The 288,358-nt window shown below is 38.1% G+C and overlaps 1 protein-coding gene, 1 long non-coding RNA gene and 1 pseudogene across 2 annotated transcripts; all 3 read left to right on the forward strand.

The window, feature by feature from the left end:
• The first annotated feature begins 68,854 nt into the window (after nucleotides 1–68,854).
• On the forward strand, nucleotides 68,855–225,603 carry LOC128648583 (pyrethroid hydrolase Ces2e). The gene is made up of 13 exons (XM_053701345.1): nucleotides 68,855–69,019; nucleotides 141,611–141,815; nucleotides 141,991–142,129; nucleotides 142,386–142,519; nucleotides 153,729–153,882; nucleotides 157,198–157,311; nucleotides 178,757–178,852; nucleotides 208,921–209,061; nucleotides 211,405–211,482; nucleotides 213,401–213,548; nucleotides 217,561–217,710; nucleotides 217,800–217,872; nucleotides 225,265–225,603. Exons 1-13 carry the CDS (start codon nucleotides 68,959–68,961, stop codon nucleotides 225,449–225,451), a joined length of 1,680 nt encoding a protein of 559 aa, XP_053557320.1. The 5' UTR covers nucleotides 68,855–68,958; the 3' UTR covers nucleotides 225,452–225,603.
• Nucleotides 225,604–279,668: 54,065 nt separating this feature from the next.
• The window catches only part of LOC128642311 (fatty acyl-CoA hydrolase precursor, medium chain-like), a 141,073-nt pseudogene continuing 132,383 nt past the window's right edge, over nucleotides 279,669–288,358 (forward strand).
• On the forward strand, nucleotides 287,414–287,689 carry LOC128642318 (uncharacterized). The gene is made up of 2 exons (XR_008399643.1): nucleotides 287,414–287,487; nucleotides 287,568–287,689. It is a non-coding gene; the product is annotated as an uncharacterized LOC128642318 (long non-coding RNA).

Here is a 288,358-nt window from a genome sequence, read left to right on the forward strand (position 1 = left end):
GGCCCTTTTAAGGGCTATTCGTAATTTAGTATAGGGTAAGGCTTTTTATTATTTTGGGGGGCTTTTTTATTTTATTAGGGGGATTAGATTAGGTGTAATTAGTTTAAAAAATTGTAATTATTTTATTATTTTCTGTAATTTAGTGGGGTTTTTTGTATTTTAGATAACTTTATTTAATTTTATTTAATTGTAGTTAATTGTAGTTAATGTAGGTAATTAATTTAATGATAGTGTAGTGTTAGGTGTAATTGTAACTTAGGTTAGGTTTTATTTTACAGGTACTTTTGTATTTATTTTAGCTAGGTAGTTATTGAATAGTTAATAACTATTTAATAACTATTCTACCTAGTTAAAATAAATACAAACTTGCCTGTAAGTAATATAAAAATAAATCCTAAGATAGCTACAATGTAACTATTAGTTATATTGTAGCTATCTTAGGGTTTATTTTATAGGTATTTAGTTTTAAATAGGAATAATTTATTTAGATTTATTTAAATTATATTTAAGTTAGGGGGTGTTAGGGTTAGTGTTAGACTTAGGTTTAGGGGTTAATACATTTAATATAGTGGCAGCGGTGTAGGGGGGGCAGATTAGGGGTTAATAAATATAATGTAGGTGGCCGCGGTGTAGGGGGGGCAGATTAGGGTTTAATAAATATAATGTAGTTGGCGGTGGGCTCCGGGAGCGCCGGTTTAGGGTTAAACACTTTATTTATTTGCGGCGGGGTCCGGGAGCAGCAGGATAGGGGTTAATAACTTTATTTAGGTGTCGGCGGTATAGGGGTGGAAAATTAGGGGTTAATATGTATAATGTAGGTGGCGGTGGGCTCCGGGAGTGGCGGTTTAGGGGTTAATATATTTATTAGAGTTGCGGTGGGCTCCGGGAGCGGCGGTTTAGGGGTTAATACATTTATTAGAGTTGCGGTGGGTTCCAGGAGTGGCGGTTTAGGGGTTAATACATTTATTAGAGTTGCAGTGGGCTCCGGGAGTGGCGGTATAGGGGGTAAAACAGTATAGTATAGTGTGGGTGTTTAGTGACAAGGTACCAAGAAAGCTGTAAAAAAGCTGAAGAGCAGCGAGATCGATGAATGTTAGTTAACAACAGTCCGCTGCTCTTCACACCGTACTTGGTGAGCTGCTTTTTGACAGCTTATTTGGTAATTTTGGAGAACGTATTCAGATCTGCGGCAGCGATGTTAGGCGAACTTAGGTGAGCGTATTGGTGCCGTCGAATGCAAAAAAGTCGACAGCTTGATAAATAGAGGCCTATACCTGAAATCACTATCCTACAAATAGATGATCAGACTCCTTTAAGTGACTCTGATGGTAATATTTTTAAAATTTCACCTGCAAAGATAGCAAATATTTCCTTAGACGGCGATGTATTAACCATATCTCTCCACAAGGGGATCATAAAATCCCTAAAGGGGGAGGCCACACTTAATACCTCACAGGAATTGAAAGAGTTAAGGATGATCTATTTATCTCTATGCAAGTGCATGACCTTGGTAAAACCAAATATGCTAAATTGAACTTAAAACAGGAAAGTGAAAGCTTATTAGCGCAGATCGCTGAACCTAAAGTGATTAAATATCTTTCTCCCCAAGACCACTGTGTCCATGGCTTGGATGACAGTTCTGAAAGATATAACGTCACAGCTAAATGTTTATTATCTATCTCTATAAGTAATAAATCAGCAAAGCACCTGTTTTTAGTTTTAAATACCCCCATAATCAAATATACATTGGCAATGATCTCTTACATAGATATGCCATACAAATAGATTTGATTAACTCTTGCCTCTGGAGCAGGTTAAAAGGGGACCCTGAAGTATTTCAGGATGAAAATGCTGCCCTAAAATCAAACCAGCAATTGCCATATGCTGTAAATATGCAGGTGTCTAGCAATGTTGTAATCCCTGATGGGGCTGATAAATTCCTCTTATCCTTACAGGTAAAGAGAGGTCAGAAATTAAAAACTTCTGAAACACTAATTTGCCTCTTCCATAGAATGCAAAATCTGGGTATAACAATGACCCATACTCCTATGGTAAATATTGGAACTATTCCAATACATGTTATTGTGCATAACATGACCCCATAGTATATAACCTTATCCAAGGGAACTACCATAGGATATGTGCTGGAATCAAGTTATTACACTTTTGGATTCCAGAATAATGTAATTGGGCTAATACCTGAAGGATACTTAACTGAAGAACAATTAATACAACAATCCTTTGCATCTATGCCAGAGGGACTATTTATAATTCAGTCTATTTATCACTTCAGCTCAGAGGATGCAGGGATCCAAAATATTCACTGCCATTGATTGTGCACAGGGATATTGGACCATAAAGGTACATGAGGAGGACCAGTATAAGCTTGCGTTCTCATTCCAAAATGTCTAGTATGCATTGCAGAGACTCCCATTTGGATACATAAATTCAGGACATGAATTTGCTGTATTCATGCATAAGGCTATGCCTGATGCACTGGAAAGAGGGACCTTATCTTATGTTGATGCTGTTCAAATCAAAAGCACAGACATTGAAAAACACATCACAGAACTTAAACATGTCCTCAGCCAACTTAAAAGGGCAGGTGTCAAATTATCCCTACAAAAAGCTCAATGGTACCGCACTCATGTAAACTTCTTGGGACATGAAGTTACTTCTGGAGGGTTAAATCCTCAGAAGAAGAAAGGGGCGGAGCTTGACAGTGCAGGGAAATTGTCGCATGTTAACCTGGCTCCGTTGCTAGAAAACCTGCAGGTTTATAAAATGAGCACTCATTCTATTATTTACACGGTATAAACTTGTGTGTTTACTCATGAAAGTGTAAGGAACAAGTTTGGATATACTACAGCCTAACGTTAGAAGGTATCAACTGAGGAACATGGTCTTTTTACTGCCTGAGGCCCTCCACTGCGCGCAGCACTTACACAGGTCCCGATCAGCAGCCGCATCAACCTGTCATCTTGGTGAATTCCGCATGGCATCACAAAGTCTCCAGAAAGAGAATACTACCTACCTCCGGTCAGCTAACATACTTTACCTGAGTGTTTGCTGGTGAATGCGAGGACCTCAGTAGACACCGGGAGGGGTAAGACCACGTGGTGGTTTAATACAGAGCACTTACGCCATTTTACTACGCCATGCGGTAGTGAGACCACCGCTTCTGAAGCACTCTCCGGCACTTTGAATGCGACTTGCTACGGGGTGAGTTACTTTTCAGGGCATTGTCGACTGGCCTGCTTTGACACCCTTTCCTTAACCAGTACAGTGTACTATCACAGGAACAGCCCCAAGTCACATATCGCATATCAGTTACATAACAAGGGGAATCAGGTGTTATACACTTGCCGGCTGTATTATAATTTATTAGTGCTTAACCAAAGTGTAATTGAACCTCATCTATCAACCAGCACATGCAGATATTGAGACCATAAGACCTGGTTTGTTTGGCAGGTTTTTACACTGGGCCACATAACAGGCCCGTGCCTGGGAGGTATCTCTACAGAGCAAACACAGTAATGCCTTGGAAACATAACTCCCCTATCCTTATCTGGGTGCAGCCATGCCCCTAAAAAAGACTACTAAATCAGATAAAATAAACAGATCCGCTACTATGACACATTATCTCAAGGTGCAGGACGCCGTCCTGGAGGACCAAACAGATAATATTGATAAGGCTACTTCTGTGCATTCCTGACACCCAAGTCACTCAGGACACTAATATTACTAGAGAAGATCTGCGTGCATTTTTCTCTAAAGAGGACATTAAAGAAGTGATAAAAGAGGTGAAAAATCTTTTTGGGGAGCTGCGTAAGGACATTAATAAAGTTACCAAGCGTGTGACCTCTCTGGAAGAGGCTCACAGCACTTTATATAATGATGTTCAGGACATTAACAAACAGGTCAACTAGCAGGATGATTTGATATATCACTTGTCTGATTTGATATATCACTTTTCTCATCGGGACCCCATAAGAAGTGCGGATTAGGAATTCTTATACACAAGAATATCCCGTTTCAGTTGTTACAAATTGAGAAAGATCAGGAAGGAAGGCAGCTGATAGTCATTGGCCTGCTGTTTGGCAGACCTATTACCATAGTTAATTTATACGTACCTAATCAGATGCAACACACGTTTATTAGGGGCATAGCAAACACTATACTAGACTGTAGAAAAGGCTCTCTCATCATGGGGGGTGACCTTAATATACCCTTAGACCCCTCCATGGACACATCGGGAGGCTCCTCCTCTCTATCTGGGAAGCACATCAAAATCATAAGTAATAGTCTTAGGAGCATAGGTGTCCATGATGTATGGTGTACTTTCCACCCCGGGACTAGGGATTTTACATTTTTTTCATACCCTCATCAAACCTACTCCCGCCTGGATTATTTTCTGTCTGATCCCCTTAGCCTCTCATTTGTACGATCAATAGATATTTTACCTATCACTTGGTCGGACCATTCCCCTGTGCTTTGTACACTGGATTGGCCTGAAACACCAATGGCCCCATTTCAATGGAGGCTAGACGACTCTCTTCTAAACGACCCATTAATTAGAATTGAGATCGATAAATCTCTGACTGAATATTTTCAGTTACATAATGACGAAAATTTACTACATACAACATTCTGGGAAGCACATAAGTGTGTACTGAGGGGTGACTTCATTAAACACAAGGCAGGCATTCAGAAGTCACGTAGGATTAAATACCAGCAGTTACTAGAGGAGGTCAGTTTGGCAGAACACTCACATAAACAGGACCCAACTAACACCCTTCTTACGGAACATTTCCTACAAAAGAGGTCGGCTTTAATGCTTTACCTACAACAAGAACAGCAGCACAATGCTTTCTCCTTAAAACAACATTATCACAAGCATGGTAACAAAGCAGGGCGCTTGCTGGCGAGAGCACTCCGCCGCAAGCAATTTAAGACCTTCGTACACTCGGTACAGGACAATTTAGGCCACACAAGCGAGGATAGTCTACAAATAGCGGACACATTTAAAGAATATTATTCCACATTTTATAATCTGCAGACAAATCAGAGTTTTATGTCTCAAGTGGAAGCTATCAAGCATGATACAGCTATGGAGGATTACCTCTCCATACCTGAGCTCCCCAGACTTGATGACAACAACTCCACTGCTCTAGATAACCCTTTTACGGTGGAAGAGATAGTGACCGCCATTAAAGACCTACCTATAGGTAAAAGTCCAGGACCCGATGGGTTTGGCAATAAATATTATAAGACATATATTCACATTCTAGCTCCTCAACTCACTACTTTATTTAACTCAGTACAAGATGATGTCGGCTTTGTTCAGAATATGCTGGAAGCCCATATTGCAGTACTTCCCAAACCAGGGAAACCACCCACCAGACCAGAAAATTACCGGCCCATTTCACTTCTGAACTCTGATGTGAAAATATACGCTAAGGTCTTGGCCAATAGGCTAAACCCTTTACTAAAACAATTGGTCCACACAGATCAAGTCAGTTTCATCCCAGGGAGGGAGGCTAGGGATAATACCCTTAAAGTCACTCAACTAATCTCATATTCTCGAAAACAACCAAATACCATTAGGTATAATATCCACTGATGCCGAAAAGGCTTTTGATAGGGTGGATTGGAGATTTCTCAGAGCCACCCTATCCTCCATGAATTTTGGAGATATATTTATTGAAAGAGTCTTTGCCCTATATTCATGTCCAATAGCCAGAGTTAAGGTTAATGGTTACCTTTCTGAACCATTTAAGATATGCAACGGAACACGTCAGGGTTGTCCCTTATCCCCACTACTATATGCCCTCTCTATCGAAATATTGGGGCATAAAATTAGACACAACCAACAGATCCAGGGAATTACTGTAAACAATACGGAATATAAAGCGGCCCTCTATGCCGATGATGTCCTGTTGACCTTGACCGATGTCGGCACATCGGTTCCAACATTACTTAAAGAGTTTCAGACATATGGCAGATTCTCAAACTTTCACCTCAACCTTGCGATGTCTGAGATGCTCAATGTAAATATACCCCGCAGTGATATGAAAAAGATTGCCTCGTATTGTCCTCTTAAAATCCAGCCACAAAAATTAAAGTACTTAGGTATTTACCTTACTGCCGACCCTGTAGACATGATAGAGCCTAACTATATCCTTATTCAAAATGAAATCGTAAATGATCTTTCTAGATGGGGTGGTAAACCTTTTTCCTGGTTCGGCAGGATACAAATACTAAAAATGAACGTCTTACCCCGTATACTTTACCTCCTCCAGACGGTGCCCTTACCGTTGCCAAACCATTTTCTTGTCAAACTTCAAACAAAGCTGGAGAGCTTTATATGGAATAAAATAAACCTAGAGTACAGAAAAAGACCCTTTATCTGGCCAGGGACAGAGGAGGCCTGAGCGTACCGGACCTAGTGAATTACAGAACAGCTACTTTACTACAGACAATACCGGAATGGTGCTCTCTGTCGGGCCAAAAACAATGGATCTGTCTGGACTCCGATATCCTGAATGTGGGCAACGTGGGTGCCTTGGCGTGGCTCACCCCACAAAATATACCACCATTGATCAGACAATACCCTCTCTTAGCCGAACTGTTTGCTCAATGGGATAGACTAATGAATACTTCATCACATATCTCTTCTAATCCTTCTCCTTTAACACCTTTTCAGGGGAACCCAGAAATTCCTTTGTCCCACGCCCTTAACTCAGATGAGGCGGCACCGCATATTCGAGTTAGAGCTATCGGATCTCTGATCCGAGATGGCACTCTGATACCGCAGAATGAGCTGGTGGGAATGGAGGATTCCGTTTTCTCTTCCTGGTTCTCATACGCCCAGGTTGCCTAAGAAATCTTTATTAATCAGAGGAATCACTCATTTTGAGAGCCTCTGTATGTTAGAGTGCCCAGCGCGGCACATGCTTTCCAAAATATATAAATTGCTGACGCAACCTGATCTATTACCTGCTTATGTTCATAGATGGCATTCAGACCTAAATACAAATATAGCTCCGAAGGATTGGGAACAAATCTTCCTCATGCATAAAAAATACTCAATCTCCGCCAACACACAAGATATGAATTTTAAATTTATCTCATGTTGGTATCTGACCCATGCCAGGCTAAAACAAATCTATAAAAACGTTGATAATAAATGCTGGAGGGGGTGCGGTGAGGAAGCTGACCTTCTACACATTTGGTGGAGATGTGACAGAGTCGCATTTTTTTGGAATGAGGTTGTTACATACATTAGGGATACATTTTCAGTGAAGTTACCCCTCAAACCAGACATATTGTTGTTCAATTCTCTGCCTAGGGTGGAGGATACTGCCACACAATTGCTCCTAATGACATTCTTGAATAGTGCTAAGACCCTTATCCCCCAGAGGTGGAAGTCGACTTTAATACCCACACTAGACCATTGGAAGTCCAAGGTGACACTTTCTCTAAACTTAGATAGAAGACATTATTGGGAATCGGGCAGAGCAGTGACACATGAGCTAATGATGATTAGATGTAAGGAGGCCATGGGGGGAGACAATGATTAGGACATGTAGCTATAAATTACCGCATGTTGCAGGCTGCGGACCAGTATTAGTTTGCACCAAGATGTTTTTCTGCTTTCCACTTCCTTTGCTCTTCCTCTCATACTGCTTATATGTTTAAACTTACCCACTACTATTCTTTCTTTTCTTCTTTCCCACTCATACCTTTTCCCCCTTCCCCCCTGTTTTTTTTCCCCTCTCTTCCCCCCCTTCCCTTCTTTCCCTCCCGTCTACCCATTTGACACTTATTTGACTATTAAACTATTATAGATGACCCCAGGGAATATTACATGTCAATATTTTGAATTCTGAGCTACGGGTTTCTCTTCTGCTTTTAACTTTCATTATTATACAACATTATTTTATGTGGTTTGGTTTATTTTCTGTTCTGGACAATATTGTTAACAAAAAAAAAAAAAAAAAAAAGAGAAATCAAGAGAAAATGGAAAAAAAAGGAGAGGACATTCAGCAGAGTGTACTGATGGACTTACGGTGCAAATAATACATATATGTTTTGTGCACTGCGAACTAGTCAAGATTTGACTTTGTAACATTTATATGTTTTTGCTCTGTTGTACCTTTCTTTTTTCAGTTATATGTCAATAAAGCTCTTTTGAAAAAAAAAAAAAATCCTCAGAAGAAAAAGGTGGAAGCTATAATAAATTCTAAAAACCCAAGTAACTTAAAGGAATTGAGATCATTCCTGGGTATGACGAATTATCCCGTCAAATTTATTGATAATTATGCAGAATTAGCTAAACCACTGCTACTTCTTCTAAAGAAGGATGTGAAATGGCACTGGAGTGAGACTCAAGAATCAGCCATCAGAGAGCTGAAGAGAAACTCACTCAAGCACCTTGCTTAGCGTACCCTGAAGGGGGTAAACCTTTTTACTTACAGACAGGTTACACAGAAACAAGCATGAGTGCTGTTTTATACCAAAAGCATGATAATTTAAGCAAAGTCATTGCTTATGCGAGCAAAACTTTATCCCCAGTAGAAATAAAATTTAACGATTGCGAAAAAGCCCTCTTATCTACTGTATGGGCTCTACAAAATTTCCACAGCTATATACAGGGCGAAAAAATTATTGTAGAAACGGCCCATCAGCCTTTGCTATATCTTCAAAGTGAGAGAATAAGAGGTGGGAATTTGTCTAATAGCCACATAACAGCTTGGACATTTTCCTTACAAGGCTGGCCTTTAGAAATTCGCAATAAGCAAAACAAAAAGAATCCAGTCACACAGGGGCTTGCTGAGCTCCATGACTGTACTGCTAAGGATCATGGGGAAGAGTTATTAGAAGATGATTTTCTGGAGGAACAATTGCTTTCACATATAAAATATATAATGACTCATGAGGACCATTGTCAAACATTACCTTGGGTATATGTTGATGGTTGTTTTTACCATGCCACTATTGATAATGAGCGCAGACTAGTCACTGGCATTGGTTTAACTTGGGCAAATGGATTCCCAAATATTTCTGTAGGTTTCAACATTAGACCAAGATTCAGTCAAGTTACAGAACTCACTGCTGTTCTAAAAACCATTGAAATGGCTATTGAACATGGTATTCATGAATTTGTGATCATTACTGACTCAAATTATGTGCGTGACAGTTTTGTTGAATACCTGCCAACTTGGAAAAGAAATGGCATGCAGAAAGCAAACCAGTCAAACATGGCAAGTTGTTCTGCGAGATTGATAATTTAGTGGTGTCCAATGGGTTAACCATACACTGGTCCTGATAACGAAGGCAATGATCTTGCGGATTCATTAGCTAAACAAGGAGCCATAACTGGAGAACTCCTTAATATCGACCACTTAATGGGTGCAATTCAGGTAGAAGCTATTACCAAAAACCAGGCTAAACAACAGAGTGAACCTAATCTAGTACAGTGGAGTCAGGATTCTCCTAGTAAATACCTGATCACTAGTCAAAAAGAAGACCCAATTGTAGGCATCTTTTATAAACACATAGAAGATCCTGAAAGCAACCCCATCTCAAAAGAGGACGGTATTGGCAAGGAAGATCTTAGAATCTTAATGAAGTCCAGATCACAATTCAAGTTACAGGATAGTTTGTTAATTAGAACCTCCAAAACTGGCATCCAGCAATGGGTGGTACCCACCAAGTTCAGAGGTCTCATGCTTCAACATGCTCATGTTGCCCCCACATCTGGTCATCGTGGTGCCAAATTATCATATGAAATATTGTGTGATTAAGCATTTGGGCCGTACATGTTAAAAGATGTTCAAACTTATTGTCAAGGTTGTTTAATCTGTCCACAGTTCCAACCCACTGCACCAACGCATAGAGCGCCATTGCAGAAAAGGGGGATGGTAATGCCATGGTCAAATATACATATTGATTTTATTGGTCCAGTAACTAGGTCATCAAGAGGTAACAAATACATGTTAACAGTGACATGCCTGTTCACTAAATGGGTAGAGTGCATCAGTGCACCTAACAATAGTGCTGAAACATGCGCAGCATTGCTCATCAACCACGTGTTTTCCAGATTTGGTTTACTCCAGAGAATCAAATCCGATCGGGGTACCCACTTCACTAGCGAAATGATGACCAAAATGTGGAAAATACTAGGAGTCAAAAGAAAGCTCCATATTGCATATAGAGCTGCCTCAAGTGGTGGTGTAGAGCGTTACAACCAGTCCATTGTGAAAATCCTCAAAAATTTTGTGAATGAAACAGGTAAAGACTGGGATATAAAATTACCTCTAGTCCTAATGGCATTAAGAGCAACTCCAAGTAGTGCTACCAAGATGCCACCTTTTGAATTGATGACTGGTAGAAGAATGATTCTACCTCAGCATCTACTGTACCATACATCAGATCAGAACTTGATAAATGCTGCCAATATGCATCAATATGTGGAGAACCTAAGAAAGCACCTGCAATATGCCTTTGCATTTGCTCAAAGGTACTTAGAGAAAGCTGCAACTGCCACTAAAACCTATTATGATCTCAAAACGTCCAAAAAGGAATATAAAATAAATGATAAAGTTTATCTTTATAACTTTGGAAGAGATCAGGTTAAGGAGAAGAAATGTCTTCCCTCATGGAAGGGTCCTTTTGTTGTTACTGACAAAATATCTCCAGTCACCTATAAAATTAGGATCCCTAAATACAATACTTTTACGGAAAAATGGGTCCATATTAATCAGTTGCGAGTGTGCCATCCTAGATCCCAACTACAAGTCATAGAGGGAGAATGAAGTGTCATATCCCTAAATGCACTAAATAAATATTGTAGTTTAAAGATGCCTGTCTAATGAGCATAAGGGCTCAAAAAAAATAATGCATTCTCTTCATAGAAGGCTGTCTATAATGCATACTGTCAACAAACTCACCAAGTACCACTGACTTTAAGCTAATTCAAATACGTGTCCTTCATCTATTTAAAATTGGAAGGGGGAATTATATCAGGGTATCTGTGAGTAACATTAAATAAACTACATATGTATTATAGAATCTAATATTTCATTTTGAAGTGAATTGGTCTCATAACAGACCAGCCCCAACCCCCATTTTACCTGATTACAATACATCCAAATGTGAACAAAGGGAAAACATTTGGTCTCATAAGTTCAAGCCGTTATTTCAAAGAGATGTTCAAAATATAGCTGCTCTGTTTAAAGTTGATTTCCTGGCCAAAATAAATAATAGATTTACAGACATTTGGTTCAGTAAGTAAAGGCAATTTTTTTCAAAGGGATGTTCACTATATGACTTTGTTTGAAGTTTGATTTCCTGATCTGTCCTCTATGTAATAAAAGCTTATCAGGTAATGAACTAATGTGGAGATATGCAGACGTAACGTCTGGGAATTAACTATTTGAAGCTTAAGTATATGCAAGAATTGATTATCGCCTGCTAATTATATATATATATATATATATATATATATATATATATATATAGAAACTGAAAAATAAAAAATATATATATATAAGTAGAAAGTGGATATCAAAACAAAATAAAAGGGCGCACTGCCGTACTGAAAAGATGCACTTACGGTAGTTTTGTCAGTTCTTTTTTGTATGAAAAAATTGGTCTATACGAAATGTTCAATAAATTTCTATAGGCAAATAGTTGTTTTCTTTAATTTTCAACAAGTCTTTGTCTAAGGTAAGTGTATTGTGCTTACCAAGAAGTACCTCAATCATATGAGGTAAGTTGTCAGCTCTTCAATGATAAAGATGGTCCCTTGGCTCTTGGTGGAGGGGTATCCTGGGGTATCCTTGGAGGATTTCTTTATACCAATGGAAATCCTGGACTCTATTTCTTTCTTTTCTTTCTCCTGGTGGTGTTGTCTTTATACCAATGGAAATCCTGGACTCTCTTTCTTTCTTTGCTTTCTACTGGTGGTGTTGTCTTTATGCCAATGGAAATCCTGGACTCTCTTTCTTTCTTTTCTTTCTCCTTTTTACCACTTTTTGCCTCTGACGAAGAAGTGACTATTCACTTCGAAACGCGTAAGGACTATTTGTAAGTGGGCGGACAGGCCCTGTTTCAATACGGCATCTCTCCATTGTAGAAATACTATTTATAGACTAAATTGAAGGGTGGTGTAGTACTTTATATATCTGTTTTAAAATGCAGCCGCTTTTTCTCCTCTACAGCTATTGGGTTTATGAAATATAGTAAACTGTATTCAGGTACCCCGGCAGGGAGAACTAAGCTAAATTAACTGCAGACTATACACGGGATATTTATATAGAATTCCCAAATCGTACCGCCTTGTTCACACTTTTTACAACAATCTGTCTCCAGCTATATATATTTTTAACACATAAAGGAGACACAGCACCAATACTATTATTTGGATCCTAATTGTTGCAACGTTTTGCTGATACTTTACATGCGGTCCACTTACCTCATAATTTGATTGAGGTTGTAAAATGTAAGCATATTTTATATGTACATAATAAATTCTCGTTTTACATAAACAGTATCACGCTATGTGCATGTTTTTTTCTTTCCCTACTACGACCTCTGTGATTGCCTGAGGATACTGGAGTTCTCACCACCAGGAGAAAGCAAAGAAAGAAAGAGAATCCAAGATTTCGATTGGCATAAAGACAACACCACCAGTAGAAAGCAAAGAAAGAAAGAGAGTCCAGGATTTCCATTGGTATAAAGAAATCCTCCAAGGATACCCCAGGATACCACTCCACCAAGAGCCAAGGGACCATCTTTATTGTTGAAGAGCTGACAACTTACCTCATATGATTGAGGTACTTCTTGGTAAGCACAATACACTTACCTTAGACAAAGACTTGTTGAAAACTAAAGAAAACAACTATTTGCCTATAGAAATTTATTGAACATTTCGTATAGACCAATTTTTTCATACAAAAAAGAACTGACAAAACTACCATAAGTGCATCTTTTCAGTACGGCAGTGCGCCCTTTTATTTTGTTTTGTTATCCACTTTCTGCTTCTATTTACAACAGTGACAAGGGTACACTGTATCAACACACAGGCAGCACGCATACACATTATTGAGAGAGTCATTGATTAGACTATACTATCTTAGACTAATATAACCTAGTGTTATACTTTTTAGTGCTGGTGCCCCACCTTTACTTTATATATATATATATATATATATATATATATACACATATATGTATGTATATATGTATGTATGTATATATGTATATATATATATACATATGTTTATATATATATATATATATATGTGTGTGTGTGTTCTAAATTGTAGATTCTAGATTGTAAGCTCCCACGGGAATAGGGCCCTCAATCCCTCCTGTAAGTGTTTGTAAATTACAAGTCTTGTACTGTTTTATTTATATGAATTGTATCCATGGACAGCACTGCGGAATATGTTGGCGCTAAAAATAAATAAAGTATAATAATAATAATTATATATATATATATATATATATATATATACTTATGTATGTATATGTGTATATAAAGGTATATATATGTATGTATATGTGTGTGTATATATATATACAGTGAGGCCCCGGTTTACGCACGACTCGGTATACGAAATTTCGGTTTACGAAATCGAAATTTGAAGAAAAATTGACTCGGTTTACGAATTTTTTTCGCAATACGAAACAAAATGCCGGTTTGCCCCCCTCGGTTTACGAATATTTTTCGCAATACGAAACCAGTGGCCCCTGTGCCCCCTGCATACTCAAGTATGATTGAATTAATGAAGTTTGGGTACCAGTGTGGAGGTGTTGGAGAGGTTTTGGAGCCATTTTGCAGCAAGTTGTTGAGCCTTTTGGAGTCATTTGCAGCAAGTTGTTAAGCCTTTTGGAGCCATTTGCAGCAAGTTGTGGAGCCTTTTGGAGACATTGGAGCCATTTGCAGCAAGTTGTTAAGCCTTTTGGAGCCTTTTGGAGCATTTTTTGGACACTTTATTTGAATTTTTTCGGACCTCCGGAACGCATTAATTGATTTTCAATGCATTCCTATGGGAAAACGTGTTTTGGTTTACGAATTTTTTGCAATACGAAACGACCCGGAGAACGAATTAAATTCGTAAACCGAGGACTCACTGTATATATATATATATATATATGTATATATATATATATGTATATATAGTGTGTATGTGTGTATATATATATATATATATAATGTATATATATATATATATATATATATATATTTATGTATGTATGTATGTGTGTGTATGTGTGTGTGTGTGTGTGTGTGTGTGTGTGTATGTGTGTGTGTATGTATGTATATGTTTATGTATATGTATGTGTATATATATATATATATATATATATATATATATAATGTAAAAGAATATACACTGCAAATGGACAAGACCTGGTGGAGATCCGTGGAGTCCAACAGCAAAGAAAGCCAGCACACGAGATTTGAAAAATCACCCTCTTTAATGCGAAAGTAGCATAACGTTTCAGGTCCCACTGGAGCCTTGGTCACATGCAGCAATTCACAAAGGAAATTCAGGCATAGAATAACACTCCCAAACAATCCCTTAAATACCCCCACCCACCAATCAGATTCACATACAAAAACCGCCAAACACATAAGCAATTTAACACAGCTGTATGCCATAATATTCAGCATGTCCCGCAAGCGTGTATGTGTAACCATGGAGATCCAATCTAGACCAACGGCTTGAGGCAACATATCGCAAATACGCATGCGTGCACGATGACGTCATCGCATCTACACAGGTTGTCCCGGTAACCATAAACAACGGCTACGATCTGCGGAAATGCACCGCAGCTACTCAAAAGTGTCAAGCAGTATACAATAACGACTACGTTTGTAAATGATCACCAAGACAATCTTGCGCACTTTATGCATTATTTCCTAGATATAATATACATAGTGTTAAGAGTCAATAAGCTAATTAACCAACCCATATAATGTGAATGGTGAACTTTCAAAAGCGCAATACATATACAAGTTGCACAAAAGATACAATGTTATGAATCTGAGTACCAAGTGACAATAAGTATCTATACATTAAAAACACAAATAATTATAATTGGCAGGTTACTATGACACACAGAAGCAAACACATATTGCTTAAAGGGCCACATCAGGCACATTATACGATCCAACAGGATCAGAAAAAAATGTGTAATACTCTGTTAGTGTCAAAAGGAACCAGCCAAACCAGCTAGGCTGTATAAAAAATTTTGCAACGTGCATCAAGGACATGGTAGAAATTGATAGCAAGATGAAAGGAAACCCACAGTCATTTATAGAAGCAGCTATAATCAATAGACATATTCAAGCCTTTTGGTGTTATAGTATCAAGACGGTAGATCCAGTGAGATTCCATTTTCAACAGAGCCTTGTCTCGGTCACCCCCACATCTAGACTTTGGTACGTGGTCAATTAGAATTGTCCTCAGAGAAGAAATGGGATGCCCAGCCTGTGCAAAGTGGCGTGCCACCGGCTGATCTGAGGCTCCCTTATCCAAAGCCAATCGAATGGCTGTCTTGTAGTTGGCTAACCTCTCTCTGAAGGAAGTAATGGTTTTATCCACATAGTATAGCGAACAGGGGCAAATGATCACGTAAATCACATGGTCTGAAGTGCACGTTAGCCAATGTCGTATGTTGAAGGTCTTATTCATATGCAGGTGATGGAACCTGTTGCCCACGATTATACCATTGCATGTGATGCAATTGCCAGATCTATAGCACCCCTTCTTCCCAGGGGGTAACCAAGTTTGGTTTTGGTAGCTTGCAATGGGATCTGTCTTCACCAGAAGATCACGCAGGTTCTGTGCCCTCTTGTAAACCAATCTCGGAGGTGGTATATATATATATATATATATATATATATATATATATATATATATAAATAAAATGTATGTATATATATATATATATATATATATATATATATATATATGTATATATTTATGTATGTATATATATATATATATATATATATATGTATGTATGTATGTGTGTGTGTGTATGTATATGTTTATGTATATGTGTATGTATATGTGTATGTATATGTGCATGTGTATGTATTTTGTATGTATGTATGTATATGTGTATGTATTTATGTATGTATGTATGTATGTATGTATATGTGTATGTATGTATATATGTATTGATCTGAAACTGATACTATATTGGATAAATTTCTGCTTTATTGAACAAGTAGCTATACAATCAATTTCAAATGTCCAATTTTATTTTTCAGGCATCTGACAAATACACGTGTGGTTGTCCCATAAATTGTGTCATATGTTTTATGCACTCAGAAAGAGGTGTACTGAATGTGAAAGATGCTGTGTTTTTATATGACTATAAGAAAATAATCAAATGCAACTTTAAATGCATTTTAAGATAATACTAGTATGATGTTAGACATAATACTGATGTTTCATATTAAAATAATCAGGAAAAATGGCACAATATGATCCATGTATATTAAACATATGACTTATTAATACAAGAAGTGGTGAGCATATTAAATATAAAAAATGAATGATATAGTTTACTGTAGTAGTGTTAAAAAAAACTGTTTATCTTTACTGCCCCCGATGGCCTAAATTTAATATTACAGCCAAAAGGCATTTGGCTGTTGAAAATTAAATTTCCCAGTAGCCAATTAGGGAGACGTCTCCCAAATAACCAATCAGGGACAAGTTCTGAAGGGCCTAGCATCCTAATTTCACAGATGATTAGAATACAAAGGGGTGGGGTTATATCACAGACAAGAAAAAAAAAAGGACTCTGTGCTGAATTTTGACTGACAAACTGTTGCCTTGGGATCCAGTCTATATAAAGCAATCTGTGCCTAATTTTTATCCATCTTGCAAAAATTACCTCTTTTAATTTATGAGGTGAAATCAGATTTATCAGAGAAACTCTAGAAGCTGAAATATTGATTTATTTGGGTAAAGTATAAGAAACTGTTAAATATATTAAATATTTTAAATCAAAGGCTATAGTTAGATTACAGCTGTTAAATTTAAAAGGGCACCATTAGTATTTTAAGCTTGTGTTTCATAGTCCTGTGTAGTTAAAAACTAGCCTTTTGTTTGCCAAGTAATTTATCTTTGCAACTTTATAAATATATTTTAGAATTTGCATAAATAAAAAGAGAGAAGCGCTCAACCTGGAAACGAACAATAGCATAATAGCTTGTTCTATGGCTAGTTACCACCCAAGAAGCAGCCTCTTTTTGCTCAACATGTGCCTTTCACAGAGAAGAACTTTCCTGAAGCATATCAGTCTGATCCTCACTTCACAGTACAGTCCAGCCCCGAAATACCAGGCAATTCCTCTCTGAAAGAGAGAAACAGCAGAACCCCAGACGTACGTTTCGGCCTATTGTGGGCTTCGTCAGTGAGGTGCAGCTATATCCCTCTAGGCACACTGAGCAACGGGTCCATGTCTGGATTCCCGCATCACACTTAGGGAGACTTCCCAAAATGTCATAATTTGCATAAATAAAAAGAGAGAAGCGCTCAACCTGGAAACGAACAATAGCATAATAGCTTGTTCTATGGCTAGTTACCACCCAAGAAGCAGCCTCTTTTTGTTCAACATGTGCCTTTCACAGAGAAGAACTTTCCTGAAGCATATCAGTCTGATCCTGACTTCATAGTACAGTCCAGCCCCGAAATACCAGGCAATTCCTCTCTGAACGAGAGAAACAGCAGAACCCCAGATGTACGTTTCGGCCTATTGGATTTATTTGGGTAAAGTATAAGAAACTGTTAAGTATATTTAATATTTTAAATCAAAGGCTATAGTTAGATTACAGCTGTTAAATTTAAAAGGGCACCATTAGTATTTTAAGCTTGTGTTTCATAGTCCTGTGTAGTTTAAAACTAGTCTTTTGTTTGCCAAGTAATTTATCTTTGCAACTTTATAAATATATTTTAGAATTTGCCTTATTGTAGATAAATAAGAATTTATTTCATCTCAGATAACTTGGCATAGAAATTGGCTGTTAAAGTATATTGTTATATTGTTTAACTAGGCACTGTGAAAGTTAGCGGTCCATATTGTGGTATTTTAATGCAATTGATTGTGGATAAGGTAAATTGTAAAGGTATATTTTTATGATCTTTGTATAGAATATTGTAACAGCATAAGTGTATATCATCTGATTCATAATCTGGTTTTCTATAAATATAATTCAATGTGTTTATAACTTTAACTAATATAAAGAATTTAGGAATAAAATATTGATTTTAATTGTTTCATAAACAAAGAATTATAGTGTTCTGCGCCTCGTGACAAGACCGCACAGGCTCACTGGAGGTGAACGATAGCCCAACACAATCGTTCCTAATATAAATATACAAAGTGCAAAGTAGGAGCGCTGTCTTCATAAGAAGAGTGGCTAAAGTGCGGCGTAGAAATGTATTATATATGCAAGTGTAACTTTATATAGAACATGCATACAGTACCTGGCAATATGTCTGACCATGTGCAGTTACAGGATGCACAAATTATATCAGTTATATTTAATTATAACTGTTATATTCAATTATAAGCAACAGCACATGCTTGAGAAACTTATTAAACAAAAAGTTATACACAAATCAACAGAAGGTGCAAAATCAAAAAATGAAAACAATTAAACATGAGAGAAATCTGTGCCGAGACATCTGCGGTGATAAAGGTTCAGTTAGTGTATTCTAGGGTCCTGAGTTTAGAGTGCACCTGCCCCAGTGTGAGGCCAGCTAATTTTCTCAAATGGATCCTTAAATGCTTGTATCTGTTCATAAGCAACTCTGTTATGTAATAGTATGGCCGTGCCCCTGGCCTTCTTTGTGAAAGGGGAGTGTTCTAGAACCTTGTATGAATGGGAGTGGAAGTACTGGGGGGCGCCCATCTGTCTCCTGTAGGAAGATTACGTCTGGGTTGTGGAATTTAAGTTCACGGGTCAGGAGGCTCCTCTTGCACATTCTTTGGAAACTGATATCCTAAAGTCCATAAAAGACTTATCAAGGCTAACACACATCTATATCGTTTTGTCTCTTTTGAATTTAAGGTGGTAAAACCCTTTTTATTAAGGTGGTATATATTTTTTATTAAGGTGGTATATTTTTTAACGCTAGCAAATTTAACCCTTTGAGTGCTAAGCACTTTCCCACCTGGGTGCTAAGCTGATTTAATTTATTTTTTTATTTTGTGAAAAAAAATGTTTTAACTTTTTTTAATTTTTTCCAGATCCCCAAGACTTACACCACTGGAAATGTTAGGCGATTACATTTCCAGTGGTGGGTCTTGGGTGTCTGTAGCTGCTTAGATGCCTGATATACAGGCTTCAAAGCAGCATGCCCCATTTCCCTATACTTTGTATTGAAAAATTGTTAATAAAGTTGCGCGGTGACGTCATCACATCATTGCGCGTGACATCACCATGCAAAACGTGATGCCCCGGCGATGCCTGTCACGCTACAGACACGATAGCCAGGGTAGGATCTGGTGGGAGCCCCCAGATCTCCCTCAAAGTGGGAGAGTGCTAGTGACGGCACTGAGCCATCATTAGCACCAGTGTGGGAAACTCTGTGATGGCTCAGAGCCGTCATTAGCACTTAAAGGGTTAAAGGGAGATGTCCCTGTTTTTAAAAAATACTGTTTCTTTATGCTTAAATACGTTTTGAAATATATGTATGCTTTAGTGAACATAAAAGGTTTATTTTTTGCTGCACAATGAGTGCTGCATAAACTGACACAGAGCTCGCTTCCATTGAGTCGTTAAAATGGAGCCGTAAGCTACCGAAGCGGACGACAGCTAAAAGTAATTTACGGCTCTATTTTAGTACCAGGTTTCCATTGAAAAGATTAGCCTGTTGTGCACAGTCGCTCTTTTCGGCCGTACGTAAGTTTACGTTGCCAACCGATGTCGGATTTGTCAAAAAGCGCGCCATAACAAGTGCATTGCCATGGTAACCCGACCTCTGTCTATAAGAATAACGGTTTGCGCCTGCGCTCTTTACCTGTGATCGCCTCTAGAGAGAAAGACATGGGAGCTAGTTGCGTTGGTAGGAGTTTGGTGGTTTTGAGAGTTGTTTAAGAGTTAGTGGAGAGTTTGATATTTTATTTATTTATAAAATATTTTACCAGGAAAGATACATTGAGATTTCTCTCGTTTTCAAGTATGTCCTGGGTACACAAAACATTGCATTGATACAATGGGTACAATAAAATAAAAACAATAATAATACATGATATATGCACAAAAATTTAACATAGAACAGGTAGGAAATATATAATCAACAATGACAGGTGCATTCTGTTTTGAGATATGTAGAGAGGGATCTCTTAAAGGAAGGTTTGAAAGTGTGCGGGAGGTCGTTCCATAATTGTGGTGCTTGCATATATTTTTATATGTACATACATATTGATATTTCTATGACAACATGGGTGCAAATATTCCTATACATAGGACCAATAAATGTAGCATATATAATGTTATTTGTACATTGAAACACTCATAATTTCTTTTGGATTTGCAATTTCAATGAGAAACAGGCCTCAAAAAAGCTCTTTTTCCTCCTTTACACCTAGTTGAGCTGGGGGTAATATTTCTCAATGTATCGACAGCCTCCGACAGTGTATTAACGGTTAGCGCTTTCATTGGAAACCTGGTATAATTTATCGATTAACGGCTTCTATTACTTTCTATGGGACGCGAAGATCTTTTCGGCAGCCGGAGTCCAGCTGCCGATATTGAGGTATAACGCGCCATTGGAAACAGTCGAAAAACGATATTGCTTTCGACAGCATATTTAACGGTTTGCGAGTGCACGCAAACTGAATAACGACTCAATGGAAGCGAGGCCACAGTTGTGCTGTTTAGACTAACACAGATACTTTATTGCTATAAATGCTGCTATTACATTGTTGTTGATATATTGCTACGGTTTGTCAAAACTGTTGCTACAAACACTGCTATTACATTGTTGTTGATTATACTGCATCTGTTTTCTAAATTTGAATATATATATTTTTTTCTATATATGTTTTTTTATGCTTAATATCTTTTGAAATATATGAATGTTTTAGGGAACATAAAAAGTTTATTTTTTGCTGCATAATTAGTGCTGTTTAAACTGACACAGTTGTGCTGTTTAACTAACACAGATACATTATTGCTATAAATGCTGCTATTACATTGTTGTTGATATATTGCTACGGTTTGTTAAAACTGTTGCTACAAACGCTGCTATTACATTGTTGTTGGTATACTGCAACTGTTTTTTAAATTTGAATATATTTTTTTCTATACATAAAATATGAAATTATCTTTATAGTCAGAAGTGTTTTTGGATTTATTTAAAATTTGTTTAGAAAAACATTGATATTTACTCCTTGTCAGCTGTGGAAGCGTCCTTTTTCAAAAACTTGTGTGAAATTTGTATGTCAAGTTTGTGGGGAGCTTATTGGAAAAGTGGCTAGGACACCTTCTGCTCCTTCTTTAATTTCTTAATTGATTTTGTGATAAGATGAGTCAAGCTTAAAGGGACACTGAAACCAAATGTTTTCTTTTGTGATTTAGATAGAGCATGCAATTTTAAGCAACTTTCTAATTTACTCCTATTATCAATTTTTCATCGTTCTCTTGCTATCTTTATTTGTAAAAGAAGGCATCTAAGCTTTTTTCTTGGTTCAGAACTCTGGACAGCACTTTTTGATTGGTGGATGAAATTATCCACCAATCAGCAAGGACAACCCAGGTTGTTCACCAAAAATGGGCCGGGATCTAAATTTACATTCTTGCGTTTCAAATAAAGATACCAAGAGAATAAAAAAAAATTGATAATAGGAGTAAATTAGAAAGTTGCTTAAAATTTCATGCTCTATATGAATCACGAAAGAAAAAATTTGATGTCGCGAATAGTTCGCCGGCGAATAGTTCCCGGCGAACATAGCTTGTTCGCGTTCGCCGCGGCGGGCAAACATATGCGATGTTCGGTCCGCCCCCTATTAGTCATCATTGAGTAAACTTTGACCCTGTACCTCACAGTCAGCAGACACATTCCAGCCAATCAGCAGCAGACCCTCCCTCCCAGACCCTCCCACCTCCTGGACAGCATCCATTTTAGATTCATTCGGAAGCTGCATTTTTAGTGAGAGGAGGGACAGTGTAGCTGCTGCTGATTTAATAGGGAAATCGATAGCTAGGCTAGTGTATTCAGTGTCCACTACAGTCCTGAAGGACTCATCTGATCTCTGCTGTAAGGACAGCACCCCAAAGAGCCCTTTTTAGGGCTAGAACATCAGTTTGCTTTTTGTTTTTTTTCCTGTGTAATCTAATTGCAGTTGCCTGCCTGCCAGCATGTGTGTCAGGCTCACAGCGTATACTGTGCCCACTTGCCCAGTGCCACCACTCATATCTGTTGTAACAGTAGTGTACATTTAAAAAAAACAACTTTTTTGACTGTGAAATAATAGCAGTCAGTTTCCTTCACACGTGTGCTTTCAGTGCCTGCCAGGGCACAGTGTCACACCAGTGCAACTCATATCTGATGTAACAGTAGTGTAAAATAACCCCTTAATGACCACAGCACTTTTCCATTTTCTGTCCGTTTGGGACCAGGGCTATTTTTACATTTCTGTGGTGTTTGTGTTTAGCTGTAATTTTCCTCTTACTCGTTTACTGTACCCACACATATTATATACCGTTTTTCTCGCCATTAAATGGACTTTCTAAAGATACCATTATTTTCATCATATCCTATAATTTACTATAAAAAAATTACAAAATATGAGTAAAAAATGGGAAAAAACACACTTTTTCTAACTTTGACCCCCAAAATCTGTTACTCATCTACAACCACCAAAAAACACCCATGCTAAATAGTTTATAAATTTTGTCCTGAGTTTAGAAATACCCAATGTTTACATGTTCTTTGCTTTTTTTGCAAGTTATAGTGCCATAAATACAAGTAGCACTTTGCTATTTCCAAACCATTTTTTTTCAAAATTAGCGCTACTCACATTGGAACACTGATATCTGTCAGGAATCCCTGAATAGCCATTGACATGTATAATTTTTTTTTTTAGAAGACATCCCAAAGTATTGATCTAGGCCCATTTTGGTATATTTCATGCCACCATTTCACCACTAAATGCGATCAAATAAAAAAAAATTGTTCACTTTTTCGCAAATGTTTTCACAAACTTTAGGTTTCTCACTGAAATTATTTACAAATAGCTTGTGCAATTATGGCACAAATGGTTGTACATTTTTCTCTGGGATCCCCTTTGTTCAGAAATAGCAGACATATATGGCTTTGACGTTGCTTTTTGATAATTAGAAGGCCGCTAAATGCCACTGCGCACCACACGTGTATTATGTCCAGCAGTGAAGGGGTTAATTAGGGAGCATGTAGGGAGCTTTTTGGGGTAATTTTAGCTTTAGTGTAGTTTAGTAGACAACCTAAAGTATTGATCTAGGCCCATCTTGGTATATTTCATGCCACCATTTCACCGCCAAATGCGATCAAATAAAAAGAAACATTGCATTTTTCCAAATTTTAGGTTTCTCACTGAAATCATTTACAAACATTTTGTGCAATTATGGCACAAATGGTTGTAAATGCTTCTCTGGGATCCCCTTTTTTCAGAAATAGCAGACATATATGGCTTTGGCATTGCTTTTTGGTAATTAGAAGGCCGCTAAATGCCGCTGCGCACCACACTTGTATTATGCTCAGCAGTGCAGGGGTTAATTAGGGAGCTTGTAGGGAGCTTTTAGGGTTAAATTTAGCTTTAGTGTAGTGTAGTAGACAACCCCAAGTATTGATCTAGGCCCATTTGATATATTTCATGACACCATTTCACCGCCAAATGCGATCAAATTAAAAAAATTAGTCAACTTTTTCACAAACTTTAGGTTTCTCACTGAAATTATTTACAAACAGCTTGTGCAATTATGGCACAAATGGTTGTAAATGCTTCTCTACGATCCCCTTTGTTCAGAAATAGCAGACATATATGGCTTTGGCGTTGCTTTTTGGTAGTTAGAAGGCCACTAAATGCAACTGCGCACAACACATGAATTATGCCCAGCAGTGAAGGGGTTAATTAGGTAGCTTGTAGGGAGCTTGCAGGGTTAATTTTAGCTTTAGTGTAGAGATCAGCCTCCCACCTGACACATCAGACCCCCTGATCTTTCCCAAAGAGCTCTCTTCCCTCCCCCACCCCACAATTGTCCCCGCCATCTTAAGTACTTGCAGAAAGTCTGCCAGTACTAAAATAAAATATATCTTATATATATATATATATATATATATATATATATATATTTTAGCATATTTACATATGCTGTTGTGTAGGATCCCCCCTTAGCCCCCCAACCTCCCTGACCCCCCCCCCCCCCCAAATTAGCTTCCTAACCCTCCCCCTCTGCCTTATTGGGGGCCATATTGGGTACTGGCAGCTGTCTGCCAGTACCCAGTTTGCAAATAAAATGTTTTTTTTTTTATTTTTATTTCCATTTTTCTGTAGTGTAGCTTCCCCCCCCCCAAGACCAATCCCCCACCCGCTCCCAGATCACTTATATTTCCAAGTACTAAATATTTTGCACCCCTTTCTCCCACTTATAAAAACATTTTTTTCTGTAGTGTAGCGGTTCCCACCCGCTCCCTCCCCAAGCACGTGCCCGCCCGCCTCCTCCCGTGCACGTGCGTGCAACCCCGGCGATCCCACCCCCGATCCCGCCCCCCTCTCTGACAAGGACCGCATCAATGGCCGCCCACCCGCCTCCCACTTCAGCTCCCACCCACCAACGAATGCGGCCATCGATGCCCGGTGCAGAGAGGGCCACAGAGTGGCTCTCTCTGCACCGGAGGGGTAAAATTTGTTATTGCAGGATGCCTCGATATCGAGGCATCCTGCAATAACCAGAAAGCAACTGGAAGCGATCAGGATCGCTTCCAGCTGCTTTCCAAAACGAGGACGTACGCCATACGTCCTCAGGCGTTAACTGTATTTTTTCTGAGGACGTATGGCGTACGTCCTCGGTCATTAAGGGGTTAAAAAAAAAACTACAATTTTGACTGTAATAGATTGAATAGCAGTTAGTTGTCTGCAAGCGTGTGTGTCAGGCCTACAGCGACTACTCTGCCAACTTCTGCCAGTGCACAGTGCCACTCATATCTGTTGTCACAGTAGCTTGCATGCATAGTACCACTAATCGAAAAAAACATGAAAGGCAGAGGCAGGCCACCCCGCAGGGGCCGTCGTGGTCATGGTGCTGTGATTCCCTTTGGCCCTAGAATAATGCCCAGTGTTCAGAGGCCACGTACCCTGAACTCAAAAAGTTCTGAGGACATAGTTGACTGGCTAACACAGGACACCCAATCTTCTACAGCTTCCGCTCGGAACCTTGACGCACCATCCTCCTCCAGCTTAGCTTCGGGCACCTCTCAAGTTACCACTCGCCCGCCTGCCGCCACCACCAACACTAGCAGCACAGCCACTTCACTTGATCTGTCAGAGGAGTTATTTACACATCAGTTGGAAGAAATGAGTGATGCGCAACCATTATTGCTAGAGGATGTAGATAACAGGGATATGTCTCAGTCAGGCAGCATTACACACATGGACGTACGGTGTGATGATGATGATGTTGTATCCGCTGCTGCTTCCTTTGCTGAGTTGTCAGATACAAGTGAAGCGGTTGATGATGATGATGCGTCCGTGGATATCACGTGGGTGCCCGCTAGAAGAGAAGAAGAACAGGGGGAAAGTTCAGATGGGGAGACAGAGAGGAGGAGGAGACGAGTTGGAAGCAGGGGGAGGTCATCGCAAGGAGCTAGTGGCACAGTCAGACAGCATGCATCGGCACCCGGGGTCAGCCAGACAGCACGCCAATCAATGCATGCTGTTGCCACCACCAGAATGCCGTCATCGCAGAGCTCAGCAGTGTGGCATTTTTTTGTGTGTCTGCCTCATTTGCAACATGTGCCAAAAGAAACTGAGTCGTAGGAAGTCCAACATCCACCTAGGTACAACTGCTTTGCGAAGGCACATGATCTCACATCACAAATGCCTATGGGATCTACACATGAGTACAAGCAGCACACAAACTCAAAGCCGCCATCCTCCTCCTGGTCCAGCAACTTCAGCCACGTCAACGACTGCTGTCCTCCTTGCCCCCTCTCAACCATCCGCCACTCTGTCTCTCGCCTTGAGCAGTTCCTGCTCATCTGCCCACAGTCAGGTGTCTGTCAAGGACATGTTTGAGCGTAAGAAGCCAATGTCACAAAGTCACCCCCTTGCCCGGCATCTGACAGCTGGCTTGTCTGAACTCTTAGCCTGCCAGCTTTTACCATACAAGCTGGTGGAGTCTGAGGCGTTCCAAAAATTTGTAGCTATTGGGACACCGCAGTGGAAGGTAGCTGGCCGAAATTTCTTTGCACAAAAGGCAATCCACAACCTGTACTCGATAGTGCAAAAGTAAGTAATGGCATGTCTGGCACACAGTGTTGGGGCAAGGGTCCATCTGACCACTGATACCTGGTCTGCAAAGCATGGTCAGGGCAGGTATATCACCTACACTGCGCATTGGGTAAACCTGCTGATGGCTTCCAAGCATGGAATGCGTGGCTCTGCAGAGGAGTTGGAAGACCGAGTCAGAGGAGGAAGAGGAGGAAGGTGGCTTTGAGGAGGTGGAAGACCAAACACAGAAGGCGTCCCAGGGGGCTTGTTGTCACCTTTCGGGGACCCTTGGTGTTGTACGTGGCTGGGTGGAGGAAGAGACCTTCACTGACATAAGTTAGCACAAGGAACGGGACATGGCTAGCTTGGTATCCAACCTTGTGCAAATGGGGAGTTTGTGGTTGTGCAAATGGACTGTTTGCGGTTGTTTGCGGTGCGTTAAACGGGGAGCTTGGTCTGTCACTGTGAAGCGGGCGTAACCCTTACACTACCTGATCGATACAACATCATACCTGATGTTTTAAAGCACGTTATTCCAAACAATTTAGGAATGTTAGGTAATGTATACCCTTTATGTTTTAAAACCAGACTCTGCATCAACTATGTAATTTTCCATGGGAGTTTTGCCATGGATCCCCCTCCGGCATGCCACAGTCCAGGTGTTAGTCCCCTTGAAACAACGTTTCCATCACTATTGTGGCCAGAAAGAGTCCCTGTGGGTTTTAAAATTCGCCTGCCTATTGAAGTCTATGGCGGTTCACCCAGTTCGCCCGTTCGCGAACATTTGTGGAAGTTCGTGTTCACCGTTCGTGAACCCAAATTTTTATGTTCGCGACATCACTAATGTCAGCTTTTAAAAAATGTATATACATTGACACAATTATACCATTGTCATATGTGATAAGTTAAGATTACCTAAATTAAGATGTGAGTTCTAGTTTGTTACATAATTCACATTAATCGTAACACATATGGTCATTAAATATTAAGCGATATTTGTATCAACAATTTTGTCTACTCTTATAAGTAGGGTGACCATATTGCCAATTTAAAAAGGGACACATATGAAAAATACATATGTCAGGGTTCTTATACAAAACATTTCTTTAAACAGCCCTAAAAACAGCCCTGACATATGTATTTTTCATATGTGTCCCTTAAGCGGCAATATGGTCAGCCTACTTATAAGTCATAAATGAGTGTATATAATACATTGAGAAATGTGAATAATAGCCATTTAAAATTTAGTATTGAAAAGTTATATATGTTTGATCAGAGATACATAATAATATAGATATCATGAACTGAATATAATATATAGTGTGATATATACACTACAAAGACACTTTAAAACTTTAATATAAAGATACATTTGTAACATTTTTTTCAGTATCTCTGAAATGATACACAGCAAAATAAGATACTACTTATTTATATCCTTAATATCTCGAAGTCTGTTCTCCAATCATAATGCTAAAATAATATGAAAACTGTGTATGCATTAATTAAACACGTTTTGAAACGATGCAATATAAAATGAATTGAATATAGAGTTAAAAAGTTAATTATGTTCATCTGCTGGCACCTTATTATAAAGGGAGTTAAGAAAAAGATACCGCAAATACCCTGTGTGTAGCCTTTTAGATTAACAACTCTGCCCGTTACACAGAGACTTGATAGACCCTGACACTTCATAAAACAGAGACATATATCCTTATACAGAGGGGCATCGACTTTGCTGGGCCTGGGCCCAATTGAGACCAAAATTTAATCTCTCTCCCCTTTTTTTACGTGGTCTGTTCCTGTTGGGCTGCACACAGGGGGCAATTCTATAACAGCCTGATGCTCCATACACAGCATTCTAAACTAACTATTAACCTCTACAACTATAACCAACAAAGCCACAATCTGTCATTATAACTGCAGTGGTCATCACACCTTATACTTATAACAAGCTGCTGTATTTCCCAGCAGCAGCCATTCAACTTGCTACATGACAGAGGCCTGGTGAACTCAGACGACTTATGAACAGAGAAACCACGTTTTTCCACATAGAGATAATTCAGACCTACATGGTTCAGGCCCATTACTGACCTAAATAGAACTTTCTTAAATAATTTCTTTTTGGGGTGTGCTGAACTTTTAAAGCCCTGTTTGGAATATTTCAAGAGGGAAAGAATGTCACAGCGCAAAGGACCTAAAACAGATAAAGGCAGCAAAATGGCAGCAACCACGCCTTCAGTGTCTACATTTTTTCAACCATCAGATCCCAGTCCAGCAGAACTCTCTAATTCACAGGAACAACCTTCTACAGAGATGCAGACAGAATATACCCCTACGCAATATAAATCACTATTGTCTTTACCATCACAAATTGCGGGCCTTCCCTCCAAATCAGATTTCGAGTCATTGAAAACCTTTATTAAAGGCGAAATGAGAGACCTGAAAAAGGACTTGAACGACATGAGCTCCAGACTTGATTATATGGAGGAAGGTCAGGAGGCCCTCAACTCCATGGTCAGTACCAACTCCCAACAACTCTCCATTCAGGACTCAATGATCCATACCTTACAGGAAAAACTTGAAGACCTTGATAATCGTGGGAGGAGGAATAATCTCAGGATCAGAGGAATTCCTGAGGAGGTCTCCTCAGAACAATTGAAATCTTATGTTACAGATCTGTTCCACTTTCTAAACCCCAGATCACCCCCACTACTCAATGACGAAATTGAACGAATTCATAGAGCGCTGAGACCTCCATCTAAACCCCCTGCTCCACCAAGAGATGTGATTCTCAGGTTCTTGAGATATGCTACCAAAGAGGATGTATGGCAGGCGGCAAGATCCAGGAGAACAATAAATTTCAAAGATCACACTTTACAAATCTTTCAGGACCTTTGCCCTCAAACCATACAGAGGAGAAGAGAGGTCAGGTTTCTCACTAAAGCCCTGCAAGACCCATTCAGTTTGATTATTAATCATAATGGTTCACAAATCATCTATAGAACTTTCCAAGACCTAGACGACGTGTCCAAGAAACTGAACATTAACATTGAACCTCCAGACGAAGACGTCCTTGAGACTTCCACAAGATCCATGGATAAAACTAAGGACCCACCCAAAGAGCAGCGCTCCCAATGGAACAAAGTCCAATCCAAGAGAAGGAAGATGGACAATGTCTCCCCAAACTCGACAAGTTCTCAGGACACTTAATGACTTTGCTAACTGGTAATAATTATCTAACCACATATCCCCTACTACTAGTGATAATTGAATGTGTCCGGGAATCTTCCCTGACATACATCCACCTGGACTGTTCCTGGTCGTTGGTAGTGGGGTAAGGCCTTAAATGTAACCAAAATAATTTTGAATCTGTCTCTGAGTTTTTCACTGTAATGACCCTGTTGTATGCTGTTACCTGCTTTTTATCCTCTTACCTACAGCCTCCTCTCATGGATAATTGGCCCATTATCAGGAACATTGGATAACTTAAAGATTATTATGTGTAATGTTCTCTGTGCTAAATCTGGATACTGATATTATTAGACATTAATGAGGTTGTGATATTGCATCTCACAGTCTTCACCTTTCCTTTCCTCCCCTTTCTATTTCTTCCCTTCCATCCCTCACTATATCCTCCCCCTCTCTATCCTCGTCCCATTCCATTCCCCTCCCTACAGGTCCCCATTTGACAATCCTACATGCTATAAAGTAATTGTCTCAGAGCAAAAAGCAACACCAGTTATTCCCCAACCAAGGTGTATAGTTTTAAAAATACACTTTATTTTGGATTAGTTTATTGTTTATGTGTACTTTACTTTCAATTGTCTACATATATTGTTTATGCGATGTCTCCTGCTCCATGTTGGTTGAAATCCAATTCTACCCTGAGGTACAAAACTGAACTACGCTTACTCTTTGTATTGTTATATATGCAGAAATTTTTCAATGTTGATGGATGTCTCACTTTAAAATACTTTCCCATAATGTGAAAGGGCTCAATATCCCACAAAAGAGAACAATAGCTTTTAAAGATTACAAGAGACTTAAATGTGATATTGTTATGCTACAGGAGACCCACTTTAAAAAGGGCCGGGAGCCCCGAGCTTCCTTTAAGAAATTTGGGACAGCCTACTTCTCTTCCAATAACTCAAAACACAACGGGGTATGTACAATGATTAATAAAAAATTTCCCTTCCAGGTAACCTCTATAGATAAGGACAAACAGGGAAGATATTTGATTATTTCTGGGTTGCTGAACAGTAAGCCTCTAACTTTAGCCAACATATATGCACCCAATCTAGAAGCCACTAAATTCTATCACCAGCTCTGTAATAAACTTTTAGAATCCTCAAGAGGAAACTTGATAGTCGGAGGGGACCTCAATATTGCCCTAGATCCAATATTAGATTGTTCAGCAGGCAAATCAGCCATCCCCGCTAAGACCCTGAAACTAAATTAACCACATTGGCTATACACGATGTCTGGAGAATCCATCACCCACATGAAAGGGATTTCACCTTTTACTCACACCCACACCAAAACTATTCCAGAATAGACTACATATTAACAGATGTGAATAATTTAGCGCATGCGAGCCATTCAGAGATACACCCCATAACATGGTCTGACCATGCCATGGTCAGCTGCATGTTTAGCCTCCCTATAGACGTCAGACAATCACGATCTTGGAGACTAGATAAATCCCTTTTAAAGGACCCATTGATACGGATTCACCTAACCAAGGCCATCAAAGACTACTTCGAGATAAATAATACCCCAGATGTGTGCCAGCATCACATCTGGAACGCCCACAAGTGCGTTCTTAGGGGCGAAATCATTGCCCTTAAAGCAGCCAAATCTAAACAACAGCAACACTACTTGACATCACTACTTACTGACTTAAACAAACTCCTAGAAATACACAAATCATTTCCAAAAGACCGTTCACTCTTAGATAGTCTAGAGCATAAACGTCTACAGCTTAACTGTTACTTAGGGAAAGAGGCTAAGCGCAACGCTCTATTTCTCAAAAAAACTTATTTTGAAGGGGCTTATAAACAAGGCAGGCTCCTGGCCAGGCAACTCAGAAAGAAAACCCTTAGCAGATATATCTTACACATCAAAGACGAGAAAGGGAATGACCGGCACTCCTCAAAAGACATAGCAGACTGCTTTAGGCATTACTATCAATCATTGTATAACCTGTCCGCGAACACCCAACCTCCGACACAGACTGCCATCCAGGGTTACTTATTTCAACTTCACCTACCCCAACTTAACGACGAACAGAGGACTAATTTAGATGCCCCAATATCGATTGAAGAGATTAAACTAGCCATAAAATCCTTAAAAACAGGTAAATCCCCAGGCCCGGACGGATTTTGTAACACTTACTATACAACCTTTAGAGATATTCTGATCCCACATCTCCTGTCATACTTCCAAAGTATAGAACAAGACAAGGCCTTTCCCCCTATGGCTTTACAAGCCAACGTTACACTAATTCCAAAGCCAAATAAATCCCCTTTATCTATCTCTAATTACAGACCGATTTCCCTTCTGAACTCAGACACAAAGATTTTTGCTAAAATTATCGCCAATAGACTCAACTTAATATTACCCACCATTATAAACCGCGATCAGGTTGGCTTTGTACCATACCGAGAAGCTAGAGATAACACAGTGCGTAATCTACACTTGCTATGGTATGCCAAGACAAATCGTATTCCCTCAATTTGGATCTCTACTGACGCTGAAAAGGCCTTCGACAGAGTCGGATGGCCTTTTCTAGAAGCTACTCTACGGGCCTTTGGATTTGGTGAGGAAATATTAAATAAGATCTTTGCGTTATATAACAACCCCAGTGCCAGGATTGCCCACAATGGAGTCCTATCACCCCCCTTTCAGATTACAAATGGTACCAGGCAAGGTTGTCCCTTGTCTCCCTTGCTTTTCACTTGTCTCATTGAAACTTTAGCTACCAAAATTCGATCCAATACCAATATCCAGGATTTGAGGGTGGGGGGTGAAGATTACAAATTGTCACTTTTCGCAGTCGATATTTTATTTACTTTGTCGTCCCCAGTAGAATCAATCCCTCATCTTCTTGAGGAATTGGAGACATTTCATAACCTCTCTAATTATAAAATTAATCAAAATAAGTCTGAGATGCTAGGGGTGGCCATTGACTCCCATACTGAAGACCTGATTACTAAAATTTGTCCATTTAAATGGAACAAGGATTCATTAAAATACCTAGGGATTCACCTAACAGACAACCCTGATCTACTACATAAGCTGAATTATCTAAACATTAAAACTGACCTAATACGAGACCTTTCATCCTGGACTAGGAAACGCCTGTCCTGGTTAGGGAGAATAAACACAATTAAAATGAATATCTTTCCCAGACTGCTCTACATCATGCAGACCCTCCCTATACAACTCCCTAGCACATACATACCACCAGATGCAGCAGCTGTTTAGCTCGTTCATTTGGAATAGGCGCCCCCCTAGGATAAATAAACCCACAATGTTTCGCCCCACATGCCAAGGGGGCATGGGAGTTCCGGACATTGATTCGTATCGTAGGTCCATATTTCTTCAAAGAATCCTTGATTGGAGGATCCATAGAGACCACAAACGATGGGTCTCTCTGGAAGAGGCACTTAGTCCCAGTATTAATCTTCCTTCTGTGTGTTGGAACCCGGGTTTTTGGGTACTCTTTAATCAAATTAATAACCCAATTACCCAAGAAACACTGAGAACCTGGGAATCGACCAATAGGACGAACCCATATGTCTCCTCCTGCCCAGGCCCCTTGACATCACTTGTCCACAATTCTGAGTTTTCCCTGCTCACTCTGACTGGGGGTTTAGAGATACAATATCATGACTCTGACGTTCAACTTCTGACTCTAACTGCTAACGACCAGTTGCTATCCCCAAGGCAACTAACTGAAGCAGGCCATAAATGGGCCAATAATTGGTTCACGTATAGGAGGGTACACCACTATATTACAACACATCAACAACACCTAAACATGCTCCGACCACTGTCCAACATTGAGAAATTATTCACTTCAACACTGCCAGTTAAGCATAGTCTTACGTATATCAATAGCATTATTACCCAGCTACCACCAGGCAATCTGCCACGCTCTATAGAGATGTGGGAGAGGGAACTCAGAGTCATCATCACACCTCAGACAGCGACAAATATCTTTCATAACACCAAGTCAGTTTCAATGTCTGCAGCCATTAAAGAGCTTAATTACAAAATATTACACGGTTGGTATCTGACACCTAAGAGACTCCATAGGCTCTTCTCACAGACCAGTAATCGTTGTTGGAGGTGTGAACATGTTGGTAGTGGCATGAGTCATATGTGGTGGTGGTGCTCCCAGATAAATTCATTATGGCGAACAATAATAATAGAAATAGAACATATTTTTCAAGTCAGCATCCCATTAGATCCCCTCGTATGGTTATTAAATAAATCATTTAAGTTACCCCGGCCACACTTCAAACCTCTGTTAAAAATAATGACAAATAGCTTGAAAGTCCTGATAGCACAAAACTGGAGATCATCAGAGATTCCTTCGCTGGCCATGTGGCGCAATAAAGTCTCAGATTTGATAGATTTAGAAGAGTATGGCTCCTTCTTACTTGATAAAAGAGAACAATTTATAGAATTACAATTAACATGGGAAAATAACATTAAATCCATTGAGCCCCAACCTAACCTGCTCGACATTGTATAGAGGCCTTCTGGCCGGTTAAAGAGTAGACCATGTCCAGACATAAGCGCAGCCTATGAGTAAGATTTTTGGGTAGATATTCATACAAGAAAGAGATAAGCATTGTGACATCCTTATTTTGTTATTGTCGTTTTTGTATTATTTTATGAAAAAAGTTAAAACAAGGGTCTATGACGCATGGTAATTAATATGTATTTCTTTATGCAAGATTCACTTTGCAACTGTTATTATTGCATTATCTTATGTTGATTTCATTGTACAGGTATACCTCACTTTACAGCGCTTCACTTTACAGCGCTTCGCTAATACAGCGCTTTGTCGAGCTGAAGTTCAACCTCCAAAGATTTTTAAACAGTGCTGTAATCATTGTGAGATTGCGAGAAAAGGGACTGTCACCATTTTGTTATGCACAGTTCACTCTGTTTACAGCATTATAGTGCAATCTGTGTCTCAGTGGTATAGTCTGACAAATTTTACTACAGTCATTGTCACTATTTTACAGGTACAGTATTTATTAAATACTTTGCTGTGCTAGTTTAAACTAAATGCAGCACTATTGCACTCCTAATATTTCTTAGTTCAAACATGTTTTCAAGTTTTTAAACACACTGGCAAGTGAAAAGAAAGCTAAAACTGCCTTGTTTCACTTTAAGGCGGTTTTCACTTTACAGCGGGGCTCCGGTCCCTAACCCGCTGTATGAGCGGGGTATACCTGTATCATGGATTCTTAATAAAAAAGTCTTTGAAAAAAAAAAAAAGTTAATTATGTTCAGATGAGTGTGTTTTTAATTAACATGTGTATAAAAGACCATCAAGTCAGACACTTAGATAGGTCTATGAGTATGGCTGTGAAAGCTGAAACGTGTCAGACTATGTGATCTGAACATATCACTTGTTTTTAAACAGTTTGCTGAAATTGCTCTTTTTAAAGTGGAAATAAAGAATTGAAAGATTTTTAAGCTACTTCGTTTGGATCCTCCTTCTATTGACTTACTTTGCCGATGCACCAGCATTTACATTTAGAAGAAGCTTATCTAATTCCAGGAAGCCGCTTTGAGAATCAGATGGTAAGCGGCATCATCCGGATGACGTCCCAATAACGGGCCGAAGACTGGAAGCGGAGCTGGTGAATGAGACACATGTGAGTAATGGAGTCAAGAGTGTAGCGTGACATGTAAGCCTTATTCCTCTACGGACACCTCAGAAAATCATAGCGGAGAGGGTCGAACTGCAGGGTGAGTAAAACTGTAGTCTGAAAGCCACAGAACATTGCTGAATTAACCCACCAGCTTGGATCTGGAGTCAGTATAATGAGGTAAGCTGTCAAGTCCCTATTTTGACGGCCTTGTGTTTATTCAATGTCACTGGCATACACCGCTTTTCCACATTGTGCCTCATCCTACATTGGATATAACTGTGACAGTTTGATTGTTTTTCTGGATGATACTCACAGTTATTTAAGGACATTGGAACTTTCTTTTGGTATCTCTAGAGATTGTCAGCTTAGCCAGGTAACCCATCTATATTTAATGTCTGCCCGTCTGAGCACCGTTGTAACTGGCTGGTATTGTCTTCTATACTGTAATGTGTGTGCCGGCAAGTCCGGCAACAGCTGGATCTCCTGGAATTTTCCCTCCAATTGTGGTTTGCGAAAGGCAGCTTGCATAAGCCTGTCTTTAAAGAGAAAGCTGTGAAAGCAGTCTATGATGTCTCATGGCTTCTCCTGTGAGATGGTTCTTGGGCGCAGGGCTCTGTGAGCTCTCTCCATAGTGGTGGTCATGCCCTCGGTGGAGCCCAACAGACATCGAAAGAATTCTGTCAGATAGTTCTGCAGTTCTGCTGGTGCAATGTCTTCTGATATCCCTTGGAATCTGATGTTGTTCCTTCAGGTGCGATCTTCCACGTCGACAAGTTTAAATTCAAGTTGGCTTAGTTGATCTGATAGTGCTTCAGAGTAAGCCAAGATTTTTGATTAGTCTGTAGTGATGTCATCATGCTTTCTCTCAAGGGAATCTACCCTGTCTCCTATTTCTGAAATATCTTTTTTGAGTTCTGCATTGCTCCTTTGTATTTCTTTTGTGATAGAACGTGTTTGTTGTGCAAACATTTTCTTGAGAGTGTCCTCTGTAATAAAGTGTTCAGATCTAGAAGATGGGGTGGCATCATGTTGGGATCCCTCTCCCAAGGACTCAGACTCACTTAGACCATCACCTGAATCTTCCTCAGGCTCTTTGAGCGGCTGAGCAAAATGGTCTAAGACCTTTTTTTTTTAACTGGCCCTGGGGTTTTGGAGTGTCGTCTGGAAGTATGAGGCATTTTCGGATACAGTAGAAAAATAAGTGGAAAGTTAACTGGAAGTGCAGGATAAGTAAAGTTGAGAAGGAAGCCAATGATTATCTTACATGAGGATACATTAAATACACCAGAAGAAACTAATGGATATTTGTCTATGGAGTAGGGCCGAGAGGTCTTCCCCGGCCCCTACCCCTCCATGACAGCGGTCTAATTAAAGACCAAAGTTTCTCCTGCTTAAAATATGTCAGAGGAGACCGCTACAGGGGGGCAAAGGCCAGCAGGAATAGCCCCGAGCACAGGTTAATAAAAAAAAACCTTACACTTCCTATCAGGGCAGGGCCCACCACCCAAGAGATTCCCTGCAGACCCCAACCTGGCTTGGGAACAGAGGATACGACCCAGAGGAAGGGAAAGGGAGAGGGAAGTGACCAACAAGGACGAGCAGACTCAGAAAGGTAGAGCCGGTTAGGGGTTCCCGGGCAACAGACCCAGAGAAGGAATGAGACTATGCAGTGTAATCAATACATATAATAACACTATGTCTGTTGGCAATGGATAGGGTACATAGACCAGGGCAACTTAGTGAGTGAGCTGATATGGTTCTGATCAAACTATATAACCAATAATTCGGCGCACCAGCCACTTATCAGCGGGCATCACTCAGGAAGGGCATGAAGGCCCCCTCTTAACTCGGGGAATAGGGGGTATGACCAGAAGGAAGGGGAAAAAGTAGGGGGAAGTGACCAGTCCAGACTATCTGGGCTGGAAAGGAAGAGTTTTGAGGGGGTCTCACAAGTTACACTGTGCAAATCTTGTAAGACCAGTACAATTATGCAGAATATAAAACTGGAGTCCTGTGGAAATAAAGTGAAAGGATGAAAACAAAAAGACACTACACCTTGGGGTAATGAACCAAAGACATTTAAGCTGACGCAACAGCTATTATAATATGAGAATAGTGTGAGGAACTATACTAAGTCCAGAGCCACCTATACGGGAGTTACTGCTGAAGGCTCCTTGAGAAGAAATTGCAGTCCCCCCACAAACTGTGGGTGATCTCCTCACTAGTCTCCTCTAAAAGTTCCAGGGAAAGGAGTACCTTATGTGAGGGTCTTGACAGTGAAATGTACTCCAGCAGCTGTGTAATCTGGTATGTGACTTGTAAAGCCCAGTTCCTTGCAGTGCAGAATTTCAGAAACAAAACTCACCAGCTTGTTTGCTTTATGTAGCTAAGTGAGATAGGTTAGGTAGAGGCAAAGTCTCTAACAGAAGGTAGAGTTGAGGTGGGTGAGGTGTGTCACTTTACCAGATCTGATTCTGTTTTTTTGTCCCCTTATACACTGAATTGCAAATATAGTGCCTTTGTGGGCCCTCAATACAAGACGCTAAGTTGTGGGCCTCAGTATCTTGCCTCCTGTGTGTTCTGATCTATACACAATGGTCTTTATCTGAGTACCCCACCAGATGTAATGGCGGCCGCAATCCTCTGCTCTCAATCTTGATGGCAATCTGGCCTCCCGCGGTCCGCTGATACTTTCTCTAGGTGATCCTTGACGTACTGGGGTAAAGAGGATCGGTTCATTTTAACCACTATGCTATAGATGTAGGGATCAGCCAGCAGTTATACTCCGTCTAAGCTAAAGGTCAGTAGGGACCTTGATGATAATCAATGCTGCGTGATTGTGCTGCGTTGCTTGAGGCTCTCTTACTCACAGTGTCTGTACTGGAGCCTAATGGCAGATGGTTGCGCCTCTGTCCGTAACAGTAGCCTGCCCACACAGTATCGTTATGCTCCTATCTAGCAAACGGTTTTAATACCACACCAGAGCAGGTCCCCGACCATCCGGAACAATGAGCCCTGGTGCTGTTAACGGTGTAGGTGGCAAGGCCTTCCCCCTTCAGTCCACCACACTCCCAGCCAGGCCACTTCAAGTCTTCGGTATAAAAGGGTCCATCTCACCTTATCTATTACTTTCTTAGGTGATGCTTGCAACCAGGTGGCTGTACCCAGAGTTTTAAGGCACTTTTAGGCAAGAATAAACGATAAAGCTCTAATTATAAAACTTTTTAGCATAGAGCTCTTAGTGTGTGCATCTGCACAGACCGGCTGTTGGCTCCGCCCTGCGACATTACACTCTTTCAGACATCACACAATTTTTGACTTTCTATTCTCATCTCAGCTCTTATTAGCCACTATTTCCTATAACATTATATTTCTTATAACATTATCGGCTAGATTACGAGTTTTGCGTTACGAGGGGTAAGGTACTAACTTGCAAGTTATTGACACCGCTCACTTCCCTACAGCACTGGTATTACAGTTTTTTTTTTTTTTAAATGTTGTTATCAGGCAAAAAGTGAGCGTAAAGCAAAATTGTGCTCCATACCGCACTCCAATACCAGTGCTGCTGAAAGCTGCGGTGAGCTGGTTTTACGTGCACGTGCATGATTTCCCCATAGACATCAATGGGGAGAGCTGGCTGAAAAAAAGCCTAACAACTACAATAAAGCAGCGTAAAGCTCCGTAACGTAGCCCCATTGATTCCTATGGGGAAACAAAATGTATGTTTACACCTAAACCCCTAACATGAACCCAGAGTCTAAACACCCCTAATCTTACACTTATTCACTTATTAACACCTAATCTGCTGCCCCCAACATCGCCGACACCTACATTATTTTTATTAACCCCTAATCTGCCGCCCCGACATCGCCGACACCTACATTATACTTATTAACCCCTAATCTGCTGACCCAACATTGCTGACACCTACATTATATTTATTAACCCATAATCTCCCACCCTCAATGTCGCCACAACCTACCTACACTTATTAACCCCTAATCTGCCGCCCCAATGTCGCCACCACTATAATAAACATATTAACCCCTAAACCGCCATACTTCCGCATTGCAAACACTAGTTAAATATTATTAACCCCTAATCTGCCGCCCATAACATCGCCGCCACCTATCTACATTTATTAACCCCTAATCTGTCGCCCCCAACGTTGCCGCCACTATACTAAATTTATTAACCCCTAAACATAAGTCTAACCCTAAGCCTAACACCCCCTAACTTAAATATATTTAAAATAAATGTAAATAAAACCTACTATCATTACCTAAATAATTCCTATTTAAAACTAAATAATTGCCTGTAAAATAAACCCTAAGATAGCTACAATATAACTAATAGGTACATTGTAGCTAGCTTAGGGTTTATTTTTATTTCACAGGCAAGTTTGTATTTATTTTAACTAGGTAGAATAGTTACTAAATAGTTATTAACTATTTTCTAACTACCTAGATAAAATAAATACAAATTTTCCTGTAAAATAAAACCTAACCTTACACTACAATTAAATCAATTACATAAATTAAATACAATTACCTAAATTACAAAAAAAACCCCACTAAATTACACAAAATAAAAAAGTAATTATCAGATATTTAAACTAATTACACCTAATCTAATAGCCCTATCCAAATAACCCCCCCCCCAAAAAAATAAAAAAAAACCCTAGCCTAAACTAAACTACCAATAGCCCTTCAAAGGGCCTTTTGCGGGGCATTGCCCCAAAGAAATCAGCTCTTTTACCTGTAAAAAAAAATATAAACAACCCCCAACAGTAAAACCCACCACCCACACAACCAACCCCCCAAATAAAATCCTAACTAAAAAAACCTAAGCTCCCCATTGCCCTGAAAAGGGCATTTGTATGGGCATTACCCTTAAAAGGACATTTAGTTCTTTTTCAAGTGCCCAAACCCCTAATCTAAAAATAAAACCCACCCAATAAACCCTTAAAAAAACCTAACACTAACCCCCAAAGATCCACTTACAGTTTTTGAAGACCCGACATCCATCCTCAACAAAGCGGCAGAAGTCTTCATCGAAGCCGGCAGAAGTCTTCATCCAAGCGGCCGAAGTCTTCATCCAAGCCTGCAGAAGTCTTCACTCAGACAGCATCTTCTATCTTTATCCATCCGGCACGGAGCAGCTCCATCTTCAAGACATCCGGCGCGGAGCATCCTCTTCAATCGAAGTCTTCTTGCAGAATGAATTTTCCTTTAAATGACGTAATCCAAGATGGCGTCCCTTGAATTCCGATTGGCTGATAGAATTCTATCAGCCAATCAGAATTAAAGGTATAAAGGTGAAAAAATCCTATTGGCTGATGCAATCTATTGGCTGATCCAATCAGCCAATAGGATTGAGCTTGCATTCTATTGGCTGTTCCAATCAGCCAATATAATGCAAGCTCAATCCTATTGGTAGAATATAACTGATTTAATTGTTTTGTATATGCATTTCATTGGGGGTTTGTTTTAAAGAATAATTATTAAATATATTGTATTATAACCAGGCCATATACTGACAATGAATTAAAAATACATGTGCTCTAACACGACAACATAAATTAAGTTAAGCTACAAAGTGGTATTGTTTAAAGAAACAGACAAAACAATATGATAACTAACAAGTAATTGTAAATAGACTTACAAATGTGGATAGATAACTCAAATCTGTGATAGAGAAAATTGGCCAACTAAGCCCATTCGTAATCAGACAAATATATATATTTTTTAAAAAATAATTTTCTTATATAGCAAGACATTCATACACTAAAGTTTATTAAGTAAATAATATATTAACCACATATACATGAGCAAAAGGCTGAGAATTAAAAACACTGCACCCAGGTTAAACTGAGATTCAAAATTAATCTAGATTCAAATGTTTAAGATATCAGGCAGCATGAGTATAAGTATAGACTAAGCCCTTACAATCCGAGGGCTAAATTACAATTATTTTTAACAAGTATAATAATATGCTGCTGCAAGTGTCAGAACAACGAGGGTGAGCATATTAAAAAAGGGAAAGACAAAGCTTATCCCAGAGGACCCCTGACGTACGTTTCACAAAAAACGCTTCCTCAGAGGGGTGGCGAGCCGCTGCTGAAATGTAATATTTATGAGTCTATAAGAACCTCCTCAAACAATGATTGGATATGCCTGTGTGACATTTATGATATTGTGATTGGCTGAAAAGTATGTCAATCAAAAGGGTAGGAAACGATAGGTTAAGGTAGAGGGAGGTGGTTCCTGACATAAGCATCATTGTCTTGCAGGGGCGTGTTTGTATACAGTTACGTCACTTGTTTAACCCTCATTGGATGATCATGTTAAAGATATGTTGCAATATGATACTGTGGCCCAGTATCGGATATATTGTGAAAAAATAGTTACTACAGTTGTAACTTGTGTCAGTAAACAGATTAGCTGCTTGGTGAGACTCTACTTCCTATAATAAATAGAATGTAAGATCAAGTAGGTAACGTTAGGAGATAGACAAAATCACTCTCTGATCGTCAGTACTTATTGGTTGATATCAAGAAGTGAATATAAATTAGACTATGCTGCAATATTCCTCTATGTAAACGAGTGGTGTCTATGATATATATAAACAAAGTGTATTTATCATTGTCATTCAAGGGTGTGTCGTAATATGTCATAACGTACTGATCCATTTAATTGGATGATCGTCCTCCCATATGTTGCTGTTAGTCATTCTGGGCGTGCCAGAACGTTATGTGTTAAGCCCTCATTGGATGATCATATCTAACATATGTTGCGCGCCGCTCAAAGAGTGTTAATAAAAGTGCCCAGTATATGACCGATCAAAGTAATATAATTAATCATGACACAAATCCACATATGAATCAACTTGTACAAGGAAAAAGACACCTCTCTATTGCTCCGATATCAAGTAGGACATGAAAAAGCAAATAAAGTTTGTCTCTTATATTCTAATACTCATAAATGTTATTAGGATGCAGTACACATAATGCTACAACAATTATTGGGGTGCAGTACATGTAATGCTACATTAATTCTTATGCATAGGCAAGAGATGACTGTGATAGATCACTATGTATAAGCAGAATGTTCAAATGCTGTGTTTGCCTTTGAGGTTTAAGGGGTGTATCACTTGGTAGTACATCACATTGATCGCATTTCATTGGATGATCATACTCAACATATGGTGCTCCTGTTTACCTTTGAGGTTAAGGGGCGTATCACTTGACAGTACGTCACATTGATCGCATTTCATTGGATGATCGTACTGAACATATGGTGCTCTTGTTTACCATTAGAGTTAGGGAGCGTATCTCTTAGCCATCATATCAGTCACATTTCATGAAATGATCGTACTCATATAAGGTGCTCCCGTCATAATCAAAACAAGAGCATAGGAATTAGTATGATGTTGATAAAATGGCATAAATTGCATATTGTACATAAGTGATATGTTTGTTATAGGAACAATGACATGTTATCTAGATACCAGAAGCCATTTTATCTATGTGATCTATTACTCTCTATTGATCAAATATAAATCACAAAAGTATAGTGAGGTATATGTGTTCGAAATATATATAAAAAAAGAGGGTAACCTTATTTGCTCACTACAGGGCAATTTGAAACACACTTCCATAAGTACAATGTTAGTGTACTTGCTAATATTATATTCGAATATGTAATAGGCAGTATGGGTGCTATTTGAGGTGAATAGTCATCATGTTATATTGTGATCCTAATGGGTACCTGATATGTATAGTTAGTAAATGAGTACATCACAACTCAAGTGTATATCTTGTTTGTCGCTACTATAATCTACTGTACCGGGAGGAGATAATTCCTAAATGAATATATTAGTGAGCACCTAATTAGTGATTTACCTATGGATTTACAACAACCATGACATGATGGATTAAGAAGATTAGAATATGTATCAATATATTAATATAATGCATATACTTGTCAGTCCGTTAACGTAATGGAAGAAAACTTTTCAGGAGAATTAATTGTAAAACCATATGTGATAAGGATTAAGTGTTTGTAGAGAAAATATTATCTCTAACGTGATAAAGATGCCATAGTATTATAGGGGAATAAATGTTGTGGAAAAATCTGCCATCAATGATGGAATTGAAAATTAAGTGAAATATGTGAGAGAGAATAAGTGAAGGGTCTAAATAATTGACTGGAATATGCTGTTAAAGCTGAGAGTGAAGAGTATGAATAATGTGTGCTAAATAAAAGGACCAATGAGGAATATAAGTGAATATTATGTTGTTATAATAGTGAGCCGTGGATGAGTGAGAAGTGAAATAAGTGAAGGAGAAATACAATAATCAACTAAAAAAGAAAAAGGGAAAAATTATAAATAAAAAAGTGCCAATGTTATAAGTATACAAAATAATTGTTGAAGTCATTCATGCCATTAGGTTTTACTGAGTTTAAACAGTAAATCCATTTAAATTCAAGTTTAAGTAGTGTTTTCTCAAGATTGCCTCCTCGTATACCAAGGGAGGCTTTCTGAACAACCATATACCTTAGATTTGTGGTAGAACACGTGATGTAATTGAAAATGTTTCACAACAGATCTTACTTTTTTGCCACGTGCTTCGTCCTTATTGGCATTTTTTATATTGTTGGCATGTTCGAGAATACGGACCCTGATTTCTCGGGTCGTCATGCCAACATAAATCATTTTGCACGGACAAAAAAGAGCATATACAACCGCAGTAGTTCTGCAAGAAAAATGAGAGGCTAATGTGTATAAATGGCCAGCTCTGTCTTCAATGGTTTTAGACTTCATTACATATTGACAAGCAGAGCATGTACCACAGGGGTGCATCCCTGGGTTAGAGTCCTTTTTCTTAGTTGATCTCACAAAATGGCTAGATACAAGTCTATCCCTTAAGTCTGTGGGTCTTTTATACCCAATAGAAATCCTATCACCTATAGTTTCTTTTATGGAAGGGTCATTTTGTAATATCTTCCAATGTTGATTGATTAATTCTGACATTTGTGGGTTATATGTAGTAATCAATCTTGGATTTGATTCATCCATGTTTTTGAAGTTTGGGACAAGTAAGTTGTCTCTATTAATATTCAAAGCCTTATATTTGGCTCGCTTGACTGCTTTCCTGCTATAGCCTTGTGCCATTAGTCTGTCCATTAAGGCTTTGCTTTCTGTAAGGTATATTTCAGCACTTGAACAGTTACGTCTGAGGCGCAAAAATTCCCCAAAGGGAAATGCCTTAAGGGTGCAGGGTGGGTGGGCACTAGATCTATGTAACAAAGTATTAGTCGCTGTATCTTTTCGGTAAATGGTGGTGTTAATAAATCCGTCATCTTTCTTAAATATGCTTAGGTCTAAGAAGGAGATTTTGTGCTGATCAGCTGAATAAGTTAGTTTGATGTTTTTGTTGTTCACATTAACTTTCATCATAAAATGATCGAATTCCTTAGATGTCCCTTCCCATATAAATAAGACATCGTCAATATATCTTAACCACAATGGAATGTGGTCTGTATATTGTTTTAATTCAGTTGAAAAAACATCAAAAAGCTCCCAATGCCCTAAAAACAAGTTGGCATATGTAGGTGCGTTTGTAAAAATTCTATCTATCATTGAAGGTAAAAAAATTGTGTGTTAGAACAAAATGCTATAGTTGAACCACAAATTTATTATGATCTTCATTAACATTGGTATTAGATGATAGAAAATACTTGATGGCTGCGATCCCATCCACGTGTCTTATATTTGTGCAAAGTGACTCAACGTCTGCAGTGACGAGCCACATATAGTCAGTTAGCTGTATATTTTGTAATATTTGTAATACCTCCATAGTATCACGAACGTAGGAAGGCTATATGGTTAGATATTCTCTTAACCTTAGGTCAACATATCTGCTTGCGTTTTCAGTTAGATTCTCGTTCCCGGATACGATGGGTCTGCCGGGGGGTATTTGGGAGTTTTTGTGCACCTTTGGCAAGAAATATAGTGTAGCGACTTTGGGATACTCTGTAAGCAAATACTTTTTCTCAGTATTTGTAATAATGTTATTTGCCCAAGCATGTTTAACTAGATTATTGTATTGTATCAAGTAAGAGCTTTGAGGATTGAAAATTAATTGTTTATAGCATGTGGAATTAGACAACTGTCTAGAAGCCTCGTCAGTGTACATTTTCGATGGCCATAATACCACGTTTCCGCCCTTGTCAGACGGTTTTATAATCACGTCATTCCAGGGTTCAATCTCTTTCAGAGCTTTGGATTCTGGTGATGTTAAATTGTGACTCTTTTGAATAACAGGCAATTGTTCAATTTGATGGCAGAACATTTTGCAAAATACCTGAATTTCAAGTGATGTAGACATAGAGGGAACATAAGTAGATTTAGGTCTAAGTGCAGTTTGCCACGTATTTGGATTAGAAGGGGTTACATCATTTGGGTTAATAATGTCATCATTACTTAGTTGTTCTAATAATTCAACTGTACTTAGATCTGCTGTATCTAAAACATTAGGATTATAGGCATATATCTTTTCCAACTTTTGCGAAAAGAGGTGTATATCTTTTATCAACTCAAACTTATTTAGAGAGTTAATAGGACAAAAAGATAATCCCTTGGATAGGACAGCTATATGATCAGGATTAAGTACATGATCAGATAAATTAATAACCCTTAATTTGTCATCCTTATTTTGGAGAAGGGACTCAATTCCCTCCTCCTCGTGGATTGTCATGTTGGACCTGTGAATTTGCGTTTGTTCCCCTGTGAGTTGGATGTTGCGGGGGAACAAACGCAAATTCACAGGTCCAACACGACAATCCACGAGGAGGAGGGAATTGAGTCCTTTCTCCAAAATAAGGATGACAAATTAAGGGTTATTAATTTATCTGATCATGTACTTAATCCTGATCATATAGCTGTAGCTGTCCTATCCAAGGGATTATCTTTTTGTCCTATTAACTCTCTAAATAAGTTTAAGTTGATAAAAGATATACACCTCTTTTCACGAAAGCTGATGTTGCAAAAGATATATGCCTATAATCCTAATGTTTTAGATACAGCAGATCTAAGTACAGTTGAATTATTAGAACAACTAATTAGGACATTATTAACCAAAATGATGTAACCCCTTCTAATCCAAATACGTGGCAAACTGCACTTAGACCTAAATCTACTTATGTTACCTCTATGTCTACATCACCTGAAATTCAGGTATTTTGCAAAATGGTCTGCCATCAAATTGAACAATTGCCTGACGTTATTATAAAACCGTCTGACAAGGGCGGAAACGTGGTATTATGGCCATCGAAAATGTACACTGACAAGGCTTCTAGACAGTTGTCTAATTCCACATGCTATAAACAATTAATTTTCAATCCTCAAAGCTCTTACTTGATACAATACAATAATCTAGTTAAACATGCTTGTGCAAATAACATTATTACAAATACTGAGAAAAAGTATTTGCTTACAGAGTATCCCAAAGTCGCTACACTATATTTCTTGCCAAAGGTGCACAAAAACTCCCAAATACCCCCCGGCGGACCCATCGTCTCTGGGAACGAGAATCTAACTGAAAATGCAAGCAGATATGTTGACCTAAGGTTAAGAGAATATATAACCATATTGCCTTCCTACGTTTGTAATACTATGGAGGTATTACAAATATTACAAAATATACAGCTAACTGACGATATGTGGCTCGTCACTGCAGATGTTGAGTCACTTTACACAAATATAAGACACGTGGATGGGATCGCAGCCATCAAGTATTTTCTATCATCTAATACCAATGATAATGAAGATCATCTATCATCAATGATAGATACTATTTACAAACGCAAGGAACCACAATGGGTACAGCTTGCGCACCTACGTATGCCAACTTATTTTTAGGGCATTGAGAGCTTTTTGATGTTTTTTCAACTGAATTAAAACAATATACTGACCACATTCCATTGTGGTTAAGATATATTGACAATGTCTTATTTATATGGGAGGGACATCTAAGGAATTGGATCAGTTTATGATGAAAGTTAATGTGAACAACAAAAACATCAAACTAACTTATGCAGCTGATCAGCACAAAATCTCCTTCTTAGACCTAACCATATTTAAGAAAGATGATAGATTTATTAACACCACCATTTACCGAAAAGATACAGCGACTAATACTCTGTTACATAGATCTAGTGCCCACCCACAATGCACCCTTAAGGCAATTCCCTTTGGGGAATTTTTGCACCTCAGACGTAACTGTTCCAGTGCTGAAATATACCATACAGAAAGCAAAGCCTTAATGACAGACTAATGGCACGATTCTATAGCAGGAAAGCAGTCAAGCAAGCCAAATATAAGGCTTTGAATATTAATAGAGACAACTTACTTGTCCCAAACTTCAAAAACATGGATGAATCAAATCCAAGATTGATTACTACATATAACCCACAAATGTCAGAATTAATCAATCAACATTGGAAGATATTACAAAATGACCCTTCCTTAAAAGCAACTATAGGTGATAGGATTTCTATTGGGTATAAAAGACCCACAGACTTAAGGGATAGACTTGTATCTAGCCATTTTGTGAGATCAAATAAGAAAAAGGACTCTAATCCAGGGATGCACCCCTGTGGTACATGCTCTGCTTGTCAATATGTATTGAAGTCTAAAACCATTGAAGACAGAGCTGGCCATTTATACACATTAGCCTCTCATTTTTCTTGCAGAACTACTGCGGTTGTATATGCTCTTTTTTGTCCGTGCAAAATGATTTATGTTGGCATGATGACCCGAGAAATCAGGGTCCGTATTCTCGAGCATGCCAACAATATAAAAAAATGCCAATAAGGACGAAGCACGTGGCAAAAAAGTAACATCTGTTGTGAAACATTTTCAATTACATTACAAGTGTTCTACCACAAATCTAAAGTATATGGTTGTTCAGAAAGCCTCCCTTGGTATACGAGGAGGCAATCTTGAGAAAACACTACTTAAACTTGAATGTAAATGGATTTACCGTTTAAACTCAGTAAAACCTAATGGCATGAATGACTTCAACAATTATTTTGTATACTTATAACATTGGCACTTTTTTATTTATGATTTTTCCCTTTTTCTTTTTTAGTTGATTATTGTAATTCTTCCTTCACTTATTTCCCTTCTCACTCATCCACGGCTCACTATTATAACAACATAATATTCACTTATATTCCTCATTGGTCCTTTTATTTAGCACACATTATTCATACTCTTCACTCTCAGCTTTAACAGCATATTCCAGTCAATTATTTAGACCCTTCACTTATTCTCTCTCACATATTTCACTTAATTTTCAATTCCATCATTGATGGCAGATTTTTGCACAACATTTATTCCCCTATAATACTATGGCATCTTTATCACGTTAGAGATAATATTTTCTCTACAAACACTTAATCCTTATCACATATGGTTTTACGATTAATTCTCCTGAAAAGTTTTCTTCCATTACGTTAACGGACTGACAAGTATATGCATTATATTAATATATTGATGCATATTCTAAACTTCTTAATCCATCATGTCATGGTTGTTGTAAATCCATAGGTAAATCACTAATTAGGTGCTCACTAATATATTCATATAGGAATTATCTCCTCCCGGTACAGTAGATCATAGTACCGACATACAAGATATACACTTGAGTTGTGATGTACTCATTTACTAACTATACATATCAGGTACCCATTAGGATCACAATATAACATGATGACTATTCACCTCAAATATCACCCATACTGCCTATTACATATTCGAATATAATATTAGCAAGTACACTAACATTGTACTTATGGAAGTGTGTTTCAAATTGCCCTGTAGTGAGCAAATAAGGTTACCCTCTTTTTTTATATATATTTCGAACACATATACCTCACTATACTTTTGTAATTTATATTTGATAATAGAGAGTAATAGATCACGTAAATAAAATGGCTTCTGGTGTCTAGATAACATGTCATTGTTCCTATAACAAACATATCACTTATGTACAATATACAATATGCAATTCACGCCATTTTATCAACATCATACTAATTCCTATGCTCTTGTTTTGATTCTGACGGGAGCACCTTATATGAGTACGATCATTTCATGAAATTTGACTGATATGATGGCTAAGAGATACGCTCCTTAACTCTAATGGTAAACAAGAGCACCATATGTTCAGTACGATCATCCAATGAAATGAGATCAATGTGACGTACTGTCAAGTGATACTCCCCTTAACCTCAAAGATAAAAAGGAGCACCATATGTTCAGTACGATCATCCAATGAAATGCGATCAATGTGACGTAATACCAAGTGATACGCCCCTTAAACCTCAAAGACAAACACGGCTTTTGAACATTCTGCTTATACATAGTGATCTATCACAGTCATCTCTTGCCTATGCATAGGAATTAATGTAGCATTACATGTACTGCACCCCAATAATTGTTGTAGCATTATGTGTACTGCATCCTAATAACATTTATGAGTATTAGAATATAAGAGACAAACTTTATTTGCTTTTTCATGTCCAACTTGATATCAGAGCAATAGAGAGGTGTATTTTTCCTTGTACAAGTTGATTCATATGTGGATTTGTGTCATGATGATTATATTACTTTGATCGGTCATATACTGGGCACTTTTATTAACACTCTTTGAGCGGCGCGCAACATATGTTAGATATGATCATCCAATGAGGGCTTAACACATAACGTTCTGGCACGCCCAGCATGACTAACAGCAACATATGGGAGGACGATCATCCAATTAAATGGATCAGTACTTTACAACATATTACGACACGCCCTTGAATGACAATGATAAATACACTTTGTGCATATATATCATAGACACCACTCGTTTACATAGAGGAATATTGCAGCATAGTCTCATTTATATTCACTTCTCTATATCAATCAATAAGTACTACCGATCAGAGAGTGATTTTGTCTATCTCCTAACGTTACCTACTTGATCTTACATTCTATTTATTATAGGAAGTAGAGTCTCATCAAGCAGCTAATCTGTTTACTGACACAAGTTACAACTGTAGTAACTATTTTTTCACAATATATCCGATACTGGGCCACAGTATCATATTGCAACATATCTTTAACATGATCATCCAATGAGGGTTAAACAAGTGACGTAACTGTATACAAACACGCCCCTGCAAGACAATGATGCTTATGTCAGGAACCACCTCCCTCTACCTTAACCTATCGTTTCCTACCCTTTTGATTGACATACTTTTCAGCCAATCACAATATCACAAATGTCACACAGGCATATCCAATCATTGTTTGAGGAGGGTCTTATCGACTCATAAATATTACATTCCAGCAGCGGCTCGCCACCCCTCTGAGGAAGCATTTTTTGTGAAACGTACGTCAGGGGTCCTCTGGGATAAGCTTTGTCTTTCCCTTTTTTAATTTGCTCAACCTCATTGTTCTGACACTTGCAGCAGCATATTATTATACTTGTTAAAAATAATTGTAATTTAGCCCTCGGATTGTAAGGGCTTAGTCTATACTTATACTCATGCTGCCTGATATCTTAAACATTTGAATCTAGATTAATTTTGAATCTCAGTTCAACCTGGGTGCAGTGTTTTTAATTCTCAGCCTTTTGCTCATGTATGTGTGGTTAATATATTATTTACTTAATAAACTTTAGTGTATGAATGTCTTGCTATATAAGAAAATTCTTTTTTAAAAAATAAATATATTTGTCTGATTACGAATGGGCTTAGTTGGCCCATTTTCTCTATAACAGATTTGAGTTATCTATCCACATTTGTAAGTCTATTTACAATTACTTGTTAGTTGTACTTTGTTCTTTAACTCCAAATCTGTGGCAGGAAGTTCTAGCAGTTAGGAGATTATAATACTCAAATTTGGCTATCTGCAAATAGCAATAGAACCATTTATTGTAAAGTGAGTAGTGTAAAGAACAAACTCAGATGTTTACATTACCCTATTTAACATATAAGGAGAATAAATTCACATCACCTCTTTATCATGATGCAAGGTGAAGAGAGGAAAAGAAGAAAAATAAAAACTCCTTAGGTCTCCATGTACTAAGCAGCCAGCGAGCTACCCGCAAAAAATCTTGCGTCAAAACTCGCAAACTGATATGTACAAAGTCGTCAACTATGTTCAAACTCGCATCTTTCAAATTGCGAGCGTACTTTTCCGCCAAACCTCACTACCTCTCCATTTTTCACTGTAATTAGACACATTTGACCAACAACTCGCCAAAAACAAATGTACTAAAAAATCTATTTGTCCGCTCGCGACAATTTCCACTCCCACCTAGTTATTTTTGCCTCGCCACCTTTTAGGTGGCGGGCAAGGTACAAAACAATAGGAAAGTCAATGTAGACGCCAGTCTAGACATATATAGAAGGCAATAATATCAGCATTGTACTTACATTGCTCATTTCGACAGCTATGGAGACACTTCTGTATTTGTCTAGAAGACAGAATACTGGAAATGTCGCTAATCGATTGGTTCAAAGAAGGAGAGTTTGTGTCCCCTGTGTATTCCTTCCACGGGTTGGTTTGCACGGCCTTTCTGACTGAGAGATCATACAAAGATTCTGGCTTGATCGTGAATCCATATTACACCTGTATCGAGAAATTGAAGATTATTTGGAGCCGATGACGGCTCGTTCACAAGCTATTCCGGGACTTTTGAAACTATTAGCTGCATTGCATTTTATGGCAACAGGCTCCTTTCAGGCAGTTTCTAGCGTCATTATTGGAATGAGTCAATCTGCTTTTTCACGCCACTTATCAAAAGTCATAGGGGCTATGATGGTTATTTTTCCTCGATATGTTTGTTTGCCATCTACCCCTGAAGAATGGCAAACTATAAAGTCAAATTCCTATAGGATGGCTGGAATGCCCAATGTCCTAGGGGCCATAGACTGTACCCATGTTGCTGTAAGACCACTTCAAGCTCGTGAGGAGATCTATAGGAATAGAAAGCATTTCCATTCCTTGAATGTTCAGATGGTCTGTGACCCCAACATGAGGATAATCAGTGTCTGTTCAAACTTCCCAGGCTCATGTCATAATTCTTACATCTTAAGGCAGACTGGCTTATACCGGAAGTTCGAGGACGGAGATATGCCTGAAGGATGGCTTCTAGGTAAGCATAACTGGCGTCTAATTTGTCTCTCATTTCCATGTACATAAATTGCGCCCAATTTGTCGACTGTAATTAAAGACTAATATGTATATTTTATATTTGTATCGTATATTTGTCAATCATTATAATTATTTTTATATTAATATTTATATTTATTTTATGTCCTCTTAGGAGATGGAGGCTACTCATGTACAGAATGGCTGTTGACTCCCTATAACAACCCACAGACCAGAAATCAAGTACGTTTCAATGAAGCACATCGATCTACCAGGGGTATAATTGAGAGGACTTTCGGTCTTTTGAAAATGCGGTTTTGATGTCTTGATTGTTCTGGTGGCGCTATGCAGTATGCACCTGAGAAAGTCGCAAAAATGATATTGGTTTGCTGCATACTGCACAATATAGCAATTAAAAGAGGCTGCCCATTAGAAGAAGAAAATGCCATAGATGTTGATGATTTAACAGAAGAAATATGTGTAGAACAAGCTAATAGGCGTGGTATGGCAACAAGGGACATGGTTTCCGAACAATATTTTGATGATTAAAATTCCTGTTTTAAGTTGATCAATAAAAGAAAATTGCTTTATTAAATTGTCTTCTACTATTTATTTTTTTAATAATTAAGGTTATTAAAAATCACTGTTGATAAACAGATAAATACATTACAGTTGTTGCTCTTCAATTATCAAAGGTTTCCAATAAAAAAAGTTTATGATCAAAGTAATTACAGACAATATATTTTAGGTAATACGTTGTCTTTGTGACATCACACTACTGTCTATAGCTTCTAAAACTCTTTTACATAATGTGATTTGTGTAATGTAATCCCTCCATAGCTGATGGTAATTCATTGTATTGTCTCAATGAATTGTAGATTTACCAAACGACAGGCTATTCCAAAGTAAGATTTTATGTTTTCAGATAGGAGTTGTTATTTTAAAGACTTGCCAATTTGCTTTGTTTTATTTTAATCACAATTTTTAACAGCTCCTAGGTTGGCCCATATTCAAATGAAAAAACCTTCAGGGCTTACTCTTATCACTTATTTTCTTATCTTTAACAATATCTATTTCCATTCAAGATTTTTTCAAGTTATAATGGCTCCTATAGATTATAAATTGTCATTGTACATATAGATATATGTAACATTAATACAATGTTACATTTGTATGAATAAAATATTGACAATATATTTTTAATAAAAATTGAAAATAAATAAATCCCCACAAAATTATCAACAAATAATGGAAACTAATTTTTTTTATTACAAACTGACAATCAATATTGAAACATTATATATTATCTATTTTTAATAAATACTGTAAACCAAACTAAATTCAAATATATATCTACACATTTGTAACACTGAAATTGTTTATAAACAAAATATAATTTTTAATAACTATAAATATTCACTAAATACATTAATCTACATATACATTATATTGTTTTAATTTTGTTTGGATACATATCTAGATCAATGCGCTAATGATTGACATACTGAATAATGACGTCATCGACAAACATGTCGCGTCCTGAACCTTTTGGTATATTCTAAAATACATATTTTTATTTTTAGTGCGCCATAAATGATAAGACTATTTGGGGCCTATTGTGCGGATTCACATACGGAAGCATAAGAAGTCAGATCATGTTATTTATCATAAATAATTATTGGAGACACTGAGCTATCATTATTTAACAAACATTTTGGCGTCAATTATGTTGTACATTTACATCTTAAATCACTGTCACAATCATCCGTTATGCCAGTGATGATCAAGCTTCTGCTCATAGTCATTGAGGTCGGCCACATATGCTGGTCCACCTCCGGTAGCACATGCCGAATTTTTTTCTCTGGCCAATTTAGCTTTGGCGAAACATTTAATGTCGTTGTAACACTTCTTCAGTTGATCGACATCCTTTTTTCCAGGACCCTGGGCATTAACGGCATCGCTTATCCTTTGCCAGATCTGCTTCCTCCTCAAAAAATTTGTCTGTTCGACACGACATCCAAACAAATAATCATAAGAGTCAATAATCATGTCAATCAAAACGACGTTTTGCTGATGTGAAAAGTGAGGATTCTTGGATTTTGAAGTGGTATCAGATCCAGATGAAGCTATATCCAATTTGTAAATAAATATTATAAAAATAACGCTCTGTAATCACTCTTCAAAAATTTTTGAACAATAATAAAATTGTTTAGAAAAGTTGAACTTTTATAGGAGCAAAATTCTGTTCCCGCGACTACTATGACGTTGCTGACACCTTGCATGTCACGTGTTAATAATTGGCCAGAGAATTTGACTGACAGTTAAGTACATTAGCTTAGTCGCGGCGAGCGAGGCGTCAAATTTATCAATAATCCGCCACTGCTCGTGGCGGGCTAGACGTGTCTATTTGTTGTGGGATTATTAGTACATAGTGACAGCGGACACCATTTCGCCTGCAGCGAGAAACGACGAGTTTATCCACGTCTACAATGTCGGATTAATTGACGGCTTAGTACATGGAGCCCTTAGTTTGAACATCCAGCAGAAGACAATGACTGACAAGGGTCTTATCATCAAAAAATACAAAACAAAATTGGAAAACTAGAGCATGTTAAATGTTATAAAGTCTAGTATTTTCACCAGGGAGTTGGGAAAACTGCACACCTTTGTTTTTCTTTTTCTTCTTTGATGGGGCACGGAATAAAGGACTTGCCAGGTCCCAAACAATCCAAGAAACAAAGTATTTTCCAGCCACCAAATTTCTTTAAAAGAACCTTTATTTCCGCATAGGGTCCTCAGCAAACATACAACGTTTCAAGCCTGAACAGGCTCTTAATCATGTATAATTGGACATACACAGGTAAATGCCTTTATATACCCTCACCTGTTACTCATCATCCTGTGATAAATTATACAACAGTGCCATCTTATGGATACAAAAATTCAATGCATCACAAAATTATCACAGGAAGTGAATAAATATGTATACAGAATATTTTTTTTTTTAAAAACACATATAAAACCCATGTACATATATATTAAAAAGCGGTATTGTGCACAACTCTTACACAAAATATTATGATCAACTCTATATTATGTTGCATGTGATTTTAGAAATATGAAAGAATTCCCTTTATATGAAAAAAATTCCTTTCTAGAAAAAAAGACTCCAATCAAAATCCTTATTCATCCCTTTTGGCCTCATTGATTCCAATTTATATATCCAAAACATTTCCCTGGTTTTTAATAATCGCTCCCTATCTCCACCTCTTCTGGGCCTACCTATCTGTTTTAAGATTTGAAACCTAAGTTGGCTGATGTTATGACCCATAGAGAGGAAGTGAGAGGAAACTGGAGCTTCTTTATTCTTGCATCTTATGTTAGACTTGTGTTCAGTTATTCTCTCCCTTACCTCTCTACAGGTCTCACCAATATAAATTTGGCCACATGGGCATTTGATAAGATAAACACAATGTGTTGCCCTGTAGGTTAAGTATTTATTAATATTACATTTTTTCCCACTGATGGGATGATAGAAATTCTCTCCTTTTATCATGGAACTACAATTGTTGCAATTCAGACATGAGTAGCAACCACATCTCTTAGGGCCAATAGTCCTTTGGCTCTCTTGTTTGTTGCTGCCAATGTCTGAATGCACCAACATATCCCTGATACTTCTATTTTTATTGTAAGCTACCATTGGATTCTCTTTAAATTCAATAACTTCTGGATTAAAGTCTCTCAAAATATGCCAGTGTTTCTTTAAGATACCAGTGATTTTATTACTTAACCTATTAAATTGGGTAACAAAGATAATACGATTTAATTCATGTTTTTTATTTTTATTTTCCACATCAATACCCTTAGTGATTGCATCTAATTGTTTTGCAATTAATGTGGGTGGATAATTTCTATTTATGAATTTATTCGGTCATAACATCAGCCAAATGTGTATATGGAGCATTACTTTTTGGGTGTGACAGATCTTTGTCAGTTTGTGCTATTCAAACACTTGTCTCAGCTGCAAATCTATTTTATCTGTCTCTCCTCAATCCCTAGTTCTAGACGTATTACTTGTTGCCACAGCGTGATTATTTAACATATTTATTCAGTGGAGTCTATTTTAGAAAAGCACAATAAACTGACAAATGTTCCTCTGCCACATACCTATTTCTTTGTACTCTGAGATTACCCAGAGTGTAATTCACCTTTAAGTAAAGCCAAGCAATATTATGTTTCTGGCAAAGGGTTCTCTGGAACCACACTCTGCTTGACTAGAGCAACCCTGGTTAGCCTCTACACTAGCAAAATTCCACCTCATTCCACCTCATTGATATGCTGATATTGTATCTCAGTCTAGATGTACTGATGTAAAACCCCTTCTCTACTGCATGTTATGTTCCCCTATTTCATCTTTCCAATAACTATTTTATCCTTTATCACATTATTCAGCTCAGGTAATGTTCCCATATATGTTTAATACTACTCCAGCTATATAGCCAGTGATAGATGTTTTCATTTCAATTATAGTCACTATACTTTTAAAAGTAACTCCAGTCCTAAAACTATTCATCTAACATGCCCAGTATTTCATCTATACAAATTTTCTTATCCTTAAATTACTTTTTAAGGGAACAGCATTAGTGTGGAAAACCACTTGTTAAGCCAAGAGTATTATTTATATTTTCAAGACAAACAAAATTTGCATATGGCATATATGTTCTTGGAACCTTTGCTGGAAACTAGTGCTGCTTTGCAGTTTAACAAAATTATTGCTATGGTAAATTGTGGGAATAAGCTTAGGACTACATTCCTATGTTGTTAAAGGGACATTCCAGACATAGATGAATTACATCTTTAAATAGAAACATATTTGCAATGTACATCTATTGGCTAAAATGCTTTTAGTAAAAGTTATCACTTTTTTAGTGTTAACATTTTTCTCTGCACGTGCATGTGAAGCAAAGCTAGATCGTGTCACTACACCCACATTTTCCATACTGCAGCTGCTCAGAGCATCAGTAGGGCTTGTATGATGTCAGCAATTAACAAACAGAGTCCTTCTCAGATGGTAAAAGCTCCTTAGGCTCTCTGAGCAAGGGCTTTTTTAAAAGGACACACAGGACCCAAAAGGTACAAATGCAGATACTAATTATAATTCTCTACTTGCTTTTTATCATTTATATAAAAGCATAAGAAAAACAAACACTTACAAGGGGAAGGGGAAAAAAAACCCCAGGAGACACACATCACATCAGCCTCCCCCACTCTCACCCCCTGACATCCGTCCATACTCCAAAAGCCGACGTTCAGACGTTACCAAGCCATGCAGGGAAATGGCCTGCGTATATCTGTAATTGGACATAGGTGGTATTCACTAGAGGTTTGACTAGTGTCAATTGAGCAGAAATTGGCAATGAAAAAATATATACTTTCCAGCATTTAAAGAATGAGATTAATTGGGCATCATTAGGGTTCTGTAAATTACATTGTTCTGCCAAACAATGGACCGTCAGAGCATTTTTCAATTCTGTCAGATTGGGTGCTACTTGTGCCTTCCACAACTTCAAAATGAGATCCCAAGCCAGAAAAATGATAATATTAATTAGCTTAATATTTTGGGTGGTGCCTTGGAATTTAGCTAGAAAAAATATTTCCATCGGTTGAATACAGAAATCTAGCTGTAAAATAGAGTTCATCCACTACAGTACTTTTGCCCAAAACTGCTTAATTTTTGGGCAGGCCCAGAAGCAATGAAAAAATCTGCAGCAGGGGCACTACATCTGGAGCACAACATACGTGACTTGTACCACTTAGATAGCCTCTCTGGGGTCAAATATTCCATTAAACTAATTTTAATCCGAGACTCTCTGTAAGCCGTCAGAACCCAGGCTTTCTCTAATAGTTTGAAAGTGTCCATTATTAGCGGAGTATCTATATTAGCGAAAATTTTACTCCATTTAGAAACTATATATTCTAATTGCTCAGCCGAAGGACGTTGATTGAGAAGAGAATAAAAAGAAGAGATGGAGTATACGCCCATTTGATATGCATTAATCCTAGTCTGTAGAACTCGAAGTGACCAGTCAATACCATATCTTTGTTTTAATTCAGAGCCATAATGTCTGATCTGCAAATAAGCATAAAAATCTCTTTTAGATAAAACAAACTGTATAAATAACTTGGCAAAGGAAAAAGAGGCTAAACCTGGATCTAGGGTTTGTGTAACATATTTCAGGCCTTTATATGACCATTGTCTAAAGATACTATCTATAAGACCAGGTGCAAAATCCGGATTATCTGACATAGGTAGAAATTTTGAGACACATGAGGAGCATTCAACTTCAACATAGAGCTTTTGCCAAGCTATAGTAATATTCTTGAAGGTTAATAGAGAGAAAACCAGCGAGGGAAGCAAGGTTATTGGGAAATGCAGAATAGCATTTAATTTAAAGGGCGCAACTAGGGAGGATTCCCAAACAACTGAGGTGACTTATTCTTGCTTCGTCAACCAATCAACTGCAATCTTAGCCCTTGTGGCTAAGCTATAAAATTGTATATTGAGTAAGGCTAATCAAGCCGCAACTTTATCATTCATGAAACGCTGTATCGCAATACGTGCCTTTGTAACTTTCCAAAGGAATTTGGAACAGGAATTATTATATTTGATTATGTCGGCTTTATGAATGGGAATCAGGATATTCTGTATCAAATACAGCAATTTCGGAAACAATATCATTTTAATTAACATAATACGGGCTGATAGGGAGATGGGTAAATTTAACCATTACTCCATTTTTTTTTACAGTCAGCAAAACATCTAGGGAAATTTAGATTATACCATTCCTCTGGATTATGACTTAATTTAATACCAAGATAGGCAATCTGCGAGGTTTCAATGAATGGCAGTTTAATGTTATGCTCCTTTTTATCAAGCCATAGAAGTTCGGATTTGGTTAGATTAATTTTGTATCCAGAAATTTGTCCAAAAAGTAAAAAAATATCCATAAGGGGAGGGAGATTTCTCTTGATATTATTTAGGAATAGGATTAAATCATCTGCGTACATTAGTAACACCAATTTATATCCCCCTACCTGGATACCTTCTAGCTGATGGTGGAGCAATATTGCCAGAGGTTCCAACGATACATTAAATAACAAAGGCAACAAAGGACAACCTTGTCTAGTGCCCCTTTGTAAAACTAGCCGTTGTGAGATTTCACCATTAATAATTAAAGCAGAAGTTGGAGCGCAATATATTAAACAAAAATTTTTTTTCAGATACCCAGTCAAGCCAAAATGCTCCAGAGAAAAAAAAGAGATGTTTCCATGAAATGCGATCAAACGCCTTTTCTGCGTCAACTGTCAATAACACTAAATCTGTGTCTGCCACTTTTAAATTTATTCCAAAAAAAGTCTAATAGCGTCATTACCTTTCGCATATTTTTGGCTGGATTTCTACCTGACATAAAACCTGATTGGTTTTCATGAATAATCAGGCCTAAATAAGGTTTTAATCTGTTGGCGATAATAGATGTTAGTAATTTATAGTCAGTATTTAATACTGAAATGGGCCTGTATGAGGAATGGAGTTCAGGATCTTTGCTTTTTTTTAAGAATTAAAGATATATTGGCAGCCGCAAAATATGGGGAACATTTATTATTATCAATGAAATAAGAATTAAACAGCTTCTCAAGTAATTTTTTTTTTCTTTTCTCTCTCTCGTTGTTTGATTTGTTCTCCCCATGCTCTCTCCCGTCGGGCCCGTTTTTCTTCCCATCGGTGCCCACTCTCCCTCCTTTTCATCTTAATTTAATCGCGGAACCCATGCTAGATAGAGTAAATAAAAATCCACTGATTATAAGGGAAAGGAAAGTTTGTATCTTGCAGAAATTTTGTTCCCAGTTCGGCTTAATAGATATTTGGCGCTCTCAGACCCAGACATAAGATCTTATACATGTATGTCTAAAGGTCATCAATCATTATCTAGGATTAATCTATTCTTGATTGCAGAGCCTTTGATTTGTTTGGAATGAAGAGCAGATGTAGGGGACATAATAATTTCAGATCACGCTATTATTTTGTTAACGCCTAGCGCATCTTTTATGCATTCTCCCAGTAATCAGATCATTTTTTTCCCAAATACCTGGCGAATAATATTAACTTTCAAAATTGGTTGTATGGGCAATGGAGAGAATTTGTTAAGGATAATTTTTCATATAAAGATAAATCAGAAGTGTTCTGGAAAGCTGCCAAAGCAGTATTTAGAGGTAAAATAAAACTATTTATGTCATCAAAAAAACAGATTTAAACAACAAGAGATTCAGATATCCAGTCAAGTTAAAAATGCGTATAGAGCATATTTGGGGGATCTCTCTAACTCTAGATGGCTTAAGTATATAAATGCCAAGACGGCATCTTTATTAAACAGCAAACTACACTAGAGGTTTGCAGGCAAAAGGCTCTCTATGTGTGCTTTGTGGGAAGATCCGCTAAATTTTTGGCTAGGATCAAAAAATCAACCCACAGGAATAGTATACCGGCCATTAGGTCTTGTTCTGATAGTTTCAACAACAATGGGGACATTAGTAGAGTTTTCTTTAATTATTTCAGTGAGTTATATAAATATGAGGAATATGAAGTAGATAAGGAAAAGGCTTTCTGGGAAAAAATGAATGTCCCTAAAATTCCTATAGAAATTTTAGCAGAGATCAATAGCCCCATTTTAGAGGCTGAAATTGCAGTTGCAATTAAGGCATCTAAGACGAATAAAGTAGCTGGCCCAGATTGCCTTCCTATTGCATTCTGTGCTCAAGACCCTCATCTGCATTCTGTGCTTAAGACCGACTATTTTTTCAATAAAACACTTGCCATCCGAAGAAGCATCCCAACACAAACCTGCAATCTCCCAACTTCACTCCCAGTCACCCCCTCTGCCACTTTCTGCACCCTACTCCCAACCACTGAGAGCGAAGTGGCTTCCCTTTTGTCTTCCTCTCACCTCACTACCTGCCCACTTGACCCTATTCCTTCACATCTAATTCCTCCTCTGTCTCGCACCCTCACTCCGGCTCTTACTCACATATTCAACCTATCCCTGTCTACCGGCTCATTTCCTGCCTCCTTCAAACATGCAAAGGTCACTCCCATCCTCAAAAAACCCTCCCTTGACCCTAACTCCCCTGCAAACTACCGCCACATATCACTGCTCCCACTAGCTTCAAAATTACTTGAAAAACTAGTTTTCAATCGCCTAACCCAATTCCTGTCCTCCAACTCATTGCTCGACCCCCTGCAATCTGGCCTCCGTCCCCAACACTCAACTGAGACTGCCCTTACCAAGGTTACTAATGATCTCCTTTCTGCTAAAAACAAAGGCTACTACTCTGTACTCATCTTACTGGACCTCTCTGCTGCCTTCGACACTGTTGACCATCCCCTTCTCCTACAGACTCTCAGCTCTCTTGGGGTCTGTGACACTGCCCTCTCCTGGATTCACTCATCTCTCTAACAGATCATTCTCCATCTCTTCTGCTGGTGACTCCTCCTCTCTTTTGCCTCTGTCTGTTGGAGTACCTCAAGGCTCTGTCCTGGGTCCTCTACTCTTCTCTATTTACACTTCTTCACTGGGTAAACTTATCAACAGCTATGACTTCAGCTATCATCTCTATGCTGATGATACCCAGATCTACCTTTCCACCCCTGCACTCTCTCCTTCTGTCAATTCTCACATCAGCGACTACTTATCTGGCATTTCCTACTGCATGGCCTCTCACCACCTAAGTATAAACATGTCCAAGAGTGAACTACTTCTAATTCCCCCCTCTAACTCTACTCCAGTTTCTAATTTTTCCATCACTGTTGGCGGCACCACCATCTCCCCATCACCCCAAGTCCGCTGCCTTGGAGTCACGCTTGACTCAAATCTGTGCTTCATTTCCCACAGCCAATTGCTCTCTTCATCCTGCCGCAACCACCTACGCAATATCTCCAAAATTCATCCGTTTCTAAGTGCTGAAACCACTAAACAGCTAATCCACTCCCTGGTAATTTCCTGACTTGACTACTGTAACAACTTACTAACTGGCCTCCCCCTCTCCCGGCTCTCTCACCTCCAATCCATCCTTAATGCATCTGCCAGACTAATCGACCTCTCTCGACCTGCTCTGTTTCTGCTGCACCTCTCTGTGAGTCCCTTCACTGGTTCCCCATTCACAATAGAGTTAAATTCAAATTTCTCACCCTGACCTACAAAGCCCTCACGAATGCTGCCCCACCCTACCTGTCCTCACTTATCAACAAATACACTCCTGCCCGCCCCCTAAGATCCAATAATGACCTGTTTCTTGCGTCCTCTACCATTGCCTCCTCTCATGCTAGACTACAGGACTTCTCTCATGCAGCACCAACCCTCTGGAATGCACTTTCTAGTGCTGTCAGACTTGCCTCTAACCTCTCCTCCTTTAAACGTTCCCTAAAGACCTTTCTGTTCAGGGAAGCTTATCACCCGACTTATTAACATACTAACTTCACTTAACTAACAGCTGCCCTCTATCTCCTCACTAATATCATTCTCACCTTTGCAGTCCCCACCTCCTGTTTCCTATCCTACTCATCTAGACTGTAAGTTCCCAAATAGGGCCCTCAATTCCACCTGTTTTTGTCTGTAAAATTTTGTCTTATCGTATTGTTTCTCCATTGTACTGTTATCCTTGTACCCATGGGCAGCGCTGCGGAATCTGTTGGCGCTTTATAAATAAAGAATAATAATAATAATATTGAATTTTACAGGATCCTTCAGGTTCAAATTTCAGCACAGTGCATATTTAAATACACTTTTGAAACATCTATAGCTTTTATTAGAAGCATTTTTGCTAATACATGTATATTACAAAAATACTTATATTCAAAACTTAAAAGCTTCAATGTGGATTTCAATTTTGGCTGGAATGTCCCTTTCAGTAAGTGTATAATACAAATTATAGAAAGGATTATGTTTATATAGTGTTATATAAACACATCTATAATTCTGATGATCATATGTTACTTTTGTGCACAATGCATACATAGCTGAAAACTTTTATTTGAACAATATTTTTACATTTTTATTGGAGTCTCTAACAAACAAACCCTTCTGCATTGTGGTGTACTATCTATTCCTCCCTCTACCCTATTGATGTATAATTAGTTTAAATAGTAAACTACAGCAGAAACTCCCTTTATGTGAAGAGTAGGTGTGGCAGGTGAAATTCTCAATCTTTGTCACTGGACACTATAAAAGGGCATAGCATCACTTTCACAAACCCTATGATCTACTTACAAATTCTATAGAGCTGATAGCTGTCATTTTAAGAAGAATCAATAGAGGGTGGGTTAGTGGTAGAAATATTTTGGGCTAGATTACAAGTGGAGCACTTACTTATTGCGCGCCCGCAAACGGGCAAATATGATAAATAACCAGCTATTAGAAGTGGCTGGTTATTGCTACCGCAAGATCAGATCTCTGGTTATTTTTCTAAAAGTGCCTCAAATGCCCCAGAATAGAGGGTATTTTAGTTTTTTTGTGGGAAAAAATGTAGCTTTTTTAACATAAAAAACAACTGCACTAGGCAGTTTTTAGGGGTTAAAAGTGGAGTGGTAGGAAAACAACTGACACTTAAAAGTGCCTTTACATTGCGGTCTATGGGAACTGTGTGTTGCCAGTAAATATATATGTATATACACTCATTAACACAAAAATATATATGTATATAGTCATATAAATTTATATTTAAAATTGCTGCGCGATTTACCCCGATTCTTTTTAGATGTGTAATAATACTTATTTTCCCCAAAAGTTTAACATGGTGCAAACTGACAAAAAAAAATTACATTTTAAAGTGAATGTAAATTTTGATACTAAAGTGCCCGGTTTTTAAAATTTCGATTAAAAAAAGGGGCACTTTAATTCATCAAAATTTACATTTCACTCCTGTTGTGAAAAAAACTTACCTTTAAACTTGACAGCAGCTTCCTCCACCCATTGCAAAGCCTCTTCCTGGATCTAAAATGAGGAATCTGGCTTCCTCCAATCACAGCGTTGAATCAAACACTGATTCCCCCGTGGGGGAAGTTGTGATTGGAGGATGACCTATCCATCATTTCTGACATCAGAAATGGCTTGCAACGACCGGAGGAAGCTGGAGCTGCTGTCAAGTTTAAAAGGTAAGTTTTTTTTTCACAACAGGAGTGAAATGTAAATTTTGATGATTTAAAGTGCCCCTGTTTTTAATCCAACTTTTAAAAACCGGGCACATTAGCATCAAAATTTACATTCACTTTAAATTCATTTTTTTTTTATGTTTCTTTTTTTGGAAAACATAGATTGACCTATTATTTATACATCTCTGGGATTGTGAATTCTGTATAAAAAGGCAGTGTTTACCTAGAAAACAGTCGGCTAGATTTAGAGTTCTGCGGCCAAAGGGGTGTGTTAGCTACGCATGCTTTTTTTCCCCCGCACCTTTTAAATACCGCTGGTATTTAGAGTTCACAGAATGGCTGCGTTAGGCTCCAAAAAAGGGAGCGTAGAGCATATTTACCGCCACTGCAACTCTAAATACCAGCGTTGCTTACGGATGCAGCCAGCTTCAAAAACGTGCTCGTGCACGATTCCCCCATAGGAAACAATGGAGCTGTTTGAGCTGAAAAAAAACCTAACACCTGCAAAAAAGCAGCGTTCAGCTCCTATCGCAGCCCCATTGTTTCTTATGGGGAAACACTTCCTAAGTCTGCACCTAACACCTTAACATGTACCCCGAGTCTAAACACCCCTAACCTTACGCTTATTAACCCCTAATCTGCCGCCCCCGCTATCGCTGACCCCTGCATATTATTATTAACCCCTAATCTGCCGCTCCGTACACCGCCGCAACCTACGTTATCCCTATGTACCCCTAATCTGCTGCCCCTAACACCGCCGACCCCTATGTTATATTTATTAACCCCTAATATGCCGCCCCCGCTATCGCTGACCCCTGCATATTATTATTAACCCCTAATCTGCCGCTCCGTACACCGCAGCAACCTACGTTATCCCTATGTACCCCTAATCTGCTGCCCATAACACCGCCGACCCCTATATTATATTTATTAACCCCTAATCTGCCGCCCCCAACGTCGCCTCCACCTACCTACAATAATTAACCCCTAATCTGCCGACCGGATCTCACCGCTACTCTAATAAATGTATTAACCCCTAAAGCTAATTCTAACCCTAACCCTAACACCCCGCTAAGTTAAATATAATTTAAATCTAACGAAATAAATTAACTCTTATTAAATAAATTATTCCTATTTAAAGCTAAATACTTACCTGTAAAATAAACCCTAATATAGCTAAAATATATATTATAATTATATTGTAGCTATTTTAGAATTAATATTTATTTTACAGGCAACTTTGTAATTATTTTAACCAGGTACAATAGCTATTAAATAGTTAATAACTATTTAATAGTTACCTAGTTAAAATAATTACAAAATTACCTGTAAAATAAATCCTAACCTAAGTTACAATTAAACCTAACACTACACTATCAATAAATAAATTAAATAAAATACCTACAATTATCTACAATTAAACTTAACACTACACTATCAATAAATTAATTAAATACAATACCTACAAATAAATACAATGAAATAAACTAACTAAAGTACAAAAAATAAAAAAGAACTAAGTTACAAAAAATAAAAAATATTTACAAACATTAGAAAAATATTACAACAATGTTAAACTAATTACACCTACTCTAAGCCCCCTAATAAAATAAGAAAGACCCCCAAAATAAAAAAATGCCCTACCCTATTCTAAAATTAAAATAGAAAAGCTCTTTTACCTTACCAGCCCTGAAAAGGGCCCTTTGCGGGGCATGCCCCAAAGAATTCAGCTCTTTTGCCTGTAAAAAAAAAACATACAATACCCCCCCAACATTACAACCCACCACCCACATACCCCTAATCTAACCCAAACCCCCCTTAAATAAACCTAACACTAAGCCCCTGAAGATCTTCCTACCTTATCTTCACCACGCCGGGTTCACCGATCGATCCAGAAGAGCCTCCGATGTCTTGATCCAAGCCCAAGCGGGGGCTGAAGAGGTCCATGATCGGGCTGAAGTCTTCATCCAAGCGGGAGCTGCAGAGGTCCATGATCCGGCTGAAGTCTTCTATCAAGCGGCATCTTCAATCTTCTTTCTTCCGGATCCATGTTCATCCCGCCGACGCGGAACATCCATCTTCACCGACGACTTCCCGACGAATGACGGTTCCTTTAAGGGACATCATCCAAGATGGCGTCCCTCGAATTCCGATTGGCTGATAGGATTCTATCAGCCAATCGGAATTAAGGTAGGAAAATTCTGATTGGCTGATGGAATCAGCCAATCAGAATCAAGTTCAATCCGATTGGCTGATCCGATCAGCCAATCAGATTGAGCTCGCATTCTATTGGCTGTTCCGATCAGCCAATAGAATGCGAGCTCAATCTGATTGGCTGATTTGGGGTTAATACTATTTATTATAGGGTTATTGAGGCGGGAGTGAGGCGGATTAGGGGTTAATACATTTATTATAGTAGCGGTGCGGTCCCGTCAGCAGCTTAGGGGTTAATAAGTGTAGGTAGGTAGCGGCGACATTGGGGGCGGCAGATTAGGGGTTAATAAATATTATTTAGGTGTCGGCGATGTTAGGGGCAGCAGATTAGGGGTACATAGGGATAACGTAGGTGGCGGCGGTGTACGGAGCGGAAGATTAGGGGTTAAAAAATATAAAAAATATATATAAAAATAGAGTGGCGGCGATGTGGTGGGGCCTCGGTTTAGGGGTACATAGGTAGTTTATGGGTGTTAGTGTACTTTAGAGCACAGTAGTTAAGAGCTTTATAAACCGGTGTTAGCCCAGAAAGCTCTTAACTACTGACTTTTTTCTGCGGCTGAAGTTTTGTCGTTAGATTTATAACGCTCACTTCAGCCAAGACTCTAAATACCGGTGTTAGAAAGATCCCATTGAAAAGATAGGATACGCAAATGGCGTAGGGGGATCTGCGGTATGGAAAAGTCGCGGCTGGAAAGTGAGCGTTAGACCCTTTCCTGACTGACTCCAAATACCAGCGGGCGGTAAAAACCAGCGTTAGGAGCCTCTAACGCTGGTTTTGACGGCTACCGCCAAACTCTAAATCTAGGCCAGTGTGTCTGGCAAAGGTGTTTCCCTGCATTACAATAGGTTCACAAAAAAATGTAATCTAAAAATTACATAAAATTAATAAATAACATATTGCTAAATGTATTTAAATTTGTAATTAATTATTTTTGCAAAAATTGCATTCTATGGAAAAATTTACTTTGTATTAAAATTACATACAAAAAAAACAACTTTAATACACACAGTAAAAGTCAATCATAATAAAACTACGTTACACATGCAAAAAACACAGTGACATTTGTACTTATTATTGTAAAATAAGTTGCCCGTCTCTGCTAGTGTCAGAACATTAACCCACTATGTAACTGAAAGTTCTCTTTGAGGTCTGGAGTGTTCTCTAAACATGTTTGCTCATGCAGATCTAATGGTTTTACCTCACAAGTGAAAGGTGGCAAGATTGTGTCAAAATATGCAAAACCCTTATTAGATAAAAACACATGAAAACAGAGGCATTTGCAAGATGCAATAAAAGCAGAATAATCTGATTTGTATTGGCTGCTTTATTTCATTTTAAAATGTGCCCCCAGTTCCCTTATAAACTCCCCTGTCCCTAGTTAAGTATTCCATGGCAGTTTTATATCTCATCCAGCAAATGTTAGTGAATCTGGCCCTGAAAGAGGTATACTACATTTTGTAACAGATCAGATTCAATTCCAATTCTTGTTTTTAAAAAAACAAACAAAAAAAAAACAACAACTCATAATAGCACCTGTTTAACTGCATTAGTAACATTTGGGTGTTTTTTTTTGTTATTTCCAAAGTTCCAGAAAGTGCAATATACTGAAACAAATAATATGTAATTTGTGTGTATAAAATGTAAACATGCTCAGTACAGGAATGCAAAATGGCTCAGCACAGAAATAGTTAAAGTTCAATAGCTACTTCCTTATAAGTCAAATGAATGTAACCATCTAACAGCCAATGAAAAGCATCATTACGAACCTCCCAGAGATAACAGGGTTATGAGTAGGGATTGCGTTTTTTTTCCTTTCAATTTCACAAGATTCTGAATCTGCTGTTTGACTGCCTATATCCTAGCAGCAGTTAGAAAAACAGATTTTGTTCTGTTGGTAAAAGATTGTGTTACACATGAGATCCCTGGTCCAACTCATTCTCTTCTTGTGCCTGACAGGGCAGCTGCAAGTCACAGGTGAGTACATTATAGCAAGCTATCAAAGAAGAATAGTAACTGCCATACTAGCAGAAAAGATTTAAAGAAATTCCAATGCAAAAAATAAATGTATTTACTTAAAGGGACAGTCTACACCAGAATTTTGTATTGTTTAAAAAGATAGATAATCCCTTTATTACCCATTCCCCAGTTTTGCATAACTAACACTGTTATATTAATATACTTTTTACCCTTGTGATTACCTTGTATCTAAGCCTCTGCAGACTCCCCCCCTTATCTCAGTGCTTTTGACAGACATGCAGTTTAGCCAATCTGTGCAGACTCCTAAATAACTCCACAGGAGTGAGCACAATGTTATCTATATGACACACATGAACTAGTACTTTCTAACTGTGAAAAACTTTCAAATGCTCTGAGCTAAAATGCAGTTTTCAATGGTTTAGAAATCAGTTTAAGCCTAGCTAGGATTAGCTTTTCAAAAATACCACTCAGGGAAGAAAAGCAAATTTGATGATAAAAGTAAATGGGAAAGTTGTTTAAAATGACATGCTATATCTGAATCATAAAGGTTTAATTTTGACTAGACTGTCCCTTTAAGTCAAGCATTTTATTTTTAAACAGATTCTACGTTTTTATTATATTTTATCCCCAAGGAGGTTTAATGCCTATTCAGATTTGCACTCCCAGTTTGATTTAGATTTATATGTTATTTTTTATTGAGTCATATGTACATATAAAGAAAAAAAGATGCAGCCGCACTACAAAAGGCACCAGATAGAAGGCTGAAAAATGTAGAAACTTTATTGACTTTTAAAATACAGATACATATCAGAAAAACTCCTGACTAGTTTTGTGCCACACCAGGCACTTAATCATAGGATATGTGATACTGCTCAGGCTCCAAGGGACCTGATTAGCCTGTAATCAAAACTTATTACCGAGAATGGGATATGAGCTATTTTATAGATTAGCTCCAGTATTGTGAGATCACTTGTGAGATACTAAAAAAGCAGATTTTGACGCACTTCTCCAAGGGACATTCCCTACATTTTTGCATGTGAAGGAGAGACAGATTCGGTGCAATATAGCACTGCATGACATGAGAGAACACTTTCGCTTAGATTTAGTGTTCTGCGTTAGCCGTCAAAACCAGTGTTAGGGGGTCCTAACGCTGTTTTTTACCGCCCGCTGGTATTTAGAGTCAGTCAGGAAAGGGTCTAACGCTCACTTTAAAGCTGCGACTTTTACATACCGCAGATCCCCCTACGCCAATTGCGTATCCTATCTTTTCAATGGGCTCTTTCTAACGCCAGTATTTAGAGTCTTGGCTGAAGTGAGCGTTAGAAATCTAACGACAAGACTCCAACCGCAGAGAAAAGCCAGGAGTTAAGAGCTTTCTGGGCTAACGCCGGTTCATAAAGCTCTTAACTACTGTGCTCTAAAGTACATTAACACCCATAAACTACCTATGTACGCCTAAACCAAGGCCCCCCCCACATCGCCGCCACTCTATTAAATTTTTTTAACCCCTAATCTGCCGACCGCACACCGCCGCCACCTACATTATCCCGATGTACCCCTAATCTGCTGCCCCTAACATCGCCGACCCCTACATAATATTTATTAACCCCTAATCTCCCCCCCCCAACGTCGCCGCTACCTACCTACAATTATTAACCCCTAATCTGCCAACAGGACCTCACCGCTACTATAATAAATGTATTAACCCCTAAAGCTAAGTCTAAACCTAACCTTAACACCCCCCTAAATTAAATATAATTTTAATCTAACAAAATAAATTAAATCTTATTAAGTAAATTATTCCTATTTAAAGCTAAATACTTACCTGTAAAATAAACCCTAATATAGCTACAATATAAATAATAATTATATTGTAGCTATTTTAGGATTAACATTTATTTTACAGGCAACTTTGTATTTATTTTAACCAGGTACAATAGCTATTAAATAGTTAAGAACTATTTAATAGCTACCTAGTTAAAATAATTACAAAATTACCTGTAAAATAAATCCTAACCTAAGTTACAATTAAACCTAACACTACACTAGCAATAAATAAATTAACTAAACTATCTACAATTATCTACAATTTAATCAACTGAACTAAATTAGAAAAACAAACAAACACTAAATTAAAAAAAAACAAAACACTAAATTACAAAAAATAAAAAAGATTACAAGAATTTTAAACTAATTACACCTACTCTAAGCCCCCTAAAAAAATAACAAAGCCCCCCAAAATAAAAAAAATGCCCTACCCTATTCTAAAATAAAAATTGTAAAGCTCTTTTACCTTACCAGCCCTTAAAAGGGCCCTTTGCGGGGCATGCCCCAAAGAATACTGCTCTTTTGCCTGTAAAAAAAAACATACAATACCCCCCCCAACATTACAACCCACCATGCACATACCCCTAATCTAACCCAAACCCCCCTTAAATAAACCTAACACTAAGCCCCTGAAGATCTCCCTACCTTGTCTTCACCACGCCGGGTATCACCGATCCGTCCAGAAGAGGGTCCGAAGTCTTCATTGTATCCGGCAAGAAGAGCTCCTCCAGAGGGTCCAAAGTCTTCCTCCTATCTGGGCAGAAGAGGACATCCGGACCGGCAGACATCTTCATCCAAGAGGCATCTTCTATCTTCTTCCATCCGGCACGGAGCGGGTCCATCTTCAAGCAGCCGGAGCCATCCTTCTTCACCGACAGACTAACGACAAATGAAGGTTCTTTCAAGGGACGTCATCCAAGATGGCATCCCTCGCATTCCGATTGGCTGATTGGATGACGTCCCTTAAAGGAATCTTCATTCGTCGTTAGTCCGTCGGTAAAGAAGGATGGCTCCGCGTCGGCTGTTTGAAGATGGACCCGCTCCACGCCGGATGGAAGAAGATAGATGATGCCGCTTGGATGAAGATGTCTGCCGGTCCGGATGTCCTCTTCTGCCCGGATAGGAGGAAGACTTTGGACCCTCTGGAGGAGCTCTTCTTGACGGATACGATGAAGACTTCGGACCCTCTTCTGGACGGATCGGTGATACCCGGCGTGGTGAAGACAAGGTAGGGAGATCTTCAGGGGCTTAGTGTTAGGTTTATTTAAGGGAGGTTTGGGTTAGATTAGGGGTATGTTGGTGGTGGGTTGTAATGTTCGGGGGGGGTATTGTATGGTTTTTTTTACAGGCAAAAGAGCAGAATTCTTTCGGGCATGCCTCGCAAAAGGCCCTTTTAAGGGCTGGTAAGGTAAAAGAGCTTTACAATTTTTATTTTAGAATAGGGTAGGGCATTTTTTTATTTTGGGGGGCTTTGTTATTTTTTTAGGGGGCTTAGAGTAGGTGTAATTAGTTTAAAATTCTTGTAATCTTTTTTTATTTTTTGTAATTTAGTGTTTGTTTGTTTTTTGTAATTTAGTGTTTGTTTGTTTTTTTTAATTTAGTTTAGTTGATTTAATTGTAGATAATTGTAGATAGTTTATTTAATTAATTTATTGATAGTGTAGTGTTAGGTTTAATTGTAACTTAGGTTAGGATTTATTTTACAGGTAATTTTGTATTTATTTTAACTAGGTAGCTATTAAATAGTTCTTAACTATTTAATAGCTATTGTACCTGGTTAAAATAAATACAAAGTTGCCTGTAAAATAAATATTAATCCTAAAATAGCTACAATATAATTATTATTTATATTGTAGCTATATTACGGTTTATTTTACAGATATTTAGCTTAAATAGGAATAATTTATTTAATAAGATTTAATTTATTTAGTTAGAATAAAATTAAATTTAACTTAGGGGGGTGTTAGGGTTAGGTTTAGACTTAGCTTTAGGGGTTAATACATTTATTAGAGTAGCGGCAATGTCCGGTCAGCAGATTAGGGGTTAATAATTGTAGGTAGGTGGCGGCGACGTTGGGGGCGGCAGATTAGGGGTTAATAAATATAATATAGGGGTCGGCGGTGTTAGGTGCAGCAGATTAGGGGTACATAGGGATAACGTAGGTTCCGTGGTGTACGGAGCGGCAGATTAGGTGTTAAAAAAATATGCAGGGGTCAGCGATAGCGGGGGCGGCAGATTAGGGGTTAATAAGTTTAAGGTTAGGGGTGTTTAGACTCGGAGTTCATGTTAGGGTGTTAGATGCAGACTTAGGAAGTGTTTCCCCATAGGAAATAATGGGGCTGCGTTAGGAGCTGAACGCTGCTTTTTTGCAGGTGTTAGGTTTTTTTTCATCTCAATCTGCCCCATTGTTTCCTGAGGGGGAATCGTGCACGAGCACGTTTTTGAAGCTGGCCGCGTCCGTAAGCACTGCTGGTATTTAGAGTTGCAGTGGAGGTAAATATACCTGTACGCTCCCTTTTTGGAGCCTAACGCAGCCCTTCTGTGAACTCTAAATACCAGTGGTATTTAAAAGGTGCAGGGGAAAAAATACACGCGTAGCTAACGCACCCCTTTGGCCGCAGAACTCTAAATCTAGCCGTTTGTGCTTTGTATTTTATATTACTTTAGACTTCAGATTAAGCTTTACTGCATTTAAGATTTGTACTTTCTATTTTGTTTTTTATTTTGTACAAATCAGTGTATTTAAGATTGTGATTTTGCAAATTCTGATTATACTTTCACAGTTTCTGAGTAACTTTATTAAAATAGGATCATACTTTTTATATTTATGTTTACCTTTTGCAAATGGCATTGCACTTTGTATTTCTTCTATTTAAAGGGACACTGAACCCAAATTTTTTCTTTCGTATTTCAGATAGAGCATGACATTTTAAGCAACTTTCTAATTTACTCCTTTTATCAAATTTTCTTCATTCTCTTGGTATCTTTATTTGAAATGCAAGAATGTAAGTTTAGTTGCCGGCCCATTTATGGTGAATAACCAGGGTTGTTCTCGCTGATTGGTGGATAAATTCATCCACCAATAATAAAGTGCTGTCCAGAGGTCTAAACCAAAAAAAGCTTAGATGCCTTCTTTTTTAAATAAAGATAGCAAGAGAATGAAGAAAAATTGGTCATAGGAGTAAATTAGAAAGTTACTTAAAATTGCATGCTCTTATCTAAATTATCTATTCCTAGAAAATATGCGGGGTTAGCCCAGCCTGATATTAAGATATACAATTATGCATAAGGTTCGTCTGATTATGGAAATGGATTGCCTAGAGAAACTATGTGACTGACAATGAACTTGAGAAAAATGCACTGTCTCCATATGCACCCTCAGCAATTATTCATTGTACTCCCAGCTCTCTACCTAGAGAGGTGAAAAAAATGAGGACTATGTTTAATCCACTCCAGGCCTGGTGGAAAGTTTGTAAACTCCTTAATGTAGAACATTGTGTGTCCAATTTCATGCCATTAACAGGTAATCCGCAATTCCAAGCCGGACTCCAATCACTTCCTTTTCAAAGATGGGAGGCTCTGGGTCTTGATAAAAGCTCCCAGTTATTGGATTTTGATAGGAAATGTATAAAAACTTTTGGTTCTTTAAGAGAGGAGTTCAACCTTTCACACAAGGAGTTTTTCGCCTACCTGCAAGCAAAGCACTTTGCCTTGAGCTTAGTAAATAATTTTGGATGGAACTGGACACTTGGGGCTATAGAAAAATGGTTAGTTCTAACTAAAAATGGTATCACGTCAATCTCTTCTAGTTATTTAGACCTAAGTTCTTTAAAAGGAGATTTGAACTTGGAAAAAATATCTATCAAATGGGCAGCGGTATTGCCGCAGAATTGCGGGGACCCTGGTTTAATTCAATCTTCAATATCTGAGGTCTCAAGAATTACCCTCTCATCTACATGGAGAGAATCTAATATAAAATTGTTGCTTATGACTTTTTTTACTCCTGAGAAGGGCTTCAGATGTGGGAATTCTGACTTTAACTGTTGTCCTAGATGTTCTTTACCTTCGGCCAATCTCATACACATGTTATGGGATTGCCCAATTATCCAACAATTTTGGTTAAAAATACAATACTGGCTTGGGGCAATGGGAACCTCCCCTCCGATTCTATCACCGCTACACATAGTATATCTCTGGAAGGATTCACAGGACTGGCTCATAAATACCAAAATGATAAATTTAGTTATTTTAGCAGTAAGATATGTAATCCTAAAAAAATGGAAAAAATAGGGCACCCCCCAGTATTCAAGAGGTTAAAAACTGCCTTAAAAAACAGTGTATTCTCGAACAGATAGATACTGACCTAAATGAGGAAAACGACGTTATTCGATTTTTTAGAAAGTGGTCAGTCTTTATCAAATCTCTTCCCCCAAGTGAAATTGAATATTTAATTTACCTATTTAGAAATACAGAATTAGTATTGTTAGGTGTATGGTAATATTTTATTTCAGGCTTTGTTTTGTATTTTTTTTTTATTATTATTATTTTGGGTTGGAAAAAAACACAGAAAAAAAAAAATTTCCAACAGAAAATTTCAAAGAATATGAAATATTAGCTGAAGTTAGAGAGTGAGACTTTTATGGTTTACATATACTAGAAAGGTTTCATTTCTCCTTTGCCTTTATTTATTTTCTTTATTTTTTTTTGTCTAGTAGTAAACCAGGTATAATAACTTGATTATGTATTGATTTTTTGGTTTGTAATTGTTCACTCCTGTTTTTCTTTTAAAATGTACAAATCTGTTGGAAGTCAATAAAAATGTATATAAAAAAATTGCATGAGCTATCTGATTAACGAAAGAAAAAATGTGGGTACAGTGTCCCTTTAAAATAAAACTGAAAAACTGACAGCTTCAATTTTCCCAGAGAGCTTTATTATTATCTATCGGCCTGATAAGTAAAGATTCTCTAGTTTAGAGAGAAATAACAGTGCAGACTTCACAGCTGTTGAACTCACTGAATTCTATAAGAAAAAGGGTGGAAACTGGAAGTCCCAGAGAGATGAGAGATGCCTTACATAAGGATACAGATTTTAACAGGGGAGTGAGAAGTTAACATGAGAACACCAGGGGCTGAAATAAAGTTTCGGTTTGCAGCAAATACAAATTAAACTGAAATGTTTACACTACAATTTAACATATTTTTGCTACTAGTTTAGTATATATTACTTTCATGTCAGTTAAATGCATACAGCTGGCAAGATAATTCAGTAAGACCAGCTTGTTTAAAATGTTTACAGCATTTCACAGGAATTGGGAGAGAGCTTCAGATATATCCTGGGAACTCCCCTACTCAGTCAAGAGAACTCCCCTCTCCCTTGAAGGTGTGCTTTTTATTTTACAATAGAGAAAATACAAAGCACAATTTATTTTGTAAAAGATACACAGAAATATAAAAAGTATGATCCTAATTTGTTAAAGTAACACAACAACTTGCAAAACATCTGAATTTGTAAAATCACCTTTGGATTTAAATCTAAATTTATTAAAATAGAAATTACAAAGCTTAAATGTAATACTACTGAAAGGACGCAATCTGAAGTGTAAAGTAATATAAAATAAAAATCACAAAGTGTAAGTGCTATATTGCACTGGGCTTGTCTCTCCTTCACATACAGAAATCCAGAGAACACTCTTAGACAACTAAAGCACAATTTGCATTCTGGAATCTTGTGAGAGATCTAACAGTGCTGGAGGGTTCCACACTTTTGCTTTTAGCATTCAGTGAGTTCAGCAAATGTGAAGTCTGCTCTAGAATTTCTCTTTAAGCAGGATAATCTTTTATCATCAGGCTCTTTGTCAGCTGTATAGAATTACATAGTAACTGGTGATATTAAAGAAACGTAATAGACATCTTAGTAAATCATTCCCACATAATGTATAGGTTGCGCTATTTGCAACAAGGTCTCACAAAGAATTTTAATTAGTGATTTACTTACTTTAAAAAAACTATATGGAGGATATCTATCAAGCCGTCAACTTTGTTGAATTTAATGGCACCAATATGCTTGCCTAACATAGTGGCCGCAGGCCTGAATATGATCTCCATATTTATAAAAAAAAAGTCTGCAAAAAGACACGCACCAAGTACAGAGCGATGAGCATCGGACTGTTGTTAACTAACAGTTATCAATCTCGCTTCTATTATGCTTTTATCTTCAAATAAATTTAAACTTAGCTGTAGAATTAAAATAAACTATTTTTAAACTATTAATTAACCTACCCTAACTATTATCCTACACTTAAATTAAACTACCAATTAAATTAACTAAATTACATATTAAAAAACCTAACACTACTCAAATTATTTAAATATACTATTAAACATTATTAAAAATTACTAAATTACAAAAAAAAATAAACGCCAAGTTACAAAAAATAAAAACCACTAAATTATGATAAAAAACAAACCACATTATCACATAATCACCACCGACCCAGCACCATTACACTGTCACACCGCTTACCACTAACAAACCTACCGCTACCTGCACCAGACATTCTTCCTCATCTGCAGAATGTATTGCCTTGCCTGCTTAGATAAAAGGTATTAAATGAACCTCCCCATGTAAAATGCTGAACGTTTTGTGTGACAATCATTTTGCATGATGGTATGTCGACTGCATGCATTATTATTATTTTTTAACTTCAGTGTATTTTTGCATTATGAAAACGAATCGGTGTTGGTGTCACTTGAGGATAAATGTATTATATTTGCTAGGGGACTAGGATAATCCTATCAGATTTGACTGAGGGTCTTTGAGAAACTGTCACTAAATTAGGATGTAGATATAGATATAGAGGGTTAATGAGCAAAGCTGGAGGCTTATATTTGTCTATGGTAGCTGTATTTATATCAAATACACAATAAGAGAGTTGAGCATGTCCATGATTGTTTTATGATAAAGTGCAGTTCTGTGCTTGTATTAGCCTTGGGGGGACAGGGGTTTTCAGTAATTGCAGCTTTTAATTTGTTGGTAGTAGGTACAAATTACAATGCTGGCTATTTTAAACCACCCTTTAGAGAAATGTGCTTGTTACATTTCAGCAACTTGTTCTGAGCTCTGCTGGTGAGATTGCAGATCTTTAGCGTGGGAGTCTTATGTGATTCACCTCAAATGTCCTCACTGAGAAATCAGGAATTAGGAGATTGCAGAGTCTGTGACTAATATAGGAAATTGATGTTCATTTTTTTGTAGCTACAATTCCTCCACTGTCTAAAGTGCACCCCCAAAATGTATTCATAGGATCTATCCTACAAGATTTCTGTGCATATAAAATTTAATTATATCCCAAGAAAACAATAAATTCAGCCTAAATCAAGACTTTCTCTTGTTCCTTTAAATTAACCCTCACTGCATTATCCTAAGGTTAACAGCTGACACGTAAATAAGTAAATGGTCATACATTTTTGGGATGTGACACTATTTTGCTTCCTTTTAACAATTTATTATTTAGAGGCTATTCCACCCACAACGTACTCATTCACTGCAAAAGAACTGGCTTGATGCACTGTTTTTCGTGTCTGTGTGGTTGGGGTAATTTAGGGGTTTTCTTGAAATATATTTGCAGCAAACCTTAGAAATCTAAATTCTCATTATATACACACTGACCCCTGAAGATGTGGGCTAATTTATCAATACTTTAGACTTTTATTTCAAATCCACTCAACTGAGAAATATATAAATAACACTGAGGATTGGAAAACATGTTGTATAAACCAATGATGCTTAATTTGTCCTATAAACATTTTGGAAGTATCATATTGTGTTTTTTTATTTGGTTTTGCACATCATTAGTAAACTAAAAGAAATAAGTTGCGCTATGTCTTGACAAATAAATTCTTTATACAGTACTGGTTTTCTATAAACCTTGTCTAGATCTCTTTCGCAATATATATTATATGTTGCAATAATTCCCTCCACTAGCACACTTGTGGTTTCTACACTTACATATAAATAAAAAAACATTCAAATTTAAAAGCAATTAAAATGCAATGCATCTGATACGTTTGCCAGATTTGAAAATGAAACGATCGTCTGTTAGGAAAGTTCTCAGTACAAAAGCCACAGTACCTTTTTATAGTGTTCCAGGAAAAAATATATTCAATGTTTATAACCAGAATATGAAACTTGGTACAATTTCCAATTCCAACGGGTATATTGAAGGTGTGGTCCTGTAGTTGCAAATCGAGTCGAACTGCCCCAGAAGTGCTGCCTTGTTTCAGCCAGGTTTTCCTCAGACCTTAGCTCCAGGTATGTAACATATAGAAAAAGAAAAAAAGAAGGCGCACAAGGCACAACTCAAGTAATAGGTTTATTAACACAAATTTCTCACGCAAGTAAAATTGTACTTACTAGAACATTAAAATATAAAAGCATTCAAGTGAAGCAATCAGTGTTCACAGCCCCTTAGTTCACACCGGCATAGTTGGACTGCCTTCTTGAGCTCAAACGAACTGCTGCAGGTACGGTTTTCCGGATCCTATACCCGGTTGTTGGTTAGCTTGTGTGAGTAAGGTTTATTTGTGGTACATCCAGGGCTTCAGATGATATGTGTATCAGCCTTATGCGTTTCTCCCGATCTACGGTCGGGCTTCCTCAAGAGGCACTTTGCAAATACAGATACACATCATTAGTAATCTGAATATGCTACACGTGTGTGTGGGCTCTGTGTGTGTGGGCTCTGTGTGTGTGTGGGCTCTGTGTGTGGGGAGGCTCTGTGTGTGGGGGCTCTGTGTGTGTGTTCTGTGTGCGTGGGGGCTCTATGTGTGTGTGTGTGGGGGGCTCTGTGTGTGTGTGGGGGGCTCTGTGTGTGTGGGCTCTGTGTGTGTGGGCTCTGTGTGTGTGGGCTCTGTGTGTGTGTGGGCTCTGTGTGTGTGTGGGCTCTGTGTGTGTGTGGGCTCTGTGTGTGGGGGGGCTCTGTGTGTGGGGGGGCTCTGTGTGTGGGGGCTCTGTGTGTGTGTGTGTGTTCTGTGTGCGTGGGGGCTCTATGTGTGTGTGGGGGGGCTCTGTGTGTGTGTGGGGGGCTCTGTGTGTGTGGGCTCTGTGTGTGTGGGCTCTGTGTGTGTGGGCTCTGTGTGTGTGTGGGCTCTGTGTGTGTGTGGGCTCTGTGTGTGTGGGCTCTGTGTGTGTGTGTGTGTGTGGGCTCTGTGTGTGTGTGGGCTCTGTATGTGTGTGGGCTCTGTGTGTGTGTGTGGGGGCTCTGTGTGTGTGTGTGTGCTCTGTGTGTGTGTGTGGGCTCTGTGTGTGTGTGGTCTCTGTGTGTATGTGTGTTTGGGCTCTGTGTGGCTCTGTGTGTGTGTGTGTGCTCTGTGTGTGGTGTGTGTGTGTGGGCTCTGTGTGTGTGTGTGTGTGTAGGCTGTGTGTGGGGTGTGTGTGTGTGTGTGTGGGCTCTGTGTGTGTGTGTGGGCTATGTGTGTTGGGTCTGTGTGTGTGTGTGTGGGGGCTCTGTGTGTGGGGGGGCTGTGTGTTTACACCTGTGTATGTATATCTGTGTACCTGTGTATAGAAGTATCTCTATGTATGGCATCTCTGTAATGTTCTTGTTATCATAAGAAAACACATAAAATAAGGTGGGGCCGGGGTTAGGGGTGGAGATTGGCCGGGGTTAGGGGTGAAGATTGGGTTGGGTTAGGGGCGGAGATTGGGCGGGGTTGGAGGCGGGGATAAAGGGGGACCCATTTTTCAATCCTGCCTTGGGCCCCGCAATGGCTAGGGCCGGCCCTGCACGTGTTTACAGACTATTGCTGGCTCCTGTTTATGTTATCTGTCTTTTCATATGCAGGGAAGGGGGGGGGGGGCAGTGGCTGCTCTTCTTTTTTTCCCAGTCCCTTTCAGTGGGTTTCCCAGCCTAACCTCATCAACAGTGCTAAACTGGGAGATTCTAAGTAAGTTTTTAAAAGGTTAATACTGGATTTTTAAATCAGTATCTGTGCATATTTTCCTTTATAGTAGTGTCTATTATATGCACATTACATTACATTATCAAATGTAATTCTTTATATCCTTTGCTGAAGAAGAAGCAAGGCACTACTGGGAGCTAGCTGAACACACATAGCAAGCCAAAAACAACAGACACATTTCTGCAGCCACCAATTACCAGCTAGCACCCACTAGTGTAGGATATGTACATATTCTTTATCAACTAAGGATATCAAGAGAACCAAGTCAATTTTAAAATAGAAGTGAATTTAAAAGTGATCATCTATCTTTTTTTAAACAATAACATTTCTGGAGTAGACTGTCTCTTTAAAATAATCACAATATTGGTTAATATAAAGTGTATACAGGGAGTGCAGAATTATTAGGCAAATGAGTATTTTGACCACATCATCCTCTTTATGCATGTTATCTTACTCCAAGCTGTATAGGCTCGAAACCCTACTACCAATTAAGCATATTAGGTGATGTGCATCTCTGTAATGAGAAGGGGTGTGGTCTAATGACATCAACACCCTATATCAGGTGTGCATAATTATTAGGCAACTTCCTTTCCTTTGGCAAAATGGGTCAAAAGAAGGACTTGACAGGCTCAGAAAAGTAAAAAATAGTGAGATATCTTGCAGAGGGATGCAGCACTCTTAAAATTGCAAAGCTTCTGAAGCGTGATCATCGAACAATCAAGCGTTTCATTCAAATAGTCAACAGGGTCGCAAGAAGCGTGTGGAAAAACCAAGACGCAAAATAACTGCCCATGAACTGAGAAAAGTCAAGCGTGCAGCTGCCAAGATGCCACTTGCCACCAGTTTGGCCATATTTCAGAGCTGCAACATCACTGGAGTGCCCAAAAGCACAAGGTGTGCAATACTCAGAGACATGGCCAAGGTAAGAAAGGCTGAAAGACGACCACCACTGAACAAGGCACACAAGCTGAAACGTCAAGACTGGGCCAAGAAATATCTCAAGACTGATTTTTCTAAGGTTTTATGGACTGATGAAATGAGAGTGAGTCTTGATGGGCCAGATGGATGGGCCCGTGGCTGGATTGGTAAAGGGCAGAGAGCTCCAGTCCGACTCAGACGCCAGCAAGGTGGAGGTGGAGTACTGGTTTGGGCTGGTATCATCAAAGATGAGCTTGTGGGGCCTTTTCGGGTTGAGGATGGAGTCAAGCTCAACTCCCAGTCCTACTGCCAGTTTCTGGAAGACACCTTCTTCAAGCAGTGGTACAGGAAGAAGTCTGCATCCTTCAAGAAAAACATGATTTTCATACAGGACAATGCTCCATCACACGCCTCCAAGTACTCCACCGCGTGGCTGGCAAGAAAGGGTATAAAAGAAGAAAATCTAATGACATGGCCTCCTTGTTCACCTGATCTGAACCCCAATGAGAACCTGTGGTCCATCATCAAATGTGAGATTTACAAGGAGGGAAAACAGTACACCTCTCTGAACAGTGTCTGGGAGGCTGTGGTTGCTGCTGCACGCAATGTTGATGGTGAACAGATCAAAACACTGACAGAATCCATGGATGGCAGGCTTTTGAGTGTCCTTGCAAAGAAAGGTGGCTATATTGGTCACTGATTTGTTTTTGTTTTGTTTTTGAATGTCAGAAATGTATATTTGTGAATGTTGAGATGTTATATTGGTTTTACTGGTAAAAATAAATAATTGAAATGGGTATATATTTGTTTTTTGTTAAGTTGCCTAATAATTATGCACAGTAATAGTCACCTGCACACACAGATATCCCCCTAAAATAGCTATAACTAAAAACAAACTAAAAACTACTTCCAAAACTATTCAGCTTTGATATTAATGAGTTTTTTGGGTTCATTGAGAACATGGTTGTTGTTCAATAATAAAATTAATCCTCAAAAATACAACTTGCCTAATAATTCTGCACTCCCTGTAATATTAGCATGTCTGTTTTGATATACAAAAGTAGTCTCACTGAATAGAACGAGAGACATCTCAGACAGAACAAGGAGCTGACCATGAATGTTTCAGGGAGTTTTGGGGCACTCAGTGAGTGACATTGTAATTTTTTTCACCAAAGCCTCAGTCAAGCAGAATTCATAAAGAACATGTCTTGCTGCTTTAAAGCTGACAACGTTGTCTCATTTTTACTTTTATATCATTATTAGAGTGGACTGTTTCCTATATGGTATATTCTTTTTTGTCGTTTGATTTAATTTGTTTTTTATGGTGTTTTTGAGATGCCTCTTTCCAGTGAGTGTATTTTGCACTTGGTTATCTATCTTATCCTGAATGAAGGTTAATGTCCATATTTCCTTTGAAAAATGCTCCTATTAATTGTAACAAGTTCCTTATTCTCAGATTTTGTTATCAACAATCCAGTAGATTAACAGTACTCTTATTAAAGAAAGACCATATATGTGTCATTGTACTAATTTAAAGAATGAATACAATGTTTTTGTAGAATCAAAAGCTTTGGTTCAAGATGCTATGATAAGTATTTAGATTTTTGTTTTCTTTGTTAAACAGAGAGATATATATCTTTGCACTTTGTATTAAGAGATTTAAAACGTGTGATTATGCAGAAAAATTATCTGTGGAGGAAAGATAAGACAGAAACCAGATAATCACGTGAAAATGGTGAAAGACCATAGTCCAGTCAACCATTCAAAACAGTTTTTAGATTAAAAGTACATTTATATATTTATACATGTAAAGGAATTTAGTTAAAGGAACACTAAAGTCAAAATAAACTTTCATGATCCAGGTAGATTTACTTCTATTATCAAATTTTGATAAGCACACTTTCTGAGGCCCTAGCTCCTACTGAGCATGTGCACAAGCTCGCAAGGTATACTTATACTAGTCTGTGATTGGCTGATGTTTGTCACATGATACAGGGGTCCGGAAAATGGAAGAAAAAATGAATTTGCCAGAAACAAAATCTACAGCTTATTTTATATTCAGTGTGTTATTGTATTGTCTTTTTATTATGCACTTTTTATTTATCCTATTCTACTGTATTTAGTGGTCCGTTAAGCACTGCATTGCAAAATATCTGCATAGATTTTCAGTTAAATTAGTTAAATTACCAAAAAAGTAATCAATAAGAAAGTTAATTACATTAAATATGTTGTGGGGAAATATGCTATTCAAAATTAAGCATATTGTCAAATCCACTAGAAAAAAAATGTACAGCCATCAGGCAGGTATATTGTGTCAGGAAACAATAGATACTTGCATTTTTCAACACTCCGCTAGACACACTGGGCTCTATTTATCAAACAGTGGAGCCCTTGCAAGCCTGCTTACTGCAAGTTAAGAAGCAATGGTCATCCTACCATCACTTTTTTACCTCTCTGCATCACGAGGGGTGGTGGAGACCAAGCACCCAGAACTCTTTTGTTCGTATTGATTGACAGGTCTTGGTCAAGAGCAGAGGGTTGTGCTGCACAAGGATTATCTTGTGCACTGTTATATGCAGGCAGGACAGGTTCCGAAGTAAGAAACCTTGTCCATAAGTGAATTGCTGAAAATAAAATATAAATATCCTGTATAACTGTAAAAATATCTGTTTTTTATACTCTATAGATCTAGTATTATATAAAATTGTGGAACTCATTACCAAAGGAGGTAGTGAAAGCCAATACCCTAGATACATTTAAAAATTGTTTGGAAACATTTCTGGCTAGAAATAAAATTTATGGATATGATTGCTTGTCATGGGTCAACTTTTAGTGGGATTAATTTAAGCTTAACTGGAGCTTTTTTTTGTTAGTATATTGGATTTGTATAGGTTAAACGCGATGGGATTTTTTCAACCTCATCTACAATGTGACTATTATAAAGGCATGAATATATAAGTACAGTGGGGCAAAAAAGTATTTAGTCAGCCACCAATTGTGCAAGTTCTCCCACTTAAGAAGATGAGAGAGGCCTGTAATTTTCATCATAGGTATACCTCAACTATGAGAGACAAAATGTGGAAACAAATCCAGACAATCACATTGTCTGATTTGGAAAGAATTTATTTGCAAATTATGGTGGAAAATAAGTATTTGGTCACCTACAAACAAGCAAGATTTCTCCTCTCACAAACCTGTATCTTCTTCTTTAAGAGGCTCCTCTGTCCTCCACTCATTACCTGTATTAATGGCATCTGTTTGAACTTGTTATCAGTATAAAACACACCTGTCCACAACTTCAAACAGTCACACTCCAAACTCCACTATGGTGAAGACCAAAGAGCTGTCGAAGGACACCAGAAACAAAATTGTAGACCTGCACCAGGCTGGGAAGACTGAATTTGCAATAGGCAAGCAGCTTGGTGTAAAGAAATCAACTGTGGAAGCAATAATTAGAAAATGGAAGACATACAAGACCACTGAAAATCTCCCTCGATCTGGGGCTCCACGTAAGATATCACCCAGTGGGGTCAAAATGATCACAAGAATGATCCCAGAACCACATGGGGGGACCTAGTCAATGACTTGCAGAGAGCTGGGACCAACGTAACAAAGGCTACCATCAGTAACACACTACGCCGCCAGGGACTCCGACACTGCAGCGCCAGACGTGTTCCCCTGCTTAAGCCAGTACATGTCCGGCCAATCTGAAGTATGCTAGAGAGCATTTGGATGGTCCAGAAGTGGATTGGGAGAATGTCATATTGTCAGATGAAACCAAAGTAGAACTGTTTGGTAGAAACACAACTTGTCGTGTTTGGAGGAGAGAGAATGCTGAGTTGCAACCAAAGAACACCACACCTACTATGAAGCATGGGGGTGGTGACATCATGCTTTGGGGCTGTTTCTCTGCAAAGGGAACAGGTCAACTGATTAGTGTACATGAAAGTATGAATGGGGCCATGTATCGTGAGATTTTGAGTGCAAACCTCCTTCCATCAGCAAGGACATTGAAGATGAAATGTGACTGGGTCTTTCAGCATGACAATAATCCCAAACACACCGCCCGGGCAATGAAGGAGTGGCTCCGTAAGAAGCATTTAAAGGTCTCCAGATCTCAACCCCATAGAAAACCTTTGGAGGGAGTTGAAAGTCTGTGCTGCCCAGCGACAGCCCCAAAACATCACTGCTCTAGAGGAGATCTGCATGCAGGAATGGTCCAACATACCAGCAACAGTGTGTGACAACCTTGTGAAGACTTACAGAAAACGTTTGACCTCTGTCATTGCCAACAAAGGATATATAACTAAGTATAGAGATGGACTTTTGATATTGACCAAATACTTATTTTCCACCATAATTTGCAAATAAATTCTTTCCAAATCAGACAAAGTGATTGTCTGGATTTGTTTCCACATTTTGTCTCTCATAGTTGAGGTATACCTATGATGAAAATTACAGGCCTCTCTCATCTTCTTAAGTGGGAGAACTTGCACAATTGGTGGCTGACTAAATACTTTTTTGCCCCACTGTATGAGTACTTTTCTTATGCTTTTATTTGCTGTTACAACCTTAATAATAATAATAATAATAATAAAAATAATAATAATACATTTAAGAAAAAACAGGCAAATTTGCATCAAAACAATACCAAAGTTCCCTAGTTGCAGCCACAGAAAAAGTATCTACGTGTTTTATAGCATTGATACAGAAAACTGAGCCCAAGACAACAAAAATTACATAAACCGAAGCATAAAAAAGATTATTTTCATATATTCATATTTTTATAACAAATCTGATTAAATGATAAAATACAAACTTCCATGTGATTTTCAAGTACATATACTAGTCTTTACAGATATTGTATAGTAAGAATCAAGCAATGCTCATCTATCGGCTTGAATTAAAGGATGCCTATTATTTTACATTTCTTGAATAACCATGAAAATATGTAGATCGCTTTCAGCATATTGGGCATCACTGCCAACTTTGCTCGAGCACAACTTATACTTTTAATGGATATCACAACCACCTTCATTTGCGCTGGTATTACAAGTTGAAAGTTATAGTTTGCTCTCAAGCACAAATCAAAACTGTGCTATAATATTTAGAGTGAGCTCAGACTTCTGTAAGGGAAAAAATAAAGTATTAGACTTATATATAAACTTTTTATATAAAAATAAGTCATATTAATATTAAAGGGACAGTCTGGACCAATTACTTATTCTTTATTACTTATTGTAACACACCAGACAAGCATCGTGTAACAGGTTCCAAATCTATAAACTTGTAAGAAGTATATAAAACTGATATGAAACTTTATATATATATATATATATATATATATATATATATATATATATATAACAATTCCAAAAAAGCAAGCACTCACTGGCGTTTTAAATAAAGCAGAGTTTTACTGTGCAAACAGCATATAATGTTTGCACAGTAAAACTCTGCTTTATTTAAAATGCCAGTGAGTGCTTGCTTTTTTGGAATTGTTTGTATTATCGTTTGGCAGGCACCCTGGGAGCTGGTGTAATGAGTGTGTGCTGGGTTTCTGGACTTTTATATATATATATATATATATATATATATATATATATATATATATATTATAACATAACCTTTTCTTCTATGTGAAGAACATTGTAATGTAAAGTATTCCTAACTTTAGGTTTAGTGCAGTTGGTCTAATGCGGTGTTGGCTTAGCACGCGAGGGATAACTCTTAGTTTTTTTTGTTTCTTAACAGCACGCTTTGTAGCAGTTGATAGGGAGAAGAAGTTAGCACGGTCACAGTATCTGAAGTCCTGAAGTAAGCGCACATCAATCTTTCGCTTGCCTGCTTACTTTTTACTTTATATTTGTATTACGTGCGCTAACCTGGCCACGATAAATGTTTACTTTGAGCGTAGTTAGTGTGAGAGGGAAAAAGTTATTTAGCGTACCACTTGTAATCTGGCCCATTGTGGGAATTGTAAGAATATACAGTTTAAATTTTGTGGTGTTTATTTTTAATTCTACATGTTTGAGTTTATAATCCCTTTTAAATGGGGTATTTATTTACACCTAGATTTAGAGTTTTGCATTAGAAGGGGTGTGTTAGCTACGCATGTTTTTTTTCCCCCCACACCTTTTAAATAACGCTGGTATTGAGAGTTCTCTGAAGGGCTGCGTTAGGCTCCAAAAAGGGAGCGTACAGCATAATTTACCGCCACTTCAACTCTCAATACCAGCGTTGCTTACGGACGCGGCCAGCTTAAAAAACGTGCTTGTGCATGATTCCCCCATAAGAAACAATGGGGCAGTTTGAGCTGAAAAAAACCTAACACCTGCAAAAAAGCAGCGTTCAGCTCCTAACGCAGCCCCATTGTTTCCTATGGGGAAACACTTCCTAAGTCTGCACCTAACACCCTAACATGAACCCTGAGTCTAAACACCCCTAACCTTACACTTATTAACCCCTAATCTGCCACCCCTGCTATCGCTGACCCCTGCATTACACTTTTAACCCCTAATCTGCCGCTCCAGACACCGCCGCAACCTACATTATCCCTATGTAACCCTAATCTGCTGCCCCTAACATCGCCGACCCCTATATTATATTTATTAACCCCTAATCTGCCCTCCCAACGTCACCGCTACCTACCTACACTTATTAACCCCTAATCTGCCGACTGGACCTCGCTGCCACTATAATAAATGTAGTAACCCCTAAACTGCCTCACTCCCACCTCAAAACCCTATAATAAATAGTATCAACCCCTAAACTGCCCTCCCTAACATCGCTGACACTTAACTTCAAGTATTAACCCCTAATCTGCCGCCCGGACCTCACTGCTACTCTAATAAATGTATTAACCCCTAAAGCTAAACCTAACCCTAACACCCCCCTAAATTAAATATAATTTTAATCTAACCAAATAAAATAAATCTTATTAAATAAATTATTCCTATTTAAAGCTAAATACTTACCTTTAAAATAAACCCTAATATAGCTACAATATAAATAATAATTACATTGTAGCTATTTTAGGATTTATATTTATTTTACAGGCAACTTTGAATTTATTTTAACCAGGTACAATAGCTATTAAATAGTTAATAACTATTTAATAGCTGAAAGAAAGGGGAGGTCTTGTAAGGGCGCTAATAGCTGAAGATACTTATGTGAAATTATTAATATTATCTGTGATAAATATTTGTAAAAAAATGAAATCAAAATAGGAACAGTATCTAAAAAAACAAGTGATTTATTTGGTTACAATATGATTTGAAAAAATATAGAGACGTCTCTAGTACAATTCAATTAAAAACAATAATGAAATATAGCATAAAAAATGATAAAAAGTGGTACTGATTAGTACTTCATGAGAAATTTAGATTACTGTTTAATAGTGTAGTCACAAAGAAAATTCTGTTGGGGTGTGACTAAACAGTTAGCCAAGATTTCTCGTGAGTTATTAAGTTTGTATACAGTTATACATAAAAATATATTTAAAATACCAATATCGGCTTGATAAAACTTCTGCAAAGGCTATATATTGCACAAAAAATTATAATGGAGCTTAAAGAGGAGCTGTGCATAGGAGAAAAATTATATAGGGTTATGCTCTAGCTCGGATTAGGTCAATCCTTATATCTGTATTCTCAGCGAACTAATTGACATGTCCATACGTATGAACCAAGAGAAATGTCCAGTAAAATTATACTGCTAGTAGTTTAGGATTACAGTTCGCAATCTTTAATGCAGATGGTACCTTATAGTAAGCTTGAATAGCAGCAGGGAATCCTGTGCGTCCTGCGGCTCAGTTCTTCTGACAGTGTCCTCGTGTTGTTGGCGTCTGACGTCACACCCGATGTGCGGGGGCTTGTCTTGCGTCTGCCAATCACTGCTTAGACAGTTGTGAGTATCCGAAATGCCTTTTTACGTCCGATATTGTGTATTCACAATTCTTCTTGTATCTGATACCTGTACTTATTTAGGCACCGATCAGCAAAAAAGTATCCGTTGTGAGTAAGTTCACCTGCACTTAGTGCTGTTAGCACACAGGTTCCAATGAAATTTCTCCTTAGTGTCCTTTGTTGACAGTCAACCCGGGTTGGTTCAAACAGCTGATAGGATAGTGGAGTCAAGAAAACAGTCTTTAGCTTCTACGCGTTTCACTCCCTCCAGGAGCTTTATCAAGAATGATTTGGACTGTTAGACTCCTCTCTTTAATAGGTGTATCCTGAATCCCATTGGTTCATGGTAATCCCATAGTTAAGGTGGTATAATTTCTTTGCACTTGCTCCTAATACATTGCTCCATTCTATTGTTGATCATGGATCAGCTAATCATATATACCAAACATATTTAAGATCCTGAAAGAGCCATAAACCATTTTTCTATAAGACCGATAAAAGAAATATAGTTAAAATAGACCAAATGTCTTTAAATTGAATCTGAATGCCTAAAGGGTACAGGTTATGGGGAAATTAGATTAATTATGTTTGTCATGCATAAAAATATATATATATATTCCCTAATCGAGAAGAAATGGTGAGATGTCCAGTTCTGAATTTAGACCTTTGGGGAATAGCGTGTCAAATTTAAAGATATACTCTGCCTCTTTTAGAAGCAGTTTTTTCTGTATGTCCCCACCTCTCCAGTGTTTTTCTACTTTGTATATACCCCAATAAGATAGATCTTTTGTATTGCCCTTATGCATGGTTTTGAAATGTTTATACAGATGTGTGTCGCTGTACCAGCGTTAGAAAGATCCCATTGAAAAGAAAGGATACGCAATTGACGTAAGGGGATCTGCGGTATCGAAAAGTCGCGGCTGGAAAGTGAGCGTTAGACCCTTTCCTGACTGACTCTAAATACCAGCGGGCTGTAAAAACCAGCGTTAGGATGCCCTAACGCTGGTTTGGACGGCTAATGCAGAACTCTAAATCTAGGCGTTATTTTTTTACATGAAAATAAAACACTGGAGTCTGTATATTTACCTTTTTAATTTCCATTATTCAGCCATGTAAACTCATTCAGTAGACCACTCAATTGAAATTAATAAATACATATATAATTATTAAATAATTAAAATAGTCAATTATTTAGGCCTAGTTTTCATTGAGGTGGTAAACTAAGCCTAAATCTGTGGCCAAAATGTCAGTTTTCTGAGACTATTCAACATTCAATAATCAAGATATTATTAAAAAGATGATAGTAGTGACTAAATTAGGATGTAAAGTCATTCCCCTAGATTTAGAGTTTGGCTTTAGCCGTCAAAAGCAGCGTTAAGGGGTCCTAACGCTGCTTTTTACCGCCCACTGGTATTTAGAGTCAGCCAGGAAAGGGTCTAACGCTCACTTCCCTACCGCGACTCCACCGCAGATCCCCATACGCCAATTGCGTATCCTATCTTTTCAATGGGATCTGCCTAACGCCGGTATTTGGAGTCTTGGGAGAAGTGAGCGGTAGAGCCTCTACCGACAAGACTCCTACCACCAAAAAAAAGTCAGTAGTTAAGAGCTTTATGGGCTAACGCCGGTATATAAAGCTCTTAACTACTGTGCTCTAAAGTACACTAACACCCATAAACTACCTATGTACCCCTAAACCAAGGCCCCCCACATCGCCGCCACTATAATAAAAAATTTTAACCTCTAATCTGCCGACCGGACACCGCCGCCACCTACATTATACCTTTAAATCCCTAATCTGCTGCCCCTAACATCGCCGACCCCTATATTATATTTATTAACCCCTAATCTGCCCCCCCCAACGTCGCCGCTACCTTACCTACACTTATTAACCCCTAATCTGCCGACCGGACCTCGCTACCACTATAATAAATGTATTAACCCCTAAACCGCCGCACTCCCGCCTTGCAAACACTATAATAAATAGTATGACCCCTAATCTGCCCTGCCTAACATCGCTGCCACCTACCTATTATTAACCTCTAATCTCCCGTCCGCAGCGTCGCCGCTACTATAATAAAGTTATTAACCCCTAACCTAACTCTAACCCTATCCCTAACAACCCCCTAACATAAATATAATTTAAATTAAATGAAATAATATTCCTAAAATTAACTATATTAATCCTATTTAAAACTAAATACTTACCTATAAAATTAACCCTAATATAGCTACAATATAAATAATAATTACATTGCAGCTATTTTAGGATTTATATTTATTTTATAGGCAACTTTGTATTTATTTTAACTAGGTACAATAGCTATTAAATAGTTAATAACTATTTAATAGCTACCTAGTTAAAATAATTACAAAATTACCTGTAAAATAAATCCTAACCTAAGTTACAATTAAACCTAACACTACACTATCATTAAATTAATTAAATAAATTACCTAAATAAAATACAATAAAATAAACTATTCTATAATACAAAAACAACAAACACTAAATTACAAAAAATAAAAAAGAATTACAAGAAGTGTAAACGAATTACACTTAATCTAAGCCCCCTAATAAAATAAAAAAGCCCCTCAAAATAAAAAAATGCCCTACCCTATTCTAAACTACCAAGTAACCAGCTCTTTTACCAGCCCTTAAAAGGGCTTTTTGCGGGGCATTGCCCCAAAGTAATCAGCTCTTTTACCTGTAAAAAAAATACAAACCCCCAACATTAAAACCCACCACCCACATACCCCTACTCTAACCCACCCAAACCCCCCTTAAATAAACCTAACACTACCCCCCTGAAGATCTCCCTACCTTGAGTCGTCTTCACCCAGTCAGGCCAAAGTCTTCAGCCGATGGGGCAGAAGAGGACATCCAGACCGGCAGAAGTCTTCATCCTATCTGGGCAGAAGGCGACATCCGGACCGGCAGACATCTTCATCCAAGCGGCATCTTCTATCTTCATCCATCCGACGAGGAGCGGCTCCATCTTCAAGACCTCTGGCGCGGAGCATCCTTCCTGGCCGACGGACTAACAATGAATGTCTGGTCCTTTAAATGACGTCATCCAAGATGGCGTCCCTCAAATTCCGATTGACTGATAAGATTCTATCAGCCAATCAGAATTAAGGTAGGAAAAATCCGATCAGCCAATAGAATGCGAGTTCAATACGATTGGCTGATTGGATCAGCCAATCGGATTGAACTTCAATCTGATTGGCTGATTAAATCAGCCAATCAGATTTTTTCAACCTTAATTCCAATTGGCTGATAGAATCCTATCAGCCAATCGGAATGCGAGAGATGCCATCTTGGATGACGTCATTTAAAGGACCAGGCATTCGTCTTTAGTCCGTCGGCCAGGAAGGATGCTCCGCGCCGGAGGTCTTGAAGATGGAGCCGCTCCTCGTCGGATGGATGAAGATAGAAGATGCCGCTTGGATGAAGATGTCTGCCGGTCTGGATGTCCTCTTCTGCCCGGATAGGATGAAGACTTCTGCTGGTCTGGATGTCCTCTTCTGCCCCATCGGATGAAGACTTCGGCCCGGCTGGGTGAAGATGACTCAAGGTAGGGAGATCTTCAGGGGGGTAGTGTTAGGTTTATTTAAGGGGGGTTTGGGTGGGTTAGAGTAGGGGTATGTGGGTGGTAGGTTTTAATGTTGGGGGGGTTGTATTTTTTTTTTACAGGTAAAAGAGCTGATTACTTTGGGGCAATGCCCCGCAAAAAGCCCTTTTAAGGGCTGGTAAAAGAGCTGGTTACTTGGTAGTTTAGAATAGGGTAGGGCATTTTTTATTTTGGGAGGGCTTTTTTATTTTGGGAGGGCTTTTTTATTTTATTAGGAGGCTTAGATTAGGTGAAATTAGTTTAAACTTCCTGTAATTCTTTTTTATTTTTTGTAATTTAGTGTTTGTTTGTATTATAGAATAGTTTATTTTATTGTATTTTATTTTAGGTAATTATAGGTAATTTATTTAATTAATTATGATACTGTAGTGTTAGGTTTATTTGTAACTTAGGTTAGGATTTATTTTACAGGTAATTTTGTAATTATTTTAACTAGGTAGCTATTAAATAGTTATTAACTATTTAATAGCTATTGTACCTAGTAAAAATAAATACAAAGTTGCCTGTAAAATAAATATAAATCCTAAAATAGCTACAATGTAATTATTATTTATATTGTAGCTATATTAGGGTTTATTTTATAGGTAAGTATTTAGTTTTAAATAGGATTAATTTAGTTAATTTTAGGAAAATTATTTCGTTTAATTTAAATTATATTTATGTTAGGGGTGTTAGGGTTAGGGTTAGAGTTAGGTTTAGGGGTTAATAACTTTATTATAGTAGCGGCGACGGTGCGGACGGGAGATTAGGGGTTAATAATTGTAGGTAGGTGGCGGCGATGTTAGGGAGGGCAGATTAGGGGTTAATACTATTTATTATAATGTTTGCGAGGTGGGGGTGCAGAGGTTTAAGGGTTAATACATTTATTATAGTGGCGGCGAGGTCCGGTCGGCAGATTAGGGGTTAATAAGTGTAGGTAAGGTAGCGGTGACGTTGGGGGGCAGATTAGGGGTTAATATATATAATATAGTGGTCGGCGGTGTTATGGGCAGCAGATTAGGGGTTCATAGGGATAATGTAGGTTGCAGCGGTTTCTGGATCGGCAGATTAGGGGTTAATAATATACAGCAGGTGTCAGCCATAGCGGGGGCGGCAGATTAGGGGTTAATAAGTGTAAGGTTAGGGGTGTTTAGACTTAGAGAGTGTTTCCCCATAGGAAACAATGGGGCTGCGTTAGGAGCTGAACGCTGCTTTTTTGCAGGTGTTAGGTTTTTTTTCAGCCCAAACTGCCCCATTGTTTCCTATGGGGATATCGTGCACAAGCACATTTTAGCTGCTTACCGCTACCGTAAGCAACGCTGGTATTGAGGGTTGAAGTGGAGCTAAGTCAGGCTCAATGCACCCTTTTTTGAGCCTAACGCAGCCCCTCAGACAACTCTAAATACCAGCGTTGTTTGAACGGTGCGTTGGGAAAAAAAACAGTGTTATCTACGCGGGTTTTTACCGACAAAACTCTAAATCTAGGCCATAGTGTTTCACAGCCCACCAAGAAATAGTAGGCATAAGACATGATGCACTGCACACAAGTTTGAACAGCATGTGTATAATTTGTAGGCATATTAAACATGTTGTGCCGCGCCCACAGCTTAGAGTGGAATTCATGAGTTTAACAGTCAAACACTAAATAATGCACTTTGTCCTTATTTGAACTAAACTGATTGTATCAGTCCAGCCATGAATTTGTGTTTCCCCTGAGTAGTTCATACATAGGGCTCCATTTATCAAGCTGTAGACACTGCATGTAACAGTGATGTGAAAAGGACAGTCTAGGCCAAAATAAACTTTCATGATTCAGATAGAGCATGTAATTTTAAAATAATTTCCAATTTACTTTTGGCACCAATTTTGCTTGGTTCTCTTGGTATTCTTAGTTGAAAGCTTAACCTAGGAGGTTCATATGCTAATTTCTTAGACCTTGAAGCCCACCTCTTTTCAGATTGCATTTTAACAGTTTTTCACCACTAGAGGGTGTTAGTTCATGTGTTTCATATAGATAACACTGTGCTTGTGCACGTGAAGTTATCTGGGAGCAGGCACTGATTGGCTAGACTGCAAGTCTGTCAAAAGAACTGAAAAAAGGGGCAGTTTGCAGAGGCTTAGATACAAGATAATCACAGAGGTTAAAAGTATATTATTGTAACTGTGTTGGTTATGCAAAACTGGGGAATGGGTAGTAAAGGGATTATCTATCTTTTAATACAATAAAAATTCTGGTGTAGACTGTCCCTTTAAGGTGCAGAGAGAGGCATTTTAAATAATTGACTTAATTTACTTACCCTCCATCAATTATTGAGCTAGATACGAGTGAAGCGCTATTTAGCACTTCCACTCATATGTAAACTGCGCTAGATGGAGGCTTTTTGCGCTTGCATTGCAATTTGAAAGTAAAAAAAAATTTGCACGAGTGAAACCCGATGCATGCTAACAAATTTTCGCAACCATGTTAACTTCTCTTCATAGAAGTCAATGAAGAGTGCAAATTAAAAAAAAACTAACACCTATATTCACGCACTTACCTGACAGGAGTTATTAATACTTCACATTCCAATTCATCACTTACGCCTAGATTTAGAGTTCTGCGTTAGCCGTCAAAACCAGCGTTAAGGGCTCCTAACCCTGCGTTTTACCGCCCGCTGGTATTTAGAGTAAGGCAGGAAAGGGTCTAACGCTCACTTTCCAGCCGTGAATTTTCCATACCGCAGATCCCCTTACGCCAATTGCGTATCCTATCTTTTCAATGGGATCTTCCTAATGCCGGTATTTAGAGTCTTGGCTGAAGTGAGCGGTAGACCCTCTAACGACAAGACACCAGCCGCAGAAAAGAGTCAGGAGTTAAGAGCTTTATGGGCTGACGCCGGTTTTTAAAGCTCTTAACTACTATGCTCTAAAGTACACTAACACCCATAAACTACCTATGTACCCCTAAACCGAGGTCCCCCCACATCGCCACCACTCTAATAAATATTTTTATCCCCTAATCTGCCGACCAGACACCGCCTCCACCTACATTATCCCTATGAACCCCTAACCTGCTGCCCCTAACATCGCCGACACCTACATTATATTTAATTAACCCCTAATCTGCCCCCCCAACGTCGCCACTACCTTACCTACACTTATTAACCCCTAATCTGCCGACTGGACCTCGCCGCCACTATAATAAATGTATGAACCCCTAAACCGCCTCACTCCCGCCTCGCAAACCCTATAATAAATAGTATTAACCCCTAATCTTCCCTCCCTAACATCGCCGCCACCTAACTTCAAGTATTAACCCCTAATCTGCCGACTGGACCTCGCCGCTACTATAATAAATGTATTAACCCCTAAAGCTAAGTCTAACCCTAACCCTAACACCCCCCTAAATTAAATATAATTTAAATCTAACGAAATAAAAGCAGCGTTCAGCTCCTAACCCAGCCCCATTGTTTCCTATGGGGAAAAACATCCTAAGTCTGCACCTAACACCCTAACATGTACCCCAAGTCTAAACACCTCTAACCTTACACTTATTAACCCCTAATCTGCCGCCCCCGCTATCGCTGACACCTGCATTACATAATTAACCCCTAGTCTGCCGCTCCGGACACCGCCGCAACCTACGTTATCCCTATGAACCCCTAATCTGCTGCCCCTAACCCCCGCCGACCCCTATATTATATTTATTACCCCCTAATCTGCCCCCCCCAACGTCACCGCTACCTACCTACAATTATTAACCCCTAATCTGCCGACTGGACCTCGCCGCCACTATAATAAATGTATGAACCCCTAAACCACCTCACTCCCGCCTCGCAAACACTATAATAAATAGTATTAACCCCTAATCTTCCCTCCCTAACATCGCCGCCACCTAACTTCAAGCATTAACCCCTAATCTGCCGACTGGACCTCGCTGCTACTATAATAAATGTATTAACCTCTAAAGCTAAGTCTAACCCTAACCCTAACAGCCCCCTAAGTTAAATATAATTTAAATCTAACGAAATAAATTATTTCTTATTAAATAAATTAATCCTATTTAAAGCTAAATACTTACCTGTAAAATAAACCCTAATATAACTACAATATAACTAATAATTATATTGTAGCTATTTTAGCATTTATATTTATTTTACAGGCAACTTTGTATTTATTTTAACTAGGTACAATAGCTATTAAATAGTTAATAACTATTTAATAGCTACCTAGTTAAAATAATTACAAAATTACCTGTAAAATAAATCCTAACCTAAGTTACAATTAAACCTAACACTACACTATCAATAAATTAATTAAATAAACTACCTACAATTACCTACAATTAAATCAACTGAATTACAAAAAAAACAAACACTTAATTACAAAAAATAAAAAAAGATTACAAGAATTTTAAACTAATTACACCTAAGCCCCCTAAAAAAATAACAAAGCCCCCCAAAATAAAAAAATGCCCTACCCTATTCTAAAATAAAAAGTTAACAGCTGTATTACCTTACCAGCCCTTATAAGGGCTTTTGCGGGACATGCCCCAAAGAAATCAGCTCTTTTGCCTGTAAAAAAAACCCATACAATACCCACCAACATTACAACCCACCACCCACATACCCCTAATCTAACCCACCCAAACCCCCCTTAAAAATCTAACACTAAGCCCCTGAAGATCTCCCTACCTTGTATTCACCCAGCCAGGTATCACCGATCCGTCCAGAAGAGGGTCCGAAGTCTTCATCCTATCCGGCAAGAAGAGGTCCTCCAGAGGGTCCAAAGTCTTCATCCAGGCGGCATCTTCTATCTTCTTCCATCCAGAGCAGGTCCATCTTGAAGCAGCCGATGCGGAGCCATCCTTCCTCACCGACGGACTAACGACGAATGAAGGTTCCTTTAAATGACGTCATCCAAAATGGCGTCCCTCGAATTCCGATTGGCTAATAGGATTCTATGATTGGCTGATTGAATCAGTCGGGAGTTCGTCGGCCAGGGTGGATGTTCCGTGTCGGCGGGATGAAGATGGAGCTGGAAAAAAGAAGATTGAAGATGCCGCTTGATAGAAGACTTCAGCCGGATGATGGACCTCTTCAGCCCCCGCTTGGATGAAGACTTCAGACGATGATGGACCTCTTCAGCCCCCGCTTGGATGAAGACTTCAGCCCGATGATGGACCTCTTCAGCCCCCGCTTGGATGAAGACTTCAGCCGATGATGGACCTCTTCAGACCCCGCTTGGATGAAGACATCGCCCGGGTAGGATGAAGACTTCAGAGCCTCTTCTGGACGGATCGGTGATACCCGGCGTGGTGAAGACAAGGTAGGGAGATCTTCAGGGGCTTAGTGTTAGGTTTATTTATGGGGGGTTTGGGTTAGATTAGGGGTATGTGGGTGGTGGGTTGTAATGTTGGGGGGGGTATTGTATGCTTTTTTTTTACAGGCAAAAGAGCAGAATTCTTTGTGGCATGCCCTGCAAAAGGCCCTTTTCAGGGCGGTAAGGTAAAAGAGCTTTTCAATTTTTAATTTAGAATAGGGTAGGGCATGTTTTTATTTTGGAGGGCTTTGTTATTTTATTAGGAGGCTTAGAGTAGGTGTAATTAGCTTAAAATTGTTGTAATATTTTTATAATGTTTGTAAATTATTTTTTTATTCTTTGGAACAGTTCTTTTTTTATTTTTTGTACTTTAGTTAGTTTATTTATTTGTATTTATTTGTAGGTATTTGTTTTTAATTTATTTAATGATAGTGTAGTGTTAGGTTTAATTGTAACTTAGGTTATTATTTATTTTATAGGTAATTTTGTAATTATTTTAACTAGGTAGCTATTAAATAGTTATTAACTATTTAATAGCTATTGTACCTGGTTAAAAAAAAATACAAAGTTGCCTGTAAAATAAATATTAATCCTAAAATAGCTACAATATAATTATTATTTATATTGTAGCTATATTAGGGTTTATTTTACAGGTAAGTATTTAGCTTTAAATAGGAATAATTTATTTAATAAGATTTATTTTATTTCGTTAGATAAAAATTATATTTAACTTAGGGGGGTGTTAGGGTTAGGGTTAGACTTAGCTTTAGGGGTTAATACATTTATTAGAGTAGCGGTGAGGTCCGGTCGGCAGATTAGGGGTTAATAATTGTAGGTAAGGTATCGGCGACGTTGGGGGGTGCAGATTAGGGGTTAATAAATATTATGTAGGTGTCGGCGGTGTTAGGGGCTACAGATTAGGGGTTCATAACTTTATTATAGTAGCGGTGAGGTCCGGTCGGCAGATTAGGGGTTAATAATTGTAGGTAGGTAGCGGTGACGTTGGGGGGGGGGCAGATTAGGGGGTAATAAATATAATATAGGGGTCGGCGGGGGTTAGGGGCAGCAGATTAGGGGTTCATAGGGATAACGAAGGTTGCGGCGGTGTCAAGAGCGGCAGACTAGGGGTTAATTGTGTAATGCAGGTGTCAGCGATAGCGGGGGCGGCAGATTAGGGGTTAATAAGTGTAAGGTTAGGGGTGTTTAGACTCGGGGTACATGTTAGGGTGTTAGGTGCAGACTTAGGATGTTTTTCCCCATAGGAAACAATGGGGCTGCGTTAGGAGCTGAACGCTGCCTTTTTGCAGGTGTTAGGTTTTTTTCAGCTCAAACTGCCCCATTGTTTAATATGGGGGAACCGTGCACGAGCACGTTTTTGAAGCTGGCCGCGTCCGTAAGCACCGCTGGTATTGAGAGTTGCAGTAGCGGTAAATATGCCTGTACGCTCCCTTTTTGGAGCCTAACGCAGCCCTTCTGAGAACTCTAAATACCAGCGGTATTTAAAATTTGCGGGGGGGAAAAAAGCACGCGTAGCTAACGCACCCCTTTGGCCGCAGAACTCTAAATCTAGCCGTTTGTTTTTTATTCACATTTAAAATGACCAATATTGCTATTGCTGGTTTGTTTATCATGGCTGACCTCCAGGAAAGTACATGTTCTATGTGTTTAGATGCCAATGTGGAACCCCCTATCACTTTTTGTCCCTCATGTACTGAGAGGGCTTTACAGTTTAAAGAACAAATTTTCTTTAATAAAAGTAATAAAAGTGTATCTAAGGATGTTTCTCAGCCTGATGAGACTCAGGGTATGCCGCAATTTTCTCCTCAAGCATCACAACCTTTAACACCTGCTCAGGCGACGCCGTGTTCTTCAACTGCATCCAATTCATTCACTCTGCAGGATATGGCTGCAGTTATGTCATCCACTCTTACAGAAGTTCTATCTAAGTTGCCAGTTTTACAGGGCAAACGCAGTAGGACAGAGACCCATGTGGTTCTTGCGACTTCTGATGCCTTGATGGCTATCTCCGATGTACCCTCCCAGGGCTCTGGTGTGTTAGGGAGGCCCTGTCTGAGGGGGAACTGTATGATTCAGGAAGTGCATTGCCCGCGACAGATTCAGACGTCATGTCCTTCAGATTTAAGCTTGAACACCTCCGTCTTTGGCTGCGAGAGGTTTTGGTGACTCTGGACAACTGTGACTCTATTGTGGTCCCACCAGAGAAATTGAGTAAGATGGACAAATACTTAGAGGTCCCTTCTTATTACGATGTCTTTCCGGTTACTAAGAGAATTTCGGAAATTATTGCAAGGGAATGGGAAAACCGGGTATCCCGTTCTCCCCTTCCCCTAATTTTTAAGAAATATACCCTATAGCTGACACCGTTCAGGACTCTTGGCAGACAGTGCCTAAGGTGGAGGGGGCTATCTCTACCCTGCCGAAGCGTACAACTATCCCTATCGAGGACAGTTGTTCTTTCAAAGACCCCATGGATAAGAAGTTGGAGGGTCTTCTCAAGAAACTCTATGTTTATCAAGGGTTTTTATTGCAACCGGCGGCCTGCATTGTAACAGTCACAACTGCGGCTGCTTTTTGGTTTGACTCTCTAGAAGAGTCTCTTAGAGCTGAGACCTCTTTAGAGGAAATACAGGACAGAATTAAGGCTCTTAAGCTAGCTAATTCTTTTATTACGGATGCTTCCTTTCAGATCACCAAATTAGCGGCTAAGAGTTCGGGATTCTCCATCTTAGCATGAAGAGCTTTATGGTTAAAATCTTGGTCTGCGGATGTATCCTCTAAATCCAAACTTTTAGTTATTCCTTTCAAGGGAAAGACTCTATTCGGGCCTGACTTGAAAGAAATCATTTCTGATATTATGGGAGGTAAGGGTCATCCCCTCCCTCAAGACAAGACATCTAAGCAAAGGGGATGACAGAATAATTTTCGTTCCTTTCATAATTTCAAAGGAGCCCCCCTTCCCCTTCCGCTAAACAGGAAGGGAATTATACACAAGCCAAGCCCACCTGGAAACCCAACCAGGCTTGGAACAAGGATAAACAACCCAAGAAGCCCGCTGCTGCCCCCAAGCCAAGGATCGTATCTGGTAGGGGGCAGACTTTCTCTCTTTGTCCAGGCATGGATAAGACACGTTCAGGATCCCTGAACACTAGAAATCGTGTCTCAAGGGTATCAGTTGGAGTTCAAAAATTCCTTCCCAAGGGGAAGGTTTCTTCTTTCACGATTGTCTGTAGACCAGATAAAAAGAGAGGCGTTCTTACGTTGTGTAAAAGACCTCTCCACTATGGGAGTAATTTGTCCCATTCCAATACAGGAACAGGGATGGGGATTTTACTCAAATCTTTTTGTGGTTCCCAAAAAAGAGGGAACGTTCCGACCCATTTTAGATCTCAAGAGTCTAAACAAGTTTCTTAGAGTTCCATCCTTCAAGATGGAGACTATTCGGACAATTCTTCCATTGATCCAGGAGGGTCAATATATGACTACCGTGGACTTAAAGGATGCATATCTTCATATTCCTATCCACAAAGATCATCACAAGTTCCTGAGGTTTGCCTTTCTGAACAAACATTTTCAGTTTGTGGCTCTTCCTTTCGGGCTGGCCACGGCACCCAGAATCTTCACAAAGGTTTTAGGATCTCTGCTGGCGGTTCTCAGGCCGTGGGGCATTTCAGTGGCGCCTTATCTGGATGATATTCTGATCCAGGCATCGTTTTATCAGCTAACAAAGTCTCATACCGACATTGTCCTATCCTTTCTAAGGACTCACGGGTGGAAGGTGAATCTAGAAAAGAGTTCACTAATTCCACAGACAAGGGTTCCTTTCCTGGGAACTATAATAGACTGTCTATCTATGAAAATCTTTTTTACGGAAGTCAGAAAGTTAAAGATTCTGAATACATGCCGATCCTTTCAGTCCAATCCTCGGCCATCAGTGGCTCAGTGCATGGAGGCAATTGGATTGATGGTGGCTGCAATGGACATCATTCCGTTTGCTTGTTTTCATCTCAGACCTCTACAACTGAGCATGCTCAGACAATGGAATGGTGATTATGCAAATTTGTCTCCTCAGATAGATCTGGATCAGGAGATGAGGGTCTCTCTTCTTTGGTGGTTGTCGCCGGATCATCTGTCCCAAGGGACGTGCTTCCGCAGACCCTCATGGGTGATAGTGACAACGGACGCCAGTCTACTAGGATGGGGTGCAGTCTGGAATTCCCTGAAGGTTCAGGGTGTTTGGACTCCATCGGAGTCTCTACTTCCCATCGCTATTTTGGAGTTGAAAGCAATATTCAATGCGCTTCAGGCTTGGCCCCAGTTGGCTTCTGCCAAATTCATCTGATTTCAGTCGGACAACATCACGACTGTGGCTTACATCAATCATCCGGGAAGAACAAGGAGTTCCTTAGCGATGACAGAAGTATCCTAGATAATTAGGTGTGCGGAGGCTCACTCTTGTTATCTGTCAGCAATCTTCATCCTAGGAGTTGACAACTGGGAAGCGGATTTTTTGAGCAGACAGACTTTTCATCCGGGGGAATGGGAACTCAATCCGGAGGTCTTTGCCACCCTGATTTTAGATGGGGCAGACCAGAGCTGGATCTTATGGCATCTTGTCAGAATGCCAAGCTCCCGAGATACAGATCCTGGTCCAGGGATCCTCAGGCGGAACTGATACATGCGTTGGCAGTGCCTTGGTCGTTCAACCTAGCTTATGTGTTTCCACCGTTTGCTCTCCTTCCCCGGGTGATTGCTCGAGTCAAACAGGAGAGGGCTTCAGTGATTCTCATTGCTCCTGCGTGGCTTCGCAGGACTTGGTATGCCGACCTGGTGGACATGTCCTCTCTGCCACCGTGGAACTTTCTATTGAGGCAGGACCTTCTCATTCAGGACCCTTCCATCATCCAAATCTAATTTCTCTGCAGCTGACTGCTTGGAGATTGAACGCTTGATTTTATCTAAGCGAGGGTTCTCTGATTCGGTCATTGATACCTTGATCCAGGCACGTAAGCCTGTTACTAGAAAGATTTACCATAAGTTATGGCATAAATATATTTATTGGTGCAAATCCAAGGGCTACTAATGGAGTAAGTTTAGGATTCCTAGGATTTTGTCCTTTCTCCAAGAAGGATTAGAGAAAGGGTTATCAGCAAGTTCCTTAAAGGGACAGATTTCTGCTTTATCTATTTTGTTACACAAACGTCTGGCAGATATTCCGGATGTTCAATCATTTTGTCAGGCTCTGACTAGGATCAGGCCTGTGTTTAGACCTATCGCTCCTCCTTGGAGTTTGAATCTAGTGCTTAAGGTTCCGTTTGAACATATGCATTCCATAGATATTAAGTTGTTATCTTGGAAAGTTTTATTTTTGGTTGCTATTTCTTCTGCTCGCAGAGTTTCCGAGCTTTCGGCATTACAATGTGATTCTCCTTACCTTATTTTTCTTTCCGATAAGGTAGTGTTACGTACTAAACCTGTTTTTTTTCCTAAGGTTGTTTGCAACAAAATTATTAATCAGGAAATTATTGTTCCTTCATTGTGTCCTAATCCTTCCTCTAAGACGGAGTGTCTGTTACATAACTTGGAAGTGGTCCGTGAAGTTTTACTTGCAGGCGACTAAAGAATTTCATCAATCATCTTCATTATTTGTTGTTTTTTCTGGAAAACGTAGGGGTCAGAAAGCTACGGCTACCTCTCTTTGTTTTTGGCTGAAGAGTATCATCTGTTTTGCATATGAGACTGCTGGACAGCAGCCTCCTGAACGAATTACGGCTCATTCCACTAGGGCTGTGTCTTCCTCATGGGCATTTAAAAATGATGCTTCTGTTGAACAGATTTGCAAGGCTACAACTTGGTCGTCTCTTCACACTTTTTCCAAATTTTCCAAATTTGATACTTTTGCCTCGTCCGAGGCCGTTTTTGGGAGAAAGGTTCTTCAAGCAGTGGTGCCTTCCATTTAGGTTCCTGTCTTGTCCCTCCCTTTCATCCGTGTCCTATTGCTTTGGTATTGTATCCCATAAGTAAGGATGAAATCCGTGGACTTGTCATATCTTGTAAAAGAAAAGGAAATTTATGCTTACCTGATAAATTTGTTTCTTTTACAATATGACGAGTCCACGGCCCCCCTGTCATTTTCTAAGACAGGTCTTTATTTTTTGTTAAACTTTAGTCACCTCTGCACCTTGGCTTTTCTTTTCTCTTCCTAACTTCAGTCGAATGACTGGAGTGGGAGGGAAGGGAGGAGCTATATATACAGCTCTGCTGTGGTTCTCTTCGCCTCCTCCTGCTGACCAGGAGGCGATATCCCATAAGTAAGGATGAAATCCGTGGACTCGTCATATCGTAAAAGAAACAAATTTATCAGTTAAGCATAAATTTCCTTTTTCTGGTATGTATAATAAAACATTAGGTCCTATTAGAGCGAGAACAGTTCTTGGATGGTTACTGGACACAGTCTGTACTGGTTTCTTGTGTGGATTGCGTATTAAATAAAGATGTGAAAGTAAGACTTCCTGCTTACCAGATACGACCTCAATCCTTATGAGGTAAGCTGTTCGCTTTGTGTGGGTAAAGGTGGTTTTATCTTTGTCCTCCAGGGTAATATTTTCGGAGTACTTTGTCCACGTCTTGTTCAGGTGTGGGGAAAAGATCTTTATAATCAATGGTATCCCTGGACTCTCTGTTGATCTTTCATGAAATGGTGAAAATCTTAACCGCCTCAGGAGTATAGAGAGTTGGCAATGTTCCCCAGATTCATGCAAGAAAGAAAGATACACACATAGCGTAACACTGTATAGAAAAGTAAATTAATTTTATTATATACAAGAGGTATTATGCTTACATCAAATGACCTCAATCCATAATGAGGTAAAATTAAAAGCTTAGGCACAATGGTGTTGTACTCCAACCTGGTACCCTTAGGATAAACTGTTGTAGTGCAAAAAAAGTGTCTATGGTTTAAAACTCACATAACCCTATATGGGGCTTGGAGCTTGCTTTTTGTGGAATAAGAAGTTTGCAAAAATTACAGTAATAATTCCTGCTGCCCCTTATAGATTGATTTAGTGGGATCTGGTGTTAGTCTAACACTGTAGTTGTGCTTCTGGTGTCTGGCTGCAGAGTGTTTTTTAAGTAAAATTGAGTACTATATTATCAAATGACAAGTTTAAAAACAAACAGTTTGTGGCTTCCGGTAAGAAAGGAACCTGTCCGCCCACTGTAAAGATCCTTACGCGTTTCAAAGTTACCACGAACTTCTTCGTCAGAGGAGTGTGGAATGACAGGGTTTCCGGCTGAGCTAATTTTAAAGGCAGTTAAGTGGGCATGGTTTTCCTTTGTTTCCTACATAGTGTGACATTCTACGTCATGTGTGCTACAGCAGCCATGAAAGAACAATTTGTTTCCTGTTGTTATGGAAACCTCCCGGTGTAAACTGTTAAGGTGCAGTGTGTGTTGTATTTCTCTTGCGGGGTACACTGGGTCCTAGTGCCCCCCGGCTGTATTATGTCAGTGTATATTCTATTCTAAAAAATAGATTTTATTTTACTTTCTATACTTATACTTCTGCTTTGTTTGTGCAATTAATTCTATATTAGTGTATTTTATTGCATGATCTCCTATTTTGTCTCTTTTTTTTTATTATTTTTTTTTTATTGATTTTATAGAATATAACAGAGAACATTCCATCTATAAAGACATGAACATATTTGGTCTTCACAACAAAATAAATACTAATCCATCTTCATAATGTCAATAAAGGAGACATCAATTACATACATTCTGTATTTGCTGATCCACATCTAGATCCAAGCCTAATACATTTTTTTTTTTATATATAAAGTTTTTTATTGAGGTATCAATGTTAAACATACAATCATCGAGAAAATACATTCGTCCCATTTGGTTACAGGGGGAGAACGGAAGACATCTTAATGACATGCGCATAATATGAATAAAAAAAGTCTAAATGAACAGTGACCATACAATAATTCCTGGGAAACGTAAACAGTAAAACATTAACAGATGGCGTAGGCCTTAGTTACTTCATTTTACATCTGAGTTGTATCAAAATTGGTTTAGTATAATTAAAATGATTCCGTGCTGTGCGTCCTGATCTGGAAGGTTCAATTATAGTCTTTGCAAAAATTACTTTAACCTGATATGTACCCCTAAGAGAATAGGGAGCTTATAACAAGTTAGGGTCAAAAAAGAGACTGGGAGGAACCTAATTGGGACAAACTGTGTCCAACTGCAGGAGCTTCAGTTACCTAGATGCGGTCAGGCAGGTGGAGAGGGAAATAGAAGAGGAAAGGAGAAGAAGAAAAGGTTGGTGGAGAATGATTGATGAGGGAGAGGGAATGAGGCAGAGAGTACTTCTGTCAGTCAATTCGGTTGAGTAAGTGGGGGGCATGTGATTACCCAGAGTTAGATCTATGGGGAGCGGCATTATCTGTCTGCAGGCTTAATCTGTGGAGCCAAGTGTCCCATATCTTCCAGTAGGAGTCTAGTTTGTTCAGGTGTTTGGAAGAATCCCCGTTCCATGGAGGCAAATGTCTCCAAGGTTTTCTTAACAGTTGATAAGAGGGGAGGTTCTTGTTGTCTCCAGCATCTAGCAATCAAGATCTTGGTTGCTGCAAATATGGAAGTAGCTAGTTGTTTCAAAGGCCTAGGCATCTTCGAAGGGAAGATGTGAAGAAGAGCAACTTTAGGGTAGAATACCAACAGAACCACATAGCTGGAACACCTCCTTCCACAGCGGGGAATGGGTCGAAGACATCTGTGCTAGCCTAAACCTAATACATTTTGCATAGCTAACTTAACAAGAAATAATTGAATACATTTTCTCTTCCTCTTTTATCCGTTCATTGACCAATAATATAAGAGTTTAACTGAAAAAAATCCTTGTTACACTGTTATATTTTCCCTGTTTATTTTGTTTAGATGAGCGGAGGGATCGGGGGTAGAGAGAGAGAAGAAAAGAAAAGAAAAAAAAAAGTGGGGGGAACCCTTACCAAAGGCCTAGTAGAACCTGTTCAGAGTGCCTAAATGGCTATATTAAATGATCAATCTCGTTATATGATAAATAAATTTTGCAAAAACGTTACATCTCTATCGTCATGTATATCTGCGTCTTGTTTTTCCAATAAACATTCGCCTAGATTTAGAGTCCTGCGGCCAAAGGGGTGCGTTAGCTACGCATGCTTTTTTCCCCTGCACCTTTTAAACAACGCTGGTATTGAGAGTTCTCAGTAGGGCTGCGTTAGGCTCCAAAAAAGGGAGCGTACAGGCATATTTACCGCCACTGCAACTCTCAATACCAACGGTGCTTACGGACGCGGCCAGCTTCAAAAACGTGCTCGTGCATGATTCCCCTATAGGAAACAATGGGGCAGTTTGAGCTGAAAAAATCCTAACACCTGCAAAAAAGCAGCGTTCAGCTCCTAACGCAGCCCCATTGTTTCCTTTGGGGAAACACTTGCTAAGTCTGCACCTAACACCCTAGCATGTACCTCGAGTCTAAACAACCCTAACCTTACACTTATTAACCCCTAATCTGCCGCCCCCACTATCGCTGACCCCTGCATATTATTTTTAACCCCTAATCTGCCGCTCCGTACATCGCCACAACCTACGTTATCCCTATGTACCCCTAATCTGCTGCCCCTAACACCGCTGACCCCTATATTATATTTATTAACCCCTAATCTGCCGCCCCCAACGTCTACCCAACCTACCTACAATTATTAACCCCTAATCTGCCAACCGGACCTCACCGCTACTCTAATAAATGTATTAACCCCTAATCCACCTCACTCCCGCCTCAAAAACCCTATAATAAATAGTATTAACCCCTAATCTTCCCTCCCTAACATTGCCGACACCTAACTTCAAGTATTAACCCCTAATCTGCCGACCGGACCTCACCGCTACTCTAATAAATGTATTACCCCTAAAGCTAAGTCTAACCCTAACCCTAACACCCCCCTAAGTTAAATATAATTTAAATCTAATGAAATAAAATAAATCTTATTAAATAAATTATTCCTATTTAAATCTAAATACTTACCTGTAAAATAAACCCTAATATAGCTACAATATAAATAATAATTATATTGTAGCTATTTAAGGATTAATATTTATTTTACAGGCAACTTTGTATTTATTTTAACCAGGTACAAAAGCTATTAAATAGTTAATAACTATTTAATAGTTACCTAGTTAAAATAATTACAAAGTTACCTGTAAAATAAATCCTAACCTAAGTTACAATTAAACCTAACACTACACTATCAATAAATTAATTAAATAAACTATCTACAATTATCTACAATTAAATCAACTAAACTAAATTACAAAAAAAACCCACTAAATTACAAAAGAAAAACCCCACTAAATTACAAAAAATAAAAAAAGATAACAAGAATTTTAAACTAATTACACCTACTCTAAGCCCCCTAAAAAAGGGCCTTTTACGGGGGCATGCCCCAAAGAAAACAGCTCTTTTGCATTTAAATAAACATACAATACCCCCCCCAACATTACAACCCACCACCCACATACCCCTAATCTAACCCAAACCCCCCTTAAAAAACCTAACACTAAGCCCCTGAAGATCTTCCTACCTTGTCTTCACCACGCCGGGAATCACCAATCCGTTCAGAAGAGGGTCCGAAGTCTTCCTCCTATCAGGCAAGAAGAGGTCCAGAAGAGGGTCTGAAGTCTTCATCCTATCCGGCAAGAAGAGGAGATCCGGACCGGCAAACATCTTCATACAAGTGGTATCTTCTATCTTCTTCCATCCGGCGCGGAGCAGGACCATCTTGAAGCAGCTGACGCGGATCCATCCTCTTCTTCCGACGTCCTAAGTTCGAATGAAGGTTCCTTTAAATGACGTCATCCAAGATGGCATCCCTCGAATTTTGATTGGCTGATAGGATTCTATCAGCCAATCGGAATTAAGGTAGGAAAAATCTGATTGGCTGATTGAATCAGCCAATCAGATTCAAGTTCAATCGGATTGGCTGATCCAATCAGCCAATCAGATTGAGCTCGCATTCTATTGGCTGATCGGAACAGCCAATAGAATGCGAGCTCAATCTGGGGCTTAGTGTTAGGTTTTTTTAAGGGGGGTTTGGGTTAGATTAGGGGTATGTGGGTGGTGGGTTGTAATGTTGGGGGGGGTATTGTATGTTTTTTTTTACAGGCAAAAGAGCAGAATTCTTTGGGGCATGCCCCGCAAAAGGCCCTTTTAAGGGCTGGTAAGGTAAAAGAGCTTTTCAATTTTTAATTTAGAATAAGGTAGGGCATTTTTTTATTTTGGGGGGCTTTGTTATTTTATTAGGGGGCTTAGAGTAGGTGTAATTAGCTTAAAATTGTTGTAATATTTTTATAATGTTTGTAAATTATTTTTTTATTTTTTGTAACTTAGTTCTTTTTTTATTTTTTGTACTTTAGTTAGTGTATTTGTTTGTATTTATTTGTAGGTATTTGTATTTAATTTATTTATTGATAGTGTAGTGTTAGGTTTAATTGTAACTTAGGTTAGGATTTATTTTACAGGTGATTTTGTAATTATTTTAACTAGGTAACTATAAAATAGTTAATAACTATTTAATAGCTATTGTACCTGGCTAAAATAAATACAAAGTTGCCTGTAAAATAAATATTAATCTTAAAATAGCTACAATATAATTATTATTTATATTGTAGCTATATTAGGGTTTATTTTACAGGTAAGTATTAAGATTTTTTTTATTACATTAGATTTAAATTATATTTAACTTAGGGGGGTGTTAGGGTTAGGGTTAGACTTAGCTTTAGGGGTTACTACATTTATTAGAATAGCGGCGAGGTCCGGTCGGCAGATTAGGGGTTAATACTTGAAGTTAAGTGTCGGCGATGTTAGGGAGGGCAGATTAGGGGTTAATACTATTTATTATAGGGTTTTTGAGGCGGGAGTGAGGCGGTTTAGGGGTTAATACATTTATTATAGTAGCGGTGAGGTCCGGTCGGTAGATTAGGGGTTAATAATTGTAGGTAGGTAGCGGCAACGTTGGGGGTGGCAGATTAGGGGTTAATAAATATAATATAGGGGTTGGCGATGTTAGGGGCAGCAGATTAGGGGTACATAGGGATAATGTAGGTTGCGGTGGTGTGCGGTCGGCAGATTAGGGGTTAACATTTTTTTATAGAGTGGCGGCAATGTGGGGGGCCTCGGTTTAGGGGTGCATAGGTAGTTTATGGGTGTTAATGTAATTTAGAGCACAGTAGTTAAGAGCTTTATGAACCGGCGTTAGCCCAGAAAGCTCTTAACTCCTGGCTTTTTTCTGCGGCTGGAGTCTTGTCATTAGATTTGTAACGCTCACTTTAGCCAAGACTCTAAATACCAGCGTTAGAAAGATCCCATTGAAAAGATAGGATACGCAATTGACGTAAGGGGATCTGCGGTATGGAAAAGTTGCGGCTGGAAAGTGAGCGTTAGACCCTTTCCTGACTGACTCTAAATACCAGCGGGCGGCCAAAACCAGCGTTAGGACCTCCTAACACTGGTTTTGACGCCTAACGCAGAACTCTAAATCTAGGCGATTGTTTTTAATACAATTTATGATCTCTGGTATGTTGGGAACTGCAGCTTCTTTCCATTTTTTGAAGATTAAGTATCTAGTAGCTAAAATAGTCATAAGAATATATTTTGTTTCCTTGGTAGGTAATTTTTCTCCTCCAATCTCAAAGAATACTATCTTCGCACAAGAGAGCCCCCTAGACTTTGTCTTCAACCTTTTATTCAACCAGTATTGTAGTTTATACCAGAGATGTCTAATCTTTGGACAATCCCATAGCATATGTTTGAGGTTGGCCGATATAAGTGAACATTTTGGACATTTGTAGAAATCAGAGTTTCCACATTTAAACCCCTTTTCCGGTGTGAAGTATGTCATGTGTAATAATTTAATGTGAGACTCCCTCCATGTGGAAGAGAGAGTGGTTTGCATGACTTCCATAATAGATTTTTGTATATTAGGAGTTTCTAATGGTTCTGGTATTAGTATTGCTGCCCATTTTGAAAATATTTTTGTTAAATTGCTGGGGCCTTTATAAGAAGTAAGACTTTGATAACATGTGTAAATGGATATATGTCCATTTTTAACTGATACCAACCAATTTTCAAATGCCCCCCAGGACCAATTCCACCCAGATTCATTTATTAACTGTCCGGCATAGTGCCTGACTTGCAAGTAGGTGAAGAAGTCTTTCTGTGGGAGCTCATATTCCCTTCTAAGGAAATCAAAAGATTAATACATCGTGTCCCTTCATCTAGTAGTTGAACTATCCTATTTAAGCCTACATTATGCCATCTTTGAAATAGCGTTGATTACACGCCTGCGGGAAACTGAGGGTTCCCCTTCAGCGGTAAATATCTAGAGTTCCTCGCCTCCAGTTTTAAGAGATTGCAGATTTTAGACCAGGCTTTAATGGGATTAATTAAGGACCTGAATTTTTTTATTTTGTGATGAATTCTCACTATTTTGATGTGAATTAGTGCTGTAATCGAAAATGGAAATATTATATTAACTTCTAGCTCATTATCTGTTATCGTGTCCCTACATCTAGTAGTTGAACTATCCTATTCAAGCCTACATTATGCCATCTTTGAAATAGCGTTGATTGCACTCCTGCGGGAAACTGAGGGTTCCCCTTCAGCTGTAAATATCTAGAGGTCCTTTCCTCCAGTTTTAAGAGATTGCAGATTTTAGACCAGGCTTTAATGGGATTAATTAAGAACCTGAATTTTTTTATTTTGTGATGAATTCTCACTATTTTGATGTGAATTAGTGCTGTAAGCGAAACTGGAAATATTATATTAACTTCTAGCTCATTATCTGTTACATAGTCCTTGGAAAAAATCCAATCAGTTACTATCCGTGCCAGAAAGGCATAGATATATAATTGGAGATCCGGCAGAGCACATCCCCCAAATTTTTAAGGTAACAATAATTTTATCAATGAAATTCTAGATTATTTTACCTTGCCATATAAATTTCCTTAAGACCGTATTAAATATCCTAATATCTTTCTCTTTCAACATTACTGGAATATTTTGGCATATGTATAATATTTTGGGAAGCAAGATCATTTTATATAATGCTAAACGACCTGATATTGACAAAGGGAGATTTTGACAGCTTTTCATTGTTTCCATTACTTTGTTAAGTACTGGGATTATATTAAGATCATACCAGTCATCTGGATTGGAGGAGATTACCATGCCCAGGTATTTGAATGAATCAGTTACGGTAGTAAAAGGTATATTTTGCAATGAGTGTTTAGTCTGTTTTATCCATAATAATTCGGATTTGGTGGTATTTATCTTATATTTCGAGAACGAGGCAAATTGCCTAATAATAGAGAGGAGCTTTGGAAGATTAAATTGAGTTGCTGAATCAAAGTAGCCAATGGTTTGATCGCGATGTCAAAAAGGAGGGGAGAAAGAGGACATCCCTGCCTGGTTCCTCTACCCAAAGTTATGCCTATAGAAGTTCTCCCATTAAGTATCAGTCTTGTATGGGCTTTATTATATAAATTTTCAATAAATTTGGGGAACTTGCCTTCAAAGCAAAATTGAGCAAGAGTGTAAAAAAGATGATCGAAGTGAACTGAATCGAAGGCTTTTTCTGCATCAATTTAGGTATCCTCTCCCCCCTCCTGCGTATGCCTCTTAAGTGTTGAAAAATAATCAATAACTAGGAATAGTTCTCTTATTTTGGCCATGGAATTTCTTTTTGTCAAGAAACCTGCTTGTCTTTTATGAATGATATTAGGAAGAAAATGTTGTAGTCTATGAGCCAAAATAGAAGTCATTTGTAATCTGTATTTAGCAGAGCTATTGGTCTGTAAGATTCTTTCTGGGCTGGATCTTTCCCTGCCTTTAAGATAAGGGTAGTAAAGGATGCTGCAAAATTGTGAGAGACTGGGTTTGCCTCGATATACATACTGTTAAAAAGTGTAACTAAGTATGGGGAAATGGATGAAGATAGGATTTTATAAAATGTATTAGGTAAGGCATCTGGGCCTGCTGCTTTATTAAGAGAAAGATCCTAAATAGCTTTATTAACTTCTGCTTCAGTAAAGGGGGTATTGAGAGATGCCCTTAGTTCAGATGATATTTTTGGACATATGATCTTACGCCAGAAGTTCTCTCGTTCTAAGGTATTTGATGGTTTTACAGAATAAAGGGTTGGATAATACTCTGAAAAAATATTCATAATGTTTTCTGGTTTTGAATAGGTCTTACAATCCTTTTTAAGAGCATCTATCAATGGTGCGCCTTTATCTCGCTTGACTAAATTAGCCAAGAGTTTGCCTGCTTTACTACCATATCTAAGTAGTTTAACTTGACATTTTAATTCTTAATGGGTAGTCCTATGAATAAGAAAGGTGTCTCTTTCCTTTTTGGCGCATGTATATTTAGTCCATGCTTCTGGTGTATTATTGAACAGATAGCTATTGTATGCATTTGATAATGCTTTTAAAATGTCTTGCTCCTGTAACTTATTCTTTCTGGTTCTATTTATATTATATGCCAAAATTTCCCCCCCTTAACACTGCCTTCGCAGCTTCAAAAAAAAAAAACGCAGGACAATTTATATACAGATAATTAAATTTAACATATTTCGCAAATTTAAGTCAAAATCTGAAGCTAAATATTTCGAAAAATGAAACTGAGAACTAGAACTAGGCTATTTTGTAGCATGATCTGAAATTGTGATTGGAAGAATATTCGACTCAATTTTTAATTTATACAATTTTTCATTAACAAGAAAAAGGTCTATTCTAGAAAGGGTCTTATGAGCCTTAGAAAGGCAGGTATATTCTCTGAGATCTGGGTTCTGGGATCTCCAAATATCTTTTACCTTTACATTTCAGAATATTTTAATACAAATTTTAGATTCTTGATTATCCCTTTTAGTTTTTATGGGAGAGGAATTTTGCCTTAGTCTATCTAAGAGATATTGCGGTGCCATATTAAAATCTCCTCCGATAATCAAAAATCCTTCCGAGATAGAAAGTATCTTTGCCTGCAGCAGTTCCCAGAATACTGGATCGAAAACATTTGGCGCATAAATATTGAAGAGTGTATATAATGTTTTGGTAATTATAATTTGAACTATCAAGAATATTCCCGCTGGATCTGTTTCTAAATGTAAAATATCATGTCTTATATTTTTCCCAACGAGTATTGCCACCCCTCCCCTTCGCAAAACCTAAGGAGAAGCTATAACTTCTTTGACCCAGGAATTCTTAAGTTTAGCAACTTCCTCCAGTTTCAGATGTGTTTCCTGGAGAAATGCGATGTATGTGTTTTATTTTTTTATAAAAGATAGTATTGTGTTTCTTTTGATCGGAGATGTTAAGCCGCCTATATTCCAGGATACCATCTTACAGTTTTTAGACATTTTCAAGGTTTAAAAAAAAAAAAAACAACAAAAAAACCCCAGAAACAAAACAAAAACAAAAGGATATGGACCCCCCCAACCCCTCGTGCCCCTCCATTTGTCCCCCATCCCAAACCCTGCTCCTTCTGGCCATATTGCTTCCATGACCATAGGAGACATCCTATTAGGAAAAAATAATTATTTACTCAGAACATTTATTATCCTAATAATGACTTCTCTGTGATAAAATTTGTCCGTATCTATGGCTGACTCAAAGAGATATGATTGGTTATCAATTGTTATTTTCAATTTAGCTGGATATATTAAAGTAGCTTGGTGACCTTGATTAATCAGTGTAGTGCATATTGTAGCCAGCTCTTAGCTGAGGTCTCTGCCGAGAAGTCTTGAAATAACATGATTTTAGCATTGCCTAAGAATATAGGTTGATATTTCCTGAAATATTGAAGATAATTATTACTGATAATTTTTTAAAATCAGCAAATCCTTTTTACATTGGATTGAGAATCTTATTTCCACTTGTCTATTGCATTTTAATACACAGAACAGTGCATGTAAGAATACAAGGATTTTACCGACGTGGATCCAAAGAGACTTGCTGACATTTTGAGATATCAATATTTCTTTGAAACTGAACTCATAGTATTACAAAAAAGCTTTTCTTATATGATCTCCTGTGTCATCCCTTTGCATTATTTTTTGACGCAGTAGTTTGAATTTTTAATTTTTAACGTGTTATTTTTCTTTTTTGATTTTTTTTTTTTCCATATATTTTTCTTTTTTTCTATGAGCCACAGTGTGTCCAATGATATTTTTCTAATTTGGGTTTTTGTTTTTACCAGTCTATGATATTTGTATTTTGATTACAATTGCCACTTGATAACATCAAAACTGATATTATTAACTAATCTGGTAGTATACCGTAATACCTTCATGAGAAGGTTTTCAGACATGTATTAACCAGGAACTATATATATATTGTCTATTAAATGCAATATTCTAATTAGTTATTTGTCCAGTGATCTAACATCTATTGTTGTATATTTATTTATGTAGGAAGCCACGATTCCGACCTTTTATAGGGACTTTTTAACTGATGCAGTTTAATATTTTTAACATTTTCAATATTTATTAAATATCCAACTTGTTTTACTTGTTTATTGGTGTTTTTTATTTGACACACTATTTGTATGACATTCACAGTATAACAGATAGCCGTAGGCGCCACCTCTTAAATCTACACTATGATTACTTTAATAACTTTGTTTATTTATTCACACAAATTCATTAGTTTTAAGATTTAAATATGAAAGCCTTAATAAACAGTAAGGAAAGGCCCAATAGGGAAAGAAGGCTTTTAAAATTGACACAATTTAACAAAAAGCAGAATAAGTTACAATATTGCAAGAAAGTAGCAAAGCTAAGTATCAAATAAGGGAAAAGCTCTTAACGTGTCCAGTAGATAACAAGTTATAGACTAATTTCTAGTCGTATAGACAAAGAAAAGAGGCCGAGGGGGGCTATAACAGTACCTTGAATTATCCGCAAAAGTAAGTTGGTCCACCCTTTAGGTCAGGCCTGTAGATTTCTTTGGCCCCTATGTTAAATTACTAAAACCTCCTGTGGTTGTATAGGGAAAAGCAATTCAGCCAGCTATGAAGGAGTGTATGAGCCAAATAAAGGATAGACTCCTCTATGCAGGCAAAGCAACCCGCTAAGGACAAGGCAATTTTAGCAAAGCACTCCCTCATGCAGCATCCGTGGGAGGGAGGCAAACAAACGGATAGAAATCAGGTACCTGGGATAATGTTCCTGTGGGAGGAAACTTCTACGTTCCAGCAGGCCTAACACAATGACAGATAATAACTTGGCTGAATCTCGCTTCTTGGAACTCCGCTGTGTGGCCGAGAATAGCCAGACCCTCAGGAAACACAACCCGGACAGGAGAGACCTCTGTGGGCATGCAGGCCCCGCTCCTCGATGAGACTCGGTCAGATGAACCCCGCCTCTCGCAGCAACGGTGGGAGGGGGGGAGTCGAGAGCAAGGAACCGGGTATCTGATGCAATATGATCAGGGAAGAAAGCCTCTGTGCCCCAGTAAGTCTGAAGGGACGTTATATGCCAGTCTGGGTATGTCCCTCTTATCACAGACTCCGCTGAGCGTCAAATAGTGACCGACCCCGCAGAGGATGCAGCCGGAGCAAGGAACCTCTAAGGACGTAGTTGCCCAGTGCTCTGCTGGAATCCAAAGCAGTTGGTCCCCTCCTCATGCAGCATCCGTGGGAGAAGGGCCAATCAAGGGAAAGCAGACGGGTCCTCAGGTGAACAGCACCGGTGACATAAGGAGTCTGTGTCGAGGTAAGCCCAATGCCGTTTTGGGTTTTTTGTCGAGTAGACCCCTCTTCTCAGTGCATTAAAGTTAGAATAAGGAGAACCGGACCATGGGCTATTAGTACTCTAAATCACCAATCAAATACTACCCACAACAGTCAGCTCACAGAAGTGGTCCTTAGTGCTCGGTGTGCAGCTGATGTTCCCCCAACCTTTGTAGTGGAGGGAGAATAAAATTAAATTGTCAGCTAACTTTTTGGTTTTCCCGGGCAGATAGGAAAGGCAAGGGACATGCAATCCTTTAATCCTTTTGAAAATGTTATTCAGTGCGGTGGTATAACACTGTGAGGACTCCGGTAGCAAAAGATAGTATTTTTTTTTTTGTTTGCCGAGTAAGCTGCCCAAGGTCCAGGGTGTTGGGCAGAAGTTTCTACTGCCAATAGATCAAACTGGGAAACATGGAGCAAGCTTTTTTGCCTGACCTTGCGCTAGAGCTCCTCCCCCGGAAGTCCCCTATTTTCGCCTAGATTTAGAGTTTTGTCGGTAACGACCCGCGTAGCTAACGCATGCTTTTTTTTCCCCGCACCTTTTAAATACTGCTGGTATTTAGAGTTCACAGAATGGCTGCGTTAGGCTCCAAAAAGGGAGCGCAGAGCATAATTTACTGCCACTGCAACTCTCAATACCAGCGGTGCTTACGGACGCCGCCAGCTTCAAAAACGTGCTTGTGCACGATTCCCCCATAGAAAACAATGGGGCAGTTTGAGCTGAAAAAAAACCTAACACCTGCAAAAAAGCAGTGTTAAGCTCCTAACGCAGCCCCATTGTTTCCTATGGGGAAACACTTCCTATGTCTGCACCTAACACTCTAACATGTACCCCGAGTCTAAACACCCCTAGCATTACACTTATTAACCCCTAATCTGCCGCCCCCGCTATCGCTGACTCCTGCATATTTTTTTTAACCCCTAATCTGCCACTCCGTACACCACCGCAACCTACATTATACCTATGTACCCCTAATCTGCTGCCCCTAACACCGCTGACCCCTATATTATATTTATTAACCCCTAATCTGCCGCCCCCAACGTTGCCTCCACCTACCTACAATAATTAACTCCTAATCTGCCGACCGGACCTCGCCGCTACTCTAATAAATTTATTAACCCCTAAAGCTAAGTCTAACCCTAACACTAACACCCCCCTAACTTAAATATAATTTAAATCTAACGAAATAAATTAACTCTTATTAAATAAATTATTCCTATTTAAAGCTAAATACTTACCTGTAAAATAAACCATAATATAGCTACAATATAAATTATAATTATATTGTAGCTATTTTAGGATTAATATTTATTTTACAGGCAACTTTGTAATTATTTTAACCAGGTACAATAGCTATTAAATAGTTAATAACTATTTAATACTTACCTAGTTACAATAATTACAAAATTACCTGTAAAATAAATCCTAACCTAAGTTACAATTAAACCTAACACTACACTATCAATAAATAAATTAAATAAAATACCTACAATTACCTACAATTAAACCTAACACTACACTATCAATAAATTAATTAAATACAATACCTACAAATAAATACAATGAAATAAACTAACTAAAGTACAAAAAATAAAAAAATATTTACAAACATTAGAAAAATATTACAACAATTTTAAACTAATTACACCTACTCTAAGCCCCCTAATAAAATAACAAAGACCCCCAAAATAAAAAAATGCCCTACCCTATTTTAAAATTAAAATAGAAAAGCTCTTTTACCTTACCAGCCCTGAAAAGGGCCCTTTGCGGGGCATGCCCCAAAGAATTCAGCTCTTTTGCCTGTAAAAAAAAAACATACAATACCCCCCCCCCAACATTACAACCCACCACCCACATACCCCTAATCTAACCCAAACCCACCTTAAATAAACCTAACACTAAGCCCCTGAAGATCTTCCTACCTTGTCTTCACCACACCGGGTTCACCGATCGGTCCAGAAGAGCCTCCGATGTCTTGATCCAAGCCCAAGCGGGGGGCTGAAGATGTCCATGATCCGGCTGAAGTCTTCATCCAAGCGGGAGCTGAAGAGGTCCATGATCCGACTGAAGTCTTCATCCAAGCGGGAGCTGAAGAGGTCCATGATCTGGCTGAAGTCTTCTATCAAGCGGCATCTTCAATCTTCTTTCTTCCGGATCCATGTTCATCCCGCCGACGCGGAACATCCATCTTCACCGCCGACTTCCCGACGAATGACGGTTCCTTTAAGGGACGTCATCCAAGATGGCGTCCCTCGAATGCCGATTGGCTGATAGGATTCTATCAGCCAATCGGAATTAAGGTAGGAAAATTCTGATTGGCTGATGGAATCAGCCAATCAGATTCAAGTTCAATCCGATTGGCTGATCCAATCAGCCAATCAGATTGAGCTTGCATTCTATTGGCTGTTCCGATCAGCCAATAGAATGCAAGCTCAATCTGATTGGCTGATTGGATCAGCCAATTGGATTGAACTTGAATCTGATTGGCTGATTCCATCAGCCAATCAGAATTTTCCTACCTTAATTCCGATTGGCTGATAGAATCCTATCAGCCAATCGGAATTCGAGGGACGCCATCTTGGATGACGTCCCTTAAAGGAACCTTCATTCGTCGTCTAGTAGTCGGAAGAAGAGGATGGATCCGCGCTGGAGGTCTTCAAGATGGAGCCGCTCGTCATCGGATGGAAGAACATAGAAGATGCGGCTTGGATGAAGATGTTTTCCGGTCCGGATCTACTCTTCTGCCCGAAGATGGAATTTTTCAGCCGCCGCTTGGATCAAGACTTCAGCCGGAGGATGGACGTCACTCTTCAGCCCCGCTTGGGCTTGGATCAAGACTTCGGAGGCTCTTCTGGACCGATCGGGACCCGGTGTGGTGAAGACAAGGTAGGGAGATCTTCAGGGGCTTAGTGTTAGGTTTATTTAAGGGGGGTTTGGGTTAGATTATTAGGTATGTGGGTGGTGGGTTGTAATGTTGGGGGGGGGTATTGTATGTTTTTTTTTTCCAGGCAAAAGAGCTGAATTCTTTGGGGCATGCCCCGCAAAGGGCCCTTTTAAGGGCTGGTAAGGTAAAAGAGCTTTTCTATTTTAATTTTAGAATAGGGTAGGGCATTTTTTTTATTTTGGGGGGCTTTGTTATTTTATTAGGGGGCTTAGAGTAGGTGTAATTAGTTTAAAATTGTTGTAATATTTTTCTAATGTTTGTAAATATTTTTTTATTTTTTGTAACTTAGTTCTTTTTTATTTTTTGTACTTTAGTTAGTTTATTTAATTGTATTTATTTGTAGGTATTGTATTTAATTAATTTATTGATAGTGTAGTGTTAGGTTTAATTGAAGGTAATTGTAGGTTTTTTATTTAATTAATGTAATGATAGTGTAGTGCTTGGTTTAATTGTAACTTAGGTTAGGATTTATTTTACAGGTAATTTTGTAATTATTTTGACTAGGTAGCTATTAAATAGTTCTTAACTATTTAATAGCTATTGTACCTGGTTAAAATAATTACAAAGTTGCCTGTAAAATAAATATTAATCCTAAAATAGCTACAATATAATTATAATTTATATTGTAGCTATATTATGGTTTATTTTATAGGTAAGTATTTAGCTTTAAATAGGAATAATTTATTTAATAAGAGTTAATTTATTTCGTTAGATTTAAATTATATTTAACTTAGGGGGGTGTTAGGGTTAGGGTTAGAATTAGCTTTAGGGGTTAAAAAATTTATTAGAGTAGCGGTGAGGTCCGGTCGGCAGATTAGGGGTTAATACTTGAAGTTAGGTGTCGGCGATGTTAGGGAGAGCAGATTAGGGGTTAATACTATTTATTATAGGGTTATTGAGGCGGGAGTGAGGCAGATTAGGGGTTAATACATTTATTATAGTAGCGGTCCGGTCGTCAGATTAGGGGTTAATAAGTGTAGGTAGGTGGAGGCAACGTTGGGGGCAGCAGATTAGGGGTTAATAAATATAATATAGGGGTCAGTGGTGTTAGGGGCAGAAGATTAGGGGTACATAGGGATAACGTAGGTGGCGGCGGTGTGCGGTCGGCAGATTAGGGGTTAAACATTTTTATTAGAGTGGCGGTGATGTGGGGGGACCTCGGTTTAGGGGTGCATAGGTAGTTTATGGGTGTAAGTGTACTTTAGAGCACAGTAGCTAAGAGCTTTATGAACCGGCATTAGCCCAGAAAGCTCTTAACTCCTGACTTTTTGCTGCGGCTGGAGTTTTGTCGTTAGATTTCTAACGCTCACTTCAGCCACGACTCTAAATACCGGCGTTAGAAAGATCCCATTGAAAAGACAGGATATGCAAATGGCGTAGGGGGATCAGCGGTATGGAAAAGTTGCGGCTGGAAAGTGAGCGTTAGACCCTTACCTACACAACTCTAAATACCAGCGGTAGCCCAAAACCAGCATTAGGAGCCTCTAACGCTGGCTTTGACGGCTAACGCCAAACTCTAAATCTAGGCCTAAGTCTCTTTATATGATCTCAAAAGATCTTGTCTTTCATTATTCTAAGATTAAATATTTGTGTATTCACAATATAAGAGACCTTTTTATTAAAAATATTTTCATTAAGCTGTACTTTGTATCATGTATTGTCTGGGGTTCTCCCTACTCTCTTTAGTCAGTTTAAGACCAGATAAAAGGCAGGGAATGGAAAGCAGTTATTTTTGCTATTCTAAAAGATACATATAGTTTTCATTACTTAAATGATTTATCTTTCTATAATGACTAATACTGTAATTTTAGATCAATGTTGTTGTTATTAGTTCCTTCTTAAAGATATATCTAAACTAAAAAATGTGTTGCTTCGTACAGAGTTTTATTGTATACAGTGTATTTCTATCCATCTAAAACACGTATTTTTGATGTGTTTAAAGAATTTTTACAAAGATGGAATGATTACAGGAATGTTGCTAGATCAATGTCCTCATTTAACCCAGTTGGATTCATGGTTCCCATATAGTGTATTCAGTAGTTTTCACGTTGTTTTAACTTTTGAAATCTATCTCCCGCTCTATTGGGTACTTGGACTTGTTCTAGAATAGTTCCTTTTCTAAATTTTGGATAATTTTTTTTAAATGTCTGGATACACTATTTCCTTTGAACCCGGCTTCTATGTTATTTAGGTGTTCCAACAGTCTCGTTTTATATGGACGTTTCGTACGTCCGATATGGTTTACTCGAACATTCGAGTAACTATACTACGAACGTACTTTTGCAGTTTGTTAGACTAGAAATTGTGCAATTTTTATGGGGAAAAGTATTTGAATTGATTATTTTAGTGGGGTTTTTTTGCATCGTATGCGTGCTTGCATCCTTTAGAATTTGCCCTGTTGCATTTAAAGAAGCGTTTGGTTTTAGATGTAAGCCAATTAGTCTTAGATTTAGGTTGTTTTAATTTTCTAGGTGCTAACATTTGTTTTAGACGTCTATTTTTCCGGAAAGTGATTTTAGGGGCAGGTCCTATACTATTTTTTAGGAACTTATCTTGTTGTAAGATGGGCCAGTATTTTTTCAAAATTTTCTTTATTTCTGGTGCTGCCTCATTGTAAGTTGTTTTCATTCCTATAGTATTTTTATTAATATTTTATCTTTTTTTCTTTGTTTGATATTAATAATTGATTTCTGTCCATATTTTTAACTTTGTGCAATGAATTATCTATTAATTTTTGGGATACTTTTTTTGTAACAGTTTGTTTTTTAGGATTTTAGCTTCCATATTGTAATCACTTTCTTATGTGCAATTGCGTTTTAACCATTGGAATTGTCCATACAGTATGTTGTGTATCCAAGGTTTGTAATGGCCACTGTCTGCTCTCAGGTAGCCATTGCAATCTGTTTTCTTACGATACAATTTTGTATAAAGTTGATTATTTTCAATTTATATTCTATATATATGTTTTTTGCCTGAACAGTATCATATATATATATATATATATATATATATATGTGTATACAAGAATAGATACAGTGCCTATATATCCATTTAAAATATGGGTGGTGTATGGGAATATGAGTGAGAACTAGAGCTGATTATTAGAAAAATAATAGCAATTAAAAGAATATTTAAAAAATATAAATTATTAGAATCAATTATGCTTGAAGAATGATGAATAGATTATGAAACAGTGTTCATATGAGTCTTTAGACAATATATAGTCCGTAGTAAATCTTCATAAGCAGTTGGTATCAGTAAATAGATGGTATGTAATACCCTTACCAGATATTACCTCAATCTGATGAGGTAAGTATGCCGCACTGGGGGTATATACAGATGGTAGAATCTTCTCCTTGTATTCAGATGTGGTGCCTCTTGGGTTTTCGTGAGCCTCCTGGAGTATGCAGGGATATGTTTCTTGTTGTAGATAAATCCCTTGTACTTCCTTTATGTTGGTAGTTAGCCTCTTGGAGTACCTTTTCTGTCTTGGTATACACTTTCTCCAGCGTAAAGATACCCAGGGAGACAAGAAAGGATATATAGTGTAATACAGTTTATTTACAATTTAGGCATAAAATATAATTCACATAGCACTCACATTTGGCATCCTCAGATTATATGAGGTATGTATAAGGCATATAGGACTCTAGTGGGTCCTTCCACATACAGGTATGAGATACAAGTGCCCCAATCTTGGTATAAGACTTCGTAGTGAAGTATTATATAGCTATTGCTATTTCCCAAATGAGGTAATATGGTATAGTACACTTATCTCAAAAAGTATATGCCAGCAAACTGGCTACAAGGAGTGACACTGGTATAAAAAACGATTTAAATAAAACACATTTAAAATTAAGAGCATAAGAAATAAATAGTTGGTGTCCCTGACGCGTTTCAAAGGTTTGTGTGGGTAAATCCTTCTTCTTCAGAGGGTTGAGTGAGGAGCTGGGCCGTTATCGCTATTTGTACGCTTCGGGCGGCGGCACGCCCTCTGCGTACGTGACGTCATGCGTGCCAGCGTTACGGAACGTGAATATCACGTTTGTTTTAGGCATAGTGTCTCTGCTCTAAAGCTTATTCATTGGTTACCTGTAGCTGCATGGTTGATTGGATCGGTGCAGCCTAGGCTCATGGGATATGTAGTTCTATAGTTGCTGCCCATAGTTAGCTACGATCTCTGGAGGTATAGACAAAATGTAGCACTCGCAACAGTATAGTGTGTACATATTGTAAAGTGTGACCTTGAAATAATGCTTACATACACTTATACTTATAATACCTCACCTATAGAGATGTAAGTTGGTTAGACTTAGTAGAGGCCTCTGGGATATGTAGTTTACTAGGGAATATCCCTCTATAAATATATCTCCACTCTAAAGTGCAGTCTAACAGAGTTAGTGGCTAGATGTAATAAAAGTATTGATGGGGCATGGACATGTCATAATGTATACTCTAAAATAGATATTCACACTGTGCAATCCCATGAAGTATTTTTGTATTTTACAATTCCTGGATATACAGTGATTAATACATCCTTTGTATATTTTCTTAGTAAGATTAGTATGCATAGATGACATTGCATATTGGTTTCTTACTAATAATTCTTTTTGTGAAAAAGTTTTTCTATATATTCAAAGCTCTCTTAAGTTGTTAAGTTAAGCTTGAGCTTTATTATGGAACATGAGTTGTATACTATATATCTTAGTTAGGATGTAGAGCTCTATATAGTTTTCTGTATTTTTAGAATGTGAGACCTCTTTTATGTAATTTGTAGTTGAGGTTCAGTTAGTTGTTGGGCCTATATTGGAAGGCCAGATAATGTTTTATTTTAAAGGTATATATTCTCTATATTGATATATGGTACACAAGTGTTCCTTAGTATTGGGTGTATATTATATATTATGCAGGAAGGTATTGTACCTGGTAGATAGATATATATATATATGATCAGAGTGAAACTAATCTTTATTATTCAGCTAGATATATGTGTATTCCTTATACTGTATTTTTTACCTATTATTAGGTCTCAAGAATATTAGTCTTTGTTTTTCTGCAGTTATATATTTGTAATATCTTATATAAAGAATATAGTACTATTCTGTAGTAAGCTTAGTGGGGTCTGGTTGGATATAGAGTAGTATAGATACAATTTATAGGTTAATCAAAGGTTTTAATATATTTGAGAGGCTTGGATTCATGTAGCCTACTGAATTAAGAAAGCTGCAATATCTATATCCTTATTTAGACCTTTGGGAGTCATAGAGTCTAGTTTATGTATCCATTCTGTTTCCTTCCTTCTCAGATGGAGTTCTCTACTTACTCCCTCAGGTGGATCTCTTATATGTTCAAGTATAGTGCCTCTTAAACATGACGGATTGGAGTTATGTATTAAGCGAAAATGATTTGAGACACTATGTTTTTTGAAACTACTTTCTATATTTCTAATATGTTCCAAAAGTCTGGTTTTGTAGGGTCTAGTGGTACGTCCTACATACTGGAGCTTACAGTCACATTCAATAAGGTATACTACATATTCTGTTTTACAGTTTGTAATGGAGTCAAATTCCCAGCTTTTTTTGTTTGTGGATGAAGTGATTTTTTTAGTTGGTTTATTAATACTATAGTGATGTTTGCAAGCCTCGCAGTGTAACCGGTTGCATTTAAAGAAGCCTTTTGTTTTATTTTGCAGCCAATTGGTGGTTTTTTTGGTTTCAGATATAGATTTCAGTTTACTTGGAGCTATTATTGCTCTAATGTTTCTACCTTTTCTAAAAACCAATTTTGGGTTGTTTTTAGTTATTCCGTTTAATAGGTTATCTTTTTTTAATATGTGCCAGTGTTTGTTTAAGATAGTTCTGATAGCATTGGCACCTTCATTATATGTTGTGATCATAAGTGGCACATCTTTTTGTTCTTTGCTATTTTTCTTCGAATTTTTTATTATTAATGTGTCTCTATTCATTCTATTGACCTTATTAAATGCCTTTTGTACATTATCAGCTTTGTAACCTTTATTTAATAATTTATTGGTCAAAATTTTTGATTCGTGTAGGAAGTCTTTCTGTCTGGAACAATTCCTTTTTATGCGTAGGAATTGTCCATAAGGTATACTTTGTATCCATGCTGGATGATGGCTACTCGTTGCTGTTAGATAACTGTTGCTGTCTGTAGCTTTACTATATACTTTAGTTTGAATGGAGTTTTCCTCCTGATAGAGTATGAGGTCTAGGAATTCAATTTCTTTAGGATTAGTTTTATCTGTAAATGTTAGGTTGAAATCATTAGTATTAATATAGTTGACGAAATCTTGGACTGCATTCTTATTGTCCTTGTGTTCCCATATTATTATGATGTCATCGATAAAGCGGTAATATGATTTGATGTTGTCTATGAAGGGGTTATTTTCCCAGATGTATTTGTCTTCCCACATGCCCATATATAGGTTGGCATAGCTGGGGGCGAATTTCGTCCCCATAGCTGTGCCACCTATTTGAAGAAAATATTCATTATTAAAGGTAAAGTAATTTTTTTGTAAGATGAACTTAGCAGAATCCTTTATGAATTCGATTTTATTTGTTTCTAGATTTGATAGTTTATTTAACCAGTAGTCTAGTGCTTCTATACCTTTATTGTGGGGGATATTGGTATATAGAGAGCTGACGTCCAGTGTAAGCCAGCAATAATTTTCTTTCCATTTGATGTTAGATAATTTACTAATAGTGTCTGGTGTGTCTCTGATGTGTGATTTAAGGTTGGGCACCAGAGGTTGGAGGAATGAGTCTATATATTCTGATAGTTTTGTAGTGAGGGACCCTATTCCTGAAATAATTGGTCTACCAGGAGGATTAATATTGCTTTTATGAATTTTAGGTGTGTGGTAGAAGGTGGCTACTTTTGGGTTGGTGATAGATAAGAATAGGAATTCGTGATTATTAATTATATTTTCATGTTTTGCAGTGTCTAAAAGATTTATGTATTCTTTTAAATAGCATTCAGTAGGATTGTTTTTGAGGGGTCTATATGTCTCATTGTCACCAAGTAGTCTCATGGCTTCCTGGATGTATTCTGCTCTATCCTGTATGATGATCCCTCCTCCCTTGTCGGCTTCCCTTATTACTATTTCATGATCATCTTTTAGCTGTTTCAATGTAATTTTCTCTTTCTTGGTAAGATTATCTTTTTTTATTTTATATGTTTCGCACATTTGTAATAAGTCTTCTTGGACTAGCTTTTCAAATACAGGGATATAGTTTCCTTTAGATTGTGTGGGAAAGAAAGTTGATGTAGGTTTGAAACTAGAATGTGTAGAAAAATTTACAGTTGCTGTATTGGAGCTAGGTACATGGTCATTAGCGGTTGGGTTGTCATTATCATTTAGCAATGATTCAAGGTCTATTAGAGCGTTTAGATCATTATCATTTAATTGGGAGGGAGTTATATTGTTCAGGTTTGTAGATTTATCTTTTTGTATTTTTTGGAAGTGCCTATTTAGGGTTAACTTCCTAATATATTTATGTAGGTCTATGAAGAGGTTAAAGGGATTAGGTCCCTTGGTAGGGGCGAATGCTAGGCCTTTTTTTAGAAGGTTTAGTTCCTGTAATGAGAAGGTTTTATGTGATGATAAATTAAATATTTTTACTTCTGAATGTAAGTCTTTAGGATTAGATTTTACATTTTGGTTGATCTTATTCTTTTTTGATTGCATTCGTTTTCCTGCTCTGCACCCTCTTCTTCTGACTCGTTTCTTCTTCTTTTCTGGTGGTGTTGTTTTATTCTCCAGTGTGGGACGTTGGTGTTCTGCTCTGGTAGGAGAGGTGTGTGTGGATCTCTGGGTAATGTGTTCTGGTTGCTCTGTTTGTACTGCCGGTGGTATGTATGATGTGGTAGTTGATACGGGGAGGGAGGGTATGATTGGTGCTGTGAGTGTGTGTTGTAGTCTGGTCTCTTGTGATTGGGTGAGTGTTTGTAAGGGTGTCTGAATTGAGGGTGGGGAGGAGGGTTGTGTGGTGGTGGGTGTTGTCCTAAAAAACGAGAATTGTAGTGATTGTTGTTATTGCGTATATTGTGATGATAGGTATTTCTACGATTGCTATTGCGTGCTTTGTATGGTATATGATTATGGAACGTAGTGTTATGTATACTCTTATTACCTGTATTATGTTGCTCTTTTGGGCCTGGATAATGTAATGAGAAGCCTGGTGAATATATTTCCTCATAGTTATCCTCATTTGTTTTGTCCTTAGGTTCAGATGCTGTTGCCATATTATAATTTTCGCAGTTAAAACCTAGGTTATGGGAAATGTTATTATCTTCTCGTATTCTTTCTTTGTGTAAGTTTAAATCCTTCATGAATTTTTCTCTTTTACGGTTTTCCACTATTTTTTCATATCTTAGAATTTTGTTTTTATTCTCCTTATCAAGTTCATTGTAGTATACATCTCCTTTAAAATTGTTTAGTCTTTGTCTTATATCAGTGATCTGCTCTGTTAGTGTGTCTACCTTTCTGTCCCTGTATTTGATTAGGATTTTCATGAATGTAATAGAGCATTGGTGTAGGGCAGAGTCCCATTCAGATAGTAGCTCAATTTCTGTATCTTCAAATATAGGTGTTTTAGTGAGTTGCAGACCCTGTGGTACGATATTGTATTTGATATATCTTTCAAGTGTTAGGCTGTCATACCAGTTTTGCAATTGTTTTTTACTGAGTTTCTCTAATTTTTCAAATAATTTTTTTGGATTTGTAATTTCCAAGTTGGTTTCTAGAGTAGATTGTTCCTCATTTATTGATAAATTTCTACTTCTATTTTTTGGATCAAAGTATGCCCCATATTCTAGGTCCATGATCTATATATTAGTATAGATTGTGTATATATATATATATCTATTTAGATGCAAATGACTTAGTCTGTTAGAATGATTTGTATACTAATGGACGTGACAGATTGAGGTGTGAAATGGTAATGTCTAAGACTTGCAGCCTAGAGTAACAGCTGAACCTATAGTAGGAACTAGAAATAGAGAAGAAAGTAAAATGTGTTCACTCAGTATACTGGGTAGACACAAGTGATACTCTATAGTTGGCGCTAGTCAGTATTGTGTATGGTATAGTGGCAGCTATATAAGACAAATACTGGTTGAGATGTGAGGTCCCAGTCAGTAAGTGAAAAATGTGTATACAAGAATAGATACAGCGCCTATATATCCATTTAAAATATGGGTGGTGTATGGGAATATGAGTGAGAACTAGAGCTGATTATTAGAAAAATAATAGCAATTAAAAGAATATTTAAAAAATATAAATTATTAGAATCAATTATGCTTGAAGAATGATGAATAGATTATGAAACAGTGTTCATATGAGTCTTTAGACAATATATAGTCCGTAGTAAATCTTCATAAGCAGTTGGTATCAGTAAATAGATGGTATGTAATACCCTTACCAGATATTACCTCAATCTGATGAGGTAAGTATGCCGCACTGGGGGTATATACAGATGGTAGAATCTTCTCCTTGTATTCAGATGTGGTGCCTCTTGGGTTTTCGTGAGCCTCCTGGAGTATGCAGGGATATGTTTCTTGTTGTAGATAAATCCCTTGTACTTCCTTTATGTTGGTAGTTAGCCTCTTGGAGTACCTTTTCTGTCTTGGTATACACTTTCTCCAGCGTAAAGATACCCAGGGAGACAAGAAAGGATATATAGTGTAATACAGTTTATTTACAATTTAGGCATAAAATATAATTCACATAGCACTCACATTTGGCATCCTCAGATTATATGAGGTATGTATAAGGCATATAGGACTCTAGTGGGTCCTTCCACATACAGGTATGAGATACAAGTGCCCCAATCTTGGTATAAGACTTCGTAGTGAAGTATTATATAGCTATTGCTATTTCCCAAATGAGGTAATATGGTATAGTACACTTATCTCAAAAAGTATATGCCAGCAAACTGGCTACAAGGAGTGACACTGGTATAAAAAACGATTTAAATAAAACACATTTAAAATTAAGAGCATAAGAAATAAATAGTTGGTGTCCCTGACGCGTTTCAAAGGTTTGTGTGGGTAAATCCTTCTTCTTCAGAGGGTTGAGTGAGGAGCTGGGCCGTTATCGCTATTTGTACGCTTCAGGCGGCGGCACGCCCTCTGCGTACGTGACGTCATGCGTGCCAGCGTTACGGAACGTGAATATCACGTTTGTTTTAGGCATAGTGTCTCTGCTCTAAAGCTTATTCATTGGTTACCTGTAGCTGCATGGTTGATTGGATCGGTGCAGCCTAGGCTCATGGGATATGTAGTTCTATAGTTGCTGCCCATAGTTAGCTACGATCTCTGGAGGTATAGACAAAATGTAGCACTCGCAACAGTATAGTGTGTACATATTGTAAAGTGTGACCTTGAAATAATGCTTACATACACTTATACTTATAATACCTCACCTATAGAGATGTAAGTTGGTTAGACTTAGTAGAGGCCTCTGGGATATGTAGTTTACTAGGGAATATCCCTCTATAAATATATCTCCACTCTAACTTAACAACTTAAGAGAGCTTTGAATATATAGAAAAACTTTTTCACAAAAAGAATTATTAGTAAGAAACCAATATGCAATGTCATCTATGCATACTAATCTTACTAAGAAAATATACAAAGGATGTATTAATCACTGTATATCCAGGAATTGTAAAATACAAAAATACTTCATGGGATTGCACAGTGTGAATATCTATTTTAGAGTATACATTATGACATGTCCATGCCCCATCAATACTTTTATTACATCTAGCCACTAACTCTGTTAGACTGCACTTTAGAGTGGAGATATATTTATAGAGGGATATTCCCTAGTAAACTACATATCCCAGAGGCCTCTACTAAGTCTAACCAACTTACATCTCTATAGGTGAGGTATTATAAGTATAAGTGTATGTAAGCATTATTTCAAGGTCACACTTTACAATATGTACACACTATACTGTTGCGAGTGCTACATTTTGTCTATACCTCCAGAGATCGTAGCTAACTATGGGCAGCAACTATAGAACTACATATCCCATGAGCCTAGGCTGCACCGATCCAATCAACCATGCAGCTACAGGTAACCAATGAATAAGCTTTAGAGCAGAGACACTATGCCTAAAACAAACGTGATATTCACGTTCCGTAACGCTGGCACGCATGACGTCACGTACGCAGAGGGCGTGCCGCCGCCCGAAGCGTACAAATAGCGATAACGGCCCAGCTCCTCACTCAACCCTCTGAAGAAGAAGGATTTACCCACACAAACCTTTGAAACGCGTCAGGGACACCAACTATTTATTTCTTATGCTCTTAATTTTAAATGTGTTTTATTTAAATCGTTTTTTATACCAGTGTCACTCCTTGTAGCCAGTTTGCTGGCATATACTTTTTGAGATAAGTGTACTATACCATATTACCTCATTTGGGAAATAGCAATAGCTATATAATACTTCACTACGAAGTCTTATACCAAGATTGGGGCACTTGTATCTCATACCTGTATGTGGAAGGACCCACTAGAGTCCTATATGCCTTATACATACCTCATATAATCTGAGGATGCCAAATGTGAGTGCTATGTGAATTATATTTTATGCCTAAATTGTAAATAAACTGTATTACACTATATATCCTTTCTTGTCTCCCTGGGTATCTTTACGCTGGAGAAAGTGTATACCAAGACAGAAAAGGTACTCCAAGAGGCTAACTACCAACATAAAGGAAGTACAAGGGATTTATCTACAACAAGAAACATATCCCTGCATACTCCAGGAGGCTCACGAAAACCCAAGAGGCACCACATCTGAATACAAGGAGAAGATTCTATCATCTGTATATACCCCCAGTGCGGCATACTTACCTCATCAGATTGAGGTAATATCTGGTAAGGGTATTACATACCATCTATTTACTGATACCAACTGCTTATGAAGATTTACTACGGACTATATATTGTCTAAAGACTCATATGAACACTGTTTCATAATCTATTCATCATTCTTCAAGCATAATTGATTCTAATAATTTATATTTTTTAAATATTCTTTTAATTGCTATTATTTTTCTAATAATCAGCTCTAGTTCTCACTCATATTCCCATACACCACCCATATTTTAAATGGATATATAGGCGCTGTATCTATTCTTGTATACACATTTTTCACTTACTGACTGGGACCTCACATCTCAACCAGTATTTGTCTTATATAGCTGCCACTATACCATACACAATACTGACTAGCGCCAACTATAGAGTATCACTTGTGTCTACCCAGTATACTGAGTGAACACATTTTACTTTCTTCTCTATTTCTAGTTCCTACTATAGGTTCAGCTGTTACTCTAGGCTGCAAGTCTTAGACATTACCATTTCACACCTCAATCTGTCACGTCCATTAGTATACAAATCATTCTAACAGACTAAGTCATTCGCATCTAAATAGATATATATATATATATATACACAATCTATACTAATATATAGATCATGGACCTAGAATATGGGGCATACTTTGATCCAAAAAATAGAAGTAGAAATTTATCAATAAATGAGGAACAATCTACTCTAGAAACCAACTTGGAAATTACAAATCCAAAAAAATTATTTGAAAAATTAGAGAAACTCAGTAAAAAACAATTGCAAAACTGGTATGACAGCCTAACACTTGAAAGATATATCAAATACAATATCGTACCACAGGGTCTGCAACTCACTAAAACACCTATATTTGAAGATACAGAAATTGAGCTACTATCTGAATGGGACTCTGCCCTACACCAATGCTCTATTACATTCATGAAAATCCTAATCAAATACAGGGACAGAAAGGTAGACACACTAACAGAGCAGATCACTGATATAAGACAAAGACTAAACAATTTTAAAGGAGATGTATACTACAATGAACTTGATAAGGAGAATAAAAACAAAATTCTAAGATATGAAAAAATAGTGGAAAACCGTAAAAGAGAAAAATTCATGAAGGATTTAAACTTACACAAAGAAAGAATACGAGAAGATAATAACATTTCCCATAACCTAGGTTTTAACTGCGAAAATTATAATATGGCAACAGCATCTGAACCTAATGACAAAACAAATGAGGATAACTATGAGGAAATATATTCACCAGGCTTCTCATTACATTATCCAGGCCCAAAAGAGCAACATAATACAGGTAATAAGAGTATACATAACACTACGTTCCATAATCATATACCATACAAAGCACGCAATAGCAATCGTAGAAATACCTATCATCACAATATACGCAATAACAACAATCACTACAATTCTCGTTTTTTAGGACAACACCCACCACCACACAACCCTCCTCCCCACCCTCAATTCAGACACCCTTACAAACACTCACCCAATCACAAGAGACCAGACTACAACACACACTCACAGCACCAATCATACCCTCCCTCCCCGTATCAACTACCACATCATACATACCACCGGCAGTACAAACAGAGCAACCAGAACACATTACCCAGAGATCCACACACACCTCTCCTACCAGAGCAGAACACCAACGTCCCACACTGGAGAATAAAACAACACCACCAGAAAAGAAGAAGAAACGAGTCAGAAGAAGAGGGTGCAGAGCAGGAAAACGAATGCAATCAAAAAAGAATAAGATCAACCAAAATGTAAAATCTAATCCTAAAGACTTACATTCAGAAGTAAAAATATTTAATTTATCATCACATAAAACCTTCTCATTACAGGAACTAAACCTTCTAAAAAAAGGCCTAGCATTCGCCCCTACCAAGGGACCTAATCCCTTTAACCTCTTCATAGACCTACATAAATATATTAGGAAGTTAACCCTAAATAGGCACTTCCAAAAAATACAAAAAGATAAATCTACAAACCTGAACAATATAACTCCCTCCCAATTAAATGATAATGATCTAAACGCTCTAATAGACCTTGAATCATTGCTAAATGATAATGACAACCCAACCGCTAATGACCATGTACCTAGCTCCAATACAGCAACTGTAAATTTTTCTACACATTCTAGTTTCAAACCTACATCAACTTTCTTTCCCACACAATCTAAAGGAAACTATATCCCTGTATTTGAAAAGCTAGTCCAAGAAGACTTATTACAAATGTGCGAAACATATAAAATAAAAAAAGATAATCTTACCAAGAAAGAGAAAATTACATTGAAACAGCTAAAAGATGATCATGAAATAGTAATAAGGGAAGCCGACAAGGGAGGAGGGATCATCATACAGGATAGAGCAGAATACATCCAGGAAGCCATGAGACTACTTGGTCACAATGAGACATATAGACCCCTCAAAAACAATCCTACTGAATGCTATTTAAAAGAATACATAAATCTTTTAGACACTGCAAAACATGAAAATATAATTAATAATCACGAATTCCTATTCTTATCTATCACCAACCCAAAAGTAGCCACCTTCTACCACACACCTAAAATTCATAAAAGCAATATTAATCCTCCTGGTAGACCAATTATTTCAGGAATAGGGTCCCTCACTACAAAACTATCAGAATATATAGACTCATTCCTCCAACCTCTGGTGCCCAACCTTAAATCACACATCAGAGACACACCAGACACTATTAGTAAATTATCTAACATCAAATGGAAAGAAAATTATTGCTGGCTTACACTGGACGTCAGCTCTCTATATACCAATATCCCCCACAATAAAGGTATAGAAGCACTAGACTACTGGTTAAATAAACTATCAAATCTAGAAACAAATAAAATCGAATTCATAAAGGATTCTGCTAAGTTCATCTTACAAAAAAATTACTTTACCTTTAATAATGAATATTTTCTTCAAATAGGTGGCACAGCTATGGGGACGAAATTCGCCCCCAGCTATGCCAACCTATATATGGGCATGTGGGAAGACAAATACATCTGGGAAAATAACCCCTTCATAGACAACATCAAATCATATTACCGCTTTATCGATGACATCATAATAATATGGGAACACAAGGACAATAAGAATGCAGTCCAAGATTTCGTCAACTATATTAATACTAATGATTTCAACCTAACATTTACAGATAAAACTAATCCTAAAGAAATTGAATTCCTAGACCTCATACTCTATCAGGAGGAAAACTCCATTCAAACTAAAGTATATAGTAAAGCTACAGACAGCAACAGTTATCTAACAGCAACGAGTAGCCATCATCCAGCATGGATACAAAGTATACCTTATGGACAATTCCTACGCATAAAAAGGAATTGTTCCAGACAGAAAGACTTCCTACACGAATCAAAAATTTTGACCAATAAATTATTAAATAAAGGTTACAAAGCTGATAATGTACAAAAGGCATTTAATAAGGTCAATAGAATGAATAGAGACACATTAATAATAAAAAATTTGAAGAAAAATAGCAAAGAACAAAAAGATGTGCCACTTATGATCACAACATATAATGAAGGTGCCAATGCTATCAGAACTATCTTAAACAAACACTGGCACATATTAAAAAAAGATAACCTATTAAACGGAATAACTAAAAACAACCCAAAATTGGTTTTTAGAAAAGGTAGAAACATTAGAGCAATAATAGCTCCAAGTAAACTGAAATCTATATCTGAAACCAAAAAAACCACCAATTGGCTGCAAAATAAAACAAAAGGCTTCTTTAAATGCAACCGGTTACACTGCGAGGCTTGCAAACATCACTATAGTATTAATAAACCAACTAAAAAAATCACTTCATCCACAAACAAAAAAAGCTGGAAATTTGACTCCATTACAAACTGTAAAACAGAATATGTAGTATACCTTATTGAATGTGACTGTAAGCTCCAGTATGTAGGACGTACCACTAGACCCTACAAAACCAGACTTTTGGAACATATTAGAAATATAGAAAGTAGTTTCAAAAAACATAGTGTCTCAAATCATTTTCGCTTAATACATAACTCCAATCCGTCATGTTTAAGAGGCACTATACTTGAACATATAAGAGATCCACCTGAGGGAGTAAGTAGAGAACTCCATCTGAGAAGGAAGGAAACAGAATGGATACATAAACTAGACTCTATGACTCCCAAAGGTCTAAATAAGGATATAGATATTGCAGCTTTCTTAATTCAGTAGGCTACATGAATCCAAGCCTCTCAAATATATTAAAACCTTTGATTAACCTATAAATTGTATCTATACTACTCTATATCCAACCAGACCCCACTAAGCTTACTACAGAATAGTACTATATTCTTTATATAAGATATTACAAATATATAACTGCAGAAAAACAAAGACTAATATTCTTGAGACCTAATAATAGGTAAAAAATACAGTATAAGGAATACACATATATCTAGCTGAATAATAAAGATTAGTTTCACTCTGATCATATATATATATATCTATCTACCAGGTACAATACCTTCCTGCATAATATATAATATACACCCAATACTAAGGAACACTTGTGTACCATATATCAATATAGAGAATATATACCTTTAAAATAAAACATTATCTGGCCTTCCAATATAGGCCCAACAACTAACTGAACCTCAACTACAAATTACATAAAAGAGGTCTCACATTCTAAAAATACAGAAAACTATATAGAGCTCTACATCCTAACTAAGATATATAGTATACAACTCATGTTCCATAATAAAGCTCAAGCTTAACTTAACAACTTAAGAGAGCTTTGAATATATAGAAAAACTTTTTCACAAAAAGAATTATTAGTAAGAAACCAATATGCAATGTCATCTATGCATACTAATCTTACTAAGAAAATATACAAAGGATGTATTAATCACTGTATATCCAGGAATTGTAAAATACAAAAATACTTCATGGGATTGCACAGTGTGAATATCTATTTTAGAGTATACATTATGACATGTCCATGCCCCATCAATACTTTTATTACATCTAGCCACTAACTCTGTTAGACTGCACTTTAGAGTGGAGATATATTTATAGAGGGATATTCCCTAGTAAACTACATATCCCAGAGGCCTCTACTAAGTCTAACCAACTTACATCTCTATAGGTGAGGTATTATAAGTATAAGTGTATGTAAGCATTATTTCAAGGTCACACTTTACAATATGTACACACTATACTGTTGCGAGTGCTACATTTTGTCTATACCTCCAGAGATCGTAGCTAACTATGGGCAGCAACTATAGAACTACATATCCCATGAGCCTAGGCTGCACCGATCCAATCAACCATGCAGCTACAGGTAACCAATGAATAAGCTTTAGAGCAGAGACACTATGCCTAAAACAAACGTGATATTCACGTTCCGTAACGCTGGCACGCATGACGTCACGTACGCAGAGGGCGTGCCGCCGCCCGAAGCGTACAAATAGCGATAACGGCCCAGCTCCTCACTCAACCCTCTGAAGAAGAAGGATTTACCCACACAAACCTTTGAAACGCGTCAGGGACACCAACTATTTATTTCTTATGCTCTTAATTTTAAATGTGTTTTATTTAAATCGTTTTTTATACCAGTGTCACTCCTTGTAGCCAGTTTGCTGGCATATACTTTTTGAGATAAGTGTACTATACCATATTACCTCATTTGGGAAATAGCAATAGCTATATAATACTTCACTACGAAGTCTTATACCAAGATTGGGGCACTTGTATCTCATACCTGTATGTGGAAGGACCCACTAGAGTCCTATATGCCTTATACATACCTCATATAATCTGAGGATGCCAAATGTGAGTGCTATGTGAATTATATTTTATGCCTAAATTGTAAATAAACTGTATTACACTATATATCCTTTCTTGTCTCCCTGGGTATCTTTACGCTGGAGAAAGTGTATACCAAGACAGAAAAGGTACTCCAAGAGGCTAACTACCAACATAAAGGAAGTACAAGGGATTTATCTACAACAAGAAACATATCCCTGCATACTCCAGGAGGCTCACGAAAACCCAAGAGGCACCACATCTGAATACAAGGAGAAGATTCTACCATCTGTATATACCCCCAGTGCGGCATACTTACCTCATCAGATTGAGGTAATATCTGGTAAGGGTATTACATACCATCTATTTACTGATACCAACTGCTTATGAAGATTTACTACGGACTATATATTGTCTAAAGACTCATATGAACACTGTTTCATAATCTATTCATCATTCTTCAAGCATAATTGATTCTAATAATTTATATTTTTTAAATATTCTTTTAATTGCTATTATTTTTCTAATAATCAGCTCTAGTTCTCACTCATATTCCCATACACCACCCATATTTTAAATGGATATATAGGCGCTGTATCTATTCTTGTATACACATTTTTCACTTACTGACTGGGACCTCACATCTCAACCAGTATTTGTCTTATATAGCTGCCACTATACCATACACAATACTGACTAGCGCCAACTATAGAGTATCACTTGTGTCTACCCAGTATACTGAGTGAACACATTTTACTTTCTTCTATATATATATATATATATATATATATATATATATATATATATATATATATACAGGGAGTGCAGAATTATTGTGCAAATGAGTATTTCGACCACATCATCCTCATTATGCATGTTGTCTTACTCCAAGCTGTATAGGCTCGAAAGCCTACTATCAATTAAGCATATTAGGTGATGTGCATCTCTGTAATGAGAAGGGGTGTGGTCTAATGACATCAACACCCTATATCAGGTGTGCATAATTATTAGGCAACTTCCTTTCCTTTGGCAAAATGGGTCAAAAGAAGGACTTGACAGGCTCAGAAAAGTAAAAAATAGTGAGATATCTTGCAGAGGGATGCAGCACTCTTAAAATTGCAAAGCTTCTGAAGCGTGATCATCGAACAATCAAGCGTTTCATTCAAAATAGTCAACAGGGTCGCAAGAAGTGTGTGGAAAAACCAAGGCGCAAAATAACTGCCCATGAACTGAGAAAAGTCAAGCGTGCAGCTGCCAAGATGCCACTTGCCACCAGTTTGGCCATATTTCAGAGCTGCAACATCACTGGAGTGCCCAAAAGCACAAGGTGTGCAATACTCAGAGACATGGCCAAGGTTAGAAAGGCTGAAAGACGACCACCACTGAACAAGACAAACAAGCTGAAACGTCAAGACTTGGCCAAGAAATATCTCAAGACTGATTTTTCTAAGGTTTTATGGACTAATGAAATGAGAGTGAGTCTTGATGGGCCAGATGGATGGGCCCGTGGCTGGATTGGTAAAGGGCAGAGAGCTCCAGTCCGACTCAGACGCCAGCAAGGTGGAGGTGGAGTACTGGTTTGGGCTGGTATCATCAAAGATGAGCTTGTGGGGCCTTTTCGGGTTGAGGATGGAGTCAAGCTCAACTCCCAGTCCTACTGCCAGTTTCTGGAAGACACCTTCTTCAAGCAGTGGTACAGGAAGAAGTCTGCATCCTTCAAGAAAAACATGATTTTCATGCAGGACAATGCTCCATCACACGCGTCCAAGTACTCCACAGCGTGGCTGGCAAGAAACGGTATAAAAGAAGAAAATCTAATGACATGGCCTCCTTGTTCACCTGATCTGAACCCCATTGAGAACCTGTGGTCCATCATCAAATGTGAGATTTACAAGGAGGGAAAACAGTACACCTCTCTGAACAGTGTCTGGGAGGCTGTGGTTGCTGCTGCACGCAATGTTGATGGTGAACAGATCAAAACACTGACAGAATCCATGGATGGCAGGCTTTTGAGTGTCCTTGCAAAGAAAGGTGGCTATATTGGTCACTGATTTGTTTTTTGTTTTTTTTGAATGTCAGAAATGTATATTTGTGAATGTTGAGATGTTATATTGGTTTCACTGGTAAAAATAAATAATTGAAATGGGTATATATTTGTTTTTTGTTAAGTTGCCTAATAATTATGCACAGTAATAGTCACCTGCACACACAGATATCCCCCTAAAATAGCAAAAACAAACTAAAAACTACTTACAAAAATATTCAGCTTTGATATTAATGAGTTTTTTGGGTTCATTGAGAACATGGTTGTTGTTCAATAATAAAAATAATCCTCAAAAATACAACTTGCCTAATAATTCTGCACTCCCTGTATATATATATATATATATATATATATATATATATATATATATATATACAGGGAGTGCAGAATTATTAGGCAAGTTGTATTTTTGCCTAATAACTTTTTATTATTAAATATATATTTCTATATATATATATATCTTATACTGTTCATGCACAATACATATCTATACCTATACATCTATAGGAATAGATATATAAGTATAGGTATATATAGATATATATAGAAATATGTATTTACAATTAAAAGTACATTATCCTTTAAGTGAATATTGAAATGTGAAATAAGTACAGTACATATACAGTTAAACAAATAAATACTTAAATATATATGTTCACACATATATACATTTATACATACATATACATATTTGGACATGTATATGTATGTACTGTATCTCTATGTTAAAGACCATTACATGATTCTTTTTTATTCTACCACTTGAGACCTCATATCTTTGAGCCCTTATGACTTTTAATGTAATTTATTAAAATAATTTTAATCAGATAGTGTTATTACGAGTGTAACTTTAATTTTCAATGTATTTTTGATGTGTTTTGTGAAACGTTTTTGTCTCATGTAACAGCTAACTAGAGCTCTGAAGTTGCACTAACCCGACACGCGTTAGATTTAATGGCACTATATTAGTCTTGCGCAAAAAGCTGCAAAATACCCCATATCTCTTGCTCGCATTTAGCGCACCAGTCGTATTCTAGCCCATTATATGTTATTGACAGTAGATGTTTTAGGTTGAGTAAATCATTTATGCAAGTCTATTGTTTTGTTAAACATATCATTATGATTTATAGTGCATAGCGTGCACTACCAGTAGACCATGATTTTTGGTGATTTTGTGTATTAATATGCTGGAGGGATTACTTTAAGGGGACAAACACAAATCACACTAAAGAAAGTAAACATTGGAAATAGAAAGGTTATGTAAAACTTTGTATTAGTTTATCTTAAAACTAGAAGGAAAAGTACATACATTTAGGCAGGGTTGACAATAGCAAACAAATGCTCCTTGGCTAGATTATACAGTTGCTTATTGTGTAGCAACTAAAATATTGTTCCATGTGCAGCCATGATATCTGTGAATACTCTGAATATATTTACATTTATTGATAACATAACATTTTTAACAGTTGTTTATTGTTATATTATACTTATCAGGGGAAGAGAATGACTCTCCAAATTTGTCAACCAAATATGGACAACTTCACGGTAGAAAAATAAAGGTAAAAGAAACCGATCAAGCAGTACATGCTTTTTTTGGGATCCCGTTTGCGAAGCCGCCGGTTGGGCCATTAAGATTTGCACCCCCACAACCACCTGAACCATGGGACTCCATCAGAGACGCAACACAATATCCAGCAATGTAAGCTCCAAATTAAAATTGTTAATACCTGTTTTCACTGTATTTTTTAGACTTATGGTCACTTTCTTCTCACAAATACTACCATGAAACACATTCATAACTCTGTAAGAAGGATGCATGAAGATCGGTTGTCATCATATTTTGATAACATTGTAGATATTTTTGCATTTTCCAGATGTCTGCAAATGTCTGAACAATCAGAAAAACTCAATGAATACTTCCAATCAAATTTTGAGATACCACCGGTTTCAGAAGACTGCCTGTTTCTAAATATCTTTACTCCAGCAAACCAGGAAAATGATCTCAAGTTGCCAGTAAGTACTAATACATTATGAATTAAGAATAATGAACACATGTTCTTAAAACTAATTAAATTATTTTTCCTTTATCAATACATTTAGCTTTTTTGTGTATTATAATCATTTTTTTTATTTGTGACTAGTACAAAATGTAATTTACAATAAATTCTATAATGGTTTTACAGGGTAAAATAATAAGAAAATACTGACATTTAAACATCTTTAATTTGAATTATTGTGAAGATATTTATGATTTACTAATTCTGTACAGGTCATGGTGTTCATACATGGAGGAGGACTGTCCATGGGAGCCGCATCTTTTTATGATGGATCAGCCCTATCTGCATATGAAAATGTGGTGGTGGTTGCAATACAGTACAGGCTGGGCTTATTGGGGTTCTTTAGGTAAATACCTATTTTATTTCCATGAAAGATGTGTAGAGCAACTGGCTAATATTCACCTACCAATGTTTTGCTTTTGGTCATCTTTTCTCCTTAGGGATTTTTTTACCATATAACCAAATCCAGTGATTCTTTAGTAACTTTTTAAGGCATGAAATAAAGCAAAGGATGAAAGTATTTTTAACAACAGAAGCAACACCATAGAGGTGATAGATTTGGCAATAATCTTTGACAGAGCGTCCTCCAACACCACCGGTACAAATACCTGTGTCCCTTACATAACTGCTCCTCCTAAGATCACAACCAGCTGTGTCTGAGTGTGGTACCACAGGGGGTCAGAAGTTCTAGGGAAGCTCTGTTGGTGTTGGAGGACGCTCTGATGCCTGTTGATACGTATCTCTATGCTCCTCCTTTACCGTGAGTTTGTTCTCCTTTGCCTTTAGTGAGGGGTAGAAGTCCTTTACCTATCTGGACATTTCTGGAAAACCTGTGGACAGTGCCTTATCTGACTGAACTTTTGTGCAATAACGCTTTATTTTGCTCACAGCTCTTCAGAACTTTATTATTGTAATTACGCTAATACTTGCTTTCTACTCTGCTATTCTGAGCGACTACTTGTTAACAAACTTTTCATAGACTAAGCTCAGTGGTGCACCACAGTCATATTTTACATAACCAGTTCTTTGTTCCAGGTTTTTACATACAGGGGTAACCTGAATGTCCTGTCTTTATTGTTGATTAAATGTGTGATTTTGCAGTATAATGTCCCCTTGTATCACCATTTATTTCTTTATTATCAGTATGTGTGCTTTATCCTAGACTTTTAAGTATTCCTTATTTGGAATGTCTACTTCTTTTGTTCACTTTTTTATATTACATTTTTTCTAGGCTGCATCTACAGTATACAATTTCTTAATAGAAGTGAGCAAACTGCCCTTTGTCTTACCCTGATTAATTTATAGAACAGACTTCAAAAAAGAGGTGGTAAAGATAATTACTCTAAGATAATCCAGGTTGTAATTCAGAAGGAAATATGAGCAAACTTTATGGGTCTCTGTTTCTTATATGCCATCAAATATGTTTTTCTGTTAAGAAGTCTCTACTCCTTTATTCATTAAACCTATTATTCATTAAACCTCTATCACCAAAGTATCTGTTAATCCAACTGAAGTTTCATTTAATTTTAGTTAGGGGGTGTTAGGGTTAGGGTTAGACTTAGGTTTAGGGGTTTATACATTTAGTATAGTGGCGGCGATGTTGGGGGCGGCAGATTAGGGGTTAATAAATGTAGGTAGGTGGCGGCAATGTTAGGGACGGCAGATTAGGGGTTAATAATATTTAATAATGTTTGCGAGGCAGGAGTGTGGCGGTTTAGGGGTTAATATGTTTATTATAGTGGTGGCGACATTGGGGGCTGCAGATTAGGAGTTAATAAGTGTAGGTAGGTTGCGGCGACATTGAGGGCTGTAGATTAGGGGTTAATAAATATAATGTAGGTATCGGCGATGTTGGGGGCAGCAGATTATGGGTTAATAAATATAATGTATGTGTCGGCGATGTTGGGGGCAGCAGATTAGGGGTTCATAAATATAATGTAGGTGGCGGCGGTGTCCGGAGCGGCAGATTAGGGGTTAAAAATTTTATTTTAGTGTTTGCGATGCGGGAGGGCCTCGGTTTAGGGTTAATAGTTAGTTTATGGGTGTTAGTGTACTTTTTAGCACTTTAGTTATGAGTTTTATGTTACGGCGTTGTACCATAATACTCTTAACTACTGACTTTTAAATGCATTAGGACTCTTGACGGGGTAGGGTGTACCGCTCACTTTTTGGCCTCCCAGGACAAACTCGTAATACCGGCGCTATGAAAGTCCCATAGAAAAAAGACTTTACAAAGTTTACGTAAGTCGTTTTGCGGTAAGGCCAAAGAAGTGTGTGGTGACCCTAAACCTAGACTCATAATACCAACAGGCGTAAAAAAGCAGCATTAGGACCTGTTAACGCTGCTTTTTTACCCAAACACACAACTCGTAATCTAGCCAAAAAGAAATACATGCAGTAAAGAATGACATTTAAATACCTGTATACTTAGAAATCATGTATAAAAATGTTCTCTAAAAGTTCTAAAAGTAAGCTGTGAGGAACATAGCAAAAGTATCAGCTTGCAGCTCTTTCCAGAATTATAAGTTCGCTTTAAGACAGAACTGAGACTGTGGAAACAAAAATTGGAGAAAACGAAAACATACCATAGTAAAAAAAAAATGGTACATAGCCTCTGTAATGCCAATTTCATTCACTAGATGTAAAAAGCAAGCAGACAAATGTGACTCCTCACTTAAAGGGACAGTCAAGTCCAAAAAAACCTTTCATAATTTAGATAGGGCATGTCATTTTAAACAACTTTCCAATTTACTTTTATCACAAATGTTGCTTTGTTCTCTTGGTATTCTTAGCTGAAAGCTAAACCTAGGAGGTTCAAATGCTAATTTCTTAGACCTTGAAGACTGCCTCTTATCTGAATGCATTTTGATTACTAGAGGGCATTAGTTCATGTGTTTCATATAGATAACATTAAGCTCATGCACGTGAAGTTACCCTGGATTGAGCACTGATTGGCTAAAATGCAAGTCTGATAAAAAAAAAAAGGGGGGGGCAGTTTGCAGAGGCGTAGATACAAGGTAATTACAGAGGTAAAAAGTGTATTTCTATAACTGTGTTGGTTATGCAAAACTGGGGAATGGGTAATAAAGGGATTATCTATCTTTTTAAACAACAATAATTCTGGTGTTGACTGTCCCTTTAAATAAAATAACATTTGGGATTTTTTTCTAAATGTAATTTTATGAAGTCTCCCCAGTCACGCAGTCACAACCTTAATAAAACCAAATAACATCAGTCCCCATACCCCAATCACATGTCCCAAGCAGTCAACACTTAAAGGGACATAAAACAGAATTTGTTTCTTTCATGAATAAGATAGATCATGCAATTTTAAATAATTTTGCAGTTTATTTATATTACCTAATTTGTTTTGTTATTTTTCTATCCTTTGTTAAAAAGCATACCTAGGTTGGCTTAGAAGCTGCTCTTTTGTGACTGCACATATTTGCCTCTTCTCATTGGCTTTCAGCTAGCTCCCAGTAGTGCATTTCTGCTCTGTCAACAAGTGATACCAACAGATTGAAGAAAATTAGATAATTAAATTAAATTGGAAAGTTGTTTAAAATTGAATGATCTTTCTGAATCGTGAAATAATATTTTTGAGTTTCATGTCCCTTTAAGTTGATGATGACAATGAACTGAACATGCTGGTGTCTAAGGGTCCCAGGAAGATTTGCAGGTCACCAAAATAAAAAATAAAAGGTTAATTGGGAGATTTCTACCTTGATGACAACCTTATCTCACCCCAAGAAATGGTGTTGAGGTTTGATCTCCCTCGCCACCTGGAATTTGAATTTAAGAGATTGCTATCACTCATTAAAGCATGGGGATTCCTGACCGACAAGATCAGAAGTCCCACCATTTGGGAGATTAAATGGAGAACGTGCCTCCAACTATTTAAACCCCTCACCACTCACTATAGATGCCTACTGGGAGCCCCTACTCTTATAAAGACGAGACATATGACTTCTTGGGAGACTGAGCTACGACAGACCCACACAACATTAGAATGGACTAAAGCCATCACAATGACTAAGTCTGCACTGCACTGTGTGAAAATGTATGAACTCTACTTCCAAATCATCACTAGGTGGTATCTTACCCCGACTAAACTATAGACCTTATACCCTGACCACTCGTCAGTTTGCTGGAGGGGCTGTGGGGAGGTGGGCACCCCGCTCCACATATGGTGGTCGTGCACCAGACTTAAACCGCTTTGGTCTAAACTGAGTACTGTATGTGTCGCACTGGGCTTACCGGTAGTCACCGACACAAGCTTGGCCCTGCTCCACATAGGGATCAAAAAATTGCCCACCCCTCAAAGATACCTCTTTATTTACTTGCTGACTACAGTTAAAATGCTGATAGCCAGGAATTGGAAGAAGGTACATTCTCTGAGATGGCAGGGAGTGGTAGACTATGTGAACTATGTTAAGTCCATGGAAGACTATGTCTTTAGAAATGAGAAAACAGTCAGCTGAATTCAGCCTTATCTGGGAACCCTGGGAGACCTATCTGTAACAGAGCAAACAGTAGAGACTGCTCCCCCCTCGAGCGACTAACTATAATGACCCCTACGATGGCTCCTAGAGGGAGCATCTCACTATGAGTGATTTGAGGTGCCCTAACTTGAGATGAGTGACCCCTGCCCTTACAAATGTCCCCTTCCTCCCAAATTTCCCCATAGTCATCAATGGGGAGAGCCATCTGAAAAAAAGCCTAACACCTGCAAAAAAGCAGCGTAAAGCTCTGTAACGCAGCCCCATTGATTCTATGGGGAAACAAAATTTATGTTTACACCTAACACCCTAACATGAACCCCGAATCTAAACACCCCTAATCCTACGCTTATTAACCCCTAATCTGCTGCCCCCGACATCGCCGACACCTACATTATATTTATTAACCCCTAATCTCCCGCCCCCAATGTCACCGCAACCTACCTACCTTTATTAACCGCCCCCAACGTCGCCGCCACTAAGGGCGCTTCCCGCATCGCAAACACTAGTTAAATATTATTAACCCCTAATCTGGCACCTTTAACATCGCCGCCACCTACCTACATTTATTAACCTCTAATCTGTCACCCCCAACGTCGCCGCCACTATACTAAATTTATTAACCCCTAAACCTAAGACTAACCCTAACACCCCCTAACTTAAATATAATTTAAAGAAATCTAAATAAAAATTACTATCATTACCTAAATAATTCCTATTTAAAACTAAATACTTACCTGTAAAATAAACCCTAAGATAGCTTAGGCAAGTTTGTATTTATTTTAACTAGGTAGAATAGTTACTAAATAGTTATTAACTATTTGCTAGCTACCTAGTCAAAATAAATACAAATTTACCTGTCTGGAGGACCACTTCTGCCGGCTTGGATGAAGACTTCTCCCGGCTTCGTTGAGGACTTCTTGCCGCTTTGCTGAGGACTTCTCCCGGCTTTGTTGAGGATGGATGTCGGCTCTTCAAAACTGTAAGTGGATCTTCAGGGGTTAGTGTTAGGTTTTTTTTAAAGGTTTATTCGGTGGGTTTTAGCTTTAGATTAGGGTTTGGGCAACTGAAAAAGAGCTAAATGCCCTTTTAAGGGCAATACCCATCCAAATGCCCTTTTCAGGGCAATGGGGAGCTTAGGTTTTTTTAGTTAGGTTTTTATTTGGGGAGGTTGGTTGGGTGGGTGGTAAGTTTTACTGTTGGGGGGTTATTTGTATTCGTTTTTACAGGTAAAAGAGCTGATTTCTTTGTGGCAATGCCCCGCAAAAGGCCCTTTTAAGGGCTATTGGTAGTTTATTGTAGGCTAGGGTTTCTTTTATTTTGGGGGGGCTTTTTTATTTTGATAGGGCTATTAGATTAGGTGTAATTAGTTTAAATATCTGATAATTTCTTTTTTTATTTTGTGTAATTTAGTGGGGTTTTTTGTAATTTAGGTAATTGTATTTAATTTAGGTAATTTATTTAATTGTAGTGTAAGGTTAGGTGTTAGTGTAAGACAGGTTATGTTTTATTTTAGAGGTAAATTTGTATTTATTTTTGCTAGGTAGTTAGTAAATAGTTAATAACTATTTAGTAACTATTCTACCTAGTTAAAATAAATACAAACTTAGCTGTAAAATAAAAATAAACCCTAAGCTAGCTACAATGTAACTATTAGTTATATTGTAGCAAGCTTAGTGTTTATTTTATATGTAAGTATTTAGTTTTAAATAGGAATTATTTAGTTATTAATAGTAGGCTTTATTTAGATTTATTTAAATTTTATTTAAGTTAGGGGGTGTTAGGGTTAGACTTAGGTTTAGGGGTTAATAACTTTAGTATAGTGGCTGCGACTTTGGGTGCGGCAGATTAGGGGTTAATAACTATAATGAAGTTTGCGGCGATGTTAGGGACAGCAGATTAGGGGTTAATAATATTTAACTAGTGTTTGCGATGCAGGAATGCAGTGGTTTGGGGGTTAATATGTTTGTTCTAGTGGCGGCAATATCGGGAGCGGCAGATTAGGGGTTAATAATTTTATATTAGTGTTTGCGATGTGGGAGGGCCTCGGTTTAGGGGTTAATATGTAGTTTATGGGTGTTAGTGTACTTTTTAGCACTTTAGTTATGAGTTGTATGCTACGGCTTTGTAGCGTAAAACTCATAACTACTGACTTTAGATTGCGTTCCGAATCTTGCGGGACCTGTACCGCTCATTTCTTGGCCTCACAGAAACAGGTTGTAATATCGGCGCTATAGAAGTCCAATTGAAAAAAGACTATACGCAAATTGCGTATGTTAATTTGCACTAAGGCCAAAAAAGTGTGCGGTACAGCCGTACCGACAAGACTCGTAATAGCAGCGGTAGTGAAAAGCAGGGTTATAACCCATAATGCTGCTTTTTTACTCATAACGCAAAACTCGTAATCTAGCCAAAAGTTTCCTAGCTTGCTTAACATTTTCTAGGTCTCTTATTTGTATCTCATTTTCAACCTCTGTAACTCCTTCAATAAACATCTAAATCCTCAAAGAGATTAAAATAATTTTGAGTAATAAATTACTAGTGTAGACTCAGGCTCCCCTTTCCAGCATTCAATCTATGTTATATGAAAAATTCTTTAGCTACGGAGAGTGCCCCTTTATTGAAAGAAAAATAATGACTGAGAGCACTTCCTAGTAGGCATGTGCACAGAAAAACACTTAACTAGAGAAAAACCCTTATAATTAGCTCTGCTGTCCTGTAGGAGAGATCTTATCCCAAAAATCTCTCAAGGTATACACAAATAACAGAAATATAGACAGTCCCCTATTCAGTCAGGCTAATATACTAAGAACAAAGATACTAAAAAGTAACATCTAATTAAATTACAATTTAATATTCACATATATTATAGACAGAGATTATTAAAAATATGTGGTGAACATGAATAATGCCAAGAAATCAGCTAGTTATAGATATCTTGCAAAAGAACAATTGTATTCTTATGTATCAGAAATACAAAATAATTGCTAGAATGGTGATATACAATACTAGACAATAGGGAAGTCAATTATGTGGCCAAGTGTAATCCAACAATTTGGCTGTGAGTTTGTAGAAAACAGACAGTCCTGATGCTTGTATTTTGGATTTCACTGTAAAACCACCCAGTTAGATGATGTTGCAGCAATTGCAAGTATTTTACCCCCAAGGTTGTGATGTATGACAGATGCACCCTTCGTAGGAGTCGCATTTATAGATGGTATATTTTCAATGTAGAATGAAAAGAACACTTCAATATTCTTTCCTTTCTCATTCACTGTGAAGAAATTTGATTTTGGTTTTAGATTAGTTTGGATAAATCCATTTTATTTCCATTTACTTCTGTTTCCATTTTTCTCTCTAGTGGATTTGCAAAAAATACCTCTTAAGGTTTAGGTTTCGTAAGAACCTGTTAACATTGATCAATGTATTAAACTTATTTCATTTTACATTGGGGGCAAAAGATAGTCCCTTTTTAAGGAAATTAGTTTCCTCTATGTTCAATGTTTTATCCCTTAGATTAAAGATACCACTGGAATCTACCCCATTATTTTTTTATTTGTTATAATTCCCTCATCCACTAGATCCTCTCTTCCTCTTTTTGTTTTCAGTCTTTCCCTTCTTCCCCAATCCTCCTCTAAAAAAGAATCTGAGGTGCCCTGCTCTGAATTGAATTTTGATGTTCTCCATGAATCATTATCATGTTTTTCTTTCTGTAAGGGTCTATATCTGTTATAAGTTGGTATTCTCCAATCTTCTCTTTACAGGGAGTGCAGAATTATTAGGCAAGTTGTATTTTTAAGGATTAATTTTATTATTGAACAACAACCATGTTCTCAATGAACCCAAAAAACTCATTAATATCAAAGCTGAATAGTTTTGGAAGTAGTTTTTAGTTTGTTTTTAGTTATAGCTATTTTAGGGGGATATCTGTGTGTGCAGGTGACTATTGCTGTGCATAATTATTAGGCAACTTAACAAAAAACAAATATATACCCATTTCAATTATTTATTTTTACCAGTGAAACCAATATAACATCTCAACATTCACAAATATACATTTCTGACATTCAAAAACAAAACAAAAACAAATCAGTGACCAATATAGCCACCTTTCTTTGCAAGGACACTCAAAAGCCTGCCATCCATGGATTCTGTCAGTGTTTTGATCTGTTCACCATCAACATTGCGTGGAGCAGCAACCACAGCCTCCCAGACACTGTTCAGAGAGGTGTACTGTTTTCCCTCCTTGTAAATCTCACATTTGATGATGGACCACAGGTTCTCAATGGGGTTCAGATCAGGTGAACAAGGAGGCATGTCATTAGATTTTCTTCTTTTATACCCTTTCTTGCCAGCCACGCTGTGGAGTACTTGGACGCGTGTGATGGAGCATTGTCCTGCATGAAAATCATGTTTTTCTTGAAGGATGCAGACTTCTTCCTGTACCACTGCTTGAAGAAGGTGTCTTCCAGAAACTGGCAGTAGGACTGGGAGTTGAGCTTGACTCCATCCTCAACCCGAAAAGGCCCCAGAAGCTCATCTTTGATGATACCAGCCCAAACCAGTACTCCACCTCCACCTTCCTGGCGTCTGAGTCGGACTGGAGCTCTCTGCCCTTTACCAATCCAGCCACGGGCCCATCCATCTGGCCCATCAAGACTCACTCTCATTTCATCAGTCCATAAAACCTTAGAAAAATCAGTCTTGAGATATTTCTTGGCCCAGTCTTGACGTTTCAGCTTGTGTGTCTTGTTCAGTGGTGGTCGTCTTTCAGCCTTTCTTACCTTGGCCATGTCTCTGAGTATTGCACACCTTGTGCTTTTGGGCACTCCAGTGATGTTGCAGCTCTGAAATATGGCCAAACTGGTGGCAAGTGGCATCTTGGCAGCTGCACGCTTGACTTTTCTCAGTTCATGGGCAGTTATTTTGCGCCTTGGTTTTTCCACACGCTTCTTGCGACCCTGTTGACTATTTTGAATGAAACGCTTGATTGTTCGATGATCACGCTTCAGAAGCTTTGCAATTTTAAGAGTGCTGCATCCCTCTGCAAGATATCTCACTATTTTTGACTTTTCTGAGCCTGTCAAGTCCTTCTTGTGACCCATTTTGCCAAAGGAAAGGAAGTTGCCTAATAATTATGCACACCTGATATAGGGTGTTGATGTCATTAGAAACACCCCTTCTCATTACAGAGATGCACATCACCTAATATTCTTAATTGGTAGTAGGCTTTCGAGCCTATACAGCTTGGAGTAAGACAACATGCATAAAGAGGAAGATGTGGTCACAATACTCATTTGCCTAATAATTCTGCACAACCTGTATGAGTGTGAAAATATCCTATTGGATCCTTTATTAGGGTTTCCATTATCCTCAAACCTTTTCCAATTACTATTTTGGAAGGGTTGCTTTGTATAGTATGATCCAGACTTGTCATAATTTGTTTTCTCCCATTTCTTTAAATTTTTTGATGATGTTCTGGGTAGCTGTGTATTATGATTATCATTATAGTCATGTGTGTGTATCTTATTATTATATAGATTGTCATTCTGAAACCTATTCTCATTTTTATTTTGTTTCGAGTTAAAACTAGATTGACCCCTATATTGCATTGACCTATTATTATAGGTAGCTGCATATTTTTTATCTTGGCTTTTCTTAATTTTTTGTTTTGAGAATATTTGCCAATTTTGATTCTTTCTTTGGGATTGGGGAATATCATTCAAACTATCAATTATTTTTTGAAAAAAAAAACAATGGAGTAACACTTGGTATAAAAGGAAGAGACAACCAGACTACACCCATCTTGAAAAAGGGTTTGTAAAGCTGAAACGCGTTGATGAGGGAGTACAAATACGATGTCTGCGTGAGAATATCAGAGCGCTCTGAGTAAAATTCATCTTTTGGATTCATGCGAAGCACACAGACAGCAGCCGGTAATCCGCATATCTGATTGGTCCATCAGAGACCATGTGACCAAGCTACACATAGACTTCAAAACAGGTATCGTCAGACCATACAAAAGCTGTGAATCATTGATTCTTATTCCGGTGATTGTGTTTATTTCTTCTGAAAAGTCTTTCCATTCTACATTACAAATATACCATCTATAAATGCGACTCTTACGAAGGGTGCATCTGTCATACATCACAACATTGGAGGTAAAATACTTACAATTGCAGCAACATCATCTAACTGGGTAGTTTTACAGAGCAATCCAAAATACAAGCATCAGGACTGTTTGTTTTCTACTAACTCACTGCCTAATTGTTGGATTACACTTGCATTTAAACTTATATTTGGCCATATAATTGACTTCCCTATTGCCTAGTATTGCATATCACCTTTCTAGCAATTATATTTATTTTTATTTCGGATACATAACAATACAATTGTTCTTTTGCAAGATATCTATAACTAGCTGATTTCTTGGTATTATTACACACTACACTTAGCCACTAATGAGCAAGCATAACCCAGGTTCTGAACCAAAAATAGGCCAGCTCCTAAGCTTTACATTCCTGCATTTTGAATGAAGATAACAAGAGAATGAAGAAAAATTGATAATAGGAGTAAATTAGAAAGTTTCTTAAAATGGCATGCTCTATTGAATCATTAAAGGAAATTTGGGCTTAGTATCCCTTTAAGGTTTACTTAAAAGAAAACTAAAGTCAAAATTACATTTTCATAATTCAGAGGTTTTAAGAAACTTTCCAACTTCCATTATGAAACTGAGCGTGTGCAAGTGCTTATAGTGCATATTTATATGAGTTTGTGATTGGTACATGGCTTTCACATGATATAGGGCACCAGCAAATTGAAGTACATTTAGAAATTTGTCAGAAAAAAAATCTACTGCTCAATTTAAATAGTTCTATTGCATTGTCTTTTTATTATGCACTTGCTGATAATGTAATTCTGCTGTACTTGTTGGCCCTTTAATATTTCTTATAGCTCACTATTTTAGGGCCTATTTTAACTCAGTAGATCACAGCAATAACAAAAAATCAATTCATCATGAACTTTCTATAATCATTATTCCCCTTTTTCTTTTAGTTCTGGTGATGAGCAAGCACGAGGAAACTATGGATTCTTAGATCAAGTTGCTGCTTTACAGTGGATACAAGAAAATATTCAGGATTTTGGAGGTGACCCACAGTCTGTTACCATATTTGGTGAATCTGCTGGTGGAGTGAGTGTAGCTGCACATGTGAGTATTAGCTTCTTCTTTACTTATAAATAGTTTATAGCTAGAAAATGTGAGCCTATAAGGGAGTCCATAATTTCTACAGATTGGCCATTTGGACTTTCTTGCCCACCTACTATTTACTTGTCTGCTCGATGACTATAGCCATTGGACACTCAAGTTATATGATGATTTATAATACAGTTTAGTACATTGTGTACACTTTATTATCTGTACAAACAGTTATCACCTATATAGAAATAATTGTAGTCGCATGCCATTATTGACAAACAAACATTTCTCAATCATATTTAGTCACATGTGGAAATTAAGAATTTAAAGGGACATGGAAATCAAAATTAAACTTTCATGATTCAGATATTTCATATTCAGATTATATACTATATATATATATATATATATATAAAAACAATATATTTGTATTAATATCAAATTTACCTCTTTCTCTTAATATATTTTGTTAAAATGTAACTCCTTTCCATGGAAATATGGGGTTGATCAAAATCTATCACACTTTGCTCCCCAAATGTTGTTTTGATTTCCGGCTGAATTGGTATGTGATCACAATGAAAAATGAATCAGTGCATTAAAAGCTTGCAGTCACAAACACCTTTTCAACAGAAAATGGCCTTAAGATTAATGTTACATTCAAGTACCTGTTATCAAAAAACTCAACCGAAACTGACAAATGTAATAGCCCTTTCACACCTTTGTACAATAAAGTGCTTATAAATTAACCGCTTTGTTGACTGTGGAAAGGAAATACTCATTAAGCTATTGTGATCCAATTCCATCCTCACCACTGCTAAACAATCTGAATGCCAAAAATGCGTCAGCCCATTGTGATCAAGCTCACAAGTCCATAATGTGGTAGATTCAAGAATATGCACGTTCAGCATATTACAACAGAGTCTACAACAATGATTGTTGTGATGCAAATAGTGTTCAAAGTATATTGGAAGTTTTTTCCTTTTAATTGTACCCTCAATATGAATCATGCAAGCTTAATTTTAACGTCTATCACTTTAAGTAGATAACTACTCTCAGCTATTTATCAGAATTATTTATTTTTTGTATAAAAGTATGACATTTAGAAATATAACAGCTAATACATGTTTATTGTGGAAATTATATTAACCATTGACTTGATACATGATTAAAGAGAAAAAGTACAGTAGAAGCATTTTTGCCACAATTGCCACCAGAACGCAGAGCATGCACAAGAAAACTTGTGAAAACATTTTTTCAGATGCATTTTTTTCTTCAAATACATAAATAATGCAAAATTCTTTCAAGTGAACTTGAAAGACAATGTTTTATGTCTTCTTAAAGGGACATTGAACTCAAAAATTTTCTGTCGTGATTCAGATAGAGCATACAATTTTAAGCAACTTTCTAATTTACTCCTATTATAATTTTCTTCATTCTCTTGGTATCTTTATTTTAAATGCAAACATGTAAGTTTAGATGCCGGCCCATTTTTGGTGAACAACCTGGGTTGTCCTTGCTAATTAGTGGATAAATTCATCCACCAATAAAAAAAGTGCTGTCCCGACACTGAACAAAAACCCCCAGCTTAGGTACCTTCTTTTTCAAATAAAGGAGTAAATTAGAAAGTTGCTTAAAATTGCATGCTCTATTTGAATCACAAAAGAAACAATTTGGGTTGAGTGTCCCTTTAAATCATTTGATTATATTATTATTATTATTATTATTATTATTATTATTATTATTATTAATAATTAGTAATAAGCCTTCATTCCAATCTGAGCATTAACTTTATAGTCCACTGTTAATGTTGTTTGAGAGTTGCTATTCCAATCTATGATGGAAAAGTGTCAGGATGAAGAGGGTAAGATAGGTAGTTTGTGTATTCAGTGTATCTTACGTTTCTTTAGAGCTTCTATATAGCAAATACTTTAGATGGGTGGTTGCCATTTTATACTTTCATTGGAAATAATGTGCTTCTTTACAAAATTCTTTACATAATTGTGTCTTATGACTCTGTGGGTTTTTTTGGAATTGAGATAGGGCCTTTAAAAATGTTCTCTCCTCCTTAGAAAAAACAATACAAAAAAAAAAATACAAAAAAAATTTGTGTTTATTTTGGTTCATTACAACGACCTGCACATTAGGGAGGAATGTAGTATCCTTTTGTTTAAGAGGAGTCTCATTACCTTCCAAGTAAATAAGAAAGGTATATAGAGACTTTTATACTGTAGCTCCCTCCATATAAACTATCAATGGTGTGCAGTGAGGAAGTTGATCATGGGCATCCTAGGGAGACAAGTGTCAAATGTCCCCTATGTTATACAAAGGGTGTGTTAAGGAATCCTTTATAGCTCTATCACCTCAATCAAAACTCCCTAGTGGCTAGAATTAAAGGTGATCAACATTTTTACAGAGATCAACTGCATCTTGCAGGTCCTATTTAAAAATGGGAGAATGAAATGAAAAGGCACATTTTCTATGTATTGCCTGACAAGTTTTTTACAAGCTAGTAAAAGCAGTGTAAACATGTGTAATCTGTGTGATAAATGAAAGCTGATGGGGTATTTTGTGAAGTAATAGTTTTACTGTTTTACACCTGTTGATTATCAGCAAATATGCAAAACCTATGAATAAATATGTAAAACTGCAAACAAGAATATAGTACTAATAAGTACTTCTAGCAAATTCTGCATATACTTTCTGCCTTCACATGGAATAGGTGCAAACTATTAGCACACTGTAAAACCATATTGGTTCATTATGTGGCACCTAGGACACTGGGAATATTTCCTGTGCATACAAGCCCAAAGACAATTTTTACATTTTAAGCAGATCACATAACGTGGTGGTTACATTGAAAATACATTTAAGCAGAAAGAAGTTAAATGATTAAATCACAAATAAGAGCCATGAAAACATAGGTTTGTCAGTTTGCAAAAGAAAAAAAAAACTTAAATGTGCATTAAGGTAATTTTTATATAAGGTAGTGTGAAGAAGAAAATAAATGGTGTAAAAACATTTAAAACTGTAATTTCAGTTGAGGGATATTTACATTGGATACTCTCTTAAGTATTATTTAATGCTGTGGGTAGTTAGGGACAAGCAATCATGATGTAGAATGTTGCAGGGTCATGGCATTAGGTTCCAAAATCCTGCAGTATCCACTCCTGTCTCTGAGTGGAAAACACTATGATCACAGTTAAATTACAGGACATAGAAGCAAAAATGACAGCTCATTGTAATTTTTTAACCTACAAAATTAAATTTTGAACTTATGGTGTTTCCTGTGGTAGATCAATCTTTTATTTATTTTTATTCTGATTTTAGGTATTATCGCCTTTATCCAAAGGTTTGTTCCACAGGGCAATAGCTGAGAGTGGTGTTGCAATAATCCCTAGTCTTATTCTCACTAAAGCAGAAGACATTCTTTATTTAAAGAAGGTAAGCTTTGCTCATGGATTATTTCTCTAAAATTTTGTTTAACAGAATGGCATTCCCTATTAAAGTGTTTCCCCTGCTTGTAATAACACAACAGAATAAGCATTTACATTGTGATAAGTGTGTTAGCACATATTGTGGTTATACGTATATGCTAAACCAGATGCTAAACAAATTATTATTAATATAATATCCAGCCCTCCGTCCTTAATCAGCAATGGATAAAGCTATAAAAGTTTGTCAGCTACAGTTAAATATTTATATTTTTACATATTGAATAAGATATATTATCTGCTCAAGAAGTGAAATAGTTGTAATGCTAGGATTACCCAAGCAGCTGTGGGTAAAGCCTGATCCCCCTCAGACTGGTCGAGTCACCACATCAAACATATATAGCATGCACTGTAATTCACACATCTTCACTATATTATTTGCCTCCGCCTGGGGGGTTCAAGGGAGGGTGAAAGCTTTTAAACCTCATTCCCCAAGGTTCACTTGGGGTGGATGCCAGAGGATCGGTAGGGCAAAAATAAATAGTATAGATGGTGGAATTACAGTACATCAGGCTTTACACACAGCTGAACTACAGTACACCGGGCTTGATCCACAGCCGCTTGGGTAAACATAGCATTACCCACGTAATCCTAGGATTACCCGGATTTCTGACTTTACCCGTAACATATATATATATATGATTACAAGTTTATCTGCACCACCTTATATATAAATTAACCAACATATGTATGTGTCCTGTTTAAACCAGTTGACATCAGGGCAAGGAGGGAGTATAATTATTTAATTATACCTAAAAAAAGGGAAGTCTCCCTTATCCAGGACCAAAGTATATTGGCTAAATAATTATACTATTTATTTCTATAGCAGGAAAAGATAAGTTAAGATATAAAGATAATCAAAACATGATATCAGCACACAATCATAAGGACAATCATAAGGACACAGGAAATAAAATAATACTATTAATACTATTATTATTTAATAACCACCATATATACATGAACAAAAGTTGGCCCACTTATAGCAATAAATAAGTAAAGATTTATATCTCTCACATAATAGAAAATACATAGAGAACGTATATATACGAGTACTCAAAGTCCCAAATGATGGTAACTAGTGCCAAGAGTGTAGCTAACAATCAGAACGAAAATGCCCAATCGATCATAGCAGCCAGTGGGAGATAGTGTAACCAGGGCTACTCTCTAAATCACACATGTTGCTAACGTAAGAAGTAGGCTGGGAGGTTTCGTCGGCGGTCGAGACATTTAATAAGTAGACATTAAGGGGCCTATTTATCAAAGTTTCAACTGATAATGCGCTGGAAGTCTGTGTCAAATTTAAAGCAAATTTGATCCGCCGTAGTTGACAAAGCATCAAGATCGTAAAATGTTGAAATGTGTGACGTAATATACGCTCACATTCAACTCCATTTGACCCTCTTGCCAATTTATCAAACATTCAACAGGTACACTTGCGTCAATTCCGACACAGCATACCTATCGTTCAAACCGCAACGCTGGAGGCCGCAAATGCCATAGAAATCAATGGGAGTCTGAAAACACAGAAAGGTTATGTTCGATGCTGCAAGATAATGAAGCATATTAGATAATAAAAGAAAATTAGAAACTTTATTAAAATTGTATACTCTTTCTAAATCAAACAATATTATTGCTCCAAATTTGGTGCAAAGTATTGCTCCAAATTTGGTGCGAAGTATTGCTCCAAATTTGGTGCACTAGTAGATACAAATAAATAAGTAGATAAAAATGAAATAAATACATAACATAATATAGCTAACTTCCTTTTTTTGGGGGGATAAATCTATTTGTACCATGTTTAAGGCATGTAATACAAGTCCCACTCTCCACTTCGCACCAAATTTGATGCAACACTTTTCGCACCAAATTTGACGCAATACTCAAAAACAACCCACAAACTAGTTACATTTTATACCACTTTTGATTGGGAAATGCATAATCACATGATTTATGACATCAGCCAATCTGATTGAAATATACATTTTCTACTATCACTAACGAATCAAATTGCTCGATACTTGTGTCATTGATCACTCGTCAGAACTTGTAAGTGCCATTTGTTACATTGTGTATTATACTTTAAAAGTAAGTATAATGTGAAATTAGTATTAAAGTTAAACATTGATGATGACATTAGGACACACAGTGTAATATTTTAGACAATGATTTTAAAATTTGAATTACTCAATATAATCTTAAAATTATAGGTTAAAGGGATAGTCTAATTAACATTAAACTGTCATGAATCAGATACAGAAGAAATCAAAATCACCTCTTTACTGCCATGCTATTTTCAGTGTTTTTCTTCCGTTTCTTGAAATTAATTTTCATTAAGAAATGTCATCTTATATGCCAGCCCATTTGTTTACACCTGTGTAAGGGTGCTGTTTAAAACTAGACTGCAATCAGGAAGGGTTACACAGGTGCAGAGAGCTTTTAAAATATCCATTGATTGCAAATAAATACATATGATACCATGATTACATGTTATATTCACAATTATTCCTGCTCAGAATAATAATACATTTACACTATATACATATAGTGGTATAAATAAACACAAATGGCTAGATTACGAGTTTTGTGTTAAGAGCTGCTCGGTGCTAACTTGCAAGATATTTCCACCGCTCATATCCCTACAGCGCTGCTATTACAGGTTTTCATAAACCCGGCGTTAGCAGGCAATAAGTGAGCGTAGAGCAAAATTGAGCTCCATACCAGCGCTGCTTTGAGCTGGTTTTACGTGCTCGTGCACGATTTCCCCATAGACATCAATGGGGAGAGCCGGCTAAAAAAAAGACTAACATCTGCAATAAAGGAGCATAAAGCTCCCTAACACAGCCCCATTGATTCCTATGGGGAAACAAAATTTATGTTTACACCTAACACCCTAACATAAACCCAGAGTCTAAATACCCCTAATCTGCTGCCCCCAACATCGTTAACACCTACATTATAGTTATTAACCCCTAATCTGCCACCCCCGACACCGCCGCCGCCTACATTACACTTATTAACCCCTAATCTGCCGCCGCCACCTACTTTATACTTATTAACCCCTAATCTGCCGCCCCCGACATCGCCGCCACCTACATACAATTATTAACCCCTAATCTGCCGCCCCTAACATCACCGCCACCTACCTACATTTATTAACCCCTAACCCTAAGTCTAACCCTAACCCTAACGTAACCCTAAGACCCACTGACTTTAATGTAATTAAAATAAATCACTAACTTTAATGTAATTAAAAAAAAAAAATTAATTAATATTAATAACTAAATCATTCCTATTTAAAACTAAATACTTACCTATAAAATAAACCCTAAGCTAGCTACAATATAACTAATAGTTATTAACTATTTACTAACTACCTAGCTAAAATAAATACAAATTTCCCTGTAAAATAAAGCCTAACCTAAGTTACACTAGCTAAATGTTCCTCAATAAATAGTTATATTTTTATCAACAAGGATTGTTGGAGTGCTGCCTTTCCAATCTTTTTCTTACATTTTGGGGCTTGCTCGGCCCGTCTCTCTCTCTTGGCTGGCACCCCCGCCAACAGTGCATGCTTTGGCTTGTCACATACCTAAAGCTTGGATTGGACCACAGCATACATACCTCCCTGACTGTAGCAACATCATCACCTACACACTACCTAAGTTACACTAACACCTAACCTTACACTACAATTAAATACATTACATTTATTAAATACAATTAACACTTAATTACACAAAATAAAAAATAAATGATCAAATATTTAAGCTAATTACACCTAATCTAATAGCCATATCAAAATAAAAAAGCCCCCCCCCCCCCAAAATAAAAAACCCCTAGCCTAAACTAAACTGCCAATAGCCCTTAAAAGGGCCTTTTGCGGGGCATTGCCCCAAAGAAATCAGCTCTTTTACCTGTAAAAAAAAATACAAACACCCCCAAAAGTAAAACCCACCACCCACACAACCAACCCCCCCAAATAAAAATCTAAAAAACCTAAGCTCCCCATTGCCCTGAAAAGTGCATTTGTATGGGCATTGCCCTTAAAAGGGCATTTAGCTCTTTTTCTGTGCCCAAACCCTAATCTAAAAATAAAACCCACCCAATAAACCCTTAAAAATGCCTAGCATTAACCCCCGAAGATCCACTTACAGTTTTTGAAGACTCGACATCCATCCTCAATGAAGCGGCAGAAGTCCTCAGCGAAGCCGGTAGAAGTCTTCATCCAAGTGGTCCGAAGTCTTCATCCAAGCCGGCATAAGTCTTCATCCAGACGGCATTTTCTATCTTCATCCATCCAGCGCGGAGCGGCTCCATCTTCAAGACATCTGACGTGGAGCATCCTCTTCTTCCGACGGCTCTTATCGAATGAAGGTTCCTTTAATGGATATCATCCAAGATGGCGTCCCTTGAATTCCGATTGGCTGATAGAATTCTATCAGCCAATCAGAATTAAAGGGGAAAAAATCCTATTGGCTGATGCAATCAGCCAATAGGATTGAGCTTGCATTCTATTGGCTGATTGGAACAGCCAATAGGATTGAAGCTCAATCCTATTGGTTGATTGCATCAGCCAATAGGATTTTTTCACCTTTAATTCCGATTGGCTGATAGAATTCTATCAGCCAATCGGAATTCAAGGGACGCCATCTTGGATGACGTCACTTAAAGGAACCTTCATTCGAGAAGAGTCGTCGGAAGAAGAGGATGCTCCGCACCGGATGGATGAAGATAGAAGATGCTGTCTGTATGAAGACTTCTGCCGGCTTGGATGAAGACTTCGGACCGCTCGGATGAAGACTTCAGACCGCTCGGATGAAGACTTCAAACCGCTTGGATGAAGACTTCGGACTGCTTGGATAAAGACTTCAGACCGCTTGGATGAAGACTTCGGACCGCTTGGATGAAGACTTCAGAACGCTTGGATGAAGACTTCGGACCGCTTGGAAGAAGACTTCTGCCGGCTTCGCTGAAGACTTCTGCCGCATTGTTGAGGATGGATGTCGGGTCTTCAAAAACTGTAAGTGGATCTTCAGGGGTTAGTGTTAGGTTTTTTTAAGGGTTTATTGGGTGGGTTTTATTTTTAGATTAGGGTTTGGGCACAGAAAAAGAGCTAAATGCCCTTTTAAGGGCAATGCCCATACAAATGCCCTTTTCAGGGCAATGGGGAGCTTAGGTTTTTTGGATAGGTTTTTATTTGGGGGGTTTGGTTGTGTGGGCGGTGGGTTTTACTGTTGGGGGGGTTGTTTGTATTTTTCTTACAAGTAAAAGAGCCCTTTTAAGGGCTATTGGCAGTTTAGTTTAGGCTATGTTTTTTTTTATTTTGAGGGGGCTTTTTTATTTTGATAGGGCTATTAGATTAGGTGTAATTAGTTTAAATATTTGATAATTTAATTTTTATTTTGTGTAATTTAGTGGGGTTTTTTTGTAATCTAGTTAATTGTATTTAATAAATGTAATTTATTGAATTGTAGTGTAAGGTTAGGTTTTAGTGTAACTCAGGTTAGGTTTTATTTTACAGGTAAATTTGTAGTTATTTTAACTAGGTAGTTAGTAAAAAAATAAATAGTTAATAACTATTTATTAACTAGTCTATCTAGTTAAAATAAATACAACCTAAACTAACTACAATTACTATTAGTTATATTGTAGCTAGCATAGGGTTTATTTTACAGGAAAGTATTTAGTTTTAAATAGGAATTATTTAGTTAATGATAGTAATTTTTATTTCAATTTATTTTAATTATATTAAAGTTAGTGGGTGTTAGGGTTAGGTTTAGGGGTTAATAACTTTAGTATAGTGGCGGAGATTTTGGGGGCTGCAGATTAGGGGTTAATAACAGTAATGTAGGTTGCAGCGATGTTAGGGACAGCAGAATAGGGGTAAATATTTAACTAGTGTTTACGATGCGGGAGTGTCGCGCGGTTTAGGGGTTAATATGTTATAGTGGCGACGATGTCCGGAGTGGCAGATTAGGTGTTAATAATTTTATTTTAGTGTTTGCAATGCGGGAGGGCCTCGGTTTAGGGGTTAATCGGTAGTTTTTGGTTGTTAGTGTACTTTTTAGCACTTTAGTTATGAGTTTTATGTTACAGCGTTGTAACATAAAACCAATAACTACTGACTTTCAGGTGGCGGTATGAATCTTGACGGTATAGGGTGTACCGCTGACTTTTTGGCCTCCCAGGCAAACTCGTAATACAAGCGCAAAGGAAGTCCTATTGAAAAAGGACTTTTTGAAAGCTGCGGTAGTTACGTTGCGTTAGGGCCAAAAAAGTGTGCAGTACAGATATACCTGCAAGACTCGTAATACCAGTGGTGGTGAAAAAAAGCCTTAATGCTGCTTTTTCACTCATACCGCAAAACTCGTAAACATACAAGTATATGCAAGGATATATGTACAAATTCTAGCATTAATAATCATTTAAATAAACAAAACATGAGATAGGCATATCATGATTTCTAGAAATACAAATACACATTAATTTATGTCAAAATATATCAGTTTTTTGTGTAACAAATACATAGAAAATAACTTTCTATGAGATATTATTGTTTGTTCAAGAATAAATCTAGCTATTTCTTGGACATTGGACAGTAATGAAATGGTATAAATAAAGTTGGAAAAAACAGAATATCTGCGACATCGATGACTCTTATTTATCAACAGAACAATGATCATCGCTCCGTACTTGACTCACATGTTTTTGACAGACTTTTTAATAAATAAGGCCGTCGCATGTAGATTCGTATTGACTCCAGCGAATGCGTCGAGATTGACGCAATGATAAATAGGCCCCTACGTCTCAGCAGTTATAATTCCAACACCTCCAAGAATTTAAGGCTACAAGATGAACACCTACCTTGCAGGTGCATAATGCCATAAACTGTTCATAAGTCAATATTTACACAGTCAATTACTGCTCCTAACTTGATTGTAGTGTTTCTCGTCACCTTTGCAGTATAATGAACGTAAGATTGTTGAGAGAGTGCCCTTATCTCAACCACTGTTGTTGTGGTATCTGGTGGTTCTTACGAAGGGGTTCAGCTGTAAACCCCTATCAAGTGAATGCGATGCGCATTTCACCCTCATTGGTGTTTGTTCTTATGGCTTCATATATACTGTGTATGTGTATATATATATATATATATATATATATATATATATATATATATATATATATAATAAAGTTAAATTAATTTAAAATGCTTTTATGTGCTAGAAAATATTATTGCACTTTTGCTTGAACAAAACTCTGCAATGTGATTGAACACATTTAACCCTTTAACTGCTGAGTCATTTTAGCCCCTGTTGTTTTGCAGAGTTTTTAGATGCTACTCACATTTAAACACTACTGTAGGCCATTTTTCTGTGAGAACCCCTCAATTGTCTTTTTTTTTTTAAGCAGACCCAGCAGATTCAAGCTATGCCATTACTTTATGTATATATCATGAGGTTTAAGATACCTGCAAGAAAAAGTGTGAAGCAAGGTTATAAACACTAGTGTGTGTGTGTGGTTAATCTGCACATAGGGACTCCGAGGAGACTCTATGCAAATGAATGGATATTTATTCAGGCCAGGTGATCTCTATTACCAAAGTGATCACCTGGCTATTAAAACTTATATAGGGGCTTTATTTTATAGAGAGGCTTAAGGACTTTAAAACAAGGGGTCTTTCGAGTTTTTAGGCCTTTTTGGTGGTCTGTAATAAGGGTATACAATGTAAATGCATTCAAATTGATGATTTTTTGGGGGGTTTTTTAAGCATAATTTATACTAACCTGATAAATTATTTTCTTTCTTGGCAGTAAGAGTCCACAAATCCATTAATAACCTATGGGACATACTTCACCTGACCACCAGGAGGCGGCAAAGACACTCCAAGCTAAGCATTAAATAGCCCTCCCACTTCCCCTACCCTCTCAGTAGTTCATGCCAAGGATAAGGAAAAGTAGAGAGATAAAAAAGGGGTACAGAGGTGCCATAAGACTTCTGCATTACATTATTTCAGGGTGGATTCATGGACTCTCACTGCCAAGAAAGAAAAATGTTTTATTTCTAATGGCAGTGAGAGTCCACAAAATCCCTTCATAACCTATGGAAAACTAATTCCCAAGCTGTGAAGTCAACTAAAATTTAGGGAGGGAAAGGTAGGGAAGGCAGTCCTAAGTATTAGACACCACCGATTGAAGAACTTTTCTCCCAAAAGACGCTTCTGCTGAGGGAAAAACATAAAATCTGTAAAAATGTCATGAAAGTATGCAATGAGGACCAAGTAGTAGCCCTACCTATCTTTTCAACTGAAGCCTCGATCTTGAAGACCCAGGAAGAAGACACTGTACAAGTAGAATGGGCTGTAATCTGTGATGGAGGCTCCTGGCCTGCTTCTATATACACTATGCGAATCAAACTTCTGAGCCAGAAGGATAGGGTTACAGCTGTGGCATTCTGACCCTTAAGCTTACCAGAATACAGGATAAACAAGGAAGATGATTGAAGAAAATCCTTGGTAGCAAAGAACTTTAATGCTCTAACTAAATCCAGATTAGAGGAAGAAGGATTGGGACAAAGAGACCAAACAACAATTTCTTGATTAATATTGAGAGTTGAGACAAACTTAGGTAAAAACCCCATCTTTGTCCAAAGTACCGCATTATTCAAATTAAACACTAGATAAGGCAGGTCACATTGGAGGGCAGACAATTCAGATACTCTAGGAGCAGAGGAAATAACTTTCCAATTAAGTAACTTAATATCACTAGAATGCATAGCCTCAAATGGAGCCTGTTGAAGAACTCTAAGAACAAGATTAAGGCTCCATGGAGGAGCAATAGATTTGAAAACAGGTATTATTCTAACAATAGCTTGAATACATGACTGAACATCTGGCAAATGAGCCAACTTCTTATGCAACAAAACAGAGCAGAAATGTGACCTTTAAGAGAACTGGCCGACAGGTCCTTCTCTAAAGTATCCTGTAGAAACTGAAGGATACACAATCTTCCTTTTGTGCCAAGGAAACCCACGTTCTGCACGCCAAGACAGAGAAGCCCTTCACACCATATGGTAAATTCATCTGGTAATGTGTTTTCTTGCCTGAACCAGAGTATCAACAACCGCTCATAGAATCCTCTCTGGGACAAAACTATGCATTCAATCTCCATGCAGTCAGCCTCAGAAAATCTTGATTTTGAACGGACCCTGAGCCAGAAGGTCTGTCCTTTTGAGGTAGCCACCATGGGGGAGCTGACAGCATTCTCACGAGGTCTGCATACCAAGTCCTGCATGACCACACAGGTACTAACAGGATTGCTGAAATTCTCTCCTGTTTGATTCAAGCTATTACTTGAGGAAGCAGAACAATTGGAGGAATAAGATACACTAGACTTAAGTGCCAAGGAACTGCTAAAGCGTTCACTAGCTCAGCCAGATGATTTCTCTATCTCAGTAGTTTTTGCATTGAGATGGGAAGCCATCAGATCTATCCCTGGACACCCCAACCTGTGGGTGATTTCACAAAACACCTTCTGGCTTAGCAACCAGTCTACAGAGTGCAGAGCCTGTCTGCTCAGAAAATCAGCTTCCCAATTGTCCACACCTGGAATGTGGATGGCTGAGACTTGGCATTGGTATATCTCTGCCCATTGAAGGATATGAGACACTTCTTGCATCGCCAGGCAACTGCGAGTTCCGCCCTGGTGATTGACATAGGCAAAAGTAGTGATGTTGTCTGATTGTAATCAGGGAAAAAAGGGACAGAATGAAAATGGGGCCACAACTGAAGGGCGTTGAAGATGGCTCTCAGTTCCAGAACATTGATTGGAAGGATTGCTTCCTCTGCTCGCCAGGTTACCTTAGCTCTCAGAGAACCCCACACAGCACTCCAGCCTGTCAAACTTGCATCTGTTGTTAAGATCTCCCAGGATGGGTGCAGAAAGCTTATGCCCTGTAGAACGGGTTCCTGAGACAGTCACCAGACTGGATCCAGAGATATTAGCTGAGACAGATCTAAATGATTCCCGTTCCACTGCTTGAGTATACATAACTGTAGAGGTCTCAAATGAAAATGAGCAAAAGCAATAGCATCCAAAGCCACCAGCATAAGACCTACCACCTCCATGCATTGAGCCACTGAAGGCCGAGGAGTGGATTGAAGAAGACAGCAGGCTTGAATGCTGCCCTGGATATCCTCCAAAGGGGATTCTACCAAAATTAGTTCAGGTAAGGTGTTACAACAGAAGGTGTCAGTCCAGCCACTGCAGCAATACCTACGGCTTGTTGGAAAAGCAAGCCTCCTTGAAGAAAGACCTCAGATATCCCTCTAACTTTCTATCCATAGGGCTCTTAGACTTAGGTATGCCTAGAGTGGTTAACACCTCTTTTAGTAAATATCTTAGGTGTTCAATTTAAATCTAAAATTAATGTCCTCAGAGTCCCTTTCTGACTCTCCAGAGGAGTTAGAGGATGAAAGTTCTCCTTCAGAACTAGCTGAGAAATCATCAACTTCAAAAAGCTGCATATGACTGACCGCTGCAGTTCCCATAGAACTGCTGGTCCTAGACTCAGAGGAACCATGCTTAATCTTCCTCTTTATTTTCCCATAAACAGGCATAGCAATCAAGGCAGCAGAAACTGTAATTGGACTGCAAAGTCATGTGGGAAATCACCAACCCCTGAATGAGCTTGAGGGACGGAGTTACAGGGAACAGCATGTGTTGGACAGGGGCCACCATCTGTGGCAAATCAGGGAAAAGTGAGATCTGCGAGTCCACAGAAAATCCAGGATTAGACTGAGCTGGTGGTGACACTGCTGGTGCCTGGATACCAGGACCCCCTGAATGAGACTGTAGAACAGAAGTAAGGCATACGCTACACAATTGAGCAGGAGGACAAACTGTGTTTAACCTGCAAAGCATACATATATTAGACTTAAATAAAAGGGCAAATACCCTCTTGGCTGAGTTCAATAATAGAGTAATTCATGATAACAACAGTGAAGAAAAAAACAGCTGCCACCAATTTTATAAAAGGCAATAAATTGAGTACTGTGTACAGTGTTTAAAAACACAATAAGTCCTCGGTGTAACCCTCAAAGTAGGTAAATGCTTCATTTGAGACGTCTCACCACCTCCGTGATAGGCACTGATCTCCCATGCTGCCGCTCCAGCAGAAGGCTGGAGCGTTGCACAGGATGTGCTGTGAGTAAGAGGAAGGGAGTGGGTATGGTGCAAGAAACAAAATCCTGCGGTGTGAGCAAGGCTTCTCAACCATTCGGCATGCCCCCCTACCGCTGGAGTTATGTCTCCTAATGGTGTTGATGTCCTCCAGCCTGAGAGAATGTAAAACACCACCACTGCAGATTACCCCTCCAGGAGACTGTATACAGCTGTAGTAGCGGTCAACGGGTCTGAATGGCAAGTCTATTCAGAGTACCTGGTGCCGCTTCTATGGTGTCACATACACACTAATCATTCAAGCGTGCTGCCGATGACCTCCACCTGAGGTCTCATAATCAGCCATATGTCCCAAATAAATTTTGAATAAACTTTACCACCCTTTTCATGAATATAAGGACATGAGTTTCTAAACTGTCCACTGCCCTAGGCACCTAGGCAACAAGCCATTAGAGGGGAAGGAAGGGAGACATAGGACTTACCCAGTCGCTAGCAGAGTAATTCTTCATCCAGACTGGGTCCTGTAATACAAAGGAAAATTAGTCTAACTAGCTCATTCCAGCTATTCCCCTCTATCATAACCAGCAGTTGGAGGAGGATTTGGTGGACACACACAACAGATTTACTTCAGGTGCAGTGTTGGCTTGTGTGTTACCCGCCCCGACTGTTACCGCATTTGCTGAATGAGGCCCGGAACACTTACATGCTAGATCATTTTGAAAGTACTCCAGCTTCTCAGCTGTTACGATTGGCGGGTCATCCTGCTATACCGACAGAAATATGAGAAGAGCTCTTCATGCATAGTAGATTCCGGAGCTAGAGGTGGTCTGGTGAGGTAATGAGGATTATGTTAGCCTTGGTGACACAATTGTCACAATTTTATTATAGACATGAGGCGAGTACTTTGCTTTACTTCCTTTACTTTAAAATCTCCAGCAGTAAAGACATAAAAACATTGAAACAAAGTAAAAGCCCCTCAACCAATGGGGGCACATCAACCATAGTATATATAAATCAGCCAGTACCCTTTCACTTCCTCTTTCTTTACTGGATCCAAACGACATCCAGAACTGATGATGATCCAAACAGAACACTTAATGGCATAACTGAGCGGGACCAGTGCTGACGATAGGATTTAGAAATACAATAAGAATTCGCAATATACAAACTGCATGAAGAGACACCGAAAATGAAATGAGAAAAACACTGCATAATATTCTGGTCATAATGAATGAATAAATCAAACAAGACAATAAGTTAAAGTCAAAGACATATATATACAGTATATATATATATATATATATATATATATATTTTTTTTTTATTTTTTTTATTTTTTACTATACATAAACGGGATGGGAGCCAAAAAGGGGTGGGCAAAATACTCGCCTCTTGTCTTTAATAAAATTGTGACTATTGTGTCACCAAGGCTAACATAATGCTCATTTTATTGCAAGACAGGAGGCTCCTATTTTGCTTTTTTAAAGCTACACGTCTAATAGAGTCAGAGCTACATGAGAGAGAGGTTTCAAAATAAAATTTTAGAAATGTAGAGTCTGATGACCAATCGACGGCTGTCAGAAGGTCCTGGAGAGAGCAGCCCAAAAGGAAAGCTCTAGAAGCTGATTCTCCCCTTAGTGAGTGAGCACCGAAAGACGACAGAACCAGAACCAAAGACATGATCCATTTGACCCATCTTGCTATGGTAGGAGCTGAGACTGGTTTGAAAGGATGAACATAAGAGATCAAGAGAGGACCATTGCCAGAAGTCGCCATAGAAGCCGTCCGAGATATATATTCTTTGAGACATGCTGCTATGCACAATTGAGGCTCCTCCTCCAAATATGGATAGGAGATTTCAGAGGAAAAGGTTTTGGTACGTCTATGAATGGAGAAAATAACCCCTTCAGGGGAAAAAAGAAATCCATCTCTGTCCAGAGCCTGTACATTTGATACTCTGCGAAAAGAAAGGAGACAGAGGAGAACAGCCAATTTGGCTGATAACTGTTTAAGAGAAAGTTGAGGATTCTGAGGCCAGAACCTAAAGAAGGAAAAAAGAAGGAAAAAATCCTAGAGATATTTGTACCTGTTTTTTGGCGGAATCTTTCATCTGATTCCCCTCATAATGCGGCAAATGAGGTGGTGCTTACCCACCAGAAAACCTTCTACCAGATAGTGAGCAGCCAGAATAGCTGATCTATAGACATTAATAGAGCGAAATGCTTTCCCTTGTTCAAAAAGATGAGCAAGAAAATTTGCTATCAGGGTAACAGGGGCAGAATAGGGATCGGAACGTTCTGCCATACATTAGTGTAGCCATACTGACCAGGCTGCCAGGTATGATCTTCTAGTTCCCGGAGCCCAAGAGTCCCTAGAGCTCTCGAGCTGGGACCGAAAGACCTGAGGAGTCCCAGGAACACTGGAAATCATCCAGGCCAGGAATTGAAGGCTGTTGCTGAGAATTAGGGGGTGAAGAGATCCCTGTTAGTCTGTGAGAAGGTCCTGCCGGTGAGGGAGGGCTGGGGGGGGGAAGAACTGAGAGTTCTAGAAGGTCTGGGAACCAAGCTTGGGACGGCCAATGAGGAGTGATCAGGATCAATTGAATCTGTAATCTCCGCATGTGGAGAAACACCCTGGGAATCATGGAAAAGGGGGAAAAGCATAGCTCCCCCTGGGAGGCCAGGTTTGGAGGAAAGCGTCAAAAGCTATTGCCCCTGGATCTGGGAGCCAACTGGAATAGGCTGGGAGTTGAGTGTTGGTCCTGGAGGCGAAAAGGTCCAGAGATAAAGGGCCTCTGAGGGATTGGATGTGGAGGAATGAGCAGGTGTCAATCGCTCACATCTCTCCAATGGCAAGAAAACCAATCCGCTACGACGTTGGACTGGTCCGGAAAGTATTCCGCTATCACTGATATTCTGTGATCGAAGCAGAATTGGTAAAATTGTTTTGCCAGGGAGGACAGGGTCTGTGATCTGGTGCCACCTAGGCTGTTGATGTATTGAACTGCTGATATGTTGTCCATGCAGAGAAGGACACAGCAATTTGTCAAAGAAGGAACGTATTGCAATTTGCAAAAAACCTGCAATGAGCTCCAAACAATTGATATGTAGGGAAGATTCTTCCAGGGTCCATTTCCGTCCTGTGGACTGGAAATTGCAGGTTGCTCCCCAGCCTAGAAGGCTGGCATCAGATTCTATTATAAAGTCTGGAAGGGAATCCAAAAATAGCCCTGCCATTCCATGCTTCCATGTTGTGAAGCCACCATGACATTTACTGTTTGACCTCTTGGGTCAGGGCAATGGATTGTGAATAAGAGGTATTGAGAATGAGATGAGAGTGTTTGAGTCTCTGCATGACTCTGTAATAAAGCGGGTCGGGAAAAATTGCCTGGATCGAGGCTGAAAGTAGACCTATGATTCTGGCCAGAAGATGAAGAGAAATGTGTGACTTCTTTGCGAATGATTTGTAACTTGGTTTATGGAAGAGCCAGGGAAGCCAGTAGAGAGTCCTCTGAAAACCCCAGAAATTCCATGGACTGGGAAGGAGAGGTATAAGATTTTTCTAAGTTTATTGCGTAACCTAGATTTTGTAGAGAGAGGCTGTGGTTGATAGGTGTTGCAATAGGATGGATTTGTTCTGGGCTAAAATGAGAATATCATCTAGATATATGATCAGGCGGACCATCCAATCGTTCAATTGGAGAATGTCTCTGAGGAGATGGATGCCTTCCATCTTGAAATGTCTGTATATTAGAAATCGATTGAGTTCTTTTAAATTTATGACTGGATGGGCGCCCCCATCTTGTTTTTGACTATGAACATATTGCTGAGGAAACCCTGGGACTGGGATTCCTCTATAGCACCTTTTTTGCCATAACTGGTTTAGTTCTAAATCTATCAGACGCTGCATTTGTGGTGGAAATGGCATAGGGTTCGGTGGATAGGGTTGGGAATTGGACAAGTTCCTGTTAGAAACCCTGTACCGTCTGAAGTACCCATGGGTCTGATGAAACTGCTGACCATGTTGAAATATAATGGGCAAATCTGCCCCCTAACTTTTTGTTGAAAACAATAAAGGGTATCTCAGGGTGCTCACCTGGTTCAGGTCCTGCTGGGGGCATTTGCTGCTGTCAAGGGGCACCTCTATTTCTGAAGTTTCTACCTCTGGTGGGGAAGAGGGGTCTAATCTGAGGCGCTGTGTAGGTTTGCCTGAAGGAACCTCTGAAGTTAGCACGACTGGACATGTGTTTCCTGAACCTGCCAGCCCTGGCAAAAACACCTTGTTGGGCGTATAGGACCAGTCTGACATTGGATTGGGCCCTATCAAGAGTCGTGAAAGCCGAAACATAACGGCCAAGCTCTCTAATAAAGGATTCGCCAAATAACAACCAATTTGCTGCAGAGCCTCCTTCTGAACGGGCCATTTCTGCCAATTTAGGGTTGAGGCGAGATAGAGCCACTCTGCAGTGTTCTATGGATAAAGACACATTTGTATTTCCCAGAAGACATATTTTCCTTTGCGCCCACTCTCTTATTTGTATGGGATCTAATAACTGAGAGGATAGTATAGTGTTATCCGCTAACTGAAGTATCTGTGTCAGTGGTCAGGAGTTTATCCTTGGTGGACTTTAGTGACTTGTTAATGCCCCTTCTAGGGTCTCTACCACTTCGGGTCAAGAAAGTGACTATATTAGGGTCAAACTCTGGGGTTTATCTTGGGTGGACTTTAGTGACTTGTCAATGCCCCTTCTAGGGTCTCTACCACTTCGGGTCAAGAAAGTGACTATATTAGGGTCAAACTCTGGGGTATGGGCTTCTTTGTCTGGGAGGATAGGACGGGGGCATTCCGGCCGTAATTTGTTCCTGGACGAATTAGACAGGGGTTTACGTAACCAGTATTGTAGAAATTTCATAATATGTTGGGCAGGGGACCATTCAGAGGACCTAGGGTGCCTCAAATTATCCAGATCAGACATGGGTTGTCCCAGGGGGGTCTAAAATAGCATTTTCTGTAACCTCTGGGTTCGCTGGTATAGGTATAACGTCATTAGAAGAATTGTGGTCTGACTCATCGGACAAATAGTCCTCTGGGTAATACTCTTTATCCATAGATGGATTTTTGGACATTTCCTCTGTAGAGGTTTCATTCTCCCTTATTATTACCCCGGGGGTGGGGTTCAAGGCAGGCAAATTATCACTGAAAGAGGGGTTGCTCTCCAGATCGTGTGTCTTTTTAGTTTTCTTTTTAGGTTGATCAGTATCTAATTTATCTTGAAAAGACTCTTGTATTATATTTTTTACCAGGACTGGCATGTCTCCCAATGCAGATGATATGGATTTAGCAACTGAATCCGAAATCATGGACTGTATGTCCTGAGATTGTTCTGAATCAGACATGATGAATCTGAATAAGTGCTAAGGATTATCAAGTGTATTTGTATTAGCCTGCAGCGGAGCTCGTTTGAGTACCGCAATGTAAACAACACTATTTAAATAATGTTATAATAATAATATAGTAACATAAATAATATAAGGTATAAAACGTGTTATTTTAACAAAGGATACGTTTCAGATTGGTAATGATACTTGTAATAAAGGCTCCGTATGTGGGCAAAAGCGCAGGGATTTTGGTACCTGCAATAAAACACAATGCAAAAAATACTCACAAATAGCGTAACAATAAATTTATCTAGTAGATTTTTCAAGAAAAATAGTAAAATGAATGCGGATTACACCAGATTGCAAAGGATGCAAAACGGGTGTAATCGCAGGGAAAATGCAAAAACAAAATGGCCGCGGTCACGTGACGTTGTGCAAAAATGTTGCGCTGCATCACGTGATCCAAGATGGCGGCCGTATAAATTATAGAAGAAGAAGGCTACATTAATACATTATAAGAAATTACAATACAAATGTAAAATTTGATAGATTACCTAAACGGGTTGGCAAAGAAAAGATAAAGTGGTAGAAAAAAACGGAGTTTGTTAGAAACCATTAAACATACTAAAGGTTATCAGAAATTAGCTGAAAAGTAGAAAGAAAAGATAGATTGATAGAAAAATAGTAAAATGAATGCGGATTACACCAGATTGCAACGGATGCAAAACGGGTGTAATCGTAGGGAAAATGCAAAAACAAAATGGCTGCGGTCACGTGACGTTGCGCAAAAACGTTGCGCTGCATCACGTGATCCAAGATAGCGGCCATATAGATTATAGAAGAAGAAGGCTACATTAATTCATTATAAGAAATTACAATACAAATGTAAAATTTTATAGATTACCTAAACGGGTTGGCAAAGAAAAGAAAAAGCGGTAGAAAAAACGGAGTTTGTTAGAAACCATTAAACATACTAAAGGTTATCAGAAATTAGCTGAAAAGTAGAAAGAAAAGATAGATTGATAGAAAAGTAAGTCCACTTTCATTGAATGAGTGGATGGGAAAAAAACAAAAAACACAGAATAAAAAGATAAACTGCAATCATATAAATTGAGCAAATAAATCACATCACCTTTCTGCTGGAGCAGTAAAGAAAGAGGAAGTGAAAGGGGACTGGCTGATTATATATATATATATATATATATGTATATATATATATATATATATATATATATACTATGGTTGCTGTGCCCCCATTGGTTGAGGGGCTTTTACTTTGTTTCAATGTTTTTATGTCTTTATGTCTTTACTGCTGGAGATTTTCAAGTAAAGGATGTAAAGCAAAATAGGAGCCTCCTGTCTTGCAATAAAATTTGATAGCCACTAGGTGTTGGTCAGCATATCAACACTTTCTGCACATTTACATTTAGTGCACACAGTTACAGATTGCTCATTGTGGTGGATACAGCAAATGAGCTTACAGTCACACTTGGAACATACAGTGAATAGTCATTAGATAAGTTTTAGCACAATATACGACTTCACAAAGCAAGATCGAAAGTGCTACAGAAAAAGACACTTGTCCACTGCAGTACTGTGGTAACCTCCTAATTATCCTCTTTATTGGACTTGGTTATGTTTGTCAGTATGGGGCATATGCTGATTGTATTATGGTTTAATACTATATATTAAAATCGCACTTATATATACTTTATCCTTATTTTGTTGTGTCTTAATCAGTGTAGATGGTTTTATTTATTTATAGCTACCATACCTTCATTCTTTTTGTGGCAAGGAGTGCTAATTATAAGTACCTTTTTTTATTTTAATTTAATTGTTTATTCATATTTTACTTAAGCACCGGTCATTACTAGACTTTTTGGCCATATTAAATACCAGTGGCCTGAGTAGTATTGCTTTATGTACAATAACTAACACTCAGCTAGATTACGAGTTGTAAGTGAAAAAGCAGCGTTATGGCTCTTTTTCACTACCGCTGTTATTACAAGTGTTGTAGGTACAGCTGTACCGCACACTTTTTTGGCCGTCACGCAACCTAACTACCGCAACTTTCAAAAAGTCCTTTTTCAATGGGACTCACATAGCGCCGGTATTACGAGTTTGCCTATCCGGCCAAAAAGTGAGCGGTACAGCCTATACCGCCAAGATCCATAACGTAAACTGAAAGTCAGTAGTTATGGCTTTTATGTTACAAAGCTGCAACATAAAACTCATAACTAAAGTGCTAAAAAGTACACTAACACCCATAAACTACCTATTAACCCCTAAACCAAGGCCCTCCCGCATCGCAAACACTATAATAAAAATATTAACCCCTAATCTGACGCTCCGGGCATCGCTGCCACTATAATAAACATATTAACCCCTAAACTGATGTATTCCCGCATCGCAAACACTAGTTAAATATTATTAACCCCTAATCTTCTGTCCCTAACATCGCTGCAACCTACATTACTGTTATTAACCCCTAAATCTGCCGCCCCCAACGTCGTTGCCACTATACTACAGTTATTAGTCCCTAAACCTAAGTCTAACCCTAACCCTAACACCCACTAACTTTAATATAATTAAAATAAATATAAATAAAAATTACAATTAATACTTAATTAAAACCTATTTAAAACTACTTACCTGTAAAATAAACCTAAGCTAGCTACAATATAACTATTAGTTACATTGTATCTATTTAAGGTGTTATTTTTATTTTACAGGTAAGTTTGTATTTAACTAGTAGACTATTAACTATTTACTAGCTACCTAGCTAAAATAAATACAAATTTACCTGTAAAATAAAACCTAACCTGAGTTACACTAACACCTAACATTACACTACAATTAAATAAATTACATTAATTAAATACAATTAACTAAATTACAAAAAATAATAAATTCTAAATTACAAAAAAAATTAAAAAAGAAATTATCAAATATTTAAACTAATTACACCTAATCTAATAGCCCTATCAAAATAAAAAAGCCCCCCCCCCGAAAATAAAAAAAACTCTAGCATAAACTAAACTGCCAATAGCCCTTAAAATGGCCTTTTGTGGGGCATTGCCTCAAAGAAATCAGCTCTTTTACCTGTAAAAGAAAATACAAACAGCCCCCCCAACAGTAAAACCCACCACTCACACAACCAAATCCCCAAATAAAATCATATCTAAAAAACCTAAGCTCCCCATTGCCCTGAAAAAGGCATTTGGATGGGCATTGCCCTTAAAAGGACATTTAGCTATTTTACTGCCCAAAGATCATCCTCAACGAAGCCGGGAGAAGTCTTCATCCAAGCAGGCAAAAGTCCTCAATGAAGCTGGCAGAAGTCTTCATCCAAGCGGGCCGAAGTCGTCCTCCAGGCGGGCAGAAGTCTTCATCCAGACGGCATCTTCTATTTTCGTCCTTCCGTCGCGTAGCGGCCCCATCTTCAAGACATCCGGCGCGGAGCATCCTCTTCTTTTGACGGCGACTACAAAATGAAGGTTCCTTTTAAGGGACGTCATCCAAGAAATCTATCAGCCAATAGGATTGAAGCTCAGATTAGGGGTTAATAACTCTAATGTAGGTGGTGGGGATGTCAGGGACAGCAGACTATGGGTTAATAAGTGTAATGTAGGTGGCGGCGATGTTGGGGAGGCAGATTAGGGGTGTTTAGACTCGGGGTTTATGTTAGGGTGTTAGGTTTAAACTTAACATTTTCTTTCCCCATAGGAATCAATGGGGCTGCGTTACAGAGCTTTACGCTTCATTATTGCAGGTGTTAGGCTTTTTTTTAGCCAGCTCTCCCCATTGATTTGTATGGGGAAATTGTGCACGAGCACGTAAAAGCAGCTCACCGCAGCACTGGTATTTGGGTGCGGTATGGAGATCCAAGGAGCTCAACGCTGCAATATGGCCTGCTAACGCTTTTTTTTTGCAAACCTGTAATACGAGTGCTGCTAAAGGTGAGCCGTGGAAATAACTTGCAAGTTAGCAGCGAGCCAGCCATAACGCAAAACTCTTAATCACACACTGGAAGGAGGAATGGGAACTTCCCTGTGACATCAAGAAGCTAGTACACACCAAAACTCCACCAAGAGGATTACATGGATTTTAACAACTCCCCTTCCCTCTCTTCCAGGGAACAATCCATTGAAGGTAATAAAATCAGAATCTTGAGCAGAGCAGCTCTCTCTGTCTACCTCCATGAAACAAGGCAAAGAAATACTGAGAGGGTAGGGGAAGTGGGAGGGATATTTAATGCTTTGTTTTGGTGTCTATGCCTCCTCCTGGTGGACAGTTGAAGTATTTCCCAAAGGTTATGAATGGATTTCATGGACTCTCACTGCCATTAGAAAGAAATGTGTTTTAACTTTAACCCCCAAGACATACACCATTTGAAAGCTAATCACTTGGTCTTTCTAGATCCTGGGGGTTTCTAGGGCTTAAGCGCTGTAATCCTTATGTGTGGTGATGTCATCAGTGTCCCTGAAATCCTGGATAATGCCAGAGTCCTAGACAACCAGAGATGCAGGAGGGCCCGAGATTACATTGTGTGCATGATAACCAGGTGGGGTTGTTCAGATCTAGAAAGGTAATGCACTACTGATCCACAGCTGAACACAAAGATTGAGCCAATCATTGATTATTTTCAGCTCAAGATTACCAATTTAAAGCTTAACTTAGCTATGCAGGGGTTAAGCACAAAGGTTTGTGCCAGCAATATTTCAATAATAAAATAATCTAGCACATTACAGCATTATATTATTGCTTCTTTATGTCCCTTTAAGTTTTTTTGTTAATAATTTTGGAATTGACACTCTATATATCTCTTATTTTGCAGTTTATTGCTAATGTTTCTGGCTGTGATATAGCTGAAGTAGTGGACTGCTTGAAGAGGAAAACAGAAGATGAGATTCTTACAATTACTAGGACAATGGTACTGTACATAATCATTGGTTGCAAGCATAAATCATTAATTCATTATACTTTTCTCACTCAATATTATTAAACAAAGGTGTGACAGGCACCTTTTACCTGAATAACTTGCTGCCAATAAAACCCTTTCAGAACTGGCAGGGACATACGTTCAAAGATGAAAAACCGTTTGTGACACTTTTGCATTTAGAATTTATAACACAAAGATTGCATTCTCATGCTTGGCATGAAACAAGAGCTTCAATAACAGGTGTTTAACTGTACTTGAGCGTTTGAATAGCTTGCATAACACTAAATTAACACATTGAAGTATGGGCAGAACATAGATGTGATGTTAAATAAATTATTTTGATCATTAAATACAGAAAGAGTACTGACATATAAACTTACAGATGTTACTGTTCTGTGATGATTTAGCGTTCTACTCTCTGTTCTGTCTCAGACTAACAGTCCCATGGTGCACTGGGTGAAAACTGGAACCAGACTTTGGTTAGTCACTAAGGCCTAGATTTGGAGTTCGGCGGTAGCCGTCAAAACCAGCGTTAGAGGCTCCTAACGCTGGTTTTGGCCGCCCGCTGGTATTTGGAGTCAGTGATTAAAGGGTCTAACGCTCACTTTTCAGCCGCGACTTTTCCATACCGCAGATCCCCCTACGCCATTTGCGTATCCTATCTTTTCAATGGGATCTTCCTAACGCCGGTATTTAGAGTCGTTTCTGAAGTGAGCGTTAGAGCTCTAACGACAAAACTCCAGCCGCCTGAAAATAGCAGGAGTTAAGAGCTTTCTGGCTAACGCCGGTTTATAAAGCTCTTAACTACTGTACCCTAAAGTACACTAACACCCATAAACTACCTATGTACCCCTAAACCGAGCTCCCCCCACATCGCCGACACTCGATTAAAATATTTTAACCCCTAATCTGCCGACCGCCACCTACATTATACTTATGTACCCCTAATCTGCTGCCCCTAACCCCGCCGACCCCTGTATTACATTTATTAACCCCTAACCTGCCCCCCACAACGTCGTCGCCAGCTACTTAAAATAATTAACCCCTAATCTGCCGACCGCAAAGCGCCGCCACCTACGTTATCCCTATGTACCCCTAATCTGCTGCCCCTAACACCGCCGACCCCTATATTATATTTATTAACCCCTAATCTGCCCCCCTCAACGTCGCCTCCACCTGCCTACACTTATTAACCCCTAATCTGCCGAGCGGACCGCACCGCTACTATAATAAAGTTATTAACCCCTAACCCGCCTCACTAACCCTATCATAAATAGTATTAACTCCTAATCTGCCCTCCCTAACATCGCCGACACCTACCTTCAATTATTAACCCCTAATCTGACGACCGGAGCTCATCACTACTATAATAAATGGATTAACCCCTAAAGCTAAGTCTAACCCTAACACTAACACCCCCCTAACTTAAATATAATTTACATCTAACGAAATTGATTAACTCTTATTAAATAAATGATTCCTATTTAAAGCTAAATACTTACCTGTAAAATAAATCCTAATATAGCTACAATATAAATTATAATTATATTATAGCTATTTTAGGATTAATATTTATTTTACAGGCAACTTTGTAATTATTTTAACCAGGTACAATAGCTATTAAATAGTTAAGAACTATTTAATAGTTACCTAGTTAAAATAATAACAAATTTACCTGTAAAATAAATCCTAACCTAAGATATAATTAAACCTAACACTACCCTATCAATAAATTAATTAAATAAAATACCTACAATTACCTACAATAAAACCTAACACTACACTATCAATAAATTAATTAAACACAATTCCTACAAATAAATACAATTAAATAAACTAGCTAAAGTACAAAAAATAAAAAAGAACTAAGTTACAAAAAATAAAAAAATATTTACAAACATAAGAAAAATATTACAACAATTTTAAACTAATTACACCTACTCTAAGCCCCCTAATAAAATAACAAAGCCCCCCAAAATAAAAAATTCCCTACCCTATTCTAAATTAAAAAAGTTACAAGCTCTTTTACCTTACCAGCCCTGAACAGGGCCCTTTGCGGGGCATGCCCCAAGAATTTCAGCTCTTTTGCCTGTAAAAAAAAACATACAATACCCCCCCCCAACATTACAACCCACCACCCACATACCCCTAATCTAACCCAAACCCCCCTTAAAGAAACCTAACACTAAGCCCCTGAAGATCATCCTACCTTGTCTTCACCATACCAGGTTCACCGATCCGTCCTGGCTCCAACATCTTCATCCAACCCAAGCGGGGGTTGGCGATCCATCATCCGGTGGCTGAAGAGGTCCAGAAGAGGCTCCAAAGTCTTCCTCCTATCCGGCAAGAAGAGGACATCCGGACCGGCAAACATCTTCTCCAAGCGGCATCTTCGATCTTCTTCCATCCGGTGCGGAGCGGGTCCATCTTGAAGCAGGCGACGCGGATCCATCCTCTTCTTCCGTTGTCTCCCGACTAATGACGGTTCCTTTAAGGGACGTCATCCAAGATGGCGTCCCTCGAATTCCGATTGGCTGATAGGATTCTATCAGCCAATTGGAATTAAGGTAGGAATTTTCTGATTGGCTGATGGAATCAGCCAATCAGAATCAAGTTCAATCCGATTGGCTGATCCAATCAGACAATCAGATTGAGCTCGCATTCTATTGGCTGATCGGAACAGCCAATAGAATGCGAGCTCAATCTGATTGGCTGATTGGATCAGCCAATCGGATTGAACTTGATTCTGATTGGCTGATTCCATCAGCCAATCAGAATATTCCTACCTTAATTCCGATTGGCTGATAGAATCCTATCAGCCAATCGGAATTCGAGGGACGCCATCTTGGATGACGTCCCTTAAAGGAACCGTCATTAGTCGGGAGACAACGGAAGAAGAGGATGGATCCGCGTCGCCTGCTTCAAGATGGACCCGCTCCGCACCGGATGGAAGAAGATCGAAGATGCCGCTTGGAGAAGATGTTTGCCGGTCCGGATGTCCTCTTCTTGCCGGATAGGAGGAAGACTTTGGAGCCTCTTCTGGACCTCTTCAGCCACCGGATGATGGATCGCCAACCCCCGCTTGGGTTGGATGAAGATGTTGGAGCCAGGACGGATCGGTGAACCTGGTATGGTGAAGACAAGGTAGGATGATCTTCAGGGGCTTACTGTTAGGTTTCTTTAAGGGGGGGTTGGGTTAGATTAGGGGTATGTGGGTGGTGGGTTGTAATGTTGGGGGGGGTATTGTATGTTTTTTTTTACAGGCAAAAGAGCTGAAATTCTTGGGGCATGCCCCGCAAAGGGCCCTGTTCGGGGCTGGTAAGGTAAAAGAGCTTGTAACTTTTTTAATTTAGAATAGGGTAGGGAATTTTTTATTTTGGGGGGCTTTGTTATTTTATTAGGGGGCTTAGAGTAGGTGTAATTAGTTTAAAATTGTTGTAATATTTTTCTTATGTTTGTAAATATTTTTTTATTTTTTGTAACTTAGTTCTTTTTTATTTTTTGTACTTTAGCTAGTTTATTTAATTGTATTTATTTGTAGGAATTGTGTTTAATTAATTTATTGATAGTGTAGTGTTAGGTTAATTGTAGGTAATTGTAGGTAGTTTATTTAATTAATGTATTGATAGGGTAGTGTTAGGTTTAATTATATCTTAGGTTAGGATTTATTTTACAGGTAAATTTGTTATTATTTTAACTAGGTAACTATTAAATAGTTCTTAACTATTTAATAGCTATTGTACCTGGTTAAAATAATTACAAAGTTGCCTGTAAAATAAATATTAATCCTAAAATAGCTATAATATAATTAAAATTTATATTGTAGCTATATTAGGATTTATTTTACAGGAAAGTATTTAGCTTTAAATAGGAATAAGTTATTTAATAAGAGTTAATTTATTTCGTTAGATGTAAATTATATTTAAGTTAGGGGGTGTTAGTGTTAGGGTTAGACTTAGCTTTAGGGGTTAATACATTTATTAGAATAGCGGTGAGGTCCGCTCGGCAGATTAGGGGTTAATAATTGAAGGTAGGTGTCGGCGATGTTAGGGAGGGCAGATTAGGGGTTAATACTATTTATGATAGGGTTAGTGAGGCGGATTAGGGGTTAATAACTTTATTATAGTAGCGCTCAGGTCCGCTCGGCAGATTAGGGGTTAATAAGTGTAGGCAGGTGTCGGCGACGTTGAGGGGGGCAGATTAGGGGGTTAATAAATATAATATAGGGGTCGGCGATGTTAGGGCAGCAGATTAGGGGTACATAGGGATAATGTAGGTTGCGGCGGTTTACGGAGCGGCAGATTAGGGGTTAAAAAAAATATGCAGGGGTCAGCGATAGCGGGGGCGGCAGAATAGGGGTTAATAAGTGTAAGGTTAGGGGTGTTTAGACTCGGGGTACATGTTAGAGTGTTAGGTGCAGACGTAGGAAGTGTTTCCCCATAGGAAACAATGGGGCTGCGTTAGGAGCTGAACGCTGCTTTTTTGCAGGTGTTAGGTTTTTTTTCAGCTCAAACAGCCCCATTGTTTCCTATGGGGGAATCGTGCACGAGCACGTTTTTGAGGCTGGCCGCGTCCGTAAGCAACTCTGGTATCGAGAGTTGCATTTGCGGTAAAAATGCTCTACGCTCCTTTTTTGGAGCCTAACGCAGCATTTGTTTGAACTCTCGATACCAGAGTTAAATTTATGGTGCGGCCAGAAAAAAACCCGCGGAGCGTTAACAGCCCTTCTACCGCCAAACTCCAAATCTAGGCCTTCGTAAAGAAAATCTGTTGAGCTGAATAATATTTCCAGATTGTTTTATGTAGGTGTAAATTTTCCTGAGAGTCAGAGATTAATGCAAAATTTTATATATATATGTGTGTTTACCTTATTGACCAATAGTTAAAATGTGTCTTATTGGTGGATCTTTAGCTGTAGAGGTGTTAAAGAGAGGTATTGGATGGGATACATTTCATGTTGGGAGGTATAGGCCTAGTGATAAAACCTCTCCGTAGACTTTAATAGAGATACTTGTTACAACAGTTTTCCTATAGAGGATAAATAATCTCCATAAATCAATAGCTGCAAAACTTTTTCTGTTCTATAGTCACATACATTAGCATCAGGTGGAGTTGCCGTTCAGATGACTATAAAAGAAAATCTGGGAGAATAAAATCAACAGAAGTAGACTACTTCAAACCAGTCCTCAGCCAAATTCAGCAGTTTCCACCTCAAAACCATCTCTAAAATTCACCACTTCCTTACACAAGACACAACTAAGATTTTAACCCACACTCTCATCATTTCCATTCTTAACTATTACTAATATTACTATTACTTCTGATCTCCCTTGCTGCTGTCTATCCCCTTTACAATCCATAAAGAATGCCTCTGAAAGGCTAATCTTCCTTACATGTTGTTCCTCTTCCGCTGAACCTCTCTGCCAATCCCTTCATTGGCTTCATTGAGCCTCCAGAATAAAATACAAATTTCTGAACCTAACATTCAATAACACTGTTTCCTCCTATATATCTTTCTTAGTTACCAGATACTCTCCCACCCATACTCTGCCCATGTCCATCATCTCTCTTCCTCTCTTGTGTTACCTCTTCTTCACATTCCTGTCTACAGGACTTCAGATTGGCCTCAAGCTTGTGGAATACTGCCTCGCTCAACAAGACTCTCTCAAAATTTTCAATGTTATAAGCATTTCTAAAAGACTCTACTTTCTTACACCAGCACTTCTGCTTCTTTTGTCAGTCCCTTGCACCCCTTAGCTTGTAAGCTTACAAGCCTAACCATCCAGTGGATCACCTTCTTGAAAGCTGATCTACAACAGTTGGCAGGATCCCGTACTTTGGTCCAAAATTTGCATCTTAAATGCTATTTTTGTATATATATTCACAGCACTGTAAAATCTGCTGGCTCGCTACAATTATTGATGATAATAATACTTCCAGTAATACTAACACTTTCCTAAATAATTACAGGCCTTTTAAAACGAGTATAAGCTGTGGGGAACAAAACACATCTAAAAACATAATTTATACTTTCATGGTAGCGAGAGTCCACAATCAGTTACATATGGGAATTACATTCCTACCACTAGGAGGAGGCAAAGTTTCCCAAAACCCCACCTACCTCACAAATACCTTAGTATAGTAAATTTTCAAGGTTAAAAAGGTATAAGAGCCAAAAAGGAGCAGGGAAAAAAGATGTGCTTAAAACAAATCAATCCCAAGAAAAGGGTGGGGGATCATGGACTCTCGTCACCATGAAATAAATACATTTATCAGGTAAGTATAAATTATGTTTTCTTTTATATAGGTGGTGAGAGTCCACGATCCGATACATATGGGATCTAATGCCCATAAAGGGAGGGATTGAAAAAACAGTTGTTTTTTTTTTACTGAGAAATAAAATCCACAACCCAAAAGAAGAAAATCTCTTATAATTAACTAATAAAAACAGGCATAATCAGTAAACTGAGACAACTACCTGAAGGACCTTTATACCAAAGGCTGTTTCATAGGAAGCAAAAACATAAAAATGGTAAAATTTAGTAAAGGTATGCCAAGAAGACCAAGTGGCTGCCTTGCAAATTGGATCAACTTGATCTTGAAAACCCAAGAAGTGGCAACTGACCTAGTAGAATGAGCCATAATCCACTGTGATGGAGGCTGACCCCCTCTAAATAAGCTTTGTGAATCAAAAGTTTCAATCAAGAGGTTAAAGAAATAGCAGAGCCTTCTGACCTTTCCTAGGGCCAGAAAAAAGAACAAACAGACTATGGGGCCTATCTATCAAGCCGTCAACCACAAATACGCTGGAATTCCAAAGCGGAATTGTGGCGAGCTTGATTTGACCTAGTTATCAAACCCTACAGATCGGCAAAAGTTGAAATATGTGATGTAACATACGATCCGCCGTTCTCAATCCGACACAGATCGATGCTTATGTCATTACAGATGTTCCGAATACACATTCGGCACTATTTGAAACTTTAAAAAAGTTATCAAATAGTTAACCGGTACGCTCGCGGCTATTCCGGCCCAGCATACCTGGTTTTCAATCCGCCACCCTGGAGGTCGCTGATGCCATAGGAATCAATGGGAGTCTGAAAGCAGCGAAAGCTTATGTTGGATGCTGCCAGATATCCCATTGATTTCTATGGTAGAAACCAGTTACATTTACACCTAAAACTCTAACATAAGCCCTGAGTCTAAACACCCCTAATCTGCTGCCCCGACATTGCCACAACCTACATAAAATTTATAACCCCTATCACTCCACTCCCGGACCACACCGCAACTAAATAAAAGTATTAACCCCTATCCCGCCGCTCCCGGACCCCACCACAGCTAAATAAAAGTATTAACCCCTAAACCTCTGGCCTCCCACATCACTACCACTAACTAAACCTATTAACCCCTAAACCACCATCCCCCCACATTGCCATAAACTAAATGAAGCTATTAACCCCTAAATCTAACAACCCACTAACTTTACATTAAAATTACAACATCCCTATCTTATAATAAATTACAACTTACCTGTAGAATTAAATTAAACTGTATTAAACTATTAATTAACCTACCCTATTATACTAAAATTACATTAAACTTCCAATTAAATTAACTATATTACATATTAAAAATACCCTAACCCTACACAAATTATTTAAATCTACAATTAAAAATAACTAAATTACCAAAAAAAATAAACGCACAGTATCAAAAATAAAAAAATAATTACACCTAATCTAATAGCCCTATCAAAATAAAAGAGCCCCCCCCCCCCCAAATAAAAAAACCTTAGCCTACAATAAACTACCAATTGCCCTTAAAAGGGCCTTTTGCAGGACATTGCCCCAAAGAAATCAGCTCTTTTACCTGTAAAGAAAAATACAAACACCCCCAACAGTAAAGCTCACCACCCACACAACCAACCCCACCAAATAAAAACCCTATCTAAAAAAGCTAAGCTCTCCATTGCCCTGAAAATGGCATTTGTATGGGCATTTAGCTCTTTTACATGCCCAGACCCTACTCAAAAATAAAACCCACCCAAAAAACCCTTAAATAAACCTAACACTAACCTCCAACGATCCACTTACAGTTTTTGAAGTTCCGCTTGAACGATCCATGCAGCCAGCATCCGACGAGGAGCTTCTCTTCAATATGGTCTCTGCCGTAAACTGGATCTTGAATGCAAGTGTCGTCATCCAAGATGGTTCCAAACAGCCAATAGGATTAGAGCAGCTAAAATCCTATTGGCTGATTCAATCAGCCAATAGGGTTGAGCTCTCATCCTATTCGCTGATTGGAACAGCCAATAGGATTTTAGCGGCTCTTATCCTATTGACTGATTGGAAGCTTTCAGCCAATAGGAATGCAAGGGACGCCATCTTGGATGATGTCACTTGCATTCAAGATACAGTTTATGGCGGCGACCGTATTGAAGAGGAGCTCCTCGTCGGATGTCTTCAGGATGGACCCGCTCCGCATATCTAGTAACCATTTGATCTCTCCCAAGAATCACATCATCTTGACCAGCTACTATCATCCATTTCTGGATTGTCTGGTAAATACAAGCCGGCAAGTCACATCAAGCCATTGTCTTATCACAAACATATGAAATCACTATCATAGGTTGATACATAGGTATGGCGGAGACCATATTCAAGAGGAGCTCCTTGACGAATGTCTTCAGGATGGATCCGCTCCATGCCGGGTGTCTTCAGGATGGACCCGCTCTGCGCTGGATGGATGAAGATAGAAGAGGCCACATGGATGAAGACTTCACCGGCTGGTTGAAGATGGAAGAGGCCGCCCGGATGAAGACTTCTTGCCGGCTAGATGGATCCTTCAAGCGGAACTTTAAAAACTGTACGTCGATCATCGGGGGTTAGGGTTAGGTTTATTTAAGGGTTTCTTGGCTGTGTTTTATTTTTAGAGTAGTGTCGGGGCATGTAAAAGAGCTAAATGCACTTTTAAGGGCAATGTCCATACAAATGCCCTTTTCAGGGCAATGGGGAGCTTAGGTTTTTTAGATAGGGTTTTTATTTGGGGGGGTTGGTTGTGTGGGTGGTGGGTTTTACTTTTGGGAGATGTTTGTATTTTTCTTTACAGGTAAAAGAGCTGATTTCTTTGGGGCAATGCCCCGCAAAAGGCCCTTTTAAGGGCCATTGGTAGTTTATTGTAGGCTAGGGTTTTTTTTATTTTGGGGGGCTTTTTTATTTTGATAGGGATAATAGATTAGGTGTAATTCTTTTTTATTTTTGTTACTGTGGTTTTTTTTCCGTAATTTAGTGTTTTTTTATTTTTTGTAACTTGGCGTTTATTTTTTTTGGTAATTTAGTTATTTTTAATTGTAGATTTAAACAATTTGAGTAGGGTTAGGGTATTTTTTAATATGTAATATAGATAATTTAATTGGTAGTTTAATGTAATTTTAGTATAATAGTTAGGGTAGGTTAATTAATAGTTTAAAGGGTTAGTTGTAGAGGACAGCACCAAAAATACTGCGTACTTGCTCAACCTCTATATGGAACGACTATCCAAAAAAGTCATTTCTGAAGAAAGAAAAAGGGGGAGGCATTCTAGAAGGAGCGCATCTCGAGGGGCTATAGTACGCTACAGGATGTATAGACAATATGGATATTTGTCTATAATTTAGGCTTGAGACAACTAAACACTAAATTTGTGTACAGTTATATAATAGGAAAAGACTTTCAATGCCCTATGTAGTGGGCGTAATACATGCACTTATATTTATCTAAATAGATAAAATTTGTAGAAAGAATGTGGTAGAGGCTAAGTACTGTAAAATTTATATTTTATAGGTATTTTATTTTACATTAAAAACAGTGCATGTCGACTTCCGGTGGGCGGAGCTAGCGGCTGGCAGCAGAAGAGAAGAGCTCCGCAAATTAACTCTGAATATATCCTATTTTCTGCTGCCGGCTGCCTTATCCCACGTTACCGCCTTGTTGGGTAGATGTAATAGGACCCCAACTGGCCAGGAATAGATCGTGAAGGGCCGAAAATCGCCCTTGCCTTGGAAGGCATTTCTATCTGCGCCACGCTGCGCACCTAACGGACCTCGCGGGCGCCATCTTGGAGGATCCCTCCCTACCTCCATACCCGTCACAGCCCGGATGGAGCTGCAGAATCATACAGCCTAAGGAATATATCGGCAACGCTATAGGATACCGATCCAGCCGGATTAACTGTCTTTGTGGCAGCTGAAAAGGGGACAATAATAAGCGGTACTCAGGTAACACGCATCCTGAAGGGACATTGTGGGCTAAATGATTAACTCAATTAGAAGCAATGCTGATAGCAATTGACTGCACTTAAGTAATCCGGCCTGCTTCACTTCATCTTGGAAGGGAGAGCAAGTAAATAAAAAAAAAAAAGGCAAACTTATATCAAGACACAAGTTGGTAAATAACTGGGGGCCTGGGACAGAGAGCTGCAGCGCTGGAGCTGTGAACAAACTCAGCAATCTATAACCGCACAGGGGCTAGACATATGGAACATTCTGCTCTATTGCATAGCTGGTATAGCTAAAAAAAAATTTTCCCAGGACTATATCTAGGGTCTATGTTTTCAGAGTGGGGCAGAGTTTCTCTATTATTTGCTGCATAGCTGGTATAGCTAAATTTTTTACATCTGTCTCATGTGATCTTGTGAGCGTATTCGAGGCCCATAACTTCTAACTGAATAATCTGCCTGACACTTTACTGCTTCATAGCTACCTCAGTGAACTTATTCTATTACACCTGGGACTAACATTTCTAGTGTGAGATAAGAAGGGAAGGGAGCCTACGGGGCAAGAGGAATGCTCTTGTGGTAAATACAGCTTACTTGTTTGTTTCTTACTCATCTTGCTCGTTCACAGCCTGAGGGGCCGTTGCATCTCACAGAATTTCAGTGTCACTTTGTGGTTTATGCATAACGTTCCTGCAATACTAGTCCTCTTGTACAATTTGTCCTATGAAAGTGGACGAGTATTTTCACAGGCTGCCTTCGCCTTCAAGTAGCACCATGAGTCAAAGATCAAAAAATCAGGACAAGATGCACAAAATCCTTATTGAATCTCAGGCAAACACCTCACTTGCAGATATTGAAAACAATTCACCTGGTGACCACTCCTCACTCTTGCAAGAACTTAAAGCATTTTTCTTACCAAAGATGGACAGCTTGCAGGCTGGTGTTGATACTTTGACCAGTGAGGTGAGACTCTTTTCTACACGTATGTCTGCTGCAGAACAGAGAATTTCGGGGGTTGAGGATAGGCAGCAAGAATCAGATATTTCATTGAAGCACTTGCTGAAACAAAATCAACAGTTAATGGACAAAGTAGAAGATTTAGAAAACCGCAGTAGACGAAACAACCTGCGAATTGTAGGTGTTCCTGAATCTATCAAGGATAAAGATCTATTGGACTTTGCCGCCTCAACCCTTCCAAAGCTCCTGGGCATGCCTTTGGATTGCCTCCCACTGGATATTGAGAGATCACACCGCATTGGCCCTAACAGATATCTGGACAACTCCAGGGAAAAACCACGTCAAGTAATCTTTAAATGTTTGAACTTCCAGGACAAGCTTGCCATTCTCAGAGCATACAGAACGGTTAAAGAAGTCATTTATGAAGATCACCGCCTCTTGTTGTTTCAAGATTTTTCGGTGGAAGTCACTAAGAGACGCAGGGACTTTGCCTCACTCTGTTCCACCTTGCATGAACAGGGGCGTAAATTTGCTCTTATGTTTCCAGCTACCCTTAAGATCCAGACCCTTTCAGGTCCAAAAACTTTCCACTCGCCTGCAGCAGCGCAAGCATTTCTGTCTACAGAGCGAAGGCAGGATAATGGTTGATAAGACTCTAACAAGAATCAATGTTCTCTTTTTTTACATAAAATGTATCTTATGACATGTTTGGTCCCTATCTTGCAGAGACCATGGTTGTGGTTAATAGTTCTCAGTTGGTGTGTGTGCCTGTGGGGCTTGGAGGGGGGGCACTTGGACGCCGAGTTCCCTTCTGCTGTTGAGCACTTGCCTCTGTCTGAAATACTCTCTTACGTCATTGACGTTTGCAGGTGTTGCAGTGTCTCCTCTCCGGCCCGCATAGGCGACATAGATTTCATAATAAGTATGGTTGTTCATATGGTTTGTTTTCTTAGTACTCTCAATGTTTGCTCTAGTCCCAGCTCCTACACACCCCACCTTATTAAGACTATGCAATACCCCCCACGTCGCATAACCCATGGTTCAGACAGGTATATTATCGGTAGAGCCCCTACTCATTCTAGGTTTCCTACCCCCTTTCCTGCATGTTTGGCCCTTGACTTGCATCTAGCACCTTTGGATGGCGATCCCCTGTCTGCCTTCCATCTCCTATGGTCCACTGCCGTTGGTGTTGCAGAGCTGCTCTGTTCCAGGGGTATTGTTCCTGAATGTATGCTATGTATTTTCCCACCTCAAACTTTACCTGGCCATTGTTTGTCTGTTCCCTCTCTTCTACCCTGCGCTACACCCCTTGAAGTAGAGCCACTCCTTGAAATGCTGAACATATTTTTCAATACAAATACAATCGTGTTTGGTAATTGTTGGTCCCAATACAGAAAATCTAATCATTGTATATCTGACTCCATTGTCTTGATCTATGCTAAGCCTCTTGAGGCTATTTTAAACTCTGGAATGTTGAAAATATCTTGTACTGTTTATACAGCTGTGGTTGGAAAACTTCGGCCTCAGCATAATACTAATGCCATTTTATGTTCTTGCTTCCTCCATAGCTGCAGTGGACTCTATGCCTGGGGGCCTCTGGCTCCCTCCCCTCCGCCACACAGCCAACCAACGAAGGCTAAACACTGTCATCATATAAACGTAAGTCAAAACTACACAGCACATACATGTATTACCATTATAAACTTTAGATATGTCACCTCCCATTAAAGTTATTGCTTGGAATGTAGGGGGCATCACATCTTTGGCAAAGAGGAGCATGATTCTTCACCATTTAGACTCATTAAGGGCTGACATAGCTTTACTCCAAGAGACGAAACTAACAGCTGAGGAACATGAGAAATTAAAAATACGCTGGGTTGGACAGGTTATAAGCTCCCCCACAGAGGGTAGGAAGAGGGGGGTTGCAGTCCTAGTGTGCAAAGGTTTGGCAGTTGTTTTTTCTAAGGTAGAGATAGACAAGAAGGGGAGATTTATAATTGCCTTAATTCAAACTGACACTTCCACATACACCCTATGCAATATTTATGGCCCTAATGCATATGACCCTGACTTTTGGACGAACCTTTTAGCCACATTGGCCACATATAACGCTCCTATAATTATGGGAGGTGATTTTAACTTGGCTCAGGCTCTTCCCCTAGATAGGTTTAGAGACCCTTCTGTCTCAAAAGCTTTGAAGATAAATATGTCTAGATATAAGCGGGGGGTATCCCTTATTGGCTCCTTTAAAGAAACTTTGAACCTGGTAGATGTGTGGAGAGCTAGAAACCCTGTTGAGAGAGATTTCACTTGCCTTTCTAAAACGCATCATACCATGTCACGTATTGACTACTTTCTGACTGCACCAAGTATCACGCCACAGATCTCGTTCATAGGTATAGGTCAAGTTACTATTTCAGACCATGCCCCAGTTACCTTATTCCTTCAGCCTCAGCTTCCTAAGCTTCCAAATAATACTTGGAGATTCCCTCTTCACCTCTATAATAATATTGAGTTTCGTCGCCATTTAAAAGCCTCCTGGACACACTACGCATCAGACAATGCTTCCCACTCAAGTGCTCCAGATCTATTTTGGCATGCCTCCAAGGCAGTGATGAGGGGCCACATAACCTCTTTCACAGCCCATCATAACAAGCAGCTTAAGAGGGTGGATGGGGCTCTTCTTTCTCAACTCACTGAGGCTTATAATAACTATCTATCTACCCCTACATTGCTGACTAGGAAACCGTACTAAGACCTTAAACAAACTAGGGATACATACCTCGCTCAACAAGACAATAAAATCAATATCCACAGGCAGGGTCGTTATTATCGGCATGGTAATAAGGCTGGCAGGTTACTCGCCAAGTTGGTTCACTCTTACAAGCCTAAGTCCCAGATCCTTGCCATTAAATCCAAGGGTACTATAACTGTCGATTCTAAAGACATCATGGCCGAATTTGTAGATTATTATACTTCCCTATATTCTAAACAATTAATTCATTCAGAAGCAAAACACAAGTTTTGGGATGCAGTGCAGCTCCCTACTCTTACGGAGGACCAGACCTCCCTCTTGAACTCTAGGATACTTCCTCAAGAGGTTCTTAAGGCCATTCGGCAGAACAAGCTGGGCAAGGCGGCGGGCCCTGACGGGCTACCCGCCGAATATTTTAAAATACTGGATGAAGAACTGGCCCCTGTCCTATCTTCCCTATACTCTGCGTACCTGGCAGGCACTGAGCAAATAAATGACAGATTCTCTGAAGCCAACATCTGTCTTTTATTGAAACCCGATAGAGATCCCACTCTTACCTCATCTTATCGCCCCATTTCATTGTTAAATAGAGACTATAAACTTTTGACGAAGATCCTGGCGGATAGATTGGCAACGGTTTTACCACATATAGTCCATGCCAACCAAACTGGTTTTGTAAAGGGCAGATCGTCAGTGTTGAACATCAGGAAAACTCTTGGTGTGGTGACCCATTATTGGTACAACGCACATGCACAATCCCCCTCTCAACTGCCAGATGCTTGCCTTTTGGCGCTTGACGCTGAAAAGGCGTTTGATCGCATTGAGTGGGACCATTTACACACATCACTATCTCACTTCGGTATCCGGGGTAACTTTTCCAACTTTTTGCAGCAATTGTACATGGCCCCCAAGGCTTCTCTCATAATAAACGGAGGGCTTTCTCCCTCTTTTGCGTTGCAGAGGGGTACGAGACAGGGGTGCCCCCTTTCTCCTTTCCTCTTTGATCTGTCCATCGAGCCCCTAGCATCTTACATCAGACAGCATTGTGCGGGTTTAGACATACACGGCCGACGGCAGCATCTTTCATTATATGCTGACGATCTGTTGCTCTTCATAGGTGACCCCGGTGCCAATTTACACCCTCTCTTGGATATTATTGAGGAATTTGGCAAGTTCTCAGGATATAAGATTAATATTGACAAATCTGAAGTCACGTGGTTACAGAACTCCTGTAACACAGATCTGGCGGGTACTGGTCTTACAATTACTGACGGCTGCTTTAAATACTTGGGCATTCGCATACATGTCAATCCTCATAAACTATATTCTCTTAATCTTGGTGGGATTGTAAAAGATATTAAACAAATGTTGCTGAGTTGGGTGAAGCTCCCCCTTTCTCTTTCAGGAAGGGTGCATCTTTTCAAGATGGTTGCTCTGCCTAAGCTTCTTTACCCCTTGCAGATGTTGCCCTTGCTTCTTACCCAGCAAGACATTGCCTCCTTGCAGACTTCCATTGGCAATTTTATTTGGCAGGGTAAGAAACACAGGATAGGTAAGACTCCTCTGTCAATGCCGGTGAATGGGGGTGGGCTCCGTCTTCCTAATATCATGTGGTATAATTGGGCAGCTCTTTCTAGGTTCATACTGGATTGGCTGGTAGGGAATGACTTTTACACAGTCCCTAATCTAGAGTCTAACTTCATCAAACCGCTATACTTGGCTTTCTTGCCTCATGCAGATTTTAAATCATTACCCATATTTGTACAAAATCATATCTTATTTAGGGACCCCTTGAGAGCCTGGGCCAAGATTTGCAAACTATGGGGATTGCAGAAATCTACTAGTAAATATCTCCCAATACAGGGTAACCTCAACTTCCTTCCTGGTTATACTACACAAGCATTTCAGATATGGCAAGAATCAAATCTGACCAGACTTTATCAACTACTGCATCCCTTGACCTTTGACATTCTACCTTTTCAAGACTTACGGGTGAAGTATGATCTCCCCAGCACCCACAGGTTTGCGTACTTCCAATGCAGACATTACATTTCCACATTAATTTCAGGGGGACTGTTGTCTAAGGAACCTTCCAATATAGACAGACTTTGTGCCTTGGCAAAACTGGGACCTTACAAACTCACACACACATATACTCTGTTGTATCGTCATTTTGAGGATTCCACTCTGCGTGGGATCGTATCGAAATGGTCTCATTTTGAAGATTTAGAGGTGGACACAGCGCAGATTACTTTGAGCTTTGAGAGGGCAATTCAGGGCACCATCTCTGCAAAATTGAGAGAATCGCACCTAAAGTTCTTGCACCAAGCTTATATTACCCCTGGCATGCATGCAAAATGGGTTCGAGGGGCACATGATCTATGCAGTAAATGTAGCAGGGTATCCCCTGACTGGATTCATCTGTTGTGGGGGTGCCCAAAGGTGCAGAGGTTCTGGCAGAAGATTTCGTTTTGGCTGGGCAAACTAACCAAGCAAATTTTACCCCTCTCAGCACAGTATGTGATTTTTCTTACGCCTAGAGACCAGACACATAAATACAACACTTTTATAACTACAGTTCTCATGCTAGCTAAACAGGCTATCCTTAGGGAATGGGTGGGAGAGAGAACCCCTCCATTTCAACAGCTGCTTAGAGCGGTACACACTCAGATGTTAATTGAGCAGGCAGACACAAGGGGAGACCCTGAGAAAAGAGTGAAGAGGTTTCTTCTTAAATGGGAGGTATATTTGATGCAGCTACCAAACATAGTTAGGGATAGAGTTCTCCTTCCCTTTAAAAACAGTCTGTATGTCTTAAATGAAAATCTAAAGGGCAACTGGTGTCTTTCCACTGATTCAAACTGTTGAGAATTCCTTTCATTTGCGGAGGCGTGGTGTTGGCTGGATGGGGGGGATCCGGAGGTACCCTGGGTGAGTATGAGCATATTTGTTGTTTGTTGATCTTTCCGTTTTTCCTTCTACGCTATTCTCTTTCTTTCCTTATCTTAGTATGCTTTCTCCCTTTTCCTTTTCTTTCTTTTTCTTCCCTTTGTTTGTCTGTTTATTTAGATATTTTTGATAAAAAGTGAGTCCAAGTACATGCATGATGATTTCATGTCAGTATCGGGCCTTTTAACACGATCACTGCCTTATATGTCTTATTCTGCATATGTTGATATCGAAACCTAGTATACCAATGTGATTGTACTTATTTTGTATGTCTTGGATTCTTTTCTATAAATAAAATTTGAAAAAAAAAAAAAAACAGTGCATGTCAGACCGATATATAAATTTGTAGAACAAGGATATGTTGATACAGATTTGCTACACATATGCTGACAGATTATACACATAAGTTTTAAAAGTAAGAAAGAGGCATTTTCCAAATGACAAATGTCAAAAATAGAGATGTAGATAGTACATAAAAAATAGTATATAAAATTATTACTATTTATAAAAACAATAAAACATATATTTACGAATCAAACTGCTTTATGTATGTCAGATGGGTTAAAATAACCGTTACGTGTATTTAAACTAGAATTTTATCTGTAATTGGTGCAGAGTATTAGAAAAGAGAATAAATAAATTTGAAAGTGCTAGACAAAGCGGGTATATATCCTAAAGTGTTAAGTTGGTGAAAGTCTGAAGTATTGTAGATATTTGTGGTGTTAACTTGTGGTCTAAAATACTTTAAAATCAAATCGATGTTAAAATGAACATATGTGGGGATAAACACATAGGTAAATTTGGAAATGCAATATGCATTATATACAAAAAGAGGGAATTGATTGGCCAATCCAGGGAAATGTACTATTTTTGGTATTCAGCTGAAGTGTTAAGCATAGAATTTAAATTTAAAACAACTGCATTAAGTATATAGACAAATAAACAATATAGCATACATCAAGGATTTTCCATAAAAAATGACGTAAATGTCAAGGATAGTGATGATAATAATAACAAGTAGTGTGCACCGAAAGTAAGTCTTTGGTATAAACAACATCTTTAAGACGAAAATTGTGCTATAGTGAGCGGATTGCCTTGGGGATCCACAGGCTAAGCAACGTTGAACTTCTTAAAAATAATAATACTGGAGAATTATTAAAAATTAGAAGTTAAGGATTAAGAGTAATGGATTAAGGTAAAAAATGTAAAAAAAATTAAGATAATAAAAAAAATGTAGGGGCAAATCTATAATCTGCATATAGGATGGACAAATCTAAATATTGAGTGAGGCTAATAGACAATACTGGCTTGTTGTCTGAGTGTATCTATTTGGTAATGCACACAACAGAAAATGCAACTCATACATAGAAGCTAGCTTTCTAGCTCTCTCCTGGGGCGCGATCCGATATAGATCGCAGTTTGCGGCGCAAGCGAGGGAACCCACGTCGCCCGCAGTTTCAGCTCGCAACTCGAGCCATCCAATATGCGGCGCAGTCACTTGCTAAAGTGGCACAAGTCTCGCAAACCAGCGATGTCCAGAAATCTGAGTAAGTACAGATTTTTGGAGTCGCCAGTGACTTGCGCCACGTTAGAAACTGCCGGCGCCTATAAAACCTGACTAAAGTCTAAATCACCCGCACTGTCTAACACGCCTCCCTAACATAGCCCGACACGTCTAACCCTCTATCCGCTATCCCCCCTCACTATCCTAACAATAAAAAAGCTATTAACCCCTAAACCGCCGCTCCCGTACCCCGCCGCAACCTAATAAAGTTATTAACCCCTAAACCGTTGCTCCCGTACCCCGCCGCCAGCTATATTATATCTATAACCCCCTAAAGTGAGCCCCTAACACCGCTGCCATCTATCTTAAAATGATTAACCCCTAATGTAAGCCCCTAACACCGCCGCCATCTCTATTAAAATGATTAACCCCTAATTTAATCTACCTACCCCGCCGCCAGCTATATTATCTATATTAACCCTAAGTATATTATAGTTAATATAGGTATTACATTATATATATTAACTATATTAACCCTAATTATATTAGGGTTAATATAGTTAATATAGTTACTATAGTATTTATATTAACTATATTAACTCTATCTAACCCTAACACCCCTAACTAAATTTATATTAAATTAATCTAATTCATTTATAAACTAAAATATTCCTATTTAAATCTAAATACTTACCTATAAAATAAACCCTAAGATAGCTACAATATAATTAATAATTAAATTGTAGCTATGTTAGGGTTAATATTTATTTTACAGGTAAATTGTTAATTATTTTAACTAGGTATAATAGCTATTAAATAGTTATTAACTAATTAATATCTACCTAGTTAAAATAATTACCCAATTACCTGTAAAATAAATCCTAACCTAAGTTACAAATACACCTACACTATCAATAAATTAAATAAACTACAAACATCTATCTAAAAATACAATTAAATTAACTAAACTAAATTACAAAAAAAAAACCCCACTAAATTACAAAAAATAAAAAAAAGATTACAAGATTTTTAAGCTAATTACACCTATTCTAAGCCCCCTAAGAAAATAATAAACCCCCAAAATCAGCCAATCGGAATTCGGCGGACGCCATCTTGGATGACGTCATTTAAAGGTACCTCATTCGTCGTTCAGTCGTCGGCCGGGATGGATGCTCCGCGGCGGCGGAGCGAAGAAAGAAGATTGAAGATGCCGCCGGAAGAATGAAGACTTTGCTACCGCTTGGAGGAAGACGTCGCCGGAGGAAGAATTCTTCTTTGCCGCTTGGAGGAAGACATCGCCGGAGGAAGAATTCTTCTTTGCCGCTTGGAGCAAGACATCGCCCGGATCGGATCAGGAGTTCGGCCCGGTGTGGTGAAGACAAGGTAGGGAGATCTTCAGGGGGGTAGTGTTAGGCTTTTTTAAGGGGTGTTTGGGTGGTTTTAGAATAGGGGTATGTGGGTGGTGGATTGTAATGGGGGGGGGGTATTGTATTTGTATGCAAAAGAGCTGAATTCTTTGGGGCATGCCCCACAAAAGGCCCTTTTAAGGGCTGGTAAGGTAAAGAGCTTTGAACTTTTTTTAATTTAGAATAGGGCAGGGAATTTTTTTTATTTTGGGGGTTTATTATTTTCTTAGGGGGCTTAGAATAGGTGTAATTAGCTTAAAAATCTTGTAATCTTTTTTTTATTTTTTGTAATTTAGTGTTTGGTTTTTTTTGTAATTTAGTTTAGTTAATTTAATTGTATTTTTAGATAGATGTTTGTAGTTTATTTAATTTATTGATAGTGTAGGTGTATTTGTAACTTAGGTTAGGATTTATTTTACACGTAATTGGGTAATTATTTTAACTAGGTAGATATTAATTAGTTAATAACTATTTAATAGCTATTATACCTAGTTAAAATAATTAACAATTTACCTGTAAAATAAATATTAACCCTAACATAGCTACAATGTAATTATTAATTATATTGTAGCTATCTTAGGGTTTATTTTATAGGTAAGTATTTAGATTTAAATAGGAATATTTTAGTTTATAATATGAATTAGATTTATTTAATAAGAATTTAGTTAGGGGTGTTAGGGTTAGATAGAGTTAATATAGTCTATATAAATACTATAGTAACTATATTAACTATATTAACCCTAATATAATTAGGGTTAATATAGTTAATATATATAATGTAATACCTATATTAACTATAATATACTTAGGGTTAATATAGATAATATAGCTGGCGGCGGGGTAGGTAGATTAAATTAGGGGTTAATCATTTTAATAGAGATGGCGGCGGTGTTAAGGGCTTACATTAGGGGTTAATAATATTAATATAGCTGGCGGCGGTATAGGGGGATTAGATTAGGGGTTAATAATTTTATATAGGTGGCGGCGGTGTAAGGGGTCAGATTAGGGGATAGATAAGGTAGATGACAGCGGTGTAAGGGGTTCTAATTAGGGGATGGATAAGGTAGATGACAGCGGTGTAAGGTGTTCTAATTAGGGGATAGATAAGGTAGATGGCGGTGGTTTTAGGGGTTCACATTAGGGGATAGATCAGTTAGATGGTGGCGGTTTTAGGGGCTCACAGTAGGGGGTTAGTTTATGTAGATGGCGGCGGGGTCCGGGAGCGGCGGTTTAGGGGTTAATAACTTTATTAGGGATTTCGGGGGGGGGGATCGCGGTTGACAGGTAGATAGACATTGCGCATGCGTTAGGTGTTAGGTTTATTTTAGAAGATCGCGGTTGACAGGGAGATAGACATTGCGCATTCGTTAGGTGTTAGGTTTATTTTAGCAGCCAGTTTAGGGAGTTACGGGGCTCCAATAGTCAGCGTAAGGCTTCTTACGGCTGCTTTTTGTGGCGAGGTGAAAATGGAGTAAGATTTCTCCATTTTCGCCACGTAAGTCCTTACGCTGCATATTGGATACCAAACTGCGCTAGTTTGGTATACCTGCCTATAGCCCAAAAAACTACGGGCGACGGCAGAAATATACGCGTGTAACTTCTAGGTTACGCCGTATATGTGATACCAAACCAGCGTAAATATTGGCGTCGCCGGCTTTTGCGGGCGACGATTTTTATCGGATCGACCCTCTGAGCTTCAATAAAGTCTGCTTTTACCTGCACAACCTTTGCGGTGGTTCCTTCCTTGCATCAGGTATAATCCTGCATCGGTAATGGTATCTATTTGGTATATCGATCTAGGGGTGATTATATATCTTGTGGCTCCCTGATGCATATTTTACCATTTATTTTGTTTTATCTTAATTTTTTAAATTTTTTACCTTAATCCTTAACTCTTAATCCCCAACTTCTAATTTTTAATAATTTTTTTCAATTTCTAATTTTTAATTTTCCTTCATTATGATACCATAGTACAACTATGGTATGTTTTCCTATTATTCCATCTCTACTGCATCCTTTTTTCATTTATTGCTGATTTAGGAACAGTATCCATACCACTAATAAAACTAATTTTCATCTCACTAATGTATTTAATACAAACCTAATCTGGGCTATGAAACAACTTTGTAATGCAGTCTCTAAATGTAAAAGCAACCTCCGGTCCTTAATTTTGTACATATGCTCAGCCTGTATAAGCCACATCTCAAACTTTGGCTACCAAAGTAAAATCAGAGAAAATTTGACAAAACTTTTGCCCATTCTAAAAATGGCCGTAAGAGTATCATTGAACACTCCCATAATCCATTTGATAGAAGAATAGACTTTTTTGGCACAAGTTTTTGGCCACACCCCATTCACCCCATAGGCTATATGGACCTTTAAATACTCTTAGAATAAGACAGCTGGTATTAGTCTTGAGAAAGGCCTAGTTTGAAGGCTGAAACACATAGACTATCCTTTGATCTGTATCAGACATACAAGCCCGAGTTTTCTGCTGAATCAGGTGAGCATATTTTTTTAATATATGCCCAGATTGGTAATTTGAGTTAGCCATAGCTTTTCTTTTTGTTTTCCTTACAGGTTTTTTATATGCTCCAGTATTATTATTTTTGAGAAGAAGTTCAACGTTGCTTAGCCTCTGGATCCCCAAGGCAATCCGCTCACTATAGCACAATTTTCATCTTAAAGACATTGTTTATACCAAAGACTTACTTTCGGTGCACACCACTTGTTATTATTATCATACCTATCCTTGACATTTACGTAATTTTTTATGGAAAATCCTTGATGTATGCTATATTGTTTATTTGACTATATACTTAATGCAGTTGTTTTAAATTTTAATTTTATGCTTAACACTTCAGCTGAATACTAAAAATAGTAAATTTCCCTGGATTGGCCAATCCATTCCCTCTTTTTGTATATAACGCATATTGCATTTCTAGATTTATCCATGTGTTTATCCCTACATACGTTCATTTTAACATCGATTAGATTTTAAAGTATTTTAGACCGCAGGTTAACACCACAAATATCTACAATACTTCAGACTTTCACCAACTTAACACTTTAGGGTATAGACACACTTGTTCTAGCACTTTCAAATTTATTTATTCTCTTTTCTAATACTCTGCACCAATTGCAGATTAAATTCTAGTTTAAATACACGTAACAGTTATTTTAAGCACACGCGCTAAATTTACACTTACCTGCATCCAACTGCATAAACAGCTCCAAGCGAAATTACACTGGAGCTCGTTTATTCAAGCCCAACAGCCACTTCACTAATTCACGTTTAATAGCTATCACACCAGTCACCATACTACTATATCCTCAGACATATACATTGTATGGACAAATCCTCTAGTAGATAATCTGTTCTTTTGAGTTTATAACACTGCTCTACTTCTCAGCAGACACTTTATTCTCCTTTTGCAGTATTAGCTGCAACATTTTCTTCACAAAGGCAAACGATCATTTGCTATCAGTATAACCCATCTGACATACGTAAAGCAGTTTGATTCGTAAATATATTGTTTATTGTTTTCATAAATAGTAATAATTTTATATACTATTTTTTATGTACTATCTACAGCTCTATTTTTGACATTTGTCACTTGGAAAGTGCCTCTTTCTTACTTTTTAAATTTATGTGTATAATCTGTCAGCATATGTGTGGCAAATATGTATCAGCATATCCTGGTTCTACAAATTTATATATCTGTCTGACATGTACTGTTTCTAATGTAAAACATTTTATCTATTTAGATAAATATAAGTTGATGTATTACGCCCACTACATAGGGCATTGAAAGTCTTTTCCTATTATATAACTGTACACAAATTTTGTGTTTAGTTGTCCACTCTCAACCCTAAATTATAGACAAATATCCATATTGTCTATACATCCTATAGCATACTATAGCTCCTCGAGAGGCGCTCCTTCTAGAGTGCCTCCCCCTTTTTCTAATTAATAGTTTAATATAGTTTAATTTAATTCTACACGTAAGTTTTAATTTATTATAAGATAGGGATGTTGTAATTTTAATGTAAAGTTAGCGGGTTGTTAGGTTTAGGGGTTAATAGCTTAATTTAGTTTATGGCAATGTGGGGGGCTGGTGGTTTAGGGGTTAATAGGTTTAGTTAGTGGTAGTGATGTGGGAGGCCAGGGGTTTAGGGGTTAATACTTTTATTTAGTTGCGGGGGGGTCCGTGAGAGGCGGGATAGGGGTTAATACTTTTATTTAGTTGCTGTGGGGTCCGGGAGCGGTGGGATAGGGGTTAAACATTTTAGTATAGTGGCAGCATTTAGTGACAGGATGTAAATAAAGTTGGTAAAAAGCCGAATAGCAGCGAGATCGATGATTGCTAGTTAAAAACGCACGGCCGCGATGTTAGGCAATGTTAGGTAAGTATATTGGTGCCGTCAAATGCAACAAAGTTGACGGCTTGATAGATATCCCCCTATAAGTTTGTCAGAAAGCCTTAGTAACATTAAAGGTAAAGTAAGTCATAATTAGAAATTCATGATTCAGACAGAGCATATAATTTTATACAACTTTCCAATTTACTTCTATTATTTAATTTGCTTCCTTTTCTTGTTATCCTTTGCTGAAATGTTTATCTAGGTAAGCTCAAGAGCAGCAAAAAAACCTAGGCCTAGATTTAGAGTTGGGCGGTAGCCGTCAAAACCAGCGTTAGAGGCTCCTAACGCTGGTTTTTACCGCCTGCTGGTATTTGGAGTCAGTCAGGAAAGGGTCTAACGCTCACTTTGCAGCCGCAACTTTTCCATACCGCAGATCCCCCTATGCCATTTGCGTATCCTATCTTTTCAATCGGATCTTTCTAACGCCGGTATTTAGAGTCGTGGCTGAAGTGAGCGTTAGAAATCTAACAACAAGACTCCAGCCGCAGAAAAAAGTCAGTAGTTAAGAGCTTTCTGGGCTAACGCCGGTTCATAAAGCTCTTAACTACTGTGCTCTAAAGTACACTAACACCCATAAACTACCTATGTACCCCTAAACCGAGGCCCCCCCCACATCGCCGCCACTCTATTAAAAATTTTTAACCCCTAATCTGCCGCTCCGTACACCGCCGCCAGCTACGTTATCCCTATGTACCACTAATCTGCTGCCCCTAACATCGCCGACCCCTATATTATATTTATTAACCCCTAATCTGCCGCCCCCGCTATCGCTGACACCTGCATATTTTTTTTAACCCCTAATCTGCCGCTCCGTACACCGCCGCAACCTACATTATACCTATGTACCCCTAATCTGCTGCCCCTAACACAAGTCGACCCCTATATTATATTTATTAACCCCTAATCTGCCGCCCCAAACGTCGCCTCCACCTACCTACAATAATTAACCCCTAATCTGCCGACCGGACCACACCGCTACTATAATAAATGTATTAACCCCTAAAGCTAAGTCTAACTCTAACCCTAACACCCCCCTAACTTAAATATAATTTAAATCTAACGAAATAAATTATTCCTATTTAAAGCTAAATACTTACCTGTAAAATAAACCCTAATATAGCTACAATATAAATAATAATTATATTGTAGCTATTTTAGGATTAATATTTATTTTACAGGCAACTTTGTAATTATTTTAACTAGGTACAATAGCTATTAAATAGTTAAAAACTATTTAATAGTTACCTAGTTAAAATAATTACAAAATAAATAAATCCTAACCTAAGTTATAATTAAAGCTAACACTACACTATCAATAAAATAATTAAATACAATACCTACAATTATCTACAATTAAACCTAACACTACACTATCAATAAATTCATTAAATAAAATACCTACAATTATCTACAATTAAACCTAACACTACACTATCAATAAATTAATTAAATACAATACCTACAAATAAATACAATTAAATAAAATAACTAAAGAACAAAAAATAAAAAAGAACTAAGTTAAAAAAAATAAAAAAATATTTACAAACATTAGAAAAATATTACAACAATTTTAAACTAATTACACCTACTCTAAGCCCCCTAATAAAATAACAAAGCCCCCCAAAATAAAAAAATGCCCTACCCTATTCTAAATTAAAAAAGTTCAAAGCTCTTTTACCTTACCAGCCCTGAAAAGGGCCCTTTGCGGGGCATGCCCCAAAGAATTAAGCTCTTTTGCCTGTAAAAAAAACACATACAATACCCCCCCCAACATTACAACCCACCACCCACATACCCCTAATCTAACCCAAACCCCCCTTAAATAAACCTAACACTAAGCCCCTGAAGATCTTCCTACCTTATCTTCACCACGCCGGGTTTACCAATCGACCCAGAAGAGCTCCTCCGATGTCTTGATCAAAGCCCAAGCGGGGGGCTGAAGATGTCCATGATCCGACTGAAGTCTTCTATCAAGCGGCATCTTCAATCTTCTTTCTTCCGGATCCATGTTCATCCCGCCGACGTGGAACATCCATCTTCACCGACGACTTCCCGACGAATGACGGTTCCTTTAAGAGACGTCATCCAAGATGGCGTCCCTCGAATTCCGAGAAAGGGACCGTCATTAAAGGAACCGTCATTCGTTGGGAAGTCGTCGGTGAAGATGGATGTTCCGCGTCGGCGGGATGAACATGGATCCGGAAGAAAGAAGATTGAAGATGCCGCTTGATAGAAGACTTCAGTCAGATCATGGACATCTTCAGCCCCCCGCTTGGGCTTGGATCAAGACATCGGAGGAGCTCTTCTGGATCAATCGGTGAACCCGGCGTGGTGAAGATAAGGTAGGAAGATCTTCAGGGGCTTAGTGTTAGGTTTATTTAAGGGGGGTTTGGGTTAGATTAGGGGTATGTGGGTGGTGGGTTGTAATGTTGGGGGGGGGTATTGTATGTGGGGGGTTTTTACAGGCAAAAGAGCTGAATTCTTTGGGACATGCCCCGCAAAGGGCCCTTTTCAGGGCTGGTAAGGTAAAAGAGCTTTGAATTTTTTAATTTAGAATAGGGTAGGGCATTTTTTTTATTTTGGGGGGCTTTGTTATTTTATTAGGGGGCTTAGAGTAGGTGTAATTAGTTTAAAATTGTTGTAATATTTTCCTAATGTTTGTAAATATTTTTTTATTTTTTGTAACTTAGTTCTTTTTTATTTTTTGTACTTTAGTTAGTTTATTTCATTGTATTTAATTGTAGGTATTGTATTTAATTAATTTATTGATAGTGTAGTGTTAGGTTTAATTGTAGATAATTGTAGGTATTTTATTTAATTTATTTATTGATAGTGTAGTGTTAGGTTTAATTGTAACTTAGGTTAGGATTTATTTTACAGGTAATTTTGTAATTATTTTAACTAGGTAGCTATTAAATAGTTATTAACTATTTAATAGCTATTGTACCTGGTTAAAATAATTACAAAGTTGCCTGTAAAATAAATATTAATCCTAAAATAGCTACAATATAATTATAATTTATATTGTAGCTATATTAGGGTTTATTTTACAGGTAAGTATTTAGCTTTAAATTGGATTAATTTATTTAATAAGAGTTAATTTATTTCGTTAGATTAAAATTATATTTAATTTAGGGGGGGTGTTAGGGTTAGACTTAGCTTTAGGGGTTAATACATTTTTTATAGTAGAGGTGAGATCCGGTCGGCAGATTAGGGGTTAATTATTGTAGGTAGGTGGAGGCGACGTTGGGGGCGGCAGATTAGGGGTTAATAAATATAATATAGGGGTCGGCGGTGTTAGGGGCAGCAGATTAGGGGTACATTGGTATAATGTAGGTTGCGGCGGTTTACGGAGCGGCAGATTAGGGGTTAATAATAATATGCAGGGGTCAGCGATAGCGGGGGGCGGCAGATTAGGGGTTAATAAATATAACACAGTGGTCGGCGATGTTAGGGGCAGCAGATTAGGGGTACATAGGGATAATGTAGGTTGCGGCGGTGTACGGAGCGGCAGATTAGGGGTTAATAATAATATGCAGGGGTCAGCGATAGCGGGGGCGGCAGAATAGGGGTTAATAAGTGTAAGGTTAGGGGTGTTTAGACTCGGGGTACATGTTAGGGTGTTAGGTGCAGACTTAGGAAGTGTTTCCCCATAGGGAACAATGTAGCTGCGTTAGGAGCTGAACGCTGCTTTTTTGCAGGTGTTAGGTTTTTTTTTCAGCTCAAACAGCCCCATTGTTTCCTATGGGGAGATCGTGCACGAGCACGTTTTTGAAGCTGGCCGTGTCCGTAAGCAACGCTGGTATTTAGAGTTGCAGTGGCGGTAAATATGCTCTACGCTCCCTTTTTGGAACCTAACGCAGCCCTTCTGTGAACTCTAAATACCAGCGGTATTTAAAAGGTGCGGGAGAAAAAGCCAGAGTAGCTAATGCACCCCTTTGGCCGCAGAACTAGGTTCTATCAGCTGATTGGTGGCTGCATATATATACCTATTGTTATTGGCTCACCCATGTGTTCCGTTAGAAACCAGTAGTGCGCTGATGCTCCTTCAAAAAAGGATACCAAGAGAATGAAACAAATTTGACAATAGATGTAAACTGGATAGATGTTTTAAAATTGTATGTTCTACCTAAATCATGAAAGAAAATGTTTGGGTTTCATGTCTCTTTAACATAAAATTTCAATACTCTAACAAAATCCAAAAAATGCAAAGATTTTTCAAAAGCATTCTTAGGATCAGGACACAAAGAGGGATTAACAATCTCCCTACTAACAAGAATAGATAGAAATAAACATAGAAAAATCTAGTAATAAGGAGAATATGAGAAACATAGAGATGATGAAAATATTGTTTGGAGGTTCGTGTGTTTTGTAGTTTCAAGTTTCTTTCTTCAACCAAGAGAGGCATGGAAATATTTTAAAAATAGACTGCAGGGAGTGTACAAAAACACAAGATTATTTAAAGGGACAGTCTACACCAGAATTTTTATTGTTTTAAAAGATAGATAATCCCTTTATTACCCATTTCCCAGTTTTGCATAACCAACACAATTATAATAATATACTTTTAACCTCTGTGATTATCTTGTATCTAAGCCTCTGCAAACTACCCCTTTTTTCAGTTCTTTTGACAGACTTGCAGTCTAGCCAATCAGTGCCTGCTCCCAGATTACTTCACGTGCACGAGCACAGTGTTATGAAATATGTGAACTAACACCCTCTAGTGGTGAAAAACTGTTAAAATGCAATCTGAAAGAGGTGGGCTTCAAGGTCTAAGAAATTAGCATATGAACCTCCTAGGTTAAGCTTTCAACTAAGAATACCAAGAAAACAAAGCAAAATTGGTGATAAAAGTAAATTGGAAAATTGTTTAAAATTACATGCCCTATCTGAATCATGAAAGTTTATTTTGGCCTAGACTGTCCCTTTAAATATAACAAAGAAAGACTAGTGCAGGTATGGTCTGCTGATATGAAACATTTTATGCTTTTAAATATAAAATAAAATCTAAAAATAAACCGATGACAAATACACAAAAAAATTATCACAACACTTATGTCTTTACATTGCTGTAGCTAATTGGACCATGAGATAATGTTATTGTATAGAAAATAGCCTTTGTTTAGAATCATATCATCTTCAGGATGCTTCTGAAAAGAGAATTAAAAACTTTCTGGTTACCCATTATTAAGTCGTAATTTCTTGCTCCTCAAAAACAGATCCTTTTTCCGTTTCTGTCCTCTACCAGTTTCTTAGAATTAGTTATATTAACTACTTTTTCGGTTACATGGATTACTAATATTCTATCTCTATCTATTGGGTACTTATAGAGCGCAAACTAATCACCTGTGAGGGTCTCAAGGCACTAAAATATTGGAGAAATATAGATAGGAGAGAGCGGGTGGGGTTTTACCCCATTTTTTTGTTGTTCTTATTGTGAGAGATAAAACTTTATACACCAAGTAGCGTTAAACTGGATAGATGCAGATTGTATTTAAGATTATCCCAAATAAGAAGAGATTATTCGGAGTAAAGTATTTCATTTATTGGTATAGCAACAATGTTTATGGACGCTATCTACAATGTTCTTTTTTTTGTATCATTTTGCTTCTCTTGTTTTTTTTTTGTTTGGGTGATATTGTTTATTAACCATTCTGTAAAATTAATAAAATTTATTTGGAAAAAAAATGAAAGAAAGAAAATAGCCTGTGTTTAATTCTGGCTTTAAAAATTGTATTCAAATGTGTAAAAAAAAGTATATAATGCTATATTGCCCACACTGTATAATGCTGATTTATCTCTACAGGCAATAGGAGCTATACCTGCTTGTGTAGATGGGGTATTTCTTCCCAAAATTGCTGAGCAGATTTTGAGAGACAAAGAAAGTAACCGTGTCCCCTTTATAATTGGGATGAACAATCATGAGTTTGGATGGATAATTCCAGTGGTAAGAAGTATTTCTTTTTTTATATTGTATATTATATTAATTAACAATAAGGCTGTATTTTTTGAATTATGTACCCATCAACTCAATGAAAAGTTCCATTACAAATCTATTTTCTAGAACACCATGATTACATGGAAAGTCAGGCTGGCATTAGCACAAGCAAGTCATTTCAGTAGTGAGTAGCTCATTTGTCAAGGGGAAAATCTTTTTTATTCTTCAAACTGTTAGAATATTACTTTACTTGCATCTGGGGCTAAGGCTAATGAATGGATTTGATATTTACAAGGGAAAGTAATTTTCCATGAAATAATAATAAAAAAAAAAGATCTGACCAGTGCTAAAGAAAAATTGACTATGTTGTTACTCCCCTGCCCATGGTGGGAGTGCATCAATATCTTACCTTTGTGAAGTTTTTAAAGTGTGGCCCCCCCTTGGCTGTAGTTTACCCTACAATCTCAAGATAGCTTTATTTCACCACAACCTAGGAAAACTCAAGATCTATTATTTTACTTTTTTTGGCCTGAAGACTAGCCCTAGTAAAGGTCCGGTTGAAGGAGAAGTCGTCTAGCTGGACTCAGGTCTTAGATGTAATTGAGTACATAGGACAAAATGGAAGAGTATGTGTACAACTATTTTGATACTATTGACATGCATACTGATCAATAGAGCTTTTAACTTGCAGTTCTCTCTGTGAGGGTTTCAGTGTGCGAGAGGAGCCCTTAACCCCCCTTTTTTCTTTTTTTTTTTTTTTTTTTATTAATTTATATTTATTTTCCTCTGTGTGAATTAGTCTTGACAAGCACATACTGGTTTATCGTACATTATTTTTCTTTATAATCTAAATAGCTTTGATATATATGAATATGCAACCATTCCAATAGATATTTACAACTGTTGCTTTTCTGAACTTTTTAGTAGTACCCTATACTTTAGGGCTCATGCCTCTTCATTGGGTTATAATGTATCTGGTCCTTTCTATTTTGGTTCCATTACACAACCCTAAACCTCAGTATGTTAAAGGGACAATAAAGACAACATTAAACTTTTATGATTCAGATAGAGCATGCAATTTAAAAAAAAAAAACATCAATTTAATTTTGTTATCAAATTTGCTTTGTTCTTTTGGTACCTTGTATTGAAGAGTAAAACTAGGTAGGCTTATAAGAGCTCAGGAGTGTGTTTGTGTCTTTAGTACTCTATGGCAGCAGTGTTTTGCTACAAATAATAATACCCAGAGAGAACAAAGCTAATTTGATAACAGAAGTAAATTGGAATGTTGTTTAAAATTACATGCTCTATCTGAATCATGACATTTTTACTTTACTGTCCCTTTAAGGCCTGATATTTGATACCCCTTGGTTTAACTTAATCTCAGGGAAGCTTGTTTTTTTAGGCACTTATGTACTTTTCATTATTATTGTGGTTAACAATCTCTTATTGTTTTCTGTTCACTCTGTGTTTAACAGTTTAACAAATCTTAAGATATTTAAATTCAAGTTACCAAATTATGACATGTTCTTGCTTTTTTTGTTAACTTGAGAACATAGATTTGGAGTTTAAGTAATATGGAAGTCTCCTGTCCATAATGGCATACTGGTGTAGGCTCAGTAGTATGCATCTGTGTTAAGTACTATATGACTGCAATGTTTGCAACATGTTCAAAATAATTAGAGGAACACTAAGCACTATTTAAAAAAAAAAAAAAAAAGATGATTATATTCTTATATAACCTCCCCTGATAAACCAATTTGCTGAAAAATATAAATAAGCTGAAAAGTCTCAGACTGTTTTAATAAACCTTTAACAAAGTTTTAAGACAGCATGGAACTTTATTAAGGCATCTAAGGGTTAATGCTGAACATGAGCCAAACTTAGTATATGCTTGTGCAAAGGATACCAAGAGAAAGAGGTAATTTAATTTAAATAAAAGATTGAACTTTTTTGTAATATTTGTCTGAATTGTGAAGGTTTAATTTTGACTTGTATGTACTTTTAAGGGACGATTGATGCATTTATGTAATTTGAAACATAAGATGAAGTGTTGTTTTTTTTGGTTACAGAGTCAAGGAAATAAATGAATGTATACAAATATATATCTTTACTAAGGGGTAACTATATTCTAATAATTTTAAAAAAGCAGTACAAAGTCATTGTTCTCAAGTAAACTGTTTTGTAATATTTATACCAAATGATTTTTTAATCTTTGCAAAAGTTTTCTTTGAATTCATTAGACCACTATGATAGTATTTTTTAATTTCAGAATAACTGGATTTTATTGACATTTGTATTGGGAAAATATTCAAAAAAAAGTGTAAGAAACAGACGTATATTTGTTTTCTTCAGGTGATGAATATAAGTGGATTTGAAGACGGAATGACTATAGACACAGCTGAATCACTTCTCCGCAACCTTCCATTACTCGTAAGATTCTTTTGCAGTTTGTATAAATAGCCATGATTTGATCTTATCCAATCATACACAATGTGTATATAAACATAGTGGAAAGTAAAAATGGTAGCGCTATTTTTTCTTTCAATTTTTCGAAAGAGAATATATTTTTTTAAAGTTTCCAATTTACTTCTATTATCAAATTTGCTTTGTTTATGTTATTCTTTGTTGAAGAGATATCTAGATAGGTAGTGTGCACATTTCTGGAGCTCTACATGATAACAGGAAATAGTGCTGCCATCTAGTGTTCTTGCTAATGTATAACATTGTTGAAAAACTTCTGCCAAATAGTGCTTCAGGCATGTGCACACTCCTAAACTTACCTTCCTGCTTTTGAACAAAGAATAAGAAGAAAACAATATAAATGATAAATTGGAAAGTTGTTTAAAATTGTATGTTCTATCTGAATCATGAAAGAAAAATGTTGGGTTTTATGTCCTTTTAAGATAAATCCATAGCAGTCACATTGTTACTTCTAAATTAAAGTTGAAAGTAAAATGTTAACGATCGAGTGAAAGCCTCGGGCACACTAAGATCTGAAGGTCAAACAGCACAGCTGCACTAAACCCCTCATCTAATAGCATTAAATAGGACATGCTACAAAACTCAAGTCTGGCTTTCACTCAAGTGCTAACCCAAAGATGCGTGCTAAGTTGAAAGTGCATAAAAAAAAGTGTTCTCTACAAAGTATTAAATTATGTTTTAAAGAAAATCTGGCATCCTTTTGGAAGCACACGGCTAAATTAAAAGCAAAATAAAATAGTTACATTATTTTGCCAAATGGTTTAAGACCAGGAAGCATGCATTGCATGGGTATAGGTTAGGGACCCAGTGAGTAAGAGACCTTGACCGGGTCCTGGGTGTAAATATTTGACCACATGCCCAGAGCTGTAAGTTGTGCAATTACATGGGATGTGTAACTAATCCAGTTTGAGAGTGCAGTCCATTTCTGTGTTTTGTACTTGTATAGGCAAAAAAAGTGTCACCCTTGTATGTAAGTGTGTTGGTATGAAAGCATGTATTGTGTGGCTGTAGGCAAGGGACCAGGGAGGAGAGATCATGGCATGGTGCTGTGCTTAACCCATTTGGCAAATGCTATAACTAAGTCTTTTATTTTGCTTTTCATCTAGCTGTGTTCTTGCAAGAGAGTGAAAGAGTTTCTATGTGTTGATAATATTTTTTATTTTATACTTTTCCCTATGGGATTTGCACCCAGACTTGCCTGAGTTGCTAGGAACTGTTCAGTTGTCTGAGTGCTGGTGAGGATGTGAGTTTTACAGTGGCATGGGATGTATACCCGATCCAGTTTGAGCTTACAGTCCATTTCCATGCTGAATATATAGATAGATGTTTTTTATTAGTAGATTTGTGTTATCACTGATTTTATCAGTGATTTAAAGGTATGTGACAAGGTGTTGGACTGGAAAGGGCTCCATATATACATGTATATGCATGTATGTATGTGTGTGCATATATCTATACACACACATATATATATATATATATATATATATATATATATACATATACATACATACAAATACCCCCCCCCCCCCCCCCCACACACATACTAAAACTTTACTTCAGGCACGCTAACTTTTTTTTCAATTGTAACCTATAATTCATCATGTGATTTGAGAGATGTTGCACCATCCATTAAAAGTATAGTGCATGCTAACCTTCTCTAGTAAATCTTTTATACCATTGACTTGTAATATCAGATTGTGCACTATTCTAAGAACAGTGTCATGATATGGATAGCGCGCACTACACTTGAAATCTGGGCTACCACTTGTTTCAAATGCATTGTTTTAAGGATATAATTTTCTACCTATATAACCTAATTTTTAAAATCAATCAATATTGTGTTTTAATGTCTGTTTTTTTGTAGGGCGTCAGTTCTGAATCCATTAGTATAATAATGGATGCATACTTTGGTGACATAGATGATCCTCTTGAAATCCGAAATCAATTCATTGATTTATGCGGAGACATTGTATTTGCTTTGCCAGCCATTAAAACAGCAAAATATCACAGAGGTATTTAATATAAGTGGGATTTTCATTTAGCTTTGTGCAGCTAATGATATTTTAGACATTTTAAATAAAATTGGCATGTATCATTGTATTAGACAACCACATATTGCATTGGGGTTTCTTGTTTTCCAAATGCATAACTTTATCATTTTAATCTATTTGCTTTTTAAAAGCCATTTTCAAGGTACTCTAAATCTCCTTTCAGACCATCCATATCTTATTCATGAGAAATGTTGCTATGTAATCCTTATAAAAACAGTATTGAAAATAAACAAGGCACAACTGTGTTTTCTGCGGAACCCCACATATTATTATAGTGTAATTAAAATATGTTATTACAACTCTATCGAATAGATTTAGAGTTCTGTGGCCAAAGGGGTGTGTTAGCTACGCATGCTTTTTTTTCCCTGCACCTTTTAAATACCGCTGGTATTTAGAGTTCACAGAAGGGCTGCGTTAGGCTCCAAAAAGGGAGCGTATAGCATATTTACCGCCACTTCAACTCTCAATACCAGCGGTGCTTACGGACGCGGCCAGCTTCAAAAACGTGCTCGTGCACGATTCCCCCATAGGAAACAATGGGACAGTTTGAGCTGAAAAAAAACCTAACACCTGCAAAAAAGCAGCGTTCAGCGTCTAACGCAGCCCCATTGTTTCCTATGGGGACACACTTCCTAAGTCTGCACCTAACACCCTAACATGTACCCCGAGTCTAAACACCCCTAACCTTACACTTATTAACCCCTAATCTGCCGCCCCCGCTATCGCTGACCCCTGCATATTATTATTAACCCCTAATCTGCCGCTGCGTACACCGCCGCAACCTACATTATACTTATGTACCCCTAATCTGCTGCCCCTAACACAGCCGACCCCTATATTATATTTATTAACCCCTAATCTGCCGCCCCCAACGTCGCCTCCACCTACCTACAATTATTAACCCCTAATCTGCCGACCGGACCACACCACTACTATAATAAATGTATTAACCCCTAAAGCTAAGTCTAACCCTAACACCCCCTAACTTAAATATAATTTAAATCTAACGAAATAAATTAACTATTATTAAATGAATGATTCCTATTTAAAGCTAAATACTTACCTGTAAAATAAATCCTAATATAGCTACAATATAAATTATAATTATATTGTAGCTATTTTAGGATTAATATTTATTTTACAGGCAACTTTGTAATTATTTTAACCAGGTACAATAGCTATTAAATAGTTAATAACTATTTAATAGTTACCTAGTTAAAATAATTACAAAATTACCTGTAAAATAAATCCTAACCTAAGTTACAATTAAACCTAACACTACACTATCAATAAATAAATTAAATAAAATACCTACAATTATCTACAATTAAACCTAACACTACACTATCAATAAATTAATTAAATAAAATACCTACAATTAAACCTAACACGACACTATCAATAAATTAATTAAATACAATACCTACAAATAAATACAATGAAATAAACTAACTAAAGTACAAAAAATAAAAAAGAACTAAGTTACAAAAAATAAAAAAATATTTACAAACATTAGAAAAATATTATAACAATTTTAAACTAATTACACCTACTCTAAGCCCCCTAATAAAATAAGAAAGACCCCCAAAATAAAAAAATGCCCTACCCTATTCTAAAATTAAAATAGAAAAGCTCTTTTACCTTACCAGCCCTGAAAAGGGCCCTTTGCGGGGCATGTCCCAAAGAATTCAGCTCTTTTGCCTGTAAAAAAAAACATACAATACCCCCCCCCTCAACATTACAACCCACCACCCACATACCCCTAATCTAACCCAAACCCCCCTTAAATAAATGTAACACTAAGCCCCTGAAGATCTTCCTACCTTGTCTTCACCACACCGGGTCCCGATCTGTCCTTCATTTGGACTTAGGACGTCGCAAGAAGAGGATGGATCCGCGCCGGAGGTCTTCAAGATGGAGCCGGTCATCATCAGATGGAAAAACAGAGAAGATGCGGCTTGGATGAAGATGTTTGCTGGTCCGGATCGACTCTTCTGCCCGGATAGGATGAAGACTTCTGCCCGAAGATGGAATTCTTTAGCCGCCGCTTGGATCCAGACTTCAGCCGGAGGATGGACGTCACTCTTCAGCCCCCGCTTGGGCTTGGATGAAGATTTCGGAGGCTCTTCAGGACAGATCGGGACCCGGTGTGGTGAAGAGAAGGTAGGGAGATCTTCAAGGGCTTAGTGTTAGGTTTATTTAAGGGGGGTTTGGGTTAGATTAGGGGTATGTGGGTGGTGGGTTGTAATGTTGGGGGGGTATTGTATGTTTTTTTTTACAGGCAAAAGAACTGAATTCTTTGAGGCATGCCCCGCAAAGGGCCCTTTTCAGGGCTGGTAAGGTAAAAGAGCTTTTCTATTTTAATTTTAGAATAGGGTAGGGCATTTTTTTTATTTTGGGGGTCTTTGTTATTTTATTAGGGGGCTTAGAGTAGGTGTAATTAGTTTAAAATTGTTGTAATATTTTTCTAATGTTTGTAAATATTTTTTTATTTTTTTGTAACTTAGTTCTTTTTTATTTTTTGTACTTTAGTTAGTTTATTTCATTGTATTTATTTGTAGGTATTGTATTTAATTAATTTATTGATAGTGTAGTGTTAGGTTTAATTGTAGGTAATTGTCGGTATTTAATTTAATTTATTTATTGATAGTGTAGTGTTAGGTTTAATTGTAGATAATTGTAGGTATTTTATTTCATTTATTTATTGATAGTGTAGTGTTAGGTTTAATTGTAACTTAGGTTAGGATTTATTGTACAGGTAATTTTGTAATTATTTTAACTAGGTAACTATTAAATAGTTATTAACTATTTAATAGCTATTGTACCTGGTTAAAATAATTACAAAGTTGCCTGTAAAATAAATATTAATCCTAAAATAGCTACATTAGGATTTATTTTACAGGTAAGTATTTAGCTTTAAATAGGAATAATTTATTTAATAATAGTTAATTTATTTAGTTAGATTTAAATTATATTTAAGTTAGGGGTGTGTTAGGTTAGGGTTAGACTTAGCTTTAGGGGTTAATACATTTATTATAGTAGTGGTGTGGTCCAGTTGGCAGATTAGGGGTTAATAATTGTAGGTAGGTGGAGGCGACGTTGGGGGCGGCAGATTAGGGGTTAATAAATATAATATAGGGGTCGGCTGTGTTAGGGGCAGCAGATTAGGGGTACATAGGTATAATGTAGGTTGCGGCGGTGTACGGAGCGGCAGATTAGGGGTTAATAATAATATGCAGGGGTCAGCGATAGCAGGGGCGGCAGATTAGGGGTTAAATATAATATAGGGGTCGGCTGTGTTAGGGGCAGCAGATTAGGGGTACATAGGGATAACGTGGGTGGCGGCAGTGTGCGGTCGGCAGAATCGGGGTTAAAAAAAATTAATAGAGTGGCGGCGATGTGGGGGGGCCTCGGTTTAGGGGTACATAGGTAGTTTATGGGTGTTAGTGTACTTTAGAGCACAGTAGTTAAGAGTTTTATAAACCGGCGTTAGCCCAGAAAGCTCTTAACTACTGACTTTTTTCTGCAGCTGGAGTTTTGTCGTTAGATTTCTAACGCTCACTTCAGCCACGACTCTAAATACCGGCGTTAGAAAGATCCCATTGAAAAGATAGGATACGCAATTGACGTAAGGGGATCTGCGGTATGGAAAAGTCGCGGCTGCAAAGTGAGCGTTAGACCCTTTCCTGACTGACTCTAAATACCAGCGGTAGCCCAAAACCAGCGTTAGGAGCCTCTAACGCTGGTTTTGACGGCTAACGCCAAACTCTAAATCTAGCCGTAAGTTTCCTATCCTTCAACTATTGTTTAACTAATATTTATTTCAATTTGCAGTCATTTTACTTTTACAATTCTCTGATATTATGATTGCTCTACTTATACAATCTACTTTAGTGCTTTGAGAGACTTGATAGCTGTGCATTGTTCTAGTATCATTCTAACATGTTTTTTTTGTTCTTTTTTTGCTTTGCAGATTCTGGCTTACCTGTTTATTTCTATGAATATCAGCACCGTGCCTCTTTATTTAAAGATTCCAAGCCAGCTTTTGTTAAAGCAGATCATGGAGATGAAATTCTCTCTGTTCTGGGAATCCCATTCTTGAATGAAGAAAGTATTTTTAACTGTAAGCTGTGTGTTACTTGCAATCTACTATCTAAGATATACTTATCTGAAAAACTTTAGTTACTAACGGATACTTTCTTTCTTCATAAGTTCCTGCTACGGATGAAGAAAAAACCCTAAGCAGAATAGTTATGAAATACTGGGCCAACTTTGCACGAAATGGGTAAGAAAATATAAACAATTGTTCTCTCTGCTTAAATAGAAATATATGTTAAAAAAACAGTATTCTGGTCATCAAATTCTCAGTTTAATTATTGGGAAACCAGTGCATTATAAATTATTTTGAAAACAAGACACTTTCTTTTCTTTGACATTATGTACTGTATTTCTGAATATGCAAGAAAATTGCGGAAACAGCCATTGATTTTCAGGCACATTGAAAGGAATTTATATATAGATATATTTAGATTGAGCCAAAACATTAGGAGCCAGAATTAACATTTTAGGCTCTGGGGCTTACAGGATCTGTTAATTGTTAAGTTATACAGAGCTATGAAAGTAATGGTTGGGATATATGAAATTGATGGGCCTTTGATAAGATAAATGAAATAAAAGCTATCAAGTATGACTCACTAACTTTGAAAACATAGCATAATAGTTATTGCATCAATCCTCCTAAAAGTGTTCTTGTATGAAATAAATACCACAGGCCATAATGCACATTTTATTTGCCTTCCCATTGCCACACTAATCCTCTATAATTTGTAGTACACAGAGTATGTCTTTTGGGTCATATCAATCTTGTGGGGCAATGAGGGCTTATTTGAATTTATTTTATACTGTATATAAAAAGAATATATTTTCTTCCTCCTAATTATATCAATCTTGTTTTTTCATTATTATTATTGATAGTATTATTATTACTACTACTATTTTTTAATGTGCAGCCACAACTTGTGCAGGGTACATACCTAAAATCACAAAATGACAATGATTAATGGCAAGAAATGCATATTTGTAAAATAGACTTAACCAAATTAATAGAGGGAAAGTGTATATACTGCAGCGAGAGAAGGCAGTTCAAAATTTATTTTGTTGGTTAGGAACTTTCACAGAATATATGGTAAACCTCTTAAAATATATGGGTTTTCAAATAGCATATGAAGCTGTATGTTTGGAGACAGCTTTATGGAGTTGGGTAAAGAGTTGTAGAGAGTAAGAGCAGCATATATGTAGTTTTGAAGACAGTTAAGGGAAGTAGGGATCATGGGATAACCATGCTGGTATTAGACTTAGTGGCCAATAATTGAATGCCTTAGGAGTGAGGAAGTCCAGTGGTGCCAACAAAAGTGCTCCATGGTCATGTGATCACCGTGACAGCCAGTCACAGTCACCATGTGTCTGGGGGTTTGTTAACCATGGCTTGTCTTGTCTTGGCCCCATCTCTTCTGTCCCAGTGAAAATTTGCAGTAAAAAAAGTAAAATTTATTTTAATAAAGTATATTTATATTCTTAATACATTTTATTTTAAGAACATTACTTTGTTTACTATTTCATTTTAATGAAGTGTTTTTTTGTTTTTGTTTTTTGCCCATTAATGTTATCTTATGCCCTTTGCGATAAATGAGTTAAATATAAAGTGTCAAAAGAGTTATAGGTAAATACCCTGGGATGTCTAAATTTATACTTTTTGTGCAGCAATTTTGAATTGGGTGACCGCTATTTAGTTTACAATCCAAGCATAGCAAATTTTAGCGTTAAACCAATAATTTAATCTTTGTAAAATTTGACCTATATCAGATATAAATAACTTGGAAACATAGGCATATGTGGTTTTCCTAAAATCAGTACAACATAATGAATTTATAGGGAGGTATGTTTTTTTAGCTACACTAGTTAAGTAGAAATTGTTATGAAGAACACTGCAAAACGTTTTGTGTTTTTTTTTATTTTTGCCCCATTTTCAGTATTATATTCCCATTTAATTTTATTTTATGTCCCTATCATAAGAAAGGCCTGTTTGTCTGTTACATTTTTTTTTATATTAATATCTATGGGTGCACTTAACAAGAAAGCTGATAATTAATATGAAACGAATAGTAAACAAAAATGCCTAAACTGGGAAAATAAAAAACTTGGTCCTTAATAGGTTCATCTTAACTAGTTGCTAGAAAATTTCCACTCTGTAAAGTAGAATTAATTTGTTGAGAAGAGTCTGGAAAGGCATCAAGAAGAGCTTTAGTCCTCGATGTCCCGAACAGGTCTTTCACAGCTCTTGTAGTGTAGCTGTCGGCTCCGGGAAGTTCCGGTTTCTTAGCCCTTTACGTTCGGCTGTGTTTCTCAGTGTCAAGTCCTTTGTTTGCATCATCTCAAGATGATACAAACAAAGGACTTGACACTGAGAAACACAGCCGAACGTAAAGGGCTAAGAAACCGGAACTTCCCAGAGCCGACAGCTACACTACAAGAGCTGTGAAAGACCTGTTCGGGACATCGAGGACTAAAGCGGGGTAACAGTATTAACTTACCCATATCCAGGAGTGAGCATAAAGATCCTTTTTTGAGCCTGGAGACAAGAGAAGCTAAAAATTCATTGTTATCGGAAGGTGGGAATCGTTTTGCGCCGTTCTGAATCAGCTGTTACAAGCTGTCACAGAGGTTCACTCTGTTAAGAATCACAGCAGAGTGACGCTTGCACAGCAGAGGATTGAAAGATTGGAAGATCAAGGTAAAAAGTCCTAGGCAAAATATATCTGAAAAACGAACATTGTCTTGGGAACAAATTGTTACAATTTACTTTAAAAGCCGTTACATTTTGAAAGTGACTATCAACGATAATAGAGCAATCCTATTGGCCAATAGATTACATGTCCAATGAACTGGGTGATATAAAGATCCACCTCCCAATATTTGCCTTAAGTATTTTGCACAAAGGAATTTAAGAGACTCTGTCTATTTTAAGGTCGTTTAATTAGAATATTTTAAGGCCGTTTAATTAGAATAATTTGTTTAGAACATTTGTGTATTTTTAATATAATTTTGTGTTTTAGAGTGCGCACTCTATTTTTAATATTTATGACTTTGTATGTGGGAATAATAAAACAATTTGTCTTTAGCCTATGTGAGCGCTCCTTATATTTTTGGTTTTAACTAGTTGGTATTTTAACTGTATACAGGTCAGTTTTATATGAGGAATTTGACAATCCTTTAACCTATCAAACCTTTTTAACAATTTTATTATATTGACTATACAAAGAATCTGCCTTTTCATTCTTAAAAGCTGGCTAATAGGTAATGACAAAGTTAAATCTTGAAAAAAAAAAAGCCCAATGAGCCTGTCAAGGGTGCAGACACTTAGCAGAAAATATATACTCTAAATTATTTTGATCTGTAAAGATGGCGATAGGTTGAACAGCACACTTGAAAAGTTGCCTTTATTCTTTAAATGCACACTTAACCACCAAAAGTTCTCGATCACCCACATCATAATTCTCCTAAGCAGGTGTCAAACACTGAGAGAAAAAGGCAGCAGGAGGCATCTGAACCTTAGGGTCCACCCTCTTAGGCAAAATAGCCTTAACAGCTATATTGGAGACATCTACTTCCTAAAGGAAAGGTCTCTGAATATCCGGCTGGATCAGAAATGGAGCTGATGTAAACATCCCTAAAGCTGTTTGAGTTTCAGGTGTTCAGACAAAAGGAGCTGGACTCTTAGTAACAAATGTAATAGGGTCTCAAACTCTAGATGAACCTCTGTACTGCCTTCTTATTAGAAGGACAGACTATTCCAGCATTGCAGAAACCTTCTTACGTTCCATCCTGATATGATCTGGAGAAAGGATGGCAAAAGGATATATCACAAAAAATCTACAGAAGGAACTGGAAACTGAGACTTTTATTAACAAAGTGCTGGAACTTGGCTGGAGCGTCACATAATCCCGAAGGCATAACAAGGTATTCAAATGTGTTCATAACCACTTCTTCCCCTCTAATGTGCACCAAATGTTATGCTCTTTTCAAAACAATCTTTGTAATTGCCTGAGCTCCCTTGATTCTATCCAACATATCAGAGATAACCGACCAAGGATATCTTCTTCAAATAATAATTAATACTGATAAGAGCTCTATAGTGAACAAACGGTCTTAGACACCCATTATTCTCTGATGGATTGGAGAAACTTCGAATTAAAGAGGGATTCTAATGTTACTTGCCAAGGCAGAATCAAGAAACATCTGCTTGCACCAGAATCAATAATTGCATCAAATTGCGTTATCTCTGCAGACCACTGCAAATCAAAGGGCAATGATAAATATGATGCAACAGGAACAGAAGAACTATTCAAATACACAGCTATACACCACATTTACACAGCATTTACACAGCATTTTTTTGTTCCTGCAACCTGTGCTGAGTGGAGTGTCCCCTGTGCGCCACCGGAGATCAGTCAGCTGGGCGGCTGAGAAGTTCCAGCCTGTTTGGATTGCACCTGGAGGTGCTCTTGAGATGTAAGTGTGACTTGTATTATTACACTTACCTCAGTCAAACTGTGCTGGGCTATTGTGGTTCCTTTATTTCCATCTTTATACTAATCCCATTTCGGTGGTCATCTTGAATTTCCTTCTGAAGCAGTTTGCCTCTATATCAGTTAGCTGGACTACTGTGAAGTACCAGCCTGCTCTACTAGTACCACTCTGGTGCTTGCCATCTGTGATTAGCCATGTTTTATATTAATACCATTTGTTATCTGAAGGTATTAGGCCATTTGGCGCCTCTGTGCTCTCTCTTTTTACACAGCTATACAGACCGTTTTACTTTCTCTAATCTCCTTCTTGGGCCTCGCAAGAAGTGAACATCTTTACCACTGTAGAAACAAATATACAAATTTCTGCTCTTAACATTTTAGAAAAGAAAACAGGCCCCTTAAAGGGATAGTAAGCTTAAAATTAAACTTTCATGATTCACTCAGAGCATGCATTTTCAAACAACTTTCCAATTTACTTCTAATAACTAATATTCTCTTGGTATCTTTTGTTGAAAAGCATTCCTAGGTAGGTTTTGATTCCCCTACTGGGAGCTAGCTACTGGTTGTTGGCTTCCCATATATACCTCTTACCATTGGCTCGTCTAATGTGTTAAGCTAGCTCCCAGCAATTCATTGCTGGTCCATCAATAAAGCATAACAAAAGAAAGAAGCTAATTTGATAAGCAAATAGGAAAGTTGTTTTAAATTGTATATGAATCATAATCTAAATAGTGTGGGTTTCATGTCCCTTTAATTACTCCAATCTGCATAGGTTCTTCTAAAGACACAGTATTAGCAGTAGAAGTTGGCATTGGTGAGGAATGAGCTTGTGAGGGAAGGAAAGTCTGTGTAGAAATTTTCTCCTGTGATATTTCTTGGAATCTCCTGCCAATTTGGATGACCAAGGTGATCAAACTTTCCAAATCTGCTGAAACCCCCATAAGCAAGTTCAGCATTCAGATGTTCAGAGAGATCCAGATGAAACTGATAAAGAGAAGGAGCATTCCAGTCTGTGTCATCAGAAGTTACAAGCATAGTTCTCTACAGGCCTTTTTCCTTGCCACAAAGTCCTGAAAGTACCTTGAGAAGAGGAATTATAATGGGGATCATGATAAAGCACACTCATAACATTAACAAAAAATTCCAAAGTGTTTAGGATATCACTATTTTTCTGTATCAAATTCTGTGCCCAAATCACGTGTCAGTAAGCAATAGCAGTGCAAAACAAAGCTTACATGAAAACCGGATTTGGCAGGCAGTTATAAAAGTACAGATCTGTTGTCTATCTGAATCAAACCTTTCTGGTAGTGGCAGGTTCAGCTCAAGATAGGTTAAATATCCTGATTGCTTTAAACTAAGAGCATTTGGCACACTCACCCCCTGAGCAGCAGATAAAGCCATAGTAGGAATAATAGGGGAGATGCCCACCGCACACTATGGGGCCGAATTATCAAGCTGTGAATGCAGCAGTTTCTGCACGAGCCATCAGGCTGGCCGGAAACATAAGTTAAGAAGCAGCAGTCCTTAACAAAGTTCCTTAACTTACCTCCGAGGTGGCAGACAGCAATCATCCCGATCAGATCCAATTGGGATGATTGACACCCCTGCTAGCGGCCTATTGTCCGCAAATCTTCCGGGGGCTGCATTACACAAGCATTTCACTAGATGTCGGACGGACATGATCAGCTACAGCAGATTATGTCCGCCCAACACTTGATAAATTGGCCCCTATTACTGAACCTAAAGTCCTTCAACTCTCTACTATTCCAAATTGTGGGGCCTGTAGTTCTAGCATGGAGTGATTTAGCGCTGTATGCTGCTGTGACAAAGTGCTAATAATATTCACCATCTCCATTGGATCCATGTTGGCTGTTTTATAATATAAGGCTAAAAGGGATTTACCTTGTTGGAGATGTGATAAATATGAATATCAGGAACAGGCCAAGGTTGTTATCGGATGACAGAACCAAGTGTAAGCACTTATGGACAATTCCAAATAGTTGTCAAAATTCAAGTTCAGCATCAAAGTATTCATCTACAACCAAGCATCACAAAAGACGAAAGCAAATTGATAGTGAATAGTTTTGTTCCTGTTGTCAGAAGCCAGTAAATCAGACCTCAGTTCAGGTGACAGACAAGGATCAAAACCAGAAATGCAGTTCAGAGACAAAAATGACATGACTCCCATAAACATAACCAAGAACTTACTGGCACCAAAATCACTGCAGGATGACCTTCAAAATTTAGATTTCAAATAATGCAGATAGCTTGTTGGCCATGTTAATGAAAAGCAGATCTTATGAGCTAACCTTAGCACGCCTCTCTGAAACTAATTAGACACTGAGATGCCCATAGTGCACTAAGCACTATCAACAACTCCAGACCATCCCTCTTCAGCGTACTACAGCCCCCGCTAAATATTATCCTTAAAAGAGTGATGCTGACTTCTTAGACTGCCTTCAGACTTTGTATAAGCATGGATCCTACCACTCTCATATCAGTAATGATCTAGGAACATGACATATTTGTGTGGGGAAAGGCCACATAGGAGTAGATTGTAGTAGCTGAAGACAAAAGGAGTAAGTAAATTATCATTTTTGTGGTGATTTAGGGAAGGAAAAGGTGCACTCTTGAGATGATAAACTTTTATATGTAAAGTAATATCAAGACAGTGGACCTGTCTTTCAAAGTGAGATATCTTGTGTAGAGTGTTAATGAGGGGGGATATATTTGAGAAACTGACCAGCATATGTCAGCATAGAGATGATACTAATAAAAGTTTTCTGAGGAATGATGTATAAATTGAAGATGTTTATGATTAATAGATGTTTGACTGGATCAAAGTGATGTCTGTGACAAGAGACTAATTTAACAATATGAGGTAGGTTCTGGGTAAAAAGAAGCAAGCACAGTATTTTGTTTTTAACCAGTAACAAATGCAAAGTTCTACTTTCTTAAGTTTTTTCCTTTGACCTTCAAAAGTGTACATTCATAAATGACTCACATATTGGTTCTAGGGTGACTGTAGGCAGACTAGTAGATAATTATTTACATATTTATTCTATGATCTTAACATGCAATATTTCCTGTAGGGACCCTAATGGATTTGGTTTGGAAGAATGGCCTGTGTATGATCAAGATGAAGCTTATCTAGAAATTGACTTGAAACAGAATGTAGCAAAGAAGCTAATAGAAAAGAGAGTGGAGTTTTGGACCACCACACTTCCTGAAAAATTGAAGAAGTTGCATGATGAGAAGGCAGACCGCACAGAACTTTAGATTTCTTTAGATATTTCTATGTTTCAAAAGTGATGCAAGTTTTAAAATATTACCTACAAAGCAGTTGAAAAAGAAACTACAATTAAAAAAATCTGACCATCATCTCGATTTTTTTAAATATTTAATAAACAAAGTTTTAGTCACTTCCACAATTCTCAGTTTTATCAATGGAAACTAAGCCTTAAAGAGCTCAGCAGTATTTCTGTCCTAATATTACTAGTGATATTATATATGCATACCAATTTCAAATCATGTAATCACATGTATCACATACAATTTTACTCATTAAGGCCTAGATTTAGAGTTTGGCGGTAGCCGTGAAAACCAGCGTTAGAGGCTCCTAACGCTGGTTTTAGGCTACCGCCGGTATTTGGAGTCAGTCAGGAAAGGGTCTAACGCTCACTTTTCAGCCGCGACTTTTCCATACCGCAGATCCCCTTACGTCAATTGCGTATCCTATCTTTTCAATGGGATCTTTCTAACTCCGGTATTTAGAGTCGTGGCTGAAGTGAGCGTTAGAATTCTAACGACAAAACTCCAGCCGCAGAAAAAAGTCAGTAGTTAAGAGCTTTCTGGGCTAACGCCGGTTTATAAAGCTCTTAACTACTGTGCTCTAAAGTACACTAACACCCATAAACTACTTATGTACCCCTAAACCGAGGCCCCCCCACATCGCCGCCACTCGATTACATTTTTTTTTTTTTTTAAACTTTATTTTTATTGAGGTTATACAGCTTTGAACATAAACAAGCTTACAGGACAACAATAGACATAGTCATATGTCTCGACAACAGTATGAGTATTAAACAAAGCAATAACAGACATAGGTATATGTCTCGACCATAATATGAGTATTAAACAAAACTCATAATTCACAACTGGCGTACAGAGGAGAAGAACATTTTGCCAGATAAACTCACGTGGTTGAAAATATATAATCAGGTCCTGTGTATTGGAATACTAACCTCTTTTATAGCTATGACATTATTTCCCGAACCAATAGGTTGTGACTCATGGACAAACAGAGAGAAATATCGGGAATATAAAAGACTTAAAAGTAGCATTATCTAGATCTATTATGTCATAGAAGGTGGTGAGGGACGGGGGATAGCTTTAGCCATTATATTGCAACAGGTAAATAAAGAATAATAAGGGAAATTATGAGGGAATCTGCGTTCCTATGTTTACCTTGTTAACTACCCCCGAGAGGGGGGGGGGGGCGAAGCCAAAGCTTCAATACCTCTAAGCTTATAGCTATCGGGTATATAAAATTTCTGGGGCAATGTCTATGGTATAGAGCTAAACAAACTCCAGGGTGCAGAAAAAGTGAAGTAGAAGCATAGAGCATGTTATGTCACAAGGGGAATTCTTGGGCTTGTAGAGAAAGGATATAGGGCTAACTATGGTATCCCCCCTCAGGGGTAGACATCACCACTGGATGGAGCCGGACAAGGATTATGGGATATGACCCACTCTCTCTCAAGAGTGGGAAAGGATGAGGGGAGATACCAGTAACGCTGGGGAATTAGTACACTCTCCAAATGTAACTAGTAAATAGTATAGTGGGGGAAGCGAAGCTTGTCATGTAACAGGAGGCTTATAGCATACACGCATCACAATGTCTGCACTAAACTATACAAATAAAGATGAAGGACAGGGTGAGACATAATGAACCCTTGCATTGAGGTTATAGCAAAGAATAGCAGACAACACTTAAAAATAAACAGTACATATTCATATATCGGAAGTTTCAAAACCCGAATAGAGTTAATTCTGGAACACATATATATATTATCAGAGACATAACTAATTAAGGCCTCCAAATTACTATACCTAGTGGGTAAAACTGAAACTCCCTAGGACTGTAATAATTTTGCAAAAATATACACGCGTGAGTTTCATATAATCAGACATTCAGTGCAGCAGAGTACATAGCGTTTAAAGATCTGCTGGATAGCAGTCTAATTGTTATGGGATGACTTGCGATAGTGACACACACATACAAAACTTATATACAGCGTATTAAACAATCTGGTAGATCCCATAGTTTAAGGAAAGACCTATAGAAAGATGTTTATGTATATAATACAACTAGGAACTTCACACACTCATAATTTCTGAAAAATAAAACATACAAATATCTTTACAGAAAATACATACAATATATGAATAACCCTATTTCCAGCAGCATCATACAAATGAGGAGAAATCCAACTAGCAAACCTGCATAAGGTAATATTCAAGAATAGTCAGTCTCTTCTTTGATGTTTACCTACATATATAAACGTATATACATTTCTATCAAATAAGTGTGTTAGGGTCTTAAATGGATATTCGCCCACCTGCAGAGTAGTATTTAAGTCTGCCGCGTGGGCATGGGCCCTATGCCCCGCGGCAGTGGAATTAGCGTGCTAGTGCAAGTTTAGTCTAGAATATAGCTCTCATAGCAAAATCCCTATTATGTGATATTTATCTGCAGTCATAGATCTCAATTAGGGGCCTCAGTGAGTTGTTCTTATAAGCTTGTGTCGTTACATAGCCTCATTCTACCCCTTCAAATACCAAACTGTGGGGGGCTCTAAATATACTATGCCGAGCCTTCCGGTCTCGTTTAATGTCTACTGTGAGGGGGAGTGTTCTCTCCTTAACATGCTACGTATTAAAATATTACACGCTACCTATTGCCTGTAATAAAAATAACGGTATAAACATAAGCAAGTGTACATACATTCTGTAGGCATCATTTCCCAACATACATCATAGTTATGACCCCCAACCTGTAATGTTATTTTTTTTTTATTTTTTTTGCAAAGACCAAGTATCTAGGGGTACTGAACTGTCAACACAGGGGCAGTTAATATCTGCATATCCTCCTGATACTGGATGGGAAGTCTTGTCGTGGTATCCCTTGGCAGTCTCTGTAGAGTGTCCCCCTGTCCAAGCACAAACTGTTGCATGAGATGTCAAAGGGGAAAGCAAATCGTGTATAGAATCCCATACATACACTCAAAAAAGTCCTTGAGAAAAGAAAATAAAAGTTACCGTTGCTGGCACCTTTTAAATGCTTTGGGCAATGTTGATCCAAAAGTGCTGGGAACTTGACGTTAGCCGTTCAGACACAGATCTGCCTGGGTCCCACAGCAACCGCCATTGTACCGGCCCTGGGTGATGTAGATTTCGCAGTGTAACATCGATGTGCGAAGTTGCTGAATCATTACATTGGAACCGGGAGTCTTCCTCCTTCCTCGATCGTTGCGTGTAGAAAAGAGAAGCTCCGCTTAGCATGCCCTCATAGTCAGTCTGCGCCCTGAATACTAGCCATGTATGCCGCTCTAAGTATGCCGATGCTCCAAGGCTCTCGGCTACAAACCTCGCAGTGTTCACAGATGGGGGGTGAAGGGAGTCCCTGCATAATGTTGGTGAGAGTCCCGCACTGCAATTGCTCTCCATGAGCGATATATTGGCATCAGGTGTTATACTGTCTTGACTCCCAGCACGTCCAGTTTCCACTAATATGTCCCGCTGTGGAACATTTAGAAACAGCCGCCAAAGCTGAGCTTGCATTTCCTTCTTGAATTCTGACAATGCAATCTGCAGCGCTGCATGGAGGTCCTCCATTTTGCCGTTCAGTGTGGCGCGGTCTGGGCCCCCCACCCAATTATATAGCGTTAGAGCACTTTTTCAATACTCTGTAGTATCTGTTTAAGTGTCTGAGGGTTTTTAAATATTTCAATAATAAGTTGAAGCTTGTATATAGCGATTATCCCCAGATTTAAAAGCTTTGGGCAGGGAGCTCTCCACAGACGCGTCTAGTCGCTTCAGCAGCTGGCTCCGCCCCCCCTCGATTAAATTTTTTAACCCCTAATCTGCCGACCGCCACCTACGTTATCCTTATGTACCCCTAATCTGCTGCCCCTAACACCGCCGACCCCTGTATTATATTTATTAACCCCTAACCTGCCCCCCACAACGTCGCCGCCAGCTACCTACAATAATTAACCCCTAATCTGCCGACCGCAAAGCACCGCTACTTACGTTATCCTTATGTACCCCTAATCTGCTGCCCCTAACACCGCCGACCCCTATATTATATTTATTAACCCCTAATCTGCCCCCCACAACGTCGCCTCCACCTGCCTACATTTATTAACCCCTAATCCGCTATTATAATAAAGTTATTAACCCCTAATCCGCCTCACTAACCCTATAATAAATAGTATTAACCCCTAATCTGCCCTCCCTAACATCGCCGACACCTAACTTCAAACATTAACCCCTAATCTGCCGACTGGAGCTCACCGCTATTCTAATAAATGTATTAACCCCTAAAGCTAAGTCTAACCCTAACACTAACACCCCCCTAAGTTAAATATAATTTAAATCTAACGAAATTAATTAACTCTTATTAAATAAATTATTCCTATTTAAAGCTAAATACTTACCTGTAAAATAAATCCTAATATAGCTACAATATAAATTATATTTATATTATAGCTATTTTAGGATTTATGTTTATTTTACAGGTAACTTTGTATTTATTTTAACCAGGTAAAATAGCTAAAATAGTTAAAATATTAGCTAAATATTAGCTAAAATGCCCTACCCTATTCTAAATTACTAAAGTTCAAAGCTCTTTTACCTTACCAGCCCTGAACAGGGCCCTTTGCGGAGCATGCCCCAAAGAATTCAGCTCTTTTGCCTGTAAAAAAAACACATACAATACCCCCCCCAACATTACAACCCACCAGCCACATACCCCTAATCTAACCCAAACCCCCCTTAAATAAACCTAACACTAAGCCCCTGAAGATCATCCTACCTTATCTTCACCATACCAGGTTCACCGATCGATCCAGAAGAGCTCCTCCGATGTCCTGATCCAAGCCCAAGCGGGGGGCTGAAGATGTCCATGATCCGGCTGAAGTCATCATCCAAGCGGGAGCTGAAGAGGTCCATGATCCGGCTGAAGTCATCATCCAAGCGGGAGCTGAAGAGGTCCATGATTCGGCTGAAGTCTTCTATCAATGGCATCTTCAATCTTCTTTCTTCCTGATCCATCTTGCAGACCTCCGAAGCGGAACATCCTGCTGGCCCGACGGACTACCGACGAATGAAGGCTCCTTTAAGGGACGTCATCCAAGATGGCGTCCCTCGAATTCCGATTGGCTGATAGGATTCTATCAGCCAATCGGAATTAAGGTAGGAAAATTCTGATTGGCTGATGGAATCAGCCAATCAGAATCAAGTTCAATCCGATCGGCCGATCCGATCAGCCAATCAGATTGAGCTCGCATTCTATTGACTGATCGGAACAGCCAATAGAATGCGAGCTCAATCTGATTGGCTGATCGGATCAAGTTCAATCCGATTGGCCGATCCGATCAGCCAATCAGATTGAGCTCGCATTCTATTGACTGATCGGAACAGCCAATAGAATGCGAGCTCAATCTGATTGGCTGATCGGATCAGCCAATCGGATTGAACTTTATTCTGATTGGCTGATTCCATCAGCCAATCAGAATTTTCCTACCTTAATTCCGATTGGCTGATAGAATCCTATCAGCCAATCGGAATTCGAGGGACGCCATCTTGGATGACGTCCCTTAAAGGAGCCTTCATTCGTCGGTAGTCCGTCGGGCCAGCAGGATGTTCCGCGTTGGAGGTCTTCAAGATGGATCCGGAAGAAAGAAGATTGAAGATGCCGTTGATAGAAGACTTCAGCCGGATCATGGACCTCTTCGGCTCCCGCTTGGATGATGACTTCAGCCGGATCATGGACCTCTTCAGCTCCCGCTTGGATGATGACTTCAGCCGGATCATGGACATCTTCAGCCCCCCGCTTGGGCTTGGATCAGGACATCGGAGGAGCTCTTCTGGATCGATCGGTGAACCTGGTATGGTGAAGATAAGGTAGGAAGATCTTCAGGGGCTTAGTGTTAGGTTTATTTAAGGGGGGTTTGGGTTAGATTAGGGGTATGTGCGTGGTGGGTTGTAATGTTGGGGGGGGGGTATTGTATGTGTTTTTTTTACAGGCAAAAGAGCTGAATTCTTTGGGGCATGCCCCGCAAAGGGCCCTGTTCAGGGCTGGTAAGGTAAAAGAGCTTTGAACTTTAGTAATTTAGAATAGGGTAGGGCATTTTTTTTATTTTGGGGGTCTTTGTTATTTTATTAGAGGGCTTAGAGTAGGTGTAATTAGTTTAAAATTGTTGTAATATTTTTCTGATGTTTGTAAATATTTTTTTATTTTTTGTAACTTAGTTCGTTTTTATTTTTTGTACTTTAGTTAGTTTATTTCATTGTATTTATTTGTAGATATTGTATTTAATTAATTTATTGATAGTGTAGTGTTAGGTTTAATTGTAGGTAATTGTAGGTATTTTATTTAATTAATTTATTGATAGTGTAGTGTTAGGTTTAATTGTAACTTAGGTTAGGATTTATTTTACAGGTAATTTTGTAATTATTTTAACTATTTTAGCTATTGTACCTGGTTAAAATAAATACAAAGTTACCTGTAAAATAAATATAAATCCTAAAATAGCTATAATATAAATATAATTTATATTGTAGCTATATTAGGATTTATTTTATAGGTAAGTATTTAGCTTTAAATAGGAATAATTTATTTAATAAGAGTTAATAAATTTCGTTAGATTTAAATTATATTTAACTTAGGGGGGTGTTAGTGTTAGGGTTAGACTTAGCTTTAGGGGTTAATACATTTATTAGAATAGCGGTGAGCTCCAGTCGGCAGATTAGGGGTTAATGTTTGAAGTTAGGTGTCGGCGATGTTAGGGAGGGCAGATTAGGGGTTAATACTATTTATTATAGGGTTAGTGAGGCGGATTAGGGGTTAATAACTTTATTATAATAGTGGTGCGGTCCGCTCGGCAGATTAGGGGTTAATAAGTGTAGGCAGGTGGAGGCGACGTTGTGGGGGGCAGATTAGGGGTTAATAAATCTAATATAGGGGTCGGCGGTGTTAGGGGCAGCAGATTAGGGGTACATAGGGATAATGTAAGTAGCGGCGGTTTACGGAGCGGCAGATTAGGGGTTAAAAATAATATGCAGGGGTCAGCGATAGCGGGGGCGGCAGAATAGGGGTTAATAAGTGTAAGGTTAGGGGTGTTTAGACTCGGGGTACATGTTACGGTGTTAGGTGCAGATGTAGGAAGTGTTTCCCCATAGACAACAATGGGGCTGCGTTAGGAGCTGAACGCGGCTTTTTTGCAGGTGTTAGTTTTTTTTTCAGCTCAAACAGCCCCATTGTTTTCTATGGGGGAATCGTGCACGAGCACGTTTTTGAGGCTGGCCGCGTCCGTAAGCAACTCTGGTATCGAGAGTTGCAGTGTCGTTAAATATGCCTGTACGCTCCCTTTTTGGAGCCTAACGCAGCCATTCTGTGAACTCTCAATACCAGAGTTATTTAAAAGGTGCGGCCAGAAAAAAGCCAGCGGTAGCTACGTGGGTCGTTACCGACAAAACTCTAAATCTAGCCGTAAGTTAGCACTTGTCGGGTAAGCGCGTCCCCAGAGATCCAATTAACTGATTCACGAAACAAAAAAGTGTCAAAAAACAAATCGAAAATAAATTACAAAGTACAGTTTCACTCATAATAACACTATCTAATAAAAATTATAATAAAACATATTGCACAAAAATGTATAAGGGCTCAAAGATACGATATCTCAGATGTTAGAAATATAAGACAGGTAAAGGGCTTTAACATTGAGATACATACATATGCATGTATAAATATGTATATGTATGTGTGTGTGTATATATATATATATATATATATATATATATATATATATATATATATATATATATATATATATATAGTAACAAAAAGGAGCGTTTATGGTCAGTCAGAGAAAGAAATCCACTGAAAGACCTACCAGCGCTGTCTAAAAAGGGCTCCACAAACCACCTGAAAAAAGCAATTAACAAATTTCTCCCTATATGGTGGTTAAATACGTATATATAGCTGCCAATACAAAAGCAAATAAACAAGTCCCTCAAACTTATTTTAGAAAAATAACACAAAAAGAACCTGGATGGCGCTCACATATAAATAAATGAATAAAAATAGATATACAAATAGCAGTATTAATGTATATACACAACCATACATGTGTAAACAAAATGTATTATAGCATTTAAAAGTGATTATATATACATGTAGTAAAAATTGTAAAAATAGTAAAAGTTCATATAAAATATTTAAAAGTGTTGGCTGGTAAGGAATCTCTTCATATGATACCCCCACTCAGATGTGCACTTACTTCAAGAACCGCCGGAGCTGTATATCCCCTTGTTGTATGCCGAGAAGATCAATGTTCAGCAGCCAGTAGTCTGTATTGAGTTAAACTTGAACACTTGTTTCAGTGGAACTCCCAGTCACAGAGATATAGGAGAAAAAAACAGAGAAAGACTCATCGTGCAACACTGTTTATTTAAAACGTAAAGACAATATTCAAAGTCAGTGGAATTCCACTCACATGTAAAATCCTCAATATATGAGGTATCAGACAAGCATGTATGCAATAACAGTCACCCCACTTGTCGCCAGATAGAGAGTCTGTATATGCTCACAATATATAAAACAATAATGATAATAGTCAAGTTCCACAAACTGCAATACAGGTGCAGTGCCGTGTGTACAAAACCTTACTGATTTCGAAGGGCAACGAGTGAATAAACTCCCTTCTTCCTCAGAGGTAAATTGTACCGTTATGGCTAACCTTTTATATAGCCATCAATAATAGCTGATACTAATCATCCTTAGGACGCATGCTCCACGAATACCCGGAAGTGCGGTGCGCCTAACAAGATGAGCGTTTAGCGTGATACGCATGATGACGTTATCACATAGCAACCCTGTTGCTATGGACGCTCGTATTGAAATGTTGTCAGAGATTAAACTCCTATATTTGACATGCTGCACTGGAGGTATTTATAGAGCGTGCGAAAAAAAACATTGTTAATTAATTTCACACTGCCTGATTGATATCTGAAAAAAACAGCGGTTACATTCTAAAATGGAATAAAAATGGAATAAAAAGGAAGAACATTATTTCTCAATATACATCAATACAAATGCTAATATATACATACATATTTCATATTTCCATACCAGCATAATGATTGCGATAGGGGTGAATAAATGATTAATTCATAATACAAAAATGAAAATATAACTAATAACATAAAAAAGTACTATTGGAGCAAAAACCCCTTCATTTTACATGGAGGACTAAGGGCATGCATAAAATACTTAGAACATAACATGTATAGAAATAGTGATGATTAAAAATTGCTTAGCTAGTTCATATCTTAGAAACAACCAATATAATCTAAAAACAAATTTAAAAACAAGAACCCATATATCTATGTAAAAAACTAAATCTTTCATATTATCGTGATAGGGCAATAAATATGATAAAAATGAATAAATAATTATCTATTATCATTATTGTTTTATATATTGTGAGCATATACGGACTCTATGGCGACAAGTGGGGTGACTGTTATTGCATACATGCTTGTCTGATACTTAGGGATGGGCGAATGTGTAAATGTTTGAATTTCGAAAATAGAACGAATGTTATTATCGAAATTTGAATTATAAATTTGAATGTCGATAAGAACGAATATTCTATAAAATTCTATTTTCGATTTTTTTTTTCAATTTTCGAATGTGACATTTGTTTTTCGAATGTGACATTCGTTTTCGAATGTGACATTCAATTTCGAATGTGACATTCGATTTTGATTGTGACATTCGATTTTGAAAGTGTAAATTCGATTTCGAATGTACATATTCGATTTCGAATGTAACTTACTTTTTCAAATGCATATTTCCATTTTCGAATTTCACTTTCGATTTCGAATGTCAATTTCGATTTTGATTGAAAATAAAAGATTGAATATACACATTCGAAATTCGAATGTATGTATTCGATTTTTATGGACATTCGAAATCAAAATGGATAGCATTATTTCGAATATGACATTCGAAAAAATTTGATTTAAATAGAATTTTCAAAATGTATCAAAAATGTATCTTTTTGGCTGTGTTCCAGAAATTTTTTTTTGCTAGGAGAAAAACAACTAATATCAGACACTTCAGAGCTGTGGGTGAGACAGGTTGGTTGTCGCATTGCTTGTTCATTTATTTGTCTAGCTAGGTCAAATTTCTCTTTGTTTCTGTGCTATTTGTTTTATTTTGCTGTCTTTTTTAAACACAGCAAGAAGCAAATTTACGGCTAGATTTGGAGTTTTGTCGGTAACGACCCGAAAAACTAACGCCGGCTTTTTTCTGGCAGCACCATAAAAATAACTCTGGTATTGAGAGTCCACATAAAGGCTGCGTTAGGCTCCAAAAAAGGAGCGTAGAGCATTTTTTTTTTTTTTTTATATTTTTTTTATTGAGGAAATATACATACATGAGAAACAAGTACAAAAAGGAGAAACCAAAAATATAACAAATGTTGATGCATGTACAAGTATCGTGCATTACTGAAGCAGTCCTCGTTTTTGTCCCATATAACAGGTTTCTAGGTCACTCTTGGACCTTTAAAGAATATATTTCAGATTGAAGATGGGATTATTTAAACTAGTTGCAAAACATTGTAAATTAAACAGAAACAGGGCTAAACCAGGTCCATGCTGTCATGGGCCATTTCAAGAATATAAACAATAATATAAACAGAGAGAGCTTGTTAGAGAATATACATGAGGTGTATGTAGATATATCTTCCCCTGCCAAATAATATGCTTTAGGAATTGCTAGAAGGCCAGTAAATTAACACACCCAGATACATTAGGCTGTAAAAGACATGGGGCTGTATATAAACTATTAAAAAGCAAGGCATTCCTTTGCATGGTCTAGTCAGCAACAATCTAAACAGGAGCCGTGCATTAGAGTGCCGTTTATATGGAGTTAAATGTAGATAAATGTTATCAATCGCTTCACAGTCAATCGCATAGTTTCAGGCTTGTGTTCCCAAATATTACCTTAGAGCTCAGAGAATCAACAACTAACATACATTAAATCTCTACCTACAAGGTGTACTATGGAAATAGGCTTTTTGCTGAGCTATCCATGAGATGTTGACAACCCCCGTGGTGTTATAAGTATATATACCGTGAAAACATTTTGGGGAACTTATAATGTACTTATAATAATCTAAAACAACAAGGGATTACTAAGGAGTCTTAACGTTGGTTCCAATAAACAGGAAAATACACAGACACTTTTATTATAGTTCTTTTTCGCTTTTTTGTCAGCCCCCTGGGTCTGCTTGCCTGCTGAACAGTGTCTCTTGGTGGTTACTCAGATTGCATGGCCGTGAAATAGTGCAGTCCATCCCATACTCAGCCCTCTCCCCTAATTTCAAAGAGGGGTGTAAGTTCTCATACACAATCTCCCCCATCCCAGAGTCAAAGATAGCAATCCCCCAGGCTATTATGTCGTGCATATTACACCTTACGTGGCACCTCTGATTAGGCTTGGTATCTATGCATGTCCCAGTGTCACCACATGTCGCCAGTGCTTGTGCAAGGGAAATCTTTGGCGCCGGCATTATCTCTTTAATGTCAGTGACAGATTCTTTCTGCAAGCCCGAACCGATCAAAGCCAGCCCCCCGGCACCTGGGAGGATAGATGTGCTCTTACCGGACAGTCGGAGAGGATATGTAATTCCTGTGAACCCACCGGGACCTGTCTGCACGGGCCGCATTAAGAAGCCATTCATGTCTGCCTCCCCGCTGTTAGGGTTAGGGCTGTCGGCCTGTGCTGTAGTGTTGAGTCCCCTTTGCTGTGACTGTGCTGAAGGATTTTCTGCGGGCTGAGGGGTTCTCTCTGCTGTGATCTCTCTCCAGTCGCCATCTTTGTTTGGATGTGATGTAGGTGACCGCGTTGGTTCTTCCGTAGGTAAATTGTTTAGCAGAGGCAGGGTACTCTGTGCATGGTCTAATGGGAGTGATCGGTGATAGATTCTGAGAAGTAAATTCTCCAGTTTAGCGAAGCGCTGGTCTAGCTCTTGCTCCCGGCTCATCTCCCAAGCGGTCGCCATCTTGAAAGCAATCTTGTAAGCGATAACGTAAGGACCCGGTCTTTTGCAAGATTGTTGGTTATAGGTTATTTTTTCTGCTTTGCGATGTGTAGAACAGTAAGGCAGAAACCTGCTGCCAGCACTGGTGACCCGGAGGAGCCGGGGGGGAGTCGTTACCTATGAATAGGCCACCGCCTTAGGTCTTAGTCGTCCGGTCTGTGGCTCTTGGGTCATGTAAACAGCCAGCAAAAGTAGATATATAATCACCGTATGATTGGCAGCCATAAATCTTATAGATATTAATGTATTATGGCTGTTAGATTCTCCAAAATCGGTGGATTATAGAGGTTTCTTCTAGAGCCTGCAGTAGGTACGTCCTATTCAGAACGTTGTTCGGACACGCCCCCCCGCGTAGAGCATTTTTAACGCAGCTTCAACTCTCGATACCAGAGTTGCTTACGGACGCGGCCAGCCTCAAAAACGTGCTCGTGCACGATTCCCCCATAGGAAACAATAGGGCTGTTTGAGCTGAAAAAAAACCAAACACCTGCAAAAAAGCCGCGTTCAGCTCCTAACGCAGCCCCATTGTTTGCTATGCAGTAACCCTTCCTACGTCTGCACTTAACACTCTAACATGTACCCCGAGTCTAAACACCCCTAACCTTACACTTATTAACCCCTAATCTGCCGCCCCCGCTATCGCTGACCCCTGCATATTATTATTAACCCCTAATCTGCCGCTCCGTAAACCGCCGCTACTTACATTATCCCTATGTACCCCTAATCTGCTGTCCTAACATCGCCGACCCCTATATTATATTTATTAACCCCTAATCTGCCCCCCACAACGTCGCCTCCACCTGCCTACACTTATTAACCCCTAATCTGCCGACCGGACCTGAGCGCTACTATAATAAAGTTATTAACCCCTAATCCGCCTCACTAACCCTATCATAAATAGTATTAACCCCTAATCTGCCCTCCCTAACATCGCCGACACCTAACTTCAAACATTAACCCCTAATCTGCCGACTGGAGCTCACCGCTATTCTAATAAATGTATTAACCCCTAAAGCTAAGTCTAACCCTAACACTAACACCCCCCTAAGTTAAATATAATTTAAATCTAACGAAATTAATTAACTCTTATTAAATAAATTATTCCTATTTAAAGCTAAATACTTACCTGTAAAATAAATCCTAATATAGCTACAATATAAATTATAATTATATTATAGCTATTTTAGGATTTATATTTATTTTACAGGTAACTTTGTATTTATTTTAACCAGGTACAATAGCTATTAAATAGTTAAGAACTATTTAATAGCTAAAATAGTTAAAATAATTACAAATTTCCCTGTAAAATAAATCCTAACCTAAGTTACAATTAAACCTAACACTAGACTATCAATAAATTAATTAAATAAACTACCTACAATTACCTACAATTAACCTAACACTACACTATCAATAAATTAATTAAATACAATTGCTACAAATAAATACAATTAAATAAACTAGCTAAAGTACAAAAAAAAAAGAACTAAGTTACAAAAAATAAAAAAATATTTACAAACATAAGAAAAATATTACAACAATTTTAAACTAATTACACCTACTCTAAGCCCCCTAATAAAATAACAAAGCCCCCCAAAATAAAAAAATGCCCTACCCTATTCTAAATTACTAAAGTTCAAAGCTCTTTTACCTTACCAGCCCTGAACAGGGCCCTTTGCGGGGCATGCCCCAAGAAATACAGCTCTTTTGCCTGTAAAAAAAAAACATACAATACCCAAGCCCCCCAACATTACAACCCACCACCCACATACCCCTAATCTAACCCAAACCCCCCTTAAATAAACCTAACACTAAGCCCCTGAAGATCATCCTACCTTGTCTTCACCTCACCGGGTATCACACCGATCCGTCCAGAAGAGCTCCTCCGATGTCCTGATCCAAGCCCAAGCGGGGGGCTGAAGAGGTCCATGATCCGGCTGAAGTCTTCATCCAAGCGGGGCAGAAGAGGTCTTCCATCCGATTGAAGTCTTCATCCAAGCGGCATCCATCCGGAGCGAAGCGGCAGCATCCTGAAGACCTCCACCGCGGAACATCCATCCTGGCCGACGACTGAACGACGAATGACGGTTCCTTTAAATGACGTCATCCAAGATGGCGTCCCTCGAATCAGCCAATAGAATGCGAGCTCAATCTGATTGGCTGATTGGATCAGCCAATCGGATTGAACTTGATTCTGATTGGCTGATTCCATCAGCCAATCAGAATATTCCTACCTTAATTCCGATTGGCTGATAGAATCCTATCAGCCAATCGGAATTCGAGGGACGCCATCTTGGATAACGTCATTTAAAGGAACCGTCATTCATCGTTCAGTCGTCGGCCAGGATGGATGTTCCGCGATGGAGGTCTTCAGGATGCTGCCGCTTCGCTCCGGATGGATGCCGCTTGGATGAAGACTTCAATCGGATGGAAGACCTCTTCTGCCCCGCTTGGATGAAGACTTCATCCGGATCATGGACCTCTTCAGCCCCCCGCTTGGGCTTGGATCAGGACATCGGAGGAGCTTTTCAGGACGGATCGGTGAACCTGGTATGGTGAAGATAAGGTAGGAAGATCTTCAGGGGCTTAGTGTTAGGTTTATTTAAGGGGGGTTTGGGTTAGATTAGGGGTATGTGGGTGGTGGGTTGTAATGTTGGGGGGCTTGGGTATTGTATGTTTTTTTTTACAGGCAAAAGAGCTGAACTTCTTGGGGCATGCCCCGCAAAGGGCCCTGTTCATGGGCTGGTAAGGTAAAAGAGCTTTGAACTTTAGTTATTTAGAATAGGGTAGGGCATTTTTTTATTTTGGGGGGCTTTGTTATTTTATTAGGGGGCTTAGAGTAGGTGTAATTAGTTTAAAATTGTTGTAATATTTTTCTTTTGTTTGTAAATATTTTTTTATTTTTTGTAACTTAGTTCTTTTTTATTTTTTGTACTTTAGCAAGTTTATTTAATTGTATTTATTTGTAGGAATTGTGTTTAATTAATTTATTGATAGTGTAGTGTTAGGTTAATTGTAGGTAATTGTAGGTAGTTTATTTAATTAATTTATTGATAGTATAGTGTTAGGTTTAATTGTAACTTAGGTTAGGATTTCTTTTACAGGTAAATTTGTAATTATTTTAACTATTTTAGCTATTGTACCTGGTTAAAATAAATACAAAGTTACCTGTAAAATAAATATTAATCCTAAAATAGCTATAATATAATTATAATTTATATTGTAGCTATATTAGGATTTATTTTACAGGTAAGTATTTAGCTTTAATTAGGAATAATTTATTTAATAAGAGTTAATTAATTTCGTTAGATTAAAATTATATTTAATTTAGGGGGGTGTTAGTGTTAGGGTTAGACTTAGCTTTAGGGGTTAATCCATTTATTAGAATAGCGGTGAGCTCCGGTCGGCAGATTAAGGGTTAATAATTGAAGTTAGGTGTCGGCGATGTTAGGGAGGGCAGATTAGGGGTTAATACTATTTATTATAGGGTTAGTGATGCGGATTAGGGGTTAATAACTTTATTATAGTAGCGGTGCGGTCCGCTCGGCAGATTAGGGGTTAATAAGTGTAGGCAGGTGGAGGCGACGTTGAGGGGGGCAGATTATGGGTTAATAAATATAATACAGGGGTCGGCGGTGTTAGGGGCAGCAGATTAGGGGTACATAAGGATAACGTAGGTGGCGGCGCTTTGCGGTCGGCAGATTAGGGGTTAATAAGTGTAGGTAGGTGGAGGCGACGTTGTGGGGGGCAGGTTAGGGGTTAATAAATATAATACAGGGGTCGGCGGTGTTAGGGGCAGCAGATTAGGGGTACATAAGGATAAAGTAGGTGGCGGTCGGCAGATTAGGGGTTAAAAAAAATTATTTGAGTGTCGGCGATGTGGGGGGACCTCGGTTTAGGGGTACATAGGTAGTTTATGGGTGTTAGTGTACTTTAGAGTACAGTAGTTAAGAGCTTTATAAACCGGCGTTAGCCAGAAAGCTCTTAACTACTGACTTTTTTCCTGCGGCTGGAGTTTTGTCGTTAGATGTCTAACGCTCACTTCAGAAACAACTCTAAATACCAGAGTTAGAAAAATCCCATTGAAAAGATAGGATACGCAATTGACGTAAGGGGATCTGCGGTATGGAAAAGTCGCGGCTGAAAAGTGAGCGTTAGACCCTATTTTGAGTGACTCCAAATACCGGCGGTAGCCTAAAACCAGCGTTAGGAGCCTCTAACGCTGGTTTTCACGGCTAACGCCAAACTCCAAATCTAGGCCTTAGTAAAACAAACAGAAAACTTTTGAGGAGTAGTATTTTTTTTTATTCTTAGTTTAACTTAAAAAAACAACATGTCTTTACCTGTTGGTGGTATCTCCCCTGATGGGCAAGATAGGAGGAGTGCATCAGCTGCTGCTGATGTTGTTGCGGGTCTTAGCGATGACGTTGCTTTTAAATCCTCAGTTAAAGATGGAAATGGATCGCATACCGCTGGTGATCCAAGTACTTCTTTGGCTGCAGGATTTGAAGAGCACTCATTCCTAACTGATGTGGACCTGCAGGATATGTTGTCTCCTAATGTTACTGGGATTCATCATTCTGCAGCAAGTCAAGTCAAGGGTTTTACAACCTTTGATATTGACTTAAGTGGGGAAGAATCAAGTGCCAATTTTGATGATTCCGGGGAGAAGTTAATTTCCACGCAAACTTCTTCTCCCATGGCGGCGGATGTCATCCACCATTCGGTGAATTTGGGACTTGATGCTTCTTTGCATGATGTGTCAGCTGACACATCAGATGCAATGGAGTCAGAATTAGTTGTGGTACCTGAGTGTGGTGTTAATTCCCAGAACTCTGGTGTTGCTGTGCCTGTGGAGGCCGGGGTCCAACGCCCAGCAACTCCAGGTGTTACAGGTACTATAGTTACTTCTGACAACACCGCTATTTCTACATCTGCCACTACCTTACCCTCTTCTGATGCACCGGTTTCTCTCACCGTGCCTGCTGAATCACAGCGCAGGCATGACGCTGGAGTTGGGAAATCCAGACTCAGGTCGTGGGTATGGGAACATTTTTGTATCCCTGACGGCTCCAGTGTAAATGAAGCACTGCAGGTGCAGTGTATTCATTGTGGAAGGAGCATTAAGAGGGGGAAAGGAGGGAGATTGGGCACTACTGCCCTTACGCATCACCTCTCCACTGTGCACAAGGAGATAGAGAGGCCATGTCCTAAAAAAGGACGTGCAACTCCTGGTGCTGACAGTGGAGAAGGAGCGAGCTCCCCGGTTGTTGGACCCCCTCCTCCAGTTTCACACACCACAGGCACTACATCCAGCAGGAGTGTGGTGGATAGTCCATCAACAAGTTCTGGAACCTCCAATAAATCTAGGTCTCGGAAATCCAAAACTGTTGCTGGACAGTCAAAGGGGTTGAGTACTTCCAAGATAAGACCCCGTCCTGGAAGTGTTGCGGCACCAGTGGTGCCGTCAACAAGCTCAAGTACAGCCACGACAAGTGTAGCTGCGCCCCTTCCTTCCTCTTCTCCTCTACAGTCCTCTGTAATGCCAGCCTCAGCTGTAATAGCTGGGTCGGCTACATCACCAGCACAATTTTCACCGGTTTCCCCCTCCCAGTCCCCTACACATACACTGCAGGTAGGGTCATCTTTTGACCTTACTGCAGGTGGTTGTCAAAGGATTTTTCGCATTTGTGGCTTAGTATGTGGTTTGTGCTCTACGGTGGTGTTATATGGAGACTGTTTTGCTTCCAGCAGATATGCAGCTTTGCATGCTCATTTGCCTGAGAAGCACCCTGAGGAGCTCAGGAGAGTAGAAGAGGGCTTGTTATAGTTAACCCCCCCCCCCAAAAAAAAAAAAAATCAGTGCCTCATTTTGAGAGCACTTAAAGGGGCCTTCTTGTTGTGAAAGCAATTTTTAGCTTTCACAACATTATTGGTATTATTTTCCTTTGTCCATTGCCCCTGTTCTAAAATGAGTCTTGACTTATAAGAATGCAGGACCCGCGTCACTTCCAGTGACATGACATCTGCTGTTGGTGGTGTGTGGTGCTCACTGCACATGCGCAAGAGGCCCATCCTTCTAAAATCAGCAGTTGAAGCCTACACAACAGGTCAAGGAATTATATGGGCAGTATACTTCATTGCACAGGCACGCAGAATACCGCACATGTGGACACACATGACCCAACTCCTCACGCTCAGTTTAATAAACTGCATCAGATGGTCCATAATTTTTACAGGTGATTTGGCCTTTAGTGTGCATGCATGCACTGCCATAAACAGGGGGTAAAAAAGAAAAAACTCAACTATTAAACATCAAATATATATGAGAAGCACAAATTTTCAACTTTTAGTGTATATGGTGGATTATATTAAACAATTTCATGTGATGACTTCCGGTGGGAGGGCTTAGCGGATGGCAGCGGAGATCGAGAGCTCCGACATTGAGAGTTTAAAAAAGCTATAATAACTGACTCTTTGCTGCCAATCCGTCTTCCCCACAGTTACATCTTGTCGGGTGCTCCTTCAACGGATATCGTCGACTGATTAAAACAACTGTGCAGAGCCTGTCATCTGCTCTAGCCCCCGCTAGCGCTGAGGTGCTAAAACCCACGTGGGAAATTGTATTGGAAAGAACGATTTCTACATCGCTAAATAGCCTGCACCGACAAACTACATAAAGGTGCCTGGAGTAAAGGGAAACCCTCATCTGACCTACCCGGCTGATCGGGTGCCTGGAGCCGTTGTGGAGAGGCGTGCCTGGGCCTGCACAGACATTTTCCTCACTGTTTGGATGCAGACACCGGAAGGTTTATGCCAGGTCAGTCACACAGCTAACTCTGAATTTCACATCTATTGTGCCCTGGAGCTGTGGGGCCTGCCTTGAACACATACACCTGCTGGCCCAGAAGGGTTACAAAACCTGGGTTACATAACCTGGTGTGTGAACTGACCGGCCTGTAAGTGGTGACCAGCTTTGATATAGCAGAGGCATAGCAAGCAAGGAACTTTATTCACATGAGTGGCGGGCCTAGGTCTGCACGGACATTTCTCTCTCACTGCGCAGCCTGGATATAAGCACCGGAGGGTTTGTAACAGGTCAGACATAAGGTTAACATTGATTCTTACATCTGTGATCAGCACTGGTATAGCAGTGACATAGCAAGCAGGGAACTTTATGCACATGAGTGACGGGCCTTGGCCTACATGGACATTCTTCTCACTGCGCAGCCTAGATGCAGACACTGGAGGGCTTGTAACAGGTCAGACATAAAGTTAACTTTGATTCTTACATTTGTTGCGCCCTGAAAATGTGGGGTTTGCCTTGACCACATACATCTACGACCCCAGAGGGTTAACAGAGCCTGGTATATGAACGGTCCGGCCTGAAAATTGTGACGAGCATTGGTATAGCAGTGGCATAGCAAGCAGGGAGCCCCATTCACACTGATCATACTCAGACTTGGAGGGAGGCCGATGCCCTGGCCACTCAATTTAATAAATCTACCAGGCCTAGTTGCTGGAACCACCTGGTCCCCCGGCCTGTACCCCCCATCTTGAACGTACATCTTAGACTGTTTGGTGCTATCGAGGAGGAGGCCTAGAGGGGTCGGTGGTGGGCAAGTGGAACACTCTCTTCTCTTTTTATATATTACCGGGCATACCTAACTATACACATTACTAAAAGACATTTGCAGCTATAACCATCGGCCTATTAATACACACTGGAGGGGTTTTGAATAGTGGATGATTCTGCCGATGAGAGTGGATGAATATTTTCAGAGACTAAGCTCTTCTCAGGGTGACAAAATGAGTCAAAAGAATAAGGGCAATGATAGAAAGTCCAAGCATCAGATGGAGACCCAGGCAGTAATTGAGCCTTCCCTGGACGATACCGTCAAATGCATGGGAGATCAGACCCAACTCATGAAGGATTTGAAGTATTTCTTTCTACCTAAAATGGAAAACCTACAAGCAGGCCTTGATACCCTGACTAGTGAGGTCAGACAGTATTCCACCCGCCTTTCTGATGCAGAGGGCCGTATCTCGGAGATAGAGGATAGGCAGGCTGCATCTAGTAACTCATTACAACAGATTCTTCGTCAAAATAAGATACTCCAAGAACGTGTGGATGACTTGGAAAATCGTAGTCGCAGCAACAATCTCCGGGTGGTTGGACTACCTGAAAAAGTCAAGGGCTAAGCCCTCCTGGCCTTTACGGCCTTAATTCTACCAAAGCTGCTGGGAATACCTCAAGATGTCTTGCCCCTGGATGTGGAGAGGGCCCATAGAGAAAATAGGGAATAGGGAAAATAGCAATATGAAACATAGACAGGTGATCTTCAGGTGTCTTAATTTCCAGGAGAAGCTGAAGCTTCTAAGAGCCTACCGCCTGCAGAGGGAAGTCTTGTATGAGGGCAACAGAATTCTACTCTTCCAAGACTTCTCTTCGGAGGTTACCAAACAACGTAAAGACTTCTCACCAATTTGTTCACGCTTGTATGAGCAGGGCCGCCAGGTGGCCTTGCTATTCCCAGCCAAGCTCTGCTTACAAACTTCCTCAGGCCCCAAGTTTTTCCACTCCCCTCAGGCAGTGGAGAGCTATCTGGAGACGGAGAGGAAACAGAAGGACCCTGATTGAAAGTCTTGAGTGGGAACTAACATGTAACTATGTCTTGATTGTTAATGTTTATGTTTATATTTACACTCATACTGTTTAGCGGACTCTTACAAAAGAGATATCTATATGAATGGCGGGAGTTATATTGGGAGTTAAGGGACATGGGGGGGAAACCCCAAATAGGTTATATTGCTGGCACCCAAGGGTGTTGTGCAAATAACGGCTTTATTTTATTTAATATGTTGTTGTTATTTAGGAATGTATTACAGTTGTTTAATAAATGTTTGACTACCTTGATAAGATCTATAATCACCCACTTAGAGGTCCTAATTTCTACAGGGGTCATTATTACTGTGGATGGGATGATGCTGGCTTATATTAAAATGTTAGAACGGGGGAGATATCTTACCTGCTTTACCTTAGACATTGGATGTGTCCAAAGGACTATTGAGCGTTTTAGCAGGTCTAGCCCCTATGTTAGGGAAGGTAGCCCCTGAGAACTTAATTTACCATGACCTTAAATATTTATGGTTCTCTTTACTGGAAGGATTAATCTTTGAAACGTCTGTAACGCAAGATATGCCTGCCCTGAATAAGCTCAAAAGAATGCTTGTTAGACTCAATGTATATCACAGTTTATCCATTTGTCACTGGTTAGAAATTTATATTAATGTATGCCTTTTACTGTTTACAGGGTTTATTGTTCTTCTATACAGGTGTAACTTTCAGTTAGGGATCTGCATACTTATTGAGACATGATCATTGCAATGTATTACTGTATGCTCTTTCTCACAAGACAACTAACAAAATCAGAAATGTATGGGTCACACTCTAGTACTTACAAGAACACTCCCCCCTCTACGTTATATTACCTTCTCCTCCTAGTCCCCCCCCCCCCCCTTTTTTTTTTCCCCTGTCTCCTTATTCCCCACCATTCTTATACCTTCTACTTATGCTGACTTAAATGACACTTAAACTGACATCATGGAATGTGGGAGTTATTAACTCTCCGGTTAAAAGGAGAACAATACTCTCCCACCTGAGGAAGCTTGACTCAGACATAGCGTTTCTCCAGGAGACACACCTAATAGATGCGGAACACATAAAGCTGCAGCAAACATGGGTGGGGCTGGTCTACTATCTTTCATACACAAGCTCAAGTAGGGGTCTGGCCATATTATTTGGTAAACGCCTCCCAGTTGAGGTTTTATACACGCACAAGGATAAGGAGGGAAGATTTCTTATATTGAAAGTTAAACTCCAGGGCACTATTTATATTCTTTGCAATATATACGCTCCCAACTCTAAGACCTTTGTTTTCTGGGATACTTTGGTCCAGACATTAGCTCAGTTTGTGGAACACCCATTTATTCTTGATGGGGACTTTAATCTTACTCCACAACCTCGGTTAGATAGGTCCTGGTTGGGTCATATAGATGTAGAAGCTAGACTTATGAAACAAAAAGGGAAATTTGAGACAAAGGTCTTTTCTAAGCTACAGTCGGACCTGGCGGTGTGCGACATATGGAGAAGGAGACACCCCTGTGAAAAGAACTATACGTGTTTATCAAAGGCCACAGGTTCTTTATCCAGAATAGACATGTTTTGGATATCGGAGTGCTTGATACCAAGGGTTAGTCAGGAAAAAATATACACGGTTTTGTTATCGGATCATGCCCCAGTGGGTCTCACATTGAAACTCACGCGCAGTTAACCAAATAGAAACACACTTAGATTTCCGTCATACTTGGCTACCTCAGAGGCTTTTCAAAACCATCTAACGCATTTTTGGAATGATTATTATACAGAAAACCAACAACATCTAGACACCCCACAATTGTTTTGGGACACTGCTAAGGCGGTTTTGAAGGGGCACATTATCTCCTATGTGGCAAACCTTAGGCATAGGGCACAGCAAAAGTATAGTGAACTCCAGGGAACCCTGGAACAATCTTACCAAATGTATCATGCAGCTAAGTCTAGGGAGACATACGATGCGTTCACTCTGGCTAGGGAAGAATTGGAAACCTTTCTAAGGCAGAAAGCGGCGTCTGACCTGCTGAAGTCAGCGAGTAGATTCCATAGATATGGTAATAGGTTGGGTAGATTGCTCGCTAACCTGGGATTTTGAATCCGGAAGGGGTCTGACAGCATTCCATTTGCCTTAACTTTTGCCGTGGGGTTTGTGTAAAGGCTAAGTATACAGGAAATCATGTGTGGTCCAAATCCTATTGCCTTTAGTGTCTCTTCAAGGAATCTCCAATTTATGCAGTCAAACGCCTTCTCGGCGTCCACCGCCAAGAGGGCTGATGGAATTTTGTTATGTTTGGCATATGATATCAATGTCAGGGCTCTGATTGTATTGTCCCTCGCCTCCCGTCCCGGGACAAATCCCACTTGGTCCGTATGTATTAGGGACTGCAGTACTACGTTGATTCTTTTTGCTAAGATTTTGCCTAGAATTTTTATATCCGTATTTAGGAGGGATATCGGCCTGTAACTGCTGGGGTCTGTTAAAATTTTTTTGGGTTTTGGTATTACAGAAATATGTGCCGACAGCATGTCTTGCGAGAGGGAGCCCTCGTTCTCTAATGTTTGGAATAAATTGAGTAAGTGCAGGGCTAGGATATGTTTATAAGTCTTATAATATGTGTTTGAGAAGCCGTCTGGTCCCGGGCTTTTACCCGTAGGTAAATCTTTTATTGCAGACATGACCTCTAACAAACTTATTGGGTTTTCCAGTGTAGTGCGTTGCTCTGGTTGTAAAGTAAGGAAGTCTGCTTTGTTAATGTATGTCCGCATCTGTGCTAGGTGTAAGGTTATATAACCTGGCGTAATATTCTTTAAAGTGGTTAGCAATACCTTCACTGTCTAGTATATCCTGCTTGTCAGGAATTGTTAACTTATGTATCTGTGCTTTTAGTGTCTGGGTTTTTAAGGCTCTGGCTAGGAGCGAACCTGCTCTATTACCCTCGAAAAAGTAGATTTTTTTAAGACTCAATGCTCGTCTCTGGGCCTCTTTCAAGAGTATTTTATTGAGTTCTTGCCTGGTTTCTGTTACCCTTTTTAGTAATGTATTGTCTTTCGGAGAATTTTTATGAGAGAGTTCCAGGCGGGCTAATTGTGTAGTCAGGGCATCTATTGTCTGGTTGTACCTCTTCTTCCTATATGCAGTGTGTTTGATGCAATGGCCTCTGATTACCACTTTGTGGGCCTCCCATAACGTGTGTGGAGAAGTGTTTGGTGTCGCGTTAATACTAAAGTATTCCTTTAGTGAGGTCGCCAATGCATCAGTTGTGTGTGGTTGATGTAATAACGAGTCGTCCATTCTCCAAATAAATGGGGTCGTTGGGTGATCGGGCCATTGTAGTTGGGCGCTAACTTGGGAGTGATCTGACCATGGGGTTGGCTGGATATCTGCGTCTTTAAGTAAAGAGAGATGGTTTCTATCTATGAAAATGTAATCAATTCTGGTGTATACTGACCAGGGAAAGGAGAAAAAGGTGTAAATGCGTTGCGTTGGCTATTTTAGTCTCCATGTATTGAGTAAGCCTAAATGCGTTAGGAATTTGAATACTAGGTTATGAGACCGTGTTTGGGCTGTTGGTCTGTGAGAGGAGGCATCTAGTGTAGGGTTTAGAGTGATGTTTAAATCTCCTCCTAAAATGAGGGTACCAATTTTATTTTCTACTACTAGGTTCTGTAATGTTTGGAAAAATTGGGTTTTCTTGCCATTGGGGGCATAAGCATTCACCAGCGTCACCGGTTGGTGGAATAGCAAGCCTGTTAGGATTAATATTCTGCCTTCTATATCTGTTATCTGTTTGTTAAGTTGGAATTGTATGTTTTTATGTATTAAGGTGCATACCCCATTTTTTTTAACTCTGTCTGAGCTGTAATAACTTGTTGTGAATTCTTTCGAGTGGAATTTGGGTTCTGACTCCCTTATATAATGTGTCTCCTGTAAAAATATGATTGAATTTTTATGCTTATATAAGCTGCACAGCGCAATCCCTCTCTTCGTAGGTGAGTTGAGGTCCTTCGTGTTCTGAGATATAATGTTTACTACTGGGTTAGCCATGTTGGTGTATGTTTGTTAGTGAGCAATGTGATCTTACCCTCAGGAGGATCGTCTGTAGCTTGGGTTGCAATACTCTGCTAGCACAGAATAGATAAAGGTCGAGGAGAGTTGTAGGTGAGAGGGCTGTTTTCCGTTCTCCGGAAATGACACAGAAAAAAGAGAAGGGATGGGTGGTGGTTCCAATACTGAAATAGATAAGCAAAACATGTAAGCAAATCAACAAAGGTAAAAGTAACAGACAACAATAACAATAACATTCCAGATGTCGTAAAGTACAATGTTCCATCATCGTACAATTAGGGGGAGGGCAAGGTAATGGGGAATTAGGGAGATGGATTTTCTTGTTTCCGCTGAGAGGGGTTGGGAGGTAAGGGCGGTAGGGGGAGAAAGGCATCTATTATGCCTATCCATTCTTGATATTGTGTTGACACCTGTTGTGGTCATGGGGGCTAGCTTATAAGTTGGGGGGTGTAGGGTGGAGAAGGTGGAGAGGGGGGAATCTCCACATGTCACTAAGCAATCTATTGTGGATTTGTATTAAATACTAGAGTCTTGAAGTTGGATGGACATTTCCACAACAGTCATTGTTCGGAACTCTATTAGGGAGTTCTATCAAGTGAAAATCAAATATAAAGAGAGAGTACTCCCTTCATGTTGGTTCAGAGTCAGCTTCCGATTGGGCCTGCGAGGCTGTGGCATTGTTTCTTCTCTTCTTCGGTACTGTCGACCAATCTGATTGTTGGTTAATTTTCGGAGTTTTCTTTTGTGTAGGTTTGTCTGTAATGAGATCTTTTATTGAAGGCAACGTAGGTTGCGGGATATCAAGCTGTTGACAGAATGTTTCTAGATCTTTGGGGTCTTTATATGTATAGGTTTTATTGTCCTTAATAACTTTTATAGCAAAGGGAAAACCCCATCTGTAGGGTATGTTTAAGTCTGTTAAGTGCAATGTAAGGTATCTCGCCTCCTTCCTCTTTGCTAATGTTAGGGGGCTCAAATCTGAGAAGATCTGTAGAGAGTCCTCCCCGAATCTAAGTGGGGATCTTTTCCTTGCCGCCAGCATCATTTTTTCCTTATCTGCAAACTTGTGACAACACAAGATTATATCTCTGGGTGGTGCCGATGGCGATAGTTTGGGTCTAAGGGCACGGTGTGTTCTGACTAAAGATATCGTGTCATCTTTGCCTAGACCTAGTAAAAATTTGAATAGATTTTGTAGGTATGATGGGATTTGTGGTGGGGTAATCTCCTCTGGCACCCCCCTAATTCTCAGGTTTTGGCGCCTGCCTCTATTATCGAGGTCTTCAACTTGTGATTGCAGTTGCAATATTGTCGTGTTTTGCTGTTGTAGTGCTATAGTCATGTCATCAGTGGTTCTGGTGTACTCCTCTGCTTGCTCTTCCAAATGCAGTACTCTGTGACCCAGTGCATTAACATCTCTCTTAATTTCAGCTAAACCGTCCTTTATTGCCTTGCTGACATGGTTCATGAATGTGCTTAGGTCATCTTTAGTGGGTAATAGGCTCAGGTCTGCCCGCGTTATAGGTGTGGGGTCAGCTGTGTGATCTGTTAGATCTGACATGTCCAATTGTGCAGTTTCCACTGAAAGCGCATTTACATTGTCAAATGGCTTAAAGAATGAATTTAATTTCCCCCCACCAGGGGTTGCAGTTTTCTGCAGCTTGTCAGGCTTCTGTTTTCTGGCAGCTATGTGGCAATATTAACATAAAGTGTTAACACTATTGTTGGTCTAAGCGGGGTTCCCTTGTGGTGTCTTTTCCTTGAAATTTGTGGCCCTTTTCCTCTATATATCCCTTTGAATATAGCTTTGAAGTGTCGCTGTGTAGATATGCCCCCAGGGCCTAATTTTGTGCGTGCTACGTCTATATTATGTGGGTTTGGGTTATGTCCCTTTAGCTAACAGTTCGTTCAGTGTGCAGAGCCTCTCCCTTTGCTTGTGTATCTAATAAAGTAAGATAAAGTTGTGTTGCTCGACTTACTTAATTTTGATGTCGCTGCTGCTCTCTCCTGTTTGTCACAGGTTTGTTTCTGTACCTGCGTTACCATGCGGCTCGTTCCCTGTAACAGGGTCTGTAGCGTCTTGTCAGCGATCCGGCTAGTGGTAGTAATTACTGTCTTTATAGCCGATGTCTGGAGTTGCCTTTTTAAGTGCGCTGCTCTGTAAGCCCCAGACCTGTTATGTCGGTCTTTCTCCGACCGGGAGATACTGCTCGCCACATGGGTAGTTCAGAGAGGCCTCTGCTAGTAACCGCTGCTGCCTGGGTTCCTCCGCCGTTTATACATCTGCCTTCGGTCCCCACACCTAACCCCCTGTTGTAGTGGTTATGACACGCTATTTCATGCCCATTTACTGTGCATTAGCCCCCTTAGCTGTGCTTATATCAAGTGGATGTAGCCGGAGCTTCAGTTAGTTGCGGCCATGTTCTTTCCCGGCCGGCTCCACCCCCTTGACATTATCTTTTTAATGCTTGACACCTTTTTAAAAGCCTATCTCTTAAAAGGCACATGGTATTGTGCCATCCATGCCACCATGGTAGTTTACTTTTGAAACATGCCGAGAATGGAATGGATTTTTATTTCCCCTGTAAATTTGCTTCCTTCCAGTTATCCTTTTTAGGAATCTGAGAAGAATACTTTGCAATTGATTATGGTATGTAATTGCAGACCTCTTAAAGGGACATAACATGCTATTAAAAATCAGCTAATAATAAATTCATTAATTATTTAAAGGATTGTGCAAGTTCAATTTTAACATTCAAGATTGTGATATAATACAGGATTTTAATAAACTTTAAAAGTTAAAGTATTTATATCTAAATGTGCACATCACAAATACTCATCCTGAGTCTTACTAATTGACTTACTTATTGATCATCTTTAAGATTAACAGAATATATAAAAAGATGACCTATTTAAAAAAAAAAAGTTATATTTCACAGAACCAGTGGATAAACACTGCAGTGCACAACTGCACATTTACTGAGTGAATTATTTTATAAATGTTCATAATTATTCATTCTCAGACAGTCACACAGCACAGAGATGAACCAGTTACAAGTTGGTTCCTTTTTTGTCTTGTAGACAAGAAATCTTTAGACATATTTTCTCTAAAGTAAAACAAAACAACTATTGATAATTTTATTGACAAATTTTTGTTCATTGAAGATAATCAAATCAGTCACGCTTGCCTTTAGTCTCTGTCTCACCCACAGCTCTTGTGTCAAACTCAATTTTATTGTAAGATTAAGAAAATCTATACCTTGTATAGAAATTAGTGACCACAAAAAAATTAATTTTCTAACTTTGAAAAAGAAAAAAATCCAAAAGTAATGTTTTTTAGTCTATTATAATATTCAAAAAGGTGAAATTTGTTGAGATATAAAAATACATCAACCATAGGCAGCCCGTTTCACCATCTTTGTGCCTCATTCAGTTTCCAAAATATTTTTTTTGTATGGTTGATGTTCAACTCAACTCAAGCATTTCATCTTTTTGATATATATATATATATATATATATATATATATATATATATATATATATATATATATACAGGTAGCCCTCAGTTTACGCCAGGGTTAGGTTCCAGAAGCAATGGTTGCAAATTGAAAACGTTGTAAATTGAAACCCAGTTTATACTGTAAGTCAATGGGAAGTGAGGGAGATAGGTTCCAGGCCCCTCTCAAAATTGTCATAAGTTACACCTAATACATTATTTTTAAAGCTTTGAAATGAAGACTTTAAATGCTAAACAGCATTATAAACCTAATAAAATAATCACACAACACAGACTTCACTTTCATTTTTCTGCAAACAGTTTTTTCTATGCATTTCAATCTGGACTGATTTATAGACAGGAAGATCTTGTTCCTTTGAAATCTGCTCGATAGCTCAAGTCTGGTTAAACTGATTAATTTCAGCTTTCTTGGCTTTGCTGCAACACAAGCAGACAGCTCCACCTACTGGCTATTTTAATAAATGCAATAAATGCACTGCTTCTCAATGCTTTTCAATAGCAGTCACATGACTGGGGAAAAAAGGTTGTTATTCTGAAACGGTGTAAATTGAACCGTTGTAAAACGAGGGCCACCTGTATATATATATATATATATATATATATATATATATATATATATATATATATATATATATATAGCAAAACAGGAAACAGCACTCTCTGGACTTAAGTAAAAAACAAGTAGTTTATTGAGTAACGTTTCGGGGAATGCTCCCCTTCATCAGACCAACAACATACAAGTGAGACAAACATTTAAGCATACACAAACCCCTCCCCCTAGTGCAAAAAACCGCCAAAAATGGTTGCCATAGCAACCAAGCAACCAGTTCAAAGTAAATACATTTACCAATGCAACAATGACATCAAAGAAACCAGATCATTATGGTTAATTAGCATCAGGTCAATTAGCAAATCAACACATCATCCTACCACATAATACACCTGCTGTATATTAGTACTTCTAATACCCCAGTGGCAGTGTGTCCTTTTAAAGAGACATATCACAATATTATTAGCTAAGTACAGGAACACAAGAATGTGTAGAAAAAAGGGGTTGAAAAAACGTTTAGTTAAACATCGGCACCTCATCATATTGAAATGCAATTCACGTAATGCACATAGTAGTACGGGTATTATGAGTTAGGCATTTACTATAAGTGGCCCAAAAATGCCTAAGACCTTGGGGGGAGGTCAGCAGAATTTTGAGTGCCTAGGGCTGCACAAAATCTAAATACGCCAATGGTGGTGTTAGAAGAACACTGTTGCCCATGAATGAATACAATGAGCTTAAAGGGACACTGAACCCAAATTTTTTCTTTTGTGATTCAGATAGAGCATACAATTTTAAGCTACTTTCTAATTTACTCCTATTATCAAATGTTCTTCATTTTCTTTGTATCTTTATTTTAAATTACAAGAATGTAAGTTTAGATGCCTGCCAATTTTTGGTGAACAACCTGGGTTGTTCTTGCGGATTCGTGGATAAATTCATCCACCAATTGAAAAGTGCTGTCCACAGGTCTGAACAAAAAAAAGCTTTGATGCCTTATTTTCCAAAAAAAGATAGCAAGAGAATGAAGACAAATTCATAATAGGCCTAAATTATAAATTTGCTTAAAATTGCATGCTCTACCAGAATCACGAAAGAAAAAAATTGTGTTCAGTGTCCCTTTAACACTATCAAATTGTGAATTGTGACTTGTGAGTGAATTTTTTTACAATACATTAATAATAATAATATACCTCTTAAGGTTTTTTTTCAATAATAAAGTTGTTTCATCAAAAAAGTTTATTCTTTATTGCCTCTTTTTTTAACATTTTTATTTTTTTTCAAAAAAATAAGTGTTTTTATTTGTGTTAGCTATTTGATTTATTTATATGACCCTCATAGTTATCATAACTGAAATAATAGAGAAAATAAAGATATACAACATTATTTTATTTGTAATAATCAATAAAACACTTGAAAAAATTATCCACAATCCTCCCCACAACACCAATAATTGGCATGAATAATTATTTTTATAGAGATGGAAGAATACTGTCAGCAGCAGCAGTAAGCAGCATTTTTCGACAAATACAGAAACTTATTTGTTTTCAGCTCAGCTCCATCAGCAGTCTGTAGACTGTAGTCCAGAAACAAAGCATTTGTAATTGTTGCTCTGAAATTTGTAAATACACAGTCAAACAAAGGCGAGATTTAGCAAATCTGAAAGGATCTTCCTGTTTCTAGCACAACTCCAGCAGTACAGAAATGAAGCATTTGTAGTTGGTGCTCCTCAATTTTGTAAATACACAGTCAAACAAAGGCCAGACTTAGAAATCAGAAAAGATCTTGTTCTCAGCACAACTCCAGCAGTACAGAAATGAAACATTTGTAGTTGGTGCTCCTCAATTTTGTAAATACACAGTCAAACAAAGGCCAGACTTAGAAATCAGAAAAGATCCTTTTCTCAGCACAACTCCAGCAGTACAGAAATGAAGCATTTGTAGTTGGTGCTCCTCGATATTGTAAATACACAGTCAAACAAAGGCCAGACTTAGAAATCAGAAAGGATACTGTATAATAAAGAAAAACAGAGATTCATTAAGTAAACAGTACACAAAAATAACACATACAAACCTATGTAAAAGAAAGCCAATGCATTAAAGGGGTGTGCAATACTAATAACTATATTATTACCTTTCAGAGATGGAAAATGCCTTTTAGAAAATTGTACCAACTCTCAGCAGCAGCCGTTATTAAATACACAGTCAAATAAGGGCCGGCTTTAGTATTCTGAAAAGATCCTGTATAAAAAAGAAAAACACAGAGATTCATTAAGTAAACAGAACACAAAAATAACACATGCAAACCTATGTAAAAGAAAGACAATGCATTAAAGGGGTATGCAATACTAATAACTATATACCTTTCAGAGATGGAGAATTCCTTCTAGAAAATTGTACCAACTCGCAGCAACAGCAGTTATTAAATACACAGTCAAATAAGGGCCGGCTTTCAAATTCTGAAAGGATCCTGTATAATAAAGAAAAACAAAAAGATTCATTAAGTAGACAGTACACAAAAATAACACATGCAAACCTATGTAAAAGAAAGCCAATGCATTAAAGGGGTGTGCAATACTAATAACTATATTATTACCGTTCAGAGATGGAAAATGCCTTTTATAAAATTGTACCAACTCTCAGCAGCAGAAGCAGTTATTATTAAATACACAGTCAAATAAGGGCCGGCTTTAGAATTCTGAAAGGATCCTATATAATACAGAAAAACAAAAAGATTCATTAACCCCTTAATGACCACAGCACTTTTCCATTTTCTGTCCGTTTGGGACCAAGGCTATTTTTACATTTTTGTGGTGTTTGTGTTTAGCTGTAATTTTCCTCTTGCTCATTTACTGTACCCACACATATTATATACCGTTTTTCTCGCCATTAAATGGACTTTCCAAAGATACCATTATTTTCATCATATCTTATAATTTATTATAAATTTTTTTATAAAATATGAGAAAAAAATTAGAAAAAAAACACTTTTTCTAACTTTGACCCCCAAAATCTGTTACACATCTACAATCACCAAAAAACACCCATGCTAAATATTTTCTAAATTTTGTCCTGAGTTTAGAAATACCCAATGTTTACATGTTCTTTGCTTTTTTTTCAAGTTATAGGGCCATAAATACAAGTAGCACTTTGCTATTTCCAAACCATTTTATTCAAGATTAGCGCTAGTTACATTGGGACACTGATATCTTTCAGAAATCCCTGAATATCCCTTGACATGTATATATATTTTTTTAGAAGACATCCCAAAGTATTGATCTAGGCCAATTTTGGTATATTTCATGCCACCATTTCACCGCCAAATGCGATCAAATACAAAAAATCGTTCACTTTTTCACAAACTTTCGGTTTCTCACTGAAATTATTTACAAACAGCTTGTGCAATTATGGCATAAATGGTTTTAAATTTTTCTCTGGGATCCCCTTTGTTCAGAAATAGCAGACATATATGGCTTTGGCATTGCTTTTTGGTAATTAGAAGGCTGCTAAAAGTCGCTGCGCACCACACGTGTATTATGCCCAGTAGTGCAGGGGTTAATTAGGGAGCTTGTAGGGAGCTTGCAGGGTTAATTTTAGCTTTAGTGTAGTGTAGCAGACAACCCAAAGTATTGATCTAGGCCCATTTTGGTATATTGCATGCCACCATTTTACCGCTAAATGCGATCAAATTAAAAAAAACGTTGAATTTTTCACAATTTTAGGTTTCTCACTGAAATGATTTACAAATAGCTTGTGCAATTATGGCACAAATGGTTGTAAATGCTTCTCTGGGATCCCCTTTGTTCAGAAATAGCAGACATATATGACTTTGGCGTTGCTTTCTGGTAATTAGAAGGCCGCTAAATGCTGCTGCGCATCACACGTGTATTATGGCTAGCAGTGAAGGGGTTAATTAGGTAGTTTGTAGGGAGCTTGCAGGGTTAATTTTAGCTTTAGTGTAGAGATCAGCCTCCCACCTGACACATCAGACCCCCTGATCCCTCCCAAACAGCTCCCTTCCCTCCCCCACCCCACAATTGTCTCCGCCATCTTAAGTACTGGCAGAAAGTCTGCCAGTACTAAAATAAAAGGTTTTTTTATTTTTATTTTTAATTTTTTTAAAGCATATTTACATATGCTGGGGGTGTAGCATCCCCCCTTAGCCCCCAACCTCCCTGATCCCCCCAAACAGCTCTCTAATCCTCCCCATCTGCCTTATTGGGGGCCATCTTGGGTACTGGCAGCTGTCTGCCAGTACCCATTTTGCAAAATAAAAAGGTTTTTTTTTTTGTTTTTATTTTTAGTTTCTGTAGTGTAGCTTCCCCCCCCACAGACCAACCCCCACCACCTGCCTGATCTTTTTATTTCCAACTTTATTTCCCCTTTTTTGTAAATTTTACTGCTACTTTTTCTGTAGTGCAGCGGTTCCCACCCGCTCCCTCCCCGTGCACGCGCCCGCCCCACCCTCCCGTGCACGCGCGCGCGCCCGTGCGCGCCCCCGGCATCCCCGCCCCCAATCCCGCCCCCCCTTAGCATCATCCAGGGCCATCGATGGCCGCCACCCGCCTCCCACACCGGCTCCTATCCACCCACAAACCTAGCCGTTAATGTCCGGTGCAGAGAGGGCCACAGAGTGGCTCTCTCTGCATCGGATGGCTACAAATGGTTATTGCAGGATGCCTCGATATCGAGGCATCACTGCAATAACCGGAAAGCAGCTGGAAGCGAGCAGGATCGCTTCCAGCTGCTTTCCACACCGAGGACGTGCAGGGTACGTCCTCAGGCGTTAACTGCCTTTTTTTTGAGGACGTACCCTGCACGTCCTCGGTCGTTAAGGGGTTAAGTAGACAGTACACAAAAATAACACATGCAAACCTATGTAAAAGAAAGACAATGCATTAAAGGGGTGCACAATACTAATAACTATATTATTACCTTTAAGAGATGGAAAATTCCTTTAAGAAAATTGTACCAATTCCCAGCAGCAGCAGTTATTAAATACACAGTCAAATAAGGGCCGGCTTTAGTATTCTGAAAAGATCCTGTATAAAAAAGAAAAACACAGAGATTCATTAAGTAAACAGAACACAAAAATAAGACATGCAAACCTAGGTAAAAGAAAGCCAATGCATTAAAGGGGTGTGCAATACTAATAACTATATTATTACCTTTCAGAGATGGAAAATGCCTTTTAGAAAATTGTACCAACTCGCAGCAGCAGCAACAGGAGTTATTAAATATACAGTCAAATAAGGGCCGGCTTTAGAATTCTGAAAGGATCCTGTATAAAAAAGAAAAACACAGAGATTCATTAAGTAAACAGTACACAAAAATAACATGCAAACCTATGTAAAAGAAAGCCAATGCATTAAAGGGGTATGCAATACTAATAACTATATTATTACCTTTCAGAGATGGAAAATGTCTTTTAGAAAATCGTACCAACTCTCAGCAGCAGCAAAAACAGTAATTATTAAATACATAGTCAAATAAGGGCCGGCTTTATTATTCTGAATGGATCCTGTATAATAAAGAAAAACACAGAGATTCATTAAGTAAACAGTACACAAAAATAACACATGCAAACCTATGAAAAGAAAGCCAATGCATTAAAGGGGTGTGCAATACTAATAACTATATTATTACCTTTCAGAGATGGAAAATGCCTTTTAGAAAATTGTACCAACTCTCAGCAGCAGCAACAGTTATTATTAAATACACAGTCAAATGTGGGCCGACTTTAGAATTCTGAAAGGATCCTGTGTAAAAAAGAAAAACACAGTGATTCATTAAGTAAACAGTACACAAAAATAACACATGCAAACCTATGTAAAAGAAAGCCAATGCATTAAAGGGGTATGCAATACTAATAACTATATACTTTTCAGAGATGGAGAATTTCTTTTAGAAAATTGTACCAACTCGCAGCAGCAGCAACAGCAGTTATTAAATACACAGTCAAATAAGGGCCGCCTTTAGAATTCTGAAAGGATACTGTATAAAAAAGAAAAACACAGATTAATTAAGTAAACAATACACAAAAATAACATGCAAACCTATGTAAAAGAAAGTCAATGAATTAAAGGGGTATGCAATACTAATAACTATATACCTTTCAGAGATGGAAAATTCCTTTTAGAAAATTGTACCAACTCTCAGCAGCAACAGCTGTTATTAAATACACAGTCAAATAAGGGCCGGGCCAGGCTTTAGAATTCTGAAAGGATCCTGTATAATAGCAAAAAATAAAACAGGTTCTTTAAGTAAATAAAACAGTAGACAACAAATAATTTAAAAGTTAAATTATCTTTATAACCACTTTCCTACCTAACGGCTAGATTTAGAGTTTTGTCGGTAACGACCCGCGTAGCTAATGCTGGCTTTTTTCTGGCCGCACCTTTTAAATAACTCTGGTATTGAGATTTCACAGAACGGCTGCGTTAGGCTCCAAAAAAGGAGCGTAGAGCATATTTAACGCAACTTCAACTCTCGATACCAGAGTTGCTTACGTACGCGGCCAGCTTCAAAAACGTGCTCGTGCACGATTCCCCCATAGAAAACAATAGGGCTGTTTGAGCTGAAAAAAAACCTAACACCTGCAAAAAAGCCGCGTTTAAGCTCCTAACGCAGCCCCATTGTTTCCTATGGGGAAACACTTCCTACGTCTGCACCTAACACTCTAACATGTACCCCGAGTCTAAAGACCCCTAACCGTACACTTATTAACCCCTATTCTGCCGCCCCCGCTATCGCTGACCCCTGCATATTATTATTAACCCCTAATCTGCCGCTCCGTAAACTGCCGCTACTTACATTATCCCTATGTACCCCTAATCTGCTGTCCCTAATACCGCCGACCCCTATATTATATTTATTAACCCCTAATCTGCCCCCCACAACGTCGCCTCCACCTACCTACAATTATTAACCCCTAATCTGCCGACCGGACCTGAGCGCTACTATAATAAAGTTATTAACCCCTAATCTGATTTGCTTATTGAATCAGCCAATCGGATTGAACTTGATTCTGATTGGCTGATTCCATCAGCCAATCAGAATTTTCCTACCTTAATTCCGATTGGCTGATAGAATCCTATCAGCCAATCGGAATTCGAGGGACGCCATCTTGGATGACGTCCCTTAAAGGAACCGTCATTCTTCGGGAAGTCGTCGGAAGAAGAAGATGGGTCCGCGGTGGAGGTCTTCAAGATGGAGCCGGTCCTCATCGGATGAAGATAGAAGATGCCGCTTGGAAGAAGATGGTTGTCGGTCCGGATCTACTCTTCTTCCCGGATAGGATGAAGACTTCAGCCGGATCATGGACATCTTCAGCCCCCCGCTTGGGCTTCGATCAAGACATTGGAGGAGCTCTTCTGGATCGATCGGTGAACCTGGTATGGTGAAGATAAGGTAGGAAGATCTTCAGGGGCTTAGTGTTAGGTTTATTTAAGGGGGTTTGGGTTAGATTAGGGGTATGTGGGTGGTGGGTTGTAATGTGGGGGGGGGGTATTGTATGTGTTTTTTTTACAGGCAAAAGAGCTGAATTCTTTGGGGCATGCCCCGCAAAGGGCCCTGTTCAGGGCTGGTAAGGTAAAAGAGCTTTGAACTTTAGTAATTTAGAATAGGGTAGGGCATTTTTTTATTTTGGGGGGCTTAGAGTATGTGTAATTAGTTTAAAATTGTTGTAATATTTTTCTAAAGTTTGTAAATATTTTTTTATTTTTTGTAACTTAGTTCTTTTTTATTTTTTGTACTTTAGTTAGTTTATTTAATTGTATTTATTTGTAGATATTGTATTTAATTAATTTATTGATAGTGTAATGTTAGGTTTAATTGCAGGTAATTGTAGGTATTTTATTTAATTAATTTATTGATAGTGTAGTGTTAGGTTTAATTGTAACTTAGGTTAGGATTTATTTTACAGGTAATTTTGTAATTATTTTAACTATTTTAGCTATTAAATAGTTCTTAACTATTTAATAGCTATTGTACCTGGTTAAAATAAATACAAAGTTACCTGTAAAATAAATATAAATCCTAAAATAGCTATAATATAATTATAATTTATATTGTAGCTATATTAGGATTTATTTTACAGGTAAGTATTTAGCTTTAAATAGGAATAATTTATTTAATAAGAGTTAATTTATTTCGTTAGATTTAAATTATATTTAATTTAGGGGGGTGTTAGTGTTAGGGTTAGACTTAGCTTTAGGGGTTAATCCATTTATTAGAATAGCGGCGAGATTCGGTCGGCAGATTAGGGGTTAATAATTGAAGTTAGGTGTCAGCGATGTTAGGGAGGGCAGATTAGGGGTTAATACTATTTATTATAGGGTTATTGAGGCGGGAGTGAGGCGGATTAGGAGTTAATAACTTTATTATAGTAGCGGTGAGATCCGCTCGGCAGATTAGGGGTTAATAAGTGTAGGCAGGTGGCGGCGACATTGTGGGGGGCAGGTTAGGGGTTAATAAATATAATATAGGGGTCGGCGGTGTTAGGGGCAGCAGATTAGGGGTACATAAGTATAACGTAGGTGGCGGTCGGCAGATTAGGGGTTAAAAAAATTTAATCGAGTGGCGGCGATGTGGGGGGACCTCGGTTTAGGGGTACATAGGTAGTTTATGGGTGTTAGTGTACTTTAGAGCACCGTAGTTAAGAGCTTTATGAACCGGCGTTAGCCCAGAAAGCTCTTAACTACTGACTTTTTTCTGCGGCTGGAGTTCTGTCGTTAGATTTCAGACACGACTCTAAATACCGGAGTTAGAAAGATCCCATTGAAAAGATAGGATACGCAATTGACGTAAGGGGATCTGCGGTATGGAAAAGTCGCGGCTGAAAAGTGAGCGTTAGACCCTTTCCTGACTGACTCCAAATACCGGCGGTAGCCTAAAACCAGCGTTAGGAGCCTCTAACGCTGGTTTTCACGGCTACCGCCAAACTCTAAATCTAGGCCTTAGAGAGCTTGTGGAGCATTCAGCAGGAGAAGTCCTCTTCTTTAAAGAAACCCATGTTTTGCGCCATTTTTTTTAATATTCGCAAGGTGGTGAATGGTAGATTTTTCATGTTCTTTTTTACAAAAGAAATACTATAATTTGCAGAAATAGCAGCAGCAGTAGCAACATCAACTGTAGATTATGAATGCCGAATATCATATAACATTAAATTCTAGTAGTACAAGACACTGTCTATCTGATTCGAAATCCAGCAGCAGTAGCAGTTGGTAGGTAGGCCAGCCAAGGAAGCAGTAAAAGGACATAAAAAATAATAATTCTCTTTTATAATTTGATTTATAAAAAAATATTTTTAGATTTTATATCCTTTTAAAAAAAATTATTTGGGGGAGGTTTACATATTTGTATCCACCTCAAACACAATTGGTCTTTGTTCTGAAGGTTCATCATCTGTATCACTGCTGCCGGTAGTGTTTTGTCTGATAGCCTCCAACTGATGTTGTTCTGGTATCCAGTGTTGATTCATTTTGAGAAATGTTTAACGGTCATAATTTACACTAGATAGTCTATTTCGTTGATCAGTCACAACACTACCAGCAGCACTAAACACACGCTCTGACTGAACACTTGTTGGGGGACAACTTAAATATTGAACTGCAATATGTGAGAATTCAGGCCATTATATTTTTTTGACTTTCCAGTAACTCAGTGGGTCAGAACGAGGCTCGATAAAAGTGTTATCCAACATATATGCAGTTACCATTTGCACTGAAGAACACTGATTGGCTTCATGTAATCTTGCATCTTGACCTGTAGCCATAATGCCATATTTGACAAAAAGACCCCACAATGAGTTAGTGGAATTACCTCCGCACACTGAATTGTCAGATATTGAGTTAGACTCAGAACTGTTACAATCTGGGAAAGAAGGCCGACCACTACCAGTGCAACTGCTGCTAGACTTCTTTGTAGAGTTGTTTGAGTTTGCTCACCGATTAATTTCAATTTCTTGCTTGACTTTGGAGATGAGTACTCCCTTGCATCTCTCAACCGTATGTTCTTTTCCCTCTACAAAATTATACATCTGACCTTTAAAACGTGGGTCCGAAAGAGTAGCAAGAAGGTACTCATCTCTTTTTTTGATGGAGATGATCCTTGGATCTTTCAACAAACAAATAATTAATTTTCTTGCAAGCTGAGCAAGATCAAACAACTCTATATCATCATCATCTTCATCAGAATCAGATAGACAGTTATCTTGTACTTGATGCAAGGAACTCAGTCTAGTTTCAAGAAGCGAAATTAATGGAAGGACCTGACTAAGGCTTGCATCTTGTTCACTTACCATTAATGTTGCCTCTTTAAACGGCTGAAGAACCTTGCACACATCACTCATAAGATGCCACTGTGCAGAAGTCAAATGGACTCCATCTAATGTTTTTCTTAAAGTCATAAGGTATTCAATTATTGCCTTTCATTGTTCATAAAGGCGTTGAAGCATGTCAAACGTGCTATTCCATCGCGTCGAAACATCAATTATCAGTTGATGGCGTGGCAAATTATTATTTTCTTGTAATGTTAGTAACGAATTTTGGGCATGGTAGGAACGGTGGAAATGCGAGCATATATTTTGTGAAGCATTCAACATGTCATGAATATGTGTTGAATCTGAAAGAAATTTGTTAACAACCAAATTTAATATATGTGCAAAACAAGGCACATGTATCATTTGTTCATTCTTGAGTGCACAAACAATGTTAGAGCCATTGTCTGAAGAGACAAAGCCAACCGTGAGGCTGCGTGGCAAAAAACAATCATTTATTACTTCATTCAGCTTATCAAGAATATTAGCTGCATTGTGATTCTTTCGTTCAAAACTATTCATGCACAGTGTTGCATGCTTACGATAAGATAAAAAGGGGGAGAAATGATTAAACAAATTTTTAACCTCTCTTTTTAAATGTCTGAAGTAAATATTCTGTCCTGGAACGTGGGTGGTATATCCTCCCCTATGAAGAGAAAACTCATAGTTAAAACACTTGCAAAAAAAAGACCAGATATTGTCTATATTCAGGAAACCCATCTTACTGATATAGAAGCTGCAAAACTTAAAATTAAATGGGTGGGTGAGGTTGTAGCCACTTCAAGAACAGATAGGAAATGTGGAGTAGCGTTTTTATTCCATAAAGATCTTGATTATAAAATCCTACACATAGATAAAGATGCAGAGGCTAGATATATTATACTCCGAATCCAGATAAATCAAGTTATATATGTACTATGCAATGTGTATGGTCCAAATAAAAACAGCAGAAGTTTTTGGGAAAAAATAAAAACCAAAATCTTTCCTTTCATAGGGGAGAATCTCATCTTAGCCGGGGATTTTAACATGACATTATTCCCAGAATTAGACAGATTCTGTAACATAGATGCTAAAGAATATAAAAAAACTGCCAAATATTTTAGAACTTTTTGTTCAAAGCTTAAATTGGTCGATATCTGGAGAATTAAACATCCAGATTCTTTGACATTTACATGTGAATCTAGAGTGCATAGAACCTTTTCCAGAATCGATCTCTTTTTGATCTCTGAATCTTTATCGATTGTCCAAACTGTCGCAGGAATTGATGAGATATTGATATCCGATCATGCAATAATAAATCTAACTCTTCTCTCCCTGACTAATTCCACAGAGAGAACGCAGTGACTGTTTTTTCCACGGTACCTTTTGAATAATCCTAGATTCTCTAATTGGTTGAAGCAAAAATGGAAGGACTATTGTACACATAACATCTCTTATCTTAATAGAATTGAGATCTTCTGGGAAGCCGCCAAGGCTGTCTTAAGAGGTGAAATTAAGAGTTATCTAATAAATAGTAAAAAGAAGGCTAGGGCTCAAGAAATCCAGTTATCTAATAGAGTCAGAAATTCCTATAGAAAATTCTCTGAGGACCGCTCTTCAAGTTCTTGGAATAAATACCAGGAGGCGAGAAGAGAAAGAGATGTTTTTCTAGAACAGAAATCCCAAAATGAAGAAGCCAAAATCAATATTCAATTTAGAAGCCTTTATGGTGATTCAACTAAATACCTAGCAAAATTAATAAAAAATAGAAAGAAAAAGAACTATATTTTGGCTATTAAAGAAAATGAGATATGCCACACGGATTCAACGGGAATTAGTAGAGTGCTGTTCGCTTATTATCAGAAATTATATTCTAGCCAGGAAAGTAATGGTTATAATCAAGATAGATTCTGGTCTAAAATAAAGTTACCTCAAATTCAGGAAGATGAACTAACATCCCTTAATGCTCCAATTGAGGCCGAGGAAATAAAAAAAATGATAGATAAGATGCGATTAAATAAGGCCGCAGGCCCAGATTGCCTTCCGGCAGAATTTTATAGAATACTGGCCCCGGAAATAATTCCTATATTGGGAAAATTGTTTAACAATTATCTCTATTCGGATAGTCCCATCTCTTCTTACTTTTCAGCCGCCAATATCACTCTAATTCTCAAGAAAGGTAAAAACCCAGAGGACCCGGTCTCTTATAGGTCTATATCTGTGTTGAACACAGATTATAAAATTTTGATGGCAATTATAGCAGACAGGTTTTCTTTATTGTTGGGTAATATTATTCATACAGACCAAACGGGTTTTATGAAATCCAGGACGTCCATAAAGAATATCCGTAAAATTGTGACTTTTCTTTGAAAGAAAAGGAAAAAAAAAATCTAATAAATGATTGTGCGATTCTTTCGTTAGATGCCGAAAAAGCATTTGATGCTATTTCATGGGCCCACTTATTTAAAGTTTTAGAGGAATTTGGCTTTAAGAATCAATTCTTGCAATTTATTCAGAAAATCTACAGAAACCCAATCTCTTTTCTTATTGTTAATGGTCATCTTTCCCAAAAAATTATCTTAGGACGGGGAACAAGACAGGGGTGCCCATTGTCACCCCTTTTATTTAATTTGGCACTGGAACCTTTAGCTATTCGTCTGAGAGACGTATTAGAAGGAATTAGTATGGACTCCTACACTCTTAAGATCCTGCTTTATGCAGATGACCTACTTTTATTTTTAAAGAACTCACTTTATTCAATTCCTACTACATTGCAATGCTTAGACGAGTTCAGCTCATTTGCGGGCTATAAAATTAATTTTAATAAAAGTGAACTCATGTGGATTAATAAAACCAGGAACAGTTTGCAAGACCATCCATTTAGAGAGGTAGAAGCAATTACATATTTAGGGATAATACTACATAAAAATCCGAAAAACTGGTATCGCCTTAACTTCGCACCATTGCTTCTAAAGATTAAATCAGATTTTGAATTATGGATGGCTTTCCCATTATCTATTACAGCGCGTATTAACTTAATTAAGACAATTATTTTTCCCCGCTTACTTTATCCCCTCCAGAATCTTCCTCTTTTCATTCTCAGCAAAGATTTATGTAAATTATATTCTTGCTGTTCCAAATTTATCTGGAATAACAGGAAAGCGCGTATCTCTCTAAATAGACTCATGCAAAACTTTGAAGCAGTTGGTCTGGCTTTTCCTAATTTTAAGTTCTATAACTGGGCTTGTCTAATTAAAACGGCGGTGGACTGGATCGTAGAAAAGGAGTTAGTGTCATCTTTAGAGATGGAGACTTTTATGGTCTCCCCCTTTGCCTTAAAAGCAATATTACACTGCCCTCTCAAATCTCTACCAAATAAGCTTTCTTCTTTAATCTCTATCAGAAATGTTGTAGCGGCTTGGCAGAAGTGCTGTACAATGATGAAAGTAGATTTTACATTTTCGGTATTCTTACCGATTACTGGAAATCCTCAATTCTCCCCAGGTCTTAAACAATTAGTATTCAGAGAATGGCTTGAAAAAGATCTCAAGTATATTAGCCAGATTCTTCCACAAGATGGTCAAATAATTTCCTTTGGAATCCTTTCACAACACTTCCAGTTAGACAGATCCAACTTTTTCACGTATCTGCAGGTGCGCCATTTTATTAACACGTGAAAGTGGGATGCGAGCAGGTTGAAGGCATGGTCGGATCTCAATGTATGTTTTCAAAAATTCGCGACCGGAAACTCATCTATTTCTCTTATGTATGACATTATGCTCTCTAAACAAACATTAATTTTTGTAGACAAGCTGACTATATTCTGGACCTCCTCTTTTCCTTCAATAGACTCTGGTAAAATTAAACGCAGCATGGCAAGTGTAAAGAAATGTGAAATCCCCAGGAACTGGAGAGAATCCCATCTAAAGCTTATTAATAATTATTATTTATCCCCTTTAAGATTAGCTAAATTTTATCCTACCTGCAGCGGGGCTTGTCCCCGCTGCAATAAACCTAAAGCAGATACCTTACATATGTTTTGGTATTGTCCGAAAATTATGCAATTATGGCGTAAGTTGGAATATTGGTTTAATGTACATTACAAGACATCTATTACATTATCACTTAATGAGATAACCTGGTTGGATGTCCCCAGTAATAGGGGTTTCTATGTAAACACCTTAAACACTATTATTTTAACTGTCAGATACCATATTCTTAAATATTGGAAATCTACTACAGTCCCCGGACTATCTCAAATCCATAAGGAGATTCAAACCCAAATCATATATGAATCATTTCATTTAAAAACCATATCAGAAAAGAGAATAAAAATCTTTCTAGTTGGTTGGTTACCTATTATTAAAACCTACTCTCTAGCTATACAAAAAGTTATCCTGACTCCATTTTTGTCTTCAAATTCTTTTATGGACCTTGTGGCTAGAGATCTTTTCCCACATGCATGGATAACTAATTATAGAGAAGTATGAAGTGAATGAAGGTGTAGGGTAATATATAGTTAGAATTGGAAAGAAGAAGATCAGTAGGTCACAAGAGACGATAGGATAAGAGGAAATGGGAAAAATGATGAGAAGGGGGCAGGGGAAGGAGGGGAGAGGGGAGGAGATAGGGAGGGTTTTTTTTTTGTTTTTTTTTTTCTTTCCTTTTGTTTCCCCGATTTTGTTTGCGATTGTTGCTATGTATGTTGATAGTTTGTCTGCAGATTGAATGGTATTCCATTTAGTTAAATAAAAAGTCCAACATTTCGTACAAATAGGCTATACAAGAGTATTTTCTTTTATTTTCTGCCTGCCAATTTATTTAAGGAAATGTAATCCTGTTTTTTTTTGTGTGTTGTGTTTCATATCGTTTTGGTTTCCTTAACACCTGACCCTGCGTGGTATACAAAGGTGGAAATTTATTTCTGATTGTACTTCTTGTTGGACATATAAATAAATGATTTAAAAAAAAAAAAAGATATGCGTCGCATTGGCCTTGAGGAAACATACTCATTAGAGTCATTACTTACAACAAATGATACCCAATGTGCAGTCACAGTCATATAGTCTGCACCCTGGGGACTTGTCCACATGTCAGTTGTAATATGAACTTTGTTACACTCTGACATTTCTAATTGTTTGCCAACATTTTGTAAAGCAAGTTTATGAACTTCGGGAACACCTTTTCATGGAAAATAATGACGACTCGGGATTTGCCAACGGGGAACCACTGATTGCATTAATTCCCAAAAGCCTTGACCTTCAACAAAATTAAAAGGAAGCATATCGATTGCAAGCATTTTTGCAACTTTAAAATTAATTTGGCGAACACGTTCATGGTTTGGGGGATATTTTTGACTACTTTCAAAAGCAACTTGTAAAGTACTCTGCCGCTTAGACACTGCTGTACTCCCAGAAATTGGCAATACATTTCATAAAAGTTGATTGCTGCTGCTGCATGAACTTCTACTGGTGTTATTAAAGCCATCATCATTGGCAGTAGGTGGTAGCATAACATTAGTATTTCTTTCTGTGGATAAAGCAACATTTTTATTTAAATATCTGTCCCATATCACTTTGTGCCTACTATTCATATGAGACCACAAGTAAATGGTTCCCAAATTACTTCCTGCTTTTCCTCGACTTATTTTTTTATTACATATTTTACATGTTGCTTTACTTTGATCTAGTTTATCGACAGAATAAAAATTCCAAACTACACTACCACCTACTGCACTACTACGTGATCTGGGAGTCGTAATGGATGATGATGATGGAATTTCCATTACAGCAGCGCCAGCTGCTCTTATTTCACAAGTTGCAACTTGTAGTGGTGTAGCATCTAGTGGTTCAATTGTGGGAATTTTTCTTTGTTTGGACCCGTTGGCATTAGAATGAATTCTATCTGACTGTGACTGCAACATTGGTGACTCTTTGGATGGAATAGCACGTTTGAGATGCTTTTGGAACAGTGGATACGTAGAGGTGATGGTGCAAGGTGGATTTTGTTCCTCAATGGTACTGCAATCTGAATCATCAGAATCACAATGAAGAGTTGGAGTATACACAGATCCTTCAGATAAACAATCTTCAAATTCCAATTCAGAATTATTTTCATTTTCTACAGAGATGCTGCTACTGCTGCTGCTATTCCTTCCGGAAGTTTCCATAGTTATTTCAAAATCAACTCCATTATCACCTGCTGGTTCTCTGGATAATTCATTAATAGAAGTGGATTTTTCTAATGCTGCTTCCTGCGAGCACTGCTGCTCTGCATGTTCAGATACAATTGGGGGATTTTTTTTCTTCAAAAAGGCATGAATTGCCATTCTTTGACGACCACTGCGTATGGTTCCGGACACTTTGTTTTCTTTAATTACTTCAACTGCATCATTATTGGTCTCCATTAGCTTTTGCTGCTGTTGACTGCTGCTGCTGGAAGCTGAAATCATTCTTCTTGCAACTTTTTTAGGCATCTTGGTAGATTCCAATTAAAGAGGAAACTGCTTTAATTTTATTGAATAATAAAATTTGATGAGTGACAAAATGCTATTGCACTTCTGTGTCGTTATTTCTTGCTGCTACTGCTGCTGCTGTATAAATCTTCTCACTCTATAATTAACAATGAATTAACTTAGGATAAAACACATACATATACACCCAAATAATACATATATAAATAATACATATAACATTACATATATGTATAGTATGCAAACAGAAGTTAACTATAACAAAGATGTAAAATTCGAATTCGAAATGAACATATCTATTATAGTTAATAGTGGTGTTAAAATTCGATTTTTAATTCGAAATCAATACCTCTATCACTTAATAGTTAGATTAAGTGATGGAGGTGTTGGTTTCGAATTAAATTCGAATTTTAACACCACTAGTAGCTATAATAGATAAGATGTGTTAATTTCGAATTAAAATTTGAATTTTACATCTTTGCTATAGTTTTAAATTAGAAATTAACACAATAATACATACAATTCGAAAATAAAACAATAACTATAACAAAGATGTAAAATTCGAATTTGAAAAGAATATATCTATTATAGTTAATAGTTGTGTTAAAATTCGAATTTTAATTCGAAATCAACACCTCTATCACCTCATATAGTCATATAAAGTGATAGAGGTGTTGATTTCGATTTAAAATTCGAATTTTAACACCTTTAGTAATTAATAATAGATAAGATGGTTCATTTAGAATTAAAATTCGAATTTTATATCTTTACTAGTTAATAATTCAAAATTAACACAATATTAACTAAAATTCGAAATTAAAATACTTAAACACATCTATAACTTCATATAACTACTATATTGGCCTTAAATTCGAAATGAACTCCATAATAACTATAACAAAGATATAAAATTCAAAAATAACACCATCATAACTTTATTAAAGGGACATGAAACACACATTTTTTCTTTCATGATTCAGAAAGAGCATGTGATTTTAAACAACTTTCTAATTTACTTCTATTATCTAATTTGCTTCATTCTCTTGATATCCTTTGCTGAAAAGTATATCTAGATAGCATCAGTAGCTGCTGATTGTTTGCTGCACATAGATGCTTCGTGTGATTGGTTCACCCATGTGCATTACTATATCTTCAACAAAGGATATCTAAAAAATGAAGCAAATTAGCTAATAGAAGTTAGTTGGAATGTTGTTTATAAATTGGAATTTCCAATAGAAAAAATACAATACAATGCAATCTACATAGGTAAATATAGCACTACAGCATTATCAACTCATCAAAATGCAAAGCCAAAAAAATGCATACCATTTAAAAAAAAAAAAAATAGTACAAATGAAAAGATCTAATTAAAAAAAATTAAATAATTATTAAAATAAGCATTTTAGATTACAGTACCTAATAATACATATCAGAGTTCAAAAATCTAAAATAAAATATAGTATATATATACAATACATATAAATTAAAAACCACTGGCTGCCAAATTGCCAATGCCCAATTCCATACCAATACAACGCAGGACTAGCAGCACAATAAAAAACAACCAACACTACATTACAACAATTACAACATCTCTATGATGAACAGTACTTCTCAACCACAGTCCTCAAGTAAACCTAGGCTAGTAGGCTATCTTTATAACATCTTAAAGGCATAGTCTAGTCAAAATTAAACTTTAATGATTCAGACAGAGCATGCAATTTTAAGAAACTTTCAATTTTACTCCTATTATCAATGTTTATTAATTCTCTTGGTATCTTTATTTGAAAAAGCAAGAATATAAGCTTAGGAGCCGGTCAATTTTTGGTTCAGAATCAGAACATGGGTAGCGTTTGCTGGTTGGTGATGACTACATTTAAACTCCAATCAGCAAGCGCTACCCAGGTGCTGAGCTGAACCAAAAATGAGCCAGCTCCTAAGCTTGCATTCTTGCTTTTTCAAATAAAGATACCAAGAGAATTAAGAAAAAATTATAAAAGGAGTAAATTAGAAAGTTGCTTAAAATTGAAAGATATATCTGAATCATAAAAAAAAAATCTCTTTCATATCACTTTAACTGGAGCACAGGTAAATCAGTAACCATGTTAACTAAATTGGCTCTCACCTTAGGTACTGATTATTTCACCAGTGCTCTAGTTAAGACAGCATGAAAATATGGCCTGTATTTTGCCTATAAAAATAAATAGACCGCATATTACCTCTACAAATATTGATGAAATTGATTGAAGATGAAGATAACAAATGCGTCTTCTCACGGTGTGCAGTCCACCCTCCACAGTTGTGTAATGTGTCTGTCCACACAAAAATCCAAAAAAAGATGCCACAGGAGCAAATAGATAAAAGTATATAGAAAAAAATGTGTATCCAAATAATCCAACACGAGTACACGACCACAAAACCAGTACGTCCTTCTCCAAAACTAAACCTTTCAAATGAAATGTTAAGAACTACATCTATTTATAACATTTACATATGGGAGGGAATAACTTGATTTCAATATTTAAATTCGAATATTAAATAATTCGAATTCAATATTACTTTTAAAAATACAATTTTAGTTAAGAAATACTATTTCGAAATTAAAATCGAATTACATTTTTTTGAATATTTATGACATAACAGCATTATTAAAACTAATTCGAATTCGAATAGTACTTTACAAACGAAAATACTATTTTGAAATTTAAATCGAATTCGAATATCTCTTTACAAATAGTATGTGATATATTCAATTGAATTTGAATATTAAATTTCTATATAGAATGTGATATATTGAATCAAATTCGAATATTATATTTCGAATTCGAATGTGATATATCTTATCGAATTCGAATATTATATTTCTATATAGAATGTGATATTATTGAATTGAATTCGAATATTATATTTCGAATTCGAATGTGAAATATATAAATCGAATTCGAATATAATATAATGCAAAAGTAAACATTCTATTATTAGAACAAATATTTTTGAATGTAGGTGAAAAATTAGAAACCGAACATTCGAAAATCGAATGTTAGAATGTTAGTTAAACATTCAAAATTCGATTCGAATGAACGAATGTCGAAAAATTCATTTAAAATTCGAATGTTTAGAAACATTCGCCCATCCCTACTGATACCTCATATATTGAGGATTTTACATGTGAGTGGAATTCCACTGACTTTGAATATTGTCTTTATGTTTTAAATAAACAGTGTTGCACGATGAGTCTTTCTCTGTTTTTTTCTCCTATATCTCTGTGACTGGGAGTTCCACCGTAACAAGTGTTCAAGTTTAACTCAATACAGACTACTGGCTGCTGAACATTGATCTTCTCGGCATACAAGGGGATATACAGCTCCGGTGGTCCGGTTCCATACTCTGGGAGGTGCTAAGCATTCCACTGATACGAATCAACCTTACCTCATATGATTGAGGGTTCTTGAAGTAAGTGCACATCTGAGTGGGGGTATCATATGAAGAGATTCCTTACCAGCCAACACTTTTAAATATTTTATATGAACTTTTACTATTTTTACATTTTTTACTACATGTATATATATCACTTTTCAATGCTATAATACATTTTGTTTACACATGTATGGTTGTGTATATGCATTAATACTGCTATTTGTATATCTATTTTTATTAATTTATTTATATGTGAGCACCATCCAGGTTCTTTTTGTGATATATATATATATATATATATATATATATACACACACACATACACACACATACACCTAGATTTAGAGTTTTGTGTTAGCCGTCCAAACCAGCGTTAAGGGGTCCTAATGCTGGTTTTTGCCACCCGCTGGTATTTAGAGTCAGTCAGGAAAGGGTCTAACGCTCACTTTCCAGCCGCGACTTTTCCATACCACAGATCCCCTTACGCCAATTGCGTATCACATCTTTTCAATGGGATCTTCCTAACGCTGGTATTTAGAGTCTTGGCTGAAGTGAGCGTTAGAACTCTAACGACAAAACTCCAGCCGCAGAAAAAAGTCAGGAGTTAAGAGCTTTATGGGCTAACGCCGGTTCATAAAGCTCTTAACTACTGTGCTCTAAATTACACTAACACCCATAAACTACCTATGCACCCCTAAACCGAGGTCCCCCTACATCGCCACCACTATAATTAAATTTTTTAACCCCTAATCTGCCGACCGCACACCGCCGCAACCTACATTATCCCTATGTACCCCTAATCTGCTGCCCCTAACATCGCTAACAACTACATAATATTTATTAACCCCTAATCTGCCCCCCCAATGTCGCCGCTACCTACCTACACTTATTAACCTCTAATCTGCCGACTGGACCTCGCCGCCACAATAATAAATGTATTAACCCCTAAACCGCCTCACTCTATAATAAATAGTATTAACCCCTAAACTGCCCTCCCTAACATCGCCGACATCTAACTTCAAGTATTAACCCCTAATCTGCCGACCGGACCTCGCCGCTACTCTAATAAATGTATTAACCCCTAAAGCTAAGTCTAATTCTAACACTAACACCCCCCTAAATTAAATATAATTTAAATCTAACGAAATAAAATAAATCTTATTAAGTAAATTAATCCTATTTAAAGCTAAATACTTACCTGTAAAATAAACCCTAATATAGCTACAATATAACGAATAATTATATTGTAGCTATTTTAGGATTTATATTTATTTTACAGGCAACTTTGTATTTATTTTAACCAGGTACAGTAGCTATTAAATAGTTAATACCTATTTAATAGCTACCTAGTTAAAATAATTACAAAATTACCTGTAAATAAAATCCTAACCTAAGTTACAATTAAACCTAACACTACACTATCAATAAATTAATTAATTAAATAAACTATCTACAATTATCTACAATTAAATCAACTAAACTAAATTACACAAAAAAAGATTACAAGAATTTTAAACTAATTACACCTACTCTAAGCCCCCTAAAAAAATAACAAAGCCCCCCAAAATAAAAAAATGCCCTACCCTATTCTAAAATAAAAAGTTAACAGCTCTTTTACCTTACTAGCCCTTAAAAGGGCCTTTTGCGGGCATGCCCCAAAGTAAACAGCTCTTTTGCATTTTAAAAAACATACAATACCCCCCCCAACATTACAACCCACCACCCACATACCCCTAATCTAACCCAAACCCCCCTTAAAAAACCTAACACTAAGCCCCTGAAGATCTCCCTACCTTATCTTCACCACGCCGGGTATCACCGATCCATCCAGAAGAGGGTCCGAAGTCTTCATCCTATCCGGTAAGAAGAGGTCCAGAAGAGGCTCCGAAGTCTTCATCCTATCCGGCACCGGTAGACATCCGGACCGGTAGACATGTTCATCCAGGCGGCGTCTTCTATCTTCATCCATCCGGCGCAGAGCGGGACCATCTTGAAGCAGCCGACGCAGATCCATCCTCTTCTTCCGGCGACTCCCGACGAATGAAGGTTCCTTTAAGTGACGTCATCCAAGATGGCTTCCCTCGAATTCCGATTGGCTGATAGGATTCTGATAGGAAAAAATCTGATTGGCTGATTGAATCAGCCAATCAGATTCAAGTTCAATCCGATTGGCTGATCCAATCAGCCAATCAGATTGAGCTCGCATTCTATTGGCTGATCGGAACAGCAACAGCAACAATGGGGCTGCGTTAGGAGCTGAACGCTGCTTTTTTGCAGGTGTTAGGTTTTTTTTCAGCTCAAACTGTCCCATTGTTTCCTATGGGGATATCGTGCACGAGCACTTTTTTGAAGCTGGCCTCGTCCGTAAGCAACGCTGGTATTTAGAGTTGCAGTGGCGGTAAATGATGCTCTACACTCCCTTTTTGGAGCCTAACGCAGCCCTTCAGAGAACTCTAAATACCAGCATTGTTTAAAAGGTGCGGGGGAAAAAAAACACGCGTATCTAACGCACCCCTTCTAACGCAAAACTCTAAATCTAGGTGTAAGATTAAATTAAAATAAAAAAAAATCCAATATTACCAAAAATAAAAAAGTCCAAGATTACAAAATATAATAAACAAAATTACCCAAAATAAAAAAAATTAAACCTAATCTAATACCCGTATAAAAACAAAAAAGCCACTCCAAAATAAAAACACCCCCTAATCTAACACTAAACTACCAATAGCACTTAAAAGGGCCTTTTGTAGGGCATTACCCTAAATCGATCAGCTCTTTTACCTAAATAAAGTACAAATTACCCCCTAAAAGTAAACAATTTTTGGGGCGGCTTTTTTATAGGGGTATTAGTTTAGGTTTATTTTTTTCTGTAATTTTAGATTTTTTTTTATTTTAATTTAATCCTAGTTTTTTTATTTAAAAAGACACTAAACCCAAATTTTTTCTTTCATTATTCAGATAGAGCATGCAATTTTAAGCAACTTTCTAATTTACTCCTATTATCAATTTTTCTGCATTCTCTTGCTATCTTTATTTAAAAATCAGGAATGTGATGCATAGGAGCCGGCCCATTTTTGGTTGAGAACCTGGGTTATGCTTGCTTATTGGTGGGTAAAGGTAAGCCTCCAATAAGCAAGCGCTATCCATGGTGCTGAACCTAAAATGGGCTGGCTGCTAAGATTTACATTCCTGCTTTTAAAATAAAGATAGCAAGAGAACGAAGAAAAATAGATAATAAGAGTAAATTGTTGTAAATTGTTGCTGAAAATGTCATGAATCATGAAAGAAAAAAATTGGGTTCAGTGTCCCTTTAATGTTAGGATTTATTATTTTAATTTTAAATTAGGATTTTTTTTTATTTGGTAATTTCTAATTAATTTATTAGTAAGGTAGTCTTTTTTATTTTATGTAATTAGGGTTAACTTAGAGGGTGTTAGGTTAGGGGGTTTAGTGATTAGATTAGTTCTTTGCATTGTGGGGGGATGGTGGTTTAGTGGATAATTAGGTATATTGCGTTGTGGGGGGTTGGCGGTTTAGGGATTAATAGTGTTAATAGGTAGATTTCATTGTGGGGGTTGGCAGATTAGGGGTTAATAGTGTAATCAGATACATTCGTTGTGGGGGGATGGCGGATTAGGGTTTAATTACTTTTTTAGTTACTTTGCTTTGTGGGGGTTGGCGGATTAGGGGTTAATAGTTTAATGAGGTGTATTGCATTGTGGGGGGATGGTGGTTTAAGGGTTAATAGTTTGGTTTATTGCATTTTGGGGGGTGGCGGATTAGGGGTTAATAGTTTAAAAAGGTATATTGCGTTGTGAGGGGGTGGCGGATTAGGGGATTAAACTTTATTAGGTACTTTGCGATGTGGGGGTTAATATATTTTATTTAGTTATTGCAGTGGAGGATGGTGGTTGACAGGTATATATTGTGCATGCATTAGGTGTTTTTTAATACTTCTAGGCAGTGATGATAGTTTCATATTCAGCGCAAGGCTTGCTGCGCCTGCCTATGTGTGGCGAGGTGAAAATTGAGTAAAATTTCTTCATTTTCGCAGTGTAAGTCCTTGCGCTGAATATGTGATACTGACTTGCGATGCCAATTCTATGTTAGTTTATGGGAATTAAAATAGCTGGCAACGTGTGAAATATACGCGTCACATTTATATGCAATATCCGACTAAAAACAGCAGACGCCAGCTTTTGCGGGCGACGCCGCATATGTAATCTCGCCCTGTGAAAGCCGAATAATCAGATTTGTTCCCTTCTAACTCCACTCTCCTCAGTGAATCTCCATTACTTTCTCAGGGACATCTTGCAACTTGCAGGGACAACACCTTTCTGTAGAGAAGTATATAAAGGCAGCCCCTGTTATCATGGTTTTTTACAACTCATCAAGCAAATTGATAATTGGGCCCTGAAAGAGAATACATTTTTTAGATTTTGTAGAAGATCAGTAATGTTAAATCATATAGGGCTCCATGTACTAACCGTCGGGCGGATAGCTTCTCAACTCGTGAAGCTCTCCGCCTGCCTTCGCTAAACACGGGAAATGGATCTGTTGATCATCAGAGTGTGTAATGCACGCCCCCTTCATTCGCGGCGACCAATCGCATGACCGAAGGGGCTGTCGATCACTGAGAACGAGAGAAGCAGCAGTATAATAACCTCTGCTTCTTAGATTGCGGGAAGCAGGCTTGCATATGCTTTCGCTGCTTCGTACATGGAGCCCAAAGTCTTCATTTCCAAGATTTAAATAAAAAAACACAGTAGCATCTATTTTACTGTATTGCAAACTAAAAAAAATGTCAATTATATTGTGTCAGGAAGTGCATAATATGCTGAAAAAAATATATAATTTATGTTAATAATTTAAAGAAAGGGCAAAGAAAATGACAATTAAATGCAATTAGTATTAAATGTAAATACGTGTGGGCATAGGACTGCAAAATGACTCAGTGTGGAAAGAGTTAATGCATAACTTCCGTATATGTCTGTAAAGTAAACACCTAACAACCAATTAATTATAAGCAACAATACAACCTCTGAGAGTTTACAGGGTTACAAGTAGGGATTGCGCGTTGTTTTTTTTTTTACCCTTAGTATTCTGCTGACTGATCCTCTGTGTACTGACAGCAGTTAGGAAAAAGATATTTCTTGCTGTTGGTAAAAATTGGTGTTACACATGGGATCCCTGGTCCGAATGATTCTCGTTTTGTGCCTGACTGTGCAGCTGCAGGTCACAGCAGGTGAGTAAAATATTACAAGCTGTCAGAGGAAAATAGGAACGCCTGTTCCAACAGCAAAGATTTAAAAAGACATTACAATGTAAAAGTATTTACTTCAGTCATGCATTTTATTTTAAAACAGATTCTACTTTTTTATTATATTTTATACCCTGACAAAGTGTTAAATGCAGATTCAAATGTACACTCCCAGATTCATTTGGATTTGTATGTGGTTTCTTATTAGGTCATATGTACATATATCTGTCTGTAAATGATTCACAGTCCATATGATATTTAAAGTAACACAACAGCATACCAGGCTATGTTTTTGGTTAAAGGGACACTGTACCCAAATTTTTTCTTTTGTAATTCAGAAAGAGCATGCAATTTTAAGCAACTTTCTAATTTACTCCTATTATCAATTTTTCTTCGTTCTCTTGCTATCATTATTTGAAAAAGAAGGCATCTAAGCTTTTTTTTTTGGTTTCAGTACTCTGGACAGCACTTTTTTATTGGTGGATGAATTTATCCACCAATCAGCAAGGACAACCCAGGTTGTTCACCAAAAATGGGCCGGCATCTAAACTTACATTCTTGCATTTCAAATAAAGATACCAAGAGAATGAAGAAAATTTGATAATAGGAGTAAATTAGAAAGTTGCTTAAAATTTCATGCTCAATCTGAATCACAAAAGACAATTTTTGGGTACAGTGTCCCTTTAAACACATAGGGGCCGAATTATCAAGACCCAAATGGAGCTTGATGCCCCTGTTTCCATGTGATCCTTCAGACTCGCTGGAAACAGCAGTTATGAAGCAGCGGTCTAAAGAGGCCGCGGACATATATCCGCCCGATCCTATACGATTGGGCTGATTGAAACCCCATTCTAGTGGCCGATTGGCTGCGAATCTGCAGGGGGCGTCATTGCACAAGCAGTTCACAAGAACTGTTTGTGCAATGATAAACGCTGTCAGCATTTATCGATGTGTGGCGGACATGATACGCTACATTGTATCATGTCCGCTGGCACATTAATAAATAGGCCCCATAGTCACAAAAGGAAAGTTTTTTAAAAATTCAATGTTCTTATAAAATATAGCAATTTGTTATAACTGGTAGAAAACTGTTGTATACAATGGTAAATACATTTTTCAGTTATGTTATATTATTTTCTTTGTACTTGTTTATATTTTAAAATTCTGCATCTTTACAAAACTTTATGTCCTGTCTATAAGTAAATAGGTTAAAGGACAGAGAAGTCTAGATGCACAAAAAAAGTTTTTATAAATTCACAGAGGTCTCTATAGCCCCTTCTACATCCCCATTGTTGTGTTATTTTATACAGCTGATTCACTAAAGTTCATTTTTAACTATTTGTCAGCTGAGTAGAGGGAGACTAGTGAGGTTGGGGAGACTGAAGAGGCATCTTAAAAAGTAATTCCCACTTAGACAAGGGATGGAGCTCTGTATTCACTTATAGGCATAATGTACAGATTGCATTTTATGCAATACTTAGTGAGATACTTACATTGAAAACAATGGGCTAGATTACAAGTGGTGCGCTATTGTTTGTGTGGGACCCGATAAGCAGTATTGCGACCAGAATAACTTGTGTGCATATTACAAGTTAAAAAGTAAATTTGCACTCAGCAGATTAGCACAAGTGAAGACCTAGCATACGCTGTTGGCATTTAATGTTGAGCAAGCATTTCTGGTGAAATGCTTGTGCAATACTGCCCCCTGCAAATTCGCAGCCAATTGGCTGCTAGCAGGGGGTGTCAATCATCCCGATCACATCCGATCGGGATAATTGCAGTCCCTCTGAGTTAAGGAGCAGCGTTCGTAAGAGCGGGAAACATCGGGGGTAGATTGCAGCATCCGCTGCTTGTTAAATCTACCATACCAAATGCACTTGCTGCTCAGATCATCAGGGAAAGAACACATCTGTGTACATCCGTCATAGCGGGGGTGGCGGACAGTACAGCTGAACTGCTGCCAGTGGAGGCTCCTCCATATGTGAACCCCCAGCCCAAATGAAGGGAAAACATTTTGAATGAAACATATTTTTTCCAATAGCCCCCCTATTGGAAAAATTATATTTAATTTATAGCCCCCAATAAATAAAAGCCAAAATCTTTTTGAAAAAATAAATAAAAAATGTTTGTATTTTTATTTATTTAACCGCTCGTGCGGTTAGCCTGATGCCGTCCTTATAGTGCTATCACTAGATTTGCCTGCAGCCTGCTCCGCCTCCCAAACCATCCCTATACTCTCTTAATCGCACAGTTCAGCCTGTGCGATAGACAGTGTGAGTGAGCAGAGAGGTGGTGCTAACGGTCATCACTACAGTCCCGTGATGACGCCGCAGCTTGATGAGGCTCCTCCCGCGCTACACTTAGAACCCCAGAGTGAGTCAGGGGCCCCAAACTTGTCAGGTGCCCGACCGGGCCCCTCACATACCCCCACTATTTGCAGCATCCAGCTGCACAGAACATTTTGTCAAGAAGGGTTCTTTACATGCTGCATGGTAGGCACTGGAAACTACAAGTTCCACAATGCAGTGCAGCAAATGTCTCCTTCATATCAGAGTTGGAGGGAGGAGTTCCCACCAAGCCTACAAGTAAAACATTGAGTGAGGAGGAAGAGCGCTCCTGTCACAGCTGAAGCAGCTAAGGTTGCCACCAGGTTAAAGTCACTGTCTGTGCCTGCCTTGTAATGTTTATTTGAGGTTTGAAGTGGCGTGGGACGCCTGCTTTGATCTGCTATGCTGCCGGCTGAGCCTTCCCTGTGTCAGACACAAAAAGTTCTGTGCAGTGCTTCTCCGGGCTCTAACTTTGTCTGTTTATCTTCTTGCTGATCAGGTCAGCTATGAAGGCTGCTCACTCCTGCTAAATGAGACTCGGAACGAAGAGGGTCTTTAATATGCTAAAAAATAAGTCAAAACAATAGCAATGGCTGACTGCCCTTAAAGGGACATTAAACACTAAATACATGCTAGATAGAATGATGCATTCAAAGAAAAGATTAGTCCATGAATAACATGCAGATGTATTTTTTAAAGTTTCATTAGTTGTTTAAAAAGTGACACAATAAGTGTAAAGTTTTAGTGTCTATAAAACACTGGGAGCTGCCATGTTGTAACTCATGTTACCTTCTCTGGTGTGGCCAATTAGGGTCAGTTATAAATAGGTCACTAGAGTGTGCAGCCAATGGTTGTGCTGGATTTAACAGTGTTCTGCACTTCCATTTCTAATAGGAACTGAAAAGCTCACAATTTCATAATGGAATTACAGGCAAAGAGGACAAAATAAATAATGAAAGTATATTGCAGAGTTGTTTTATTATATACAATTTATCATTTTATATTACCATCTCAAAGTGTTTAATGTCCCTTTAACCCTCTGACCCCAATGCCATAAATGAGTATGAGTTGACAGTTATAGTGCTGAGAAAATATAGGCTTACACACAATTTTAAAAGTGTCTTAGTGACTTTAATCACTAGCTGTATTAAATGTTATGCAACGGCTGGTTAAAGCCATTAAGACCCTTTATAAATCTACACAAGGGTTCATTTTCTTTTTTTTTTTTCTTTTTTCTTTTTTATTAATATACATCAAACACAAGTAAAAATACATACTTAAAAAAAAAAAAAAAAAAACACACACTTTGTGCAGATTTATGAAATGTCTTTAGGCTTTAGCCATCAGTTGCATAACAATTAATACTGCTACTGTTTAAAGTCAGTGATATTCCATAAATCTGTACCAAAAATTATGAATATTTTACTTATGTATGATGAATTATGGGCATTATTGAGTTTTCTGTCAAGAATTTTAAGAGCTTGGCCATCCTTTCATATCTTAAAAAAGACATTAGTCATTTTTTTAGTCAAATTGTAAAAATTGTGGGTATTTTAAAATACCAAGAAAAAAAACATGTTGTTTTTAAGCTTTGTAATGTCATTGCCCACCAGTAACACAATGAGAGAGATCAGCTTATTAGCCTGTCCAGCAGGTAAAATACCTATTTTACCTGCTGGAGTATATTCCAAATAAAAATATTTATTTTGTCCTTTGAAATGGCTGCTTTTGCCCATTGTATCTTCACCTATACTGAATGGTAAAGCTCTAATATTCATTTTCAGTTGTTCTCTCAGACACTGACTGCTGCATGGACATCAAAGGCAGAAAAAGGCAGCAAACGCCAAATCTTTTTTTTTTTAATACTTTTATTTTCCAACTAAGAGGTTTACAGACATAAAACAAATACACAGTACATTCCTACGGCTAGATTTAGAGTTTTGTCGGTAACGACCCACGTAGCTAACGCATGCTTTCCCCCCCCCCCCACCTTTTAAATACCGCTGGTATTTAGAGTTCACAGAATGGCTGCGTTAGGCTCCAAAAAGGGAGCGTAGAGCATAATTTACGGCCACTGCAACTCTCAATACCAGTGGTGCTTACGGACGCGGCCAGCTTCAAAAACGTGTTCGTGCACGATTCCCCCATAGGAAACAATGGGGGAGTTTGAGCTGAAAAAAAACCTAACACCTGCAAAAAAGCAGCGTTAAGCTCCTAACGCAGCCCCATTGTTTCCTATGGGGAAACACTTCCTAAGTCTGCACCTAACACTCTAACATGTACCCAGAGTCTAAACACCCCTAGCATTACACTTATTAACCCCTAATCTGCCGCCCCAGCTATCGCTGACACCTGCATATTTTTTTTAACCCCTAATCTGCCGCTCCGTACACCGCCGCAACCTACATTATACCTATGTACCCCTAATCTGCTGCCCCTAACACCGCCGACCCCTATATTATATTTATTAACCCCTAATATGCCGCCCCCAACGTCGCCTCCTACTACCTACAATAATTAACCCCTAATCTGCCGACCGGACCTCACCGCTACTATAATAAATGTATTAACCCCTAAAGCTAACTCTAACCCGAACCCTAACACCCCCCTAACATAAATATAATTTAAATCTAACTAAATAAATTAACTCTTATTAAATAAATTATTCCTATTTAAAGCTAAATACTTACCTGTAAAATAAACCCTAATATAGCTACAATATAAATTATAATTATATTGTAGCTATTTTAGGATTAATATTTATTTTACAGGTAACTTTGTATTTATTTTAACCAGGTACAATAGCTATTAAATAGTTAATAACTATTTAATAGCTACCTAGATAAAATAATTACAAAATTACCTGTAAAATAAATCCTAACCTAAGTTACAATTAAACCTAACACTACACTATCAATAAATTAATTAAATAAAATACCTACAATTATCTACAATTAAACCTAACACTACACTATCAATAAATTAATTAAATACAATACCTACAAATAAATACAATGAAATAAACTAACTAAAGTACAAAAAATAAAAAGAAACCTAAGTTACAAAAAATAAAAAAATATTTACAAACATTAGAAAATATTACAACAATTTTAAACTAATTACACCTACTCTAAGCCCCCTAATAAAATAACAAAGACCCCCAAAATAAAAAAATGCCCTACCCTATTCTAAAATTAAAATAGAAAAGCTCTTTTACCTTACCAGCCCTGAAAAGGGCCCTTTGCAGGGCATGCCCCAAAGAATTCAGCTCTTTTGCCTGTAAAAAAAACCCATACAATACCCCCCCCCAACATTACAACCCACCCCCCACATACCCCTAATCTAACCCAAACCCCCCCTTAAATAAACCTAACACTAAGCCCATGAAGATCTCCCTACCTTGTCTTCACCACACCGGGTCCCGATCGGTCCAGAAGAGCCTCCAATGTCTTGATCCAAGCCCAAGTGGGGGGCTGAAGATGTCCATGATCTGGCTGAAGTCTTCATCTGTCATGTCTGAGGTCTTGTCAGTTTGTCTGTCCCTTTAAATTTGAACCCTTATAAGGCTCCTCCTAACTAAATCCTGTGCTCTGTAATTTGATCCTTATGCTGAGTATCCTGGCTTGTGCTGAAGCAATCTACATGCTCTCTGGATCTCTACCTGAGCCTACTTACAGGAACTCACCAAAAACTATTTCCTGCAACTTTTTGTTATTTCTTATGCTTGCTACAAATACCTTTTTGTCTCCTCAGCATTTACTTAAGCTTTTAGGCTTACAGCTCACAGATTGTGCTTTTCAGAATTCCTCTGCCGTGCCTGTCAGCAGCTCCTCTGCTATACTCACAGCCTGCACTCCCTGTTTGGCGATACTGGACTCCAGGTGACTGCTGCTTTTCCTCTATCAGAATCTTTCACCAGACCACAGGATTAAAGGTACTGAATATTCCTTTGGCATTACCATTTTGAAAGTGTTTTCTGGACTCATCAGGTTTTATTGCAAACTTGTATCTTATATGCTGTGAACTGAACTTATCATTGCAATCTGTGCCTATGTACATTCACTCCAGGAAAAGGCTGCATTTCTCATATATGTGACTCTATTTTCTGATACTTCTACAAGTGAACTGACTTATTAGCTTAAGTATAAGTATAAATATTCTACCTATTCTTCAGTATTATATGCAAATTTCATTTTTGTCTCACTCTTGCCTGTTAATCCTTATATACAGGCACTAATATCCTTTTCTCCTCTGTTCAGCAAGTATTGGATTCAGCTTTCACTAATTGAGCTATCCTTTCTGCAGAGTTGAGAATTCCTTTTTAACCCATACTGGGCCCTCAGTCTAGGATCAGAATAGGGGATTGTGACTTAACAGCCCCGATATTTGTGAGACTGAGTGGTAACCTAACCAATTCCCTGTATTGATTCTTACATATTACAGAGCCAAAAAGAAAAGGGAATTAATATGGAGTTAGCAGAACTCACTAATAAAGTATCTGCATTAGCTCAGAACATGGATATACTAATTCAAGGCATTAGAGAGATCCAGTCTGAGAATCAGTATCTCAGAACAGTCATTAGAGACAACATTGACAACAGACCCTCCATGCCTGAATCACCCCCTGATCCTCAAGTCTGTCCCCCAGAGAGATTTTCAGGGGATAGAAATCAGTTCAGAGACTTTAAAAATTCTTGTCTCCTTTTCTTCTCATTGAAACCTAAGACTTATCCTACTGAACGTACAAAAGTTCTTACTGTTATTTCATATCTGAAAGGAGAACCCAAAGCTTGGGCTACCAATTTTTTTGAGAATAATGATCCAATTCTGGATTCTCTACAACAGTTCTTTGAGAAAATGTCTTTCCTCTATGAGGATACAAATAAACAGAATACAGATGAAAATGCACTTAAGGCATTAAAACAGAATAGAAGACCTGCTGAGGATTATGTCTCTGATTTCAAAAGGTGGGCACCTGACACCATGTGGAATGAGGCAGCATTGCTATACCAATTCCGTACTGGTCTTTCAGACATTGTTAAGGACGAATTGGCAAGGGGTCCTCTCCCCTCTACTCTCGATGGACTTATGTCACATGCTGTCACTATAGATCGGAGGATTCGTGAACGTAAAAGTGAGAGAGGTTATGCAGAACAGCCATGGAGAAAGTCACCTATACCATCCTATACTCCTCCTGTTGCCCGCACTTCTGTTGAACCAATGGAGATTGCTTTTACTAAAGGTCCTTTGACTACAGAAGAAAAGAACAGAAGAAAGGCCAATAATTTGTGCTTATACTGTGCTTCCAAGGCACATACAGTAAAGGACTGTCCTATTCTCCAGAAACAAAAGGGTAAGAGTAGGTCTTCAGTAGTAGTTTGTACTCAACACTTTTCACTTATTACTCATTGTAACCTCTCTATCTCTTTACAGTGGGAGGGACAAAGAATCCAGACACAGGCCATTATTGACTCCGGAACCACGGGCAATTTCATTGATAAAACTTTTCTTGATAAATATCACATTCCATTAATAAAACGTATTGATTCACTAGCCATACGTGTGATTGATGGTTCTTATTTATCTTCAGGTCCTGTCACCCATAAGACTGTACCACTGCTCATGACCACTACTTCTGGTCATAGAGAGTCTATATCCTTTGACGTTATAGCATCACCCCTGTTTCCTATAGTTCTAGGTCTACTCTGGTTGCAAACACACGAACCTCAGATATCTTGGAGAAATACACAAGTTCTCTTCAATTCTACATTTTGTTCTAAATCCTGTTACCTGCCAACACATATACTTAACACATCCATTGAGACTCCTGTTATTCCTAAGACATACTCAGACTTTATGGATGTTTTTGACAAAACTGAAGCAGAAAACTTACCTCCACACAGGTCATACGACTGCCCCATAGAATTGTTACCTGGTTCTGATATCCCATACGGACATATATACCCTCTTTCTGAGCCAGAATTTGTACATTTGAAACAATATCTCGATGACAACTTACGGAAGGGCTTTATTAGGCCATCCACATCCCCAGCTGGTGCGGGTATGTTCTTCGTCCGTAATAAAGATAACACGTTAAGACCAATTATTGAAAGCAAGCTGATAAGGGAGGAGGGGTAGTAGTACTAAACACTAAAGATTATATAAAAGAAGCAGAAAGAATATTAGGAGACACAGACACCTACAAAAACTACCATTTAATCCCA

The sequence above is a fragment of the Bombina bombina genome, chromosome 1 (genome assembly GCF_027579735.1).
Source record: "Bombina bombina isolate aBomBom1 chromosome 1, aBomBom1.pri, whole genome shotgun sequence".
NCBI lineage: Eukaryota > Metazoa > Chordata > Amphibia > Anura > Bombinatoridae > Bombina > Bombina bombina.

What these genes read in the sequence shown, in the direction of transcription:
- LOC128648583 (XM_053701345.1), top strand. Translation starts at nt 68,959, where the DNA reads ATGAGATCCCTGGTCCAACTCATTCTCTTCTTGTGCCTGACAGGGCAG. An exon ending in GGCTTATTGGGGTTCTTTAG is followed by an intron (nt 142,520 to 153,728) that starts GTAAATACCTAT and finishes TTTTTCTTTTAG; the next exon opens with TTCTGGTGATGAGCAAGCAC. An exon ending in TCCGCAACCTTCCATTACTC is followed by an intron (nt 211,483 to 213,400) that starts GTAAGATTCTTT and finishes GTTTTTTTGTAG; the next exon opens with GGCGTCAGTTCTGAATCCAT.